This window comes from Megalobrama amblycephala, linkage group LG3, assembly GCF_018812025.1.
Source record: "Megalobrama amblycephala isolate DHTTF-2021 linkage group LG3, ASM1881202v1, whole genome shotgun sequence".
Lineage (NCBI taxonomy): Eukaryota > Metazoa > Chordata > Actinopteri > Cypriniformes > Xenocyprididae > Megalobrama > Megalobrama amblycephala.
In genome coordinates, this window is record NC_063046.1 from 56,871,597 (window position 1) to 57,134,540 (window position 262,944).

The 262,944-nt window shown below is 37.1% G+C and overlaps 1 protein-coding gene across 6 annotated transcripts; it reads left to right on the forward strand.

Annotated features, from left to right (window-relative positions):
- The first annotated feature begins 5,570 nt into the window (after nucleotides 1-5,570).
- On the forward strand, nucleotides 5,571-228,404 carry LOC125265746 (phospholipid-transporting ATPase ABCA1). 6 transcript variants are annotated; one of them, XM_048186163.1, is made up of 50 exons: nucleotides 5,571-5,808; nucleotides 21,222-21,333; nucleotides 47,950-48,043; nucleotides 48,613-48,754; nucleotides 49,074-49,201; nucleotides 57,096-57,223; nucleotides 59,184-59,378; nucleotides 61,904-61,990; nucleotides 65,792-66,014; nucleotides 78,675-78,814; nucleotides 81,470-81,586; nucleotides 98,718-98,915; nucleotides 102,903-103,111; nucleotides 104,037-104,213; nucleotides 111,744-111,966; nucleotides 118,199-118,420; nucleotides 121,447-121,651; nucleotides 122,545-122,661; nucleotides 122,739-122,910; nucleotides 126,862-126,993; nucleotides 128,514-128,653; nucleotides 128,760-128,897; nucleotides 135,647-135,840; nucleotides 143,182-143,245; nucleotides 143,342-143,544; nucleotides 144,841-144,889; nucleotides 147,989-148,096; nucleotides 148,272-148,304; nucleotides 149,873-150,012; nucleotides 157,599-157,726; nucleotides 158,258-158,356; nucleotides 158,440-158,632; nucleotides 174,278-174,372; nucleotides 174,472-174,577; nucleotides 179,992-180,066; nucleotides 181,626-181,795; nucleotides 184,326-184,503; nucleotides 186,083-186,198; nucleotides 186,286-186,430; nucleotides 190,747-190,870; nucleotides 190,956-191,085; nucleotides 193,853-193,973; nucleotides 198,740-198,802; nucleotides 199,286-199,392; nucleotides 201,833-201,974; nucleotides 209,519-209,653; nucleotides 215,461-215,564; nucleotides 216,626-216,718; nucleotides 224,519-224,762; nucleotides 227,023-228,404. In XM_048186163.1, the coding sequence occupies exons 1-50, from the start codon at nucleotides 5,687-5,689 to the stop codon at nucleotides 227,119-227,121; spliced, it is 6,879 nt and encodes a 2,292-aa protein (XP_048042120.1). In that variant the 5' UTR covers nucleotides 5,571-5,686; the 3' UTR covers nucleotides 227,122-228,404. The 6 variants fall into 6 exon arrangements, with proteins under 6 accessions (XP_048042120.1, XP_048042119.1, XP_048042121.1 ...); XM_048186162.1 differs by lacking the exon at nucleotides 111,744-111,966 and adding an exon at nucleotides 115,960-116,182 and having other exon boundaries at nucleotides 5,572-5,808; XM_048186164.1 differs by lacking the exons at nucleotides 5,571-5,808; nucleotides 111,744-111,966 and adding exons at nucleotides 9,884-10,119; nucleotides 115,960-116,182.
- Nucleotides 228,405-262,944: the final 34,540 nt, after the last annotated feature.

The following is a 262,944-nucleotide window of genomic DNA, read 5'->3' on the forward strand; positions in this document are numbered from 1 at the left end:
CACGTTTTTGTTCTTTATAGGGAGACCATTTTCAAAAACTTGCACTTTGAAACTTTGCATTTTCAGGTCACCAAAACGCTATGGTCATGTAAATGAACGGCCAAAAACGCATAAAAAGTTTTGTTTTTATTTGAAAATGGTGTTGTGTAAATAGCCCCTAAGTGACCTTTGTTTCTGGATAACCAATCAGATTTCTGTTTCCTGCACAATATTTAAATTAGGTCTGTGTACAAAAGTACAATCAATCACAAATAGAGTACTTAAAGGGGTGATGAACTGAGAAATCATATTTTTCTTGAACTTTTGACATATAAGAGGTCATAATACTTTAAGAATATCCTGTAATTTTAGAGCTGAAAACTTCCTTGTTAGTCCAATAAAAGCTTTAATTGACACCAGACCAAGCAAACGACAGGATTTACAAAGTGGGGATCTATGACGTCAAAGGGCAGCAAGCACCGCCTCTGCAGAAGATCAACCTACTTCATCACTGCCTGTTTAGCCCCGCCCACCGATTCACGCATGACATGCAATAGAATAGGTAGCCTAAGTAACATAGGCCTATGTGGTGCTAAACAAGATCGAGCTACCAAGCAATAAACATGCCGTTGAGGATTACAAAATATTGTGCAGTGCCTGGACTCGACAGTAATGCAACGTGTAAGTAATTGTGTTAATTCTAATGCCTGATATGTAATGATTCATGTACAGTCAGATGTTCTTTGTCTGTGTCAGTCAAACCCATGACTAAACGTCAACTTGCGTTTCTCTTAGTAGGATGAAAATAATCTGTTATATAACGGTGATTAAATTATATAAAGAAAGAGATCAAAGAAAGGCTCCTTTGGAATCGTTGGAGCAGCGTGCTCTGAAGCTGTCAAACAGCGCAAGTTTATCGTGACTGACGCGCAAAACTCCCATTTAATTCAATTAATCTTTTAGTTATATCACGTTTACACTGTTAGTGAAGATGAAAGCATTTGTTAGTGTGCAGAAATTGAGTTGCAATGACAAGATCACTGCTTTCATGCACTCAACATGTGTGATCGGTTACACAGTGTTCATCTCTGCAACCTTTCATTGCCACAATCTAAATATAATGCCATAGATCTAAATGTAATGCAACACTTCACGATTAGTTAACCTTAAGAGCTGTAATAGTAAAAATGTGCTAAAAGAGAGAGTAATACTTGGCTATTTAAAAATGGAAAGATGTTAGCCAATCACAGTAGTGGGCATTTACACTGAAGTTTCACAGCAGACACACCCCTTAAAACAGAGCGTTCAAACCAGAGGGCTAAAATCAGGGTAGGAAAAATGCCATTAAAAAGCATACCAACATAAGTGCACCCCAGGAAACATTATAAAACAATAAAACAATGCAGTTCATGACCCCTTTTATCTACCAAGTTTCCCAACACTAATCTTGTATGCTGAAAAGATGACGCATTTCATGAAAGGAGAGCGCAAGCATTTCTTGTATGTGTAATATGTAGAAAATGGCAGAATCTGAACACCTGTGTATTAATTAAATAAAAGAACACACATCACAAAAAAAAAAAAAAAAAAAAAAAAAAAAAAAAAAAGCATTAATTAGAACTAAACAAGGGTGTATGACAACATATTAAGAGTAAATATGATACAAATTAAACAATGTCCCATTGCTTTCACTCACTTTACTTTCCAATGCAATATCCAGTCTAAGATCAAATTAAGTTGTTTAAATGAAGGAATACTTCCAGAGTTGATCATACAAAAATAAATGGGTTGAGTTAAACAAGTCACATCATCCAGGTTTTAGGTTATAGCTTTAATTCATTTAATTCGCGCAGTATTGACAGAAATGGGAGATTAATAAACATACAGCATTTTTAATGTTTTAAATGTTAAGTATATTCTGATTATTCCTCTGCCAAAGCAGCATGCAGCTATTCATTAAGATCTCATGACTGTGACTGTACAGGTAATCACCATGTGCAGATAATGTTGCACAATTAAAATGAAAAACGGTATCATGTTAGTCTAAATAAACTTTTAAAGATTGACGTTTATTGCAAAGTTCAAATAAGTTTAATTTCTTGTCAAAACCGCATCGGTCCATTATTTTCTAACAGCCACATGGAGAGATTGGGTGGGGATTTATATGATGGATGGAATGCATTTACATTACACTGAGATCCAATCAAAATGCGTCCTCGACTACCTCTGGACCAGGACACACTGATAAGATAACATTTTGATCAGAAGCGTGTTTACACTTGCCTTTTCAATGTGAATGTTGACAACATCCGGATACAAGTCGCATGTTAAAGGGATAGTTCACCCAAAAATGAAAATGTTGTCATTAATAACTCACCCTAATGTTGCCCTAAACCCGTAAGACCTTTGTTCATCTTCTAAACACAAATTAAGATATTTTCAATGAAATCTGTGAGCTATCTGGCCTCCGATAGACTGCAACACAACGACTACTTTCAAGGTCCAGAAAGGTAGTAAAGACATTGTTAAAATAGTCCATGTGACTACAGTGGTTCAAGCCTTAAAGGGATAGTTCACCCAAAAATGAAAAATTTATGTTTATCTGCTTATCCCCAGGGCATCCAAGATGTAGGTGAATTTGTTTCTTCAGTAGAACACAAATGATGATTTTTAACCGTTGCGTTCTGTCAGTCGTATAATGCATGTCAATGGGAATTCCATCTATAAGAGTCAAAAAAAAAAAAAAAAAAAAAAAAAAAAAAACTGATCGTTTCATGTCTTAGGGCAGGCATCAATGTGTCGTTACGAGCCGCAGGATTTAATTTGGATTTGTCTGTGCATGTTTTTTTACTCTTATAGATGCCCTGGGGGTAAGCAGATAAACATCAAATTTTCATTTTTGTGTGAACTATCCCTTTAATGTTATAAAGCGACTAGAATTTTATTTTTTATTTCTTTTTTTTTTTTTGCACAAAAAGTAAACAAAAAAAAAAAAAAATAAATAAATAAATAAATAAATAAAAATAAAAATCACACGCATGCGTCATGCTGCTCACATGTACAGCATTGGCCAATACTGAGCTGGCATTCTGCAGCACACAGATAAACTTTGGGGATAAAAAAAACCCAGCAACATTACACACTAACTAAAGTTGAAAAAGTGAAAAAGCATAATAAGACCCCTTTAAGGTATTTCTGGAGAATTATTTTGACAAATGTCATCATAAAATATAACTGCAGCTGATAACAGGTGCATAATAGATCTAATCAGCATCAAGTGACAGATTATAATATAAATACTATGTTTTTTTGTTCAAACTCCCTTTAAAATGTGCGTTCGTAATAACTTCTAATTGCAAAAAAAAAAAAAATTAACTATCAATAAACAGTTATTATATAGTATAGGCCGACTATATTTACAGTACACAAAGTATGTACCATTATATACATTGTTTATTCATTTTTGTTATTGTAAGTTAATAAAAATACAACTGTTCTTTATCAGTTCGTGTTAGCTCAGGCATTAAAAAAAAAAAAATTAAAAGATACATTTATTAACATGTAATTAACATGTTAATAAATGGAACTTTATTGTAAAGTGTTTCCAAAGTACCTCAATCTACATGAAAAATATAGTGCAATGTAAGTGTATTACAAATAAATTCTAATTAGGCCTATTAGTATAATTAGATGTAATGATTTTTACTGCATCACACTACAGCATGCTGTGTCATTGTGCTAGCAGGTGACTGACAGTTACAAAAGTTCAGGCTCTTCCCATGATGACCTTGACTTTTGTCACTGAAACACTCTTGTATACACAATACTTCTACAGCATTTATGACACAGCTTTGTTTTCTATAGGTTTATCTGTGTGTTCAGTAACCATTATGACTTTATAACAGGAACCATAATTTTCATAATGTATGGCACAGGTTATGTATTCTCATAAAATATAAGGACAAACATGTCCTGTGCATCACTTAAATGTCTTAAACACTTAAACATGCAACAACAGCTCACCCATTTAACCAAAATGGTTTCAAAAACGTTACCTCTCAAGATTGTGTACATAAATGCTGCATGTAATAGATGGAGCACAATAATGCACATGATGAAACAAATGTACACTTGATTAAATATATTCACACCAGAGCTGTGTTGAGTCTGGGGAAAGTGATGTGAGACAACATTTTCACAACTTGATCCCCGTACACTTTCAGTGCTTATTGAATTTGCATTTCAGGGTTTTTTTCCTTTCAAGCATGGCCTAGTATCTTCCATTAGGTGGTAAAGACAAATATACTAATTAAGAATTGTCATTTTTGCCGCGCTGCTGTACTTTTTAGGACCCTATGAAAACACAGACTGAATTATAAAAATGGAATTTACTGTATAAAACAGATTGTCATAAAATTTAGCAAATTTTGGCTGTGGGATAAGGACCGGAGATGAGAGGCCACAAGGAGAATCACTCTGAGATGGGGGGGGGGGGGAATGGTCATCGTCCTAGTTGATGTTTATAAAAATGGGTGAGCAAAATGTGCAAATAAGTAATATTAAAGGCACAATATAAGATTTTTATATTAAAATATCCAAAAAAACACTTGCAAAGTGTTATATATTTCGTTCAATTGTGTACTTAGATTATCCGAAATGTTTCCAAATTCTCCCTACCTGTCGCCTGTCATTGACGGGGCTTATGCTCATTTACAATTATTTCTATAGCCAAAGCTGGCTTGCTTGTTTGATGGAAACGGAGGAAAAACGGCGCATAATGCAAGAGAAGCTGTATACATTTTATTTTACCGTGCACTTGCTTAAACACCGCATCCATAGGGGCTGCCATTGTTGTTTCGCTGGCTATGTGACGTCAGAGCGCGGAACTGGGAGTACGACGATCTAGTACGAGTTAACAGGTGGGAAGTCACGGGTTTGACTGCCGTTCCAGTGCACTTTCATGGGTAGAAGTAGTGATGGGACGGTTGATACCGGGGCTTCGATGCTCCGACAGTTTTCAAAGCACCATTGTATCACACAGTGTACCGATGCTTATATCGAAATGACAATACCACGTGATTGATGACGTTTGAAGCTTCAAACGTCATGCAGTATCGGAAAGTCGAGACAGCTGGTTTGAAAACATTGGCGCTTCACTGATAGCCTACATAAAGGAAAATGCATTTAATCATGCTTTATTGCTGGGGTCTCAGAGAACCCGAACAGAACATAAGGGTGAAACAGCTCATCTAAAATACTTTTTAACTAGGCTACTCATGTCAGTTATGATCACATCATTGTATATTTTATATTACTGATCAAATATGTGATTCTGTTGACCATGCAGGTTACACATGACACGAGTTGTGGTCTCATTGTCAAAAATTAATTTAGATGAGATTACATCAGATTAGATAAAAACAGATTCAAGACAACAGTGATTCCGTATGTCACGGACTTGAAGCTTTGGTCATGTGATTTTTCAAACCGTAGATCTGCTCCGCAATGATTTAGATATGGTGAAGAAAACAAGTCTGACCACCAGATGTCACTAATGCGCACTGTGTTAAAAGCTTCGAGTAATGAACCATTTTTTGGCACAATTTGATGAAAGCCTCAAACGCTTCAGAAAGCCTCGGTTTCCCATCACTAGGTAGAAGGTTGGAAAAACACGGCGTGCGGGTTGCCTGTTACGCGGCGAAACATTATGGACCATGGCAAGCAAACGTTGGGACAAAGGGATAATCGGCGTGACGTTTCCGAGATGGCGAGAGCCTTGCGACAAACTTCGACTTGGCAGAGACGCTGCTCTTGCACGTTATTAGACAGGTAAGCAAATGTAGGCTACATAAGACTAATAAATGTTAGCTCAACACGATGAAATGTTAGAATATCATCAGTATGATATTCTAATGTATAGCTTACTGTTAAGTCTCATACAGCCAACAAACTAATACAACATTACAACTTTCAAGACACTCAAATGCAGTTTAGTATGATAGTGTAACGTTAGATCAAGTGAAACAGCGCTGCATTACCTCACAATTGTAATTCGTCAAATAAACTGACCTGTATGAGTAGTATTTCAGCACTTGCGGTAGTTCGGTAGGATGAATAACGTTAAATGTCCTCATTCCTTTATATCCCCCGGGACTCGCATGTGACATTCATATCTGTTTCTCATTAGCAATAGCGCCCGCGATTATCGGCCACGCCCTGGCTGCGACCGACAAACAACAACTGAAGCAAACAGAGAGGTTAAAAGGGGGGCTGACTAGCATAGATGCAAACTCCTCACCTTTCATTGAGAACTCATCTTTTTGAGATCAAAATAGGTCACCTATGGGATTTGCATAGATCCAATGAGAAAGTGTTTTATGGGGGTAGGGGGGTCTTACAAGGGTACTTGGGAACTTACAAGGGAAAATAAAGAACTGGTTGTTTCAATAAGTTCTGTATAGTGTTTCCTTTACTCTTTACTTTAAAAACTGTCTATAATGGATAATATTTTATGTATTTGAGGTCTGAGATGTGGCAAACAGTATTGCAGTCTAATCAGCCAATATTGTCTTAAATATCCTGAATAGCATTTCGTTATTTATAACATGAGATTTTAACCAAATGTTGATTTTTGGTAAAATGTTGCAACAATATCTTAATGTTTTTGCATGAAAAATTACAGTTTGGGACATTAAGGGATTTTTTTCATTTATTTTTATTACCCTGTAAGTAACTACAAATGGGCATGTAAATCAAATAACTTGGAAAAAAAAATTACGTGTGCAGCATGCCCCCGCCCCACTCAATGTTCTCACGTTTTTTCCCCTTATCTGTTTGCATCCCTAGACTAGGGACAGGTGTTGGTGATTAGTTGTCATGGGAACTAATGAGGGTAACCAGAATGACAAACAAGGCACAAAGCAAAACAGGAACCAAACACTGGAAGTGAACACAGAAACATTGGGAACTGAAAATACATTTTAATATAAAAGTCATTACAAAACACAAGACATAGCACGGGATCGTGACGGTCTGCTAGTGCCCGTTCTACTAGTCACAGCTGCCTTAAATACATATATTTTCCTGCTCTTACTAATTAGAGTATACCATTTTCAATAAAATAATATCTTGCCTCCTGCATTCTATTCATTAAATAAAATGATTAAAGGTGCTGTACGTCTTTTTTTTCTTCTTTCTGTACTAAAGCATTAAAATACCATAATATATTTGTAGAAATTTAGGGAACATGAGTTCACATACTTGTTTCTCTGAAAAAAAAAAGCCAGTTACTTTGAAATGTGTGTTCCGTGTCAGAATGTTTTTGTTTTGGTTTATGTGATCCCACCCACTGCTAATTTACCCAACAGTATTTTGCTGCAATTCCATGTATTGTATTTCACGAAAAGTAACTGTTGTTTATTATTTATAAAACGGTTAGTTTCAGTTTGGTCAGTAGCTGTGTTCTGTGTAGTACTGCACAACACCCTTAGCAACCACTCTTAGCAAAGTAAAAAATGTTCGTTCTCAATTGATATTGTTCATTGAAGCTTACTATGTAGAAGAGTATTGTGAGAGTGATATTGAGTGATTGAGTGTATTACCTGCATTCAGATTTAGCATTTCCCTTTAGGTCTGTCCTATGTTCATAAAAAAATCAGTTTGATTGTCTGATGCGATCTTGTTCTTGTAACATTTAATGGGTTTTCTCGTGCCCTGCTGACAAAGCATTTGTCATTTACGTCTTGTTCCGTGTTCACAACAAGTTTCAATATATAAGTCATTGCGACTGAGTGACTCGCTCATAAAGACAATCTTTCCCGCCATCTAGAGACATAATAACGTAACTTCTGTTACTGTTCACGGTCAGTGACATTTTTTTCCAGCGCAAGGAAGGCTTTTAGTGATTTTATTTCATGAAAGTTGCATTGATAAATTTTTTTGTCTTTAATATTAGTATTGTGTGGTAACCGTTTTATAAAAGCAATAAGCCCCGTGAAGTCGTGGTTTACAGTGAATTCACTGTAAACCATGGCTTCTTGGGGCTTATTGCTTTAAAATTATATATATATATATAATATACATATACATATACATATATACATATATATAGTACAGTCCAAAAGTTTGGAACCACTAAGATTTTTAATGTTTTTAAAAGAAGTTTCGTCTGCTCACCAAGGCTACATTTATTTAATTAAAAATACAGTAAAAACAGTAATATTGTGAAATATTATTACAATTTAAAATAACTGTTTTCTATTTGAATATATTTCACAAAGTAATTTATTCCTGTGATGGCAAAGCTGAATTTTCAGCATCATTACTCCAGTCTTCAGTGTTCATTCAGAAATCATTCTAATATGCTGATCTGCTGCTCAAGAAACATTTAATGTGTACAATTGTACAAAATATTTGTGTACAATATTTTTTTTTCAGGATTATTTGATGAATAGAAAGTTCAAAAGAACAGTGTTTATCTGAAATCTAATCTTTTGTCACATTATAAATGTCTTTACTGCCACTTTTGATTGATTTAATGCATCCTTGCTGAATAAAAGTATTCATTTCTTTAATTTCTTTAAAAAAAAAAAAAAAAAAATTCTTACTGACCCCAAACTTTTGAACGGTAGTGTATAATGATACAGAAGCTTTGTATTTCAGATAAATGCTGTTCTTTTGAACTTTCTATTCATCAAGGAATCCTGAAAAAAAAAAAAAAAAAAAAAGTACACAACTGTTTTCAACATTGAAAATAATCATAAATGTTTATTGAGCAGCAAATCAGCATATTAGAATGATTTCTGAAGGATCATGTGACACTGAAGACTGGAGTAACGATGCTGAAAATTCAGCTTTGCCATCACAGGAATAAATTACTTTGTCAAATATATTTAAATAGTACACAGTTATTTTAAATTGTAATAATATTTCTCAATATTACTGTTTTTTACTGTATTTTTAATTAAATAAATGTAGCCTTGGTGAGCAGACGAAACTTCTTTTAAAAACATTAAAAATCTTAGTGGTTCCAAACTTTTGGACTGTACTGTGTGTGTGTGTGTATATATATATATATATATATATATATATATATATAATATAATATAATAATATACACACACACACATGCTGAAAGTTGAAGTACTTATCAAAATAATAAAAAAATTTTAAACAAGTTTTAACTGTGATCAGATGTTAACCATATACCATATCTGTTAAAAATGTATTTATAAATATAAATATATAAATATGTCCATCTGCATGTGTACATAGACCAACAGTTCAAAATGTAAAATATAAGAATGTGTCCTGTTTGAACGACAATCAGATGAACACAACTGCAAAATGGACTGAAGGTCAGTAACTTACGTTTAATGATATGGAAATAAAACAAACCTCAAAAGTCACTTTTTATAATATCTTTTCAATTATTTACTAGTCTGTCACAATAATGTAATATATTTAAAAATCTTCTTTTTGGGGGAATTTCTTAGAAAATATTAATTTTATGTGAATAATTTCATATGGAAGATATTTCATGTAAAAAAAAAAAATGTGATTAAAAAAAATACATAGAATTGATTGACAGCCTTAATTAAGATAGGCTACGTGGAGATTCATTCGTTTCTCTTTCACAGTCGCAGGCCTTTCACCCAGAGGTTCGTTTACTGCTGCTGTAAAACTCATCAGTTGATAGACACTCGCTATTTTCTGCTCTCAGTCTTAGCTGATTATTAACTCGCCAATCTGATTCATTCTGAACTGCGTAAATGTCAAGCAAACTTATATCACAAACACATAACATTTGATTACAGAAGTGCAGCTGTTCACGTGGGTGTGTTCTGTTGTGTAACACACACCGTCTTACCTGTATCCATAGACGCAGAGCTCATTTGCAGTTTATTGCTTGGGGAACGAGGCTGAGCAGAGAGACAGAAAGAGAGAGAGAGAGAGAGACAGGTATATTAGAGAAAGAGTGTAAGAAACAGATAGTCTGTATCAGGTCAGCTGGTTGATTTGATTGTTTGTGTGTGTGGCTGGTTGAATTATTAGCTGTGTAGAGTAAGTGCAGGTGTTTGGATCGTACTGGACACTCATGATGCCGAGCTGACAGGAAAATCTGCTCCAGTTAAAACACAGGTGAGTGTTTGCTAATGTGTTGAGCGTGATTCTGCTGTATTTTGCGCAACACAATTAAAATTACAGAGAAATTGGGCTATACTTTATTTTGTAACTTTGCAACTACATGTCAACTGCCAGTCATTACTAGACAGTTAGGGTTGTGTTAGGGTTAGTAGAATAAGCTGACATGTACATGCAAAGTTATTGTCAGTAGAATGTCTGTTGGGGAGCATCGAAAGAAAATGTTAGCAGATATTAAGTATACAGTCTAATAATGACTGACATTTAGTTGTAATGTTACATTAGTAGTAGAATGTATAAAGTGGACTATTGAAATAAAGTGTTATCAGAAATTAAAGTTAAGTTAAAGTATGGGTACTCTGTCAAAATTTTAAAGTATTTAACAAAACATTTAACTGAGTTTAATTTAAAAAGTGTCCACACTTTACTTGAGTATTTCAAATTATCATTATTATTTTATTTTTTTTAGGTTTAGAAATAGAGACAAGAGGAAATTGCCTTATCAAAGTATAAATTGTAAGCGTTAACTTTGTAAAAATTATAGACATTTTCATGTAGTGTGATCCTCCCTAACGTGAATTGTAAAACAAAGAAGCAAATCAAACGAATGTGCATAGAATTACTGTTTAAATATATTGACATTAACTCACATGGCTGGGCATGAATTTACAAGTAATGTAAAAAATGTAAAATTAAAAAAGGCAGTTCTACTTTGTCATCAATTACTGAGTCACAATATCTGATGCTAATTGGCCAGTCTCATGGGGATCCTCATGCTAATGTTGCTAATCAGGACCCCAACAGGAAGTAATTAAGTCATTTTCAAGCTTTGAAGTGTAGAAGAGCGAGAGTTTTACCTCCTGCTGTTAATTAAACTTATGTGGTAATGTTTATGGGGATCTGCTTCTTCATTTATTCAGTCCTGTGTTACCTCCACATAATGGGACATAATTAATATGCATAAAATAAGTGAAAGCTATAATTATTTGTGTGGATGAGGCATATGGTATTCGAAATGTTGGAAGAAATAGCTTGAAATGTCCTGCGATGTGACAATGTTAAACTCCTCAAAACAACTTTAAACAGCATTTCTATCTTATAATTTTTTTTATGCAGGTTTAATGAGCTCATATTCATCGAGAGATTAGATGAAATATATATACTTCTAAAAATTAATTTACTGCACGACCAATGAAATGAACTATAGAACTGAAGAGGTCAACTAAATGTGTTGAAAAGATACGATGAGCAGTTCCAGCATTTATTCTCAACTAAACACATTCCCTTACACAAATACATATTCTTATTCTAAAAATCCGAGGTCATGTAAAAACTCAGTTCTCTCTGACCAAAAGAAATAGTTGAAAGTCAAACTTGCTCAACTTTTAGACTTCATCTGACTTCATCATGTTAGGCCATTATAAAAGTGTTTCCTCAGTGGGCGCTTTGATGTTTGCCTGCTTTGCATTCAGCAATACATTGAGAGATTATGCAAAAAAAATATGAAAATAGTGTTCATTTCAAAACAGGAGATCGTCTGACTGAAAGCAAGGCTTCAAAGAATAATATATAGGTGATGACCTTCAAACATATAAATGTGGCTTAAAGAACTAGTTCAGCCAGAAATATTCTCTCACTTTCATGTCTTTTCAACAGTATTATTTTCTTTCTTTTGGGAAACGCAAAATGAGATGTCAGGCACAATGCCTCGCTTTTCACGCTTGTTTTCAATAAATGGAGCCTTTAGAAGCGCTCCTCGCGCAAAGCCACCTTATGACTTCAGAAGACTTGCAATACATGCGGACATTAATGCAGCTTTTTGGAGCTTGGCAGTATAAATCACTATCTACTTTTCCTGTATGCAAAACGGAAGACTGAATGTTCTGCCTTTGGTCTCATTTTATTTTTCAAAGGGAAAAAAGTGACAGTATATTTTCATTTTTGTGTGAAGTATCCAAATATATTTTGCGGCCACTGTAGGACAATGAGTGAGACTGTATTTCTGTAGGCAGGTAACGACTCTAGTTAAACACTAGTTTATTTTTCTGTAGATTTTATTGCCAAAACCTAAAATGAACTGGTGACTAGTGGTGTCATAAAAAACAGAAGGCAAGTTTTTTTTTATTTTTTTTATTTATTTTTTTTTTATTTACAGTATTAAACCTTGATGCATGTATGCATAACATCTACAACACATTCTCTTCAGAAGTGTAAAAAGCCTGCATACCAAATGGGTGATTATATGGGTGTTAGCGAATACTAACAGGTTTTTGGATGGATAACTTTTTAGCTTTAATAAGCAGTCTAAATCCAAACATTAACAAAGTCAGGCTTAACCTTGTGAAAAAGAAGTACACTTTAGCTTACGTTTAAAAAGAGTACTTATTATGAGAATAATATACTCTTAATGAAGATTCTTAACTGCATGTATGAATTCTGAATGTAATGTTTTTGAACACTTAACTGCATGTTAATTGCAACTTTAAATGTAAATGCATTTAATATTAATTTAAGGTTAGCTGAACTTAAAAATGACTTAAGTACATCTTTATGTAATTTCATAATTGCATCTATTGTCTTTGAAATAAGTGTACTGCTGAATGTACTGACTTATGGTAAACTAAAATAAAGTAAATTATTAGTTTACGAATATCATACTGCAGTTAAAATCATAATCAAGAACTTTGCATGTGTATTAGTATGTTAGTCAGCAAATCAAAATAAGTGTACTATAAAACTAGACAAAAGTTTATTAAAACAACGATTTAAAATGCACTTTAAAGTAAAACTTTTAATTGGACATTTTTACATAGTGCACTTTTAGAAAAGTGTGTTGAGAAACAGTCATGAAAGTGTAACTAATCACTCTAAGTGGTCTTTTATTTCATTAATCTCATCATGTACAGTTTATTACAAACATATATTAAACAAACATATTAAAATTTGAAGTACACAAGTGCACATTCAATTAAGTGCACTTCTTTTTCAAAAGGGTAAAGTTTAAGTATTAACTTTTTCAATGTCAAAATACAAATTAATATGCACAGACAGGATTATATCTTATAAAATCTTGTAATTATCAGTAAATAATCAGTGAATATCAGCTACATAGGCAGTGATTGGTGCAGTTTGTGGTACTGGAGGGCAAAACATTATCATTTACATGCTGCCACTATGTTGGTCAGAGCCCAGAGTGTATTTTTGAGATTCCAGTGGAGCCTAATAAAAGTGCAGGAATCCAGCGCTGAAGGGTTCAGTGTGTGGCAGTTGTTGGTAGCAGAGTTCAGGCAGTCTGATGGCTTAAAGGAAAAAGCATCCTGTTGGTGTGGAACCTGATGCTTCGGTATTATTTGTCTAAGGGTAGCAGTGAGAGAAGTACGTGGATTGGGTGACTGGAGTCAATGGTGCTGCATGCCAAGCTTGAGGGCTGGGTCTGGTTGAGTTTCGGCAGAGATTTTGGCCCCCATATTGCATGGAATTACGACCCAAGGTTGGCCCAAGTGCTGTTTGCCGAAAGTCAACCAGATCAATGCTGGGAGCAGACCAAAACTCACCCAGAACTTTACAATGTACCCAAAAATTAGCCATAACTGGCCCACAACAGTGCTGTAATCCCCAGATGTAGTTTCCTCTTTTCATTGTTATGTGTCATCTGAATTTTACACTGTTACTAGTTCTTCTGAGTATTCTGGTTCTGGACCATTAGAATAAAGACTGCAGCATCGCATGACAATAACCATATATTTCATTGTGATCTAATGCTAATATACTTATTTACATGAACTACACTGAAAAAAAGTGTAGGAATTACTTTTAAACAATTTTCACTCAGAAATTGCCAGTAAATTACACAAATAATTACAAAGAAATGGCAAACAACACATTAAATGTGAAATGTTGGGTAGAAAGGGTAGAAATTCAGTACACTTTTGTTTACAACTTTGAAAAACCATAGTATTTTACTATACAATTACATATAATGCTATGTTAATCATTTAGTTTTTCATTGCATATGGTAAAGTAACCTACTGTTGAACAATTAACAGAATTTTACTGTAGCATTTTTACTGTCTTTTTCTGTACAAAATACAAATTTACAGTGTATTATTGGAGCTGTTTGAAGTTATTTCCATTTACACTCTTTTCTGTATAGCAAAATCATCGTACAAGTTTTTTTTCCCCATGATGTTTAATGTGCGCAATATATAAATTTGCAGAGAACTTTCCTGGAGAGACATTTTAATATCCCATTCACATTTTAATCTCTGAAAAATATATTGCTGGCTTTTCATTGTATGCAAATGCTGCCGATCCCATAACGGCCTTCAATTTGCTCTCTGACCTTTTTACTACGACACGCTCACACACCTTCCACTTGTGCGTTTTTGGGTAATTGGCCTCTAAAATTAGAGATAAGTGTGTGTGTGTGTGTGTGTGTGTGTGTGCAAAGCCCTATTTCCCACAGAAATAAATTCTGACAGAATGGAAAAGCAATGACAGACAGTGATTCATAAATAGGAAATTACTCCCTGCATATTTCATACAAGGTTCCTGTGTTGGCCATTTTTCCTGTACGATGTTCTGGCTGATGCCTGATGAAATATTTACTGTAACTAGAGACAATTACTAGAGAAAGACAGAGCCAGTGTGGCCATAGAAACACTGTAACCTCCTTCTGAGTCACAAACAGAAAATGGGTCTCACTTTAGTAGGCTATCCATATTCTAGAATGACAAAATATAGTTTGTTTTCACAGATGTTGCCATTTTCCCCCCAAGTTGTATAAGAAGAATTGTTTAAAATTTGCAGCTGGGGAGACATTGGGCACTTGTTCTTCCAGGCAGCCTGGAGTTTCACTGAACAAATTTTGTAGTCTTGTTAAATGAAAGTGTAGTGTGAAATTAAACATGAAACTATTTCCCATCTGGGCACTTTAAAGCAGAACTTGTCCCCTGAAGAATTTGTTCCATAGAGAAAATGATACGACCTCTGAAAAGAAATATATATATATATATATATATATATATATATATTCCCCTAACAGGAGACGCACTCTAGAAATGGAAATGTCCTTCGCTAAAGGACAATGTGTCACATGAACAGGAGTAATTGTTCTGACAACTGAATATGCACCCTAACAGAAGGAGTATGACCTTTGAAGAAGAAGAGTAAGTTATCTGTCTAATGGTTAAAGATCTGGGCTAGTAACCCAAAAGGTTGTGGGTTAAAATCCTGGAAGGGACGATTCATGACCTGGAGAGTTACCGAGTTCCCCTGCCGCCATTGTGTCCTTGATCGAGGCACTTAACCTCAGGTTGCTCCAGTGGGACTGTCCCCATAATAATTGTACTGTAAGTCACTTTGGAAAAGACAAATAGCTAATTAACTTAGATGTATTCCGTAAGGGCAGACAGATCTCGCATAGCTTCTCTTAACCTGCCCACAATAAACAATCTCTGTCATTTAGCATGTTCTCATTCAACCAACATTTTCTCACACAACTACAATGAATGTTAAAAAATATTACATGCAAAAGATCCATTTCATTCCATTATGTCAATTTACTTCATATATTATAAACATGGCACTTTACAGATATAGTATGGGCAATCAGAGAGAGATAAAACCAGTAAGGCCTATGAAAAAAAAAAATATTAACCGAAGATTTTTACTTTATGGGCAAACAAGACCTATAAATGTGATGTGATGGCATAAACAGCATTTACAGTCTGTATCTCATATAAGGATTAGTTCACTTTAAATTGAAAATTACCCCAAGCTTTACTCACCCCCTCGATTTGAACTGCAAGAGGCGTTACACTTTCTTCCTAAGCTGAATATGGAAGGCAGTCTAGCAGAAGATAACTTGTTAAATATGGATATTTTTCTTACACAAATGCATCACTTCGCTTCAGAAGGCCTTTATTTACCCCCTGGAGCCATGTGGAGGATTTTTATGATGGATGGATGCACTTTCTTCAGCTTCTTACTCATTGTTTCCCATTTATTGCCTTTATAAAGCTTAGATGTGTCAGGATATTTATTAATATAAATATCCTGGGGCGGGGGGGGGGGGGGGGGATCTTGGGGTAATTTTCATTTTAAAGTGAACTAATCCTTTAAACATGGTCAAATGGATATCAAATGGATGGGAGTATGCAAAAAAATTATATACAGATGAGGATATGCAAAGTAAAACAACACTGTAAACCCTAATAAGTTGTCAGAACTCAAAAAAGTTGAGGCAAACAAACTCCAATGTTAAGTAAAACTTTGTAATTTTATACTACACAGGCATGTTATTTGTTGATCATATTAACTCAAATGTTTCACAATTAGCTGCTAGTTAGCAATGGCACACTTGCATATGCTAATGTATCTATCAAAGATACTATTACTATACATTTGCATGTACACAACATGCCATGTATAGTTTTGAAATATTGTAGTCCGTCCTAGACCTAAACACAGGCTCTACTGTTAACATAACCTTCAAAACTGCAATATAACAGAAATCCCTATAAATCCCAACATAACAGAAAATTAAACATTAACATGTCTCTCCATATCTTGTGCAAAAACACATTTCAACATTTATTCTGCTTATGTAGTTTGATGCAAAGCATGCTGGGAACCACAGAACTCTGCTGCACTAATTCAGTTTAAGTTCAGCTTAATATAATCAGTTATTGAGTTCACTCAACTTTTTCTATAAAGTACAGTGATATTTGAGTGAAATAAACTAATTTCATTTGGTTAATTCCACTGTATGTGTTTACAGCGTTGCAAACTCTATATATGGTTACTTTGGGGAGGAGACAGGGTATGGATGCATGTACGTTCAATCTTCCACTGACTAGGATTTCTAAAGGGAATTTGGCACAGGTTCTGGTGTATGTTTTATGAATCTGAAAACTTTGAATCTGTGCGTACGCAAATTGGACTTTTAGGATGAAATCTATGCAACGTTTTATACATGAGGCCCCTGATCAGTGAGATCAGACCAGTGAGACCACAGCAGTGTGAGCAGACCATTGAGATCAGACCAGTGAGACCACAGAAGTGTGATCAGACCACTGAGATCAGATCAGTGAGATGAGACCAGTGAGTCCACAGCATTGTGATTAGACCATTGAGATCAGACCAGTGAGACCACAGAAGTGTGATCAGACCACTGAGATCAGACCAGTGAGACCACAGTGGTGTGATCAGACCATTGAGATTAGATCAGTGAGATGAGACCAGAGAGACCACAGCAGTATGATCAGACCATTGAGATCAGACCAGTGAGACCACAGAAGTGTGATTAGACCACTGAGATCAGACCAGTGAGACCACAGTGGTGTGATCAGACCATTGAGATTAGATCAGTGAGATGAGACCAGCGAGACCACAGCAGTATGATCAGACCATTGAGATTAGATCAGTGAGATCAGACCAGTGAGACCACAGAAGTGTGATCAGACCACTGAGATCAGACCAGTGAGACCACAGTGGTGTGATCAGACCATTGAGATCAGATCAGTGAGATGAGACCAGCGAGACCACAGCAGTATGATCAGACCATTGAGATCAGACCAGTGAGACCACAGCAGTGTGATCAGACCATTGAGATCAGATAAGTGAGGTTAAACCAGTGAGGCCACGGCAGTGTGATCAGACCATTGAGATTAGATCAGTGAGATGAGACCAGCGAGACCACAGCAGTATGATCAGACCATTGAGATGAGACCAGTGAGTCCACAGCATTGTGATTAGACCATTGAGATCAGACCAGTGAGACCACAGAAGTGTGATCAGACCACTGAGATCAGACCAGTGAGACCACAGCAGTGTGATCAGACCATTGAGATCAGACCAGTGAGATCAGATAAGTGAGGTTAAACCAGTGAGGCCACGGCAGTGTGATCAGACCATTGAGATCAGACCAGTGAGTCCACAGCATTGTGATCAGACTATTGAGACTTCAGCAGTGTGATCAGACCATTGAGATCAGACCAGTGAGTCCACAACCTTGTGATCAGACCATTGAGCTCAGACCAGTGAGTCCACAGCAGTGTGATCAGGTCAAGGAGATCAGACCAGTGAGACCACAACAGTGTGATCAGACCATTGAGATCAGATCAGTGAGTTCAGACCAGTAAGACCACAGTGGTGAGATCAGACCATTAAGGTCAGATCAGCAAGTTCACAGTGCGTGGTTGGAACACTAAGATTAAGCCATTAAGACCAGACCAGTGAGATCAGGCCAACAAGACTAAGCAAGTGAGACCAGACCAATGAATCTGATCTCACCCTTTATGTCAGTTTTAGTCAGTCCTCTCTTACACGCTTGCAGCTAATTCAGAATGCTGCAGCTCTTCTTTTAAAAGGAGCACGCAAGCGAGATAACACATCGTCCATATTGGCCTAACTTCATTGGCTTCTGGTTTATTTAAGGATTGATTTTTAGTGCTTGTGTTAAAATCTTTCAGTGGGAAAGCTCCAAAATACTTCTGATTTGATACAATCACCTGCCTCATCAAGAGTACTCAGGCCATTGCTTTTGGCTGTTCCAAGAGCGAAGAGCAGGGAAGACTGTGCTTTTGCGTTTGCAGCCCTAAAACTTTGAAATAATTTGCCTTAGACAGGCCAAACACACCTGTTACTTAAAACATATTTTTATTCTATGATGTTTAATTCAGTATCAAGAGCTATCTTTTTTTTTTTTTTTTTTTTTTTGATCATGTGTTTATTTATTTTTTTGTGTTGTACAGCACTTTGGTAAATACCAGTACTTTTTCTTAAACGTGCTTTTTAAATAAATTTGAATTTGAAATAAGAGCAGACCAGTCAGATCAGATAAGTAAGACTATCAGTAACTTATGCAGTGGGCAGTTAATAATGCACTATTTTATGTAACAAAGAAAATGAAAGCTCCTCCTAACTAGAGTCATGAACTCTACTGAACTCTCTCTTATCTAGAATCTAGTCTTCCTGGAAGAGTGTATGTTTGAGGATGATTGTGTGTTCATTTCCAGAGAAGCATAGGTGACCCTGACACCCACCTTTCCCTCTAGTACCAATTAAAACTCCCTCAGAGTCAGGTTTATTCTTCTGTTTGCTAATGACACTCAGGTCCCTAGGTACACACACACACACACACACACAAACACACACATTCTGTTAAGAGCTCTTCAGTGTGTTAGAAGGTAGATAACCACTTCTCTGCTGCTTTTAATGATTGTTTCCAGTGTGAAACGGTGAAGGCTTGTTAGGGTGACTGAGGAACGCAACTCTGTGGTGTGATGAAGTGTAGACTGTGGAGTGTGATTGTGTAACTGATTGTTATTTGGGTAGGGTGAGAGTTAGTGTGTGAACACTAACCCTAGAGGGTTTCCTTAACTTTACGACTGCACATATCCCTTGTTTGAAAGGACGTCACAACCTGTCGAAATTGAGCACAGTGTCACATTTTACACTGTTTTGTTTTAGACATAGTTTGTCTTTCAACTAAAATGTCCTTTAGACAGTCAATATTTTGTCACATCATATTCATTAGTTTTAGTCTAATGCATTTTATTTGATCTTTAGCATTGTATTTGATCTGAAATTGTATTGCATCATTCTAGTTAAAGGTGCACTAAGTAATATTGACAGCTAGCAGTTGAAATGGGTACTGCAGTCCAAATTCAAAATACTGGAAAGAGTTGTTTCTCCTGTTAATATTGAACCACTGTACTGACGTGAACTGATTTAAATATGTTTTTAGTACATTAATGGATCTTGAGAGAGGAAATGTCATTGCTGGCTATGCAGGCCTCACTGAGTCATCAGATTTCAACAAAAATATCTTAATTTGTGTTCTGAAGATTAACGAAGGTCTTACGGTGTGAAACGACATGAGGGTGAGTAATAAATGACAGAATTTTAATTTTTGGGCGAACTAACCCTTTGACTCTTTTCGGCAATCTGTGTTTTCACTGTTATGCAGTAGGGAATGCTATTATGCACTTTCTGAAATAGTGAAGAATCTCTGGATCCAAAAACATGCTAAGAAGCAGCAGAAAGAAGCGATAAAAGCATTGCATAATTAAAATAATGTGATCATCAAACATTAAACAGCATATAAATCAAAACTGCCTGAAGTTACCGAATGAAATGTCGAACCCATGGAGAGGTTTATGACTGTGCAAGCTTTAGGGGTATCGATGGACTTGATCTACTCAGCCTGTATGTTTTGATCATTGTTCTGAATCCAATTCAGATGTAGTCTTTAAAATTGTTCAAAATGTTGCTTTTTTTTTAATGAAACTAACCCACATTCAAGTGCTGATAGAAAAAAAAAGAAGAATGCATGAAGCTAGAAATTTGATATAATTTTATAATTTAACAAAATATTCTGGTGTCCTTGAAGGTTGTGTGAAAACGCTAAAAAATGCCGGTGCCAGCTGGCAACGTTTTTAAGCTACATTTTTATTGATGATAATGGTCTGTTTTTGATTTGTTTTCTCAGAAAGACATTTTAAATGTGTACTGTATCTGCAGAAAGTTTATTTAGTCAACTTTTAGGAGAACACAAACTAACAGAGCTAACAATGGACATGAGGATAGAGTTGGACGTCTTTATCAAGTCCCACTGAGAAAACAAAAGTGCTGCATTGCACATCATTTATTTGTGGATGCTAATGGAAATCGGAGTGTGTGGTCTGATAGCTGCTATACTAGACACATCTGAATTCAACAATGTTGATGTGAATCTGATACCAGAGTGAATCAGTGTAATGAGAAACTCCACTTATTGATCACACACCCTCTCAAACTGCATGATGTGATTATGGTTTTCCCATCAGGATGGCTGTTGGCGGTTGTTAGACATTATTCTCCTTGATAAACTAAAATAAGATTGAACCTGCAGGAGCTGATACAGTTTCACTTCCGATACAAAAAAAAAAAAAAAAGAAACAAAAAAAAAGGAAGTTGCAATACTTGTTTTACTAGTTTTTCCTCTGCGAGAACTCACATTTTCATGTTTATATGCACCAAAGACCAAGATTAGTTATGTATTAAGTTAATTAAGTGTCTGTCAATAATAAATTTCCTTTTTCTTCTCTTCACAGGGGTAACACAGTTCATATTCCCATAGCAACTTATCAACTGCTGATAATGAGTCTCCTGACACAACTCAGATTGTTACTGTGGAAGAACTTTACTCTACGGAGGAGACAGAAGGTACACACATAAACATTTCATTTTGGAAGCACAGCCCATGGAACCAGTTTGGACACATAGGCCATTGCAATACCTGTTTTGCTTTGTCAAGTCACCTTTATATAACACTTTTTACAATGTAAATTGCTTCAAAGCATCTTTACAGTGATATTAGGAACATACTTTTGGCTGTAAAGCATCTCTAGGAGATAATAGTGTCATTGTGCAGCTTAAGTAGCCTAAGTTCCGTATTGATTAATTTCCGTTGTAGCAGTTCTCCTCAGGCCAACAAATGAACAGTGCATAATTTGCATCTGATGCCAGTCATTGTGAAAAAACTCTAAACTACCAATAATATTAACATTTTTTTTGTCCTTCTTATCGTTTGAAGGAAAAAAAGGCAGATGTTTTCTTTAGTAGACATTCTGTATATAATCTCTGATGTTATTTACTTCAGTAATGATCATCACTGATGATGATTCAGTGTTACAGTTACTAATTAAGTTACAACTAAATGGAGAGTTGGCCTTATTCAGTCACTAAAGCCACCATTTTTACTCATATTTGGCATCTAGATGAACTTTAATTTGCAAATGTTATTAATAAATAATACAATACACATAAACTTACTAAGTAAATTCAGTCTAATGGGATGATTTCCCATCACAGTAAAAAAAAAAAAAAAAAATCAAATATTTACTATTTATAGCACTGTTTTTACCTACTTTCTTCCAAATATTGGGCCACACTGAAGTTTTTGTATAATTCAAACACTGCATATAAACCATTTTTAGAAAATAAATCATGAAAAAGTTAAGATAATTTTTTTTAATTATCACAGTTTTAAAAACGTAATTAATATTTTTATGATGAATTTTCCTGGTTTAAGATTGAAAGGGTGTGGGAAAAGAGTAAAACAATTAAATCTGTAAAAGGTTTTCAAAAGTAGCCAAAATAAAATGAGGAAGGCATGGTAAAAAAAAAAAAAAAAAAAAAGTTTCTAATACAGTTTTATTGTGACCTTCATATAACAACAAGAGCAACAACAACAAAAAAAAGGATGTAAAAGTCCCCATTAAAGAAACGCCCAAATACACAGTGTGATCTGTTGTTTTTGGAGAAAAAGGAGGCTCTATCTGACCTGGAACAGGTGTGTGTAAGAATGGGCAGATTTCATTGGTCTTTAGAGAGTGAAAAACAGTCTCACCTTCACACAGGCTGCTAGACGTATGCTTGGGATTATTCATCACCTGGAGGAACAGCAGCACAGCACTGACTGTCACATCTCAGAGCTCCTCTGGAGAAAATGATTGATGAGGAATGTCACTTCCTCAAAGACAGGAAACTCACGAGACGAGAGAGAGAGTGAGATCACACATTAAAGGGGTGGTTCACTGTTTTTTTTCTAGGCTTGATTGTGTTTATGGGGCGTAGCTTTACATATCTTAATGCTTTGTTTAAAAAAAACAAACAAAAAAAACCTGTATTTTATATTTTACCTTTATTCTACACCGCTGTTTCCCTTCTCCTAAAAACGCTCTGTTGAGTTCCTGGTTCTATGAAGCACATCCCTCAGAAATATGCAATGGACTGAGATTGGTTAGCTGGCTCTGTGTATTGTGAATCGCTGTCCGGAATACGATGTCACAATTCACGTTGTCCGGAAATGACACGCGTCTTACCATTATGAGCAAAAGTCGCATGTGCTTCGGTCAAAATCCAGTCTTTGCTTCGGTGGAAATGTAAATAATGGCGTCAATATTGCCGTATAAATTTGAGCCCGAATCAGACCCAGCAATGATGAAGAGGGTCAAGCAGAACCTCTGCAAGCACAGCTTTTAATGGACGTTTATGAATGTTAGTATTTTTGTTTGTATTTGTGTCAAAGTATTTAGATATGCTGTCACTTGTAAATATTACTGCTGCCCCTTAGTGTTCTGATTAAAGCTTTACTGTAGCTAAATACATGACTGAGTAGTAGCATTTTTGTAAAGGTATTGTTTAATTTATAGCATGAACGAACATGTGGGTAAACACAACATAAAAGCCGTAATGAAACAATGCTGTACACTGATAACAAAAACGCCATCAAACACCAACAGAAGTTCGCTGGTGTGATTACAAAGAAGTTTGTTGGTGTTTGTAGGTGTTTGTTGGAGAAAAATTAATAAAATTTAGCTAACTGGCTAGCGAAGCCAAACCGTGTCGGGCTTTGTTTAGATCCCAGAAACTATATAACTTTATGAAAAAAAATAAAACATACTTACAGGTTGGGGCCCATAAATAGCAAATTATAATTGTCAGGAACAGAATTAAACATGAATTTTAAACATTGTTCCCGAAGTCCAGCGTCCCTAGGAAGAAGACTTGCATGCACGCGACATGGCCTTGCCCACTTTTTTTTCGTGTTCCCGGGGCCAATATTTATGTTAATTGCAGGGTTTATGATGTCACCAACCCGGGAAGAAGCTCGTTGTAGTCCAAACCGGTTGTTTTTGTAGGCATTAAACTGCCATAACTTTAAAAGACAATATCTCCATTTGCACTGAACTTTCAGCGCTGTAACTTTTTAGATACCGTTTATGCTCAAGCAGCAACATTACACACTAACTAAAGTTAAAAAAGTGAAATCGCAATGAACCACCCCTTTAATGATTATTGGCTGTGTTTAATAATCTGCTATGGTAATACCAGTGTAACTCCTCTGGTCCTACTCACCCGAAGTGGGACTCAAACCTGCGTCTCTGGCATAGCAGGCAGGCAGGCAGGCGTGCAACAAGTACGCTAAAGATCGCACAGCTCAGCTGGACTCTGTTACACCAGTAATAAACATGCCTGGGGGGCAGTGTAAAAGTGTATAGTGAAGTTATTTCTGTCATGACAACTCTCGGAGTGTTTGGTATGGTAATGGGTATGACAATGTACATATGTTTGGTCTTGGCGGAATAGATCTGCTACGCTGCTGCTGCTGATTATTGCTGCTGCTGCTGCAGAGCAAGTACGGGACTTGCTACTGCCAATACATACACGACATGCTGCTGTGAGCAAGTAAGACATGCTGCTGCTGTACAATATAGCGTACAAGAATAACCCGTAGCAGATCTATACAGGTGGAGCTGGGGAAGGTGGAGGGTTTCTGAAGCATGCTGTGCTGCTAAGCAAATGCTAACTCATGTATTTAAAGATTAAGCACGCTGCTCATTGGCAACTAATACAGCAGGAACCTATCATCTGTGACCTATAGATAATGATGTGGTTATTAGCAGGTTGAGTTAAAGACTTATTAGCCTGCCCATTAGAGTTTTATGCCAGAACATTGTATTTATTAGATAGCGGTGGTCAAGCAGAGCGAATAATGCACAGAATAATGTATCCAATGTATCCAATTGCACAAAATAATCAAATCTTTGGACACTCGCTTGTCTCTCATGTTATTTAAAAGTGATTTGTGTGCCTTTTTGGAAGTTAAATAATCTCAGTTTAATGTGCAGAAACTACAAATAAGCCATTCATAGTCTGATTCCCTAATAATGGTTAACACTAATGCTCTGTTTGAGCAGCCCAACATGACAAGTTTCACAGAAAATGACACTTAAAATCACACTTAAAATCACTTAATTAACTTACTTCACCATCACAGTGGGAATGGACAGGCTCAATTTGCGCTACACCTGTGTGAAAGTGAAGCACACTTTAGCATACTTTTTAATCAGAGTACTTATTGCGAAAATATTATACTTTATAAGAATTGTGTGAACTGAATGTACATATTAATTGCAATTAAATGAAAACATTTTATAGTTTAAATTTATATTATATAGTTTAGTTTATATAGTTTAAACATAGTTTAGTCATCACAATAGTGTACTTTTTTTTTTTTAAAGCACAACAAATTATTTTTAAAATATAATTATTTAAAATGTACTTGAAAGTAAAACTACTAATTTCAATTTTTAAAATATAATATGAATGAAACAAAAGGCCACTATAAGTGTACTTAAAGAGAACACACTTTTTAAGTCCTTAAGTGTGTCAAGAAACAGTCATGTTGTGCTCTCTTTAAGTACACTTATAGTGGCCTTTTATTTTAGTCATATTATATTATCTGCTAATACTTCTGTTGTCTTTAAAATATGGTTTAGATTGGACAGACATTGGGAGAGCGTGTGTCACTGGATTAGCCATTTTGAGAGAGCATGTGATTGGATGAGCTGATTTCTGAACAGAGTATACTTAGGCTGACTGACTTTTTGCAGAACGTTGGGTATTTAAGTGGCCTCACTCATGTCAAGAGCCGGCGCTCAGTGAGCTGCTCCGGGTGGGCGGAGACTCCTCCGTCGGAGCACTTGTGCTGCTCTAATGGTCTCTCTGATCGTCTGATCTGCAATTACAAGAGAGACAGACATATAGAGAGACATCTATGTGTATGAAAGAGCAGCTTGTCGAAAACAAAGTGCTTAATGTGTCGAAAAAAGCAGAAATATGATGATGTTAGATGAAAGAGTAGGACGTTTAGCATGTAAACTAGTGAGTTTACAGGGATAGTTCACCCAGAAATAAAAATGTTGTCAACATTCACTCACCCTCAAGTTGTTCTAAACCTCTATGAGCTTCTTTCTTCTGTTCAACACAAAAGAAGATATTTTGAATAATGTTGGTAACCAAAGTTTCTGCTCCCCATTGACTTTGATAGTAAATGATGACAGAATTTTCACATTTGGGAGAACTATCCCTTTAACCATTTCCCCACATCCATGTCATTAACTTTTCACCCGTCGACATGCTCACCTGTCTAATGCATTTCTAATGAGACATCCTCAAACTAATGGAGCCTGATGACTGCAGGTGAGACAATGAGAAAACAAAGACAATAACTATGTAAATCTGGGTAGTTCACCCAAAACTGAAAATTCAGAAATTCAGTTTTCACCCTCATGCCATTATTAACGGATATAAATTATTGCATGAAACAAAAAAGGTGAATTCTCTAAGAACATTATGCTCTTGTACAGTGAAGTGATGAAGCACAGACACAGTTTGCATGTACTGTAAAATGACACCGTAAGTGCAGCTGATTTGAATTGCATTTTTATTGTGCCTTGGAGGGCATTGACATTTAGCCTTTTCATAATCAGATAGCTATTCAATCAAGTCTTTCTGTTCAGTTGTGGGCTGCATGAAAACATACACCAACACAAATGCAAACAAATGACTGGTGCTTTTAATGAGTAATTTAAAGAAACTTACTAGTTACTAGTTTGAATCAATCTGATGAATACTTCATGGAACAAACTTTATGACATCTGTTGAAGGGGTTATAATAAATTTATTTTATGAATGTATAAATAAATGTTATACATCTATTTTAATACATTTATTTTATTTTAAAGTCCCCCTGTAGTCAACAAATTTTTTCCCTTAAAACTCATCTTTGACCACCAAAATGACATATTTCCTGTGGGAAAAAAAAAAAAAAAAAATTCTTAATGCCTTAAAATAGCTTGAATGTAACTCTATGCATGTCCTGATATTGCTGAGTTAGATGCGTTCCTGGGTCAACATATTTTGTTGATCCTGGAACAACATTCTAGTCTGAAAATTTAGTCTTAACCCTATTCCTAACCTTAAACCTAACCCTACCAATAAGTTATCAGAGGGAAATGATAGATGAATTACACTGATCTAGAAGCACCAATTCATAATTTTAAGCCTAAACTTGACATAATCTGTAAACATGTCCCTCAAATCTGATTGGTTGATTTGAATGTTGTTCCAGGATCAACAAAAATGTTGACCCAGGAACATGTTGAACTCAGCAAAATCAGGTTATGCGTAACTCTACACCCTTGCCTTATTTAATATACACAGATCTTTGAATATGCTAATTAGCCCCACCTTCTCTCACTCGCACGAGCTCAGAGATCCACCTGGTCAACTTATTGAGGTAAACACTGCACAATGGTATCGCTTTTTACAACGCCAGACACATAACGGTGATTAATATGAACTTTAGTGGAGAAAGGCATATAGTTTATCATAACATCGTAATATACATCATACACCCACCATATTGCTAAATCTACACGATTTTTCATATCAACAGAAAAATATACCGGGGTAACCTTCTTTTGAGACTCCTTTGCACGGTCAGTTAATGATATGCTAAAGCCTGCCGGCACGTTGATGTGATTGGTTATAAGGTAGTTTGTGACGTCAGAATCACCAGCGATTTAGATCACTGCAGTTTTAAAGAGAAAATACTCAGCAATGGTGTTGACTGATGAATTTGCACATGGTTTGTCTTAAAGCACCACATAGATATATGAACAACATTAAAAACTTGATTTTCACCACAGGATACATTTTTTAATGATAATTTTATTTATCAAATAAGGACACATTAAAGGTGCTAAAGAGGATGTTTTGTTTTATACATTTTTGCAATATTACTTGAAACTGTCTTTACTATCTGATAAAAGACTATTTATTAGGTACACTGAAAGGAATAATATTAATATACATCATCTGTGCACGAGGTAGGGCCTTAAAAACATCAGCCAATCGTTTACACAATCATCGCGTAAACGATTGGCCCTCTGGCTTGTCAATCACTGCCATGACGTTCCTTGTGCGAGACGTGCGCCGCATGCAATGTTTTTGTCAGGAGACAGGAGTAACAACTGCAGATTATGAGTTACCTGCGGTGAGTCCGACATAATGAATCCACTAACACGACACAGCGAATGCCGGTTGTAAACAAACACTCGTGTTCCAATACTCGTGCACGAGTTTTGGGAGGCGTTCCCTCGAAATGAGCTGTGAAGGAGGGGGGTTGTTCTTACGCATGCGCTCATTTCAAAAACTCACTAACCGTCTTTGGTTTCTCAGTCGACGAAAAGATCCTCTTTAGCACCTTTAAATAAATCACAAGTGACAGTAAAATAATTTAAATGTTGCAAAATATTTCTATTTCAAATAAATGCTGTTCTTTTGACCTCTCTATTCATCAGAGAATCCTGAAAAAACAATGATAATAATAAATATAGCTGCAAGCAGCAATTACGGGGCCAAGCACAAAAACGGCACAAGAAGCCAGCCAACATGGCTGGGAGCATCAGACCAACAGCAGCAGTGAGCAATAAGAAAAAAAAAGTTATTCGCATTTTTGTCAATTTTGTAATAACTTTTGACCACAAGGTGGCGCTGGTCCGAAACTTCTCAGGCTCCTTCAGGGCATTGTCCTGATGACCCATACCAAATTTATGAATATTGGTCAAACCCATCAGAAGTTATAAGCAAAAATAGCCATTTTTCATATCTCCACTCCAGTAGGTGGCGCTGCGCCGAAACACTGTATGATGCCTCAGGTCATGCTTGTGAAGACACATACCAAGTTTGGTCTGAATATCTCAAAGCATTGTAGAGATACAGCTTCAAGAGTAATTTTTGCATCATATCTCAAATTCTTTGCTCCGGCATACGAAAACGGTTTGACTTATTGACTTGAAATCCATAACTTTTTGTCGGCATGGTCTGAAGATGATACGGTTCAATTTTGGTGAAAATCGGAGCAACGGTCTAGGAGGAGTTCGAAAAAGTAGGTTTTTAAAGAAAAACAATATGGCGGACAGGAAGTTCAGCTGACTATGGCAAATTTGATATCTATGTTCTCAGCATGACCCAAGGAATCCACTGAGACCAGTTTCATTACAATCGGTTGATATAATCAAAAGTTATTAGCATTTTCGTAAATTTTGTTATAACTTTTGACCACAAGGTGGCGCCGGTCCGAAACTTCTCAGGCTCCTTCAGGGCATTGTGCTGATGACCCATACCGAGTTTCATAATGATACGCTAATGCGTTCGTAAAATACAGCATTTTAGCACAAAATTCAAAATGGCCGACGGCCAGAATGGCCGAAGTGGGAAAATTGGATATCATTCGACTCGGCATGATTCCCCGAATCCAACGAGACCAAATTTATGATTTTTGGCCAAACCCATCAGAAGTTATAAGCAAAAATACCCATTTTTCATATCTCCGCACCAGCAGGTGGCGCTGCGCCGAAACACTGCATGGTGCCTCAGGTCATGCTTGTGATGACAGGTACCAAGTTTGGTCTGAAAACGATAAAGCATTGCGGAGATACAGCCTTATGTCTATTTTCGCAAGCACTACGTACGATTCGTTCGCCTGTTTTTCGAAAACGGTTACAGGAATCAACTTGAATTCCATAACTTTTTGTCGGCATGGTCTGACGATGATCTGGTTCAATTTTCGTGAAAATTGGAGTAACGGCCTAGGAGGAGTTCGAAAAAGTACGTTTTTCAGAAAATTCAAAATGGCGGAAAAATTTTCATGACGGAAAATGACGTCATAGGGTGCATTCGATTCGGCTTGACCCAAGGAATCAGAGGAAAAAAGAATTTTGTTTCTAGCCCTTATGGTTCAAAAGTTACTAACATAAACATAAGTGCAACTTTGGACAGCTGGTGGCGCTAGAGGGATTGAGTTAGATACTCCAAATTTGCTATGGACATAGATCAGACTGTCCTCTAACTGTGTGCCAAATTTCACAACTTTCCCGCAAGCGGTTATATGGGCTGTCATAGACTTCAAGAGCGGAAGAAGAAGAAGAAGAAGAAGAAGAAGAAAAAAAAAAAAAAAGAACGCCAACAATAACAATAGGTGCCTCCGCACCTTCGGTGCTTGGCCCCTAATAAACGTTTCTTGAGCAGCAAATCAGCATATTAGAATGATTTCTGAAGGGTCGTGTGACACTGAAGACTGGAGTAATGATGCTGAAAATTCAGCTTTGCATAACAGGAATTTACATTTTACAATGTATTCACATAGAAAATTTTGAATTGTAATATTATTTCATAATATTACTGTTTTTACTGTACTTATGTTCAAATAAATGCAGTGAGCATAATAGACTTCTTGTTCATGCTCAGAAGCTTTGTTGTGTTGCACTGCTCACTTTTAAAGAAAGTGACTGTATATATCACCACTTTCTTCACCCTTAACACAACAGTCAGATTTTCAGTGAAAAAAACAAAGCTGACATTTAAAGAGCAGCTGCCTATGTAGAACCTTTCAAATCAGTCATTTATGAGGCTTCAATGACAGTCAGATGCTGTTTTAGAAGACAGCTGTTTATGTAAGCAGTAGACAGCAGTGCAGTTTAGGAACAGAGATAACATCTGTATGTCTGTGTTGTGCTACTGTTTACAGCAGTGAACACTTCATGCTTTTTTTGGCAAAAACAGAGATCTTACAGATTATTGAGTTGAGAATCTTGTCATGTTGCCAAACTCTGTTTCTGGGTCTCGTTCAAATCGACTCGCACAGTTGACTGGCAGACAGAGCAAATCGCTGCATACAGTAACTTCAGACTTCATCTGATCCTGAGCCAAACTTCACAACATCAAAGTCTTGATGGAAAATAAATGTTCAAAATTTGCATTTCTGAGTCCATGAAGTCAGTTCAGCAGTATAGCACTTTAATCAGAGCTGTGATCTCCCTCTCCAATATTGTGATATAAATCCAAACTAAATGCAACATAATTGCCATAAAAATGCATTAAACCTACAATAAAAGGTATGCAAATTTTAATCCATGAATACATCATTCAGGGAGCCAACTGGTGATTCTTTCATTCTCCTGTTACTTGCTTGACAATCATTATAAATAGGATGCCTTGCTTAAATATGTGAGAGACTTTTCTCTTATTTTACTATATTACAAACGCTAAGAAAACAGCATTGAAATTATATCCTCTATGATAAAATACAGTATACTTAAAACAGCAAATAACCTTTAACAAGTTTCGTATCATTATAAAAAAAATAAAAAATAAAAAAAAATCTAAAAAAAAGTAAACTTTTTAGGTCAAAAATGACCGAACAGCACCATAGGGTTAATAATATTTTCTAAAGAGTGTCACATTAAGAGATAATTTGAAATATTGTTTGCGGTCAAAATGGCCGCATTGGAAACTAATGGGAAGTTTGTTTCCAAACTTAAGTCTGTGCTCCAAAGCATTCAAGATGACAGATTAAGCTGGAAATTTCATTTTCAGGTCTATGCTCATCATTATTGAACTAAAATATAATACATTCACTTTACTGAAATAAAAAAAAATGGTCAGTTTTGACAGCCACACCATCAGCACCAGAGGGTTAACAAAAATGCACCATGTTCAGGGTTTTTTTTAATTGTTGGGGAAAAAATAGTAATGTCAATATACTGTTCCCTTTCGATACTTCACTCGTACTGCGTATGGGGAAAAGTCTACCTTTTTCCCCGTCACTGAAGCCTTTTTCAATAACGCAGTGTAACTGCATCGTCATTGTTTCACTCATAGACAAGTTGTTGAACCAATGACGGCGCGGCATAGCTGCGCGACCTATGGCGAGAGAGCGCGCGAACTTTCCCGCCGAAAGAGGCGGGGTAAAGGGCTATATAAGCAGGCGTTTCGCCATAGGATTTCAGTCCTTTCTCCTTCAGCGACGACAACGCATCTCCTCGCTGATCTCCGCCTGAAGCCTGAGGAAGCTCGCCGCCTTCGAGAAGCTCCCGCCGCCGTCTGAAGAGGCCCCGCAGCGGACCCAGCTGAACTCGCCGGTCGGAGACAGCGCCGGCGCCCTCGCTGACTGCCGCCCCGAGCGCCGTCCTCGAGACGCCTGCCTCCCGCTCCCGCTTCCGGCCGCCTTCTCAGCGTGTCTCCTGCCGCCATCCGGTGCGCCCCTCGAGAGCTTTCCCGCGGCTTATTGCCGCTCTAAAGAGCGTTTTCCTCAGCGGTTCTACCGCTCTAAAAGAGCTTCCGCGGCCCTCGCCGCTCTAAAAGAGCCCCCCAATCGCCGTTTTAACGGCGGCGGCGTTGCTGCAAATGCCGCGCCACTCTTGTGGCACGTGCAGAGCCCCTCTGCACGATGATGACGGACACAGCGAGTGTGTCGCGTGCCTGGGCAAGTCCCACGCCGACGGCGCGCTCGCTGGAGCCTCATGCCCGCACTGCGAGAGCATGAGCCTCGGTTCTCTGCGCTCGCGGGTCGCCTTCTTCACTGAAGGCGATCTCGCCGCTCGCGCCCTCCCGTCTCCTTCCTCCCGCTAGCCGGCCAGGAAGAGACAGCGGGGTAGAGCGACTCAGCGCCCGGAGTTGTGCGAGCTCACGTCGGCCCAGCCCCCGCGTGCCTCGCCTTCTCCCCCGAGAGAACATTCTCCCGTCATGTTCTCCCGACCAGAGCAGCGTCCCTCTGCAGATGCGAGCGACCTCGTCTCGTTTGGAGGATCTGACGAAGAGCCTGATGACTCCATGTCTCTTGCGGCTTCTGAAGCGGAAGGATGGGCTGGCGAGCCGGACGACCCTGCTCCCCCGCCTCCTCTGGAGCTTATTGATCACGGCCAGGGTATGGATGCCGAGCTCTTCCGCATCCTATCCAGAGCAGTGGAAGAGCTAGACCTCGACTGGGCCCCTCCGGAGGAGCCATCGCGTAGCCGCCTGGATGAGTGGTTCCTGCCAGGCCGCCGCCAAGCCCCTCGCCAGCGTTCCGCTCCATTTTTTCCCGAGGTGCACGAGGAGCTTACGAAGTCGTGGCGCGCTCCGTACTCCGCCCGCCTCCGTCTGCCCTCACTGCTGTCGACGGCGCAGAAGAGAAGGGCTATGAGCATTTGCCGCCCCTGGATGAAGCGGTGGCAGCTCACCTCTGTCCTCCCGCGGCTGTGGGATGGAAGACCAAAAGAGCCCTGCCTTCCAAGCCCTGCAGAACCACCTCTACTCTGGCTGGAAGAGCCTACACCTCTGCGGGCCAAGCTGCTTCGGCGCTTCACACCATGGCGATCTTCCAGGTGTTCCAGGCCAAACTCCTCCGCTCTTTGGACGAGTCCGGCATTGATGCACCTGCCTTCAAGGATCTCCGCAGCGCCACCGATCTAGCCCTGCGGGCCACGAAGGCCACTGCCCAGGCCATCGGTCGTTCCATGGCCAGCCTGGTTGTGCTTGAGCGCCATCTTTGGCTCAACCTCACGGAAATCAAGGACCTGGATAAGACGGCCTTTCTGGACGCCCCGGTCTCCCCTTCCGGTCTTTTTGGGCCAGCGGTGGATGGTTTCACCGAGCGCTTCACTGCGGCGCAGAAGTCGTCTCAGGCCATGAGACACTTTCTGCCCAAGCGCTCCAGCTCTGCGTCTGCTCCTAGCCGCCCCAGGACTGCGCCGGCTCAGCAGACCAAACCTGCCCCATCCACCTCTCAAGCAGCGCCGCCTAAGGAGCATCGTCAGCGCCCTCGCCCTGCTAAGCGCCATTCCTCCTTCCCGAGACGCCAGGGACCCCGGCCCAAGATTGTGCTGGACCCGGTGACTCCGAAGACGTCCTGATCCAGTAGGGAGGAAGAGGGTTGGGGAATGTCCCGTTGCGACCGGACCACCCCAAAAGCTCCCTCGTGCAGTCTCCCCTCCGCCTCGTTTAATTCCGGGCGTGGGAGAAATGCTCTGTGTTGTAGCTGGGCCCACACATGTTGCGCCCAAACAAAACGCCGTTTTCACGGCGAACACTATTTTACTTCCTCTAAAAGAGAGCAAATTTCCTCTTCCACCTCCTTCGGTGTACGGCCCCCTACCCGGTGGCCTGTCATCCGACATCATTCAACCCCTTGTCACTCGGGCCGAGGCCTGGCAGGCCATCCCCGACGTGTCAAGCTGGATCCTCGGGATCATAAAGCAGGGCTACTCGCTCCAGTTTGCACGACGGCCCCCTCGCTTCGGAGGGGTGCTTCAAACCTTGGTGAACCCGGACGACGCTCCCGTCCTCCGGGCTGAGGTCATGACCTTACTGAAGAAAGGGGCTATAGAAATAGTTCCCCCTTCAGAGAGCGAGTCAGGCTTTTACAGCCGTTACTTTCTGGTCCCCAAAAAGGATGGCGGCCTCAGGCCCATCCTAGATCTCAGACTTTTGAATCGCTCCCTCATGAGACGGAAATTCAAAATGCTGACGCTGAAGCAGATCCTCGCACAAATTTGTCACGAGGACTGGTTCTGCTCGCTGGATCTGAAAGATGCATATTTTCACATCCAGATAGCCCCCCTTCACAGACGATTCTTGAGATTCGCGTTCGAGGGGGTGGCATACCAATATACAGTCCTGCCCTTCGGGCTGTCCCTGGCTCCTCGCACTTTTACCAAGTGCATGAACGCAGCGCTTTCCCCTCTGAGACAGATGGGAATCCGGGTTCTGAATTACCTCGACGATTGGCTCATTTTGGCCCATTCGCGAGTCGAGCTGGAACACCACAGATCCGTGCTCCTCAGCCATCTCCAATGCCTGGGTCTCAGGGTCAATCTAGCCAAGAGCTCACTGCTCCCCAGCCAGCACATTTCGTTTCTGGGGGCAGTTTTCGACTCAGTCCGCATGACGGCAGTAGTCTCGCCAGAGCGCGCCCTGGCGATTCAGCAGCTCGCGGCTTCCGTCAGGAACAAAGCCTATCTTCCTCTGAAGCTCTTCCAGAGGCTCTAAGGGCTGATGGCTTCCGCCTCCCCAGTTCTGCAGCTTGGCCTTCTTCGGATGCGGCCGCTACAGTTCTGGCTGAAATCCCGGGTCCCCCCACATGCCTGGCGGCACGGCCGCTTATGTCTCAAGGTCAATCGGGCCTGTCTTTTCGCCCTGAAACCTTGGATGAACCCTGCTTGGTTCAGTCTTGGGGTACCTCTACAGGCGGTGTCACGAAGGACGGTGCTCTCGACGGACGCATCCAACTCAGGTTGGGGGGCTTTGTGCGAGGGCAGACCGGCCTTCGGTTCGTGGTCCCACGAAGAGAGCCATCTCCATATCAACTGCCTCGAAATGTTGGCAGTGATGAAAGCCCTGCAAGCGTTTCAGGTTCACTTGACGGGACGCCACGTCTTAGTCCAATCGGACAGCATGACCGTGGTGTCATACATAAATCACCAGGGCGGTCTTTCGTCCAGCCGTCTATGCGCTCTGGCGAAATGTCTTCTGGAGTGGGCAATACCAAGGCTTCGGTCGCTCAGGGCGACTCATATACCTGGCAAAACCAACCTGGGTGCAGACATGCTATCACGGAGCAATGTCCCCTCAGACGAGTGGATGCTCCATCCCCAGATGGTTTTCAAGATTTGGGAGCTCTTCGGGAGAGCAGAGGTAGACCTCTTCGCCTCAGAAGACAACTCTCATTGCCCAACATATTTCTCAAAGGAAGTCGATGCGCTGGCCCACACCTGGCCCAGCACACTCCTTTACGCATTTCCCCCGATCGCACTGATCCCGCAGGTCATCAGGCGAGTCAGGGAAGACAGACACAGAGTCCTTCTAGTGGCCCCGCTCTGGAGGAGCCAGGCTTGGTCCTCAGAGCTGTTCAGGCTCTCCACGAAAGCCCCGTGGCCCATTCCCCTGAGACGGGACCTCCTCTCTCAGGCGAACAGAACAATCTGGCACCCCCAGCCAGAACTCTGGGCTCTACACCTCTGGTCCCTCGATGGGAGCCGACTGACCTTCCCAGGGACATACTAGAGACCATATCTCAGGCGAGAGCCCCGTCCACGAGACGCCTCTACGCCCAGAAATGGTCGGTCTTTGTTGATTGGTGTTCCACACGCAACATAGACCCCGTGGAGTGTGACGTATCACCGATACTGTCCTTCCTCCAAGAGCGTTTGGATCTGGGGCGCGCCCCTTCAACGCTCAAAGTATACGTAGCAGCCATCTCAGCGTTTCATGCTCCTATCGCTGGCCAGTCAGTGGGTCGGAACAACCTTGTGGTTCGTTTCTTAAGGGGTTCGAGGCGATTAAATCCTCCTCGTCCCCTTACTGTTCCCACTTGGGACCTTTCTTTGGTCCTTAGGGCTCTCAAAGGAAACCCCTTCGAGCCGCTGAGTTCAGCTGACCTCAGGCCTTTAACCCTGAAAACCGCTCTGCTACTTGCACTAGCATCGGTCAAGCGTGTTGGCGATTTGCAGGCCCTCTCTGTGAGCCCTACGTGCCTCGAATTTGGGCCTAATGATTCTAAGGTCGTGATGAAACCTAGGCATGGCTACGTCCCCAAGGTGCTCTCTACTCCGTTTAGAGCTCAGGTCATTTCGCTCTCTGCTCTGGAGCTGAAGTTACTCTGCCCTGTCAGGGCATTGAGGACCTATGTAGAGCGATCACAGCCTTTCAGGCAATCAGATCAGCTCTTTGTCTGTTTTGGTGGCCGCACCAAAGGGTCTTCGGTCTCAAAGCAACGTCTCTCGCGTTGGATAGTCGACGCGATTAATCTCTGTTACTCCTCCCTGAACATTCAATGCCCCTTAGGAGTTAGGGCCCATTCCACTAGAGGAATGGCTTCCTCCTGGGCCTGGTCTAATGGAGTTTCCATTAAAGACATCTGTGAGGCGGCCGGCTGGTCCTCGCCGTCCACTTTTGTCAGATTTTATCATCTGGACGTTCCGGCCTTACAAGCCCGGGTCCTCTCGGTGTAACCAAGCGGCCTCTTCGAGTTCCGCCTCTCGCCGATCAGGAGTCATCTCCTCTTGTAGTGTAACAAGGGTTTACGACGGCTTTGCCTTCTTACTTGCTCTCTTGGTCCCCTCTCGGTGTCCAAAACAAGTTATGTCGTTCCCTGCCGTGGCACGGCGCGGTTGAATTCGTTCCCCATACGCAGTACGAGTGAAGTATCGAAAGGGAACGTACTTCAGTCGATTGGCCTGAAATCCTATGGCGAAACGCCTGCTTATATAGCCCTTTACCCCGCCCCTTTCGGCGGGAAAGTTCGCGCGCTCTCTCGCCATAGGTCGCGCAGCTATGCTATGAGTGAACCAATGACGATGCAGTTACACTGCGTTATTGAAAAAGGCTTCAGTGACGGGGAAAAAGGGAGACTTTTCCCCATACGCAGTACTCGTTCCGTATCTCAGGGAACCGAGGTTACGTTAGTAACCGAGTACGTTTTCTTGCTGAAAAAAAAACTTTAATTACATAGTACATATTACATTAATTACATTAATTACATTATATACACATATAATATAGTACAGTTACGGATTACATTGTGTGTTGCCAGTGTCTTTTCTGTTTTTCTTACATATTATTCATGAACAAGATGAATGATTATCAATGCATGAACAAAACTAATGATTTCCAATCATTTAGTTGAAATCTCATGTGCTACACTAATTTCCACTTGCACTGGTGGTTGCCACATCGTATGTGCTTGTTTGCGTAAAGTTAAACTTCGAGTCTTTCCATACAAAGTTTTTGTTGGTCTAAACCCCTCATGTGGTCACGGTATTATGCCACTGTTGTGGTCTCTAATGTTACTGGCTCCTACTGCAAGAAAAGCATGTTTTAGGGCCCAGTGTGGACAGTGGCGTGTTTAAGTTATTAGGGGCCCTTGGCAAATCTCCGGGAGGGTGCCCCAGTGAGCGTGTTCCGGGGGGAGATAAATTATATTATTATAATAATATAATTTATTACAATTTATTATAAGCTATAAGACTTTAACAGCTAATGGGTTTTACTGCTGGAGAGACTGGACTGAATTTCTACTGTTTATTGTCAATCTCCATTTCAGCCAGTTAAGATCTACATTTAGCCTTAGATGTTATATGAATATGGTCCACAGTATGGAGCACAGGTTTTATCATCTGGCAATTTTCAATGCACATTTGCACAAGAGTGCAAGTTTCAACTATTATTAACATTAATGGAAAGATGAGGCTTATCAGTATGTCACAATATCACCCTGTTTGGACTCTGTTAATGCTGTATAATACACATGGGAATCAGTTGGTACATTAATATTGAAGGTTAAATGAACCAATTTGTATACAAACTTAAATTACACTTCTGTAAAAATTTTTTTATAATAATAAAGTTATAATAGGCCTACTAACTTTAAAAGTATTTCTACTCTAATTTTTATTATTTTTTTTATATAAACATTTAAATGGTGGCTGTCAACTTGACGGATTTATTAAAACATGCATTATATAGGCTATTGAATAACATTAAAAATTATAATTAATATGTAATATGGTGCATATTTAGCTAAATGCTCCTCTCTATAGTTCATTTTTCTAGCTGACTAACGAGTTTATGGTCATGACCAAAGACTATAGAATAACACAAGACGTGTCACTCGTATTGTTTTGAATGGGAGAAAGTGTAACGCGCAATATGGCGGTATAAGTCCCGCCTTCTAAAGCCAAGAGCCAATCGCCGACTGGTAAAGTCATCGCGTCACTTCAGCGGCCGTTAGAATCACCGGTTTCTATAGAAACAGTCAAAATGCTGTTTCTGTTTTAGGTCTGCGCATGCGCATTAGCTTGATCCAGCCTGAAAAAATACAGGTTTTTTTGTCATGATTCGAGCGTTTAGAAACTAAATTTATGAGTCGGTTGTTGTTAGATTTCATTGGTGATTTCAAATATGAAATTTAATCGTAAGGTTGGCGAACAGTTTTGGAGAATCTGATGTTTCCTCATTCAAAGAGATAGGAGCGGCATGATGCCCAGGATGCCCGAGAGGCGTTTCAGAGATGGCCGCCGAGTGAAATGACTTGTCTTAAAGGGACTTTGTCATGACTCATGATGAATATGTTTGATCTGAGGTAAATGTAACATTACTTTTTGTTTGTTTACAAGCTGTTAACGTCTTTCCTCGGTTGAAACACTAATAAAACGATTACATGAGACATTATATGGATGTCGGTAGGTTGTTCTGTATCCTTTAACATACCTTTAGGTGTTCATTCATGTTTATTTCGCGCTGTAACTGGTATTAAAGCGGAGGAGAGGATCAGTTCACGTGCCCGTCAGGCTGCCGCTTCTTTTGAACTGAGGCACTGCGATCTGTCGCGTCACATTAAAGAGCGTCAAATCCGTATTCTCGCGCTTTTTTTAAGTGGATATACAGAAATCCTTGACATTTCCTAGTGGGTATAATGCTGTGTTCACACCAAACGCGAATAGAGCGTCTGGCGCGAATGATTTCAATGTTAAGTCAATGTAAAGACGCGTTTACGCGCGTCTGGAGGTCTCGCGGCGCGAATGAGGCGTTTAGCGCGGCGCGGAAGACGCGAATTCGCCTCGTTCGCGCGAATGACGCGAATTGAGCGTTTCGCGCGATACGCGCGTTACGCGCGAATGGTGCTTTTTGTGCATTTGGCGTTTGACGCGAATTCGCGTCTGACGCCCGAGTTGAAAAATTTGAACTTTGGCGTAAATTCGCGCCGCGTTAACCAATCAGGAGCCTGCTTGCTGCTGTGGCGGCAGGCCCGCCCGGAGTCACTCATTCAAAATGGAGGAACGACTGATATTATCAGTGAGCAGTCACCCAGAGATTTATGACACAAGTTCATACTTCAGACAGGAATAAAAAGGACCTCGCTTGGAAGAGTGTCTGTGAGGAGATTGGGCTACCTGGTAAGTTGTAAATACACATTTCACTTTTGAGTCACGAACACGTTTATCGACCCGCAGCCTTCCCGCGACGCTGACCTCTACGCCGCTGATCTGCTCTCCAGAGCAAATACAAAGCGGTAGCTCTCTCGATGAACGCACGATCAACATCAGCCATCTTGCAAACAGACAACCGTCTTGTCTTGCCCCTCCCATAAGAAGCGGATTTCGCCTCGGACGCGCGTCAATTTCGCTTCAAACGCTTGTTTTTTACGCGCGTCTATTTCGCTCTAGACGCGCGAATGCATTCAAAATGTTCAAGCGGCAAACTAGACGCGGTAGACGCGAATTTGACGCTCTATTCGCGTTTGGTGTGAACGCAGCATAAGGCATATACCTGCGTATCACGTAGACTACACCACTGGGGGATCCCCCTAGGGAGAACTCGCAATTGCGGGCTTTGCATGGTGGGTAAACGCTACTGAGTGTGGAGTTAAAACTTTTTCCCCCAAAATGCACAGAAAGCCACCAGAACTGGGATCTTGATGGTGAAAAAGTAGCAATCAAGTGGTATCTTGAACACGAGAGGGTTTAATAGAATCACTGAGCCCTACAGTATACGCTCATGAGCAGGTCATCTTACCAGAGAGAGAGAGAGAGAGAGAGAGCTTGTAGTCAGCTGCTGGATTCTGACTGGATTTTCCCTTTGATAACTGAGGTAAATCCTCCAGCAGGCACTAATTGAGTGACCATATCTTGAATAAAGTAGAGGAGTCTCTCTCTCACTCTCTCCCCTTTCCATCTTTGTATTCCTCTCCCCTATTTTTGCTCCTGAGTCCTTGGACAAAAGAGGAGGGCAGGAAAAATGTGAAAGGATATATATTTTTCCTCTTAGAGAAGGATGTGAAAATAACACACACACACAGACAGACTGGTTTTCATGTTTTATGGGGACATAATGATTAGTCTATGTATAGTCTATCCCCTAAACCTACCCATCATCGCTTAATTTTGTATGATTGATAAGCTGTTTTCCTCATGAGGTACACAAAAAAAAAAAAAAAAATGTCCCACAGACTTTTAAACAGATCATTTGGTCAAAATGATTGACACTGTTTGCAAACCAGTCAATTGGAATGCAGTACTGTATCGTTATTCCTCAGACAGTCTGGGTTGAGTTTGATCCAAACTTTTAAATATTAAATGGTTAGTTCACCCAAAAATGAAATTTCTGTCATTAATTACTACCCTCAAGTCGTTCCAAACCCGCAAGACCTTTATTCATCTTCGGAACACAAATTAAGACATTTTTGATGAAATCCGAGAGATTTTTTTATCTCCCATAGAAAGCAACAGAATTACCACATTCAAGGTCCAGAAGTAGTAAATACATCGTTAAAATAGTCAACATGACTACAGTGGTTCAACCTTAATATTGTGAAGCGACGAGAATACTTTTCTGCGCAAAAACAAAAGAAAAATAACGACTTTATTCAACAATTTACCTCTTCCCTGTCAGTCTGTTACACAGTTGACACAGTGAACGCATTGCAGAGATTCCGTGTTCTACGTCAGAATGCCCGGCTCAGTATTGGCCGGCTCCTGCATCAGCATATATCAGAGATTCTGGGTTCGAATCCAACCATGTAGGATTTTTTTGTTTGTTTTTTTTTTCATTAAAACCAAAGATGTTCGCCAGTGATTGTATATCAAGAGCAGGGACACGTTTATGTGTATTTTGTTTTGTGATTCAACGTAACGAATAGAGAGTCTCTGCAACAGTTAAGCGATAGATTGAAGCGCTCGTCCGTGTGAACACTGCGCAGCGTGCACGAGCGCCAAGAGAACACTGTTGCGCCTCTGATAACAGCGACAACGAGCACTCAACATGATTTCAAAAACAACACATCCCAGCGCCAGATCGCCTATTATTAACACAAATTGATAATCAACTAGAGGTGTTTCTTTTGTATTAGATATCCGTGAGATGCCGCGAGATGTTTCAAAAAGTGGTGGGGACATATCGACCCTTTCAAAAAGTGGTGGGGACATGTCCCACCCGTCCCACCCGCAAATTACGCCTATGCGCTCATGTGAACGGCGTCGGCCAGTACTGAGCTGACATTCAGACATAAACATGGTGGTTGAAATGTGGTTTGAAATCCTATTCAGCTCAAATTTCTGGAAATCTGTTTCAGTCTGACTGCTCTGATTGGATTTCACATGGTTTGCCATGTAAAATGTAAACGTCAGACATTGTTATAGAAAACATGCCGAAGATGGCTGAAGAAACAAGGTTGTGTTGTTGTACATGCCAGACAAGCAGAATAACAATATAGCTGATACATGTTTTGAAACCGACAGAGATGACAGCGTGGAATAAAGCCACTCATACCAGCCTCCTACGTTTCTGCCATTGCCTCATCATATTGCAGTAGTCCAGCGGGGCGGCTACACAATGTCATGTTGTAAATAATGACTGTATTGCAAAAATCTACATGCTGCGGTTGTTGTTGTCATTTTTGGTGTATGCCTACCAACTCAATATCATTGCCATAGAAACCAATGCAGATATCCCACAAAACAAAAGAGCGGCATGGACGCACAAATCAGATCTGAACAGTTGTGAACATAACCTAAGTAGATCTCACAGGATTGGGCTTCCCTGATGTAAGCGATGCAATGATTTCCATTTAGAATTCTGATTGATCTGTTTGTATTGATTGTATTGTGGTTGGTCTTGTCTTCCTTGTGTCTAAAGACTGTCACCTTGTGTGTTGGTTTTTTTGCACAGCAGACAAATAGCAAGCCACATGTTAAGTGTCATGATAACATCAATGTGTTCTGATGCAGAATGTCATTTACACTTAACCAAAGTGTAAAATGTTAAGTTACTTGGAAAAGTAACACTATTCCTTTGCTGGCATTCAAGGACAGTTATTTCCTTAAAAATGCAAATCTAGTTTAGCTGAAAAACTGTGAGGTGGGCACAATATTCTAAATAATATTAGGTCTATTATTAAAACAATGCAAAAGTTAGTTCAGTTGTCACAAATCTGCTGTGATGAAAGAGTTTTGTATCACCCGGCTTGGGTTGGTTAATTCACCAAGGTAAAATTAATTGATAATTAATGTATGAATACATCTACACAAATGACCACCAATTTTTTTTGCAGAATGGAAATATTCTAATTAATTCACTTTTTTGACACAGGTAGGCAAGAACATTACGGTAAAATGTAAGCTATGTCCTAGGGAGAAAAAACTGCGCGCGCTCTCTGATAGACGGTCTTCAGTCAACCAAAGCGCACACATAGCCACCTCTCGCAAGTGTCAAATTTTTGCGGTTTATTACACATAAACGTTCAAATACACACGCAGTTATGTCTTGCCGTATATTCGCGTTGGTTATATGAATGTTAACAGCGTGTGTAACAGCATATTGTCTCCGTCCATTAGGTCTTAGTGACAGCAGCATTTAAAACATGCTACTGTCTACTATTGGCTTTCTGTATTATAAATGATAATCAAACAACAAAAGAAATGCTTTAATAAGGATTAATCTATATTTAATTTATACAGTTATGACTATGCAGAGTTATTTTATATTTGATTATTCAATTTCTGTGGTATTTTTACTTACTACTATTAGACCTATACCTGGAAAAAAATATACAGCATTGTTTTATTTGTATTTTTATATATTTTTACCGTGGTATCGAGTATTGTGCACTTTTGGTGGTATCAGTACCGACTACTAGATTTTTGGTATAGTGACATATCTATTTGTTACAAAAAAAAAAAAGTATTATAAGTAAATAAAATTATAGTATATGTTTTAATAAAGTTAAAATGTTTTAATAAGCTATAAAAGGCTATACTATTCCATGTTTGACTAAAGCTGGGTGCACACTGTGCGATATATAATAGTCCTTTTACGATTGTTGCTTGTCAGACTGTACGAACTTGATCCTCATGTCACACTGTGGGATCTCAGCTGCCCTGTATGTCAGACTCTATGACAGTCAAGACACGTTAAAAGCTGAATACAAAAAATAAAGACAATTTGATGTTTGCCGTAGGAGAAGTCACACTGCAGGACTGTGCGCCAAATCTTCTGACACTGCCAGAATTTTGTCAGAGGTAAAATTTGATCGCAACGGTCATTAATCGGCTGTCTGTGAACATGTCAAACTAGCAATCAAAGACTACAGATTTTAGCCTAGGATTACAGGAATCTTTTAGGATTCTCAAAATTTGTCTCAGATGACCAAATCATGGCCAAAATCGTACAGTGTGCACCCGCCTTAAATTATTAAAAGAGTTTCCTTTCTACTGTCTATCCAGTCAAGGTTTATAGGGATTTTATAAGTAATTAATAAGTTACTTATTGAGTAATTAAATTACTTTTCAGACAGAATAATTAGAAAACTTTTTTGAAGTAACTTACCCGACTATTAAAGGATACTGTGTGGAGATACGCATATGAGCTCAAATTATGAACGCAACATGTTAAGCGGTTTCCTCTCATGCAGAGGTGTCAAGTGAACAGCTGAAATCTACCCGCATTTGGCAGGTTGGCGGGTGTTAATGTCAAGCCCTGATTGTTACTACGCCTGCCCTGGGTACACCAAAACTACCTGTATTTTTCTTGTCCGTTGCCCTCACAGATTCCTGCAGTTAAGCTTGGATGTACATTTACATTCCAATACAGGTTATTGATGACATGCCTCTGAAGTTTGACTTTTTGCACCATTACAATACTTATAGGCAACAAATATCTTCCACTCCACGAAACACGTTAATGCTCAGTTGTACACATATATGGTGATTTAATGTATTTGCATTGTACTAAAATGCGTTCATTTTCAATGGGCATATATGCGGCTGAAATAGGTAGCCTAGTGCATCCCAAATATTTCAACATTAACATTTTAACATAACATTATAGTCATTATGGCCTTTAGAAAAATGTTTTTTTTTGAGGAGGTGGAGTACACAATAGGCCCCTGTGGCGCGGCCTAAGCTTTTGTCCTTAATGGCATTTTTTCCCCCTACATTACCTTTACTTTTATCCTTTAAGTAGTTTTGAAACCAGTTACTCTTTTACTTGAGTAAAAAGCTTGAGTTGATACTTCAACTTCTACAGAAGTATTTTTAAACCCTAGTATATATACTTCTATTAAAGAGACCAAATTCTGTACATAGCTTACTAATAAGGCACATATGTGCAGAAAAACAGATTAGAAAAAAAATATGAACTTTCAGTATTAATTAAATTGCATTAAGCCATTTTAAGCATTTTCTTCATAACGGTTTTATAAAGGGAAGAAAATTATGTGTAATTAAACACACTGCGTTCATATTCAGGGCTCTTCTGCACATCTTTTAATATCGCTGTCTTAGTACATTAAGCCAGCGTTTTAAAACGTCCCTTTGCAGGGAGCCAATACTTAACAGTTCACAAGCTCCTATGGTTTTGATTTTGGTTGTCATTTGTTGAAATAAATATAAAAATACAATGTGTTCGTGTCTGTCTGTCCGCTGAAAATGACCCATAATCTCTGATTCTCCTCTGTGATCGTGGAAAAGGGGAATTTACAATGACAGCAGTATGCCTACTCAATATGCTCGTTTAAGCATCATTTAAACGTTTCCAACAAATAAATGAATCGACTTCTCTCAGCACAGTTTTATTTGGATATACATTTGATGACTGAAGCCGCAGTGAGAGTCCAGTGTGCGACAGATCAACGTTGTAAATGAAATTCTACAAAAATTCAGTGAAAAAAAAAAAATCTAATTATCATGCAATGCGATAAAATAGCTTATATTCCCTGCAAATAATACCATGAAGAATGTGAATGTTCCACTTAATGGCAGAATCAAAACAAAAGGTAAGCAAGTATCCATATTAATTTCAGTGTAAATAGCAGAGGGCAATCCTTCCATAATGGCAGCGCTGCCCCGGCATGCAACGCGGCGTGACGTAGGTTCGCATTCTCTCAACTTCTCATGTATTAAACTTTTCTATAAAAGTGATGGTATGCATTAATGCTTGTATGCCATGGCCATATGATTACTGCTCGTGTCATTGCTTTAATAGCATGGATAATATTGGGAGTCATTTTTGTTAATTGTTAGCGATAATTGCTGTAACAATAAACAACAACTTTTTAAAAAACGATTTCACTACTGAAATTAAGTAAAATGCCATGTGAGTGACTCAAAGCAATCATTTCTTTGAACTGATTCATAAGGGTCCAGACCAGTTTGGTATAAAGATTCAGACTTCCCAGTGGTATGATTTAAACTTGGAGGTAAATTACTGTACACACACACACACACACACAGAGAGAGAGAGAGAGAGAGTGCCTTATTTGTAATTCTCTATCTGTCTTGAACCAATACACGCGCACACACACTATCTGATGTGATCTAGTATTCTCTCTCATTCCGCCTGCAGACTACAGTATAAATAATGTAGCAGACAGTCACAGAACACACTTTCCTATTCAGAACTCTGAAAAGTCCTTACACAACACACTCTTTTACACACACACAGACACACACATACACACACGTGCAGCTGCACTTTTTCAAATCAGCCTCTTTTAATTTCCAAATCCTAAAACACAGTAAGAATTCTTTCTCCCCAGATCAGCACCGTGTTTGTAGACCACTGTTGAGTGTAAAAAACAAAAAAAAACAAAAACAACAAACTACTGAAACCACAGTCACTCACACCAAATAAGTCAATATAATGTCAAAAACAACAACCACAATGTTTGTTGAAAAGTTTTATGGTCCCAGTTCCATCATTCAGTTTGATGCTGTGAGCTGAATCTCAGATTGTGTGGGTCATGGGGCACGTTTGCACCTGGCGTTAACATGCGACCTGTATTCGGAGGTTGTCCACATACACACTGAAAAGACGTTTGTGATCGGATTGTTATCTGACTTGTGTGTCCTGGTACAGAGGTACTCGAGGACTCATTGTGATCGGATCTCAGTGTAATGTAGTGATCTTTTTTTTGTGTGTGTGTGTGTGTTATTTATTTTTATTTATTTATTTGTATTATTATTTTCTATTATTATTTATTTATTTACTGATAATTTACAGAAAAATTACGGAAGTGGCTAATGTGAATCCATGAACCACACTATTAGACCGTTTTCAAAGGCTACACAAATCGATATATTAAAACCATTTAAAAATCATAATATAGCATAGTGCTATTGTGAAATCCCAAAGGCTACAAGTGTGATTTAATTACTTATAGTTGTATTTAGGATATAGGATATATAGGATATATATAGGATAGTTTTCCCAAAAATGAAAAGTTTGTCATTACTTACTCACCCTCAAGTTGTTCCAAACCTGTATGAGTTTCATTCTTCTGTTTAACACTAAAGAAGATATTTTAAAGAATGTTGGTAACCAGACGGTTGACGGCAACCATTGACTTCCATAGTAGGAAAAAAAATACTACTGAAATCAATGGGTGGCATCAGCTGTCTGGTTACCTACATTCTTAAAAAATACCTTGCACAGTTTCGGAACATAAAATGAAAATGTTCTTTCACTCATGTAGTAAAGCCGTGTATGGGGAACAACTAAGAAATAATTGTAAAAGCAGGTTAAGACGTATAACCTTATAATCGCTTATACTTACACCTAATTGACTTATAATATAAAAATGATTAGCTCATTAACAAAATGCATGTTGTGATCCAGGCTGATCCTTTCATCCATGAAATGATTGCCTGGATTGTCCATCCGGGAAAAATCCCGGATTTAAATCGACAGATTTCACCTGCTGACCTGCTCATTTTCATTTATTTATTTACTTACAAAAAGTCAGTTACAGTTTAAAATTGTCTTAAAATTTTTAAACAGTTTAAACAGTTTTGTTAAACAGTTTAAATTGTATTATTACATAGTTTGGAGCTTGCCATATTGAGAAAGTTATACATCAAACAGTTTGGCAGATCTCATATGGTTTGTGCTTTTGTTCTAGAGGTTGTCAGAAACTTTTAAGGGCTTTTGAGGAGGCTCATATAGTTGTGTTGATGTTTTAGAGGTCCAATAACAGAATCAAAGATGCATAAAAGCACCAGCTCTGCTCAGGGCAAGCGAGCTGAAGCTAATGGGGGGCAGAAGATGTGAGATGAATTGCTTTGCTATTGAGATCAATGTTGTGAAGAGTCTCTCTCTCTCTCTCTGTCTCATGCTCAGGTGCGGTTGCTGGTGGAGCTGATTTGGCCTCTGTTTCTGTTCTTCATTCTTGTGGCGGTCAGATCCACCAATCAGCCTGTTTATAAAAGCCAGTGTAAGTATTGCTCAACTTCAGTTATTCCCAGAATCCTCACTTTCCAACAGTATGTGCATGTTTTTTCGTCAAACATTTTCGTAAATGTTCTGAGAAAAATAATTCATTGATGTGCGTATTTATGTGTGGGAGTATGTAAGTTAGAGAATCACAGTGGAAGCTAATTGCTATTGATCATAATATGCTGTAATTGCAATTTATAAGTGAATGAACTACATGATAAATTAATCAGATTTATTGCATATGTGCAGTGTGAATGGCTAAATTAATATGTTCAATTGACAGATGTAGTTTGTACAAATTTTGTGAAGAACAGCAATTCAGCTTGCCAGAAAATACTTGTTTAGTGGGTTTGTGAGATCATGGCAGCACAGAAATGTTAAAATAATTTGATAAAGAATCTGTTACAGACCTAATGCATTATTTTCTCATTCATTTTGTTACATTAGAGCTACACAAGCTTCTTGAGGTGAAAAAGAATGAGAGAATCTATTGTATTTGACCAAAATTACAAGTTGGATATAAAGCTGAAAACACTAATTGAATTGTGAATCATCTCTTCCTCTCAGGCCACTACCCCAATAAGCCCCTCCCATCAGCAGGTGTGTTGCCATGGATACAGGGCATGTTGTGTAACTTGCAGAACCCGTGTGTCAGTTACCCCACACCTGGTGAAGCACCTGGACAGGTGAACAACTTCAAAGACTCCACGTGAGTGTCAAATCAACAGAATAATTTTTCATGCCAATGCAGCGTGTTCTGTTTACTTAACATTAATCACACAGTTTTCTGTGATTAATCACAAATATATTTATGCAATGAATCCCCAAATAAATACAGACCCAACTTATAGGAAGCATGATCATTTTTACATTTAAAATAATAATTTTAAAGCATAATAATTTTGGTAACACTTTACAATAAGGTTTAATTTGTTAACATTAGTTAATATATTAGATAAGCTTTATGTAAGAATATGTACAACATTGTTTGGCTCTGTTTCTTACGCTGCTTTTTTACGTTTATTTAGAGTAACAAAGGTTTTGATTGAGATTCAGTCGCTCCTGGCAGATCCTGCCCTCTTCAGCAACGTTAAACTGATCTCTGATGATATCGGCCAATGGTCGTCCATCCTACAGAATGCCAACCCAGCTGGAGGTAAACGTCTATGTTTCCTTTTATAACTGTGATAATATTTTAACTAAAATCTGAGTGGATTCACCTGCTGGCACCTTTTTCCCCTCTAGCAAGTTCATCTCAAATCAATACACAGTTTCCCGTCTAGGTAGGACTATTGTCATAAACACTTCAGAGATCCCAGTTTAGCTGCCCCCCACCCACCCCATCAAACTCATAAATGTGAAATAATTGGCAGCATTTCCAAAGTATGACGCTCATGCATTGTGAGTAATCAAACGTGGGTTTTCAAGCATCATTATTAGATAATCATCACCATGATCATTTTTCAAATAGAAGTAAAAATAGAGGCAAATGAATCAGTTGTTGACTTGAGTTTAGAGTGCAAAGTTTAGAGTGCACTCTAAAATTAGAGTCCACAAATATTGGCACCCTTCGTATATATGAGCAAAGGCGGCTGTAAAAATAAATCTGCATTGTTTATCTTTTTGATCTTTCATTCAAAAAATTCACAAAATTCTAACCTTTCATTTAAGTAAAACAATTGAAAATGGGTGGAAAAGCTCATTATGAAATAAATGTTTTTCTCTAGTTCATGTTGGCCACAATTATTGGCACCCAATTATTGCAATGTCCTTTTCCCAAGATAACAGCTCTAAGTCTTCTTCTATAATGCCTGATGAGTTTGGAGAACACCTGAGGAAAGATCAGAGACCATTCCTTCATGCAGAATCTCTCCAGATCCTTCAGATTCCAGCTCCATGTTGGTGCTTCTTCTCTTCAGTTCACTCCACTCATTTTCTTTAGGTTTCAGGTCAGGAAACTGGGATGGCCATGGCAGAAGCTTCATTTCGTGTTCACTGACACATTTTTGTGTTGGATATGATGTTTGTTTTGGATCATTGTCCTGATGAACGATCCAACCACTGCCCATTATTGGATTTCTAGCAGAAGTGGTCAGGTTTTGATTTTTTATCTGTTAGTATTTGATAGAATCCATGATGCCATGTATCTGAACAAGATGTCCAGGACCTCCAGCAGAAAAATAGGCACACAGCATTAAAGATCCAGCAGTATATTTAACCGTGGACATGGGGTACTTTTTATCCATGTGTGCACCAAACCCATCTGGTGGGTTTGCTGCCAAAAAGCTATTTTTTTAGTTTCATCTTACCACAGAAGCCGGTCCCATTTGAAGTTCCAGTCTTGTCTGACAACTGAATATGCTGGAGTTTGTTTTTGGATGTGCAAAGAAGGATGTTTCTTGAAACCCTCCCGAACAACTTGTGGGGATGTAGGTGCTGTTTGGTATTTTTTTTTTTTTTTAGGCTTTCTGAGGCTCAAGACTCAACTAATTTCTGCAATTCTCCAGCTGTGATCCTTGGGGAGTCTTTGGCCACTCAAACTTTCCTCTTCACCGCACATTAGGACGATTTAGACACACGTCCTCTTCCAGGCAGATTTGTAACATCTTTAGTTGATTGAAATTTCTTAATTATTTCCCTGATGGTGGAAATGGGGATTTTCAATGCGTTAGCTTTTTTCTTATTCCCATTTTCTATTTTGTGAAGCTCAACGATCTTTTGCTGCACATCAGAACTATATTATTTGTTTTTTCTCATTGTGATGAATGATTAAGGGGATTTGGCCTTTGTGTTTACACATATTTGTACTCCTGTGGAACAGGAAGTCATGGCTGCACAATTTCATGCTCTTAGTCACCCTGGTGTGCTAAAAAATGTAAATGTGACTGGGAATATACTTCAGAGATATTTTACTCAGAAGAATTTCTAGGGATGCCAATAATTGTGGCAAACATGTATTGGAGAAAAACATTTATTTCATAATGAGCTTTTTCCCCCATTTTCAGTTCTTTTCCTTCAATGAAAGGTTAGAATTTTGTGAATTTTTTGAATGAAAGATCAAAAAGATGAACAATGCAGATTTATTTTCACAGCCACCTTTGCTCATATTTACTAAGGGTGCCAATATTTGTGGAGGGCACTGTATATATATATACAGTGTATATAAATATATTTAATACATTTTTTTAAATAATATTTAAATATCATTCTATGTTGATTCATTCTGCAAATATATTTCTGATACCTAACACAGTGAATCATGATATATATATATACACACACACACACTGCTGCTTAAAAGTTTGGGATCGGTAAGATTTTTAATGTTTTTAAAAGAAGTTTCGTCTGCTCAGCAAGGCTGCATTTATTTAATTAAAAATACAGTAAAAACAGTAATATTGTGAAATATTATTACAATTTAAAATAACTGTTTTCTATCTGAAAATATTTTAAAATGTAATGGCAAAGCTGAATTTTCAGCATCATTACTCCAGTCTTCAGTGTCACATGATCCTTCAGAAATCATTCTAATATGCTGATTTGCTGCTCAAGAAACATTTATGATTATTTTCAATGTTGAAAACAGTTGTGTACTTTTTTTTGTCTCAGGATTCCTTGATGAATAGAAAGTTCAAAAGAACAGCATTTATCTGAAATACAAAGCTTTTGTAACATTATACACTATCGTTCAAAAGTTTGAGGTCAGTAAGAATTTTAATTTTATTATTTTTTTTTTTAAATTTTATACTTAAATTTAGGGATGTCCCGATCATGTTTTTTTGCCCTCGAGTCCGAGTCCGAGTCTTTTGATTTTGAGTATCTACCGATACCGAGTCCCGATCCGATACTTCTATAATACATAAAAAAGAATAAAGAAGAGCGAAAAAACAGATCCAGAAACAGTGCTTTTCAGGTTTTTCAGGTATCTAACAGTAATCAAATAGAAATCAAATATAAAATATCACTGCATATTATCTTTACTGTATAAAATAAATAATGATTAATCATTACTGAAGTTACAAAAACTATTCAGTCAAGAGCAGTGAGTGATTTCTTTGTTATTTGTTGTTTGATTTAACATTAAAAACAGGCAGTAGGAATAGTTTTTTTTCCCTTTAAGACATGCACGATCCAATACTGTTACACATGCGCTGTCTTTCTCGACTAATATACGTTCATTTAAGACATAACCGACTATGTTTGCTAGGATACTCGCCAAGACGGGCATGTTGACATAATTTTTGTATGAATTTGTCTGCTGAAGCGCAAGACTTGAAAGCGAGGTCAGTATTTGCGCGCTGACTGAAATAAGCATGTGCGCGCTTTGGATAAGAGCACACAAATCTTCTCACAGCGCGTGAGAGTTCTCTTTCGCGTCTTGTTCTTGAAGGTTTAAATCAGCAAGGCTTAAATGAGTTTAGTTTAAACACAGATAGCAACGTGTGCTGTTCAGGTCTCACCTGCGCTCGCGCGCTATCAACACCCGTGTGATGACGGCGTAAATGACTGGACATTAGAGCATACGGCACTCGAAGTGAACAGTTTACAAAGAGTGACTGTTTTGTCCACGCTTTCTGATTATCGTTGTTGTAACGTTTTGTGCATCCATCGACTGAAACATACATTATCTGAACTCTGTCTGTTTTCCACGTTGCTATTTTAAACAAACCATATTAACCAATAGATGCGTCGTCATTCGAGATGGACCGCGGTGCAAGTGCGTACCGAACCGTAAGTGGAGAACCGTACGTTTCGATTTTTTTTACAGAGAACCGTTGCACCCCTAATACATATATATCCGAGTCCTGATCGGGAGGTAACGTCCGATTCCGATCGAGTCTGAAACCACGTGATCGGGCCCGATTTCCGATCATGTGATCGGATCTGGACATCCCTACTTAAATTAATACTTTTATTCAGCAAGGATGCATTAAATCGATCAAAAGTGACAGTAAAGACATTTATGTTACAAAAGATTATATTTCAAATAAACGCTGTTCTTTTGAACTTTCTATTCATCAAAGAATCCTGAAAAAAAATATTGTACACAAGTATTTTGTACACAATAAATGTTTCTTGAGCAGCAAATCAGCATATTAGAATGATTTCTGAAGGATCATGTGAGGCTGAAGATGTATGTATGTATGTGTGTGTGTGTGTGTGTGTGTGTATATATATATAATATATATATATTTATATATATTTTATATATAAATAAAATATAGTTGCAAGATTTAGATATGCATTTATATGGGGTTAAACAAGCAAGGAGATTGAGTTTTCACCAAATACGCACATCAAACAAGTGATAATATGCTGTTAACTAATATATGCCCTGATTTAGATTTATGCATTTATAAAAACATGCAAAAAGAGTGTGAAATGATCTACTAATCTCTTTTAGACACTATGCTGTGCTTGTAGCTAATCTGGATTGCTGACAAGGATTCATGTGAAATAAAATATTTTCTGAAGTGAACTTTATTCATAGCTATATTTAGAGCATAAAATCATAACTGAATTTCAAATCATTTGAATCAAATCATTTCAGAATTGCTTTTTAATTAAATTAAATGTATGCATATCATATCACATTAATAGGCCTACCACTCATGACATTATATCCATAAAATCTTACTATTGCCTTAACATAGTATTTATTGCCTCTGAATGTTGTTTTAGAATGTTATAATTTGTGGAGGAATTCCAGTGAGCAAAAGAAAGTCATGTCTATTCTCAGAACAAAAATAAAACAAACACAATAAAGGCTATTCACTTTAGCATGTTTAATTTTTCATTAATGTGATACTGACCTGATGCAGACTAATATACACATAGCTGAAGCTTACTGATATCTTCTTAGTCTGGCGCGAGGTGAAATTTACCCCAGATTTACATTGTAAAATATTTGGGTGCTGTAGAGCTGGGCAGGGCTCAGGCACCCACTGCCCACCCCACTTAGTATCATGATACATGCCTGCTGAAGCCGTATGCTAAATTGTAATAAATCCTGCTCACTTTACGACTTAAAATAGTCTAAAAAATAAGAAAATATTTGTTACAGAATGCTGAACACATTTACAATTTATTATTGATTCAGTTTATATTGAGGTCTATGTTTTGGATGGATATTTTGGTAGGGCCTTGGCTCTGCCCCACTTGCCCTTACAGACTAGCCGCGGCTGGCTCATGCCCAGACGAGTGCTTCAGTCTATTGCTAACTGTTGCGGAGACTGCAGAGACTGATTTCCTTCTGTTGAAATCATATACAATCACTGATGAATAACTTTGATTTTAACGAGAAAAAAAAAAACAACTATATGAGGGCAGAGTAGAATTCAGAACCTCTGGCACGCTTAACAGAATTTCTACCGCCAGACCATTAGAACTCACAAACATTTATAACTTTATTCACTAATCTCCGGATTAACAACATAATGTATTATGTAAAGATGAAACTATCACATTAAACATGAGTTCTATAGTGATAAGTTAAACTCAGTGTACTATTGAACTTGATTTCTGGACATCGTAATGTTATTTTATTTTATTTTTTGGTTCACGTGTCTTTTTAATGTGAAATCTTTACTGATTTTTATGAAGTAAATGAAAGAATAACTATTATATTGTTAGAAATATTTCAACATGAACACTTACTGGACTGAAGCAACTTGATTACTTGACTGGTTTACTTGATTGTCTATAAATCATTTTTTAGAAAAATCATCTTCATATGTGAGTATCAAATATGATCCATCAGGCTTTTGAGGAGCATTTTTATGTTCATCTCTCAATTCTTATTATATTGCATTGGGCTATACATTTTAAAACTACAGAGCTTTGATCATACAACTAAGCATTTAAAAATGATCTCACTAAGACAAGTGACAAGTGATATTTATTATATGCAGTTTATGTAAGTAGTCTGTTATACTGTGTTACAACTGCATGGCTTAAAGCAGTGTAACAATTAACTGGGAAGCCATTCACAAATTAAGTTAATTCAAAAATACATGTTTATTAAAGTAACAAGAAAAAAAGTATAAGGTCAACCGTTACAACAGAAATCAAACTTAAAAGAATTGTAAAAAACAAAAACAAACCAAAAAAAAAACACAAAAAGAAAGCTCTGGTGGAGGAGAAGCCACAAGTCCCAGCCCAAGCCCGCAAACTGGAAAAAGGAAAGTCTTCTTATCCATTTGTTGATCACCAGTAATCCATGGCACCTGCCACTCAACTCCACCCTGAAAACATACAACGAGACATAGACAAAACAGGACAAGAACACCACCTAGCGGCAGTCAAATTCAATTACAGGAGCCACGCCCAGTCGTAACAACTTTTATAAAGATCTCATTGATTTACATTGCATGCTATCAGAATTTCATACTTTTTGGGCTTAAAAATATCAGCATTTGCAGCAAATTGCATATTTTTGCTCAGTTTGGTGATCTGAATAAAATAGAGATGTTTGTTTTCTCCATTTCTCACTATATTAGCCATAAAGTCTGATGCATCAAATATGATACTAAACATTATTTTTTTTTTTTTTTTAATTTATTTTATTTGGTCTAAAAGTTCAATAAACTATTTAGTTTCAAAAAATTAGATTTTTATTATTATTATTATCTAAAATTAGATTATTTCATATGTCAGGCTTTACAGCGTTAAATGTGTTCTGCTCTTGCTGATAAACATTTTATTAGACAGTCCCACTTTTAATGCAGCAGACAACATTTTTATGTATTAAGCTCACTTAAGAAATATGCTCACATTTTTGTTTAGTTTTTCCTTTTATTGTATTCAAGCTACTCATATTTTTAACTCACATTTTGAAATGAAGATATCCTCAGATGCTGACATGCATTAAAATCTATACTACTACTAATATTGCCCTTGCTGTTCTTACACAATGACGTGCACACCCAGAATGGACGCGCACTTATATTGGCGACAGTGGCAGTTTACAGCTGCAGTTGTTGGTTGGTAGGTGCAGGTCGTATATCTTGCCGCTCTGCTGTTGTTTGTTCATACCGTTTAGTCTAATGATATTCAGATTTCTGAGGAAGCTCATTTGCAAATAGGCTGTGTTGTCAGGACGTGGTCACCGCTGCAGGGCGATTTGCATTCTGGGGCCATGAACTTCTATTATACAAGATTAAATTCATCAGGAGATCTAAGAGAGAGTAATTAACTCACAACGCTGCCAGAGACTCGCCGATAGAAGTGGCCAATCGGAGCGAGCGTGGAATAAAGTGGCCAATGTGAGCGCAGGGTGACGCGATGGCAGCCGGAGATGATTAAGGTGCGAGGTGACGACTCCAATCTCTCTCAAACAGAGCTTATCCGCGCGTACGTGTTTGTGCGTAAGCCGGTCTGTGTGCGACCTACCTGATTGGTGTTGAAGAGGATTGTCGAGATGACAACAAAGACGCAGATAAGATTCGGAGTGTAATGACGTGCCCTCGGTAATCAGCACTGCTGTCTGATACTCGTCGAGCTCCAGGCCGCTAATTAGCATGGCTCTATACATATTAGCCGGGTCAGGTTTCTCTTTTTTTACATTCCCAAACACAGCCGCCCATTCATGGGAATTACAACAGCTCTCTCTAGGGCGCAGTCAGACCTCCATCCACCCTTGATGTGCAAACACACAAGCTTTCATATGCCTAATTGGCTTTCATGGCCTTTGTGCGAGTGTGTGGGAGGAATTTTCAGTTGCATGATGACAAAACAGTATGTTGCATTATAGCTAAATGATTCTTTAAGGGGCTAACACATGTTTAATAAGCCACATCCTCTCTTTCAATCACTACCTCAATTTACCCAGAGCATTTACATAGCCGCCCACCGCAATACGCCTCGACCTCCACTTGAAAACATGTTCTGAGATCAATGTAAAAAAAACAATACTTTTATGTATTCATTTTTGCTGTTTAGACAAAAAAACCCACTAAGATTTGAAAAATTTTATTTTCTGACTGTCTGAACGAAACCTATGTAAGCTAAGAGCAATTATGTTAACATTCCATGTCCAATTTCTCTGTTAGGTCAGTCCATTCCGCTTCGCAGTTTGCTGAGAACCAACGAGACGTTTTCAGAATATCTGACGAACAGCCTTTCTGTGCCAAACACAACAGCCACGAGCCTGATGAGGGTGAGAGTTCGGCTTGGCCAGGTATGTCATCTACAAAGACAGATGGAGAGCCAGAAAGATAAAGAGAAGCTGTATATTTTAGTGCAGATTGGAGGAGATCCAATATCCCTTAATGAAAAATCAGCTGAGAGTCCAGACGCTTCCACAGGAAGTCAATCACATCACCAAAGCCCTGTGTTTTACCTCAGCAATAAAGGTTGTTTTTAAAGCCATATTCACGTGGTGGCAAAATGTCAAGCAGATGTCATTTAAACTTCAAAAGCATAACTCAAAAGGCACTTAAAATGTTGAGGGGAGCATTTATGTTACTAAGCAAGTTTGTGATGGATCATAGATGTATGACAGCAGTTCCTAAACTTTTTTCAAAAAGTTTGAAATTAAATTGCAGCCATTGATGCTCGCATTAATCTATATCGCAATTTCGGTTTTATTTTGATTAATTGTGCAGCAACATTTATTTTAACTTTTACATTTAAGTATTGATTTTTCCTCCAATCACAAACCCCCTGCAGTCGATGTTTGCGATTCTTGATCTGAGATAACATGGATGATCAGGTTTCAGCTGTGAAGTATATTCTTTTGTGAGGACAAAACAAAAGTGTGTTTGTTTGTAGCACAGTGATTGACTAAGAAAACTGAAAATGGCACCTCATTACAAAAATTTTGCCTTTTATATTTATCTTTCAAAATGTTATATAAACTCAAAGATGATGCCAAGGGGGTATTCCAGAAACAGGTTTTGTGACTTACCTGGTTTCCTCAGGTTAAGCGAATAATGTAAACTTTCAGTTCCAATACCTAAGGGAACGCTCAGGGTATAAAGCAATGCTTATGTTACTTTATATTTAATTATTTTACTCATTCTCATCTCACTCATCATGGATCTGCACTTTGTTTTGCAATGGGAAGATGTCTATATAATGTATTTCTACATTATAATGTATTTCTACATGTGATACATCTCACCTTACATGAAATGTGAATGTGAAATGTGGAAGCAAAATGGCTAAACATTAAAAAAAAAAAAAAAAAAAAAAACTTATACAGCCATATTATCTTTGCAAGAACAATCATTTCAGTTCAGTCAATCTGTTTTTTTGTTTGTTTTTTTTTATAGTTAGGATCAAATAAACAATATCATTCTTAAAGATTACTGATTACACTGATTAAAGATTAAAAGATAAGATTTAAAATGATGGCACAATTGCCCTGTAGGTGGGGATGTGCTCTAAGTAAGTAAATCGCCATAAAGGGCTTCTTCTTAGGCCCCGTTTACACTAGTACATTTTCGTTTTAAAACGCATACATTTTGCTATGGTTACGCCTGTCGTTTACACTACACTGCCGTTTTTGAACCTTGACTTTAGAAAACGCTGGGGTAGCAGCGTAAACGGACCAAAACAGACTTTTGACAACGATGGCGTGGCTGCCCACGTTCGCTCTGCATATCCTTGATGACCGTGTAAACAATAACATGGAGACTGAACTACAATCTTTGCTGACTTTGTTGTAATTTTTAGTAGCCATTGTGCAGAGGCAACTGTTTACATTTGTACGCACATGCCCAGTATGCATGAACGGTCATTTGACATGCATTTTCGACCGTGTAGTGTAGACGGAGATCATTTCTGAAACGCCAGTGTAAACACCAGTGTAGACGAGGATCGTTTTCATTTTAAAACAAAAACGCACTAGTGTAAACGGGGTCTTAGCGTCCGTTTCTATGGTGACTCCTGGGTTCGGAGCTCGTTTGAGAATGTCTTGGTGTGGTCACAGTTAACTTTCATACTCGAGAAACTTAGTCCAGACTGCGGTTTTGGAACCTGCATACATCGAATAAGCAAGGTTTGGGTTAATCAACTGAGAGTTCAGAGAATATGTGACAGTAAGTTAATCTTTCTGGAATACCCTAAAGGCATGTCTCTGATGTGCATCTGAGTTTTGTTCTGATATTATAACTGTGTGCTGCTCTGTTGTGTAGTTGCCTACGCTCTCAAGTGAGGGAGATCTGCGGTCGGTACTCTGCGGTGAATCGGTTGATCGCATCTTGGAGTTTAATTCAGCCAATCAGAAAGCTGAGTTTCAGAACATCACATGCTCCTTGACAGCCAATCAGCTTCTTCAAGCCAGACGAGTGTTCATGCAGAATGTTGACAACATGAAACTACTAAATGCAGTGAGTGAACCTCCTTTATTTCTCTTTTAAACTCAACTTTTAAACATTTTTTGACTACATTTACATGGTGTAGAATCAGTATTTTTGGTATTTGCTAGTAAAAAAAAAAAATCATTAAAATATGATACATTAAATTTACTTGAGAAGGAAAATGACAAAATAATACATTAATCAATTTTTGCCACTAATGTGGAGTGACAAATTGCTGTGGCGCCTCAGTTCTTTACTATTAGTTACAGCACAAAATAAACATGAATGAACATCAGAAGGTATGTTGAATGATACAGTGCAACAAACTGAAATCCATATCATTTCTTTTGTAATCGCTCAATCAGTGTTTCAACTGCAGAAAGATGTCAATAAAACAGCTTGTAAACAATGTCACGTAATGTTACATTTACCTCAGAAACGCCAGTCAATGTTCATAAACTTATTTAGGTAGATAAATAACTAGAGAGGAGCATTTTGCCGATACATATTCGTTATATTTTTACCGAATCTGTTGTCTTTATTTAATATGTTTGAATCTGTCATGAAGCAAGTTTTTATGACAGTCACTATTTAAGTTTAAACAACGAATTGTTGTATGAACATAATTATATCATTAAAATGTTATCATTAAAGCAGCCTTATGTGTAATTTAATTGTTTATATGCAAATCAATTTTTATTATTAGCTTTGATTATTAAATATGTGGTTACTTATTATATAAACTTTTTTGGGGGGGGCTAAAAAAATATTTGTTTACTATTAAATTATCACTAAATCCAGCGTAAGTAAAACATTTCTACAACATCCACGAGGGTCTATTTTCTGCAGTTCAGAATGTTCTGTTGAAAATATTTTTTTGAACACTCAGAAATCTGTCCTCATAACCTTTGTATGCGTCTTAGAGAGAGAGGGACATACAGTACACAAAGCTCTCAGCAGCTCTTACAGAATAAAACTATTAACAGAAGTGAAGCTCTGCAGCTAGAAATGGGACTAAATGGAGTGCGGCTCTGAGAGGAGTGCAGAAACTCACTAGGCGTCTTTAGGTCTGGCAGGGACTTGGAAGGATGTTAAATAACTGTGTTATGTGGTGAATGTGACCGATATACACTCTGAGCTCAAGGAAGGGCAGTCACTCACTGCTTCAGAAGTATACAGAACACTTGAACATCTGCTTTAGATTGAATGATGAAACAAGGTCATGTCCAGGGCAGCCCTTTTCTTAATATCTATTGAAGTAAAATAAATTGGTCTTGTTGTATGGGTTTATATATACATATATCATGAATACTGGGGGAAAAAAATGAAATCTGTTTAATTTTTTTTTTTCCAATTTCTTCTCTTTTTTCCATTTTAACTTTTCTTTATTCTGTTTTAATTGATTTTAGTAATCAAAAAGCACATACAGTTAATTAAAATACTAAAACTTATACAATTCATTAAACAACAATTAAATTTTTAGGGCCCTATGAAATTGTTTATTTTTTCAAAAATTCAATTTTATTTTCTCCCAAATTCAGTTTTTTTTCTGGATTCCATTTTAATGGTTTAATTACATTTAAATAATTAAACATACATTTAAACAGCACATCTAATCAATTGGATTCATAAAACTTTAACAATTTATTAATTTTTACAGTAATAGGGCCCTATGATTTTTTTTTTTCTTCCCTCAGAAAACTCCCATCTTACAAGCTGTAATTTCGAGCTCTATGAGGACATGAATGCTTTTTACAAGTTGAAATCACTTAATTGCTGTAATTACGACATGGTGTGAATGCACCAGTGCTATTAAATTCAACATTATGATCACTCTCAACTATTTGAGTGGTACTATTCTATTTGACACAAACATGTTTCTCATACCAAAAGGTGTCAGATAGATTTGTAGTAGTTTGTGATTTATAGAGGAAACTATGGAAAGGTTACAGCTGCCCTTGGCCTTTCCTATGTGTTCAACCATTTGTTCTTATATTCACATTTAAGACATTTATCATCCACTCTCATTCTGAAGTGCTTCGGATTCTCTGTAGCTCTGGTTTGGTTTTGAGGATGAGAAGTTGAGAGCATAAATGTTCTCCAGAATGAATGAAGAAAAAGCCATTTGCAGCGTAATCCCCTGAACAGATAAATACTTCAACACACACAATCACACACACACACTCTCTCTCTCTCTCTCTCTCTCTCTCTCTCTCGACTTCCCTTTTGATTCTATTTGAACCTCCCTTTCCTTCTAAAGTAATCGCTATTGAGTGTGTGAAGGTCAAAGAGATAGACACAGAGATAGTGCTGGCTAAGAGGCCAGTGAACGGGAGTTTATTAAGGTTGTTTTAACTGCCTGACATCCCAGGCTCTGAGAATAAATTCTGAAAATCTAATGATCTTTATAGATTGAACCCTACTTTGCTTCAGTTCAGTAATACAGTCTTAATCTTTGGCTCCGTGAGGCAGAACCCATGTAATACACAATTAAGCTCAGAAAAAAATCAGTAATACTAAAATGAGTTTTTTTTCTTCTCCTTTTTCTGATTCAGCTTCCATTAGCACTGGGTCTGAACCGGCTCGAGGCGGCCACACTGATGGCACAAACCAGCGGTCACATCGCTCCACTAATGACAGTGGTGAGTTTTATGTTTTGGATGAATGGACTATGCTTTCCATCTTTTACAAATGTAAAATATTATCCAGGAATAGGATATAGTGTATACCACTAGTGTGTCCCATGAAGTTTCACATTAGAGGCACAAATCCCACGATTTGTCTTGCGAAACCTATTAGGTATGTTGGATAAACAAACGTATCTTCGCACCAACTAAACCCTCTCTGGAAGATAAGTGAATACTGTAGTCGCTTTCCATTTCCACTGTTAGCAATGTTTTTATAAGGATTTTTATAATTATTATAACAATATTTATTTATTTTAAGAACAATTAATAAAAAATGTTATTTGATTAATAATAATACAAATACACCTATTTAGACATCCTATAGTTTGAATCCTAACAGGATTTGCTGAAATTGTAAAGCTCATAAATAATTTATAGAAAACATCTTATATAGTCTAGATTAGTTTTTTATTTGGATTATTATTGTAAACTAAAATGTGTTTTAGTGTGTGAAATATATTTTAAAATATAATTTATTCCTGTGATGTCTTCAGTGTCACATGATCCTTCAGAAATCATTCTAATATGACAATTTGCTGCTCACATTTCTTACTATTATCAATGTTGAAAACAGTTGCTTTTTTATATTTTTGTGGAAACCGCAAAACATTTTTGACATGATTCTTTGATTATCTCTTTTTTTTATGGTACTTCATTATGTCATTTCCATTGCTATAGAGCATAACATTCAGGTTATTTTCTCCATAAAGAAAATTACGTTTGCAAAAATTGTTCAAGACACACCTATCATGAAGCTGTTAATCAGTAGCACATTCTCCTGTAGAAGTCGATATGAATTTTCATATTCCAAATGAATATAATTCTGAAGAGAAATCCACTAATTATGGTTACCATGGATACAGGGATTGTGCATGAAGTGCTCAGCAAACTGCACTCCCATAATCCATTGCGAATGACGAAATGGAGTAGCATAACCTCCAGTGGGTTCAGATGATTGCCAGTGAGTGCACCAGTTTTCCCAACTTCCTCAATCAGACTGAAGAGCCGTCATGTAAACACCTTGAAGCCCCGGGTATACTTCACTTTCCGCAGTCGCGTCCGCACGCCTTTCAAAGTATACTAAACCAAGGATGCGCGTGGATGACAGAGTTCGACACATGCACAGTGCAATTTTTTCTATACTATTACCAGACAACCGGATATCCAGATATATTAATTGATTTGATAGAGCTTGAACCCAATAAAGTTTCCATGATTGGATTGAAAGCGGTAGTGCAGACCTGAAATAATTAAGCGTGCTTGAATTTGACTATTTTCTGACAATTATACTAGCATAGCTCCCCTGACATTATCATGGTGGCATTCTCCGGTTTTGAATGCGGCAACTGATGCACTGCGTATGCACTGAAGTTTTGTTTGTAATGTACACAAATATGTGAATCAGATTGCAACGTTCAGATTGCAAAGGGTTCTTATTCAGAACTTTGAAAATATTAAATCGGATTTGGATTTATTCCTATTGAAGAACATTTGTGCATGTGAACTTGAGAGATCCTGGAAGCATCACTCCGCAGCATGAGGATGATTGCTTTAAGGGTTAGTTCACCCAAAAATTGAAAATTCTGTCATTAATTACTTACCCTTGTCTCGTTCCACATCCGTAAGACCTTTGTTCATCTTTGGAACACAAATTAAGATCTTTTTGATGAAGTCTGAGAAGTTTCTGTCACTTCATAGAGATCCAACGCAACTACCACTCCAAGGTTCAGAAAGGTAGGAAAAACATCATTAAAGTACTCCATGTGACTCCAGTGGCTTAAACTCAATTTTATGAAGCGATGTGAGTGCTTTGTGCAAAAAAAATAAAAAATTACCACTTTATTTACAAAATAATATTATCCAAAGCTTGTTTACACAACGATGTCAGCTATCACGTGAGCACAAAACGCATGCTCTCGCGAACACATGCGCATGTGCGTTGAGTTGACTCGCGAGTCTGAACACAACACGCATGCGTTGTGAAGCTCTTGTGAACGCGCGCTGCAGATCAATATTTTTGTATGTAAAGTGGTAAATTATATTTTTTTGCACAAAGCTTCATAAAACTAAGGTTAAGCCACTGGAGTCACATGGAGTGCTTTAATGATGTCATTCCTACCTTTCTGGACTTTGGAGTGGTAGTTGCATTGAATCTCTATGGAGGGACAGAAAGCTATCAGACTTCATCAAAAAGATCTTAAATTTTTGTTCCTGAAGATGAACGAAGGTCTTGCAGATGTGGAACGACATGAGGGTGAGTAATTAATGACAGAATTTTCATTTTTGGATGAACCAACCCTTTCATGATTGCTTTTATAATCAAGTAATTCATATCAAGGAATTGAATTATTGAGCTTTGCTTTGGGACATTGTGAACACAGACAATCAAATATGAGGACCAGAACTAAATACATTTTATAATCATTTTCAAGGGTTTGGTATTGTAATCTCTGTTTCGGATTCAGTTACGTCATTTGCAATGCTTCATGGGAAGAGTTGTTCATTTCATCACAAAAGAACTGAAGTAGTCTTGTATGGTACTATATTTTACTTTACTTTGTTGCAAATCAGTGTGACTGCAATTTGCATATAGCATTGCAAATCAAATCTCTGTACACTCTCAAACTACAATAAACTTTAAATGTATCATATATTTTATTGTGTATTATAAAACGTTATAATAAATACCTTTTAAGTCAATAGGTATATATTGTGCTATTCATCTGAGAGCTGGTTGGTTCGGTTCAAGGCTTTGAGCTCTGTAGTGAAAACATTTCTGAATGTGGAAAAAATGAATGGGAATATACTTCAGGAACCAAGGGCACTGAAAAAGTGGGCCATCACTGTTGTGCTCTATTACCCATGCTTCCTGTGCAGTCCATTACACTGTTTGCATGCAAGCGGCTATATAAATAAAATCTGCTGGAAGTTTGCTGGAAAGTAATATACCGTCTCATTTGGTATTAACACAACAGCTGTCACCTCCGTTCTGAGTGAACAGGCTTTATGTCTGTTATGCTCGTTAAGTGAGACTGAAACACAGTTTACGCTTTTTGTTTCGATTATGAAGGTGCTGTCTTAATCACGCACCAAAAACCATTTCACCTTTTCATGGTTTGGGATTAGCGGGCTTTGCCGCCAGGCCAACAGATGCAAAACACAGATGGACTTGTATTATGCAGACATGCCGTGAACTAGACATGCATGGCATTAATTAATGTCATTACACCGTAATATTCAGTTATGAGATGGACAAATGTTCGCCAGAAGTGTGTATGCAGTATACTTTCTAAAGATTTTATTGCATATTCCTGTACAGACAAAAATACAAAAATGGTGTTGCAAAGAAACAATGGTTCACAGATCACAGATAGTGTAATGTAAATGCTTCATAAAGAAAACAAAGCAAAATAACACAACTGTTCAGAAATGTATGTCATTTATTTATTTTATTTGTTTAAATGAAATTAATGCTTTTATTCAGCAAAAGCACATTAAATTAATCAAAAATGACAGTAAAAACACAGTATATTAGAATGGATCACTTGACACAGACTGGAGTAATGTTGAAAATTCAGCTTTGCATCACAGGAATAAATTATATTTTAAAATAGATTCAGAAGAGTTAATACTATTTTACACTATTTTTTTTACTGTATTTTTGGTTTAAACATGCAGTCTTGGTGAACATAAGAGTCATTTCTGAATGTGTATATGTGGAGATATGTTTTATGATTTTTTTTTTTTTCCACACAGATGTCTAATTTTGGGTTTTCAGAACTGTTAAGTGCAGCGGACACTTTGGACTTCAGGTCTGATCCATTTGGAAGCCTCAGTCAGCTGATGTGTGGAACAGACTCTAACACAACATCCAATAACACCAGAAGAGCTGCTGTGTGGACAGTGTCAACAAAATTAGACCAAAAGAACACACGGGCCGCAACAGCTGACAACACCAACACAACCAGCACTAACACCAGTAAGAGCTGATTCTTAAATCTAACACAACAGTTTAAATCAGATTATGCCTTTACCAGTAGCAATCATTGTGTGACAAATTCAGGGCATAGACTGTAAAAAAAAGATGGACGCCGCAATGCTGCTTCCTTTCATTGTAATGAACTGAATGTAAAACGTACGACAATGGGCGTTGACATGTTATGCAAAAACGTCAGTTTGGAGCCTGGGCTTGCGCAGAACGAATCGTCAGTGGAGCCCGGAGGCGGAGTCGCAGTATCAAACTTGTGCCAAGACAACTGCATCATCATTGATGTATTTTAAATAGGCTATATAAATTATACACAATTTAAAATTCTATCTATAAAATAATAGGCTATTCTGTTTCTAGAGCAATAATATTATTGAAAAAGCAAATTCAGTAGATAAACTCTATATAATATGCCACTAGAAACAACTCTAAAATGTCAGAAATGGTCCTACCATTTTAAATCAAGTTAAACTAAAGTTACAGGAGATTGATTGCTGTAATTAGAGTAGGCTATCATTAGTTTTGTCCTGCTAATTATTATTTTATACCCATACAAAATAATTAGTAACTGCCAGATAACGATCACCTGCTTTTTCCCGTCATGGCTAACGTTAGGTGTGTTATCTTAACTAATAACATTTATTAATTGGCTTATGAAGCCCACATTTAACTTTACCGAAAAAGGTTCAGTGATCCGTCAGATCCTATAGGTTGGTTAGTACAGTTTACTGCTGAACAGCTCATTTTGTCAGCGTGAAATAACACAGAAATCGAAAATTTATATTTATATATCTTCTATCTCCCCTCGAAGCTCCGACAGTCCTCAGAGAACCTGTCAGTCACAACTGTCAATCATGAAGACACGCCCCGTTTCTAAGGCATCAAATTGCTAGCTAAAATCAAACTTATTACAAAAACGAAAAATTTTATTTATATCAGCATGATAACAACTACCTTAAATGACCAAAACCATCTTTCGGAAAATTTTAATTGAAGCGTAATTTATTTTTATGTTTTGACTCAAGTCTCGTTCTTTTGAATGGAGAGGGCGAGGTTTATGACCTGTACTGCATCCAGCCACCAGGGGGCGATCAAAGAGCCCACAGCTTCACTTTTCAGGATGTTTGAGGCACACCCAATTCAGGGCCATACCCACTTGTAACAAAGTTCGTAGATAAGGAAGAAGGAGGCAGGAACCAGCGAACGTTCAACAAAACTTTAATATAAAATAAACAAAGAACAAGACCCTCGCGGACATCTGCCGGCCACACAAACATAATAAAACATAAAATAATATCCAGGCCTGGTCCTCTCTCGTCCTTCACTTTGGTCGCTTTTATGCTCCCGGAGCTCCTCCGTGAGAGACTCAAGGCCAGTGCGCCTCGCAGGTGGAGCTCATTATCTCTCGCTCATTATCTCTCTCCCGCCCTGCTCGTCACACCACTATTGAGGTCCCCAAGGTCAGGACCTCAGTATTTTCTGAGGTGTATATAATAAAGTTTGTCAAATAATTGCCTAATATAAACCTCATCTGAACTTTTAGCGGTCAAACTCTGCTCGTCAATGTCAAAATGTTTGCGATGACCACTCAAATTAAAGTATGCAGGCTTTATGTTCACAGAAGCTGAATGTTGATCATAAATTCCAGCGTGATGCTTCAGTAAATGGTCATAAAGTGCGAGATAAGATGCAATTAGCTAAAATCAACATTTAATATTTGTCAGCTGTTTTACAATAGAAATGTTAAACGACCGACAGAAATATTTAGGGAGGCAAACTAATAAACTTTTGTTTAATTTCACTATTTTTAGTTGAAAGTATAGGCTATAATTACGTGATTCCTTGTAATTCGTAACTTTCAATGTGAAGAGACGAAATATTAACAAGGCCGTTCATCATGCATAAGAAAAATAATAAATGTGCATGCACACTCTGAAACAAGCCCAACAACACAGATGAGAAGCATGGCAACGGAACAAGTGAAGGAGGCGCGCTGAATGAAAATGCATATTCACTCTCTGACAGTAGGTGGCGCTAATGGAACAGCAGACATGCAGCTGTTACCCCTGTAACCCCATAAACAAAAGCAGCTGCGGTTCTTCTGTTTCTGAACAGCAAACAGCCATTCAAATTTTAGCATTTGCTTTGGTGTTCATCACAGCACCAAATACTTAATAGACTACTTAAAGGGTTAGTTCACCCAAAAATTAAAATTCTGTCATTTATTACTTACACTCATGCCATTCCACACCCGTAAGACCTTCGTTAATCTTCGGAACACAAATTAAGGTATTTTACTTGAAATCTGAAGGCTCTGTGAGGCCATCATAGGGAGCAATGACATTTCATTACTAAAAACATATTTAAATCAGTTCATGTGAGTACAGCGGTTCAATATTAAAGGTCCCGTTTTTCGTGGTTTTTTGAAGCTTTGATTGTGTTTATATTGTGCAATATAACATGTGTTCATGTTTCGCGTGTAAAAAAACACAGTATTTTTCACATAATTTACTTATCTGTATACCGCTGTTTCCACTGTCATAAAAACGGGCTGATGACTTCCTTGTTCTATGAAGTCCCTCCTTCAGAAATACGTAACGAGTTCTGATTGTGCCAGCGGTTCCTGTGTTGTGATTCGACAGCAGCTTAGCGCTCCTTGCCCGGAAAGGTCACGCCTCTTACCATAACGTGGAGATGCGTGCGCTGGCCGTTCGATGTAGGCGACTTCTGTTAAATAAAATATCTCGCTTGGCATTGAACTTTGAGCTTTAAAATTGTACAGATTTTATTTATACTCTAACAACAACATTACACACTAACTAAAGTTTGAAACATGGGATCACAAAGAACGGGACCTTCAATATTATAAAGCGACGAGAATATTTTTCGTGCGGCAAAAAAAAACAAAATAACAACTTATTTAGTGATGGCCGATTTCAAAACACTGCTTCATGAAGCATCGGAGCATAAATGAATCAGTGTTTCGAATCTGCTGTTCGGAGCGCCAAAGTCACGTGATTTCAGCCGTTGGCAGTTTGACACGCGATTTGAGTCATGATTCGATACACTGATTCATTTATGCTCAGATGCTTCATGAAGCAGTGTTTTGAAATCGGCCATCACTAAATAAGTCGTTATTTAGTTTTTTTTGGCGCACCAAAAATATTCTTGTCGCTTTATAATATTAATATTGAACCACTGTACTCACATGAAATGATTTAAATATGTTTTTAGTACCTTTATGGATCTTGAGAAAGGAAATGTCATTGCTCCCTATGAAGGCCTCACGGAGTGATCGGATTTCAAGTAAAATATCTTAATTTGTGTTCCGAAGATTAACGAAGGTCTTACGGGTGTGGAACAGCATGAGGGTAAGTAATAAATGACAGAATTTTCATTTTTGGGTGAACTAACCCTTTAAAGACTTAATAGGCTATTTATTATTAAACATTTGTTTACACTTTTTTTTCAACAGTGCTTCTAAAGCATTTGTGAATTTTAGTTGATGCTAATTTCAATATTTACTAATGCATTATTAAAATCAAAAGTTGTATCTGTTAATATTAGGCTATTTAATGGACCTGAGCTAACATGAACTAACAATGAACAGTTGCATTTTTATTAAAAGGTACATAACACACACAGTTTCTGCCAATGTCATGTTAATCTTTAGTACCTATAAAGTACTATTGCATCCTTCATATCTCCAAAGAGTCTTTAGTTTTATCATATTAATAAAAGATACGCTGTACCGATTCTTTCCGAAAACAGCCGAGCTCCTGGAGTCGTGTCGTGGTCGGAGCTAAAGAGTGACGAGCATGTGCAGCTTTTGTGTAGTGATCGTCTGCAAGCTATTGATGGTCAGCTAAACAACTGTATTTAAACACACACAATACACCATCGCATTACCCCTGGATAACTTTTCATTTTGGTTTGTGTTGTTTACATTAGATGCACTTACGTGCAATTGCTAACAAAACAGACATTTGATGCAGTTTTTCTTAGCACCTGCGGTTCCGACTCATGACCGTGATCTTTTATCGCTGTTACCACTCCATCTTTCATTTTCAGATGATCTGTAAATTCATTGTCGAACTGGGTCTTGTTTATAAAGCCATAAGCTCCGATCCTGAGGGCTTGATCAGCCACGGGAAAAACATGATATATTCTCCATTAGGGTTGTAACGGTATGAGATTTCCACGGTATGATAACCGTCTGAGTAAACATCACGGTTTCACGGTATCACGGTATACGGTATTTAACAATCAATTTTTATTTATTTCATCAATTAAAATGACCAATAAATTAATTAAAATGTTTGTTTTCTCTATTCAGATTTCAATAATCAAAAACAATCAAATACATTTAATAAATTATTATGGATTAGAAATTGAACAACTTTTATTAATAATTAAAATTCAAAAATTCTGCTTTGACTTAATTCTTCTGGCTTTTATTTTTTTAATACAAATATTATCAAAAATGATGGAAATTAAATTAACCTTTTTTATAATTATTTTGAAAAGTACATTCTATTTAACAACCATAATAAATTTGTCAATTTCTTCGAGTTAAAAAGTGGTCTTTTATTTTGACGGGATGGAGTGAAGAGCTTTGAGTTTCAGTGTATTTGACAATGGTTTTTCTCAAATAAAATGATGAAATGCTCATTAAGCGCTATCTCAGAGCAACCGTGGATATGTTTGTGTTCATGTCCTCTGATAACGAGACGGCAAACACTTAAAAAACAATAAGAGCGCCGCGCATACTTAAGTATGTAGTACACGAAACAGCGCAGTTCATTCACACAGGCAGACACTTTAAACAGACAAGATATATTTATACAGCAGTCTGTTTGCGTTTAATATTCAAAGACCCCGCCTAGACCATGTCGCGATTTGATTTATTGTACAGCTCTGCTTTCGTTTTATTCATCAGTCCAACAAATCGCGCGTTTTTACCTGACATCGCTGCGTTATACTGTACATTCCATTTTCATGACTGGATTCCGGGATTCCATCACGCACATCATACGACCTAAGTTATAAACGGAACATACCTGCATCTACACGGATGGTGTTCTCGAAGATAGGTCAACATGTTTGATGTGTTTCCTCCTTTTGCAGGTAGGCCTACTTTGCGCCCGCTTTATTTTTGGATAACTACACTCGAGGACAGCCCCGCGTTTGTTTTTCTATATCTAAAGTATTCCCATACTGCAAATTGTAACTTATTTTTCAACGGGGCACAGAGAATAGAAATAGCAACTTCTGTCTCTGACATTGTCTGCTGTATGTGTGGGTGTGGAGCAAGTTTAGTTAAGTGGAATGTTGTTGCGCAAGTGAAATTCTGCGTCTTGATTTTTTTTTTTTTTTTTATACCGGTATATCGTTCAAGCGGCAACCTCCCCCTTTCTCTCGTGAAGCCAATACGGAAGTAACTTAAACTGCGATTCATCGACTGGCCGCTAGGGACAGGCTCCAAAAGAGAGCAGAATCTCATAGAGTCCCATGTTAAATTGGCCAAGTTTATAGCAGAAAAAAACATGTTTACAAGTTGGTTCAAATTGTGGTTTTGGTCTATACTGCTATTTTTGCCCTTCATGACAACTCTGAGGGGGGTGAATTTTTTTATAACTTATCCGTTTAAATTATATTAAGCCTTAAAGTTCTGCATAATTAAGGGCGTGGTCACTTGAGTGACAGGTATATTGCGCTGCTGTCTGTGAGCCGTCATGTTACCTCAGCTGCCGCTGAATTTGGCATCTCAGCCGTATTTGTGCTCGATTATTTTATACAATTATAAAATATGGCTTGCTGCATAATATTCGAGACTGATGTGTGTCTGTGTAGATGTGCATGCATGGGGAAGAGACACAGAACACACGTTGTTGGATCGTGGCATTGGCTGAAAGTTTTGGTTGTGAGATTTACTGCAATGACAATGGCGGGAGGATATCAAAATCCGACAGCACTGCTTGGATATTATAACTAAAACTGCTGCACTATTTTGAAAAAAATATACTTTGGACACAGGCTCATTTGTTTGTTAGATACGATCGTATACAGTTTTACAACATAAACACTGCTCAGATTGCATCCTTTCTTGAAGAACGATGACAGAGAGCAGATCATTCAGAAGAAATGTGACATGTTTTTTTGTTTTGCAATGGACATTCATATTTTACCCAAATGCCACGGATTGGATTCATCTCGCGATCTCTATTTCATTATAAAGGTATGAAGTCCCATTTGATTTTCCATGTTGTTATTTGCACAACCAACACTACTGGTGTTGGAGCATCTATATCTTAAAAAACACCGTAGATTGACAGTAAACCTTTAGAACATTCTGATGATAAAACTTATCTTCATTAATATTTTAGATCGTATCTTAGATAGATATATAGCTCCTTTGCTGCTAACATGGTCACGTCGAGCTAGGCAGGCGTGGTTTCAGCAACCAGTCATATCAGCTCAAACCACCTCCCCGCCTCTTTGCCCATTTTCAGTTATCCGGGAGTGACGTGCGGTGACGCGCAGCTAAGATGGCCGCGGCCTCATTTAGGCGTCAAAACTGCTGTTCAGAACTCTATGGGTGACGTCACGGACGCTACGTCCATATTTTTTTACAGTCTATGATATCGTTACAACCCTATTCTCCATTAATTTTAACCAATAAAAAATTTATTGCAGGGTTAAGCAAGGTTATTTTTTACTCACAACCAAAAATACACTTCTTTGGTGACATAGTTGATTTCATGGTCTAAAAACAAAGTGACAAATCTTTCTCGAGCCAGTCCTGTACAGCACTGTTGGTGACTTCCGGAACCCGAACGAAGTGCATTGATGGGCGTGCTCTTGCTCTCTCGCTCAGGGGTGCGTTTCCCGAAAGCATCGTTGGTGAACTATGGTCGCAAGTCCCATTGAACTCTATTGGTAACGACGGAACTTACGACCATAGTTCGCTTTGGGAAACGCACCCCTGGTTGATGTGTGTACGCGCTTTTCCTGGAGAAGTGCTCATACAAGAAATTCTGCCCTTTATTACGTCATACAGGGCCATACTCGAGAAAAAGAAAAAAAAACTTTTCGAAACTTGTACGAACTCTGAAGGAGTGTATTTGGCACAGAAACACTCTGTCATATGTCCAACTCATTTTTGAAACGTTTGCCATGTTTAGCAAGAGAATCCAACTTTTTAACAGTGTAAATAAGTCAGAATGCATGAAATAGGATTAGACCCCACTTAATTAGATCCCTATATTATTATACCTTATATTAGATCCCTAATAAGTACTCTTTTTAAAAGTATACACTTATGTACTTTAAAATTATATGATTGTGAAGCTTTATGTAAGAACCAAAATTAAAGCCATTATTCAGTGATACTTTCCCACTACGTTGAGCTGTTCCATTCCCACTAGATCATTTGACTTCAACTTGAGAACCGGATCAAATGAATCCACAGTACTTTCTGACTCAGCAGAAGGTTTGAGTCGCATCAGCGGATGCTGTTGATGTTTCTGATGCGGTTTGTTTGTTTACAACGTCTCGTTTCTCGCAGTGCTTGTGTGTTTGTACAGAGCACATCTGTGTGGCTGAATATCAGGAGGACTGAGTTAATTAGTGACTCTGTTGGGCTGTTCCGTTAATTACCTTCTTTTTGAAACTCCAGTAAATAGGATTGGCTGTTTCTCCCCGAGCGCTGCCTCGGCCTGCTGTGGCTTTCTGTTGTTCTGACACCACAAATAACAAAAACCATGTTGCATTGTGCTCTATTCTGTTTTGATGGCTTTTCGGCCCTGTTTGCATGCTAATGGGATCGTGCTTTCTCTCTGAATTCTGTGTGCCGGGATTGTACACAAGCGTCGGTGGGAATCCAGACAGTGAATGTGTCAGTCGACGAGGCGCGTTGACGTCTCTCTGGTGGGAGTGCAAACAGATGCATTATGAAATACAGATTGTGCGTTTGTGTGTCTGCTGTACATAATGGGGAATTTAACGCCTTTATGAGATTCGGGTATGCAGTTGATCTTTCAGTAAATCTGCAGAACGTTTCTCTGGTGTGTCGTTGGATGCTCTTGCACTAAAAAAAAATATCAGTAAGTGCCACGGAAGTCATATGTCGGGAATCAAAGTGATTGCATCTCAAATGCTGTTTAATTCTCAAATGCACTTATATCAGTCAAGCAGTGATTTGTTTTTCATTCAGATACATATCAGGCATACACTGGGACTGTGAAATATTTGTCTTATGCAGCCAGTGATTTAAATGGCATGTATATTTTAGTTTTTAGTTTTATTAAGAGTCTTATTTTTCTAAAAAAAAAAAAAAACTATTTTCATCTACTGTGGTAGCAGTATCAGATTAAGGTTTGCACAGTTTGAACCATTATTTAGTGGTGTTTATTTTAGTGTTTGTAGTGTTGTAAAATAGTTAAAAATCATTATCATTAAGTGAAATAAAGCATAAATATTAGATGAAAAACTTGGGGAGCTATTATGCCCCTTTTTACAATATGTAATATAAGTTTCAGGTGTCCCCAGAATGTGTCTGAAGTTTCAGCTCAAAATACCCCACAGATCAGTTAATATACCATGTTGTAATTTTTGAGTGGAAGGAAAAACATGCAGTTTTTGTGCCTGTATCTTTAAATGCAAGTAAGCTGCCGCTCCCCACCCCCTATCCAGAAGAGGGCGGAGCTTGTACAACTCGTGCATCAGATACTCTGCCAAAAACCAAAACATCTCTTTGGTTTTGATTATCATATCTATCATCTCCAATCTCACGTAACATTGCAATTCTTCCTCTTCATGAATAATTATTTGCATGCGTTTTAAAGCCATAACAGTTTAAATTTCAGATATATGATTTTCTAAGCGCACATCGTCCGAAGCACGCGCACAGAAAGCTGGCTGTCAGACGGCGCATCCTGTAAGTATTAAACTGATTTCTCTAAAAAGTCTTGGTGGACTGTGTACAGCTCAATCAGGGGAGGAGCTAAGCTAATAGGGCAGATTCCGTTGTCAGTCGTGGGTGGGGCTTCCCCTACTGTTACGTAAGAGTAGAGAGAAATCTGGAATTGCTTGTTTGTAGAGATTTATGGGGATTATAAAAAAGGAGTGGGTGGATTTTTACCATCATAGGCTGGTTGTTTACACACACTGTGGAAACAGATCTTTGTTCAAACACCTTTATACAAGTGAATTTTGCATAATAGGTCTGCTTTAAAATAAAATGGAAACTGAAAATGTACAAATAAAAGCTCAAAATATGCATAATACATAATATAATAGTATATAAATAAATCTGAAATAGCACTGTGTGCTTGATATTCTATAGGTTTTTGTGTCTGCTGCGTGATTTTGTTTTTGCTGATGCTCAGGCTAATGTAACATCATATAGTTTTGAGGAGAACTGATTTCATTATAGTCAGTAGCCCGGGGATTGAGACTGTGCTCACATCACAAACAGTGGTTTGGGAATGTCATGATGTAGCTGTACATGAGAGTGAAGTTGGTGATTTGTCATCCTGTGATGCATTTCATTTGTTTTGCATTTATTTCAAGAGGTTTAGGCCCACTGAGATCAAGGCTTTTCTGTGAAGCGAGTTCAGCAATGTGCAATGAACAGACAAAAGAAAAGCATTTGAAAAGGTAAAAGAGTGTAGAACTCAATAAATAAAATACAAAACAAGCAAATCGGTTTTTATTCACATTGACCTAGGGCAATATTTATAAATTTTACCCTCAAGATTCTCAGAATTCAAAGACTGAACCTTTTGCTCTTATTTACAGTTAAGAATAGGTTTCAGCTCAGACCAGCAGGGATCTTAATCTAGTTCGGTTGTTCGGATTGTGCATATCAATCGATAATGAACTTTGTTGTTGACTATTGTCATTAGCAGTGTTGTGGAAAGTTACTTTTAAAAGTAATGCGTTACAGTGTTAAGTTACTTCCTAAACTCGCTTTCTTCCAGGCCTTGCAGACTAAGCTGATATCAGGGGCAACTACATTATTAACACTAGCAATCACTAATTCTAAAATTGCCCACTCCCATAACAAAAAGCAATTTTTGTAGTCATAGATGAACATTCAAAACATATCACACAGTACACAAAATTGTATATTTAAGAAACTATATTATTGTTTAGCATCTACATTTGAGCAGATTCAAGAACACGGTATTTCACATTAAACACTGGTCTAAACCAGAGATGTGTGCTGCGGCTAATTTGACAGTCATTTAAACGGAAGTTTTGTAACCAACTAGTCGACTAGTATAAAGTAAGAAACCCCCTAAATGCTTGTGCGTATATATGATCCATTTGAAACAATCAAACAGTCAAATCCCATAATTAATGCCGCTAAAAACAAGTCATAAATATGCAGTACGCTTGCCTTGTGTTGTGACTTTTCGGAAGCCTTCTCCCTTATCAAAACTGAGTGGGAACATGTCTGTTGCTGTCGTCTCGGAGATATTTTTTTTTAGAGTTGAAGTGAATGACTCGATGAGCATTTGCTTGCTTCAACTATCACACCTACATCCATGTGCTGAATATGGTTACGCATGGCTCCAGTGGAATTATGCCAGTTTGACGTCTCACAGCTTCCATAAAACTTTTCTGGGTTTTTTTTCTAAGTCCAAATTCTCCCATGCCTTGCTTGTCTTTCGAGTGGTCATTCCTGAGCTTGCCGCGACTCACATGAAGAAAACACATGGTAAAATAAAAAATAATAATAATAAAAAAAAAATGTAAAATTAAAATACCTCTTAAGGTATTATTTTCCCCAGTGTTTTATTTTAATGTGTTATTTAAAATGCCTTTAAATATAAATGTAAGCAAGTTCAGGGTTCAGGGAAGAAGGGGGAACCGGCGAACTGTAAATGTACATGTTTTTTTTTTTTTTGTTTTTTTTTTAACAAAATAAATAAAACGAAAGTAAATTGCAGGTGCATTATGGCCGACTGCCACATATACATAAACAACACACAACTTAAATGTCCCAGGCCTGGTCCTCTCCCGTCCTCCACTGTCGTTACTCCTTTTATCCTTCTGGAGCTCCTGGGATGCGAGACCAATGCTAATGTTCATTTAACCCTTGCGCCATCAGCCTTGCTCCATTTTCAAGGCTCTGGGCTGCTCTCTGCTCGTCACAGTAACATTAAAACGACAGTAATTTGAACAATATATGTATACATTTTTTTTCATGTAATCGACTATTGTTTTCAGTGTCGACTAGTAGCAGCTGTACAGATTAGTCGACTAATCAGTAACATTCCTAGTCTAAACATTCTTAGACTGTAATATTCATCATGTAAACACTCACACATTATTTTACTTTTATATCATGTTATGTTTTATATTATATAATAGAGCATATAAAGATCCTTGTTTCATACAACATTTAGATGAACTGAAAGGTTTCCTGTCTGCTTATATAATTCAATATATTTCACTCGATTTCACACATTTCAGTCAGTCAGTTTGGGAAAAGCCCAACTAATAAATTATGTACAAGTAAGAAATGTAAGTAATAATAAATTACTTGTCAGAAATTATATCCTCAACTGGATCAAGCCGCACAATAGAGTTTCTTCCAAAAACAATGAAAAGTAGATGAACCTGATAATGTTTGATGCTTTGTTTTTATCAAGGTGATGGGAGATTAATGACGGATGGAGGCATTTGTGACTATGGATGATGGAGTATTTTAAGTTATTTCCACCATTATGATACAAATGAATGCGTCAGAGTGTTCGTCAACCCCAGGGTGTTAAGAAAATTAATTCCACTGAAAAGTAACATGCATTACTTTTTTTAAAAAAAGTAACTCAAATATTGATATGTAAATTTCTAAAGTAATGTGTTACTTTAATTACTACACCGAAAGGTAATTCTTAATTGTAAGAATAAGAGTAAAATCACTTAAATAAGAGTAAAATTTTACTCTTGTTGGTTTTATAAATCCTTCCCCTGATCATCACATCACTGCAGATTTTCAGCACTAGCAAAAAAATAATTTTTCACTGAAATGCCTTACCTGAATTGAGGTCTCACCTCAGGGCTGCAAATTCGCTCAGTCAAATTAAAGCAATGGTTTTCTGGCATAGCAAGAGCACAGACTGTTTATTGCTTTTCTACAGGGAAAACATGGAAGAGTGTATCTGACTGGGCAGAAATGCTTTATTATGGCTGTTCTGCCTTCTCTATATGAAGGCGTTGAAGTGCAGAGGTTTGAGGGGTAAATCTGAGTCTAATCTTGACTTTCAGTATGAATCTGTGCCAGATTTTAAGATGAAGTCTAAACTGTTGGCAACTTTTTTTTCTGAGCAAATATAAAGAACATATTGCAAATGCTTATTGGAGATTTTAGTTTCTTATTTTGAATATATATATATATATATATATATATATATATATATATATATATATATATATATATAATATAATATAATATATACACACTGATCAACATTCATGCATGGAGCTCATGAAATATGGTCAACAGAAACTCAACCGTGCTTGCTTGACGTGTGAGAAGAACCTTATTGGAGTCAAAGTTAGAGTCTGAGCCTGTGTGCATCTGAACCTGCTTCTTCAGTAATGTTTTTTTAATGTATATCCATTCTTCTGTCTTTGCAGGTGAGTTCTGTAAAAACTTGACGGACACACTGGAGAGCTCGCCCAGCCTACGTCTGTTCTGGAAAACCTTCAGGCCCTTTCTGCAAGGAAAAATCCTCTACACGCCCGACACAAATGTTACACGGAGCATCGTTACAGAGGTACAAACACAAACATGAACATACTGTAGGCACAGAAGAGCAGAGGCCAGTGGAAAGTTAATGTACTGCATCTTTAAAAACATGGCCATGATTTAGCCTGAATAAAGACAACACATTGTGTAAGGTGTAAATTGATGTAATGAGGATGAATGTGCACTTAATGAGCTCAGAATCGCAAGAGTGTTCATGCTTGTTTGTGCGCTTTGACACCCCAGACTGTACTAAAAGAAATCGAAATTTTAAACAAGTGGTAAACGTTTCATATTACCATTCTGACATGATTTCAGAAAGATACAGAATTTTTTCTGGATCAATCTGTTTCCTGTTCATGAGAGGCAGCTACATTAGAAGAACATTGGAAGGGTTGAAACAGAGTATCGTAGTTATCATAGGGCCGGGTCTACTTTTAGCAGATGTACATGGATGAGCTGCTGCTGGATTCATGAAAATAATAAATAAGTTAAAGTGTAACTTTAACGCCAGTTTTTATGCTTCTTTGTATTGTTACAATGTGGGTATGTAAATGAACAATGTTTACTCGTTCTACGTGTTACCTGGACCGAGAAATTCACGTTTAATTGTCAGCAAGGGCTTTTGTGAAAGAAAGAAAAAAAGATTATACTTGCGTATTTTTGTGTCCCTGCTCATGGAACAAAATACCATTCTTTGCTGCCTTTAGCAACTGCCTACAATGCTCCAGATCCTTCACTGGAAATGAAAAATAACTCACTCTAAATGTTTACTCTTTAAAGGGATATTTCACCCAAAAATGAAAATTTGATGTTTATCTGCTTACCCCCAGCGCATCCAAGATGTAGGTGACTTTGTTTCTTCAGTAGAACACAAATGATGATTTTTAACTGCAACCGTTGCCGTCTGTGAGTCAAATAGTGCGAGTGAATGGGAACACAATCGAAAAAAGTCGAAAAAACTTGCATAGACAAATCCAAATTACTCTAGCACTCATTGAAGTATAAGCACGAGACATCACTGCCGTTGTCAGAGCGCGATCAGACCTCACTAATCGAGTGTTGAACGCAGTTGGACATAATGGTGTATTACATAGAAATCTAGGTAAAAAATGATATAAATACTGTTCGGTTTCTCGCACAAACCGATCATTTTGTGTCTTAGGACATCAATGTGTCGTCACAAGCCGCAGGGTTTAATTTGGATTTGTCTATGCAAGTTTTTTCGACTCTTATTTATTTGGGTTCCCATTCACTCGCATTATAAGACTGACAGACGGCAACGGTTGGAGTTAAAAATCATCATTTGTGTTCTACTGAAGAAACAAAGTCACCTACTCACCTGCTGGGGGTAAGCAGATAAACATCACATTTTCATTTTTGGGTGAACTATCCCTTTAAATTCCTGCACTTGGGAACAATACAAGACGACACCAGTTATAACTAAAAGTTTGCTAAGAAGTATTTCCTTCTAAAGCAAGGCGGATTTGACTCTGGTCAAGCGTATCCATAGCAGGCAATTTTTTTTTTTACCTTTCTACTGCATAGGTTGCCAAGTTTCATTGAAAGCCCATTTTGCCAGTGGTGAAGTACCACTTTAAGAAATGTTGTTAGATAAATTCTAAGTTCATTGCACAAATGTTCCTAAATGCAATTGTTGAGAAATTCTCAGATATATATTAAAAAGCAAATCTTTCTTTTTTTTGTGTCCTGTATCTGTGTGTGCTGTAAATTGGTGCTCTCATATGTGCTTTTGGTGCTCAAATTATTTTGGTGCTTAAATTATTTTGTAAATAAAAAATTAAAAACAAGGTCCCTATTTGACTTATTTTTGTAAACTTCTTACTAAATTTCGAATTAAGCCAAACGTCAGGTCACGATTAGGCCTTTAAAGAGAGCTACACACCTGAAGAGACTTTTCATTCTTTCTTTTACATCTACAGTACAACCCTCTGGTGACTGGATGACACTAGTTAGTTTGCTTCTATATGAAAAAGGGAGAGCATGCAAGAGACATGAAAATAGCACCTGTATGTTGTAGTGTTGTCAAAAGTACCAACTTCGGTACCAAGTCGGTACTGAAATTTTAAAAATGTGACGCTGTTGAGCAAATTCGTAAACACCTCTGATTGGCCATTGTGTTCATGCGCTCATCAGATATGTCTGTGATTGGCTACAAAGCTTCAAAAACATGTTGTAAATAGACATCAATGACACTCTTCATCGAGCACTTACACAGATATGCACGGGAGCGTTTGAAAGCAGGCGTCTATCAGCGGACCGGTCCACTGATAGACGCCTGCTTTCAAACGCTTCCACTTACAAAATGCTTTCAAACACTTCTGTGTGCTTTCAAACGCTTTCGTGCATTGATCATTTTGGCCAATCCGAGACATATCTGTTGAGCACGTGAGCATAATTGCCAATTAGAGGTGTTTTCGAATCCGCTCAACAGTGCTCAAAGCATCACATTTTTAAAATTTCAGTACTGAAGACGGTACTTTTGACAACAGCAATGCTGAAATATTCAGTGGTCGTGGTGTATATAGAGGTATATAAAAATATTTGACTGTTCAATACAGCAATTGGCCAACCAGAATCTAGTATTTCAATGAGATGAACTGCCTACACTAAGTTTTTTGAACAGTTTCTCACATGCATGTAAATGAAATCTGTTTGTCACCAGGCCAACCGCACCTTTGATGCTGTGGCTAAAGTTGGCGAACTGGCAGAGGCATGGCTGCAGAATGAAGATGTGATCTGGGATTTTTTCAACAGCAGCACACAGATCAATGCACTGAGGGTGAGATCATCACTTCTTTGATGAATTTCTATTCACAGTCTGAACTGTAGTGAGGGCATATGCATCAGGCAGAAGAGGGGTGAACTGGGCAGAAAAATGATGCAATTTGCCTGTGTCACCTGTGTGAGCACTGTGGCTTATTGTGACGGTAACTTTTTTAATGGAATGTTAGACAGCTACTGAAGTATATGAGTGAATACAATTATATAACAATGAAGCCAGATCTGGATGGGACTTGATTTTGTCCATCAGGAAATTATTGGATTGTAGAAAGTGGGCATTGTGGACAAACTAAATGAAGGCAGATCTAAATTCAAGTTAGCAATGTGACGTAAATGTTGTTGATTAAAGATTATGATGGCACATGAATAAAAAAAAATAATGAAGTGCACTGATAAATTATTTATAATTAATACTGTAACTTTTAATAAAAAAAAAATAAAAGAATTGATTAATATCTTTAAAAAAATCTAGGTGTGCGGACCAAGAATACAGAAACATTTCTGAAGTTATGCTCTGTATGTTTCCAATTAAATCACCTAGGTAACATGGATTATGAATTACATCAAACACAAATCAACACGAGTCAACATGAATTAAGTTAATAACAAAGCTAACAAAACACAATGTTCCCTTGTCATTCCCATCAGGATTTTGCAGGATTTTTTTTCTTCTGATTTTTGCAGCCCAAAATGGCTGAATTGTCTCCCCTATAAAACATTACGGTAATATTTGTGATTTTTTTTTTTTTAATTCTGACTATTGCTCTTCTGTCCAGGCTGGTTTCAGATTCTTCTACAGTGTATGAAATGTGATCCGGATTTTTCTACGTAAAAAAAAAAATAAAAAAAAAAATTAAAAAATGGATTTACTTTGAAACATTTTTTTTTTTTTTTTTCAGAATTTGCTAGTGTAAGGATGAAAATCAACAAAGACTTTTGTTTTCTAGTTCCAACCACCTCTTTTACATTTGGAAGTCCTAAAGACAAAGAGGTGCTGATAGTGATCAAGGCCTATAGGCTAAGATGTGTGTACATTGAAGGTCTGCTAATTGTCATTAGTTTGAATGTCTCTCATTTGCGTTTTTGTCACATGGTCAAGGAAGGGAGAAAAGAAGATTGTAACTGTTGCTCGCTCTCTTTTCCTCTGGGTCCCTGTTTTGGGGCATTCTTAGGTTACGTTGTCTCTTCTTCTTGGGGGCTTTGCTCTTCCTCTCTTTCTGAGTTCTGCCTTCCATCTCTCTCTCTCTCTCTCTCTCTCTCTCTCTCTCTCAAATTCAAATTCAAATTCAAATTCAAAATTGTTTTATTGGCATGACTGTAAATAATACAATATTGCCAAGCTTGGAATACATATATACATAAAACAATAATAAAAACATCAAAATAATAGAAGAAAATATTATAACATAACTTAAACTTAAATAAACAGTGTAACAAATTAGAACATCTCTCTCTCTCTCTCTCTCTCTACTTACTGTATCTAATCTCTCAGGTAACAATTTGGGTACACTTAAATGTATGTTTTGTCATCTCATACATCTCGTTAATAACTTTTTCAGGTGTAACCAGGTTTGGGCAAAAATACATCAAAATGTATTTTAAAATAAAATACCAAATACCTTAATTTTAAATGTATCAAAATAAACTACAAAATACAGCAGCCACACCTTGTATCAAAATAAACTACTGTATTTTTGTATTTTAAAAATACTAAAAAATACTTTTACAAGGGAGCATGAAATTTCTTTGCAAACCTTCCATCAATTGGCCTATTTGATCTATACTATCTTTAATATCTTTAATATGATAAACAGCACTGCTTTACTCCACATACACTTGACCAGAAAAAAGTGGAAGTGGCAACTGTGGCATAATAAAAGCTTCAGTGCTCTCGAGACGTGTTTGCGCTCATCTCTCATTAGCAGTCACTCCAGCGGCCTTGTTTCTACTCGCACAGCACTCGGCCCTGCTCTGCTTCATACTACAATAACGTTAATAATCTGATCCATGAACATGATTTCTGACTGAGTCCCATCCTAATTCTTTTCCACCGGCTGTAGACGTGAAGACAACACATCCCATGATTCCGCAAAATCAAAGATAAGCGACTGAATAAGCGACCTCTAGTGGCAAAAATTTACTAAAAATTGTGGCCACATTATGGCTTTAACAAATCAAATATTCACATGCATATGTGAATATTTGATTTGTTAAAGCCATAATATGGCCACAATATCTCCCAAATGAAGGTTAGTTTTAAAGTAACCAACAGTTTAATGTTTAACAGTTGCGAATGACTCATTTAATTGTATCCTAATTAATTTAATTGGTGTTTGGTAAAAAAGGGCCTACTTTGCATCAGCAATACTGACTCAATGATAAACAAGTAATTTATAAGAAGAGAACGGATGGTGCCTGTATTCATAGCAACTAGTTTCTAACTAATTAATCATTTGATTGTTAATTATAAATATAGGGGGCTGCTGTCGGTATTATAGTTTTCAAGAACATTATGTAAACTGGTAAACTATTTAGCCTAGGCTACCAAAACGAACACCAAATCTTAACATGAACTGTTAAATATTATAGCAATTTCTGCAAAAAAATTGATGTATGGTTTTTTGACCACCTTTTTCCATATGGATCAATTTTCTGTTCGGATCTCAACAAGTCTGGGCAAACTACTGAGTAGGCACCAATCAGAGGCCGTATTTTTATGATGTCATCATGTAGACTTCTTACAAAGTATTTTAAAACTACAAAAATACAAAACACTAAAGTATTTTGATACAAAATACAAAGTCATTTTCATCAACTCTATCAAATACAAATTACAAAATACTATTTTGTATTTGAAATACGTAATTGAAATACATGTATCATAAATACTGCCCATCCCTGGGTGTAACCATAACCAAATACTGTTACTAAACCATTTCAATTATAAATTATGTGCTAACTAGTTTTGATCCAGTATTAACATTAACCTACTGCAATATTGTCACACTATAGAAACGCTCTCCCCATGTTTTACTATTGGTATAAGTAGCAGTGGGTAGTAATAGACAAGAAATGTATTGTTTTATACCATCTTGCTGATAACGTTTCTTTAGTCGTTCGGCAATCCTGCAGCCTGAAACACTGTAGTGAAACCACCCTTACACTAGTAAATTTTTATATTTAAAAAAAAAAAAAAAAAACGACGTGAAATTTTAAATGTGAAATTTTGAAGTAGAAAGACTGAAATAGTATTTTCTTCTAAAACATACTCCATTAAATAGTGATAAATTGTGATAAATTAATTTACTCACCCTCAAGCCATCCTAGGTGTACAGTATATGAATTTCTTATTTCAGCCAAATACAATTAGAGTTAAAATATCCTGGCTCTTCCAAGCTTTATAATGGGAGTGAATGGTGCCATTTCTTTTGAAGTTCAAAAAAGAACATCCATCCATCATAACAGTAATCCACACAGGGGGTTAATAAATGCCTTCTGAAAAGAAGTGATTTTCATTTTTGGGTGAACTATCCCTTTAACCTTTGTTTTATTTACAACTTTGAAAAATCATGTTTTACAGTGTATGTTGGTTCAGTGGGCTACATTCTTGAGTACAATGTCAAAAGAGCAAACGTGTTTTCAGTGACCTGGATGCTGGAGAAAGTAGCAAGTGTCAGGATCTCAATGTATCTGGAATGGTAATCTAATCTTACTAGTTCACACAGATCTATCACTATTTTCTCCCCCGGTCCACAGGGTAATTCTCTTGAGATCAGTGGTGCTGCCCTTGTCTCGCTGCAGCATGAACGTGTCTGCACACAGAATTTAATGTCCTGTGAAATAACGGCCACCAAGCTTGTTCATGACACCTGCATAAGCTTTGATGTTTATCGTGAATTTTGTCAAGGACTACCCCAGCTAACAAAAATCTGTACTAAGAACCTTTTGCTAAACAACATTTAGCTTGAACAATACTTTTGTGTTCAGACCTGAAAATACCCTCTGATGACCTTGGATGTACTCACTGTATATTCTGGCCACCCGTTTCTGATGAACCTGAGTCCTGGCTGCAGCGTGGCATCTAATTGAGTGTTCACCCTGGTGAGCTTCATTTTCGCAGGAGTTATTTATGACAGAAGCAGCCTATGTAGTTATCTTACTGTGGCTTCCAGTGCTTTCTGCTGTGTGATCTGGGCCCCATGAGAGTGCCTCAGCTACAGCCAGTTTCTTCTCAGGATCAAGCTCTGCAATGCAACTGAACTGCATGAACTTGATCAGGAGCCTTTGACACTCAAGCGGTATGTTACCAAGGTCTTTATTGTTCAGGAGGTCTTTTTCTGTTTCAGTAAAGACAAGAACTTCATCCATGCAAAGTATTGACATACATTTCACGATTTGATTCAGCATTTACAAGCTTGTGATTAAATTAGATTTCAATTCAATTAAGTATTGATTAATTAATTCTATCAGGTACAGTGCATGGCAGATTTGCACTTACTATATTATTAAAGGTTAAAATGAACTGATTTGTAGGGTACTTACATTTAAATCACACATAAGAATGTTTTTTATAATAAAAACATTATAACGATTAATTTTTAATTACTTTATGTGGTTAAAACACTGATTGAGCGATTACATGCAACATCATTCGTATTTCGGTAAGTTTTACTGGTAACACTTTACAATTAGGTTCATTAGTTAAACATTAGTTTACAGAAGTAGGGCTGTCACAATATTAGATTTTTCACACCACGGTTATTGTGGCCAAAAGAATTCACAATATCGATATATCACGATATCTATAGAATCCTTGGGGGGAAAAAATATCAGTCAAATTAATTTTTACTTTTTTTTTTAATTTAGTTTTTCTTTTTCAGGGTTGCTGCACATTTTTTTAAAGTCAAATTTAAGGCTTTTTAAGACCTTTTTAAGACCTGAAGAAATAAAAATTAATTCTAGCCTAGTAACCTATACATTATGGCTGTTACCAATCAAATGAAATCATTATCAACAAAATCCATCTTTGCAATACAGAGGTGACACAGAATGAGAAGTGGCATTAATATATTCACACAGTATTTACTATGTGTCTACATAAATTTAATTCAATATTTAAATATGGAATTATTTCTAATTTTAACTTTTTAATTAAAATGTACTTTAAATATGAAACAAAACTGCCAGTAGGTGGCAGCAAGTCACTGTCTTAATGAGTTTGTTCATTCATTCATTCATGCATTCAACCAATTTGTTCAATTTGCTGTTAACAGGTTAATATAGCCTAACATTTCCCATTCCATGACTAGTAAAATAATCGCAACTTACTCTCTGTAAAATGGCGTAATCCGCAGGGTGATGGACACGGAGGTGTGTAAAAAGGTTGGTGGTGTTGCCACCCTTTGCACTGATGTAGCCAGGCAAATTCTGCAGAGTGTTTTCTTTGAAGCCGAAAAACTCCCATACCATCAGCTTACTTTATTCGGGTGTGGACAGAGCCTCTTACTCTCCGTACGGACGACATGGTTCTTCTTCTTCTATAGCTGCTTGTGCTGTGTCGTCTTCTTCTTTGACAGCATTTTTCAGCGTTAAGGTGCAATACTGCCACCTGAGTGGTCAACCAGGTACTGGCGCTGGAGTATTTACATGTCATGATATCATAAGAGTCCTATTCATTTTAAATATTGTGGTTATCGCCAATACCGGTATATTGTCACAGCCTAAATTAACACAATGTTGACATTTCATGCTTTGAATATCACGATTATAGTCAATACCGGTATATTGCAACACCCCTAATCAGAAGTAACAAAGCACAAAGCTTATTGTGATTTATTGGGTGGGAGGTACTCTACAAAGCTTTGTTCATTCATTAACTAAAACAAGACTGGAAGATCAATTCTTGGGATTTACAAATCACTATTGGTTCTTCAAAATGAGAATTTATTAAAATCGATATTTTTAACCCAGCTCTAATGTAAAGTTCTGCCACCTTTAAATTCTTGGTAGGGGAAGGTGTGTTTTCTGTATTTGTATGGATTTTCATATGACCAATGTGAATTGCGTAAATCAGAGAAAAATTGTTGCATTTTTAAATAAATTTATTTAATTCATGGATTGTTAGTTTGGGTTGCTCATAACATGCATTTGAAAACCCAACACGCACCAACCGAATTCCCAAACTTGTAATCAGAATTCTTAACAAATCGGTTGTCAGCAAAAGTAAAGCATAAGGTTCTCGCCAAAATCAATGCTGTAATATATTATTTTACTTTTGAAAGCAAAGAAATTGAGACATAAATATTATTATTGTGATGTTACTGTTATTCTGTAAATTAAAATTATTATTAATATTATTGTTATTAAAATTATTTTCATTTTAATTGTATTAAACAATAGACAAATACATTACTATTGTACTGTTAAATAAAACTAGTATTTTATAATAATAATAACAATAACAATAATAATAACTAACAACAATTTGTTGTTGTTATTATTATTATTATTATTATTATTATTATTATGTTGTGATATTAAATAGGTGGGTCAAGTTTTCCTTTTTGTGCCCTTAGCTGATCACATGGCTACTCTGACATTTTTCTGGACTTATGATAATTCAAAATGGGGAACATTTGGAGTGATTAATGTGGTAAGCTTGTGTCTCTTCATTGAGAGGAATCTGGTAAAACCCACATGATTGTGTCTAAGGAACTAAATAAACCAGCTCCATAGAGTTTAACGATTTCATCCTCTGCAGTGGGAAGAATGAATTTCACCCTCTTCACTGCCTTAATTGACACAGATGGGGGCATCTCTGTGGGACTTGATTACCGACACCATGGTAGCACACAACTCCATGTCCTGTTGCTTCATCAAGAGGCCCTTCTTGCTCCACACGGAGGAGTTCAGCTTTTATTTTGGGTAGCAGAACGAGGGGTACTTGATGTGCTGCATGCGTGGCATAGATCTCACCTTCTCTTTTCACTGTTATCATCTTTCCACCCTGCTGAGATGCATCTTTTAATTAATTTCAACTAGGCCCATCTCTGTAGCTGCTGCCTGACTCAGAAGGCTCTGTTCCCTGAAAGTACATTCCAGTGTTGTAGTTCTCTAAACCTGTCTCTGTCTCAAGTTTATTTACAGTCTCAATCCAATACCATAATTTCATGCACTCTGGAGCATTTAGATATGACATTGAGACAGATATGTTTTGTGCCGACGCATATGATCTGCTCTGTGCTATTGTGTCTTTGGAACACTCTTAAAAATAAAGGTTTATTGGCATTGATGGTTCCATGAAGAACCTTTAACATCCATAGAACCTTTCCATTACACAAAAGGTTCTTTTAGTGTTGACACAGACTCAACCTACTCAGATCTTGGCCTGGACTCGAATGAGCTGGTCTCAACTACAACAATGGTACTTTCACATCCTCCTGGACCACTGCGTGTGAAGCCTCAACTGGAGCTGTTCTTTTTTTTTTTTCTTCGGTGACGGCTGTTTGAATGTCTCCTCACTTGTCACACATGCTTCAGCTCATGTATCACTCTGAAAGTGGTGTCTGACCTATTTTCAATCGTGCAGTCAGTCCAGTTCACTTGCCTTGTTTCCTCGTCAACTGCACCCAAGAACTTGTCCTGTGATTTCTCCCACTTTCAGTGTTGTCAGTGTCCTCTTTTATCACATTTATTTTATTTGATGTCTTTTGTGTTTGGATTGCTGGTTTCTTGCACGTTCTAGTGTTCCTTAGGTTTCCATAGCTTCCTGCATTGCCCCTTCTTATGTGTGCATGCCTACTGGGAGTTCTGTTGGTGACTTGCTGGATGAGCTCACTTGGCATTTCCAGAGTTTGCAAACTAGCATGCATTGCTTGTTTCTTCTAAATGTGTCTCAGGCAATATCAAGCACTCATTTGAAAGTCTTGTGGCTCTTACTCTGACCTCTATATGGTGGTGAATGTGCTTGTCTGTCTTGTCACCAAGTTCACAATTAGCAGTTCACAAAGTGAGGAAACATACATCTCTACTTTCTTCCCCAGAAAGAAACATCCCAGTTATATATATATGCCAATATTTTGCCAATGTTAGACCATATTTATCATATTTATCTTCTTTATCAAAGCTAATAATGTGAGGATCTTCTCTTCCTCGCTTCATATATAGACGAGAACTAACCTGTACAACATTGTTTAGTTTTGTTGCAGTTCTGAAATGATAAAATCCCCATTTTCCATTCTGGACACTTTGAACGGTAAATCGCACCTGTGGATTAATCCTCTAAATCTTCCAACTTCTAACCAATAAATGCTTATAACATTAAACAAAAAATAAAATGGCACCTTGTGCAACCAAAGGTTGTTGGCTACTGCACCAGGCCATAGTTCTCAGCACCCCAAATATGCTCAAAAAGGTTCTAGCCAGAATTTCAAGTAGTTAATATGCAGTATTTCATCAGGAAGCGCTTTATTAGTTGGTTGACAGATACACAGGACTTATCCTCTATTGTGAATGTAGTTCAGTGTCCATTATTGTTATGGATGACTCACCTCAACTGAGAATGAAAGAGAGTCTCACACACCCCTCACGAATGAAGACTGACACGAAAGCTCTTAAACCCTCCATCTCGCTTGCAGGTGTGTGTGTGTGAGAGAGAGAGTTTATTGCCCCTCCTCTGTGATAGGGTGCATAAAAGGAGAAAGTAATTATGGATAAGTGCAGGATCATTTTCACCAGCAGCAGGAAAGGGATTAACCAACGGCACACCTTCAGACGAACCCACTATCACTCCATTTCCCCCCCTTCCCCCATGGCATCAGTGTCATTTTGAATGAGGTTATCAAGTAGAGGAGGATGAAAAGATGAGGATGGAGGAATGGTGTGGAAAAGAAGTGAACTTTGTTTTGACTTTCTCATTACCCTGTGCGGGACCTTTACACAAATGCACGATCCATTATGTCTGACCAAAACCTTGCAAGCTGCCTATGTAGGCAGCCTAGATTCACTCATAATTAGGGGTGTGTGGCATTAACAAAACATAAAATGCTGCATCCGATGTGGCATTTAGTGTATTTACCGTATTGTTCCAAATAGAAGACTTTTCTTTTTCTTCAATTTTTTTTCCTTCTTTATATAATACAAGTCTTCAAAAAGCCTTTTTCCAAAAGGTACATCTTGAAAAAGGGGGGCGGGGGATTTGTCTTATAATCAGGGTCGTCTAATAGTCGGTACAATACGGTACTCTGAATCTTTAATGCAGGTGAGGTGACATGAATGCATTTGTACTGTATTACAATTGCATAATGCTATGAAATTGTTTTTAATTAATATTGAAATATGGATTTAAAAAAAGAAATTATACTTTAAATATGAAACTGAAGCCACCAGTAGGTGATAGCAAGTCACTGTAATTATGATTGAGTCTTTGAATCCATTCAACCGATTTGTTCAAAAAGACTGAATTATTCAGGAATGAAGCATGTGATTGTCTTTAATGAATGGGTCATTGAATTATCCACCCAACCGATTTGTTTAAAAATGCGAATTCATTCCGTAAAGAAGCACCACTGTGTGTTGCTCTAAGATGTGCAGCAGTTCTGCTGTGGCTTTGTTGGGAGCTATTTTCATTGTCGAAATAGATCAAAAACAGACAACACTAACAATATTGTGTATAAAACAGAATTCACAAAATTAACTTATTGTTTTTGAAAAGTTGTACAAAATCAATATCACATTTGCAATTATGGTGATATTTGATAAAAATGGTATTCCATAACTATATCATATGATATACACTGCATGTTAAAACACTTATAGTGTGTGATGCTGAATAAACAATTAGACGTGTTAGACAGGTTAACTTTTAACCGACAGTAATTACATGCACACGTATATAAACACTATCAACATAAACACAGTAAACTTAGCAATTTTAGTTCCCATCACTCTACAACAAATCCTTTAAATTGAACTTTTATTCAGAACAAAACAAGAATAAAAAATACAAGTAGCTACAGTGCTCAGCGTAAATGAGTACACCCCCTTTGAAAAGTAACATTTTTAACAATATCTCAATGAACACAAAAACAATTTCCAAAATGTTGACAAGACTACGTTTAATATAACATCTGTTTAACTTTTAACATGAAAGTAAGGTTAATAATATAAGATTAGATTAGATTACACATTTTTCAGTTTTACTCAAATTAGGGTGATGCAAAAATGAGTACACCCCACAACAAAAACTGCTACATCTAGTACTTTGTATTGCCTCCATGATTTTTAATGACAGCACCAAGTCTTCTAGGCATGGAATGAACAAGTTGGCGACATTTTGTAACATCTATCTTCTTCCATTCTTCAAGAATGACCTCTTTTAGAGACTGGATGCTGGATGAAGAGTGATGCTCAACTTGTCTCTTCTCTATAGGTGTTCAATTGGGTTCAGATCAGGAGACATACTTGGCCACTGAATAACTTTCACCCCGTTCTTCTTCAGAAATCCAACAGTGGCCTTAGATGTGTGTTTAGGATCATTGTCATGTTGGAAAAGTGCTCATCAGAAGATGCTCCTGTCGAGGTGTTAACTTCCATAGACCTGGACGTCTCTGTGTGATGGTTGCAGTTCCATCTTTTTTTAAATTTTTGTATCACATTTGCTACAGTATTCTGACTGATAAGTAAAGCTTTGCTGATGCTTCTTGTAGCCTTCACCTTTCTGGTGTAAAGGAATTATTTTCTTTCTCAGGTCTTGTGACATTTCTCTTCCATTGGTGCCATTGCTGACAGTATGAAATGGGAAGGGGTTTTAACTCCCTTTTATAGTCAACTGTCTGCTGGACACCTGTGTAATGAATAATTAGACTCACCTGTGCTTGAATTCTTGTTAAATTAGACATTTGTAGTCTAAAATTTAGCTTTGCTCCAGAGACTTTCAGTGGGGTGTACTCATTTTTGCATCACCCTAATTTGAGTAAAACTGAAAATTTTGTTCTCTAAGTTATATTATTAATCTTACTTTCATGTTATAAGTTAAACAGATGTTATATAAAACTTAGTCTTGTCAACATTTTGGAAATTGTTTTTGTGTTCATTGAGATTTAAAATGTTACTTTTCAAAGGGGGTGTACTCATTTATGGTGAGCACTATATATACTGTAAACATCAAGCCAAAATGAATGAATACAGTTACACTCCTTAATCAGTTACATGTACCTCACATGATGATGAGTGCTATGTACTGTATAATGTTATGTATCTCTATGTAGAGGGGTTCCAAATCAGTCATGCATCCTCCATTTCAATTACAACGATTCCTGAGAAGATGGTATAGCAATCCACTAGGGTTATTAAATAGAGTCAGTGTCTCTGTCTGTTTCTATTTAAACTGTTTGGTTGGCTGTCAAGAGCTTTTTTTCTTCTGATATCTGCGTAAATTACATTTTATAGTCAGGTGTTTTGGCACAATAATTTATGTTTAATGGCTAAAATATTTTATGGTGGCCTCCATTAGCTGCAGTGCCCTAATGCGTTCATTTAATACTGCTTAATTTGAAAACATTTTAGCATTTTAACAAGCAGAGCTTTGCGTTTTATTGGAAAATAGGGTGCCAATGGTTTTGAATTAGTGATCTTAAGAAGAGTGTATTAATGTGACACTCAGCACATAAAAATCTATCTATCTATCTATCTATCTATCTATCTATCTATCTATCTATCTATCTATCTATCTATCTATCTATCTATCTATCTATCTGTCTATCTGTCTATCTGTCTGTCTGTCTGTCTGTGTATTTGTCTATTGTTCTGTCTACATATTTATCTATCCTACATTTGTCTTGTCTGTCTACGTATTTCACTTCAAACAAGAATGCGCACCAGTTTGTTCATTTCCTGCAGTGCTTCCTCCAGCCTTTTTGCAGTGATGTGCTAAACAGATTTGGGCACTTTCAATACAATTATATTGGTTAGTAATAAGACTTGAATAATCATGATGTCACTCTTTTATTAGGTGCTTCAGCACAATGAGATGCAGGAGTGAATGTTACTATGGACACATTAAACATGGACTCTAACACACACACACACACACACACACACACACACACACACACACACACACACACACACACACACACACACACACACGCGCACACTCAAGATTTCAAAAGAATCCACAAGCACTGATTTACATATGAATTGTGACTTTCAACAAATGTGTGTTTGTATATGTTTGTTTGAATTCATCATATGTTTGTTTGCTGAGCATTTCAGTCTGTGTGTGTGTGTGTGTGTGTGTGTGTGTGTGTGTGTGTGTGTGTGTGTGATATGCTCATGTGCATTTAAGTGTGCTTGTATGTTTGTGGGATGTGTTTATATTTGTGTGTTTGTATATGTGCATTTATAGGTGTGTGTGTCCATGATGCATTCATGTGTATTTGGGTGCTAGTATGTTTATGTTAGCCTGTTTTAATATGTACGTGGAGTGCTTGTGTGTGTGGGTGTTCATATATTCATGTGAATCTCTGTTAATATTTGCATGTCTGTGCACTATATGTGCGCTGTTTGTGTGTTTGTATTTCCGTGTATGTGTGTATTGTGCACCCCTGTGTGGAGTGACATGCTTTTATCCTTGCAGGTTAGGACAAGGAATGATAAAGGAGAGGGGTGGAACTGCAATTTATGACAAAAACGTGTGAGTGTGTCTGTGTATGAGAGAAACACAGAGACAAAGAGGCTTTTTCGGTGCTGAGCTTGTTTCCAGACAACGCTGAAGAGCAACAGTGCCACCTAGCTTAAAGAGAGAGAGCGAGAGAGGATAGTGCACACACTAATTGCCTGGCTGTACCGGGAATACAATATGCTCTCTGAATGTCTGCAGGATTTAATTGTCATGCATTTAGCACAGGGATGTGAAAATACTTTAACATGCATAGAAAATGCAACATTATGGGTGTTTCTGTAGTAATGGTAGTGCTGAGCAGTTCATCAGTACCGATGGCTGTCTGACTGACAGGCAGCTGCTTTGGAAGACTTGGATGTGTATTTGCTTCTCATGGCATGTGCGGTAATGTGGTTGCAAGAATGTTCAAATGCCCAATTAACTGTAGAGTAATTTCGTTATGCGCTTTTGTCATTTATTATTATTTTTTTATTATTGCTATTTGTTTCATTTATTTTTATTTCAGTTATAGTTTTTTTATTTATTTATTTATTATTTCCAGTCAATAATTTTAGTGCTTCAACTTAAAGGGTTAGTTCACCCTAAAATGAAATTTCTGTCATTAAAGGGTCATGAAACCCCCCTGTTTTAGCCTGGTCATTCACACATCTGAGCTGGAAAAACTCTGTAAAAATGGGCGTGTAAATCTCTGGAAAAGTGGGAGTGTAGAGGGGGGGAAGCGGGGAGAGAACAACCAATGAAACAGAGACATACAACACACTCATTATACAGAATAATCAATATGAGCATGGAGAAAAATGACAACAAACTCCCAAGCACAAGGGAGAAATGCGAAAGAATATTTAAAAGGGCGAATAATACTTTCATTACGTTTATGAGCACTGCAGTCTCATGATAAATGACACATAGTTTAACACAGAAAGAATAAAGACATAGTTTAATTTTTGTCCATTCTCTAAGTCTTTTGTTCATCAGCATAATCGTGTCATCGCGTTCAGATACACGTATCAGTGTCCAGTTTGCACATATATTTCATTTAAAGAAGACTTGATGAAATATGCGTGCATACACCGTGCTGGTTCATGTTTGGTGCAGGAGAATGTGTTAAATACGTCTATAAAAACTTTAAACACCGCGCTGAAACCGATCATATGCCCGCTCCACGTGCATATCATAACAATCGTATTTTTCATTTGTTCGTATTCAAACTTCAGTTCTGACCGCAACGCGGACAAAATACAAACAACACTCATGTGCTGCTGTGCTGGGGGAAACATACCGCTCGCGTGTCCGAACGCAGAGGTGAATGAACAGCACTTTTGTGACATTTGAATTCTCTGCTGTAATGCGATGTCATGCAAACATATTTTCCATTTGTGCTGGTAGATTACAGCAAAACAATCCACATGCACCCAAACTTCTGCTCTGGTTGTGTCATAGGGAAACACATTTTTTGTTGTTGTAGCACTTAGGAAATGAGCACCTATGACCCATGTCTCTGAATAACAACAGAGACAGAGGCAAGAGAACTGATACTTCCTCATGCATAGTACCTCAATTATAATCTTATGCATACTACAGCACATTGATTGGATTGAATGTGCTTTTTCTCATGAATAAATGCAGAAACTGTTGATGTCAGCATGTTCGACAAGCCCACACTTGGAACCAACCAGCACTCCGGATCTTGCCGGTGGTACACGATGACATCAGATTTTGTGACGTTGCTCCGACTTTGCTTTTCAAACCGGAAGACAGAAATCGCTCTGAAAAATGCAAATTTCAAATTATAAATAAAATTAATGAGTACCTTTAGTGTTTTCAATGATGTGCAGCCTATACATATCTGTTCACTAGGGCTGCAACGATTAATCGCTTGCAAAATAAAAAGTCTGTGTTTACGTAATATATATATGTGTGTGTTCTGTGTATAATAATTATGTGTATATATAAATACACACATATACAGGTATAAAGTTTAGAAATATATGCATGTATTATAAATGTATACATTTATATATATTTTATATTACATATAAACATAAATATTTTATATATAAATATAACATTTTTCTTAAATATATACATGAATGTGTGTCTATTTATATATACATAATTATTATACACAGAACACACACATATATATTACGTAAACACAGACTTTTATTTTGCAAACGATTAATCGCGATTAATCGTTGCAGCCCTACTGTTCACATCTCAAAAAATGTGTTCTGGGGTTTCATGACCCTTTAATACTCACCCTCATGTCATTCCAAACCCGTAAGACATTTGTTCATCTTCAGAACACAAATTAAGATATTTTTGATGAAATCAGAGTGGTTTCTGATCCCCCATAGAAAGCAACATAATTACCACATTCAAGGCCCAGAAAAGTAGTAAAAACATTGTTAAAATAGTCTGTGTGACTACAGTGCTTAATGTTATGAAGTGACAAGGATACTTTTTGTGCACAAAAACAAAACAAAAATAATGACTTTATTCAACAATTTCTTCTCTTCCCTATCAGTCGTGCTGGACGATTATGCCTCGATTAATTGAACATTTTACCTCGATAACGATTATTTTGTTTCTGGGTGTTTTTTTTTTTGTTTTTTGTTTTTTGCCCTCATAGTTCATTTTCAAGGTTTGTACTGTAAATATGTTTGACTATTAAAGGTGGGATATTTTTTTTCCTAATGAAAGAGTGATCTGAAATATCAGCTAACTTTCAGCAGTTATTTTATCTATGGTTCGTAACATTACTTACAAATTTTTGCTCGTTGTAAATCAGAAAAAGATAAATTACGTAATGAGAGCGATTGCGTGTGCGAATTAGTCATACCATCTCTCGATTAATTGTGAAGCTGTTGGTTGTAAATAGTTACTTCAAAAGTAGAAAAATATATGCTATAATAACTTTTGAGTTTCTAAGCTACTTTAGTAATAAATCACAGGATAGCGCTGACAACTAGTTTCTGCTCCTCTCAGTGCGCATGATCTTCACGTTTTGTGCAGCTACTGTTTATATGAGCAGGGGTGCACATAAGTGGTACGCAGATGCACATGCGCAGTAAAAAAATAAACGATGCGTACCAGAAAACATGGAGGGAAGCGCTTTTGAGTACCAACATTTTTGAGGACCGGTTCACAGGGAAACGTTTACTTACTGGAGTAGGATTTTTCTCCATCTCTGGTATGGTAAGATAGCAATCATGATGATAAGTGTGTTCTTTATTAGGTGTGCAACGGATCGCAGTTAATCCGTGATCCGTACGGATAATGTCCAACGGTTTGGCACGCATGTGATTTGCGGATTACCTACTAAATTTAACCATCATAGAGTAAAATTTTATCATTTGGACATGTTTCGTCGTGCCAATTAACACATTCAAACAATTTTAAAAGCGGAAGAAGTGGCGAAAATCGGGACTCGCAAGCTGTTGTGCGCACAGCCTCACACCCCTGAAATACACGCAAGCAGAGAGAGAGAGTCAGACAGCGCTTGAACACCGAATTAATTACTCTTTCGTGTTTACTTGCGATTGAACGGACAAATACACATAAAATGATGTCAAAATACCTGTCTCGGGAAGTATTCTCTTGGTTATGTCACAAGTGAACAGTTGAGAAAGAAACCAGATGTGTCATTTATTCAGTCCGTGCTTTCCTTTTTAAAGTGACAGCAGCCTAATATTCTTGCTGTTGTCGGTCATTAATGTTAGTAAAATAAAAAAAATAAAAAAATCTTCCACGCTCGAAAGAAAAGAAGATAGTGAGAAGAGCAGTCAGAAGGAAAGTAATGAGGACAGCTTTTAGCTGAAACACGTTCAAATGATAAACTTTCATTGTATGATGGTCAAACTTTGCAGTTATTTAGAGAATCAACGTACGTTTTGAACCGTGGTGTCTGGTCAGTACAGATTAATGATCCCTATACTAGACATCGCATGCCCTGCGATGACTATCACAGATGCGCACATCGCGATTTCGATGCTAAAACGATATATCGTGCAGCCGTAGTACATGTTCATCAAATACTTTCTCTTCAGACCCACTAAATCCTAGCCTCAGCCTATTCAGAAATACCAGTTCTTTGGCAGAAACCTCTAAACGCCACTTCCCTTTGCCAGCAAAAACCTCTATGTTCACAGAACCAATCACAAGACAAATCGAATCATATGATTTCATCATCAATGGCGCCGTGCGTATGAGCCGGCTTTCAGTTGTTGAGCTGCAAGTTTTATCCTGTTTTAAGAGATTTTTTACTAAACAAGATGGAAGAGTATGATGAAATGGATTAACCTGTGGTAGTTTCAGTCACTGGCAAATGGAAACATCTAAAATCTTGGCTTGTCACAACCCTAGTTTTACATGTTGTGTGAACTGAACAGCATACAGTACATCGGTTGTGTTGCGTAACCCTGTGAATGTGTTCTGTTTTTTACAGGGTCTTCTGAAGAACCCTGTTCTTGCAGTAGCTCTGGACCAGAGTCTGGAGGATACTAGTCTGTCCACATCGCTAATCAGCAACTTCCTGTTTAACGGTCCAGAGTCCCAGCGCCAAGCAGGAATGCCAGCCTTTGACTGGCGTAACGTCTTCAGCGCCATCAGCCAAGCAGCACAGCAACTCACTCAGATTCTACGGGTCTGTCTTCTACATCCACTGTAGTTTGTTGCAGGGCTGTTCAGAATTGTATAGAGAATGCATTTCCATTCATTTCCTGAATTCCAGTTCATTTTGTGCTGAAGTAGAAAACAGGATACAGAACTGTAATTCAGATTTGAAAATTGAAAGTCAAAGAAATTGCAAAACAGAGTTTGTTCATCAAGGAAACTTTGAATGTTGGCTTAAGAAAGTTGTATTTATTTGTTTATTTGTTGATTTATTTACTAAGTTTAAAGGTTATCATAGACATTTATATTTCACAGAATTTAGTGGAAAATCCTGTTTCTTTGCCTTTCAATTCCTGAATTTGAATTAAATTTGAACTGAGGTAGCAAACAGGATGCGGAATTTGTCAATTGAGATTAAGAATGCATTGAAATACAAAAAAATTTGAAAAATTGTATTTCCCCATAGAATTTTAAGTTCAAGAAAAACTTATTTATACTTTGTTTGTAAAACTTGAGAAAGTTTTATTTATTTATTTATTTATTTATTTAGTTAGTTATTTACTTAGTTTGTTCAATTTCCATAATTCAATAGGGAATGCAATTTATTTGCCTTTCAATTGAATTAGAATTGAATTTGAGCTGAGGTAGCAAACAGGATGCAGAATTTGTCATTCGAATTTAAATTTAAGGAAGAAGAATGAATTGATATTCAAAGAAAATGCCAGAAGTGTAATTTTCAAATAGGCTTTCTTAAGTTCTTCAAGACAAACTTTGAATGTTGGCTTAATAAAGAAAAATTCATTTATTTTAGGGCTGTCAAACGATTAATCGCGATTAATCGCATACAAAATAAAAGTTTGAGTTTGCATAATATATGTGTGAGTAATATGTATATATAAATACACACAAATTAATGTATATATTTAAGAGAAATATGTTATTTATGTACAAAAAATTTATTTATATATAATATGAATTATATATAAATGTAAATAAATACATATACTTGTAAATATTTCTCAAATATATACATGGATGTGTTTGTATTTATATATACATAATAATTACACACAGTACACCCACATATATTAGGCAAACTCAAACTTTTATTTTGTATGCGATTAAGCATGATTAATCGTTTGACAGTCCTACTTTATTTAAGTTTGAATGTTATATAGGTCTTACATTTCCCAGCATGCCATTGGAAAAAGAATAAAGCCAATTCAAATTCCAATTCAACATCCTGTGAAGCATGTTGCCTACTCAATTCAAAATCTATGATGTCATAAATCGAAAATTATCCAGTTTGTAAATTCTGAATTTTAACAAAAGCTGGTTTGTTTATCCATCTTTTCTCGTCTCTCTTTTGATGTTCTCACAACATCATAATGTTGTTTTTAATATAGGTTTGATGTCTCATTTCCGGATGAGACCTTAAACCAATGTCCTGACTCTCTGTGGTAAGGACATCCCAGGATGTCCTTCAAAAAACAGTAGGGGTGTAACCCTAACATCCTGGCCAAATTTGCCCATTGGTCTCAGTCCATCTTCATGGGCTCCTAATCATCCCCATGTATACTGATTGGCTTCATCATTCTGTCTCCTCTCCACCAATAAGCTGGTGTGTGGTAGGTGGATGCTGCACATTGGTGGTGGTTGAGGAGATTCCTCCTTCCATGTAAAGTGCTTTGAGTGCAGAGAAACCAGCTCTTTCCTCTTTTATTCTCAATTTGTCTGAAATTTTGGCCAGATCAGCATGGTGTAGCCTAGGGGTGAACAATCTGGGCTTGCAACCAAAAAGTTACAGGTTTGAGCCTTCCAAAGATTGATCCATGATCCAAATATCAAGGCACTGAACCTCTGATTCAAGCACACTGAAACTGTAATGAGTGCACTCTAAAGGCCCTTTCATATTATTCACTTCAACATTCCCCAAGGCATCCAACTCTGTGGAGGGAACAGTCAAGCTACATTGTTGCACTGTAATGCTGAAAGTGCAGCCAATGATCACAGTGTTTAATTTCCATTATGTATCATTTTGTGATCAAAACCAATCAAACAATCAAAACAGAAAAGAAGAAAGACTGATCCTGTGCGGATCTAGATGCATTGGGTTGTACAACAAAACGCTGAATCCTTGTCATGACATTCAGAGATAAATACTGTGTGGCGGAAATCAAAGCACATGACATTTGTGTTGTCAAGTGATCATGCCCTGAATAAGTCGTATAATTGCTTTAACTCTGTTTAATGCATCCACTAAAAGACTAAAGAGGTAGTTACACTGTTCTTTGAGAAATTTAAATTGGCTGTACCAACATTAAACATAGTAGAAAAATACATTTAAAATATTAATGCTATATTAATATACAAAAAATAAAATATAAAATCTACTCCAGTTTTCTCATTTCATCTCAATTCTGACGGTACATGTATAATATGGTTTGTTGAAAATAGCAACATCTAAAACTTTCAGCTAATGTTCAGCTAATGTATGTTTCAATCGATGAATATGCATTCTGGCTTCCCAATACGTTAAAACAACAATGATCAAAAAGTGTGGACAAAACAGTCACTCTTTGTAAACTTGGTTCAGTGCGAGTGCCGTATGCTCGAATATGAGCGCTCATTTACGCCGTCATCATGCGGGTGTTGATAGCACGCTAGCGCAGGTGAGACCTGAACAGCACACGTTGCTATCTGTGTTCAAGTCTTGCTAATTGAAAATTTCAAGAGAACTCGCACGCGCTGCAAGAAGAATTGTGTGTGCCCTCATCCGAAGCACGCACACGCTTACCTCAGATAGCATGCCAATACTGAGATCTCTTACAAGTCTTGCGCTTGAACTGACAAATTCACACAAAAATTATGTCAACATGCCCATTTTGGCGAGTACCCTAACAAACATAGTCGGTTATGTCTAAAGTGATCAGTCCAGAAATACAGCGCATGTGTAACAGTATACAGTCAAACCCAAAATGATTCAGACAATTTTTTTTTTTTTTTTTGATATATTTTTTTCTAGTGGGTGCAGGACACTATAGTTCATTTATGTAAGTGAGGATAGCAAAATAAAGTAAATTGTGACATATTAGACCCAAAGTAAAATTACCAGTAAAATTGATGATAATTTGGAACCAAAAATTATTCAGAGACTTTGACCTGACCATGTTTTGCTTAATTAAGATTATTTTTTTATGACATAGTTTAACTGATCTTGTCATATTTTATTACCATTTTTTAAAACTATCGTGAATAAACTGTATTAATGAATGAAATGTTTAAGCTTTCTGAATACATTTTGGTTTGACTGTATGTACTGGATCGTGCATTATATCTTAAAGGAAAAGAAGGCTAATATTCCTGCTGTCTGTGTTTTAATGTTAATAAAACAACAGATGACAAAGAAATCACTCACTGCTTTTGACTGAGTAGCTTTTGTAACTTCAATAATGATTCATCTTTACTTAATTTATAGTGAAGATAATATGCAGTGTTCTTTTATGTTTGATTATTTTATTAATTTTCTGTACCTGAAAACAACTGCGAATCGTACCAAAACCACGATCCTAAAACCATGGTAAAAACCGAACCATGAGTAATTTGAACCGTTGCACCCCTATAATATACACATAAAGAATAACGGTCGATATATCGATATCAGACTTTTTTACTCCCTAATATCGGCATCGGCCCCCAAAAACCCAAATTGTTTGGGCTCTAAAAGTCATGACATTTTGTCAGTGGATGTTGTCCAGTCTTGAAATGTTTTATGGTTCTTTATGGTTCAGCTTGATTGGATGCTGATGTTTCCTTCATTCTCTTTTACTTATTCTCTGCTCTGTTTACTCTTCATATTCGGTCTCTCCACGGCTGAGCTCAATCCTGAATTTCCTTTGCAGATGCTTCTCTGTTCTGCCTGCTGCTTCTGTTCATCGTAAGCCACATGAACCTCGTTCGTCACTGTCAGATTCAGATGCAACATGGGTGCTGAAAATTTTGTGTGTGTGTGTTTCAGTGTTTTGATCTGGATAAGTTTGAAGGTGTCAGCAGTGAGACTGTGCTGGTTGAGCAGTCTTTGAAGCTCATGATTCAGGATAGGTTTTGGGCCGGACTGGTCTTCACGGATCTCTCTGACCCCAGTGACCTCCAGCCTCCAACCCACATCAGATACAAGATCCGCATGGACATCGAAGAGACCGAAAGAACAAACAAAATCAAGGAGAGGTTAGAACAGAAAACACATCACCATATGGCAGCTGAAAAACATGAAGCTGAGGGGCAGTGAAGACATTTTATATGAAATGAAATCTTTATTGTCCATTTGCATGGAAATTTATTTTTGCCCCAACTGGTGGAATGACTTACATAATACAACTTATACACATATATTCAGTCAAAAATTAAATTATTATTAAAAATCAATTGACAAAGGGACATAATTCTTAAAAAATAGTTGCTCTCGGTACCCTGTAACACCTTCCTGAGGGCAGTTTTTCAAAGCCATTAAAAAGTGGATGTAATGGACATTTAAAGGTGCAGTAAGCGATCTTTGAAAAATCAAGAGTAGCGTCAGTTCTGGCAGTTCACGTCAGCAAAGAATATACACTAACAAGAAGCGACACTAAATAGAAAGTTCCATTGCAACACCGGCGCCCTACGTTTCCGCCATTTTGTGGTGAAAGCCACTCTTCAAAATATATATATATATATATATATATATATATATATATATATATATATATATATATGCACATAACAAATGCACATAACAAAATAACTGCAACTTGTTTTAAGTGCTGTTTTTTTAATGTTAATTACTAAAAAATTGAACTTAAATTTGAACAAATTAGAAATGTTGACTTGGCAACTAATTGAAATAAATATGTTTAAGTTGGAAAACTAAAAGCTAAAATAACAAACTGAAATAAAAATAAATGAAAGCTAAATAGGAATATTTAAAAAATAATAATAATAAAAATGACAAAAGCACAATTACTAAAACTTACACTAAAATGAAAATGAAAAGTAATTTTCTCATTCCAGTGCATTTGTACCATATCACACATACTGTAGAAACTGATCAGTAAGCATGTCCTGCAACTGCAGTGGGTTCACTGGAGATGTGGTTTTGTGTTCATGTGTGTTTTAGGTCCTGGTCCCCAACGGCCCGCGACAACCCATTTAATGACCTGCGGTATGTGAGGGGAGGGTTCGTGTACCTGCAGGACATGGTGGATCGAGGAATCATTAAGGTCCAGACTGGAGTCAATCAGACGCTCGGAGTATATGCACAACAGATGCCATACCCATGTTACATGGACGACGTGTAAGCAAAACTGCGTGTGTGTGTGTGTGTGTATGTTTGAGTGATCACCTGAAAACAGCCCTTGTTCAGGCGTATTGTCCGTGACTGTGAAATATGAGAAATTATATAAACACTGATGGTCAGTGTTTTCATGTTTAAATGATAGTTTGGTGTTGAGAGTGGGATGGTAAATCACGCAGAGAGGAAAGGGATGTTTTCAGTCGATCTTACAGCATAATCAACGGCTGTGATTCATGGCCGAAGTAAATGTCAAATTAATATTGGCTCTGATTGGTTTTCTCTCTCTCCATCGGCCTGAAAAATCCATCAGCGGGGGTTTGTGTGCATTTGTTTATTTGTGGTGACATGGACATCAGAGCCACTGCAGAGCGGCACTGTGTTGTTTTAATGTGTTTATTGATTTGTGTGAAAAGCTGTGTGTTGTATAGATTTGAGTGAGGCTGCTTTCATGAAACTGAGACATCACGCCTAGGGTCTCAAACTCTAGCCAGGTGATATTCTCAAATACAAGTGTTTTTACTACTATGCATCTTAATTTGATACCATGTACAACATGCGCACACCCAGACATTTTTGATAGATGTGCGCATACAGGCCTGTTTGTTGTGGTAACTTGCCTACATTGTGCATAAGTCATTGTGGAGGAATAATAATAATAATAATAATAATAATAATAGAATATGCACTAAAATGAAAAACTTAATTTTTATGGCCCCCGTTACATATAAAATTAAGTGATGCATCTTTCACAATAATTAGTTCATTACTCGTAATTAGTTAGTAGAGATGAAGTGATAATTACAGATCCTTGCTTTAAGAAAATTAGAGGACTGTCAAAGATCAGATAGAAGGAATAGAGGTTCACATAAACATAATGATCTATAAAACTAAATATTCCGCTGGTTACATATGTTAACTTGGTTCTGTGAATTCTGGATGGCTGCCAGAGATGTCATATTAGTGGATAATTACTGCACCAGCCAGATCAAGGTCAAATAAGATATACCACTAAAGTCACATAGTGACATGAGCTGAGCTGAGGGAATATAGGCCACTGCAGCTCAGCTCCCCGCCATTGAAGTGCCTCTCCAATTTCCGAGTGACAGGGAACTCTGGTGGTTATCCGGAATTCACAGAACCATGGTTGTTCATATGGGGTGGACGATTCGACCAAAATCTTACATCACGATATGAGTTATTTTATAATAATATATCATGATATAATTATTTTTGCTTTGGATAAGTTTTTTTATTTTCAAAATTCTTAAAGGGTTAGTTCACCCAAAAATGAAAATTCTGTCATTAATTACTCACCTTCATGTCGTTCCACAGCCATAAGACCTTCGTTCATCTTCGGAATACAAATTAAGATATTTTTCATAAAATCCGATGGCTCAGTGAGGCCTGCATTACCAGCAAGACAATTAACACTTTCATATTTAAAACTGTTCATGTGACTACAGTGGTTCAACCTTAATGTTATGAAGTGACGGGAATACTTTTTGTGAACCAAAAAACAAACAAAATAACGACTTTATTCAACAATATCTAGTGATGGGCGATTTCAAAACACTGCTTCATGAAGCTTCGAAGCTTTACAAATCTTTTGTTTTGAATCAGTGTTGCGGAGCGCGTATCAGACTGCCAAAGTCACGCCCCCCAGGGGTGAACCATTGAAATCTCGAAACACTTATGACATAACAAAGCCTCGTTTACTGAAATCACGTGACTTTGGCAATCTGATACGCGCTCCGTGAAGAAGAGTTCAGATGGCTCTCTTTTATTGTTTTCTTATTCATAAGTGTTTAGGCGAACCCTTCACGAATGCTCGCACAGTGCTTTATTTACTGTTGGTTTCTAGGTTACCAATACCACGTAATGATGCTGAAAATTCAGCTTTTCAGCACAGGAATAAATTACATTTGAAAATAGAATTCAGATAAAATAGAATTCAAATAGAAAACAGTTATTTTAAATTATATTAATATTTCACTGTTTTTACTGTATTGTACTTTTGTACTATTTGAGCATAAGGCATTTTCAAAAACATCTTGCCGATCCCGAACTTCTGAAACAGTAGTGTATGTCCTATTTTTTTTTTTTTTTTTTTTTACATTTGTATTGCTTCTAATTGTTTATGCATGTAACATAATGTGCTTTTGTTTTAGGCTTTGTGTGTGTGTTCTAAGGTCTTTAAATCTCTGTAATCCTGACGCACTGTTCAGCCTCCCGGCAGAATCAGTCAGACCAGCGTCATTTAGTTCCACTTGAAAACTCCCAAAACTCCAATTCTATTCATGCATTAGAGGGACAGAGAATGGAGAGAATGCTAATTTGCTTTTCAGTGTGTGTGTCTATGTTGAGCCATTTTTCACCACACCAAAAGCCTAAATCTAAATTTTAAATATAAGGGGCAAAAGAGTTTCATGTGTCAGTAAGTATTCCAGAAGATTCTGGCCTGACTGGATAAAAACAGCTTATCGACTACAGCCATAAATTCATACAATTTTCTTTTATAAGAAATGTGCCATGCTCTTTAAGTGAATCTCTGTGTCTAAAGGATTTTTATTATCAACCCTTAACTGATCCAATAGCAGCCTTCAAACTTAATGTGAAAAATAGTAAAAATTTAAGATAACATTTTTGTAAACTATTTAAAATTAATAAGGAGCAATAAATAAATACTGATACAAAAAACAAATTATTATTGAAATACTAAAACAAAATAAACTAAAACTAAATACTAAAATGTAATTAAAACTATATAGACATACTACTGTATATAAACTAAGAAAATAACATTTCTAAATTTGGATATATATTATACAGCGCACTCACATAAAATTAGTATGTATAAATAAGTAACAATTAAAAACTCTATTTAAAACTAGGCAATAAATAAATACTGATACATAAAACATAAGATTATGATTGATTTTATTTGACATGCAAAACACAGAGGAATCCACGCAGAGGTGTGTGGTTTAGATTGGGTTTGTGTTCAAGATCTGCAAGTCATTTATTCACATAATGTTCACTCTCTTGAAATTAAAAGCCAACATGTTTCTATAGAATTTAAGAATTAAAACATGAGCTTATTGATGCAATTCAAACAATCTGCTGTTTTATTGTGACCATTACCCCTGGTTGGAGACTTCTGTTAACATTTAGTTTATACATGGATTTACATTTCGGCAACACAAAAATTATTTAGTAGTAAGTTGTAACTTAGTGCCAGTTTATGTTGGAACTAGGGTAAGTTGCTAGTGCAAATAATTATGCAATTAAAGTTATGTTCAGTGTTAAATTGTCTGCATATAGTTACCATATTTTTATTTATATTCCATCAATGAATCGGATGCTTAAAAAAAGACGCAATGTTTGAACAATGTTCACTTGGTGCAAATCATTCTTAAAGGTGCCCTAGAATCAAAAATTGAATTTACCTTGGCATAATTGAATAACAAGTTCAGTACATGGAAATGACATACAGTGAGTCTCAAACACCATTGTTTCCTCCTTCTTGTGTAAATCTCATTTGTTTAAAAGACCTCCGAAGAACAGGCGAATCTCAACATAACACCGACTGTTACGTAACAATTGGGATCATTAATATGTATGACCCCAGTATTTGCATATGCCAGCTCATGTTCAAGGCATTACACAAGGGCAGCCAGTATTAACATCTGGATGTGCACAGCTGAATCATCAGACTAGGTAAGCAAGCAAGAACAATAGCAGAAAATGGCAGATGGAGCGATAATAACTGACATGATCCATGATTACATGATATTTTTAGATTGTCTTTATAACTGTTTCGTTAGCATGTTGCTAATGTACTGTTAAATGTGTTTAAAGTTACCATCGTTTCTTACTGTATTCACGGAGACAAGAGAGCCGTCGCTATTTTCATTTTTAAACACTTGCAGTCTGTATAATGCATAAACACAACTTCATTCTTTATAAATCTCTCCAACAGTGTGTAATGTTAGCTTTAGCCACGAAGCACAGCCTCAAACTCATTCAGAATCAAATGTAAACATCCAAATAAATACTATACTCACATGATCAGATGCATGCATGCAGTATGCATGACGAACATCTTGTTAATATCGATTTGAGGGTTATATTAGCTATGTGAACTTTGTAAATGCACTGTATTATAGTTGAGAGCTCGGGGGTGGGGGCAGGGAGCGCGCGATTTAAAGGGGCCGCAGCCTGAATTGGTGCATAGTTAATGATGCCCCAAAATAGGCAGTTAAAAAAATTAATTTAAAAAAATCTATGGGGTATTTTGAGCTGAAACTTCACAGACACATTCAGGGGACACCTTAGACTTATATTGTAAAAACTGGTTCAAGGGCACCTTTAATGTTTCTGCTGCTGTGTGAACGTAACCGAAGAGAGTTGAGTGAGATGTAATGTTGAATTAATGCATTTTAAAGAGTTTGTTATCGTTGTCCCCCGACTGTTTCTGGTGTCAGCTCTAATTGTATTGTGGCGTCTCTCCCCGACTATATTTATGAAAGGTAAGCAGAACTGATATGAGAAATCTATAGCTTGTCATATTTTGAGAGCACATGATATATTTGAGCTGTTGGCTAATTGAGCACAGACAGCACTTTGTTTCCAGAACCTTCTGCTCCGATATTGACATGACATTTTACTGGCCTTATGAGAGTACTTTAATACAGGCTTACTGTATTATCAAACCGGCACCGAATGATGATGAATCCTACTGACGCTGAGCTCCGTGTGTGGTGTAAAGATCATGCAGCACAGCGTGATTCATTCAGAACAATATCAGCAGCACCTTAACTAGCAGAGGTTTACAGTACCAATCTTGTTAGTTGACCCCAGGGTTATTATTGTTAACTAATGATAAAAGCATAAAATCATTACTTGAAATAAAATAAACTTTAACTGAAACTTGTTTAATTTCAGCCAGTTGCCAAGGTAACATTTCTCACTTTCGTTTAGTTTAAGTAGGCCTACTAAAATAACTAAAAGCTAAACAAACTAAAACTTATTATACAGACATATACAATATACACAACACCCTTAGCAACCACTCTTAGCAACGTAAACTGAATGTTCTCAATTGATATTGTTCATTGAAGCTTACTGTATTATGTAAAAGAATATTGTGAGAAAAAGATTGAGTGAGCGAGTTTAATACCTGCATTCAGATTTAGCATTTTCCTTCAGGTAAGTCCTATGTTCATAATAAAACATCTGTTTAAATGTCCAATGTATTATCCTGTCCTTTTAACAGTTAAGGTGTTTTCTCGTGACTGACAGTGCTAGTCAAAGCATTTATCAGTTGCGCCTTGTTCCGTGTTCACAACAATTCAGTCTTTTCAATGTAAAAGTCTTCGCTACTGACTGACACACTCATAAAGACAGTCTTTGCTGTCATCTCATGGCGTAATAATGTAACTTCTGTTGCTGTTAATGGTCATCACGCCGTGACTTATTCACGATACAGCACAGCCTCTTGTATCTTATTGCTTACTTATAATGCATTATAACATATTTTTAATGCCTTGTAATAACATTTTAATGCATCTGATGATTGCAATAATATGTATCCACAGTTATAATACATTATAATGCTTATCTATTTATTGTTGCACCTTTAGAAAGCATAACCCCTTATTTACACTGCACACGTCTGCGGCGCGTTACGGCTGCGACACGGCTACCGGGGCTGATCCGCGGCCACTGTAATCAATGCTTGTGTTTACACCAGCCGCGCCGCGCCTATTTTTGACGGACACCGCGTCCAAGACGCGCAGCTCAAATACAAAATAAAGTCAAAATAATCACCCTGTGTAAACTCCCGCTCATATTTCACATCACTGAGGCCAGAAACTGAAGACAAGAGATTCGAAGTTGAAAAACTTGAAAATGTTTTGTTCTTATCATCCATAACTGGACTTTTAAGTGTATTAACTTCGTTTGCAGGCTACAGTAAAATAAAGCATGGCATAGCAATAAGCACAATTAAACCGGACAAAATATAACCATTTAGCCATTAAAAACACCAAAAAATCAAGGAAAAAAAAATAGATAGGCAAATGTCGTGGTCTCGCGAATCCAGCCGCTTCGCCTCTGAAATGCTTCTGGTGTGAGCTGACACCGCGTAGAGGATGGAACAAAACCTTGCCGGAGCCATAACGCGCCGCAGACGCGCACAGTGTAAACAAGGCTTAACGCATTAAAACATGACAAAAAACAATTTCAGATATAACAAGCAGTCTGCAAATATTATAATGCATGTTACTGTAACTTTGCTTACATCTATTTATGAAAGCTATAATGCATTATACATAAAGGCTTTAAATAAAGTGTTACCAAAAAACTAATAAAATGACAAATTTATAAAGTTGGAATGTATATTATATCCAGCTTTATCCACATACATACAATATACTCATGTAAATTGATATGTTATATATATAGCAAATCTCAGCTGCCTGACTTATATTTTTGTTTCAAAATGTAACTATATTATCACATAAAATTGGATATATACGTATGTCCAACTTTATTCTCTCATACATACAGTATCCTTGTATCCTCATGATTTTCAGAAAACAGAAAATATGAAAGTACAATCTAATTTATCCCTGGTTTCACAGACAAGGCATAAGCCTAGTCCCAGGCTAAAATGCATCATTGAGTTTTTTTGACTGAAAGCAACTTGCACTGACATGCCTTAAAATATGTCAGTGACATTGTTTTGTCTTAAAATACATACCATTTTTTTTCTCTCTTTCTCTAAGGCACATTTATAAAAGCTACTTAAATGGCCTAATTGAACTAAGGCCTAATCCTGGGTAAATGTAAACCCTGTATGTGAAGCCGGGCCTTAAAATATTAACATAATCTATAATAGTATATCAGTGATACTAAAATAACCCTAGTTTTGTCATGACAGCTCTCGGAGTGTATTGGCCTGGTAATGGGTATGACAGTGTTGATATGTTTGGTCTTGGTGGAATAGATCTGCTACGCTGCTGCTGCTGCTGCTGCTGTTATTGCTGCTGTTTCTGTTGGTTATTGCTACTGCCAATACAGTACATTTAAAACAGGCTGCTGCGAACAAGTAAGACATGCTGCTGCTGTACAATATAGCGTTCATAAATTACCTGTCATAGATCTATACAGGTGGAGCTGGGCGAGGTGGAGGGTTTCTGAAAGCAAGCTGCAAATGCTAGACCAAGTATTTGAAGGTTGAGCACAAGAGCTCAGTGGCTACTGATACAGTAGGAATCAATCAGCTGTGCCCAATAGAGAATTATGTGATTGCAAGCAGGTTGAGTTAAGGACCTATCAGCTTGCGCCATCTAGAGTTTCATGACATAACTTTGTATTTCACCCACAAATGTAAATTCTTTCATTTATTCAGTTACTCAATCCAAACCCAGATGTTTTCTTCTTCTTCCTTCTTTTTTCTGTAAAAATATGTGAGTGAATGATGCTGATTTTTGGATGTTCTGAGATCAGCTCTGGTCATTCCTGCAGCTTTGTTTCGTCCATTGGCACCATGTTGCCCATGTTCCTGGTGCTAGCGTTCATCAACACTGCCTCCCTGACCATCAAAGGCCTGGTTCTGGAGAAGGAGCGCCGTCTGAAGGAGGTTCTGCGGGTTGTCGGGGTTCGAAACGCTTCAATGTGGTTCTGCTGGTTTATAGAGAACATGGTTCTGCTGACCATTCCCTGTGCTTTGATCTCTTTGATGGTGAAGGTTAGTGTCGCCGAAACACTGAAAAATCAGAAACAGAAATGTGACCGAATAAACAGAAAAAAGAGTAGGATGCAAACTTATCACTTTTGGTGAAAACTGGCATTTGCAGGGTTCAGCATGGAGTCACAGGAAATGAAATGAGAGCTTAGCCCTTAATTTGGAAAGCTCATGATCTGGTGTTTTCAGTATCTCAGAGCATCTTGTTTCAAAATAAATGCTTTCCGCACAAACTCCATCTCTGTATGTAATGTAAGCGTGTGTATTTGATATTAATGTGTATTTTGTATATTAAATATTTTGTCAATAAAAGAGAAGATTTAGAGGGATAGTTCACCCAAAAATTTAAATTATCCCATGATTCCGCCTGAAGCTTGTTATTTGAATTTATAATCGTTATTATAATATTTTTCTTTCAAAAACGTATCGCTTCACTTCAGAAGGCCTTTATTAACCCACTGGAGTCGTATGGATTACTTTTTTTATGGATGGATGCATTATTTTTGGCTTCAAAACGTGCCCCCCCCCATTCACAACCATTATAAACCTTGGAGGACTAAGGACATTTTTAAATCTCTGATTGTGTTCGTCTGAAAGAAGATAGTCATATACACCTACGATGGCTTGATTTTTGGGTGAACTATCCCTTTAAGGTCTTCCTGCATTTTAATGTTTTAAAGCAAAGTAATTGAGAGACGTAAATATTAGTATTGTAATTTTACTTTTTTTTTTTTCTTCGGTAAAATAAACATTATTTTACAGTGCAGTACTATTATTAATAAATAATATAATAATACATTTAATTTTTAATATTTCAATAGAATAAAAATGTTTAAATAATAATAATTGTGTAGTCTTATTGAATGGGTAAAAATCCTTTATTCATTTAATTGTATTATTTAATAATAATAATTTAAATAATTTTTATTGTATTGTTTTATTAAATGGGTAATATTTCTTTATGCAATTTTAATAAAATAAAAATATAACAATAATAATAAAAAATAATAATAATTAAATCCACTATTTAAAAGCAACTCCGCTGACCCTCTAGGAAATTTGTGTCTTTTTCGTACTGATAAGTTTGCATCCCTGAAAAAGAAATCAAACCGAATAATCAAACTAATCAGAAATCGGGCATAATAATCAAAACCAAAATCAGACTGAAAGATTAGACAAAACAGACATCACTTAACATGACCACAAAGCATTTTGAGAACACAAAAAAATCACATTCTCATTAAAAGCAAACATGAAATCAAAATGTATCAGTAATTTATATCCTGTAAACTGTCAGTTCACAGGAAAGAGTGTGAACTGTACAGTGGCCTAACCATACAAATTTGTTTATTGACAGATTAGTTCATTCTGATCTTTAAATTCAACGGATTTGATATGTTTTGTAACTCTTTGTTTGCACCCCTTTTTAATTCAAACCAAGCTGAGCTACAATAGATTTAAAGTCATTAAGAAAAATAGTTAGAAAAGCTCAAATGTAATGCTAAAAGGCACAATGATCTGTTTAATATAGAAGAAAGGAAGGTGCTTGTATTGAGAGGTTGCACATTCATAAAGTCAAAGTGCTTTGTGGTTTTGATGCTTGTGATCACAGTGGAAATAATTACAGGGAAATGATTATTCCAAAATTGAAGCAAATCAAGCAGAAACTGGTTGAACTTTGATTCCTCTAAATTGGTTTATTATGCTAATTTGTTATGCACAGTATCAAATTGTTGATGATTTAGAGCCGACCTCCTACGTATCGCTCTCCGCCTCCCTCCATCGACTTTTTACAGAGGAGTTGTTTTTTGTTTTGGTTTTTTGCTGTTTTCAGAGCATTTTGTGTTCTTCTGCAGTGAGATAAAGTGTATGTTCTCTGCTTTGAGGATTAGCCTGTTTCACACTCCTAAGTTTTTTTGCTTTCACATTGGCTGTCACAGGGTAAAAGCAACATCACACTCAAACAACAGCACTTTTGCTATGTGGAAAAACTAGCATCATTCACACAGCTTCACAGCTGCCACAGGCGATTTTAGTCTCATGCTAAACTTAACTGCTCCATCATGTTGTTCTCTTTGTCAATTCATTTATTTCATTCTTTGTGTCAGTACAATTCGCTCTGCATTTTCACACTCAAAGTGAGAACTACATTGTGTAGTGATGGGAAAATCATCTTTTGTTAGCTCACTTCCCTCACAGACCTGTACTTTTGGAGAATGAGAAGCAATCCTGATCTGATTCAGTCCATGCTGTTGAAGAATACATGGTCAAAGTAAAGGTAGTTACAATTTACATATAAATGTTTGGGGCAGTTGTGGCCTAATGGTTAGAGAGTCAGACTTGTAACCCGAAGATTGCGGGTTGGAGTCTCAGTACCGGCAGAAAATGTATGTCGGAGGAGTGAATGCACTCTCTTCCACTTTCATTACCCACATCTGAGGTGCCCTTGAGCAAGGCACCTAACCCCCAATCGCTGGATGCACCCATTGCTCCAGGTGTGTGTTCATGGTGTGTGTGTGTGTGTGTGCGTTCAATACTCACTGCTGTGTGTGTGCACATGGATGGGTGAAATGCAGAGCACAAATTCTGAGTACGGGACACCATACTTGCCTTCACGTCACTTTCACCTTTACTAATGTAACAGACATAGCATATTTAATGTATGTCAGCAAATACTACATCAGGAGTGCAAAACTCAGCTCCTGGAGGGCCACAGTCCTGCAGAGTTTAGCTTCAATCCTAATTAAACGCACCTGATCCAGTTAATCAAGTCCTTCAGGCTTATTTGAAAACTGCAAATATGTGTGTTGGCTAAAAAAAAAATTATTTTATATATATAACTAACTAAACTGAATTTTGAAATCAAACTACAAAACAAAATAAAAATAAAACTAGTGAGATTTCGAAAACCCTGTTGGGGGCCCCAAATTCTAGCAGCCATATTGAAAGATGTATACGAAATAAAATTGGTAAGATGGCTTGTGCTTGATATTTATTAGGCAGTTAAAATTATGCCCTGCATATGAGTCCATCGAATAACACTATTTTAAGATTGCATTTGTAATAGTTGGGAATCAAGTGCCCATAGAAGGGTTATTATCTGATATGTCTTTGATATGAAAACTCTGTTAAAATTGAGAAAGGTCGGCACCGATAGCCTAGTGGTTAGTCAGCCGACATATGGCGCAAATTACCTGGGTTTGATTCCCGTCTCGAGGTCCTTTGCAGATTCTGCCCTATGCTTTCCTGTCTGCTCTCTATACTGTCCTTCCTTAATAAAGGCACAAAAAGTCCATAAATATAACTTAAAAAAAAAAAAAAAAAAATTGAGAAAGGACAGATTCTTCCACTATTGAGATACAGTGACTATGAAAGTTCAGGAAAGTTCTTGTGCCTCTTTGTGTTTGCACCATGAGGTGCCACTCACTCACTGACAGCAGACTTCTGGAGGGAGGTAATATGGTGTTGACATGTCTACTTGGCAAGTCAAGATCTGTACACCTGCTGTCTGGTTGTCAGACTGAAACAAGAAATAGCAGTGGTAAGAAAATCCATGTGAAAGGATGATTGTTTCTAGCATTGTTGTGCAAATCGAGAAGAGAAGCAGGCCAAGGACCGAACCCTGAGGTACGCCAGTGATTGGCTGATGCGACTGAGACTCTCTTTCTTTCCAAAATACCCTGAAGGATCTAGCAGTGAAGTAGATCTCAAGCCAGCGGGGTGAAGTTCCTGTGATGCCCAGTGGACAAAACTACCTAGTGATTTAGACTGCAGACAGATCTAGTCAAATGAGGACAGATGATCTGCGGGCAGCTCTTGCCAGCCACAGGGCTTGAGTGACAGATAGCACATTCTCTGTGGTGTCCATGTTAAATGCTTTAGAGAAAACATGATGTTTTGGGAAGTTGTTTTTGTGTGTGTGTGTGTGTAACTGTTATGTATATGTAAATCTTTTATTGAGTCAGTTTTCTTGCTTGTTTGTATGTGCATGTGTAGGTTCTTGCGATCTTTGGCGCGCTCCTTGCCTCTATATATGACATTAGCGTGGATCTTCTCAGTTGCGTTGATAGTCAAGGGTGTGGTTCAGGAGAAGGAGGCGCGTCTGAAGGAGACTGTGAGGATGATGGGATTGAAGAGCTCCATCTACTGGCTGAGCTGGGCCATCAGCAGCACATTGCCCCTTGCTGTCAGCGCTGCGCTCCTCACTGTCATTCTCAAGGTGATTAATGCTGATTAACTGCCATTTACAAACACTGCGGTACACTGGATCCAAGATCTGATCTGAAAGTTACTGGATCAGTGAGCTTCCTCGGCTTTGCTCTAGTAGTGGTTCATAATGAGTTTTGTTTATAAATGTTTGTATTTAGGTTGATTCAGTGATACTAAGTAATATATGACTTGAATAAAACCAGTTAATTTAGATGTTACCTTTTTTCAGTGTAAGCAAATTAACTGTCAGTTCATAGCAATTATAAACATTTTATTTGACACCAGGGATATATGTTTGGCAGCAAGTAGCTTTTGTGCACTCTAAAAACAAATGTTTTAGCTCAATAAAAATAATTAACTTAAAGGTGCCCTAGAATCAAAAATTTAATTTATCTTGGCATAGTTGAATAACAAGAGTTCAGTACATTGAAATGACATACAGTGAGTCTCAAACACCATTGTTTCCTCCTTCTTGTGTAAATCTCATTTGTTTAAAAGACCTCCGAAGAACAGGCAAATCTCAACATAACACCGACTGTTACATAACAGTCGGGATCATTAATATGTATGACCCCAATGTTTGCATATGCCAGCCCATGTTCAAGGCATTACACAAGGGCAGCCAGTATTAACGTCTGGATGTGCACAGCTGAATTATCAGACTAGATAAGCAAGCAAGAACAATAGCGATAAATGGCAGATGGAGCGATAATAACTGACATGATCCATGATTACATGATATTTTTAGTGATATTTGTTTCGTTAGCATGTTGCTAATGTACTGTTCAATGTGGTTAAAGTTACCATCGTTTCTTACTGTATTCACGGAGACAAGAGAGCCGTCGCTATTTTCATTTTTAAACACTTGCAGTCTGTATAATGCATAAACACAACTTCATTCTTTATAAATCTCTCCAACAGTGTGTAATGTTAGCTTTAGCCACAGAGCACAGCCTCAAACTCATTCAGAATCAAATGTAAACATTCAAATAAATACTATACTCACATGATCCGACGCATGCATGCAGTATACATGATGAACATGTTGTAAAGATCCATTTGAGGGTTATATTAGTGTGAGGGAGCGCGCGATTTAAAGGGGCCGCAGCCTGAATCGGTGCATAGTTAATGATGCCCCAAAATAGGCAGTTAAAAAAAATAATAAAAAAAAATCTATGGGGTATTTTGAGCTGAAACTTCACAGACACATTCAGGGGACACCTTAGACTTATATTACATCTTGTGAAAACTGGTTCTAGGGCACCTTTAATAGTTTGCTATTACTCAATATTTTTGAGTATATTATGTTCAACCAACAAACTATATTGAGTTGAATTAACTTAATGTGTAGCAAAAGCACTAACAGGCCTTTCCCTTTACTAAAAACACTTAAAATATATATTATTCTTCCACCAATCTATAATTTTCCATTATGTGCTACCAAAAGCCAAGTATTTACTAGTTCTCTAGTACTCTGAAGTACATCCATACAGAGAACCACTGCTCTTGAGTGTAAAAGCTGGTTTAGGATCAGATGGTGCAGTGTTTGTGAATGGGCGGTTTTGCGGTGGGCAGCGTGACTCTGTGTGGGACCAGCAGGTTTGAGCACATGGCAGATGAGCTTCTGTTGTCCCTTTGCTGTATATCCGAACACAGACATGATTTGTTTACCTCAACCCACCAGAGCCATGACGCTTACCGCTTATTTAATCACAGATCTGCCATTTAATCAGCTCTGCCTCTCTATCGCTGCTCTTGACAGATGTAATCCCTTCTTTTAGATGAGTGGGTTTTCAATGTGTGTTGTTCTGCTTTGTAATTATCAGGTTGTATTATTGACGCATCCATGGAAACTCAAACACAGCATTCATTAACGGCTCCGAAAAGCTTTCTTGCTGTTATGGCTGAATGTCGTTGCTCTGTAGACAAATCCTTCATTTGTCTCAACAACTGTTTGACGAGATAACTACAAGAATGTGACTCCATCATTGTTCTTTTCTCTTCTATCTCTCTTTCTTTCTTTCAGTATGGGAAGATTCTGCGATACAGTGACCCCTCTGTGATTTTTGTATTCCTCCTGGTCTTCTGCGTGGCAACTGTCATGCAGTGCTTTTTCATCAGTGTGTTTTTCTCTCGGGCGAATCTGGCAGCTGCCTGTGGGGGCCTCATCTACTTCCTGCTCTACCTGCCTCATGTGCTTTGCTACGCCTGGAGGGATGTCCTGGGCTTTGGTGCCAAGATCGCCACGGTGAGACATTCAACACCCCTCCACTCCAGCCTGGAGAATTCATGTCTTAATACATCAAATCATCAAATGCTGAATATAGATCCACACTAGAGTCCAGACGTGTCAAAAAAGTAGTGTACTTTTGTTGTAGTATACTTCAAATTTTAAAAGTATATTTTAAAATAACTATACTTGCAGATAATATAATATCAATTAAATAAAAGGTCACTTAAGTGCACTTGATGAGAGTACATTTTTATGACTGCTTATTAATACACTCAAGTGCAATTTTAAAAAGTGCAAGTACAAGAACAATGTCAAGTTTTAAAGAAAATGCCTTTTAAATCTTGTTTTAGTAATATTTTGTCTTGCTTTAAGGAAGTATACTTGTTTTGATGTGTTGACTAACATACTAAAGCATGTGTACTTTATTATAATTTTAACTGCAGTGTGTTACTCAATATTACATTTAAATGGACTAATTAGCAACTTCATCATTGCAAATGTTTTGTTGAATATATATTTTAGAAGTACACTTTAACCATATTTCAAATACAATAGAATCATTAAATTACATATAAAGATAAAGGGTTAGTTCACCAAAAAAAAAAAGAAAAAAAAAAGAAGGTCTGTGTAATTACCACTTCGATGCTTCAAAAAGTTCAAAACATAGAGTGTAAAAAAATATGGACGTAGTGTCCGTGACGTCACCCGTAGATTTCTGAAGAGCACGTCACTCCCGGATAACAGAAAATGGGTAAAGAGGCAGGATGTGATTGGAACTGAGGTGCCCGGTTGCTAAAACCACACCCGCCTAGCGCAATGTGATGTTAGCAGGCTATAGAAGCTACAGTATCTATCTATCTTAGACACTATCTAAAATATTAATAAAGATAACAAGTTATATCATTTGAAAGTACTAAAGGTTTACTGACAATCTACGGTGTCTTTATATAAATGCTCCAGTAATTAAATATTGTAATTTGTGTCGGGTGTGCAAATGACAACATGCAAAATCAAAACAGGACTCCATACCTTTATAATGAAATAGCGATCGTGAGATGAATCCAGTCCATCACACTTGGGTAAAATGTCCATGAGCATCCATTGAAAAACAAACAACAGCACTTTTTGTCCACAAAAGCGTTAAATCCATGAAATATTGATACATTGTCCATTGTTTGCATCACATTTCTTCTGGATGATCTGCTTTCCATCATCGTTCTTCAAGAAATTATACAATCTGAGCAGCGTTTATGTTGTGAAACTGTATATGATCTTATACAATAGACTCACGAACAAATGAGGCCATGTCCAAAGTATATTTTTTCAAAATAGTGCAGCAAGTTCAGTTATAATATCCAAGCAGTGCTGTAAGAGTTTGTGGTGTCTTGAGAGGCATATTCTCCAGCCATTGTCATAGTAAATCTGGCGGACAAAACTTTTAGCCAATGCCAAGACGACCCAACAATGTGTGTTCTGTTTATCTTCTGCATGTGTGCACATGTACACAGACGCACATCTGTCTCTACCATTAATCACACAGCAAGCTATATTATTTGATAATTGTATGAAATAATCCCAAAAAAAGCACGTGACAGAGATGTCAAATTCAGCAGCTGGAATTAGCTGACGGCTCACAAACAGCAGTGGCAATCTACCTGTCACTCAAGTGACCACACCCTTAATTATGCAGAACTTTAAGACTTAATATAATTTAAACGGATGAGTTATAAAAAAATCACACCCCTCAGAGTTGTCATGAAGGGCAAAATTAGCTGTATAGACCAAAACCACAATTTGTACCATGCTGTAAACGCTTTTTTTTTTTTTTTTTTTTTTTTTCTGCTGTAAAGTTGGGCATTTTAACATGGGACTCAATGCGATTCTGCTCTCTTTTGGAGCCTGTCCCTTGCGGATGATGAATTGCAGTTTAAGTCACTCCCTTATTGGCTTCAAGAGAAACTGGGGGAGGTTGCTGCTTGGTTCAAAAAGTCAAAGTGGTAGTTGCATAGCTGTCAATGGAGGGACAGAAATCTCTCATATTTCATAAAAAATATCTTCATTTGTGTTCCGAAGATCTTAAGAGTTTGGAACTACGTGAGGGTGACAAAATTTTCTTTTTTTGGGTAAACTAACCCTTTAAATGTTAGATAGGGTAGTTAAAAAAAACACTAAAGTTTAGCTAAGTACATTCAATCTAAATTTAAACTGTAATACATTTTCATTTAATTGCATTTGACATGAAATTCAGTGTCTGAAAACATTACATTGTTCACATATAAGTATATTCTTTTAAAGTATATTATTTCCATGATTAGTACTTTTTTAAAGTATGTCAAAGTGTGCTTCTTTTTCACAAGAACAGGCTGGAGGAGAGGATGAGACGAGAGTTATAAACACGATGAGAGGAAACAAAAGAATGAGAAACAATGTGTTATTTAAACTGTACATTCATTTAATTCACACAGAGTGAATGAAGCGCTCAAGTCCTCTTAAGGTACAAATCCACAGAAGCAGATTCAGATCTCTGGAAAAGCTCATCCTGGAGCTCCATTCATCTCCAGTGAGGATGTGCATTAGTGAGAGAGTGATAGCAGTGACCCCACACCTGAAGAGAAGAGCAATGAAGGAGCACTTTTGCCCTTTGAGAAAGAGAAAGACTAACTAAATGACTTACAGCTGCACTTCCGTCATTGTGACCAATCAGAGTGACCTTTATCTCACGCGAAGATATTCGCTCTATTCAGCAGTGTGTGGATGTCTTCCTCTTACCAGAGAGAAGACTGCGTGTGTGCGTGCATGTGTGTGTGTCTTGGCATTCAGGCGCCTCTGTCTAGGCTAGATGAATGAGCCTGCAGACCCATTAATGTGAGCAGTACTGTTTACTTTGAAATTGTGGATCGTGGCAATGCTACTGTTTTGATGTCATATTCATACCCGAGTAAAAATGCACATGGGAGGGACACATTTCGATTGACATTAAAGGCATGGGGCAGGCTGGAGGGTGCAGGCAGTTTCTGATCCATCCATCTCCATCCCAATAGAGCCTGCTATCGTGTGTTGCATTTGGATACGGCTGTGAGAATTTCGCCCTTTATGAAGAGCAAGGCATCGGGATTCAGTGGAGCAACATCCGGCTCAGTCCGCAGGAGAACGACCGCTACTCCTTCATTGTTTCCATCTTCATGATGCTGTTCGACGCTCTCATTTACTGGATACTGACCTGGTACATTGAGAACGTCTTTCCAGGTACAGCATAGATACACTACATTTAAATTACATGTTTTCATAGTTGTTTTGTTTTGTTTTTGTGAAAATCATAATATGCTATCATTTGCAAGTTTAGGGTAAGTAATATTTAAAAGAAACGTGCATTAAATTGATCAAAAGTGACAAAGACATTTATAATGTACCAGAAGATTTTTCTTTTAAACTTTTTATTCATCGAAGTATATCACAAGATGGTCCTCACTGCAGAACATGGGATCCAGGGGTGGGGATCTAGATCCAACTCCTCCCACTTTTCATATACCTAAACCTACCCATCTCCACCCCCTGGATCTGGATCTGGATCCAGCTCCTCCCACTTTACATATCACTTAACCTACCCATCTCTGCCCCCTGGATCTTGTGTGTCCTCCCACTTTACATATACCCTAACCTACCCGTCTTCGCCCCCCTGGAGGATGAGGGCTATCTTACATATCTTAACCTACCCATCTCTGCTATGTCACTGTTTCCACAAAAAAATATAAAGTGTTTTAAACTGTTTTCAACAATGATAATAATCAGAAATGTTTCTTAAGAGTGACTGGAGAAGACTGGAGTAATGGTGCTGGAAATTCTGCTTTGCATTACAGGAATAAATGACATTTTACAGTATATTACAACAAAAATATTTTTCTTTTAAATTGTAATTTTTCTTTTAAATTGTAACATTACTGTTTTACTGTATTTTTGATCAAATAAATACAACCTTGGTAACATAAAAAGAAAATTCCAAACTTTTGACAAGTAGTGTGTAAGTAGTATATCAGACTGTATGTATGCAGATAAAGTTGGGCATACTTATATGTCCAAAATTTAGACTGCTTTTACTTTGATTTAACAGCGTGTGAACAGTTGTTTGTGTCTTTCTTTAGGTCAGTATGGTATCCCAAAGCCCTGGTATTTTCCCTTTACTTCCTCGTACTGGTGTGGCACTCGGGTGGGATCAGATACTGAACCCGACCTGATTCATGAGCTGGAGGACCAGAAAGGTACAAACACACACACCGCATACAGATATGAATAATGATTCTTTATCAAAACTTCTAAATGAATGTGTGCGCTGCAGACTACTTGGAAAAGGCTCCGTCTGGAATGAAGCCTGGTGTGTGTATCCGCAACCTGGTAAAGGTATATAAGACGGGAAATAAACTGGCTGTGGATGGACTCAGTCTGGACTTCTATCAAGATCACATCACCTCGTTTTTAGGACATAATGGAGCCGGAAAAACCACCACCATGTGAGTTTTCACACGCTCTTACACATGCATGTGTATAATGCTTATCCACGCAGTCACATTCTCAACCATATTATCATGCAAATACATAATTCACACCTTGATAAGTGGCCCTATGTAACAAAATACTTTTAGTGTGGACCTCGTCAAAGTTCAGTTTATTTAGTTGAAAGTTCACTGTGCAAACCGTTTCTTGAAATGCAATCACAGTTGCTTTGAATGCAGCCTGACTGAACTTGCAGTCAGATACTATTATGTATAATTTGCATATTATAGTATTATAAATTTTTATTGATCGCCTACTCAGAAGTGGCAAGCATTTTTCACATCACTTTCAATAGTAATATAGGGTTGAAAGCTTTACAGTTACAGTCTATAGACATTACAAGCCTTAAGCTCAAGACTGTGAAACTACAAGATGCTTCTTAAAGCAAGAATTTAAAAGGTTAGTTGGTAACACTTTACAATATGGTTCATTAGTTAAACATTAGTTAATGTATTAACTAACATAAACTAACCATGAGCAATACCTTTCTTACTGTATTTACTAATCCTTGTTAACGTTAGTTAATGAAAATACAGTTGTTCATTGTTTGTTCATGTTAGTTCACAGTGCATTAACTAATGTTAACAAAATTTTTAATGTATTAGTAAATGTTGAAATTAACATTAACAAAGATTAATAAATACTATATAACTGCAGTTCATAATTAGTTCATGTTAACTAATGTAATTAACTAATGTTAACTAATGAACCTTATTAAAAAGTGTTACCGGTTCGTTCACCCAAAAATGAAATTTCTGTCATTATGTACTCACCCTCATGTCGTCCCAAACCTGTAAGACCTTTGTTAATTTTCGGAACACAAATTAAGATATTTTTGATGAAATCTGAGGGTTTCTGAACCACACATAGGCAGCAACGTCATTGCACATTTTGAGGTCCAGAAAGCATGGGCGTAGGTTTGGTCTCAGCTTTGATGGGGACACCCCCCCGGAATTCTTTTGTTGTAAGATACCAGTGATTTAATGGTGATTTCCTTTTTTATTTCAGACTGTTGACAATACAGAATATCATGTCCCTAAAGAGCTAGTATAACTGTATAATCTCAAAAATGCACTCTCAAAAAATAAAAATCTGAGACTGTGTAATGCTGAACAACCAAACGTTTTATTAACAGAAATTATTATGTACATTAGTATTTACACTAACAAAAAATACTCTGCCACAAGTAAACAAATCTAAATAAATAAATATAATAACCTTTTTCTATTATAAACACTATTTACCCTCCAGTACACTCACGTTAATACCTGGGAATGTGAATAATAGGGTAGGGTAGGCTACACTCACAAATACATTACATAAACAGAATGTAGGAAACGAAAAATGTCTCAGATCCACCGTTTATGTTGATTGCAAGATTCTAAGTTAAGGTACAGGCTAATTGACATTCAGTTACTTGCAGTGCTTTAAGTGGGCCGGTACGCACCGGTACTCAGTACCGCCACTTCCAAATATAGCTCTTGAGCGTACCGCCACCTCTCCGTGCGACCAGAACGTGCTTTTAGCGTACCGGTACGCTCATTTGGACATCTGTTTTAATAGATTTTAATCCTTTGCCTACGCTGCCGCTTTTCAGAGCGCCCTTCACAATGCACGCTTCCTAATTCGTCCCACCGAGAGCAGAGACTACATTACCCATACACCCTTGAGTTTTACAAGTGAAAAGCGCATGCGTCGCTTTTGCCGCTGTCAGTGTCAACAACTCAACGTGGCCGGAGAGGGTGTGTGAAACGCGCACACTCGGCTAGGTAAAAATACAAATACAGTGAACAACACTTAATATGCTCTCCTGGCTTCAAACTCTGAGTACTAAAAGAACACGGTCAGAATCAGATGACTCGCTGGCTGACACCCCTCCAAGCCAGAATGATATCGCTGCAGCTACTGTTCTATGGTTATGTTATGTTTTATAATTTATTTTATGTAACTTACATTTTGTTAAAAAAAAATTCAATACCCTTTTGCACATTTTATTCATGTTCAGTAGCTCTTTCTAAGGGTATTTTTTTTCAAAATCCTTTCGCACATTTTATTTATGTTCAGTAGCTCTTTCTAGCTCAAGCAAATCCACAAACTAATAAAAGGATTTCTTATTTTTTATAAGGTCGTCTGTTGACTGCTGTATATAAAACCCCTTCAATATAGTTGTTGTTACCTCAGGGGATGAGGAGAGTCATCAAATATAGGCCTATATATATATATATATATATATATATATATATATATATATATATATATATATATATATATATATATATATATATATATATATAGGCTATAATAGAGTACCGGCACCTCTTTTGGGCCACTTAAAGCACTGGTTACTTGCTAACGTAGCATTCTATCATCCTGGGTAACACATACTATCACCAGTTAATAATATTTTCCACAGTAGAATCTGCATTTGAAAGCCTGGTCAGTCACTACTGCTAGTTTATTTGTGTGGCTAGCTAGTTATTTTGCCTACTTACACTCTGACTCTGCTTTATGAAAAAGCTTCTTATGTCCCCTTTATTCTTCTTCTTGGGTGGCATCTACAAAGTACAAAAAGGGGCAAAAAAACGGAATATTAAAATGTTTTTACTCTGGCCTTTGTATGTGGCAGAGAGACAGCCCTGGTAACTTACCGTCGGCGTCGTCAACATGCGCGCGCGCGCACGCACGCACCACTCGCTCGCTGCTAGTGCAAGCACAAAAGTAGTCCCGGCCCGCGCGTGTAGCCTGTCAGATACCCCGCCGCCAATCAAATTACGGCGTTTCTTGTACTGTAGTCATCCTGGCCGTTAGAATCGATCGAAATAGCAGTGCAAAGATCCAAATAGCAGTTCAAAGGAGCTTGCTAAATATTGGTGGGGACAAATTTGTCATCTCAAAATATTGATAGGGACTAGTACCTAGCGTCCCCCCCCTAAACCTACGCCCATGCCAGAAAGGTATCTAAAGACATCGTTAAAATAGTCAACGTGACTACAGTGGTTCAACCTTAATGTTATGAAGTGATGAGAATACTTTTTGTGTGCAAAAACAAAACAAAAAAAACACCTTTATTTAACAATTTGAACTGTTGTCATGCGTAGTTGATGTAGTGAATGCAGTGCAGGCTTCTGTGTTCTACGTCCAAACACCTGCTGAGTATTGGCCGACGCTGTACACGTGAGCAGCACGACCAATAATGAGTCGGCATTCGGGCAGTTCAAATTGTTATATAAAGTCGTTTGTTTTTGCACACAAAATGTATACTTGTTGCTTCACAACATTAAGGTTGAACCACTGTATTCAAGTTGACTATTTATCGATGTCTTTACTATCTTTCTGGGCCTCAAAGGTTGCAATATGTGGTTCAGAAACCATTGGATTTCATCAAAAATATCTCTGTGTTTCGAGGATGAACAAAGGTCTTACGGGTTTGGGACAACATTAAGGGTGAATACTTAATTTTATACATTGCATTTTTGGGTGAACTAACAAACATCCATTTAACCCTTTAACAAAAATCCATTTTCAATATGACAAATCTGAAAATAACATTTTTATTTATTTATTTATTTATTTAATCATTTTAACTTGTGGAGTAGTTTTTTTAAAAACACAAGTAGTTTTTGTCCACTGTCCAAGACTCATGTCTTTTCATTTTGAACAATATATTTGTTTTTCTATATTTTGAAATCTAACAAACTTTATTGTGTGAAATGTTTTAATTGTCCAAATATGTTTTTGGGGCCACTGTGTATATTATGCACAAACATAATATACACAGTGATCTAAATAATGCAAAGTGAAAAGAGACATGCATGACCCAAACTTGAATTCCATACATTAGACACATTTAAGTTCATGAGGTTGTTTATTTTCATGTTTTTCTGATGTTTTTCTTGTTGATTCATCAGGTCAATACTGACAGGTCTTTTTGCTCCCACCTCTGGTACCGCTTATATTAACGGTTACGACATCCGCACCGACATGGACACCATCAGGACACACCTGGGAATGTGTCCACAACACAACGTCCTCTTCAATGAGTAAAACCTCCTTTCATCTCCTTTGTCTCTATCACAGGGTCCACAAACACAGATAGAAATAAAAGGAAATCAAATTCAGTGTATTATTTGTTCAGGTTCCCTGAGCACTGACACATCTGAAAAATCAGACAAAAGTAGGGGTGCTTCGATGGATCGGCTACTGATCGCTGTCGGACGATAATTGTTTCTAAAGCCTCGATCTGTGATCTCTCAATTTTCTGATCTCAAAAAACAATTTCTTGGCTGCTATGAGAGATATGGCATGACATGCTTGCAGCTGTGGGGTCTCAACCTCTGTTCAGCATGGGTAAAAAAAAAAATATATTATAATGCTGAAGGTGAGGTAGGCCTTAAGTAAATTTTTAAAAATCAGCACCGCTCTCTCTCTGGCTTCACATCGTGTCTTCACGCTGCTCAAAAAAATCCCCCCAAAAGAGTCACTTAAGGGGGAATTTCCCACATTTTACAAAACAAAATTCGAGCCCTAAAGTAATGCCTGTAAACTCCTGATCAGAGCATCCCTATAAACAATGCTACATGATAAAAAAGAGGCTTCAAATAGACACCATCATTGTTATCTGTGATCGGTATCAGCTGATACTGCTTCCTGTGATTGGTGAATGGCTCCAAAAATCCTGATCGGAGCACCCTTAACAAGAAGGTTTGACAATTAATGAAAGTCTCACAAGATAAGTAACTATTAAAAAAAAAAAAAAAAAAAAAAAAAAGCTGATGAGAGCAGTTCAGTTCTCAAACAACCGAATTCAAAAACAGGAAGAGAGCAGGGTTCAACTCAAAAACATCAAAACAAGTATTCAAAAACTATCAAAGTTCAACTCAAAAATGTTTTTACATACAAAAGATTTCAAAGCTTCAGGCAATCACAGTTCACTTCAATTCATTCTGACAGAAGACAGGGTGCTTACAGGCTTTTAAGAGAAATTCAAGCACTTTTCCAGATCTGTCATGCTACTGAAATTAAGACTCACTTGAACCGCCAAACCATTGAGTGTAGAGCTGCTTATTTTTTTCGGCTTTTGTATTTCAATGAAGAAATGATCACAGATTCAGTTGAGTTTTATTCTAAAACTGTGACATTAATCTGTCACGATGCAGCATGCATATGCAAAAGAAACATAAGATATACATCATGCATGACAAAGGCTTTCTTCATGTAAATATTTTCAGTTAACCTGCTAATGTGAATATTTGTAGTTATTACCCCAGCAGCTTCACTATTACCTACTTATATATAAGTAGGTAATAGTATTATACTTATATATATATATATACTTTATATATATATATATATATATATATATATATATATATATATATATATATATATATATATATATATATATACATATAATTAAACAGAAATTAGAAATGTTGCCTTGACAACTAACTCTTATGTACTGTCTCTTTTATGTTCACATTCTTGTCTGTGTTTGTTATAAGTGAGTATATGTCATGTGTTGTTTGTATGTGTATATTCATGTTCCCTTTGTTTGTTTCAGTCTGACAGTAGAAGAACACATTTATTTTTATGCCCGTCTGAAGGGACGGAGCTCTAAAGAGGTGGAGAAGGAAATTGATCAAATGATTAAAGACGTGGGTCTACCTCACAAACGCAAAGACCTCGCCAAGAACCTCTCAGGTGTGTGTGTGTGTGTGTGTGTGCGCATCAGCAGCATTCATACATATTATGCTTACAATACTTATTAACACTGGAGATTTGGCAACTTTCTGTTGTATGCATTCAGGTGGGATGCAGAGGAAACTGTCTGTTGCCATCGCATTTGTGGGTAATTCGAATGTTGTCATTTTGGATGAGCCAACAGCAGGAGTCGATCCCTATGCACGCAGAGGCATCTGGGAGTTGCTGCTCAAATACAAAAAAGGTAACAGAAATGAACAAATGTAAACACAGGGCTCGATGGTGCAAGTAATTCAGTCACATTTGCAACAAAAATAGATTTGTGCAAACTGCAAAATGTATTTAGCAGCATGTGTGCAGAAAAAAGTCCCTGCGTGTCCTTAAAGAGTGCATATTTTATCTCCCTCTTCTTTTTGGATGAGCAGCAATAGTAAAGCATAGACATGTCAAAATGAAAAGTACTGGTGTATTTCAGGCTTGTTAATAATGAAAACTGCCACAATATGGGTAAAGTGTTTTTTTTGTTTGTTTTTTTCCCTCGTTAGTATTGGTATATCCAAATCTTGTATTATATATTGGTATATGAAGACCTTGTATTGACAATGCAAGTCGAGCACTCTGTAAAGTCTCCTGCAGCACATCCCAAAGACTTTCAATTATTTTAAGGTCTGGACTCCGAGGTGCCAATTCATGTGTAAAAATGATTTTTCATGCTCCCTCCCAACCATTCTTTCACAATTTGAGCCTGATGAATCTTAGCTTTGTCATCCTGGAATATGGCCATGATGTGTCTTCCTACATGGTTGTTTAAGAAATGAAAAGCTATACACACTCCATCAATTAGGGTTAAAAGAACTGTTACCAAACATACAGTACAGTCCAAAAGTTTGGAACCACTAAGATTTTTAATGTTTTTAAAAGAAGTTTCGTCTGCTCACCAAGGCTACATTTATTTAATTAAAAATACAGTAAAAACAGTAATATTGTGAAATATTATTACAATTTAAAATAACTGTTTTCTATTTGAATATATTTCACAAAGTAATTTATTCCTGTGATGGCAAAGCTGAATTTTCAGCATCATTACTCCAGTCTTCAGTGTCACATGATCATTCAGAAATCATTCTAATATGCTGATCTGCTGCTCAAGAACCATTTAATGTGTACAATTGTACAAAATATTTGTGTACAATATTTTTTTTCAGGATTATTTGATGAATAGAAAGTTCAAAAGAACAGTGTTTATCTGAAATCTAATCTTTTGTAACATTATAAATGTCATTACTGCCACTTTTGATTAATTTAATGCATCCTTGCTGAATAAAAGTATTCATTTCTTTAATTTCTTTTCAAAAAAATTAAAATAAAAATAAAAATTCTTACTGACCCCAAACTTTTGAACGGTAGTGTATAATACTACAGAAGCTTTGTATTTCAGATAAATGCTGTTCTTTTGAACTTTCTATTCATCAAGGAATCCTGAAAAAAAAAAGTACACAACTGTTTTCAACATTGAAAATAATCATAAATATTTATTGAGCAGCAAATCAGCATATTAGAATGATTTCTGAAGGATCATGTGACACTGAAGACTGGAGTAACGATGCTGAAAATTCAGCTTTGCATCACAGGAATAAATTACTTTGTCAAATATATTTAAATAGTACACAGTTATTTTAAATTGTAATAATATTTTACAATATTACTGTTTTTTACTGTATTTATAATTAAATAAATGTAGCCTTGGTGAGCAGACGAAACTTCTTTTAAAAACATTAAAAATCTTAGTGGTTCCAAACTTTTGGACTGTACTGTATAACATATTAGAAACATAATAATCACAGCAAAAATGATCCAGTCATAGACTTTTAAGTGGCTATTTTAATCCAAACAGCTACTGTACTTTATTATATAGTACCTCTGAAATGGCAAGGCATGTGGGTTTCTCCCAGTCAGCAGTGGTGAGAGTTTACCAATAGTGGTTCGAAGAAGGACAAACCTGCGACAGAGTGTTGGGTGGCCAAGCCCCATCGATGCATGAGGGCAACAAAGGCTATCCCATCTGGTCTGAGCCAACAAAAGGTCTACTGTCTACTGTGACTATTGTGTAGAAGTCGCACAATATTTTAATGATGGTTATGGGAGGAATGCGCCATAACACACACAGTGCATCGCACTCTGCTGCATACGGGGTTGCGTAGCCATTGACCAATCAGAGTGCCTATAATGACCCCTGTTCACCGTCGAAAACACCTACAATGGGTACGTGAGTGTCAGAAATGGACCTTGGAGCAGTGGAAGAACGTTGCCTGGTCTGATGAGTTCAGTTTTGTTTTATATCACGTAAATGGCTTTGTATGTGTCTTCGGTTTACCTGGTGAAGTGTGTTGCACCTGGATGCACTATGTGACAACGACAAGCTGGTAGAGGGAGTGTGATGCTCTGGGCAATGTCCTGAGTCTGGCCATTCATGTGAATGTAAATTTGACACATGCTACAGTACTTACCTAAACATTGTTGCAGATCAGGTATACCTTTTCATGACAGAGATATTGAATCTTACTTGCTACCATACGAACTTGAATGCAATCATGGATCTGCTGCAGGATGTGAAGAACTTTGGCAACACTTTCCATCACGGTCCAGAGAACATGGTGATCAATGGTGTCAAACAGAGGTAGAACAACCTTTTCTGAAGATGATTTCAGGATATATGGGGTTAGACCACTGGAGCAGAACATCATGACTCTCACCAGTACCTTGTCTGAGATGCCACAGCTGCTTCTGCCTGTCACACGTTCTCTTATAAATTGTGACAGTGTTTGTTCCAGTTTTGAGGAATGATTTGATGCCCATATACTGTACTGGTGAGGTTGTGAAAATGTCTTGTTCTTAAATGGGAGTCCAATCCTGCTACTGGAGTGCCAATGTTCTGCAGAGTTTAGCTCCAACAAACTCTGCCTGGGTCTCCGTTTACATTATTATGGATAAATTTAAAAACAGACCTCTATGAATGTTTTGGCCTTTCATCCACACCAGGACAGTGCAGTTTTCCAGAGCTATTGAAAAGGCTCGCCAAAGTGGATAAATTTGAAATTTGTAGTGTGGACTGTGACAACTGAGGTATTCACAAAGAATGATGCATGTTAAAGGGATAGTTCACCCAAAAATGAAAATTCTGTCATCATTTATTCACCCTCAAATAGTTCCAAATCTGTATGAATTTCTTTCTTCTTTTGAACACAAAGGATTGTCTGGCTATCACCAGACCAAGCTCATTTTAAAATTGAATATTGGTCTGGGGAGTTTGCTATGTATTTCCTACTGCACAAGAGGCGTGATCAACGAGCATTAGTCACGCAATTGGATAGTCCTTCAACCAATCAGATCAACGATCCGGGTGACGTACTTTGCAGAGCGATGCGAAAACTCCAGACAGGTTTAGTTTGTATTGGTTTGTAGTATTGATCAGCGGTTTGCAGAAGCAGCAATGACATCGAGCGATTTTTGCAGGTTGTGCAAAAAAACATGAAAGTGAGTGGCATTTACACCCACTCGAGCAATTTGTTTGCTAAACTAAAGAAGTCATTTAGCATCGTTGAGAGGTTAAAAGGAATTGGATTGACGGTCGTGCGAGAGACGTCATCGTGTTATACCCGCCCAGAGCCATAGAAAGAGCTCTGTACCCACCAATAGCGAGCAAGGTGGATAAGCCAGTCTGTGATTGGTTCCCGCAAAAGTGTAACAGATGCAGCAGAAATGAATGTACGGGTTTCCAGACTGAGTTGCCGGGCGAAATCAAATCGCCGGCAGATCAGGCTGGGTTTACCCAGTCTACACAAAGGAAGATATTTGGGAGAATGCCAGTAACAAAACAGATCTTGCCCCCCATGTACTACCATAGTAGGAAAAATAAATGGTAAAAAGAAAAAGCAACTCATACAGGTTTGGAACTACTTGAGGGTGAGTAAATGATGACAATTTTCATTTTTGGGTGAACGATCCCTTTAATCATGTGACACACATTGCACCTATAGATACATATCTATGTGTTTACCGACGTGCCTGCTACGTACGATATTTCAGTGTAGACGAGAAAGTTTTGGAAAAAGCTAAAGTTTATTTCATTTGTATCTTTGTTCTGTTTTATATTTATTTGTCATATTGTTTGCAATTAGTTTCCTATTTCTCTTATTTAGGTGGTTGCACATGATAAGATGTCAGTGTAAAACTCTTCTACACTGCAGAAGCTTGTTTAATCAGTGATAAAAATGTTAAACATTCAATTTATAATTATTGTCAATACTAATAAGTCCTGCAGTCCTCAGGGGACTGAAATAGCATATTCAGCCCATTTCAGCTGGATTGCATGTGTAATTAGAGAGAGGCTGATGATTATTTGATTAGTGAAGGTGATTATTGTCTGATTAATAATTTAGGAAACGAAATGATGTGTACTAGTGCAGTTAATTGGGCTGAGAGTGGCCCTTTCTTTGTCACACACATACACACACAAATTGGTTAAGAGTTTTTTGGCTTTTGCTGTGCAATGCAAAGAGTGTAGTGTTGACATGTGAATTGTACGGTTCTGTATTGTTTGAGTTCAGCTGGTTGTAGGGCTGGGCGATATATCGCATGCGATTCTCACGCGCATTTCGTCAGTAAAGCCGGTTCCCTGATTACCGCTAAATCGCCATCACCTGCTTTCAAATGGAGCGCCTTTTAATAGACAAAGCCATAGTTCACGGAGAAGCCACGCAAAATCGCGTTCAGTATCGAAGATGAATCGACTTCGATAATGAACCCGATTTTGCGTGGCTTATCAGTGAACTACGGCTCTGTCTATTAAAAGGCGCTCCATTTTAAAGCAGGTGATGGCGATTTAGAGGTAATCAGGGAACCGGCTTTACTGACGAAATGTGCGTGAGAATCGCATGCGATATATCGCCCAGCCCCAGCTGGTTGCTGCTGTACCAACTACATTCACAGGTGGTGGGTATGAAGCACAGAATTTTTGAAAAGTCTTTTATGTATGCTCACATATGCTTATGCAAAACAGTAATATTGTAAAAACTGTAATATATTTTCAAATTTAGCTGAATTTTCACTTTTCAGCATCATTACTTATTAGTCTTCAGTGTCATATGATCCTTCAGAAATCATTCTAATATGCTGATTTGCTGCTTAAGAAACATTTCTTATTGTCAATGTTGAAAACAGCTGTGCTGCTTCATATTTTTTGTGGAAACCGTGATACATTCAGGATTCTTTGATGAATATAAAGTTGAAAAGAACAGCATCTATTTGAAATAGAAATCTTTTTTCACATTAGAAATATCTTTACTGCCATTTTTGATTAATTTAATACATCCTTGCTGAATAAAAGTATTCATTTCTTTAGTGACCCCAAACTTTTTTTAATGGTAGTGTAACGATGAAATGCATCTGTCTTTGGGAAGCAAGTGCACAATACTGAGGTCCATTGTTGTCTGAGTACATGCTGGACGAGGCTATAATCACGTTATCGGTACGACTTCACAAAAAACACTATGATTTCGGTTAGACTAGAGCATTTACTTGACATTTTAAAAAGGCAAGTTACTTCTTTAGTTCCACAGAAATTGAACTTTTTAAAGTGCATGTACTTAGTGATCTGAATTGTTTGTTATTTTCTGTTTCATAGTTTTTTGTGCCATTTTGCCTTCTTTGATGGATCACTTTTCCATAATACAAAGGAACACAAATCAAACCAGTCATCACTCTTTATATTTCTACTTCTCTCTTTCTATCTGTGTATCTGTCCAACGCTCTCTAGTGCTGTTTGTTATCTGAATGTCACACTGAATGGGTGTGTTGAGACAGATCCATCTGACTATACAGTGTGATTTGTGTGTATTTGTGCCGGTAAAACCAAAAAGGTGTGCATTTCTTTGATCCTTTCAGATTCTTCACATAAAGTAGTGGCCAAAAGTGATGTCCGGAGGGGATATTTGTTTTATATTTGACCCTACAAGTTCAATTAAACCATCAAAATAAAATGTTTTGAATATTTTAAATATGAGGGAAGAACAAAACACTAAACTTGGTCAAGGTATTTATCTGAAAAAAAAAAAAAAAAGTACAAACTACAGCCACAAAATTTAATTTTACTGAAAACTAATGCATAAAAAAACAAAAAGCTCATAGGAAAAAGCATACATTGACTTTGTTACTAATATTTCATTGGTTCTCCATTGTTTTTACATGTGTTCATAATTTCTTTGTGTGACAGCCTTGCCAAAAATAACGTCTTCACAATTTGGCATGTTTCATTGCGTTATCACAAATAAAACTATTTATTTAAAGCACAACTATGTAATATGCTTACAAAATCTTTAACCAGGGTGAAGATGTCAATTTTCCTAGGTCGGACATCACTTTTGGCCACTACTATAAAAAAACTTTGCAACAAAGAGTTAAACATTTTTTCCATTTCATATCAGTCAGGTTTTATAGTCAGCAGTCACTCATAGTGTCCAGATCGTTGCTTTACAAGGTCCAACATCAGCGTCTCTCAATATAAACACGAGTTTCTCTGCCAGGTTCTTGCGTTCTCTGCCTTTGAGAAGCGCAGATGCATGATATTTCATGATATTTCTGCTCTCGGCAAGTCAAAGGACAGACGCCTTGAACTCCCACTGCCTCGTCACACAGGCAGAGCAAAAATAATGCCGGCGTAGAACCCCACGGGTGTCTGGCTTCACTTCGAGCTTCAGCGAATACAAAAGAGAGGAAACTTTTCTGTACAGGGAGCGAAAGACTGAGATCTGAGTGGCACACACATATAAAAGCGCCTATATATAGAACACCCTGTTTTCCAGTGCACCTGCACTTCAAACACATCCTATCCCATTCAAATGAGAATGAGCCCCTCAGAAATTCACGTTTGCAGCTGAACTTTGATGGTTTTTGCACTGAATGTGTGTTTGTTTGATGTGTGTGTGTCTCTTCCAGGTCGTACTATAATTCTGTCTACCCATCACATGGATGAAGCGGATATTCTGGGTGATCGTATTGCCATCATCTCGCATGGGCGCGTCTGCTGCTGCGGTTCTTCACTCTTCCTCAAGAAAACATATGGTAGAGGCTATTATCTCACGGTCGCACGGGCCAATCAGGATCGAGTCACCACGCAACGGTTTAAAGAGGTAAACTGGCTTTGGCAACACTCAAAATTCACACGATAGTCAAACGTTTGTAAACCCCTACTCGTTCTTTATTAGTAATGCTTCACAGATTTAACAAAAAGTACATCAATTCCTTAGGTGAATCATTTTCTTAGGTTTAGCTTTGTTTGATCATTGAGTTTCCATGTATGACGGCCACTAGTTATATTTTTTTCACCAGACAGTCCAAAAAAAGAAAAAAAAAGAATCAGTATTATTTATATACTATCATAGTATTTGTTCCCTTTCAGTCGGTCACGTTCGACGTACGTCAGTAGTGACCGACGAATTGGGATATCGCTTAGAGAGCCCTATCAGCTTTGTGTGAACTAAAACAGGCCAATGGAATTGGCGTGCGATATTTGCATAATGCGCACCGCCCCCGCCAGGTGTATATAAATAGGAAGCGGATGCAATCGCACTCTGTTTTTCGCTGAGGAGACAGCTGGTGTCCGCACTACAGCGAGGGTACAGAAACTGTGGCGACGGGACGTACGTCTCCGTTCCCTCCTTCAGGGAACGAGGGTTACATACGTAACCGAGACGTTCCCTTTCAGTCGGTCACGTTCGACATACGTCAGTAGTGACCGACGAATTGGGATCCCAACTAAAGCGCCACAGTTACGAAACCCCTTCCAGTGCCCAGCGCAAGCTCGGCTACCCATAGCACCAGCTGGGACGGTGAAGGGGCGAGCTTACGCCGAGAGAGTTTACTGCTGTCTTACCGAATACCCACTAAGTAAACTAGACTACACTGGGGAAGCGAACCCGTAAGGGACGCTGCGGAGGCCACTACCTACCCAATGGGGGAGGAGTTTACATGGAGAATACACATATGGACTGGCCCGGGGGGCAGTACACATATGGGGTCCCTGGGATGGCTCCACCTGGTAGGGGGAGACTCATCTGACAGGTGACAGCAGAGCTGGCTCTGCTAAGGGAAAGACACGGGCTCGCCGTAGGGAGTTTAGACCCGTGGACAATTACACATATGGGACCGCTCACGTAGAGGGGTCACGACATATGGGCCCCAGCCAACAGACAGCGTCAGCGACGGATGTAGGCCTGGCATCAGACACTCCGCAATGTCCGAGCCGAAGGGGGAGGCGGAGGAACTCGACAGGGTTCGCCAAGCGGGGAACACGACTGGAGTAAAAGTATGCACGTATTCGGCCAGGGGGCGGGAATGGCATTGCAAGCCGACACTTAGAGCGGGTACAACACGTCTACCGACTAGTAGATGCGAGTACACGTGAAGATACCGGCTCTACACGTAGGCTATAAAACCTAGCGAACGTGTTAGGTGTCGCCCAGCCCGCAGCTCTACAGATATCTGTCAGCGAGGCGCCATGAGCCAGCGCCCAGGAAGAGGCCACCCCTCTGGTGGAGTGGGCTCTCAACCCGAGCGGGCAAGGCACGCCCTGGGATTCATACGCCAAGGCGATGGCATCCACTATCCAGTGGGCCATCCTCTGCTTGGAGACAGCCTTTCCCTTCTGCTGGCCTCCGTAACAGACAAAGAGCTGATCTGAGGTCCTGAAGCTTCGCGTTCTGTCCACGTACACACGCAGAGCGCGGACGGGACAGAGCAAAGCTAGGGCTGGGTCTGCCTCCTCCGAGGGCAGCGCTTGCAGGTTCACTACCTGATCTCTGAAGGGAGTGGTAGGAACCTTGGGCACGTATCCAGGCCGGGGTCTCAGGATGACGTGAGAATCACCGGGCCCGAATTCTAGGCACGCTTCGTCGACCGAAAACGCATGCAGGCCCCCTACCCTCTTCAGGGAAGCCAATGCAACCAGAAGGACAGTTTTTAGGGACATAACCTTCAGGTCGACTGATCGCAAAGGCTCAAAGGGATGACCCCGGAGAGCTGTGAGAACCAGGGTCAGATCCCAAGAGGGTACGGAGGAAGGGCGAGGAGGATTCAGTCTCCTTGCCCCCTCAGGAACCTGACGATCAGATCGTGTTTCCCCAGGGACTTACCCTCAACTGCATGGTGATGTGCAGCGATAGCGGCAACATACACCTTCAGGGTGGAGGGAGACAGCCTTCGCTCCAACCCTTCTTGCAGGAAGGAAAGCACAGATCTGACCGAGCATGATCGGGGGTCCTCTCGGCGAGAGGCGCACCATTCGACGAACAGGTTCCACTTCAGCGCGTAGAGACTCCTAGTAGAAGGAGCTCTAGCGGAAGTGATGGTGTCTACGACCGCTTGCGGGAGATCACTCAGAACCTCCGCATCCCGTCCAGGGACCACACGTGGAGGTTCCACAGATCGGGACGCGGGTGCCACAGGGTGCCCCGTCTTTGAGTCAGGAGGTCCTTCCTCAGAAGAATCGGCCAGGGAGGGGCTGTCGCGAGGAGAATGAGGTCTGAGAACCAGGTCCGAGTGGGCCAGTACGGAGCCACTAACAGAACCTGCTCCCGTCCTCCCTGACCTTGCACAGGAGTTGTGCGAGAAGGCTCACTGGGGGAAACGCATATTTGCATAGACCCGGGGGCCAGCTGTGTGCCAGGGCATCCGTGCCGAGCGTGCCGCCGGTCAGGGAATAGAACCACTGGCAGTGGGCAGTTTCCGGGGAGGCAAACAGGTCTACCTGGGCCTCGCCGAAACGCTGCCAAATCAGCTGAACCGCCTGGGGGTGGAGCCGCCACTCGCCCGCAAGTGGAGGCTGCCGTGACAGCTCGTCGGCCGTACGGTTGAGCACACCTGGGACATGAGTGGCCCGAAGGGACCTCAGATGCTTCTGACTCCACAACAAGAGATGGCGGGCGAGTTGCGACATGCGACGGGAGCGTAGACCACCTTGATGGTTGATGTACGCAACGGCCGCAGTGCTGTCCGAACGGACCAGTACATGCTTGTCTGACAACAGCTCCTTGAAGCGGGCCAGAGCAAGACGTACTGCTAGCAACTCGAGGCAATTGATATGCCAATGCAGTTGAGGCCCCGTCCAAAGACCCGACACTGCATGCCCGTTGTACGTGGCCCCCCATCCCGTGGCAGAGGCATCTGTGGAGACCACAGCATGCCTGGACACTTGTTCCAGGGGTACTCCGGCCCGCAGGAACGAAGGGTCCGACCACCGGACAAGGGTGCGGCGGCAGCTCGGTGTCACGGGGACACGGAGCGTGCCGCGCTGCCACGCCCATCTCGGGACCCGGCCGCGGAGCCAGTGTTGAAGCGGTCTCATATGGAGCAATCCGAGCGGCGTGACCGCGGCTACAGATGCCATATGCCCCAGGAGCCTCTGAAAATCTTTCAGTGGAGCCGCTGTCCTGCGCTTGAGCGAGCTCAGGCAGTTCAACACCGACTGGACGCGCGCCTCGGTGAGACGCGCAGTCCGTGCGACCGAGTCTAGCTCGAGACCGAGATAAGAGATCCTCTGCCCGGGGGCGAGTTTGCTCTTGTCCCAGTTGACCCGAAGACCCAACCGGCTGAGGTGAGCTAAAACCATGTCCCTGTGTTCGCACAACTGCTCTCGCGAGCTGGCCAGGATCAGCCAGTCGTCGAGATAGTTGAGGATACGAACGCCCTGTTCCTTGAGGGGAACAATGGCCGCCTCCGCAACCTTCGTAAAGACACGGGGGGACAGGGCCAGCCCGAAGGGCAGGACTTTGTACTGATATGCCCGACCCTCGAACGCAAACCGCAGGAAGGGTCTGTGTCGAGGCAGAATCGAGACATGAAAGTACGCGTCCTTCAGGTCGATTGCTGCAAACCAATCCCGGGGACGGACGCATTCGAAAATGCGCTTCTGCGTGAGCATCTTGAACGGCATCTTGTGGAGATACCGGTTCAGGACGCGCAGATCCAGGATTGGCCGTAGCCCACCGCCCTTTTTCGGTACAATGAAGTAGGGGCTGTAAAACCCCGACTTCATATCGGCTGGAGGGACCGGCTCGATTGCATCCTTTGCCAGGAGGACAGCAATCTCCGCCCGGAGAACAGGTGCACTGTCCAACGACACCTGAGTGAAGTGGACACCCTGAAGACCGGGGACGCCGGGCGAACTGAATCGCATAGCCGAGTCTAATAGTGCGAATGAGCCAGCGGGACGGGCTGGGAAGCGTGATCCACGCCTCCAGACTCCGAGCCAGCGGGACCAAAGGCACCACAGACGCACCGGGGGTGGGGCAGCGAGGTAGAGTGGGATCCAACCGGACGGCATGGGAGCGGCCCGGAGTGTGGTCGAACTCTGGGAGGCAGCAGTGCGTATGGGAGACGGCGCACGGGGCGCGGGCTGCACCATCACACTGCCACCTGCTGGCGAAATGGGAGGGGGCTGCGAGTGGCGAGGCGGGGCCTGGCACACTGGCAGGCGCACCCTGTTGTGACCTGGAGTTTGAGGAAACTGCTCTTTTTGTGATAAAGTGGGTACCGCTGGACTCCGGGGAGCCAGCGGCGGAAGATAGACAGACATCACAAATTCCCCCCGGCCCTCCTCCGGGGGTGGGAGAGAAGGTGGAAAACTCTCCCGAAGAGCAAGATCCTTCCCCTCCAGGTTGCCCGTCTCAGGGCCGTGACTTCCTCTTGCGTTTGCCACCTGGCTTGGCTGAGACGGGCTGGGCACCACGTCCGCGACCGGCACCCTGCTGGGTGGAGGCAGCAGCGGACCGCCGTGGCATGACGTGTTTGATAGCCTCAGCCTGCTTCTGTGCGGCGGAGAACTGTTGGGCGAAGCTCTCACCGCGTCGCCGAAGAGGCCGACCGGGGACACGGGGGAATTCAGGAACCGCTGCTTGTCGGTTTCCCGCATGTCCGCCAAGGTCAGCCAGAGATGGCGTTGCTGGACTACCAGGGTAGACATCGCATGACCAACAGCGCGTGCTGTCACCTTCGTCGCCCGGAGGGCAAGGTCGGTGGCAGCGCGCAGCTCCCCAAGCAGTTGTTGGTCAGGCCCTTCCTGGGGCATCTCCGACAGCGCTTTTGACTGGTACACCTGCAAAAGGGCCATCGCGTGCAGGGCGGAGGCAGCCTGCCCACAGGAGCTGTAAGCCTTCTCAGTCAGACCGGCTGAGAACTTACAGGCCCGGGACGGGAGGCGCGGCTCACCACGCCAGCCAGTGGCCGTTGGACACAGCTGCATCGCAACGGACCGCTCGACTGGCGGGATCCTCGCGTACCCCCTGGCTTCTCCCATCCAGGGAGGAGAAGGCGGACGAGGGACCGGGCCTCGCACGAACACTATAAGGTGTTTGCCAAGACCTGGTCACCTCATCGTGCACTTCCGGGAAGAAAGGCATTGGGGCGGGACGCTGGACTGACCAGCGCGACCCCCCCCAAATACCAATCATCCAACCGAGATGGGCCGGGGGCAGGGTGGAGGGTTCCACTCGAGCCCGACACACAAGGCGGCCCGGGAAAGCACAGCCGTCAACTCGGGATCCGACTCGGCCACCGCTACCGTCCCGGAGGGCGGCAGCGCGTCCGGATCTTCCTCCCCCGAGGACCCTGGCTCACCTTCCGATGCAGAGATCGACATCCGGTCCGCCGCAGGCGCACCAAAGGTAACGGCTGGACAGTCCGTAGAGGGCCCAGCGGAAACCAACGGCGGCACGACGGGTTGCAGTGCTGATGAGGCGGCAGGGGCCCGCGGAGCGTTTCCACTCGGCGGGGAAGCCCTGACCGTAATCCTCAGGTCACCCTTCCCATACACCGCCGAACCGTCCTTCCGGCCCGGGCCGGAAAAAACGGTCGAACGGGGCATAGGAGAGGGGACCCCCGCTTCCTGAGACCTCAGGAAGGAGAGTCTAGACCTCAGCACCGCGATAGTCATATTCCCGCAATGGGAACATGAACCATCCACAAAAGCTGCTTCAGCGTGCTGAACGCCCAAACACGAGATGCAGCGATTGTGCCCATCAGCAGGGACCAGGGAACGACCGCACCCAGTAACGCACAGACGAAATGACATACTGTCAGGGTTCGTCTGTAAAGCTCTTTTAGAAGGGGAAAGATCAGCTCACTTGTGCTGAAGCACACAGGGAGTGACGCGATGCGCTCAGGTACACCACTCCCTGAACACACCGAGGAACCGGCCCAAATCGCAACACGCACACACACTTTAGAGTGTTGCTGTTACAACAGCAGTTGAGAGCTTATAGCTCGGCTCCTCGGAAACTCGCGACCTCGCTGGAGTGCCTTGACTACCAACACGGACAGCTCGCTGTAAATCCTCTTCTGAGGCAGTTTTAGTTTTAAACAAAAAGTCTGAAGCAGGACACCAGAATATGGCTCCGAAGCGAAAGACAGAGTGCGATTGCATCCGCTTCCTATTTATATACACCTGCGGGGGCGGTGCGCATTATGCAAATATCGCACGCCAATTCCATTGGCCTGTTTTAGTTCACACGAAGCTGATAGGGCTCTCTAAGCGATATCCCAATTCGTCGGTCACTACTGACGTACGTCTCCATTCCCTCCTTCAGGGAACGAGGGTTACATACGTAACCGAGACGTTATATTAGCATATTTATTGAAATAATAATAATACATGTAATAATGTAATAATTAATAAATATTTAATACATTTTTATGTATTAAAACTTAAAATATTTTAAATTCTAGTAATTGTGCTTTTGCCTTTTTTTATAATTTTTTAAAACTTCTATTTAGCTTTATTTCATTTCAGTTTTACAAATTTAAATATTATATATAACTCATTGAAATAAAACTTTTTCATCTAATATTTATATTTGATTTTATTTCATCTGTATTCAAATTAACTAAAGCGATTTTAATAGTTTTAGTTAACAGTAACAACACTTTTTTTTACCACAGAGATGCCAAAAAAAAATTTATTATGAAGGATCAAAAATCAAACTTTACTGAGGGCTGTGGCCCAAACGTTTTGGATTATATCAAGCTATATTATATTAAAACGTACATTTTTAAAAATCTAATTTGCCTATTTTCTCTACATTTCAATGTGAAAAAACAAACAAAAAAACATTAAAATAAAAAGATAAATTAGAAATGAAGATATGAAGATATGCTTCAAGTGTGTGTTTTTCCCTCTATTTCCTCCTCCTTATGATATGGCAAGGCAGGCCAAATCAAAAGTCATCACAGGCCAGGTCCTGGTTTGGACATCTCTGATTTACCATATTACTTTTGCAATGAAATGAAAAGATACAATTTATAAGCCTCAAATGGGATGCATTTAAAGACATTGCTTTTCCTAGAGTGTTTTACCTTGTAAACTGTCAAAAACATATGACTATTCAACTAGCAACCGACCACAATACTCTAGTATTGTTGTGGTGAGTTTAGCATGGTCAAAAATGTAAGTTTTTAATTTTGCATTTCATATTTTGTAGTGTGATAAATTCAGTGTGGATGAGGGAATATGCAGTGACAGCATCAGCAGTCTGGACCCACCAGGTTTACATCTCTCACACACACACTCTAATAAACACACATTCACACACCGTGCCATTATGTTTATGTATAAATGTATTTTATGTTCCTCCTGATCAGATGTGGCAGATCTGAGTCGACTGGTGCGGCGGCATGTGCCGGAGGCCGAGTTTCTGGAGGCCGTGGGTCAAGAGCTGGTGTACGTGCTGCCATACACGGGCGCCAGAAACGGCAGCTTCGCTTCCCTGTTTAAAGACCTGGATCTGGAGAAAAGCACTTTGGGCGTCACCAGCTACGGGATATCAGACACAAGCCTGGAGGAGGTACACATCGGGGTCACATAGGTGACATTTACTCATGTGGCCAACACTTTATGCAGTGGGCATATATCTAATACAGAAGACGTTTCTCCAATGCATCTGATATGGATCTGTTTACATTTCACATTTGACTTTCATCAGTAAAGTTTTGGCCATTATTCAGACGGGGTCCACTACAACAGGCTTGTAACGTTACTAATAGTGGATAAAAGCAAGATGCATGAGATTTCCAGTGCATGAGATAGTCCTGTTTGTTTGTTGCATGAGCTCTTAAAGCCCCACCCTCTTCTTGAAAGGGGGCGGGGAGCTGCAGCTCATTTGCATTTTTGCTCACCAGCAAAAAGTGGCAATTTTAACATGCTATAAAATGATCTGTGGAGTATTTTGAGCTAAAACTTCACATACACACTCTAGGGACATAAAAGACATCTTGTAAAAAGGGGCATAATAGGTGCCCATTAATGCTCAATGCTGTTGGTCACCTCAGAAAATTATTTTCTTTATTGTCATATTTCATGATTTTAAAAAAATCATAGCGCTGGGATGAATGCTTACCAACTTACTCTATATAAAATAACATCCAGTTTTTCAACTTCTGTCAGTTGTCAGTAATATTTGTTAAAATTTTGAAAGAATTCTCTACCAAGGCTATATTTATTTGATCAAATATTCAGTAAAAACAGTCATATTGTAAAATATTATTACAATTAAAAATAACTGTTATCTATGTGAATAAATTTTAAAATGTAATTTATTTCTGTGATGCAAAGCATCACATTTCTTATTATTATCAATGTTGAAAACAGTTTGTCCCCTTGGAATTATAAGGTTCTATTTGACATTTTTGTCAAAATTTTACCCTACAAGTTATTCACATATTCTTATTCTGTAACAACTTATTTACATTATGTGATGCTTTTTTAAAAAAAAATTATTTAGAAAACAAAAAGGTTCTATGTACAAAGTTGAATCGAATATGAAAACTTTGAAGCTCAATATCTCAAAACTGCTCAGAATGCAGAACGTTATAATTCCAAGGGGACGAGTTGTGCTGCTGCCTATTTTTTCAGTATTCTTTGATGAATAGAAAGTCCAAAAGAACAGCATGTATTTAAAATAGAATCTTTTGTAACATCATACATGTCTTTATGGTCTCTTTTTATCAATTTATTGCATTCTTGTTGAATAAAATAAATAATTTCTTAAAATTAAATAAAACCTTACTGACCCCAAACTTGTGAAGTAGTAGTCTAACTGTCCAGATGAAGCTGTGGAATAATGAAATGTTTAATTTCACAGATCTTTCTGAAGGTGGCTGAAGACACAGGTGTTGACGTGGAATCTCATGGTAACATCCTTTCTAAATAGTCATTCCATTTTACACTTTAACATACAGTATCACCATCTCCAGTAAGTTACAGTATAAGACATATTTTAGGCTATGTTCACACTGTCAGTCTAGATCTGATTATTTGTGTATCAGATTGAAATCTGATCTAAATTATTGTCCACACTGTGTATCGCAACTGTTCGGATCTGATTTGTGTGTCCCGTGGTGTTTTGTTTTTTCGTTTGTATCTGCATTGGTTTCTATGGCAGTGATGTTGTGTTGGTATGTATTCACCAAAAACAACAACAGCAACATGGAGGGGTTTGCAATACAGATATTGTCTTGTTTACAACATGACGATGTGTAGCCAACGCGCTGGAACACTGCTTCTTATGAGGCAGCAACAGAAACGTAGGAATCTGATATGCGTGGCTTTATTCCGTGCTGTCATCTCTGGAGGTTGCATACTTCAGCATGTCTCCATTATATTGTAATTTGCTGCTCGACTGGCATTTTATTTTCTATAACACCGTCTGACATGTTCACGCAAACTAAACCATGCAAAATCTGACTAGAGCGATCAAACTGAAACGGATTTCCAGAAATGCAATTTGAATAGGATTTCAAACCACATTTGAATGTAGATCAATACAGATTTGTAAAAATCGCATTTCATGTGAATTTTTGCCATTCGCACTTACTACATGTGATCTGATTCCAATCAGATCGGATTTGAACTAACAGTCTGAACAAGGTTTTAGACCATTTTCCACCCTCTCTTTGGCTATGTTCAGACTGCATTTGGAGGTGGTTTGAAATGTGATTCAAATAAGATTTTTACAGATAAGATTTTTTTTCTCATTCTGGACATTCTGGCTGCTCAAATCGGATTTCAAATTGTCTTTTGCATCTTTCTTAGCACGACACATAATGATAACGTCAAAACCGGTGATGAAAACACCACACCCCTCGCTGCACAGCAAAGCCGGCTGTAATTACAGAACGGAAACATCACAATATACAGTATACTAGTCTCCTCTGTTGCCGAAATGTTCTTGTGCGATGGAGTAGCTCTGCACCGTCACTCACGTCGAATGACTCTACGTCATTACAAAAGCCTGCAGTCTGAACATATCTTATTTGATCACTTGCAATTAATAGTGCGGACAGAAAAACTCATCTGGATAAAATATAAATATGCCGACAATAAGATTTTTGCTGGCAGTCTGAACATGGCCTTTGACTTTTTTGCTGCTGCTTCTTTAAGATGTACGGAAGAGGATTAGGGCCAAGCAATAATAAAAAAATAAAACCATCTCGAGATTAAAGTTGTTAAATTTCAAGAAAAAACTCGTAAAATTTTGAGAAAAATGTCGAGATAAAATGTTGAGAATAAAGTCATTAAATTACGAGAAAAAAATCGTTAAATTACGAGAACAAATTCGTTAAATTATGAGAAAAATGTCGTTAAATTTCGAGAAAAAAGTCGAGATAAAATGTTGAGAATAAACTCATTAAATTATGAGAAAAAACTTGTTAAATTTCGAGAAAAATGTCGAGATAAAATGTTGAGAATAAAGCCATTAAATTACGAGAAAAAAGTCATTAAATTACGAGAACAAATTCGTTAAATTATGAGAAAAATGTCGTTAAATTTCGAGAAAAAAGTCGAGATAAAATGTTGAGAATAAACTCATTAAATTATGAGAATAAACTCATTAAATTATGAGAATAAAGTCATTAAATTACAAGAAAAAAGTCGTAATTTAACGAATTTGTTCTCGTAATTTAATGACTTTTTTCTCGTAATTTAATGACTTTATTCTCAACATTTTATCTCATCTTTTTTCTCGAAATTTAACAACTTTAATCTCGAGATGGTTTTATTTTTTTATTATTGCTTGGCCCTAATCCTCTTCCGTAAAGATGTCTGTGTGAATGCACTCAAAATATTTAGGCCTAATTTGATTTTTTTTTTTTTTTTTTTTTTGAATTGCATATAAAACTTTAATCAATTTGGTTTACACAATTTTAACATAATCTAATAAACTTAATGTTGTGCATTAGTATATGTGTCAGTCATGCATAAATGAAAAGGGTAAGATTTCTGTAATCGTACTAATTAAAAAAAAAAAAAAAAAAAACAATTACCAGGTTTATATTTTCAGTATTTAAATATTCAGTAAGTCAAATTTGTTTCAATCTAATGCATTTTAACTAAATTAATATTGCTTGTTCCAGAAACTAGACATATTTTAACCATGTTCATGCTTTGTTGAATTTGAGTAAATGCATTTTGAAAATGATTAATAATAAAAAATAGGTAATAATAAAATTTTAATATAGGTAATATAGGTAATAATAACTTTTTTTTTTTTTTTTTTTGCGTGCAGAAATGTTACCCGTTTCATGTATGACTGACAAAATATGCACCACATTCATTTTATTAGCTTATGTTAAAACTGTTTAATCCAAATCCATGGAAATTTTATATCCAAATAAAATACATAAATCTTAAATTTAGGACTAAATATTTTTGCATGTCAAATAAGCAGTGCTTAGCTGTGCTCACACAAGTTTGATTTTCAGTTCCATATAGTTAGTCCATATAACTGTCTCATCCTTCAGAAACAGCTTCTTTGCAAAGATGTACTCTATGGTGGCAGTTTCATCAAACTGCTGTACTGAAATGTGTCACTCAAACTGTTAAGATCAGACTGAAATGATCTGGGATCTCGTTAAAAATAATCTTAAACCTCTTATTTCTAACAGTGGGATCCTTCAGAGTGTTATTCGGTCTATTTAAGGGCCTTATGGTTCGTCTCAGATAAGAACGGTCCACTCAAATAAGAGCTGAGATGAAGTGTTGCAATTGTACTCTTCTGTCTCACCTTAGAGTGTGTGTGATTGTGTATAAACGTGTGTTAATGCTTCCTCAGATAAGAACAGGCTAGATGAATAAGCTGAAAGTATCGCACCCGCACTTCTCCAGAATAACCTCTGCTGTCTCTGTGTGTGTGTGTGTGTGTGTGTGTGTGTGTGTGTGTGTGTGTGTGTGTGTGTGTGTGTGTGTGTGTGTGTGTGTGTGTGTGTGTGTGTGTGTGTAATGTCTTACAGATAAGAGAGAAAATCTTGAACAAAAGCCCAGAAGCAGCTCAAGGATATCAGGAATACAGGCTATCAGTTCAGCATTGGAATCCAAAGATGAAAACACTGTGAAAAATGGTATGCTCAATTGTAAACTCTTATATGTGTATGAAAAGAAAAAGAAAAGAAAAACCTACTGCCCCTTCATTTACAAACCAATCTTTTTTTTTAAAAATTCAAGTTATACTGAAAAAAGAATGACTTTGTTTAATATCACTGCTCTATACTGTTTTTTCCCCTTGTTTTGAAACAGATGTGAAGGTTAGATTCACTAGTCGTGTAGAGGGTAAGTAAAATTTCTTCCATATTTCCATCTGTAAACATGATCGACATCTGCAGCTGTAGTACTGAGCTAGCTGTAGTGGTGAAGCAGCTTTAATTATTAAGGTTGCTGTAAGCTGTAATAGTGAGGTGGGCTTAAAAGTGAGTTAACTGGTTATCTGTAACTGGTGATGCACAGTTTAGTGGCCCTACTGAAATATATTGTAGTACTCTAGCTTCAAACTAATGGCTGTTTCACAGTTTTTTCCAAACAGTGATACCGTAATGTATGGAAGTAAATATGCAGCACTTGAGCTGAACTTGGATATGGAGTGGCTCAGATTATACAAATAATACATGCAGCATTGGCACTCTTTTTAACATGGCAGCATCTTAAAATGCACATTGCATGGTCCTATACGCTGTAAAAACAATAAGATGTGACACAGCGGCCATAATGTCTGTCTGATGAATGTGTACATAAGACCAATAATAACAAAATAACACATATGGAATATAAGAAGCAAACTGTCTCTTAATGAGCAAATGCGCTCTTGCCGTGATGGTTCAGTGGATTTTAGTGGGGCCTGGGTTCATTTGGAGTGCTTGCATTTGTTATTGCAGACATTACTTTGACACAAATTAAATTCGTCCTTCAGTTTTCTTGGAAAAGTATTAATACAACACAACAGGCCTTGCAATAACAACACATCCAAACAATATAAGTGGACTACAATACTACTTATTATAATGGCACAGTGATGTGGCTGTATTAGTTAACATAGCTGTAACAGTAAGGTGGCTGTAATAATTTTGGTAGCTAATAGTGAAGTGGCTGTAATACTTAATGTAGCTGTAACAGTGAGGTGGCCAGTGGCGTGCACAGGGTGGGGGCCGGGGGGGCTTAAGCCCTTGCCCCTTTGATCGCAAAAGTGAAAGTATGACTGAAATGGCATGAGCTGTTTTCTTGGTTGTGTTTGTTGTTTTGAAATTTACATGCGGATGTTGTACATCATGTTAACAAACTATCAAGACTATCTAGTTTATAAATGACCAACTTCTAAAAACAAATTTATAGTTATCTTTGTAAAGACATGCACCTTATATGTAGCTTTGGAGTAGGGCTGCAACGATTAATCGCAATTAATTGTTTGCAAAATAAAAGTCTGTGTTTACGTAATATATATGTGTGTGTTCTGTGTATAATAATTATGTATATATAAATACACACACATTCATGTATATATTTAAGAAAAATGTTATATTTATATGTAAAATATTTATGTTTATATGTAATATAAAAATATATATATTTATAATACATGCATATATTTCTAAACTTTATACCTGTATGTGTGTGTATTTATATGTACATAATTATTATACACAGAACACACACATATTACGTTAACACAGACTTTTATTTTGCAAACGATTAATCGCGATTAATCGTTGCAGCCCTACTTTGGAGCCGCTGCTGTGACACTCTACAAACGCTTCCAGTGTGAATACTCTCGCGAGTCTGTAGATGCAGTGACAATGTAGTGGTTAACAGCTGTAATAACCCATGTGAATTTATTGTTTACATTACAGACACCCAGCGCCCCATGTGTGCGAATGGCAAAGGGTCATACGTCATCATGGGTTGGCCTCTGATCAGGCAGCAGTTTTTAGCTCTTTTTATCAAACGATTCCACCATGGCCGTAGAAGCCGGAGAGGAATCATTGCTCAGGTAAAACCAACAAACATATCAGCACAAATACACTGTAAATACCCTCTTCCACTCCTTTTCTTCCTTTAAGTCAATCTCTCTATATTTTACATTCTGCAGCTGTGTGAATTGATTGTTTAATAGGTTTAGGCAGTTCTGAACTACAGCGTGAATCCAAGCAAAACCGTTTAGCACCAAATGCATTGACCCATCAAAATACAAAAAAAAAAAAAAAAATTGTCTGTGAGCTCATGAATATGTTCTTTAGCAAAGCATAAGTTCATATCATTTTGGTTAGAGAATAAAGAGGTATATGCAAGTAATACTTTTTATGACTGAGACAAAAACTGAATCAAATATTCCAGCTACAAATATATATCCGTTATGAAGGCTGTATGTAAAGGGGGGCCGTGTCCTCAGCTCTTGGTCAAATAACTACCATCACTGTGCATATTTTCCATTTTTCTGTATTGTCTGTTGCTCCTCACCCTGGTTCTCTCAGGGGAAAGATGTTCCATTGTTTTCTCCTTCATTATTCCCGATGCGTTCTCCGTCTCCGGCACATTTACATTTTCCTCAGTGTAAACAGAGAGTGTTTGAATTGGGTGTTTGAATTAATTGGACAATCATGGAGTGTAATTAATCAGCTGGAGTGAAGCCGTGTCGTCAACTCCTATGCAGCCTGTCTCTCTCTCTGAGATTTTGTGTGCGCTGGTCTCGCTCCGTCTGTCAGCAGAGAAATGGAATGAAAGGAGAACATTTGGAGAGATAGCAGAGTGGAAGAATAGAGAGAAATTAATTATGCTGGGAATGAAGGGTGACAGTGCCAGTTTTTGAAAGTGTTTAATTGAACCCTTTTACACATTTAACTAAGCCAACACAAGCACATGACACTTGTCTGCCAAAGAGAGATGGGGGAGAGGGGCAATTCACTAAAAACTTGCGCCACTTCGGCACATGTTTTTTTTTTCTGCACACAAACACACAGGTTATTCACTAAGCAACCACAATCCAGACGTTAAATGTGCTTAAATAGCACTGTGCCATAAACATTCAATAGGTGCATCCCAATTCATGTACTTATGCAATGTTCTATGCTATTTTATAATGCAAGTAGTGTGTATTTCCTTTTTTTAAACCTATATTCCTTTTATAAGTGAAGTATGTACAGTAGTTTCTGCGACACTAGTGGCACCTAGTAGAATTACAAAAATAAAGCATACTTTGAAACACCCTTTTGAAAAACACAATTTTTATCGTGGGACCCCCCTTGAAATGCGATTGGGCTAGTTTTGAGGAGCAATTGGGTGGGTTTTGGTGTGAAAACCTGGCAACCCTGACCTTGATGCCTTCCTACCTTGGAATGCATCCCCCGAAAGCAGCATTTTTAAGATTTCAGATGCAACCTTTGTCTAGAGCGAACGTAAGCATCTCTCTTATAATAAGACCCATCTAACGTATCTGCACTGGGTGCAGTTTTTGAAATGACACACAATTGTTTGAGGCTGTTTACACTAGACACATCAATGTAAACTGGTACATTTGTCTTTATGAATAGGGACATGATGATATTGTATTGAAGTGTCTATCGTAGCGTTCACTACACTGTTCACTTTGACGTGTTCATGACCTGTTAATCTTTGATAGTCTAAATGCTGTGACATTTGGCTTGCACTCCTGTACCTGAAGTTGAATGTCTTTTGCCATGTAACGCTTTAGCGATGGTCCCACACTAACTAAACACCGTCTGGCTCTACCTGCTAAAATAGCCACACCCCAAACTCACGTGATAGGTTGAGCTGGAAAGTGATTGACAGATCAGAGCGATCCACTCTCAATGATTTGATGGTGACTGGGGGCTCAATATTTGCACTTCTGGAGGAAATAAATCCATAAATGGCATACAATAGAGTTAAACTTGACTTTTTTATTGTGACATATTTCTGAGTGAAACAACTTTTCTAATGTGAAAAACAAAATAACGGTACTTGACTGTATCCATCGATATTAATTTAACCGGTAACCAGGTTACTCTGGTGAATGAGAACAGCATATTGGTATCTGATAAGATGAAAATGCACCTATTTTCTCCACGTTTGCGGCTGTGAATTTTGTGGGGGTTTTATATGACAGGTGGTTGGCTATAGTCCTTGGTCAGGGTAGATGCCATATTGAATTTTATGTGGATAAAAATGAGGTTGTGAGGGACTGACCTAGATTCCTTACAATGGCAGTGTGTACAAAGGTCATAGATCAAAATTACTTTCAAAACTCAAAACAGTTTTTTTGAGTTTTGATCTACTAAAAATTTATTGGAAAGATGTTTTGTCATCTGAACAATTGTACAATCCTTTGAACACACTGTACTTTTATCCCTATACTGCTTTGTTTTCATTTGTGTCATAAATATGACGTTTTAGCATTTTTTATGTATTTATGGTTACCACATTACATTATTGGCAATTTATTGTATGGGTTTATTTTTTTTAAAAATGATGAATATTTTGTTAGGGCTCTGCCCTGCCTGTCTATATAAGCCACACCTGCATAAACCATATTTTCAAAGTATATAGTAAAAGGCTATAGCAATAATCGTTATATAAATAAAATAAATAAAAGAAAAAGAAAAAATAATTATTTTTTTCACAGTGTGGACATGGACTCTGGGCTCAACACTAAGCTTTTACTAACACCACTACAATAAATTAGTTAATTAAAATAAAATTTTTAAAACCAAGTAGTTAGAAACATTATTTTTCTTTTGGCCTCAAAATTACAAGATTTTAACAATTGATTTTTCATTACTGCAGCAAAAACTAAAACTAGCCTAACTATTGTAAGTACAAATATCTAATGACATGTAAACAGTTGCTAATTACAAGCAATAAGACAAATAAATACAATAGATCAAATATAGCCTACAAATTGACTGAACCAGTTTTTCAGGTAGGTCAACTACGAAATACTACAGACATTTAATAAAGGAATCAAATGTGAAAATAAAACACTGCATATTCTACACTGTGTAAATTAAATATGCATTGATTCTAATTGAAGCTACTAAGTTGTTCAGTCAAGATCGGTGAGTTATTTTTCTCTTTGTTATTTTGTTGTTTGATTAACAATAATGACACAAACAGCAGCAGGTGTTAAGACACTTTAAGACTTAATGGACAGTATATTGATACCGATTTACCACCCCGCCCCCCTCCTCCCAAACTTTTTATTTTCACCTAAGACATAACCGACTGTGTTTACATGAATACCCACCAAGACAGGCATTTTTTACATATTTTTGTGTGTATTTCACTGTGTATAAACATATTAAGATGCGAAAGGCATGCACACTTCAGGTTTATGCGCAGACAGCGTGCAAGTACCGAATTCAATTGTCTTTTGTGTCTCATTGAGCTTGAACTAGGGGTGTCGCAATATACCGGTATTGACGATAACCGTGATATCCAAAGCATGAAATATCGATATCGTATTAATTTAGGGTGTGACGATATACCGGTATTGGCGATAACCACAATATTTAAAATGAATAGGACGCTTATGATATCATGACATGTAAATACTCCAGCGCCAGTACCTGGTTGAGCTCTCAGGTGGCAGTATTGCACCTTAACGCTGACATCTGTCAAACATGAAGAAGACGCAGCACGTGCAGCTATTCCGAACGGGAGAGTGAGAGGCTCTCTGCACCCGAAAAAAGTAAATAAGCTCGACAGTATGGGAGTTTTTCGGCTCCTTAGACAGTCCAATCCGCGGGTTTTCTTTACTCGTCTTATTCAGCATGATGTAGCTATGCATGCAGTTATATGCCCTCAATATTCAAGATACACAGGCATTTTTTGCCCCAACAATTTTTTGTCATTATATCATATTATAAGATGTAGTTGTTTTACAATATCACACGAGCAAAAGTGCCGTTTTCCCCAAATCAGCACAAATGCAATGTTCCTTCTAACTTATTGTTAAATGAACAATGTGAGTTACATTTTAGACACAGTATTGTTAATATTGTTTTTTTCCCTTTATTTCGCCAACGAAAATGTCAAAATGATGAACAGCAGAACAGAGCCCCGTGCAACAGAAATGTTTTTAACTAACTGAATCTGCGTTTAGAATGAATCCGAGCTTCGTTCCTGGATGAAGACATGAATCAGTCATTTGAACAAATCGTTTGACTGACTCACTCATTAAGACAGTGACTTGCTGCCACCTACTGGCAGTTTAGTTTCATATTTAAGGGACATTTTAATTAAAAAGTTAAAATTAGAAAAATTTATTTAAATTAAATTTATGTAGACAAATTGTAAATGCTGTGTAAATATATTAATGCCATCTCTCATTCTGTGTCACCTCTATATTGCAAAGATGGATTTTGTTGATAATGATTTCATTTGATTGGAAACAGCCATAATATATAGGCTACTATGCTAGTATTAATTTTTATTTCTTCAGGTCTTAAAATGCCTTAAATTTGACATTAAAAAATGTGCAGCAACCCTGAAAGAGAAAAACTAAATAAACAAATAAAGTAAAAATTATTTAGACTGATACATTTTTACCCCCAAGTATTCTATAAATATCGCGATATATCGGTATCGTGGTATTTTTTGGCCACAATAACCGTGGTGTGAAAAATTTAATATCGTGACAGCCCTAGCTTGAACAACTTAAAATCACTTGAACATTTAAACTGGCAAGACTTAAAGGGTACATAAACACACACAGTTTCTGCCAATCTCATGTTAATCTTGAGTACCTATAGAGTAGTATTGGATCCTTCAAATCTCCGAAAAGTCTTTAGTTTTGTCATATTTATAAAAGATAGATACTGTAGGAATTAAACCCAAATATCGAATCAAAAATGTAATTAAATTACATTTAATAAGAACCGGATTAACCGTGAATGATTCAGAATCAATATTTAACACTTTATCAATTATTCGTCCACCGAAAAATTGAGGTTACAGTAATTTTACCAATTCTGGACAAAATTATTATTCTGTGGCCAACAGTAATAATATTTTGTTATGATTAATAATTATGATTGAGCAAGGTAGCATGATCTTTGTTTAAGGCAGCAATTTGGTAAGCACAGCACAAGACACTGTATGTATGGAAAATCAAACAAGACTTTATTGAACTAAATCTACTATGCACAAACTAATCTAACGAAAAACATATACTCTCACACACACACACACACACACACACACACACACACACACACACACACACACCCATTCATTCAGTTACAGGGAAATCGTGAGGTTATTGTTTGGAGGTGAATGGATTCCCCAGTTGTTTAGCTTTTAACAAGTTTCTCTGACCGTAACCTGAGAGAATTAATACACTAGCAATTCAACCATAGTTTCATTTGCTTAATAAAATTGCACCAGCTCAGCAAAATTAGGAGACGTGTGTTACTTGCGTTGGCTGCTCCTTTAAGCGCATGTTCCCTTCGTGACGGAGTTGAAGGAAGCACGTGGCTCGGTCAAGAGTTCTGAAGGACGACGTCCGTGGGGAAGAAGTTGGCTTTGCAGAAAATGGAGTCTTCGTTGGATAGCAGGGTTTACGCGTTGCTGCGTGAGTGTCTCTCTGCGTCTCAAGGAGTTGCTGGAACAAAGGACTTTTGGTGAGTCCTCGGCTGCGAAATTCAATGAAGTTTCTTGCAGGGGTTTGAGTGAGTCTTGAAATGGTTTGGCTTGCAGGCAGGACGATGTTCGGTCCGCCGCCTCAGCGAATGCCAAGACGAAGTGCAAAAGCCGAAAGCAAAAGCAGAAAGCAAAAAACAAACAAGCACTTTCACAATGCGCGGTATTGAGTTTTGAACGGTTTGTTGGTTCCGCCTTTCCGATTGTTTTAGCCAATCAGGTCCTGTTTTGGGCGGGGTCCCACGCCCAGTTCTCCTGTCCTTGTATGCAATTAGCATACTGTCCTTACAGTCCTTTGTTCTCAAACTTAGGGATTTTGGTCAGAACTTTGAGAAGTTAATTTTGCTGGTTCAAAAGTCATACATCTTACATAAATCAATTTTGCATCAAAATACTGGAAAGCATTCATCCATCACAACCATACCAAACAGTACACACTTTCTGTAAATGAGGTAGATTTTCTTCAAATTTACCAGTAATCAATATTTAAAACACACAGAAAGAATTACATACGTTCCATGAACAAAATAAGACATGCTTAATACATATGATATGTTAGAGACTGCTTTTGGTGATAAGTTCATATCTCTGGCAGTATTTTTCTAAATTGTCTCTGAAACTTTGGAATGTCTTTTGAAATGCAAAGCTGGGCAGAGGGAAAGTTTCTTGTGGGTGATTCCCATGGTGCCCTTCTGTGATCTTCACCTCAAGATGTGTCGCAGGGCCGAGTTTCCTGATAACCGTGAATTTACACCTTGGTGTTTGCTGATCCATCTGTTTTCTTAAAGTCAACACAGCGAAAGAGAGTCTCTTTGATCTTTTGCTCTGTTACTACAATCAAATGCATTTGTAATTAAGCAGACATTGAGGGACCATCTTCGATCAGCCATTTCAGTTTCCAGGTCCAACTTTATGGTTCACAAATGGTTCAGTAAGGGAATGAGTTGACTCTTTGATCTTTTGAATGTGGAGTTTGTGGTAATTTGGTGAGCTTTGTTCGGGAATAATCCTACAATACGCTGTACCGACTCTTTCCGAAAAAAGCCGAACTCCTGGAGGCGTGCCTGCCGTGGGCAAAGCTAAAGAGTCACGAGCGTGTGCAGCTTTTGCGATTGTCTGCAAGCTGCGACATCATTATAAATAAAAAGGGAACAAAAACGTTCATGTCGTTTACATTATATGCACTCGCGCGCCGATTGCCAACAAAACAAAGATATTCGATGCTCACTGCCTGTGATCTGCAAATCCAGCGTCGAACTGGGACTTGTTTATAAAACATTCTTCACCAAAATTCCAGGAACAAACTAACATAGGTGCACAACTCTGTTGCTGCCCCGGAAAAACAAACTGCATCCACTGTTCCCTTAACGCTGGGTTCTTTGGGAAGCTGAAAAAGGTCATCTTTCCCTCACAACCAAAACACACTTCTTTGGTGACATTGTTGAAAAATCTCTCGGCTTCACATGCACATGATGGTGTGACGATTTTTGTGACGATGCAGTACTGACACTATCGGGCTAGTGACATTCCCATCAATCAATGACTGTTGCGATATTCCCGATTAATGACTGTTGTGATAAAATTTTACCTTAGATGAAATTCTGGCAGTGTCAGAAGATTTGACACATAGTCCTGCAGTGTGACTTTTATGACAATCCGTCAAATAAAAAAACAATAGGAGCGCAGAACCTGATGACGCAACTAGTGAGACAACAACAAACCATCACTTGCTCCACACACATCATCTTTGTTTTTTTTTTGTTTTTTTCTGTTTGTCTTTTCAAGGCAAGCCATGATCAAAATTAACACCAGAGATTTTTTTTTTTTTTGCTAGCCATCATTTCTATCACACATATAACGCAGCTCACAGTGTCACAGATTGATGATGTAAAACCCCAACTCTAATTTTAACATAAAAATGTGCGTGTTTGTGTGTATCAGGTTGTGATGCCGGCATTCTTTGTGTGTCTGGCTCTCATCTTCTCTCTGATTGTTCCTCCGTTTGTGGAATATCCCAATCTGGAGCTTCAGCCCTGGATGTACGGAGCTCCACAGAATACCTTCTACAGGTGAGCGCGTTAAATTAGCACCATGTGCCACCATATTATTGAACTATATAACTAACAAATGTATTGCTTATTGTTAGAAAATAATAATTGTTAATTAATAATTATTGTTATAAAATAATTTTATTGTATAAGTAAAGTTATAAAAATATAAAGTAGCAAAAACTGTTTTCAACATTAATAATAAGAAGAAATGTTTCTTGAGCAGCAAATCAGCATATTAGAATGATTTTTGAAGGATCGTGTGACACTAAAGACTAGAGTAATTATGCTGAAAATTCAGCTTTGATCACAGGAATAAATTACATTTTCAGATATATTCAAATAGAAAACAGTTATTTTAATATGTAATAACTTTTCACTATATTACTGTTTTTACTGTATTTTTGATCAAATAAATGCAGTCTTGGTAAACATAAGACACTTAATCTTATCAACCACAGACTTTTAAAGGAAATTAATTGTAAATAGTGACTACATTCGGCACACTAACTTTCCCTGGTTGATAACAAATCTTGTGTTTGTATGTTGTAGTTTTGATGATCCTGGTGTAGATCAGGTGAAGAGAGTGACAAATGCTCTGCTCAGTTCACCGGGATTTGGAACACGTTGCATGAGCACCAACCCCATACCGTGAGCAACAAACACACACATTTATTACACACAAAAGTGGTGTGGTGTAGCAGCTGACCATGCGTTTCCTGTTCCTACTTCAGTAAATTACCCTGTAACCCTGCGGGAGGCACTGATTGGTTCACTCCTGCGGTGGATCCGTCCGTCAGTGAGATATTTGAGAAGGGTAACTGGAGCATGGAGAACCCGTCGCCTGAATGCCAGTGCAGCACGCCGCAAAGGAGCATCATGCTGCCGGACTGCCCACCTGGAGCCGGGGGTTTACCACCACCGCAGGTCAGCCACACGTTATCAAACTCATCGGCCTGGATTATGAAACATTTGAATTAAGGTGCCCCTGTTTTGCTATTTTAAAGTTCCTGAATTTATTTTGCAGGTCTTTTACAATAGTTTTACATGTATCAAAAAACACTTTAATTTTCTCATCATATACATTGCAGCATCAGCTCTTTTTTCACAGTGTCTGAAACAGATCAAGGATCTGGTCTTTCTAAAGCAATCCTTGCCAAGAGCCTCCGCTGCTCTGATTGGTCAGGTGGCCCAGGCTTTTGTGATTGGTCAACCGCTTAAAGCATGTGTCGGAAACCAAACCTCCATTACCATATCTAAATTTCAGCTCTTCCTAAGCTCTTGATACACAGTGATATAAACAGTAACAATGCCGTTGGTTTTACCATATCAATTCCAGGCTGAGTCCTCATGCTTTGGAAGTGCATCAAAGAGGACTTGCTTTGGCAGCGCAGGAAACAGTATCTTCTTGACATGTCGACAACACAAAGCAAACCTTTCCAGCCCAGTGAAGACCATAGGCTGGCATTATGTAGATTTGTTACAAACCTGTGTAGGTTAGTGCAGGAAAAAAGACTGGAATTCCTGGCGACTTGTCATGCACTTTGCAGACCTTTTACATTGTCAAACATCTATATTACACACTACATGAAAGGTAAAATCCCAATTAAAATAAATATAATACATGCATTAATATATAAAGCTTTAAAAACTTTAAAGCTTTAAAACAGGTTAAGCTTACATGTATTCTTTGTGAAAGTATATAAATTATAAGGCCTATTTGCTTGATTCACATGCATTGATATAGTCAGGTATTTTCATTCAGTTGCCTTCTCAAACTTTCACTGCAGCAGCAGTGTTTATTCCTGCTTTTAAAATGCATTTAATTTCATGATATTTTTCATAACGATCTCTTAATCTTCCGAAGAGAAGTGAATTGCTCGGCTCTCTCACGAGATGTGAATCAAACGGGCGCTCTCCAGCTTCCGTGCTGTTTGCCGGACGTGTCACACTTTCAGGGTTAATCACACACGCTTCAGGGTTAATTACAAACTCTGGATTAAACTAGAAAGTTTATACCAAGCGTTGTGAGCCCTTTGAGCCTGATCTAAACCAGGTTGGATTTATACGGATTTGTCAACTCCAAACTTTGAAACTCAGAGTTTGTTCAACTAGCTTCATGCAACAGGCCTCTGATCCAACAGTTTTACAGCATGATTCATCCTGGTGATCTCATAACTCATGCATCCATAATCATATGTATACATTTAGTTTGTAACATCTCACAGACTACACAGTTCTCTCTGCGACTGTCGTATCAGCAGATATGCAAATCACTCCTCCACAATGCTGAGTTTAAACTTAGAATCTCTTCTGATTCTCTCTCTCTGTAAACAAGTTTTGTCTAAGTATGTACTGCTGAAAACACACACACATACACGTACACGCTGAGCTGACCCAGTTTGCAAATATTTACATTTTACTGAGCTCTGATTTTTGAGCTTTATAAGGAAAGTCCTAAACACACAGAAGATGTTTTGTCTTAAACATAATCATGGATGTGTTCCGATGATGGAGGCATTTTTGATGCCTCAGGGTTTCAGAAACATCAAATGCTGCTTTAATTAGATCAGCAGCAAACACAAACACACACACATGAAAACCCTGAAGTATTAGGTATGAAAAAAAATCTCAACTCTATTTCTATGTTATTTATTTTTTCTGATGTGTGTAACAGCACAAAAACTGGTTATTTGGCAGAAAGTCTTTGACCGTGGTTCGTCAGGTCTCCTCCCTTTACCATCAAATGATCAATAAAAAATTAGACGTATTACTAGAGATCAGCTTTCTGTAGAGAAAACAGCCAGTTACAACTCCTTTTTTGTACAGCCTACCGAAGTTATTGAAAAGTTTAGAATAATAATATATTTCAAGTTGTACTGGCCAAAGTACAACTTTGCGTGTTCATTGCTTATTGCAAGTGTTACGACGACAAGCAATGGCAGACCTCTTTTGTTTATGGCAGTGGTGTAGTCTAGTTTTTTTGTAGTGAGTATACTGTGATTTTTCCCTCCCAGCCTCATACTTACCTGTCCCAGAGCAACACCCCATAAGCACCACCACACTCACTAATGCATATAGTATGCATCTGATCTAGGCTACATATTATTGAGAGCATTCTGAAAGACTGCTTATGTGACAAATCCAAATTAAACCCTGCGGCTCGTGACGACACATTGATGTCTTAAGACACGAAACGATCGGTTTGTGTGAGAAACCGAACAGTATTTATATCATTTTTTACCTCTAATACACCACTATGTCCAACTGCATTCATCACTCGATTCATTTGGTCTGATCGCGCTCTGACAGCGGCAGTGATGTCTCGCGCATATACTTCAATGAGAGCGAGACATCACTGCCGTTGTCAGAGCGCGATCAGACCAAACGAATCGAGAGATGAATTGATTTGGACTTGTCTAAGTTTTATTTACTGTTATTGTAGAAGTTCCCATCCACTAGCATTATTTGACTGACAGACAGCAACGGTTGGAGTTAAAAATCATAATTTGTGTTCTGCTGAAGAAACAAAGACACCTACATCCTGGATGCTCTGGGGGTAAGCAGATAAACATCAAATGTTCATTTTTGGGTGAACTATCCCTTTAAAGCACGCCAAAACGGTATTTGTTTTTTTATTCCGAAGTAAAATGGCTAAAATATGAAACTTGAGACTTTGAGAAATATGAGACTTTGTTTCATGTCAAAAGCTACAAACCACAAACCATATTGTGATTTATTGGATGGTTACGTATCCTTGCGCTTTTTTAGTGGGTATACAGCGTATACCTGCGTATCACGTAGACTAGACCTCTGGTTTATGGTAACCTAGAGCTCCTGCACTCCGATTCAACAGCTACATAACTTGTTTATGGTAATGGTGAAAAGATTTTTAGAACTGCAGTGAAAGTCTAGAACAGCAGTATATTAAAGGGTTAGTTCACCCAAAAATGAAAATAATGTCATCTATTACTCACCCTCATGTCGTTCTACACCGTAAGGCCTTCATTCATCTTCGGAACACAAATTAAGATATTTTTGATTAAATCCGATGGCTGAGTGAGGCCTGCATTCAAAGCAATGACATTTCCTCTCTCAAGATCCATAAAGGTACTAAAAACCTATTTAAAACAGTTCATGCGAGTTCAGTAGTTCTACCTTAATATTATAAAGTGACAAGAATACTTTTTGTGAGCCAAAAAACAAAGACTTTTCAACAATATAATGATGGGCCAATTTCAAAACACTGCTTCGGAGCTCGAATCGAATCAGTGACCCGGATCTCCTATCAAACGGCTAAACTGCTGAAATCACGTGACTTTGGCGCTCCGAGTCACTGATTCGATTCGCAAAGCTCCGAAGCAGTGTTTTGAAATCAGAGCAGAGTCAGCTGTGGTAAAGGAGGGGTTAAGAAGACCAAATCCTTGATTGAACCATTTCAGACACTGTGGCAATGCTGCAATGTATATTATGTGAAGATTAAAGTGTTTGTTTGTTTATTTATTTATTTATTTTTACTTTGGATGCACGTAAACCTGTTCTAATAGACCTCAAAAAAAAAAAAATAAATAAATAAATAAATAAATATATATATATATATATATATATATATATATATATATATATATATATATATATATAGCATAATAGGGGCACTTAAGATACTATTCAAGGAAGCTCCCATGGAATTCCCATAGTCCGTGTGACTTGTGCACTATACTGCAAGTGTTCTGAAGTCATAGCTTTTTGGAACAGATTTTTTTTTTTTTTTTTTACTGAAAATCTTTTTCTTTCAGTAATTAATGTCCAGATTGTGCCACTTAATTGTGCTCCCGTTTGTTCGTCTGTATCTCTGAAAATCACTGCACTAAATTGCTAAATGGCATCACATTAGCCCAGCAACCTTTTCAAACATCTTTCACATCCATTGTGTCTGCATTAAGCGCTTACTGGGCAATTTATGTTGTTGTAAACTGTATTTCACTGCAAACAGCCCCATGAAAGCATTTTGATTGATTATATATTATTTACCATCCGGTCTTGGAGACATCAGCTGTAGCGCTAACAGGACACGAGCACAAGCGGTTTCTTTGATCGACTATCAGACAGTCAGTAAAGACTCATTCTTCAGTTTACTGTCTTTATATCTGTGTCCTTGATAAGTGAAAGAGATGAGGCATGGGTTTCTTAATGAAACACTGGTTTCCATGGCGATGACAGGTCAGTGGTGTAGTTAGCTGTTCGTTAAATCTGTGAAATGAGTTTGAGTTAGCTTAATTTTGACTGCAGGACTGTCGCACTTTAGAGAGCCGCAATAATCAATCAGCTTTCTCTGTTTTTTTTTTTGTTTTGTTTTGTTTGTTTTTTTTTTTTTGGTATAAAAATCCACAACAAATTCTTTTTCTTTCTTTCTTTGTTTCTTTGTTTCTTTGTTTCTTTGTTTCTTTCTTTCTTTCTTTCTTTCTTTCTTTCTTTCTTTCTTTCTTTCTTTCTTTCTTTCTTTCACACTTGTCATCCATCACAAAAGCAAAGCCATGAGTAATTTGTATATAGACTTATTTTAGTTATCACAGCTTTACACATTGTCCCATAGAAAACAACTGGAGATTTGCCAAAACAATGTGATAGTAATATTGTATATTATATAATGCGTGCAGAATTATTAGGTACGTTGATTTTCTGATCATATTTTTTTTCCAGCCACATCTTACTGATTCCAAACCACATTAATATTAATAACTACTATTAATTTTGTATTTAATCATTTATAAGTGAATAAATAATTGTTCATGAAGGCTGGAAATGAAAAACGCCTTATATTCAGGTGTTCATAATTATTAGGTATGTTTTCTTTTACAGATAAAATGAGCCAAAAAAGACATTTAACTCAGAAAAGTAAAAAGGAAAAAAAATTATTAAATGTCCATGAGAAGGATGCAATACTAGAAATTGCAGTTGGACAGTGAAATGCTCAGTGGGTCAGCAGGGTCAGACAAAAACAGGTGGAAAAGAAAAGACACATGTTAACTGCAAAATAATTAAGAATTAAGGTGAGGAATTAAGTGTGAAACCATAAAGAACCCTTTAGTCTCCAGCGCCACCATTTCTCAGAACTGTAACCTACCTGGAGTCTCCAGAAGTGCAAGGTGTCAGGATCTCAGAGACTTAGATTAGGTAAAGAATCCTAAAAAAATTACCCCCACTTAGTAAGAATCACAAGCTGAAGTATTGTAAAATACATGAAGACTACTTTTTTATAGGCTTTATAGACAGACAGATTGAGAGTGACTCATTTTTTTCGAGTTCATTTTTAGTCCATCTCTGCAAAACAGACTTCAGGGTAAGAGATGAACTAAAAATGAACTCCCAAAACTTACTGTCAGATTCTGGAAGATAAATTCTTCAAACAGTGGTATAAGAGTGGTGCTGGTCCTTCAAGAGTCACTCTCAATCTGTCTCTCTATAAAGCCTATATATATATATATATAAACAGTCAGTTATTTGCTGAAAAATAATAATAAAAAAAATCATGATTTATGAAAAAAATTGTACAATGTACTACAATGTGTCAAAAGCATCATACAGCTCAGATAATCATTTGTTATATGTCATTTGAAAGGTCTCACTGAGTAGAATACAACATGTATAACTGTTTTTGGGCTTTGACTAAACTTGAGCCAGTTTTTGTACGTGAAGCCCCGTAAGACCCATATGTAAAGAATTTTTGTCTTTATCAGCAGTTTCTCAGCATGAGAATGTCCAAATGTAATTATTTTTTTTTTAATTTAAAAATGTAAATTAAATTTTATATTAACTGTTTTTTATAAGTCGAGATTTTATAAGTCATTATAAGTTATAAGTCATTATTTTTGTGCATGTCACTCAGAAAAAAAAATAAAAAAATAAAAAAAATAAATAAAAATGCCTACCTTTGCTCCAAATGCTGTGACTTTTGATTTCTTCATGTGATCACCAGAAAATTTCATCCACAAAATTTGAGCTCACATATAGAGGAACATCACCAAAAAAGAATGAACCTGCTACCTTATTTCCTTCATGAGATATTCCATTTTAAATTAAAAAGATATGTAAATTTTCCCTTTTTTCCACTTTTTTTTTTTTTGTTTATTTGCAGTTTCTCAGCATGAGAATGTCCAAATTAAAAAAAATGTATTTAAAAATTTAAAAAGTTTCCTTTCAAACGATACCAACCTTTTGACTCTCCAAGTTACAAGTTTTTACTTTTTTGTTTGTCACTCAGAAAAGAAAAAAAACTCTGAAAATACCCTCAGGGCGTAAGGGGTTAATAATTTTTGACTTTTCAATCTGAGTAAAATGTCTTTTTTTGGGTCATTTTATCTATAAAAGAAAATGTACCTAATAATTATGCACACCTGAATATAAGGAGTTTTTCTTTTCCACCTTCATGAACAATTATATATCACTTATAAATTATTAAATACAAAATTAATAGTAGTTATTAAGATTAATGTGGTTTGGAATTGGTAAGATGTGCCTGGAAAAAAATATGATCAGAAAAGTTTTTTACATATTGTGTATAATGTAAATAATTTACTTATTTCTGACAATATCATGCATGTATTTGCATTCATTAACATCCGCATTGCTACAGTAGTCCAGCTTCTGTCTAATTTTTGGCTGGAAGATTTGTTGGCAAAGCTCCAGTTTAATTTTGCGGCGAGGAGAGCAGGAGTAAATGACAGATGATGAAGATTTGATGTGATATCTAGCAGGCTGCAGTCATTTGCAAGGGTTGGGAAATAGAGCTAATTGGTGGGAACAAAGACTCCAAGAAATGATTTGATGATCATTTTTGTCCCTGTGTTGACATACTCTGTTTCCTATTGAGATTTGGTACAGGACATATTAATGATCTTCACCTTTGATTTTAAATATTCAGTAGCATTTATGTTACTACAGTATTTGTTGCTTGATATTGCTGGTCTGATAATGGAGTGCAACAGTCGGGCTCTGGAAGTATAAAACCTTTCATTTTCTCCATAGGGGAACTGATTTTTAAAGATATCTTATAAACCTTTAAAGACAGCCGTACTGTGTGCCTCGAGGTTGTTAATAGATGGTATATGCCTTTGTTAAAGGTGCAGTAGGTGATCTGGAAAATTCTAACTTTAGCTTGCTAGCATTGAAAGCATATGATTCCACCCTCCCTGCAAATCGGCGTCCAAAGCCACACCTCCTCCAAAACTCATGAAGACACACACACAGCTGCGTGTTTGTCACAAGAGATGCCAACTAGCTTGTGTCTCAAAGCACATAATATTACAACAATAATGAATGTAAACAACTTAGAGAGCTTGTACCTGACTGCTGCAGATTAATTTCGCCGTTGATACTGTTGACATGGATACGCATAATTCCGAGTCTGACTGAACAACTCCGAGTACTAACGTCACAGGTTGCCATCTCTTTGTAGTTATGGCATGAGCAGCATAAGCTTGTTGTTTTGATTTGATAGGAACTGTAAAAGGTGTCTGCTGTTTGTTTGTAGTGCTCCATGATTGAGGTCTGTCTGTATAAACTCTACATAGCATGAAACAGTGTGCTGATGACGTATGATGTCTGTGCAAGCAGGGTGTACAAGGGTATGTAAAATCATACATTGACAGGCAGGTAGGATGTGTTCATTCTTACCGAATGAAGCTTATTTCAACCTATTCCTGGTGAAAACTACATTACCCACGATTCTGAAAATAAATCTCCACCAACCAGATAATTGCAAGAAGCATATCCTGCCAAAATAACTATTTATCTCCACCCACTCCCATGAAGCAATGTGAATGATGTAATAGAGTCTCCCTATGCTCTTAAACTACTTAAATATTTGTATATAAATGCATATTTTGCAATAAATTTAAAATAAAATGTTGTTTCTATATACAGTCAACATCATCTATTGCAACTATTTTTGTTTATGGAAAAGGGGACAATTTTGGTTTGATAGACATGAACTAAAAGCCACAAAACCACAGTTTTGATTTCAAGGAAAAAGCATTTTTTGGAATCGTTCTGTTCCCACTCTGTGAATCAGCATATAATAGATGTTCATTATCACAAGCCTCCAACAGTGTAATCCTGTGCCTGTGCGTGTGTGTCAGAGCTCTTTCATTTAGGCCAGTTTCTGTGGATCTGAGTCAGTGTCATTAACTTCACACTGATAGTGAATCGAAGAAACAGGGTATGTGTGGTTTTATTGTTTTGATGTGTCATTATGGAAGATTCTGCATGTGCGTGTGCGTCTATCAACCTAATGAACTGTTAGGAATGAAAATGTGCAGTTGTTGCATTTAAAGGGATAGTTTACCACAAAAATTAAAATTTTGTCACCATTTACTCACCCTCACGTTGTTCCAAACCTGTATAAAAAATTTTGTTCTGCTGTACACAAAGGAATATATTTGGAAGAATGTTTGTAATCAAGCAGATCTCGCCCCATAGTAGAAAAAATTACAATGCTAGTCAATGGGTGCAAGATCTGCTTGGTTACAAACATTCTTCCAATTATCTTCCTTTATGTACTGCAGAACATGGACATTTTTACAGGTTTGGAACAACATGAGGTGGAGTAAATGATAGAATTTTCATTTAAAGGGATAGTTCATCCAAAATGAGAATTATGTCTTTATTTACTTGAAAGTGGACATTTCGGAGAAAATTCTAAATTAATTAGGACTGGAACTGTCAAGGTCTAAAATGACAAGTGCCATAAAAAGGTCCATACAACAGTATTTTTACTTTATTACAAGTCTTTATAGTCTTTATTATAGTTAACTAAAACATAGAAAATAACATCTCAAGTTACGAATGTAACCATGGTTCCCTTAGAAGGGAAACGAGACACAGTAGTTGCGTTTCAAATGACGCACTATACACTATGCACTTATACACTTTGTACTTATGCATTATGTACTCATCCATGTAGTGCATGAATTGTATAAGGCTATTTTGTCATTTAGCAACGGAGTCTGATACCCCCTCCACCTCTGTAAAGTAATTAAAGCTGCGACAGTTGAGTGCATGAAGTGTCCAACATTCCACACTTCGTTTTTTCCGTTAATTTAGTGCATCATCCGGGTATTTGCACTTTTTCTTTTTGGAATTTTCAGTGTGAATGCACTACTCACACTATTTGTACTTAAAACGTCATAGAATAGTGCACAAGTACTCGAATTGGGACACACCTAGTGTCTTGTTGCCATAGTGGCTGTGTTTTCACACGTTGAAGTTTCACTTCGAAGGGGAAATTTGTTTTTACTTGAAATAAAATAAGCATTAATTGAATTAAGTTAAATTAATGTATAAAAATTTTAAACTTATTGTATTTTAACAATTTGCCAAGGCAACATTTCTCATTTTCATTTAGTTTAGTTGTACTGATGTACTAAGATAACTAAAACCGAAAAAACAAAACAAAAAAAAACAATAGCATATTTTAAAAAAATAATTACAAAAATGACAAAAACACACAACAAAATTCCTAAAAATGTAATTGAAATTATTAAAAATAAGAACTAATTCAAAATAATAATAAAAACTATAATAATAATAAAAAAAAAGACGAATTCAGTTTTTATTTTCTGTTTTAGTAGTTTTATTCCTTCATCCTAAACTTATTCAGTAGTTAGTTGTCAAGGCAACATTTCAAATTTTTCATCTAGTGTTTATATTTTGTTTTATTTAAGCTTTCATGAAAACTACTGAAATTATCAAAAACAATTTTTAAACAATTCTGTTAGCAATAATAATACTGTTTTTCAGTCAAATTTAATAAATAAGTTATTTTAATTAATTTAAATGTCAACCCGTTTTATTTTAGTATCACTGAGATTTTTTTAATTTTCTGTTTTCATTTCAATTTTAAAGTTTTAGTAATTTTGCTGTGTGTTTTGGTCCTTTATTTATTTTTTATTTTTTTGTTAAACCTCTGTATAGTTTTTATTTGTTTATTTATTTTTCAGTTTTAGTTTGTTATTTTACATCAAGTTGAAAATGAAAAATGTTGCTTTGGCAACTAGCTAAAATAAGACGAGTTTAATTTCTGATATATCTTATTTTATTTGTTTATGAAAACTGTAACAAAACTGTTCCCTTTCGTGGGAACTATCGACGCTACGTCGGATGACGTGATGGGAACCCTCTGTATTTTGTGTTCGTGAAGCACCTCTGTATCCAACCAATGAAAAGACGCGACGTCAGAGGCGGGTGACGTCACGGATCAGGAAGCTATAAAGCACACCTGAACACAAAGCACGCCAGCTTCTGTTGTCTTCAGCAAGCGCTATCTGTATCTTGTCTGTCTTATTTATTGTTGTATTGTCTATACACACACTGTGGTCTCTTCGTCCGAGGACAAGAGTTCCCAAACACAATAAGACACGAACATACATTCACAAAATGGCGGAAAAGCAGCAGTTTAAGAAGTGTACTCCTCCCTGCCCACGTTTTATTGTGACAGGAGATACACACGAAATGTGCGTGAAATGCCTGGGGGTTGAGCATGCACAGGCGGCTCTTGAGGGAGCTGTCTGTGTACACTGCGATCGGCTCACCCTCAGAGTGCTGCGATCTCGCCGGGCGCTCTTTGAGGAAGGCGCCGAGGCGAGTGTTCCCCATGGGTCTGGTCCCGCTGCTGCCAAGGCACAGCGAAGGCTGCACTCGTGGGGTTCACAGATGGATCTAGCAGAGGGGGAAGAGACGGGCGCTGCCCTATCGCTTCCCTTACCTGCTAGACCCAGTGTCTCTCCTTTGGTGGCGGAAGCACGCGTAGCGGTTTCTTCCCCCCGAAGAGAGGCACCGATGCTTAACATATCTTCCTCCGAGGAGGTTGATGTGGAGAGTGTCGATGAGGAACCGCCATCCTCATCCCCTGCTTATAAGGAGCTATTAGAGGTAGTGACCAGGGCAGTAGAAAAGTTAAAAATCGACTGGCCCGCGGAGAAAGCTGAAAATAAACCAAAAAGTAAGCTTGATGAAAGGTTTCTTCCCGCGCGGTCACTACCTCAGCGCCGGGGTCTGCCGTTTTTTCCCGACCTACACACCGAGGTGTCGAGGTCGTGGAAGCGGCCAGTACAATACAGACTGTACAGCCCACAGACATCACTATATAGCAATATAGTTGGGCTGAAACGTCACGGCTATGGGGCGATGCCTCGGGTCGAGGAGACGCTCGCGAGCCATCTCTCACCCGAGTCCACATCGTCCCTTAAGACCCCGACGCTGCCCACCAAGCCCCTAAAGACAACTTCCAGCTTGGTGGGCAAGGCTTATTCGGCGGCAGGTCAGGCGGCAGCATGCCTTCACACTATGTCTATCTTACAGGCATACCAAGCCGACCTGCTGGGGGAAATTGATGACACTGGGGAAGCGTCCTTTGAGGCTATTCATGAGCTCAGAAAGGCAACAGATTTAGCTCTCCGGGCCACCAAGGAGACGGCCAAATCCATCGGCCGCTCTATGGCAGCCCTGGTGGCCACGGAGAGGCATCTCTGGCTCAACCTCTCAGACATCAAAGAGAGAGATAAAAACGTTCTCATGGATGCGCCGCTGTCTCCTGATGGCCTGTTCGGCGACGCAGTGTCAACTGTCGTCGACAGGTTTCAGGAGACACGAAAGCAGACAGCGGCATTCTCTAAAATTATTCCCCGCCGCTCTCATCCCCCCGAGGCTGCTGGGCGGGAGCAGCCTCGGCCGACAGCCAGCTCCTCAGCACACAGGGTGCAACAAAAAGCCAGTGTCGCCTCCCGTGCTCCCCCACAAAGATCTGGGGGGCCGGGGCGGGTGGCACAGGCGAAGCCTTCCGGAGGTAGGACGGATCTGAGGACCGTCATTATCTCCCGGAAGGCTTCAAAGAAGAGATCCTGACCTTTATAGTGCAGGATCTCTCGAGGGCAGCCCCCTCCGGGGGATTCGGATATCGGGTCCCTCCCGGTGCCCTCAGGGGACCGCCCTGTCAACCCTGCCACCCAGCGTGCGTAAGGGCACAGCGGTCTCCGCCGATCCTCCGAGGAGGGTCGGCCAGCACGTGATTCGCCTGTCTGCCGGTGCGCCGCGTCAGATGGACGAGCCAAGTGCTCAAAAAACACCAGAGACCAGTCTCGAGAGACTGGTTCCCTTAGTAGAATATTTGGAAGAGTGGAAAAATCTCCCGAATGTTTCGAAGTGGGTGCTGCTCATGGTAGAACAGGGCTACAGAATTCAGTTCGGTTCACGACCGCCCAAGTTCAATGGGGTGCTTCCTACGGTGGTAACCCCAGAGCAGTCTCTGGTGATGGAGCAAGAAGTAACGACGCTTTTGCAAAAAGGGGCTATAGAAAGGGTTTCCCCTCCCAGCAAAATGTCGGGCTTTTACAGCCGCTACTTCATTGTTCCGAAGAATGATGGAGGGTTGCGTCCGATCATAGATTTACGCGTGTTAAATCGATCTGTAAGGAAATTGAAGTTCAAAATGCTTACACTCAGACAGATCATCCCTCAGATCAAGTCCGAGGACTGGTTTGTAGCGATAGATCTGAAAGACGCATACTTTCATGTATCCATCCATCCTTCACACAGGAAGTTCCTCAGGTTTGCTTTCGGGGGCGAAGCTTACCAATACAGGGTTCTTCCGTTCGGCCTATCCCTCTCACCTCACACGTTCACGAAGTGCGTGGATGCAGCGCTGGCTCCGCTGAGACTCCAGGGCATCCGCGTGCTGAACTATATCGACAATTGGTTGATACTAGCTCAAACAGAACGATTGGCAGTTCAACATCGAGATGTTGTTCTGTCGCACATGAAGAGGCTTGGGCTGAGGCTCAACGCCAAAAAGAGTGTGCTGGTCCCGAGTCAGGTTGCAAACTACTTAGGTGTAATCTGGGATTCCACCACGATGCAGGCGCAGTTGTCCCCTGCTCGTGTGAGTTCCATTCTCGGGGCTGTGAAAGGGGTGAAATTAGGCCAGTCACTCACTGTAAAACAGTTTCAGAGACTGTTGGGTCTGATGGCAGCTGCGTCCAACGTCATTACTTTTGGCCTCCTGCACATGAGACCCTTACAGTGGTGGCTCAGGACCAAGGGGTTTTCCCCGAGGGGAAATCCTTTTCGCATGATCAAAGTCACGCGGCGATGCCTTCGTGCTCTGGTCATGTGGAAGAAGCCTTGGTTCCTAACCCAGGGACCCGTGCTGGGGACTTCTGGTCGTCGTGTAATGCTTACGACAGATGCTTCCCTCACGGGCTGGGGGACGATCATGAGTGGTCGCTCGGCTCAGGGTCTTTGGGAGGACCATCAGCTCTCCTGGCACATAAATCGGCTGGAGATGATGGCGGTGTTTCTTGCACTGAAACACTTCCTCCCAGACCTGAGAGATCACCATGTGTTGGTCCGTACGGACAACACTGCGGTGGTCTCGTACATCAACCATCAGGGGGGCTTGCGGTCTTGCCTATTATCAAAATTGGCCAGTCGCATCCTCCTCTGGTCCCAGGGAAAGCTCCTCTAGCTGAGAGCAGCTTATATCCCCGGGCGGTTGAATGTGGGAGCGGACGCCCTGTCGAGGCAGGGCGCGAGACCGGGGGAATGGAAACTCCACACCGAGGTGGTGGAGTTGATATGGAAAACTTTCGGTCGAGCTCAAGTCGATCTATTTGCCACAGAGGAGTCAGCTCAGTGCCCTCTGTGGTATTCACTTCAGCACCCAGCACCTCTAGGGCTGGATGCCATGCTACAGACGTGGCCGAGGCTGCGTCTGTATGCTTTCCCCCCCAGTCTCAATGCTCCCGGGAGTTCTGGAGAAGGTCAACCTAATATTGGTGGCCCCTTACTGGCCGACCAGAGTATGGTTTTCGGACATAATGTCTCTACTTCACGGCTCTCCCTTAGAGCTTCCTCTCAGGCAGGATCTCCTGTCCCAAGCGGGCGGCACGATTCTCCATCCCCGCCCAGAAATGTGGAAACTGTGGGCCTGGCCCCTGAGGGGGCAAGGCTCATAGGTACTGGTCTCCCAACCGAGGTTGTGGAGACCATCCTTCACTCCAGAGCTCCCTCCACGAGGAAGTTGTACTTATATAAATGGAAATTGTTCTCTGTGTGGTGCGAACAGCATAATTTGGACCTGGTCCATTCTTCAGTCTCAGACGTGCTTCGGTTCCTTCAGGAAAAATTCTCGGAAGGTTTAACCCCTTCCACGCTGAAAGTATATGTAGCCGCTATTTCGGCTCATCATATCCCTGTAGGGGGCTCCTCGCTGGGTCGAGACCCCCTAGTAGTACGCTTCCTCCGTGGTGCACTCAGGTTGAGGCCTGTGGTGCGCACGAAAACTCCGACCTGGGACCTCACTATTGTGCTCCAAAGGCTGACTGAGGCTCCCTTCGAGCCAATAGAAGAGGTGTCAGACAAGTTCTTAAGACCATACCATGGACAAGTTCTTAAGACCATGACTCTTAAGACCATTTTTCTTCTGGCCGTCTCTTCTCTGAAGAGGATCGGTGATTTACAAGCGCTGTCAGTCGCTCCATCTTGTCTTGAGTTTGCGCCTGGTATGGTGAAAGCCTTTCTGCATACCAGACCGGGCTATGTCCCAAAGGTTCCGACGAGGGTCCCAGGTCCCATCGTACTTGAGGCTTTCTGCCCGCCTCCTTTTTGCAAATTTGGATCAGGAAAGGAAGAATCTGCTTTGCCCTGTAAGAGCATTAGATGCGTATGTTCACAGAGCTGCCCTGTGGAGAAAAACAGAACAATTGTTTGTATGTTATGGGTCCCCTAAGAGGGGGGGCCCAGCATCTAAACAGCGGATGAGCAAGTGGGTGGTCGAGGCCATCTCACTTGCGTATGAGACGGTGGGGCGCCCGTGTCCTCTGATGGTGCGTGCTCACTCCACGAGAGGTATGGCCGCGTCCAGAGCTCTCCTATCTGGTGTCTCTATGGACGACATTTGTGGTGCGGCTGGATGGTCATCCCAGCACACCTTTATCAGATTTTACAATCTTCACCTTAACATCACTCCGGGGGCCAGGGTGCTACAAGATAGCAGCCAGGCACTCAGGGATACGGCGTAGTTGGGATTGCGTTCCCATCACGTCATCCGACGTAGCGTAGATAGTTCCCACGAAAGGGAACGTCTCGGGTTACGAGTGTAACCCCTGTTCCCTGAGTAAGGGAACGAGACGCTACGTCACGTGGCCGTATCTCCTGCATACCTGGTGCGCTCGCTTCAGACAACCTGCAGAAGCTGGCGTGCTTTGTGTTCAGGTGTGCTTTATAGCTTCCTGATCCGTGACGTCACCCGCCTCTGACGTCGCGTCTTTTCATTGGTTGGATACAGAGGTGCTTCACGAACACAAAATACAGAGGGTTCCCATCACGTCATCCGACGTAGCGTCTCGTTCCCTTACTCAGGGAACAGGGGTTACACTCGTAACCCGAGACGTTTTTCATCATTTTAGTTTTAGTTAATTATTATTTACTATTAGCACATTTTATGTTTATGTTACTTGACAAAACATTTTACAGTGTTTGTGGGTTTGTAATGGTTTTATTTGGTGTGTTTTTTTGTAGAGAACTCAGAACACCACAGACACCCTCCAGAACATCACGGCCCGAAACATGACCGACTTCCTGCTCAAGAGCTACCAGAAATCAGGCAAAATACGGTAATGAGACACACTCATTTCACAGCATGTGCAGAACTATGATCAAACAAGCATAATTTTTGTTTGTGTGTGTGTGTGTGTGTGTGTGTGTGCGTGCAGATATGGAGGAATATCTGTAGGTGGCGTGAACTCGCAGGTCAAACTGAATGAGTCTGACATTACAGCAGTGATCAGCGACCTCAAATTATTCTTCAACATCTCACAGGTAAGAGTGCTGCTGTATTACGAAATTACTGACATCATGCTCTCCAGAAGTGACTGGTCAAGAGTGGCATTATGGGCATTTTTGACTCTCAGATTTAATTTTTTCATCAGTCTGAAGAGTTAAGTTTCTGATTGATGTGATTCCAAACCCTTAGAGCTTATTGCAGTCTGATCTGGCTTTTTTCCAATTATGATGATTTGTTATTTTAAGGTGTTCTAACTATATTCACTGTATTATTAACAGAGAAATTGCACAATCTTTTGTTGTAATGTTGTATCATGCTGTAATTTTGTAGTACTGTATTGTACTACCGTATTTTTCAGAAAATAAGTTCTGAAACTTCTAAGATTTAAATCTGTTAAATCCTAGATTTAACAGACAAGTCACATTTTATTATTACATTCATAAATAATATAAAATAGCAGTGCATAATATAACTTATAGTGGTGTTCATATGAACAATATTTATTAAATGTCAAGTCTAAACAAATTTAGAATATTAGTGTCATTTCTTTTTGATAACTGGTGATTAAAGCCAAATTATCACATATTTATTGTAGTTATTGTAACAAAGTGTATTTCATTACTGACAGCTTTATTTATCCTGATGTTGGTAACATCATATTCATTTTCATTAACAAGTAGCAACTACCATTTTTACATTTGCATATATGTTTATCAAAACATGGTGGAAAATCTCCATTTAAATATGCATGAGCAGCTTGAGCTTGTGTCGGTGATGTGAAGTGTGCTTTATTTACTGTTTTTTAATGGCATGCAAAGCTTTTCAGGCCTTTTAAATGATGTGAAAATTCCCACCAGCTCTTCACTTAGCATTTACTTATCAAATATGGAGATAATGTTTCTCCCTCTGCGCAATTGTGTTGAATGTTTTATTACTTAGAAAAGGACATTTGTTGCTTCAATTCAGATAACTGATTATTCCCATTAAAATATTCCCTCATATACTGTTGTCTTTTTAAATAGCGAGTAAAAGCTGGTTTGAAAAGGTCCTGTATAATTGCATTCTGTATTTATAGCTAAAATATGATTTTCATTTATAATATCCTTGGGGATTTGAATGCATGTGACTTATTGGAATATCTGCCTACTCTTCAGCAGTATGTGGACTGTCCCACTTGTCTAAACCGGACTATTGATCTCTGTTATGGAAATATATTAAATGCTTATAAAGCGGTATGCAGACCCCCCCTTGGGAAATCGGACCATACTGTAATTCATCTTTTGCCCAAATATAAGTAGTGAAGAGGGCAAAGCCTGTTGTTAAGCAAATACAGGTGTGGTCTGATAGATGTAAAGAGCAACTAAGGGACTGCTTTGTATTTTAAAAAATAAGATAAGAAGGTCCATTTTTTTAACTGGCAATATAAGACAGGCATGGGAGGGATTAAATACATCAATGGGTAGGTCTGATAAAAAGGATGATAGTTTTGTAAGTAAAAAAAAACTTTTGAATAACTTTTATGTCAGATTTGAAACTGTGAATGGTAGGACAGAATGTGATGTGATATGCAATAATATATCTCCCTGTAGAAACATCAATAGTTATTAATGAGGCTGATGTTATTGCAAGTCTTAGTAAATTGAAGCCAAACAAAACCACTGGCCCAGATGACTGTGCTCCTCAGTTAAAAAGAGTTTTTACAAGGCTGTTTCAGTTTCTTTTAGACACTTGTACAGTGCTGAAATTATGGAAATATTCAATAATAAAGCCTGTGGCAAATGCCTGGTGTGAGTATATTAAATGATTTTCTGGCCTATTGCAATAACTTCCATACTATGTAAAACTATGGAGCGAGTCTTGGCTAATCATCTAACTTCAACTGTGACCTCGAGGTTAGATCCACTTCAGTTTGCATATAAGAGTAACAGAGGCACAGATGATGCTGTACTGACCCTGCTAAACACAGTTACAAAACATCTTATGAATCCCAAAGCATATGTTAGGATTTTATTTGTGGATTTCACATCGGCAAGTTTTCAATTTCAGTTTTTTTTTTTTTTTTTTGGCCACGCTTTACTATAAGTTTCCATTTGTTAACATTAGTTAACTGCATCAGTTAACATGAACTAACAATGAAAACTAATGTTAACTATGAGGACCTTATTGTAAAGTGTTACTGATTTTTCTTCAGGACCCTGATTTTACATTTGCGATCAAGTCACTGTCAACCCAACACAACACAATATTCATTTATTAAAAAATAACATAACATGTATGTCAAAGTGAAATGTTTTAATTTAATATTTTTGGGGGATGAAGGCATGTTGTGCAACTTGTCCTTGTTGACATTTGCCATATTAAAAGAACATAAGTGTGAATTGAATGTAATGTTTTCAGACACTTCATGTAATTGCATGTAAATTGTTCTCTTTTAGTGCAATAAGCAAACTGTAAAGGATCTAATTTCTCATCAGTTACATTCATAAGCTGTGACTTGACTTCCCTTTCCAGAGTTTTCATAACTAATGAGGTTAACTCAATGGGACAGTAATAATTAAAAGAATGGGACTTCTCTCTCTTAGGAATGTGAACTACAATTGAAATTGTCCATAGCCGAGGATCTGTAGCTTGATCCAGTGAGGCTTGAACAGTGTGTAAAACACCATGCTGAGTTTCTCCTCACAGTGGTTAAGGGTTCTACCACATAATTATGCCATCTGGTCCATGAGCTTAATAAAAGGTATAGCTTTCAGCTGCTTAGTTATATTAGGGAGATACAGTTTCAGAGGGGCAGATGGACTCAGTGTCTGTTTAACTCTAAAGTGCAGCACTTAAATCATGAATCTCAAAGCATGCGAAGAACAAATTCAAATCATTAGCTGAGAAGTCAGCATTACTTTTATCATTTATACCAGGGGTACTCAAGTTCAGAGGCCAAGAGGGCCATGTTTAAACCACATAAAATGCAAAGGGCCACATATTATAACTAGGATCGTAAGACTTTTATTTAGGCCTACTTAAGACAATATTTGAAGTATTTACAAGTGCAGTTTATTATCTTGCTAAGTCTTACGAGTCCTTTAATGTTTGTCTTGTTTAATGCACAAAAAGGCATTAAAAAGGATTAATAGTTTATAATAGATTACATTTCAGAATTTCAGGTCTGGCTGTTGCTTAATTTTTATACTCTTTATACTCCATTGCATCTTTTGAATACATTTTATCGTGCCTATTTATACTCAGACTCACTTTACAAAGGTTTTATTAGTAGTAGTAATTATTACCTCTGTCTTTTAATTTGGTCAGAATCCAATTTCTTTTTCAGTCTTAGTCTCGTGAATCCTCTAATTATAACCGACGTTGTAAACACAATAAAAAAAGATATTCTCCGTGAGCTCTGAGAATATGAATTTGATCTAACATCAAAGAGAGAGACAAGTCCTTCCTGCTGGATGCCCCTCTGTCTCCTCATGGCCTCTTCGGTGATGCCATCAACTCAGTTGTTGATAGGTTTTATGAGGCTAAAAAGCAAGCAGGTTCTCCCTCGTCAACCAAAGGTCTTTGGCATAGTGGGTATTAACATTCCCATAGTGTCCTAATCTTATGATGCAGCGCGAGTTCCCTTGAAAGGGAACCCTGAACTATGACCCTGAAGAGGGAACGAGATGCTGAAAGAGGGAACGAGACGCTGCATCGCCCTGCCATACTTCCGGCGTGCATGTGACCGACTTGCATCAGCCTATCAGAAGCTGACATTGTTTGGTTCAAGGGTGCTCTATACCTTCCTGGTCGTAATGTCACCCGCCTATGACTTTGTGTCACACCATTGGACTGATTTCACACATACTTCAAGACACAATCACACAGAGGCGTTCCCATAGTGTCGTAAACTTACGACGCAGCATCTCATTCCCTCTTCAGGGAACCAAGGTTACAGTCATAACCAAGGTGTTTTTTTACCCATTTAAGTACATCTTCACTTGTAATTTCATAATTACTTATATTGTCTTTGAAATATGGTTAAATGTACTGCTAAATGTACTTACAAGCATTTATGGTAAACTGAAATGTACTATACTATACTGTCATTTCTATTTAAACTTGTATGTCATGTATTTAAATAAATTTGTAATCACACATTTAAATCGATAAAGGATAATGGATAAAGCTGAAATTTTGTACATTCAAAACGTGAACTTTTAATGTAATATCAAATAACGCACTACATTTAAAATTATAATCAAGTTCTTTACAAGTATGTTAGTCAAAACATCAAAATAAGTGTACTTCTTCAAAACAAAATTATTTAAAATTAAGTAAAAAGCATGGTCTTTGATATTAACAATGAACATTATAAATTAATGTTTTTAAGCTGGATTTAGATTTTTTGCTATCCTAAACATGCATAATTTTATGACTAGTTGTGTTTTATTATTTACATTCAGCATTAGCACTAGCAACCCTAATTATGACACAAAATGTAATGCCGTTGAATCCTTGAGGATGAGCAGAGTTTGTACTTGAGAGTCTCTCTGGCAGCGTGCCAGTGTCTGTGCCCTCTAATGGGATTTTAATGCTGCTTAGCTCTGTGATGGACGGATGTAATGCTAATAGCAGGACGTTAGAACTCCCTCTCATTCAAACAGGCACTGGAGAGTTTTTGGCACCTTCACTTTGAGTTATTAGTGTTCATCGTGTATTTACAGTGTCACCTGGGGAGCACTAGACATTATCATTTGTGTCTGATATGTCAGTCTCCATTGTTTTGTCTGAAGTGGAATTTATCTGACTGGTACCTTATAAATATAACTTTGTTTTCAGGAGGACTGATAAAAAACACTTTGTATGCCCGTATTTTCAGAAGTTTTGTAAAATTCAGTCAATCAAATTAGAATTTATTACAGTGAGAAAGTGCTTTCCAGTTGTTCTGGCCTTTTGTTGGTTTAATGGTTTGAAGGGTGTAAGATTATAGTTGTATTAGTTAATATGTGTGCTGAAGTTAAATGTAATTATGATTAAAAAAAAAAAATTATTATTTAAAAGGGAAGTGAAACTGTGAAAAATATGTAAAATACACTACCGTTCCAAGCATTCTGCTCGCCAGGGCTGCATTTATTTAAAAATACAGAAAAAAAAAAAGAAAAACAGAAATATTTTAAAATATTATTACAATTTAAAATAAGTTTATTCTAATAAGTTGAAGAAAATTTAAAGCTAAAATTTCAGCATCTCCATTGTCACATGATCCTTCAAAAATCATTCTAATATGCTGAACAGTTGTGCTGCTTCATATTTATGTGGAAACTGTGATTTTTATTTTTTAGGATTCTTTGTTGAATAGAGAGTTAAATACAAAAAAAGGCATTTATTTGAAATAGAAATCTTTGTAACATCTCTCTCTCTCTCTCTCTCTCTCTCTCTCTCTCTCTCTCTCTTTTTCTTTGTCCAGTATAACCAGACTGACCAAATTTTCCAGGCCATTCGGTTGGTACTATTGGAGATAGGCACCAGAGACAATGTGAAGGTAAGCAGCCAGAAGTGGCTATATTTAGACAGTATCCAAGTATATTAGAATAGATTAGAGTACAGGAGCAGGAGTACATCAGATCAGGAGTACATCAGAGTCATTATTTTAACCAGACTTTGCCATTTTGAAAAGGTGAATTTTTAAAGTACAATCCTGTGTAATTTTGAACATTCTATCAGACAATGTCTTGAAGTTTTAACAAATTGCATTGTGACAGTTCATGCTTAATTAATACATATTAACATTAGCTGTCAATTCAGAGGGGTCCTATTATGCTTTTTTACATTGTCAACTTTCTTTAGTGTGTAATGCTGCTGTTTGAGCATGAAAAAGGTCTGCAAAGCTGCAAAGCACAAAGTCACTCCAAAGGGAGTTATTCTCTTTACAGTAAGGACACTTTCTGAACTCCCTTAAACGCTCCAGGAATGCACACATCACAGTATTCCTCAGTTTAAATAATTTCCACCCAAGATATATGCAAAATAATGTGGCGAAGTCTGGTTGAGTTGCTCTAGTAGTGTGTTGAAACTCGTGGTTATGGTAAGGGGCGTGACATTTCCAAAACCCTCGAAGCGGTTGACCAATCAAAACGCACTGGTCTAGTCAATCAATCAGAGCGTATTGTGCTTTTCGAAAGGACGGGCTTCATAGAGACAGGAAATAAACAGCGTTACTGACAGACTGGGAAAAGAGGTGCTGCAACAATGTCAAATATGTGAAAAAAAGGTTTTTTTTTAATATTTAAGCATGAAAATCTATTCTAATAGACTCTAAAAATAAATTCAAGACTTTGTAAAAGGGCATAATTATGGCCGTCTACTGTTTTAAAGTTTCAGAGTGACAATCATGATTGTGTTCACTGCAGGCCAGTGATAGACTGATAATCAATGGGATGGAAATAAAACAAACTAAATATTGATTTTAAAAAACCCTTGATGTCTCACCACTTATTTGCTTTTAACAATAATGTCTTTTGTCTAATGATCATCCTTTTGGGCCTTTTCTAAGAAAATATTGATTATATATAATCTGATTCAGGAATCAATTTATCATATAGAGACATTTATTAATGCATTCAAAGTTTGCTTCCTTAAAGCATGGTGTCATTTTGATAACGGGGCATTATGATGGCAGCAGGGTTGAAGTATAACCAGAGGGCACAGTTTAAAGTCAAACATTGTCAGCTAAACATGTAAAATGTGTTTTTGCTAAAGCAAAAATGTCATCAGGACAAAACAAAAGAAAGAAAAAAAACTATAAATATGTATAAATACATTTTAATGTTATTGTTAGTGTTATGTTACAGTTTATTGTTAGTGGGAACCAGTGTTGTTTCAGTATTATTTATATAGTATATTTATAAACAGTAATGATAGTACCTCAACTTCAGGTTTTTTTTTTTTTTTTATTTAACTAAGATTTCCATGTAATATTTATATTTTATTTTATTTCAATTAACAAAAATGATTGTTAATTTAGTTTCAGTTATCAATAATAACAGTAGTGGTAACATGATTGAAATGTATTTGAACGTGTGTGTGTGTGTGTGTGTGTAGGTATGGTTCTATAATCAGGGTTGGCATTCCATCGTATCGTTCCTGAATGTGGCCAGTAATGGCATTCTCAGAGGAAACCTGCCAGCGGGACGCAGAGCAGGCGACTACGGCATCACAACATTCAACCACCCACTTAATCTCACTAAAGAACAGCTCTCGTTTGTAGCGCTGTAAGTATGACACAAAACACACATGCACAACGACATATACAACACCACACGACTACAGCATTTAAATTATAAGACACATGTACACTATATGGACAAAAGGACACACCTCTCCATTATTGAATTCAGATTTTTAAAGCAAATCCATTGCCACAGGTGTATAAATTCAAGAACTTGGCCATGCAGTCTGTATTTATAAACATTTATGGAAAAAAATTAATCGTTCTGGAGAGCTCTATGAATTCAAGTGTTGTACTGAGATAAGATGCAACCTTTTCAATAAGACAGTTTGTGAAATATCACCCCTGCTAGATATTTCACAGTCAACTGTAAGTAGTATTATTGGAAAGTGGAAGTGTTTAGGAGCAGCAGTAACTCAGCCAGGAAGTGGAAGACCACGTAAAGTCACAGATGTTGTGTAAAAGTCATCAATGCTCTGTTGCATCTGCGAGCAGTTGCATGCAAGCCTCACAACCCAATGCCAAGTTCAGCTTTGCATCACAGGAATAAATTACATTTAACAATATATTACAATAAACAACTTATTTTAAATTATAATAATATTTATCTTTTTTTACTGTATTTTTGATCAAAGAAATGCAGCCTTGGTGAGCAGTAGAGACTTCTTTCAAAAACATTGAAATAACTTACAGCTCACTTTGATGAACACAATTTCCTTGCAAAAATGAGATGTATTCACTGTCTGAATGTGTGTGTGCGCACACCTGTGTTTGTATGTGTATTTAGGGATTTTTGTGTGTTCATGCATAATTAAGCCCAGCTTGTGATGGCATGATGATCGCAAAATATTTGTATGAAGATGAATGGTTTGAAACAAGGGGTCAAAAATGGACCATAGTTTGAAGCATCACACTGATCATCTGCTGGATGTGTGTGTGTGTGTGTGTGTGTGTGTGTGTGTGTGTGTGTGTGTGTGTGTGTGTGTGTGTGTGTGTGTGTGTGTGTGTGTGTGTGTGTGAATTTGTTTATATGTGTGTGTGTGTGTGTGTGTGTGTTGTACATCCAGGTTAAATGACAATCTTCCTGTCTGTAATGAGGTCATCAGTTCCCTCTAATCATGAATAATACAGTCCTGAGACTCAATCACCTTCACTGTGTGAGAGATTGTGTGTTCAGCACCAGGTCTCACCTAAACATCAGTGAAGAGAGAGCAAGAGATTCAATCTATTAGGCATAAACGGCAGGGTGTCAAAAAAAATGAAGAAACGTAACAATTTCCCAGCATGCCCTGTGTGAGGTGGATGTTGTATAGTCAGACTTTTATTCTAAGTAAGTTCTAAAACACTAAAGACCTTTCTCAGAAACCCTAATTGCATCTCGATTTAAAACCACATACCTACATATTAATCTAATGTTACAAGACCAGTGTCTGTTTTTAAACATGTTTCTCTGAAAAGTGTGTTGGTTTGGGATTTGGTGATTATTTTCCCAGAAATGTAATATGGCAACAAGCAGTTTTGGCCAATATAAAGCTGTTATATGATATCAGACTGTTTAATTTAACAGTATTAAATAACACAAGCATGACAATTACTGCATTATATTTATTTTTTATATTTACATATTTACTTAAATAATTGGAAATAAATTATTTGAAAATGTTTAAAAAGAGAGAGAAAAATATTTTGAATTGAATGCAAACAAAAAAAGTCTTATTGAGTTTGCCTTTCTATTATTAGACAAAACTGTTAAAGTTATCTATCAAAATAAAAGTCCCACTCATGACACTTAACAGCCAAACAAAAAAAAAAAACATATCACCTAATGCAGAAAAAATACCAAGAAAAAAATCTAAATATTGGCCAGTATTTCAGCCTTATACATCCTATATATACTGTATTTTTTTTTTTTTATGTGCTTTTGTCATTTTTTTTTTTTTTTTTTTTTCTGTTTTAATAATACTATTTAGGTTTTATTTTTATTTATTTATTTATTTATTTATTTTATTTTTTCAGTTTTAGCTCAGTTTTAGTTTTTATTTTATTTCCAGTTAGTACATTTATAATTGCATTTATTTTAAATCGACTTTGACAAAACAAGACTCTTAAATTGAATCCTGACTGCATTTTAATTTGTTTGTTCATGTTTACAATATCAATTTTTTTAAATTTGTGAGGGCTACATAAATAAAGCAATGCTATCTAATGATGTGCCATAAAATGCTTTGCCAACATTTATTTCATACAGAACCTATGAATGAGTAGTGGAGAATGCTGCTTATTTGCATGCACAATCTGCTTTATGACCAATATTGTGCCCAAAAATGGAACTGTATTCTGGAAATAAATCCAAAAAAACTTGCATTCCATGATTTTTAATCGACTTTGACAAAAAAAAAAAAAAAAAAGCCCTAAGTCTCTTAAAATATTTTCTTGACTCTGAGATCATCTGATTGGCCTTTCAGTGGAAACCATGGTAATGTGTTTTAGGTTTGAATAATGTGAATATAAACATGCTTGTGTAAATTCACCGTAGTCATAATCTCACAACATCATGTTTTCATTTCTTATAGGGCCACGACCTCTACGGATGTGGTGGTGTCGATTTGCGTGATCTTCGCCATGTCCTTCATCCCTGCCAGCTTTGTCCTCTTCCTCATCCAGGAGCGCGTCAGTAAGGCCAAACACCTGCAGTTTGTGAGCGGCGTGAATCCTACCATCTACTGGCTGGCCAACTTCGCCTGGGACATGGTACATGTGAAACACTTTACACTGTGTTGTCGTTACTATGCCTCTAATGTTCTATCTGCTCTGAAAGATGGATGGAAAGTGGAAGGGCGCTCGAGAACTAAAAAGAGGAGCTGAGATAGCTAATTAAAACTCTATTAAAACTCTATCAATTTAGAGCTGAATACTGTTCACAGCCTCCATTGGTCTATGTCATATGTTACATTCTCAGTGGAGAGAGATGAATTCACTTTCACTAATAAATTGCTAATAAATCAATTAGTGTCAAGGGAGATAAAAAGGGCTTTGCAACATATGCAAGGCAAAAAAAAAAGTTTTTACCATATAACGTTTGCAAAAACAAAAAGCACAGTAAGATTTATAATCTATACATGCTATATATTTGTTCATTCATGCTTATCTTATCATTGTTTGAAACTGTGAGGGCTACATTAATAAAGAAATGCTGCATAATTATGTGGCATAAAATGTTTTGCCAACGTTTGTATTGTGTGCTGAAGTCGCACCGGTGGACAACACTGTTTATTTGCATACATAGTCTAGCTGCATGGTATCATATATAAAATAGTTGTATTTGTAAAAACAGATAATGTCTAGTTAGTAAATTAGATACATTTGAAATAATGCACACAAAAGTAGGACAACATGATTTGGGGGGAAAATATAATTGCAATTTTCTGATAAAAATTGAGATTCCAATTTAAAGTAAGATTTAAAAATATATATTATTATTATTATTATTATTATTATTATTATTATAAATAGTGCTGTCAAATCGATTAATCGTGATTAATCGCATGTAACAAAAGTTTGTTTACATAATGTGTGTGTGTGTGTGTGTGTATATATATATATATATATATATATATATATATATATATATATACACACGTTATGTAAACAAACTTTTATGTTAGATGCAATTAATCACGATTAATCGACTTGACAGCACTAGAAAAAAATATTAAACAAAATAAGAAATATTACTATAAGACTGTTTCACTGTGGAATAAAAACTATTTAGGAAAATAATAATCATTTTGTTTTACAGTACAGTTGTAAAATTGCAATACTTACATTTGTGTCCTAATTTCTTATTTAAAAAAAAAAAAAAAAACATTAAACCATTGAGCTTTTATTTTAGCGATAAATCACAAGTTTAACACTTCTGTGTTGGCAGCAGGTTTATAAACTCTTCTCATTGAAATCTGGTGAAATATTTAGCATGTTATGTTTTAAAATGCACTTTATAAGTGAGTTGAGATGGAGTTCATGTGAAGCAGAAATTAAGGTGAAATGCTGAAAAAACGAATCATAAGCTGCTCGTGTATAAATGAACACAGTGCCGCGCTTCACTCTGAAATGTGCAGCGCATATATTTATTTAAATAAATCTTTTTTTTTCTCTTTTTTTACGAATTGTTCAGCAAACACAAAAGTGTGTTGCTATAATAGATTAATTCATATTTAAAAGTTAAAATAAACGTAAAAGTTTATTGTATTGTATTTTTCATTTGTTGTGATTGTTGGGTGTCTTTAAGGATTAAGTTTGATTCTGTTGTGTTTTTGGATGTGTGTTTCAGTGTAATTATGTCATCCCATGTATCATCGTCATCATCATCTTCCTGTGTTTCCAACAAAAATCTTACGTCTCTCCACCCAACCTGCCTGCACTCATACTGCTGCTGGTGCTGTACGGGTGAGTGTGTGTGGTGGTTGTTGTTGTTGTTTTTTAGCCTGGAGTTTGAGTGTGTTTGTGAGTGTGAGTTGTGTTTTTGTCTCGCAGGTGGTCCATCACTCCGATGATGTATCCCGCCTCCTTCCTGTTCAGCGTTCCCAGCACAGCGTATGTGGTTCTGACCTGCATCAACCTCTTCATCGGCATCAACGGCAGCGTAGCCACATTCATCATGGAGCTCTTTGACGACCCGGTGAGACTCCAACACACACACAATGTACTGAAAGCCTGCAGTGGAAAACAGACATTGTGTTATTTCTATTTATTTCCTTTATTTACTGACAATTTGACAGCTTTACCTTGAGGCATGTGTAAGGTGTGCCACATGTTGTCATGATGGGTATATTAGTTTTTCTGGAGAGTGTGTTATTCTTGTCAGCTGTGACATACAAAGCTTTCTTTCAGCCCACCCTGGTGATTAGGATTTGTTCACACAAAGAACAATACATTTTATTGATAACTAAGGGTGCAACGGATCACAAAACCATATTATGGTTTTTGAGTCACGGATTGGCTTTGATACTTCAATACCACAGCTACTAGCCACAACTACTAGCCAAACTAAAAGTTTAAACATTATTAAAGACAAGTGAACAGTAAATAATTAAATAAGAACAAATACACAAATTACAAGCATAGATAAATACAATATAACAAAGTTACAAATAAAGTAAGATCTAACAGTAGTATTCAGGTACAGAAATGTAATAATTAAATGTAAAACAACACTGCATAGTGCTGTATAAATTAAATATAAATTAATCTTTGTTAAAGCTGTGTTTTTTAAACATTAATGACAGACGTCAGCAGGTATTTGTTGTTACTAAGACTTAGAAACGTGCAGAGGTAACACTTTATTTTACAGTGCCATAGTTACACGTCACTACATGTACTTACAATAGAAATAGCAGTAAATTATGCATAATTACAAGTAACTAACCCTAACTGTAAATCTATAGTAAGTACATGTAGTTAATTAATAGTACTCAGTACTTATTTGAGTAATTACAAGGTAACTACAGCATTGTAAACTAAAGTGTAACCATATGTAATATTCTATATTGGTCTCTACCAATTTTTTCATAAAAATTCACAGACATTTTCACAGACAGCTGATTAGACTTTAAGAAGTCTCTCTCTGAGGGATAAAGACATGAGGAATGACAGTCTCTGGTGTTAAAGTGTCATCTTCAGTAATGAAAGTCTGTTTAACACTTGCGTTCAGTCTGATTACAGCTGCCTCGATCTGTCATTTTTCATCTCTGAGAATCAAAATAATGGTGTTTTATTGAATTATACAATTATACATGAGTGTGTGTGCTTGTTTAGGCCAAGGTTATTGTTAAGAAAAATATTAAGAAAAAGATGACAAAAAATATTTCATTTAAATGTTTATTACAATTTTATATATATATATATATATATATATATATATATATATACACAAATGTACACTTGTGTGTGTGTGTGTGTGTGTGTGTGTGTATATATATATATATATATATATATATATATATATATATATATATATATATATATATATATACATATACACAAGTGTACATTTGTGTACACTTGACATTAAAGTGTACACAAATGTACTAAATAATAAATGAGTATTCAAATAGTTAAAAATAATTGCGCAGCCATCTTCATGAAACCTTGAAAAGACAACAATAAAATTTGCTATTTAGTCCTGTTAGCTGCACTAAACTGCTATATTTCAAAGATTTTATGCCATGAATTGTTGAACTAGATGCCCCAGTTAGTTTTTTCATGAATGAGATGCAGCTGAATGGAGCAGAACGAAGGCTCTCAGATGTGTTTTTAAAGCTGGACTTTAAACACATTTGTGTGTTGAACTGTGTATGATGGCGGACACGTGTCTTAGAGAATATGGGTCAGTGTAAATCCTGTGTGATTTTCCCATCTCTGGTGTTTGTGATGATGTATGAGCATGAGGCTCATACAATATTTGTCAAGAAAACTGTTGCATGATTTCTTCAGCTGTGTGAGAGTGTGTTTGATGAATCACACACTGCTGGAGACAGCTTGACTATCAGAACAATGTTTTATCGACTTTAGATTTCAGATTGAGGTTGAGGATACAGTTCCACTTCATTCACACAAGGAAATTACTCCTATCACCCACTTTCCTCTTAATATATACATGGGTTTCAAAGACGTCACTTCCGCTATGCCCGCCGCCATATTTGGGACCAGTCACAGCTGCGCGTCCTGTTTAAGTCTATGGTGACAGCAGCTACAAATACCAGAGGAAGGCCAACAAAACGCTCTCAGAAGGTTCACAACAAGTTTACAATATATCTGGGATATGTGGTGCTGTTAGCCGTTTCAACAGTCGTCAGAACTACAAATTTATTTGATTTATTTGAAAATATTGTGAATTCTAGTTGCTGTGTTTCGGCGTGTTGTTACAGGATGAACAAATTCACGACACCAGCTGACTACATTACTTAGTTCAAGTATGCGTGCATGATTTTGTGCAAATATAAGTTGTAATTTTATGTATATCTTGTATAAATATATATGAATTACCATATATAGGATGTGTCCCGTTGAGTTAATTAACCTTCTAGCAAAGCGCTTCAGTTTACGGGTGTTCATTCAGTGCGCGCAGCTCAAATAATACTGTTATCAAAATGAGATGATTTGAGAAAAAAAATCTGTTATTGTTCATGATCCTTATTATTAATCAAACTATGTGTTGATGAAAATAATACTAGAACAATATAAGAGCTAGTTATTAAAAATAATGCATTCATTTTCTAAAAGAAATATTAAAGTTTTAATATTACTGTGTAGTAACGTTAAACATTTTAATGACTTAATCATTGCTGTTTGAGCTGCGCACGCTGAAGCTGAAGATAATAAAAAACCCATAAACTGAAAGTTAATTAACTCATCGGAACACATCCTATATAAAATAATCCAGATATTAATACAAAATAAAAATATTACAACTAGCATTTGCACAAAATCACGCACAGATGAACTTGAAGTAACGTCATTGAAACCCCGAAACACAGCAAATAAGCCCAAATAATTCACAACGTTATTTTACAAATATATACGATTATAATATCATGTATAAGAAGAAGACAGTCCCAATCATATTAATGTTTTGTCTTACTTTTTGAGCGCTCGCGCTGAAGCTATAGATGATCATCAGCTCTGTGGGTTATTTACCTCAACGAAACACATCCTTTATGAGAATAATCAGATATTTATACTTAATAAAATTAATAAGTTTTATCTGTACAAAATGACGCGAATGCACAAGTGAAGTTTGAACAAGTTATGTAATCAATGTAATCAAACTCAGTCGACGCGCTCTTACCACAACAACACGCTGAAACAACAACACAGAGAATTCACAACATTTTATTACAATAGTGTTCTCGTTATAATGTTATGTAAAATGACAGTCCCAGCAGTTATTAATGTTGTGCATTGCTGTTTGGCTGCCAGTGGTGTGGTCCCTTCTAAATGAAGCCAATAATTCTGCCGATCTAACTACTTTGGGATCAAATAAATTTGTAGTTCTGACGACTGTTGAAACGGCTAACAGCACCACATATCCAAGATATATTATAAACTTGTTGTGAACCTTCTGAGAGTGTTTCGTTGGCCTTCCTCTGGTAGTTGTAGCTGCTGTCACCATAGACTTTAACAGGGCGCGCAGCTGTGACCGGTCCCAAATATGGCGGCGATAGAATACAGTGACGTCACATGAAACCCATGTATATGCATTATTGATGGATATTTCAATTATTTAATGCTGTAATATTATATGTGGCATAGGTCGACTATAAACCCACAAGCTTTCATTTTTGCTGAATACCGATTGAAGCAACTGCCCATTTGACAACAGTTTTTAATAAGCTTCTCAATACTGGTCAAATGCTATAATTTTCTATCCACAAAATTGTTTAAAATATGGAAATTAAGTGAAGGTGGTGCGTTTTATAAGCGATCCAAATTCCAAGCACCTGGAAAGGGTTTTCTGTGAATGGACCCACTCAGAACACTTTATTATGAGCCACTTTTTCACTTTGAAACACACAGAGTTATGTTTTTTCACAATTACAGTTTTTATTAATCACTCATATGTGCTGTCACCACAAAATAATGTTGACATTACTTGTTGACTTTATGGACTTCAGAAATAATACAAAATAAATTGCATTTCAGAGCTGCGAGCCAGAAGTATTGAGCATCATGCTCTCATTCTTGGGTGTTTTGTTTTGTTTTGAAAATCGTGGGTAGACATATGTATTCAGTTCAAATGTATATTTCACAATTTATAATCAGCTCATTTTAATTTATTTATAATAATAGTCTAGAATGATAAAATGAATGTTCTTTTATTTTTAGAAAATAACTATAAAACCATCCATGTCACAATCAGTTAAACAATGTGCATTTGAAGAATCGTGTTTCCAATCTAACATTGCCTTTCTTTGTCTCATCTGTCTTTATATCCAGAATATAACAAAAATCAATGACATAGTGAAACAGGTTCTGCTGGTGTTTCCTCATTTCTGTTTGGGAAGAGGCCTGATGGACATGGCCAAAAACCAGGCAGTGGCCACCCTCTACAAAAACCTGGGTAAGACATTGACACATGTGGAAGCATGTAGTTCAGTGTTGAAAGCTGATATTTGTGGTACAGTAAGTGAGTTCTCTGTTTTCAGGCGAAGACCGCTTTGAAAATCCTCTCAACTGGAACATGGTGGGCAAGAATCTGTTTGCCATGTCCATTCAGGGGGCAGTTATGTTCGCCCTGACCCTCCTCATACAGTACAAGTTTTTCTGCAAATCAATGTAAGAAACACACTATCTTTACATGTTTAAAAACCTCACACCTAAAGAAAAATCTGTTGGCACCTAGACTACCAGTCAAAAGTTTGGAATAATTAAAAATGTCTAATGTTTTTGAAAGAAGTCTCGGTTGCACATTATTTTAAGGTGCCCTTGTTACAGTGTAATTATACAAGTAAGTACTATTTGTAATATGAATTGTACTTACTATAATTGTACATACATGTACTTATTATATAATCAGAGTTAGGCTTTGGTTTAGAGTTAGTTGCTTGTAATTATGCATAATTTACTGTTATTACTATAGTAAGTACATGTAAGATGTGTACAGGAACACTGTAAGTGTTACCGAAATTTCCACAAAAATTGATAATTGATAATAATCAGAAATGTTTCTTGTGCAGTAAATCAGCATATTAGAATGATTTCTGTAGGATCATGTGACACTGAAGACTGGAGTAATGTGCATCTCACAGGACTAAATTACATTTTAAAATAAATTACAATAGAAAACACAATTTTCACAATGTTGCTGTTTTTACTGTATTTTTGATCAAATAAATGCAGCATAAATGTGAGCATAAGAGACTTCTTTCACAAACTTAAAAAAATAACTTGACTGGTAATGTATGAATGTCTCCTCATTAGTGTACAGACTTCGATATCAAGTCGGTACTGAAATTTTAAAAATGTGACGCTTTGAGCGCTGAGCGGATTCGAAAACACCTCTGATTGGCCAATGTGTTCACGTGCTCATTGAATATGTCTGTGATTGGCAACAGTGAGCAACCGACCGGAGCATTTGAAAGCACACAAGTGTTTGAATTTGAAAGCGTTTTGAAAGTGGAAGCATTTGAAAGCAAGCACCTATCAGCGGAGCTGTGTAAGCGCTCAGTGAGGAGAGTCACTGATGTTTATTTACAACAATTTGGTTGATCATTGTAGCCAATCACAGACATATCTGATGAGCGTGTGAACATAGTGGCCAATCAGAGGTGTTTACGAATCCACTCAACGGCGCAAAAAGCGCCACATTATTAAAATTTCAGTACCGACTTGGTACCGAACTCTGTACTTTTGACAACACTACTCTTCATAGTGTATAGAGCTGCACGATTCTGGATAACGTGAGAATTTTTATTTTTCTTTTCTTTTTTTCTTTTCAAATAGAGATCATGATTCTCCCAAAATTCTGAACAGACAAATAAACAAAATAAGTGTTCTGGCAAAATGTTAATTGCTGCAGTTTATTTAAAAATGAATTATTTATTATTTTAAAAAATCAGTATGAATAATGATTCAATGACCCGCTCATAAATACTTCATTAGTTTCATTACTCGATGAATCAGCATTTTTGAACAAATCACTTGATTGAATGATTTAAACACAAAAACATTGTTTCTTTTCGCCACCTAGTGGCACAACGATGTAATGATACAATCATTATTTGAAGCGCCAAGTTATACTGGGTACACACTAAAAGATTTTTACAATCTTACAAGTTTTTCAAAATGTGAGAGACCACAAACATGAGGACAAAAAATCCTAGATTTAACCGTTTTGCTCCTATAGTTTGTGGTGTGCCGTAATGTGACAAAGACAGCACACCACACACAAACAGATTTTCAACCAGAGACCCGACTGTGAACACGGAAAATCTTGCTAAATCTCTTGAGATTTCAGAATAAATATGGCGGACAATAAGCAGGAAGAAATTGCGATGATGGTGTTTGGAATGATTTTGACAGAAAATTCACGGAAAAAAAGAAAAGGGTTTGGGTGAAGTCGTGGAGACGGCGGGAAAACGGTCTTTACTTTGTGCTTCGCCACGGCTGCTTTTGTTATGCTTCCGTCTTCTGTCAGCTCACTTTCTGATTGGATATTGTTTCGCTTCACGTGATAATCTCCAGAGCGTGTGCGCGTTTGTCCTCGGGGTTCCCCCCACACATCAGGATTGCTGATTCGCGATGGGGGCGACTCCAACGTTCTTCCGAGCAGATTCAGTCACTCTTAACACACCTCACACCACAGGAAAATCTGATAAGATAATCTGCAGAACCATCAAGATAATCGTGACATTACCTAGGATTGTCGGAAGGGGAGAAATAGGCCCAAAATCAGCCCGATTATCTTGTTGTGTGTACCCAGCATTACTTAGGTGATTTGCTCTATTTACTGTATATCCGCACCTTGTGACTGTTTGTGAAGCTGTTTCATACCTATACATGACAACTGCTCTCTCTTGGTCAGCGGCAGCATCAACACAGATTTGAATGTTCCAGCATGATTTTGTCAAAGGTTTAATATACATAGGCAAATTGTTGTCATTTAGGAATAATATCGTGTGGGTGTTTGAATCCAGATAGTGATCTTTTAATGATTAATCGTGCAGCTCTAATATATACCCACACAGCAGAACCTGCCTTTTTTTGCCGAGTTCAACATGTTCCTGGGTCAACATCTTTGTTTTTTCCTGGAACAACATCAAACCAATCAACCAGTCAGATTTGAGGGACAAGTTTACAGATTATGTCAAGTTTAGGCTTAAAATCAGGGTTTGGTGCTTTTACATCAGTGTTATTCATCTATCATTTCCCTCTGATTTTAGGTATAACTTATGGGTAGGGTTAGGTTTAGGGGTAGAGATATGGTTAGGACTAAATTTTCCAACAAAATATGACCCAGGAACGTGTCTAACTCACCAAAATCAGGACGTGCCACAAACACATGATCATGATGGCTGCTCTGTACACACATCTTTACACACAGGTCAGTAAAGTCGCTGCCTACATCATTAGAGGGAGAGGATGAAGATGTGGCTCGTGAGCGTGAACGGGTGCACCAGGGCGGAGCTCAGAATGACCTGCTCCAAATATGTGACCTCACTAAGGTACTTCCTGTTCCTGTGGCGTCAGTGAGGTGTGGTGTTGCATTCCATTCATTCCGGGAAGTTGAATTACCAGCTTCATACTGCAAAAGTGCCATAGTTGTGGACAGTATCTGGTGATTAGTCCTGGATACCAGCTGGTCAACCAGCTAACTGAGCTAGACCAGTTTTAATTAGCCAAAAATCGTGCAGTGTATCCCGGGCTTTAAACTGTCCCAGATGAAAGATTGGCATCGTGAAACAATTGTAGCGATTTCTGTGATCGTGGCTCTTAATCAGTAGTCCTATGTTTTACAGTGAGAGAGGCTCAAAGACGTTTTCCCGGTCTTGCGACCAAAGATAGTCTACGATCATTTTCTGACAGTGTCAGAAATTCAGCATGATCAACGCACAGTGTGTTTTCTGCTACGACCTACGTCTACTGACCAGCCAATAAAAATGCGACATGAAATCAAGGCGACATGGCACTAAAACTGCTTACCTCAAGCTCTTTTCCATTGTTCTTTTGCCACTTCCTTTTTTTTCAGCACACATAAAAACTACAACTGCCAAAGTGTGATTCAATATGGTCTTTTTGTTAACCATTAGCGCATGCTGATGACGTTTTATTTTTCTATAGAAACCTGCATCATAGCCTACGAGTCAATAGTTGTCATCATCGTGCAGTCCACATGCATGTCGTACCCAAGTTTAATAGATCCATGTCACACAGTGTGATAAAGTAATGATCTTATAGGATTGCTAAAATCGTGCGGTGAATCCCGGGCTTCAGACCAGCAATCCAGCTTCCTCCCTGAATTGTATATTCTGGGTTCCAGGTGTGTGAGTGTACAGATGTTCACGGGAGTGTCCATTGATTAAGAGTGAGAGTTTGATTTGTCCTGTTCTGTAATCAGACGTCTCTTAGCGCTGTTAAACTGGCAGAGAGCAGCTGTCTCTACTCAAGAAACGGCGTTTGTGTGACATGAATCACGCGCCGCTCTTCATGAGTCTGTGGCTGAGAGCGGACAGGTGTTAAAGGGATAGTTCACCCAAAAATTAAAATTCTGTCATCATTTACTCATCCCCAAGTTGTTCCAAATCTGTATAAATTTCTTTGTTCTGCTGAACACAAAGGAAGATATTTTGAAGAAAGTTTGTAACCAGGCTGCTTTGGGGCACCATTGACTTGCATAGTAGGAAAAAAATACTATGGAAGTCAATGGTGCCACAAAACTGTTCAGTGTCTCACATTCTTCAAAATATCTTCCTTTGTGTTCAACAGAACAAAGAAATTTATACAGGTTTGGAACAATCTGAGGGTGAGTAAATGATGACAGAATTTTTATTTTTTGGGTGAACTATCCCTTTAATGTAGGAGATCCTCACTGGTCTGTGTCGCTTCTTTCCCAAACTTATAGAGAATATTCATCAAAGAATATACTAGGAGAACAATTGCTTTACATTTTCACAATGAACTTTACAGCTCAAACAACATGCTTTATTATTAGGGGTGTAACGATTCACTCGTTTTCTCGATGCATCGATTACAAATCCTGACGATGCATATGCATCGATCTTTTTTGAATCGTGAATCGTTTATTTCGGTCGATAATCGATGTAAAATGCAAAGAATCGGATTAATCGAGATTATATAGTGATTCAGTGCTTTAAAATATATAAACATTAAATTACTACATGCGCAAATTGATGGAGACGTTGTGCGCCGTCATTTTGCGCCTTCCCTCACAGCTCTCATTCACAGATACGCGCGGCTGCACTTTACCGCCTCTCACTGGATTGCGCTCGCGCTCAGTCCGTAGCCCACGTTTGAGCTCTCCTCAGGACGGCCACTGCTATTCACATGAGCATATGACAGTTCTCTATTAAGACAACAATAGTCCTGAGTCAAACTGCTCAAGCCATTGATAAAGCTGCCAAGTCATTGCGCAGTCACTACTGTTGAAATAAAACGCTTTTATTGCGTGGAAAAGTCGGAAATGGTTCAATGAGATTACCCGAGCAGGACGGAGCAAACACATAATGTAAGTGTCTAAATGCATACGCACAGTTCAATGAATGATAAATGAATTTATGAACTTAATGTCATTAAACTGAATGTGCGAGGAAACTGCTGAAATAACACCATTAACAACACTGACATAAGAGCGCGCGGTTTATCAATCAGATGTGCTTTAACCGTTACTATAGCAACAGTAGAAACCCAACGCGATTTCTTTCAGAATCACCATAACGGAAATGTTCCATATAAAGAGAACAAAGATGGCTTTTTTAACTATTCCGTGAAGAAAAGTTAGTTTAAGATTAGTTGGGCATGATAGTCTCTCCATGTAAGCATTAGTATTTTGAATGTACCTGGAACAGTTTAATAAGGTTGTGTAGCCTTTAACACTATCCTCCACTATATTTAACATGAACTAAGCCTAAAAATACTTTTAAAGCCCTTTTAAAGTTTTGGCTTATGTAAATTTCCACATGTGCCAATTTTTATAGGCTGTTAAAATAAAGTTATGTAGCATCATTGAGAACTAACATGAACTAACATTAACAATGGACAAAAGGTTTTTTTGTTTGTTTGTTTGTTTTTGCCCTTACTCTTTGACCTCCTGAAGGCCGCTGTGTAATTCCCACCCTGACTAAGACACGTTGAGGGAAGCATTTCAATATCCCTATAAATGCATATTAAAATGCAGAATCGAATCGTATGGAGTCAAATTAATGCCTTAAAGTTTTGCACAAAAATAAAGTTTTGCAAAACACAAAAAAGAATTGAGCAATAAAAAAATGTTTTGCAAACAAAAATAAAGAATTGCAAAGGAAAAATAAAGTATTGAGCAGAAAAAAATAAGTTTTGCAAACAAAAATAATAAATTGCAAAATAAAATAAAGTAGTGCAAAAATAAAAATATAATCAATTACAAAAATCAATGACAGCTGTAATCCTATTTTATCTTTGCCACATATTTTTCATGCTCAAACCTACTAAATCATTTGCAACGCTCATTTTATTCTGCGTTTCAGTCAAGCGTGCGCTCACGATACCGGTTTTCTTTTGCGCTGCACTTTTCTGCGCGGATCTCTTTATGGCACTGGTTTGACGTGGGGGTGGAGTCAAGAAACGGGGGCACGCCCCCGCGAAATGCATTGGAGGGGAACGTAATCGGCGACAGGTGAAATAATTCTTTGACATGGTTAAAAATAATGAATGGTTTGTTTTTGTTGGTTTGTTTAGCATATGTTGTCGCCAATTACAACCCCCTCCAATGCATTTCTTATAGTAATATGACCTCTTGTGCTCTGTCTCACTGCCTGTATCCACTTTTGTGTCCTTAAACATTCGTTTTTTGGGGTCGACAGCTTATAAAAACTTATTTCTGGGTTTTTTAGCTTGTTAGCTGTACACCTTGTCACACAGCAGCTTTTAGGCATTGTTCTGTTTTTTGTAATGAGTCAGAAAAGACAAGGAGGCAGCCTCATGCATTACAAAGTCAATGGAGACGGTTGGATTGATTTTTCCCCCGGTTGGATTGTTTTTCCCCCGGTGGGCATGGTTTTCAGATTATAATAAATGCGCTCTGTCTCTATGCTTGATCTGTTCTGTTGCGATCTGCGTCTCCTGTCGATGACGTGTTTGGGGGGGCGTGCCCCCGTTTCTTGACTCCACCCCCACGTCAAACCAGTGCCATAAAGAGATCCGCGCAGAAAAGTGCAGAGCAAAAGAAAACCGGTATCGTGAGCGCACGCTTGACTGAAACGCAGAATAAAATGAGCGTTGCAAATGATTTAGTAGGTTTGAGCATGAAAAATATGTGGCAAAGATAAAATAGGATTACAGCTGTCATTGATTTTTGTAATTGATTATATTTTTATTTTTGCACTACGTTATTTTATTTTGCAATTTATTATTTTTGCTTGCAAAACTTATTTTTTTCTGCTCAATACTTTATTTTTCCTTTGCAATTCTTTATTTTTGTTTGCAAAACATTTTTTTATTGCTCAATTCTTTTTTTTGTTTTGCAAAACTTTATTTTTGTGCAAAACTTTAAGGCATTAATTTGACTCCATAGAATCAATTAATCGAATCGCATCGAATTTTAATGTGAATTGTCTCGAATCGAATCGTTGTGAATTTGAAATCGAACACCTATGAATCGTGAATTGAATTGAATCGCTGTCTACCCAAAGATTCACAGCCCTGTGTATTATGTATTTTTACTTTTTAAACTGCTTTGCTGCACTTTAAATTGAAATAATTTTTTGTGATGATGGACATATGCTATATATAGCGCTTAATTTGTTTTTGAACCCAAAACATTAGGGCTTTTCACACTTCAAATAGTTAACCCTGGGTCATTGTAAACCCCGGGTAAACAGAATCCTGGATTATCTTGCTTCACGTTTCACACTACTCATAATTAACCCAGGATTAACAATTAATTCTGGATATTCATAAACTGACATTTCACATTGTGCATTCCTAAACACTGGGTTAATGTTCTTATTTGCATATTTGTGGTGTCAGTGTCATTGATTGGATAAACTTTGCACACGACCTGTTTACATAGCTCTAGCATTGCCAACCTCGTATTGCCGACTGTACTATCGAGTTTAGGTGTTAGGGTTCGGGTTAGTAGAATAAGTTGACATGTAGTTGCAAAGTGACTTCTAGTTAGAAGAATGTCTAAAGGGGAACATCAAAATAAAGTGTTACCAAAAAATAAAGCTCTTAACAGGCATGACACGATTATACTTATACTTTTTTTCTTCAGGTGTACCGTAAGAAGCTCACTCCAGCCGTGGATAAAGTCTGTGTGGGTGTTCCTGCTGCAGAGGTAAGTGACACACTCATATAAAATGGAAACTTATTTTAAGCACTAATAAGATGAAAGTATCTAAACAAAATTCATTATTTTTTAATAAGAGTATAATGCCAAAGGTCTTTAAATATCTCCAGCCTCTAAAGACCCCATGGAATTACTTTGAAATATGAATTTAAAATTTGACAGCAATAAAAAAAGAAAGACATTTTCTACCTTTTTAAACTAAAGGATGTATTTTCCTCTGATACCACCTGCCACCATCTATCGTTAGCAAGAAACAGATTCATTGCTGTGATGCAAATTAAAGGCTGCTGAAAGAAAGAAAAAAAAAACACAAGTTCTTTGAAAGCTACTAAATGTGGTGTAATATGAAATATGTCAACACTGGAATGAAAATTGAGTTTTAATTATTTTTTCTTTTATTTATTATTTTTATTTATTTATTGCTGTGGAAAAAATGTTGTCACTAAATCATTGTGTGTTTGTGGTTTGCAGTGTTTTGGTTTGTTGGGGATAAATGGTGCAGGTAAAACTACAACTTTTAAAATGCTGACTGGAGACATCAGCCCAACAGCAGGAGATGCCTTCCTAAACGGATACAGGTACACTGTATAAAAGCAATAGTAGTAATTAAGAAATTACGTATAAAGCTGTATTTAAGTCTTACAAAAGTGGGTAAAAAAAACACTAAAGTTCAGCTACTAACTTTGTCAAACCTAACTCACCTGCATCTCCTGTTACTCTTCTCATCTTTTTGTGAAATAGCAACTCTTTAAAAATGAAACTACTGTAAAAATGTAGTCATATAATAATTCTTTTTTTTTTTTTTTTTTACCCACAATTGGTCAGTGAAAGGAGGTTATTAATCTTCAAATGTTTGTCAATCTCAGGGGGTCAAACTTAATATTACCGTTTTTTTTTGTTTGTTTGTTTGTTTGTTTTTGATGAGCCTAAATTTAACAAATAATAATAATAATAATAAAAGCAAGTATTGCCTAAATTGAGTTCACTCTGTCACGGGTGCACAAGGACAAGATGTAAAAGATCCAAGTGCAGCATAAGTATTTATTGGGGAGTCCAGAAACGTAAATCCAAGGCAGGCAAGAGGTCAAAATCCAGGTAATCAGTCCACAAAACAACAAGCCAGAGATATAAAACAGTGCACGTAACAAATACAACAAACCACCACTGAGGACAGAAACAACTGAGATTAAATAGACAGACACTAATGATGAAACACAAAACAGCTGAGTGCAATGAGTGTAATAATGAGTCCAGGGGTGAATATGGGAATTGTAGTCCAAGGGGTGAAAACAAGAGTCCAAGATGGAGTGCCCTCTAGTGGCTGATGGGCACTCTCACAGGTGATCGTGACACACTCAGTAGAATCTAGTTTGATGCCAAATGTTGGTTTTAATAAACTTACATTTCCCATAAATTAAATAAAAATTAATTATTTGATCATTCATTTCTTACAGTAAGCTGGGGTAACAGGTTTTAAAAGATGACCTATTATGCCCTTTTTCCAAGTCTTGATTTTGCTTTTAGGGTAGGTTTTTTAATGCTTGAATGTTCAAAATATCACAAATTTTACATTGTTGCAGCACCCCTCTTCCCAGTCTGTCAGTAACATTTCATTTGTTTAATTTCTGTCTCTATAAAGCCCCTTCTTCCTAAAAGCACAATTTGCCTTCAGTGTTGGGGAAAGTTACTTTATTGTAATGCATTACAATATTGTGTTACTCCCTAAAAAATAACTAATTTTGTTACTTTTTTATGGAAAATAATGCGTTACGCTTTGCGTTACGTTATGTGTTAATTTGCATTACTTATTCTCACATGGGTGGGCTTGTATGTTTGTTTTTTAATTAAAAAAAGTTCTGTTTTTGGCAAATGTGAAGACCCTTTCACACCAAAAAGTGATATGAATTAGCCTTAGGCTGAAGTAAATGCAATTTTATGCCTGTATAGTAGAGGTCAATAAATGGGAAAAATATATTTGAAAAAGTAACTCGGATATTTTTTGTAAATTTAAAAGTAATGTGTTACTTTACTATTTACTAAAACTAATCTGATTACGTAACTCAAGTTACATGTAATGTGTTACTCCCAACACTGCGCCCCTTACCATAACTGTGAGTCAACACTCTAATAACGCAACTCAACCAGACCTCACCCCTTTATTTTTTGTCTATTTTGGGTGGGAATTATTTAAATGAGGACTATTGTGATGTGTGCATTCCTGGAAGAATACTCAAGACTACAAACGAGGCATTTAAGGGAGTTCAGAAATGGTGCTTACTGATACAGAGAATAACTCTCATTGGAGTTGAACGTGTAAGACCCCTTTTACAAATCTTGTAGCTATTCTCAAAACCAAAAAATGGTTTTGTCAATAATGGGACACTAAATTGTACCTTTTTTGTGGAATGTCCTGTCTGTCTCTATGTCAGTTGTGTCTCTTCATTATTCAATCTGTGCGAAACACACATGCCATCTCTGTGTCAGTCATCTGTGAAACGCGAGACATATCTAAGTGGAGAGAACCGCAGCTGCCAATCACTTTGCAGATACCGCAGTTTACACTGGCACAAATAGTGCTGTTGTCCTGGGGCTCCATGTGTGAATCAGTCTGATTTGCACACTGGCTCATTTTGAAAGTTTTAAGTAAGTCTAGATAAATCACAAGGGATGCAGTTTAATCTTTTAAATCAAAAAAGGGGTGGAGTGTAATATGTAAATTACATTTAAAGGTGAATTTTGCGATTTCACTAGAGGCATCAAACTTCTAAAATAACTACAGTAGTAAGTAAAATATCCATAACTGAAATAAAAGTTTTAAAAAACTATAGAGGCATATTTAAAAATAATAATAAAAATAACAAAAACAACAAAATTACTAAAACTTCAACTAAAAACAATTCAAAATATTACAAAAACTAATAGTATCTCAATGTTACTAAATAACTGCTTGATCCAGCTAGAAAGTGTTGTTATGCAGTTGCTAAGGTGTTAAGAGGGATTTCTTGTTTAATTTTTCAGCATCCGCAATGAAATGCAGTTGGTGCAGCAGAATATGGGTTACTGTCCGCAGTTTGATGCCATAGATGACCTTCTGACAGGACGAGAACACCTGGAGTTCTACGCTCGACTCCGAGGGGTTCCGGAAAAGGAGGTTTCCATGGTAACACAGCCTGCGGTCTTTGTTTTGTAGACCCTTAATCTTTGTATCTAAAATTCACTCTCTGTCTATGGAATCTGTGTGTGTGTACATGTGTATGTGCATGTTGGTGTACGTGAGTTTGGGGTTCTGTAGCCTTTCAGCAACAACCGTCAAAGTGTGTGCCTTGAGTCTCACAAGTCTTTGATCCCTTACAACTGGTTAACTTGTGCAAAATCCACACTAACACACACACACACACCAAGGTTATTTTGTGTTTTCATTTTCAATATATTATTAATCTATTAGTAACATTTTATTTGAATATACACATAATATAACATTAAAATATTATTATACAATAATATTTTTATTAGATTATAAATATTTCTACAACAGTTAGTTTTGTATATACACCAGTATCAGCATTCAGCATTTATATCAGCATTTATAGAATTCCGCTTGTTTCTGCGCATTCTAGACCAGCAGTATTTCTCCCTAATCATTTACAGTTGCACCAGTACAGCAGCACCAGACCAGCAGCCACATGACAGAAGTGATAGGCAGAGCTTATACAGTCTTAATGCAGTTGTGCTACCTATACACATACTTTTTTATTAGATATGAGCTGTTTTCACATGGAATTTGATTGGATCAAAATCTACAATACTTTTAAATAAGGTTACTTTTCAGTCAATCATACATGCATAAGATATCATCATGGGCGACATTGGGTGGTCATAAAATTTTTATGTCCGTGGTCACACGCTGTGGTCCGTGGTCATAAAAATTCGGCTGCCACTGTTCAGAGAGTCAAAGCTAGACCACAGTCTAGTAAACGCTTCTTGTTCATGTGGATTTGGATAAAACAGTTAATCGCTTTGATGCCGTGCCTGGTGAACGCCATTTATCCCTTCACAGTGGCATATAACGGACGGGAACGCAGGATTATTAAATTATTCTTATTATTATCATGCTACTTTTATTATTAAATTAATATTGCAATTAATTTGCCCCACGATATCATCGCACATAACCGCATAACCGACGCGCTGCGAGGATAATAAAATATTAGATATTCCTCAATTAAAAACAACTTGTCTAACACAAATTACTTCTCAATTCACGAAAAATACTTTTTTTCTCACTATGGGCCACAAGAGAACATCTCCAAGATAATATATGCGCCGTTAATGCAGATTGCCAAAAGCCAAAAGCTTAGTCAGTTTTACTTTCAGTTTCTGTACTGAATAATTGACTGGCATTTGAGACTTCTTCACCTGCATAACTCTCACACAAAATTTGCACATTGTTTGTGTGATATCCACTAGCTCGCCTTCATGGTTTGAAATGGAAATATTTTCAATATTGCAACATGGTATTTTTCTTCACCACTTGTTTCAAAATGATGAACAATGATTCACATATCGTCTGTGATAATAAAATTAAGTGAATTATTAAATAAATGAGTAAATAAACAAGCAAACTTAAACTTGTTTGCTTGAAATTTCTGCGAAAAATTTTTTTTCTTGCACCCCCAACTCGAGAGTCAAATGACGCCCATGGATATCATTATGTACAATTTACATTATGTACAAATCATGTTTAATGTTAATTGATACAAACACAATTGTTCATTGTTAGTTTGATGAAAACTTTTTAAATTTTAAATTATATTAACTCTTTCCCTGCCATTGATGGATTTTTCCATCATTTATGACAAAACACTTCCCCGCCATTAATGTAATTTTTCCGGCAATTCATGTTTTCACTGTTACATGATAGGAGGTGCTATTATGCATCTTCTGAAAGAGTTTGGAATCTCTATCTCCGGATCAAAACACAGGTGAAGAAGAAGCAAAAAAAGCGATAGAAGCATTTTTTATGCCCATGTAAAATAACATGATCATCAAACATTAAAGTGCATATAAATCAAAACTGCCTAATATTACAGAAAGAAATGTTGACACATGAAGAATTATAGTGTAGGACTGTACAAGCTGTGGAGGTGTTGATGGAAGCAATATTTTTTTTTTTTTTAAGCAGAGGCTGTTCTTTCTTTTGATATATTGCATGTCAGGGGGAGCAAGCGGGCTCAGGACTGAAAAATCCGTCCCGCGCCCGCCTGCCCGCTCCTGCAGGATTCTGTTCCGCTCCCGCAAAAAAATTATATTGTCCCGCCTGCAACATTCATGTTTTGTCCCGCTCCCACCCGCAAAATCTGTGATTGGCTACATTGCTCAACACTGCAAACACAAATTATAAATATAATCTCGCATATGCTCGCGACTGAAAATCATTTTTATTTTATATTAGTTGTTCTTATTGCTTTTTTGCAATATATGAATAACAATTTATTAATTTTTAGATATTTTATGTTTAGATATTTCTATTTTGTGGGAGTCCCGCAAATCATTTTGTCCCGCGCCACACTCTGTTGCGTTGGATCTCGTGGATCCCGCGGGAGTGCAAGTCTCTAGTTCAGATATTCGTACAATAAAACATTCTGGGGGCCATGAAAATTTTGTGAAAAAGATAAAAAATGCTGGTGCTGGCTGCCAGCTTTAAAAAAAAAAAATGCTGGCTCGGAAAGAGTTAATAAATGTGTAAACGTTTTGTAAAGTGTTTCCCATTATACTGTATTATGTGATAGCCTACTTATTACTCATCTCATAAATCAGGACACAGGAGGGGAGGGGCTATTCTGATTCTTAACGCAGTGAATTTTGAATTTATGTCTAATTATCTTTTAATTAAAGATAAAGAGGGATGATATATATTTTGTTGGACGCAAATTAGATAATAGATAATAAAGAAGTGGCGTTACTTAATGTGTATACTTCACTAAAAGGTACCAAATCATACCAAATCATTTTTTAAGAAAATATTTGACTCAATAGCCACAGCAGTGGCTATTTAAATGTTCAGCTTAAGTCTAGACTGGATACAACTAATCCTTCCAAGAAAAAAAAAAAAAGAATCCAAATCCCAAAATAGTTCAAAGAATGTTTAAAGAATTGGGTATGATATATGTAGAGAAGTTCACCCAAGGGAAAAACTTTTTACTTCAGCATGCCATTCTATGTATTCAGGAATTATAATTCAGATAATATAATTCAGCATAGAATCAAAAACTGTAATATAGGGACTAGAGATGTATCTGGCCACTTAGAAAGATACTCTTGAATGACACAGTGATACAGAAGCAGATTGAGAATGAATTTGAAATGTATCTCCAGTGCAATGATAATAGAGAAGTGTCTCCATGTACCCTGGGATGCTGCAAAGGCTGTAATGTAGGGCAGAATTATTGCTCTCAATGCTTTCTTTAAAAAAGAGAAACAGAAAAGAGTATTAGATCTACAAGAGGAAAAGAAAAGTTTGGAGATCAAACATACTGAACAGAAAGACCCTCAAATACTGATATGATTAAATAAAGTTAAACAAGACCTAAATGGCATATATGATGACATTAAATTTGTTAAACAAAGGTACTATGAGACAAGACCCAAAGCAATGAAAACAACACTCAAAAAAATACAACTTATAAAATCAAAAATCATAAAACCAAGTTTATGTAACGAATTAAAATACATTCAGAAATCTATTTATTTACTCTAATAATAAATAAATTTAAATATTCAACCAGCTAGGGCCAACACTCCAAAACGTTTTAGATTTTGTGGATTTACCAGCAATAGGGGAACAACAGAATAAAGCACTGGTGGCTGAAATAATGATAGAAGAATTAAATAGTGTTATATCAAAGTTTAAAGCAAATAAGACACCGGGCACAGACAGTTATTCGTCTGAATGGTACAAAATATTTAGACCCCAAATAACACCTATGCTGCTTAATTGTTTTAATTATATATCGATGTCAAGGTTTGTTTAGAATACTGTAGTAGAAGACCTAGGATAAGGATTAAGACATTGCATTTGGTGAAAGAGAAGGGGGGAGGGCTCTACCATGTCTTCAGGGTTATTATTATTATGCAGCACAATTGAAACCTTTAGTATGCTGGTGTATACCAAGTTATGAATCAAAATGAAAAACCCTAGAAATTTCACAAACAGATACACCTATATAGTTGACAATAGAAAATAAAAATCAAGCAAAAAGGAGATGAACAGATTGAACACTTGGATTGTATTCACAGTGAAGTTATGGTTTAGGGTATTGAAGAAATTAAAACTAGAGAAACAAGCTGGAGTATTATATTAGATAGCATTTGACCCAGGTTTTAAACCTGCTGGGCTGGACGAGAGATTTGAACAGTGGGTTTGGAGAGGCTTTACATCTTACTGTTCAGTCATTTCCAATGGAAAACTACAGAGTTACCAGGTATTTTCAGACACACTGGACAAGAAAAGCAGGATTTCTATAGATACCTCCAAGTTAGATATTATTTTAACAAAAAAGTTAAAAGTATAGTGACTGAAGATTAAAATTCCATTGCAGTATTTTCAAATGCATATATGTTAGAAGATAACAGAAGGCTGGTTTTTAGTTTAGATGGATGTATACAGGCCTCTAAGACGCATTCATCATAATACATTAAACAAATATGTGAGGAGTCGTCTGACTCTCAAACAACAGAGGAATACTGGCCAGATTTATGTGTGACAGGCAAATACTACAAACTCAAGATCTTGGAGGGAGTTTGGATGGAAGAATATAGTATGATTCTTTATAACTCCCAGCACTACAGAGTTGGGGCTTTTGTTGGAGGCAATTTGGAACCTCAATGGCTAATCATGTTTTTAGGGGCTGCCCGAAAATGCAACCTTTTTGGCAAAAAGTAGAGGCTGAAATTGAAAAGATAATGGGAGAAGAGTTTGACTATTCATTCATTACATTATATCTAGAGAAAATGCCAGAAACTGTTTTAGAGAAGGATATATACTTAAGGAACACTTAACACCAATGCAATTAATGTCCAATAAAGATTGGTTTAAAGCACTTAATTAATGACATTTTCTGATTATCTGTGACCTAATCTAAAGTGGGAACTATTCACGCTTAATAAGGTGTTTATAAAGCATAAAAAACAATTATCTAACTCTTTACATATGAGCTTATTAAACAATAATAATTTTGTTAATTACAATGACAATGAATGAAGCCAATTAGTATATTAAGAATGTAGAGACTACAATATACCGTATAAACTATGAATTGACTACAAACTAATAGTTTGCAAATGATTTGTGAGTACTGTATTACTGTATAATTTTTTTTCTCATAATTCTCTCAAATTGTTTAAATTGCAAGAAAAACATTTTCAGAATTGTGCGATATAAACTCACAATTGCCAAAAAAAGTTTATAGCTCGCAATTCTGAATTTTTTTCTCACAATTGTGAGTTTATATCCCGCAATTCTGACTTTTATATCTCAGAATTGTGAGATATAAACCTGCAATTGCAAGTTATAAAGTTCACAGTAACCTTTTATTTTAGGGTCTTTTAACTAGTTGCTTATTAGCATGCATATTACTAGAATTTTGACTGTTTATTAGTAATTATTAAGCACATATTAATGCCTTATTCTGTATGACCTTATTCTACATTCTTAATTCGGTAACACTTTAGAATAACTCACGCTATGAAGCATTAGTTAAGCATTAGTAAATAGTTAATTCATCATTTATAAAACATGAATAGACATTAGTAAGCCATTTATAAATACAGCTATAAATGCTTTGTTTTTGATTTATAAGCATATCTATAATGAGTTTAATAATTGTATTTTCATACTTTATTAATGATCAATTTATCATTTCTAAATTATGTATTACATTATTCACAAACCAGTAATTTAGGAGTTGTCAGTGGTTCATAAGATCATTTAGGAAGTGTAAGTAAATGATTAATAAAATATTTAAATGTACATTTATGCATCTTATTATTTAAACATATAGTATTAGTTACTCAGTGTGTTAATAATTGCTTTATTAACATATTCCTAGTGTCAAAACTACCTCAGTACTAACTTTAAAACATTAGAGAACAGCAGTGCAGAAGATCACTGAACCTTTAAATCTCATTTATAAAAGCTTTACAAAGCATAAATAGTCCTCACTTTAGATGAGCTCACAAAAATAGTTAACTGACTACTTCTAAATGTTTTATAACTACCTGAATTAATCATGAATTGCAGTAGGAATATGTGTTAATAAAACATTTACTAACACACTAAGTAACTATTACTATGTGTCTAAATAATAAGGTGTATAAATGAATGTTTAAATAGTTTATTAATCATTTACTTACACTTACTAAATGAACTACTGACAACTCCTAAATAACTGGTTTGTAAATAATGTAATACTTAATTTAGAAATGATAAATTGATTATTAATAAAGTATGAAAATACAATTATTAAACACATTATAGATATGCTTATAAATCAAGAATAAAGCAATTATAGCTGTATTTGTAAACTACTTACTAATGTCTATTAATGCTTTATAAGTGATGAAATAACTATTAACTAATGCTTAATTAATGCTTCATAGTGTGCAGTTATTACAAAGTGTTACCCTTAATTCTACAATCCTACCCAATACCTAAACTTAACAACTAACTATTAATAAGCAGTAAATTAGGAGTTTATTGAGGGAAAAGTCGTAGATAATAGTAAATGCATGTTCCCTATACTAAAGTGTTACCAAGTTCACTTCTGAGAAAAAAAAGTACAAGCTCTGTTCCTTACTTCCATTCTGTGGCTGCTGGTCTGCTGCTGCTGTTATGAAACTGCTAAGTATATATAGCTGTAGACCGGAGATCTCCAAATGGGGCGTGAACTCCAAAAGTGTGCGGTACCTCGGAGTCTCCACATGAAAAGACTGGAGTAATGATGCTAAAAATTCAGCTTTGCATCACAGAATAATGATGTTGTATAATGTTGTAATAATTTTTAACAATATTACTGTTATAAAAGTTATAAAACATGTTATATAAATAAATATGATAATTTATTCCTGTGAGGCAAAGCTGAATTTTAAGCATCATTACTCCAGTCTTGAGTGTCACATGATCCTTCAGGAAACATTCTACTATGCTGATTTGCTGATCAAGAAACAATTATTATTATTATTAATGTTAAAAACAGTTGTGCTGCTTCATATATTTGTGGACCCGTGATCCATTTTTTTTTTTTTAGATTCTTTGATGAATAGAAAGTTCAGAATTTATAACAGAATTTAACAGAATTTATTTGATATAGAAATCTTTTGTGACATTATAAAATTTTTTTTTTTTATTGTCACTTTTTTAGTTGCTGAATAAAAGTATTAATTAATTTAAAAAAATCTTGCTGACCCCAAACTTTTGAACTATAATGTATATAATGTTTTTAATTTGACCTTTAATTTCAGTATAGTTTTAGTTGGTTTCAGCAATGGGTTTGAATCGGTATTGTGTCACGTCATATTGCCATCTGTTGATTTTTAGTTTATTTTGTATTTTGGTTTTTAAATAAATCTTAGTTTTAGTGTTCAGTGGGTGGATGTTTATATGAATTGATGGATATGCAGTGATATTCTCTCTATTGCTCTTTCAAGGTGGCTGAGTGGGGCATTCAGAAGCTCGGCCTTGTGAAATACTCAGAGAAATCTGCAGGAACGTACAGTGGCGGCAACAAGCGCAAACTCTCCACTGCCATGGCTCTGATTGGCTGCCCTCCTCTGGTCTTCCTGGTAAGACACGCCCATCACTCACACACACACACACACACACACCTGGCACTTCAAATCACTTCACCGTTTTGTCACTGTTCAGACAATCAGCACTGATTCATCCGAGCGAGTCGATAAACGTGTCTTTAGTTCCGTCTGTTCTTCTGTCTGCACTCAAATACGCACATCCAGCACAAGCTACAATAGAAGCTCAACACACAGGATGTGTTCTTGTTCAGTCTTTCTGTTTTTTTAATTGTGCATCTATGTAAATTTATCTACAGAAGTGAGTAACGTAGTGCCAATGGAAGCAGATTACTTTAATGAATGAATGAGGCATTTATATAGCGCTTTTCTTATGTACTGCTGTACACCAAAAGCGCTTTACAATCATATGGGCAGTCTCTCCTCAACCGCCACCAGTGTGCAGCATCCACTTGGAGGATGCGACAGCAGCCACAACGGCGCCAGTGCGCTCACCACATACCAGCTATAGGTTAAGAGAAGAAAGAGTGATAGAGCCAATTCAGTGGATGAGGTTTATTAGGAGGCCATGATTGATAAGGGCCAATGGAGGTTACCCCCCTACTCTTTACGAGAAGTGCCATGGGATTTTTAATGACCACAGAGAGTCCTCGGTTTAACGTCTCATCTGAAGGACGGTGCTTGTGACAGTATAGTGTCCCCGTCAATATACTGGGGCATTAGGACCCACACAGACTACAGGGCAAACACCTCTTCCAACAGCAGCCTAGTTTTCCCAAGAGGCGCCTCATCCAGGTACTGCCAGGCTCAACTTTGCTTAGCTTTAGTGGGCAACCAGTCTTGGGCCACAGGGTGATATGGCTTCAGTACTCTGTTTCTCATCCTTTTTGACTCCAAAGCCCCCCCATTATTACAATAATACTCAGAGGATTAGGATGGATAAGGATTTTTAAAAATATATATTTTCCTCACAATTTCTACCCAACAAAATATTTTAAAAACATTTTTCCCAGTCATTTGTGATTTACTCGATAAGGATTTTTAAAAATATATATTTTTCTCTCATTTTTTTTTTACCCAAAAATATATATTGGAGCTTGGTATGACTAGAAAAATATGGGAAGACAGTGAAGTGAGATTTGTTTAAAAGTGAAAATCCCTATAAGAAAACTCTGAGCCGCAGAGACTGAAATCAAAAAGAGGAATCCAGACAGAACGGTTCAAAGGAGTAAAGTCTCCAACACAAATCAATAAAACAGGTAAGAGATTCAGAATCAGAATCTGACTCGCGCAGTCAGAAAACAGGCTTACTCGGAAACTTACATACTAACATGGGAGTATAAAAGAATAGATACACTAGCGTTCAAAAGTTTGGGGTTGTTAAGATTTGTAATGTTTTTGAAAGAAGTCTCTTGTGTTCACCAAGGCTATATTTATTTGATCAAAAATAGAGAAAAAACTGTGAAATATTATTACAATTTAAAATAACTGTTTTCTATTATAATATATTTTAAAATGTAATTTATTCCTGTGATGCAAAGCTGAATTTTCAGCATCATTACTCCAGTGTCACATGATCCTTCAGAAATCATTCTAATATGCTGATTTGCAGCTAATTTTTTATTATTATCAGTGTTGAAAACAGTTGCGCTGCTTCATGTTTTTGAAGAAATTGTGACACATTTGATTCCGAATCCTTTGATGAATAGAAAGTTCAAAAGAACAGCATTTATTTGAATTGTAAATTCATACATAAATTCTTGCTGACCCCAAAATTTTTGAATTACAGTGTGTATATATACAAGACACAACTAATAATAGTTAGACTGGTTAATTAAAGTGGCAGCTACTTTATATATTTTCATTTATGAAGACCCATATACTGTGTGCAAAAATTACTGCCAAAATAGTAATAGTATTAAAGCCAAAGCAATCAAGATATTTTGGAAAATATTTACTTTATATAAAGTATAGTGCACAAATATCTAGCATGCATATTATGAAAACCTGAGTCTCTCTAAAGTTAGGGTAGTCTTTAGCTAATGTGCAGCTCATTGTGCTTTCAGTACAGCTGTATGTCATTCAGGATGTTCAGTTCATCTTATGCTATAAATGCATAAAAGCATAATAAATGGCACAGTGATAATTACACAAGTGGTCTGTTTAACACCCAGTGTCAGTCTTTTTATTTCTCCTACTCTAAAATAATCATATATTCTGTCTTTAACAAAGAACATAAATGTCTTTCTACTTCAGTTTTCTCCTTTAGCTATTATAAGACAGGAATTAAAGACATGTATGACATATAGCAGCACATTGATCATTAACTCTAATGTGTCGTTTATATAGTCTAGTGATGTGAAAATAATAGAGCTAAAATATACACAATAAAAGTTTGCAGTGTATTTACAATAAGGACTTTTTTCAACATCCCGAGAAATTTAGTTTCGCTGGCATCTTGTTAACAAATAAAAATAATAATACAAACTACAAAGGAAACAAATATCTTGAACTTTTGAAATATCTTTGCTATATAGTTAATGATAAATGCTTCAGCCATTATTAAGATATGGAAATTTGATGCCCATTAATGTACATACACATTGCAGGTTGTCTAGATTATTCATTCACACTGATTAATGTTTATTCACACCCACAGAAATGATTATATGACTCCAGAGACTTTACAGTTTCTGGCTGGTGTAAGCGCTAACAGTGCAAACACATCTAACGGCAAACATAAACAAAACAAACCTTGACATTCGGTCTGATTTAGAGTTCCAAACTCTCTTGTCGGTTTATATAGTCAGATTCATGCGGGTATAAGCTCAAAGCTCTGAACTGATTTGCTGGGGGAGAAAATGGGTGGAGCCCATTCCATTTATGAATTTCTGTGCAGGAAAATTTCAGAATCTATAGACCTTATGTGCCAGAGAAACAAGTGCGCAACCATCTTTAGAATATTGTGTTTGAACTTCTGTTTTTGCGGTAGCTCTGTATATTTCTATGACATCGCTGTCGAAGAGTAATTAACTGGTCAATTGGATTTACTTATTGTAGAGTTAACTAAAGTTATCATGAGCATTAATGTTTGAAGCGGGTGTCATAAGAAATGTCAGTAGACCGGGAAGATTTTAAAACAAGCAGGTTATTCATAAATCCGTAAGATCTTACCTTCATGCTGTGGAAATACAAATCTCATTATGTTTTCGTGAGGCTCCTTACATTCATTTGTGAACTATTCAACACACATAACCCTACACCTAGAAGAAAACCTCTTAACACTTTACAATAAGGTCCCATTAGTTAATATTAATTGATGTATTAATGTAACTAACATTAACAATGAGTAAAGCCCCGTTCACACCGCCAGCGACTTTTTCGCTTCATGTCGTTAGTCTCTGTACTGTGAAGTCGCTTGTGGCCGTTTCTAGTGCTGTTGCTCTAATGTCATTGGTAGACTGCACGTCTGGCCATATCTATAGAAAATGCAATCACAAATGATATATAAAACTAAGAAATCATTCTAATTTGACTAGGAATTAGGCTTAAAATAATTAAAAGTAACATTCTGCTGTTGTACAGTGCTGTGACTGCAGAGCTCAGTGCATTAAATCATTAACTAGATTAACGATCATTCTATCAACAAATTAAGATCACTCATACTGTCAAAAAATACTAAAACATCATTTGAATTTGACAAATAATAATTTTTTTTTGTCCCTAATAACACAATGCAGGGGAACCTGTAATATGAACTGCAGCAGTGCTAAACTGCTCACAGCATCATATAATTAACAACACAAAATGTATGAATCAAACTGACAAGACAGTTTTTTTTTTTTTCCACGCATCATTTTATTATATCCATGTATGTACAGTCAAATCATATAAAACAGTGAAATCGCTCCGGAACTATTCCTGTCTGCCTTGCCTGCACTCGAGACGGTGACGTGAGCTCCAGAGAGCCTTCACTCCTATTGGTTGTCGCTCGCGAAATTCGCTCCTGATTTGCATAAAGTTAAAATATCTGAACTTTTGTCGGGTGTCTCCCGTCGCTTGACACGCCTACATTCTGTCACTAACGGTCACTGTCGCTCTTGTCGCCGGAAGTCGCCAGCGCTCCATTGAAATGAATGGGATCCTGTTGCTGCGCGTTGCTGGCGGTGTGAACTGGGCTTAATACATTTGTTGCAGTATTTATTAATCTTTGTTAATGCCACTTGTTCATTGTTAGTTCATGTTAACTATTGCAGTTAACAAATGCAACCTTATTGTAATGGGTATGGGTAGCACTTTACAATAAGGACCTATTAGTTATTGTTAGTTAATACATTAAATTAATAATTTGCGATTCATTGATTACAGTATTTATTAATATTTGTTAACGTCGGTTAATACAAATACGACTGTTCATTGTTAGTTCATGTTAGCACAGGTCCATTAAGTATTACATTTTGATTTTTATAAAGTATTGGTAAATGTTGAAATTAACAAGATTAATAAATGCTTTTTCATTGTTAGTTTATGTTTACTAACACATTAACTAATGTTAACAAATAGAATCTATTGTAAAGTGTGACCGAAAACTTTAATGAAACTATGATTTGAGCGGTATGAATTGTATTAATCATTTTACCTTGTCTCTGAAAGGACATTTTTCTTTCAGATGTAGCTCACTTCTAGGGACAGTTTTATCCACAAAATAAATACACACACACACACACACACACACATAGACGGGAGAGAACGTCCTTGAGGATTAAACATAAAATGAAGAGCGGAATAACGATAGAAAAGATTAAAGAAGAAAAGAACACAGGACTGCAGGTCACTCGTGGGACATTTCTAATGTATTTTCAAGCGAGATTTTACATTCCGCACACACGCGCCTCTGTTTGCTGGCATTAAAATCTCATTCTGCCTGACGGAGGCTCATATGAAATAATCCGCGTTCATAACCTGCAGAATAACTCCTGATTCGCTCTCTGCGGATGCTAATTAAAGGCGGAATTACGAGGCAGGTGCTCGCAGCGTGTCCGTCTTGCTCTGAATCACTGCAGAGGACAGAGGGATGTCGTCATGTAATGATTCTGTGATTCAGAGTCAAAGATCACGTTATCCATTTCTATAGCTATTGTCCATTGTGTTTGGAATAGCATACTAACACGTTTATCTTATAATTAGTGCAATAAATAGCATGTGTACTGTGTAGTATGTACATTTTGGTAACACTTTATTTGGTTACACTTTAGTTTACAGTGCCGTAGTTACATTGTAATTACTCAAATAAGTACTGAGTACTATTAATTAACTACATGTACTTACTATAGAGTTACAGTTAGGGTTAGGGCTTGGTTTAGGGTTAGTTACTTGTAATTATGCATAATTCATGTGTAATTAATTGATGTGTAACTACAGCACTGTAAAATAAAGTGTTACCCTTTATTTTAGTGTCCTTGTTGTGTTTTACATGTTCTTACTGTAGTAATAACAGTAAATTATGCATAATTACATGCAACTTACCCTAAACCAAACCCTAATCCTGATTAAATAGCAAGTACGTTGTTAATTAAAATTTTGCATTAACTAATTTTAAAATATATCTTTTGATCTTAAATATATTAGTAAATGTTGAGATTGACATTAACTAAGATTAATAAATGCTGTAATATTGTTCATTGTTAGTTCATATTAACTAATGTTGACAAATGTAACCTTATTGTAAAGTGTTATCAATCAATTTGACTTCACTTTAAATATGCAACATAATGAGGTCACTGATGTTTAATGCATACTGTTTCACATACTACATTGTCCTGTGTTTGTGTGTGCTTGTGCAGGATGAGCCCACCACGGGTATGGACCCCAAGGCCCGCCGTTTTCTGTGGGACTGTATCCTCAGTATCATTAAGGAGGGTAGATCTGTTATTCTCACCTCACACAGGTAATTAGCTCACACCTTTACTCAGCTGTCTAAATGGGCCATTCCATAGACTTCTGTTGTTTTGCAGCTACTATAACTTACACTAACTGAAATCTTTCTGCATTTTTATATTTAAAAAAAAAAAAAAGTATAGCATTTTTACAAATGAGGATGTCATTTGTTAAAAAATGTCAAAAGGAAGTTTTTTTGCACAGATTTAGCTCACTTCTGGGTACAAATCAGTGTTGGGGAAGAACTAACTAAAAAGTAGTTAGCAAAGTAGTAGCAAAGCCCATAGTATACTTAGTTTTTTATTTTATTTTTATTTTATGTGTGTACCCTAGTGTATGCGTACAGTCGAATACATAGCTTTTTAAAGTATACTCCACTTGATAGCATGCGAGAACGGTTTTATTGCATACCTTCCAGCCAATCATAATTGAGTATTCAGATAGCTTTTAACTTCAAAGAAGCAACTCAGCGTTTCTTCGTTACAAGTTCTAAAGTGCCATTTTCGAATTAGTAACTGAGGCTTGGGCTCATCTGTTAAATTGTCAACTACTGTATATATAATACATACATGCAAATCACACATTATTTTACATAAATAACACAAAACAAAATAAAACCCTCTTCTGTGCATTTCACCTCTGCTCTTCATGTCTAATTTTCAGAGCGTGTTTGACTTCCATCTCATACATGAACCTTTATCATACCAATTACTAATACGTTTATATGTCACATCTTTCGCTAATCGATGCAATGTGTTGATTCCTGGCAAAAATGACAGTTTAGAGATTGAACTAATGTACGTTTGTCTCACAATTTGGCAGCAAATTAGTTTGTTTTTCTGACTCGGTCTCATTGGCTGGCTGTGCAGGTGAAAGGCTTTCATGTGCTTCATAATGAGTCTCATTTGAATGTTTTTGGAAGCGGATCCTGAGCTCTGAGGTTTCTGATGCTTTGAAGGTGTTTCTCAAGAGATTCATGCTGAGGAACGGCCAGAATTAGATGAAAACAGTCAGTGGAAACCTTTCCTAATGCTGCCATGTGTGCAAATAAATGGGTTTGTCTGCTTTCAGTATGGAGGAGTGTGAAGCGCTCTGCTCACGCATGGCCATCATGGTGAATGGACAGTTCAAATGCCTGGGCAGCATCCAGCACCTTAAGAGCAGGTGAGGGTGTGTGTGTGTGTGTGTGTGTGTGTGTGTGTGTGTGTGTCTGTCTGTCTGTCTGTCTGTCTGTCTGTCTTTCTTTCTTTCTTTCTTTCTTTCTTTCTTTCTTTCTTTCTTTCTTTCTTTCTTTCTTTCTTTCTTTCTTTCTTTCTTTCTTTCTTTCTTTCTTTCTTTCTTTCTTTCTTTCTTTCTTTCTTTCTTTCTTTCTTTCTTTCTTTCTTTCTTTCTTTCTTTCTTTCTTTCTTTCTTTCTTTCTTTCTTTCTTTCTTTCTTTCTTTCTTTCTTTCTTTCTTTCTTTCTTTCTTTCTTTCTTTCTTTCTTTCTTTCTTTCTTTCTTTCTTTCTTTCAGGTTGGCCAAAATTCAGAATTTAAGAAATTAAGGCTCCCTTTCAATTTTCAATTCATGAGTGTGAATTTGAATTGAATTGACAAATGGAATGTTGAATCAGAATTGTAAATGAAATGATGGAATTTACTGAATTGCAATTCAAATGAATCTTTTTTAATTAAGAAATTAATACTTTTATTTAAGCAAAGACATTAATTCAATTCACATTTATTTGTATCGTGCTTTTCACAATACATATAATTTCAAAGCAGCTTTACAGAAAATGCATGTCAACATTTCAATTTAGAGTAATCTGTTATCAGAGGTGACTGTGTCCAAATTATGTAATTTTAGAAATGTACATATACAAATCACGCAGTTAGCTTACAATGTATTAATTTAAGGCAGAAACAGTTAGCTCATTGAAGCATTATCTGAAGTCCTCGCAGAGGTTGGGGTCATATCTTCACAGGTGTTGAGGCATCTGAAGTCTACATAAGAGGCTGGATCCAAACTGGAGCTGATATACTCTCTAGTCACCTCAGGATGGGCATTCCGAGATAAAACAGACAAGCCAATGGAGAATAATTAGCGTAGCTGCTGTTCATAACATTAAGCAAAGATAGTCGTGCATTTGATATAATATATGATATAATATGATATAACTGGAGTGCAAGGATATGAGATGCATTATGTGAATGCTTGGCCAAAGAGATGCGTCTTTAATCTAGATTTAAACTGGGTGAGCGAGTCTGAGCCCCTAACATTATCAGGAAGGCTATTCCAGAGTTTAGGAGCCAAATGTGAAAATGCTCTCCCTCCTTTAGTGGAATTAGATATCCTAGGTACTACCCAGGTGTTTTACTGTCGAGGATGGAGTAACTGTACATCCTTCTAAATGCAAGTTGTATTCTAAGATTCTGTGTACAGGTTTTTGGTCCAATAAGTAATATCTCAGTCTTATCTAAATTTAATAGAAGGAAATTAGTAGTCATCCAATATTTTATATCTTTAACACACTCTGTCAACTTGGATTTCATGATGAAATGTATAACTGAGTATCATCGGCATAGCAGTGGAAACTAATTCCATGTTTTCTTATAATATTACCAAGTGGCAGCATATATATTGAAAATAGCAGAGGGCCTAGCACGGATCCTTGCAGTACTCCACAATTTAAACATTAAATTTATCAAAAGTGACAGTAAAGACATTTATAATGATACAAAACAATTTCAAATAAATTGTTCTTTTAATCTTTCCATTCATCAAAGAATCCTAAATAAAATGTATCACTGTTTCCACAAAAACATGAAGCAGCACAACAGCAAATCAGTATATTAGAATGATTTCTGGATCATGTGACACTGAAGACTTGACTAATGATGCTGTAAATTCAGCTTTGCATCACATAAATAAATTACCATTAAAAATATATTACAATAGAAAACAGTATTTTTGATCATAAAATGCAGCCTTGGTGAACATAAGAGACTTCTTTCAAAAACATTTAAAATTCTTATTGACCCCAAACATTTGAATGGCAGTGTATGCAGCACAGACTGTCCTGATAATATTAATGTTCATAATACATTTTCATAATTTAATAAATTAATAATTCAAAAGTTAAAATTCCAACATAATTCACTCACCCTCATGTCGTTCCAAAATAAATGTTAAACAGTTTTCTAGATGCACTTTCCTTGCAAATAAATTGAATGTGAACTGGAGCTTTTAAGCTTCTAAAAGGACACAAAAGCCCCACACATGTCATAAAAGTAGTCCATGTGAACAATTAACAATTTTGGTACTGCATTCACTCGTCCTTTGATGTCCAATGTAAAATCTGAGACTGAGTCTGTTTCAGGCTTTACATTTAATATGTGCCTGAATTTAGCTGCTCTCTCGCTCTCTTGGTTGTAATTAATGATTGTGGAGGTGTGGGCATTAATGAGTGAAGAGGCAATTAAGAACTGCTCCCTTGATCGACCTCCTCCCTCTCTCCCCTTTATCTTTTCTTTCCGTGCGTCTAATGGAGCAAAGCAGTAGGACAAGATCTACACCTCTCCATCAGCCAACGATTCTCACTCCGTCGGCAGCCGTTCTTCATTTAGTCCTTCCTCTGTTCTGTCTCTTCCCTTTTCTTCATCTCGTTGTCCTTCCTGCGGCGTGTTTCTGCTGCCATCTGTAGGACGCCGTCACTCACGCTGCGTTGGCGGGTCGCAGTGTTCACTTCTCTCTACACACTCAGCAGGAGAAACACTTAGCTTCATGTTGTCAAACACAAACACTTGAGTTGCACACATTGAATGTTTTCAGTGCATGATATGCTCATGTAAATAAATATAACTGGATGTATTTGACCTGAACAATATTTAGGAAATACATTTCTCTAAATATATTATTGCCAAGGCCCATTGCTAGTTAATGTTAGTTAATGCATTAACTAACATAAACTAATGGGACCTTATTGTAGAGTGTTACCATTTATATTTAATTGCAGAAATTGTTATGCATGTGTTATTTGCTATTTTTAAAAAGTGTACTTTTTATATCAGCCAAGATATCAGCATCAACCATCAAAAAATCCATATCGGTCTATCACAAGAATATTTGCTACATATATTTCCAAAAGCAATCTGTGTTGTTGGTGTCAGTGCTGCTGTCTGAGTGCTGATCTAAACTCTCATATTGTCTCCACTCTTCACATGATTGATACAGCAAAGCGAGGACAACTTTGTCTTTGTCTCTGCTGACATTTTAATGTTGATTCATCTTTATAGTGAATGTGCTGTAGGTTTTGTAAGTGGATGAGTTATGCTCGTCTTGCTCTCCCCATCCTCATTTTTTAAAAAACAAATACAGTGACAGTATGAAGAGAAGATGACAGAGCTGATTTTGAAAATCTGTTCCATTTCATTTAAAAAAAATATAAACTTGTTTTGATAGCAAGTCAGAATCTTATCTGATTGTTTGTCCAATGTTATTCAGTTACTCATATACTCATATAAGATCTTTTTAGTTTTCAAAAATCTTTCCAAGGCTGCATTTATGTGATCAGAAATACAATAAAAACAGTAATATTGTGAAATATCATTGCTGTTACATCTGGTTGCAGCAAGATGAAATAAAAGTACAGGATTTAATTGCAGCAGACTTCTCTTTATTAAACAAACAAAATACTCTGTAATCACTGTCTTGAACCATGGGAACAGAACAACCAATCATGATAAGACAAGAATGAACCAAGAACTGAACAAAGCACAGGATATATATATATATATATATATATATATATATATATATATATATATATATATATATATATATATATATATATATATATATAGATCACACTAATCAACGTAATGAGACACAGCTGACATAACTAACCAAACCAAGGAGACTAACCAGAAGTGTAAACATGGAACAAAGGAAATGGAAAACAGAGCAAAACCAACTCAAACTCATAAAAAGATCAAGACATAATCCTGACAATTGCACTGTTTATATTTGAATATATTTTAAAATGTAATTTATTCTTGTGTTGCAAAGAATTGTCAGCATTGTTACTCCAGTCTTCAGTGTCACGTGATCCTTCAGAAATCATTCCAATATGCTGATTTGCTGTTCAAGAAACATTTATTATTATTATCAATGTTGAAAACAGGTATGCTGCTTCAAATGTTTGTGGAAAACATGATACATTTTGAAATTGAAATCTTTTGTAACATTATTGTCACTTTTGATCAATTTAATGTGTCCTTGCTTAAATAAGAGTATTGATTTTTTCAAATCTTATTGTCCCCAAACTATTGAATGGTAGTGTAAATATAGTTTAAAGATAAGAAAGCTGATTTTGAGAATATTTTGATTAAAAAAAAAAAAAAAGACTTATAACAAACTTGTCACTTGAGGCAAAAAAAAAATAAAAATCTGATCAAAAAATTCACTTGAATGTTGATACAGAGACAGTAATGAATTATATCTTTTATTCATCAACATGGTAGATATATTAAACAGTTTTAAGAAATTTAACGTCAATATTTCAATGTATTTGATTTATTTCATATCAAGAATTCATATATTTGGAAGAGCCTTATTGAAGAATAACTATATATAGTTTATATATAGAATTTAAATTGTATTTATAAAAAAAAATAAAAAAAACATTTATTTATGTTTCATATTTTTAGTAATACAGATTCTCATACTCAAAATGCTATGATAAATGACTGTTTGTTTAATATTAAAATACATTAGCGTAATATATACCATACATGTGTCCTAAAAAAATCACTTTTTCACTATGTATAGTTTAAAGGGATAGTTCACCCAAAAATTAAATTTCTGTCATTAATTACTCACCCTCATGTTGTTCCAAACCCACAAGACCTTCATTCATCTAGCAGAATGACAGGGGAGAGGCAAATTTGTTGAATAAAGCTGTTATTTTTTGCACACAAAAGTATTCTCGTCGCTTCATAACATTAAAGTTGAAGTGCTGTAGTCACTTTGACTATTTTAACAATGTTTTTTACAACTTTTCTGGGCCTTGAATGTGGTAATTTCATTGCTTTCAGTAGAGGATTAAAAAAAACTCAGATTTCATCAAAAATATCTTAATTTGTGTTACGAAGATGAACGAAATTCTTAAGGGTGTGGAACTACATGAGGGTCAGTAATAAATGACAAATTTCATTTTTGGGTGAACTTAGTGTTGTGTAATGCTGATGTGCGCAATGACTAAATTGTGATATATTGATGTTCACGTCTAGTGAACTGCCAAATGAGCATTAAGGCATCTCACTAAAATGTCTAAAAACATCTCTTCACTGAGAAGTTCTCTTCACAGAGCTGAAAAGCTCCCATTCTAACACACACACACACACACCGGCCATTATCATTGTGTGCTTTTATTTTATTATTTTGAGAGCGAGTGGTTGCTCTGATAAAATCATATTGATGCTGAGTGTGTTCATAAACACAAACCCTAGAGTAAACATACGCACACACACACACCTCTACACCTTCATCAGCTCCAAAACAAACACAATTAAACAGCCGTCCAGTAAAAGCACCTGTAAGCCTGTCAGTCACCAATCAAATCGCTACATTACTAGAGTCACCGTGCTTAGTGAGTGAGTTTTTCATCCAATTCACACAGTGTTTGTCTGTGTGTGTATTGATCTCACACATTTGTGTCTTTGTTCTTTAACAAGAAGGATGAAAGCTCTAGAGTGCTTCTAATATACGCCAGTGATGATAAGAGCTGAGGAAGTTTTTATAAGACCAGCTACATTTTGCAACAATCTACTGCAATACACTTTACACAGACTATAAATCTGCATCTACTTTTCACAGATTCACTGTTTTGAAGGCTGAAATGTAGACGCTGTTTCTCTCTGCAAGTCTGCATGCATGACGCGCAAACCCATATGACTATTTCTTTCATGCTATTGAAAATACGAAATGTTGAAAAAAGCTGCCCTTTAAGTAACTGTGAACTGAAAAACTACAAATGTTGTTTATGCAAATTGTGCATTATTTTCTTAAATTATTCTGAAATTATGCATTCTGTGTCTTCTGAAGCCATTTATAGAAGTCAGTTTACACCACAAAAAAGTAATTGCGACTTTATTTCTCACAATTCTGAATTTTAATTTTGTAATTCTGAATTTTTACCAGAGTTGCAACTTTTTATCTCACAATTCTATATTTTATTTCTCGTAATTTTGAGTTAACATCTCGTAATTCTGACTTTTTTTTGCAGAACTGAGTTTATAACACAACTATGACTTTATTTCTTACAATATTGAGCCATCAGCTTGCAATTTTGCATTTTTTCTATTGTGAGATTATATCTCACAATTCTGAATTTCTGACTTATTTCTGAATTCATATCTTTTTTAAGGGAAGCCTAGTTTTGTGGATGAAAGGATCAACTCGCAGTTCTGAGAAAAAGTCAGAATTGCAAACTTAGAATTTTGTGAACAAATGTCAGAAGTGTGAGATGTTAACTCAGAAATCAGAAAATTAAAAGTCGGAATTGCTAGGGGGAATTCAGAGGAGGGAAAAAATCATAATTGCATAATTGCAAAATGTTAAAGGTGCCATCGAACGTTTTTTTTACATGTAATATAAGTCTAAGGTGTCCCCTGAATGTGTCTGTGAAGTTTCAGCTCAAAATACCCCATAGATTTTTTTTTATTAATTTTTTTAACTGCATATTTTGGGGCATCATTAAATATGAGCCGATTCATGCTGCGGCCCCTTTAAATTTGGCACTCCCCCGTCCACGGAGCTCACGCTTGCCTTAAACAGCATAAACAAAGTTCACACAGCTAATATAACACTCAAAATGGAACTTTACAAAGTGTTCATCATGCATGCTGCATGCATACATCAGATTATGTGAGTATTGTATTTATTTGGATGTTTACATTTGATTCCGAATGAATTTGAGGCTATGCTCCGTGGCTAACGGCTAATGCTTCACTGTTGGAGAGATTTATAAAGAATGAACTTGTGTTTATGAATTATACAGACTGCAAGTGTTTAAAAAATGAAAATAATGACAGTCTTGTCTCCGTGAATACAGTAAGAAACGATGGTAACTTTAACCACATTTAACAGTACATTAGCAACATGCTAACAAAACATTTAGAAAGACCATGTCAGTTATTATCGCTCCATCTGCCATTTTTCGCTGTTGTCCTTGCTTGCTTATCTAGTCTGATGATTCAGCTGTGCACAGATCCAGACGTTAATACTGCCTGCCCTTGTCTAATGCTTTGAACATGGGCTGGCATATTCAAATATTGGGGTCATACATATTAATGATCCCGACTGTTACGTAACAGTCGGTGTTATGTTGAGATTCGCCTGTTCTCCGGAGGTCTTTTAAACAAATGAGATTTATATAAGAAGGAGGAAACAATGGAGTTTGAGTCTCACTGTATGTCATTTCCATGTACTGAACTCTTGTTATTTAACTATGCCAAGATAAATTCAATTTTTAATTCTAGGGCACCTTTAACTTAGAATTCCAACAGTGAAAGTCATAATTGTGAGATATAAACTCGCAGTTCTGAGAAAAAAGTCCAAATTGTTATTACCACAAATATTACCACAACATTGGGAGCTATAAACTTAACATTATGATAAATAAATTCAGAGTTGTGTGTAATAAACAAAAAAAAAAGTCTGAATTGTGAGTTGTTTTCATTTGTTTGCAGAGTTCAAAACTGAACACATTGCATGCTTTACAGAAAGGAAAAGTAAAAATAGCCCTGCTTTTATCAGACCGTGTGCAGGCACATCCCAGGAACTTATTCTTCTTTGAAGTTTGTGGCCATTTTTTTGAACCTGCATGAAATGATCTGTGGTTACTGTTCTTTGATCTCTAACGAATCCATGTTGTGAATAAAGTTAATGCTTTAACTCCATGCACGTCTGTGTGTGTGTTGCAGGTTCGGGGAAGGTTACACACTGATCGTTCGCGTGTGTGCCGATCATGCCGACGTGTGCGTGGTGGAGTCGTTTGTGCGGGATACGTTTCCTGGCAGCACTTTGAAAGAGAAACATCACAACACACTGCAGTACCAGATACCGCAGGGAGAGGGAACCCTCGCGCACATCTTCAGCCAGCTCAACAAACACCAGCAGATGCTGCAGGTGGAAGATTACTCTGTGTCACAGACCACACTAGACCAGGTAAAACACTTACCTACCTGACATGTGAGGATTACATCTCTGATCCAAACACGAAAAAACTAAAGAAAAGAAAATACAGGCATGCATGTGTCATTCAACATTCATCTTTAGTAATATAAAGTAGCTGCAAGTAAGGATAGGAATTATATCATAATGATTCTGCTTTTGATAAATTCTGACTCCCTTTGTGAAAAACAAGTACACTTTAGCATACTTTTAAAGAGAACTTATTACAGAAAGAATATAATGAATGTAATATTTTCATACACTTAATTGCATGTTAATTGCAATTAAATGAAAATGTATTGCAATTTAAGAGTGCTTTATTGACCCACTTAGTATAGGACTCGAGTACATCTTTATATGTAATTCCATAATTACTTCTATTAGATATGATATATGGTTAAAGCGTACTGCCGAATGTACTGACAATCATTTTTGGTAAACTAAAATATATTTTAATGTCAATTCTTTTGAAACTTATGTGCAGTGTTAGGGAAAGTTTCTTTTAAAAGTAATGCATTACAATATTGCGTCACTCCCTAAAAAAGTAACTAATTGCATAAGTTACTTTGTATGAAAAGTAATGCGTTACATTACAGTAGTGTTACTTTTTCTCACCTGAGCTGGGCTTGCTTCATTGTTTTTTAATAACAACAAAAAAACGTTGTATATATTACCTTATTTTGAATAACACATTAACATTATAACATATATACAGTTAAAATTATAAACAGAAAAAATACATTACAAGTGCACATTCAGTATAATTAAGTGCACTTCTTTTTCACAGAGGTTTACTTGATGATTCCGATTATTTAAAGGCATTGTTCACCCAAAATGATCACTCTGGCATCAGTCCCACCAGGATTTAGCCATTTTATTATTATTATTATTAGTTTTATTTATTTTTTAGAACAAAATGACTGATTTTGTAGTAGTAATTTACAGATTTTTTTTTTTTTTTTTGCTATTATTTTATGGTGAAATGGCAAATTATTGTCATTTTGTTGATTTTGAAAAACTGTGGAGGAACTGCCTTACGTCATTCCAAACCTCTATAACTTTCTTTCTTCTGCACACAATAGAAGTCAAACCAAAATATATATGAATTTATAGAGTGTTTTTCCTGGGAAAATACTAAGCATGTGTGTATGTGACTGACACACTTGACATCTCTGTCCTGTGCCGTGTCTGAGTGCAACCCAGGCCTCCAGCTTCTCTTTTCAACTCCTTGATCTGCCGTCCTCAGACTCACCACACACTGTACAGTAAACACTCGTCGACTCCAGTAAATCATCCTGCCGTTGTGAAATCCTTCTCTTTACCTGAAATACTATCTGCAGTTTCTGCTCGTACTGTATGTATCTCGTAGAAGCAGCAAGTATATCCAGAAAAGACACTCTATGGATGGGACTGTTTGTGGACCGTTGAAGTACAGACTATCCATGAACATCATACTCATAAGCAGCTAAAATGAGTGCAATCTTTATAACTCTGATTATGATCCCTAACACTTCCTTCTCTATCCGAGCACATTTTATCTCTGGTTTTCTGAACTTATGAGAGGCATATGCAGCAGGTCTCTCACTGCCATCCGACGACTTCTGAGAAATAAATCTATTGCTGGGAACTGTGAGTCATAATGAACTGAAACTGAAGACGATGTCAGGAAGACCCAGTTAAAGCTGGCACTTGATGGGTTACTAGCAGGGTTTGAAATGAACTTTTTCACTCACCATGCAGTCAGTATGGCTACTAAATTGAGTTTGTGGAATTAAAAATTGTGCAATCAAATAAAATGAAACATTCTGTGACTTTCACTGCACAGAATTGATTTTGTTGTAGTGCATATGAAAGAAATGGAGCTATTATGTCAAACAGATCAAGTTTTTCTATTTTTATAGGGTAGAAATGTCACAGCAGAAAAAGGCAATTGTAGCAAAATAACTATAAAGCAGTGTTATTTTATTTTATTTTATTTCATTTTAGTTAGTTTTAGTTTTTATTTATTTCCAGTTAATAATTTTGGTAATTAAACTTACACTAGGCAACATTTCTAATTTTTTGTGTAGTTTGTCAACTTTTTTTTTTTTTTTTTCAGCTTTATTTCAATTTACAGGAATGTTTTTAATAGTTTTAGTTTACGATAATAACCCTACTATAAAGACACTGAGATCATGACATTTAAATTTGAATCTAAGCAGCAATTCATTTTTTGTTCTACATCATTTGAGACGTTTCTCTCCGTTTCTCTCAGGTTTTTGTGAGTTTCGCGCGGCAGCAACGTGATGAAGAGGACTGCGTGTTTGAGAACGACGTGGATCTGAATGATGAAATACAAACATCAACAACATGAATTAAACATCAATCAGCACAAACCAGCAGTTACTGGCACTTTATCATGTTTTTTTTTTTTTATTATTTATTTTAATCACGTAGGCCACCAAGATTTGATGATTTAGTTTAAAACGTCCAACCAGAAAAAGAGAGAAAACCTTTAGGAAAACCTCAGGGGTCGTTTTTTTATACAATATTTTTATCCAAAGAATTATCAATGAAATATCTGCTCAACTTCATATTTTTACTGAAAATATTTAAATGCTAAGAGATTATGTATTTAAAATTGCATCGTGTACTGTATCAATAAATCACATTGTATTTTTGGGGCGATTTGGGGTTTATATTTCCAGGGAGGAAGAACGGAGAGAAATTTCAGCTTTATTATCAATTTATTTTCTAGTTGTCAGTTGTACTTATTGAAAGACCACATGCATTGATTTTTGCTTTTTGAATCTCAGGATAAAATGTCATGCACTTTAAAGCAGCGTTTCGTAACCTTTTCTGTCTTATGCACTTGTACTACCACGTCAATAAGGCTCAAGTATATTTATTTTATACTGTAAGTCATATTTTCTGTTTTATAGGTTTGTTGGTAACACTTTACAATAAGATTCCATTAGTTAATGCATTAAGCAACACATTTGCGGAAGAATAGCACTTTAGTTTAGGGTCCAGTTCTCACTGTTAACTAGTTGCTTATTAGCATGCATATTACTAGGATATTGGCCATTTATTAGTACTTTATTAGTACACAAATTAATGCCTTATTCTGCATGACCATATTCTACATCCCTTAAACCTACCAATACCTAAACTTTTCGTTGTTAGTTCATGTTAGCTCAGGTCCATTAAATAATATTAACAGATACAACTTTTCATTTTAATGTTGTAATTAACATTACCTGAGATGAATAAATTCTTTAGAAGTAATTCTCATTGCGAGTTCAATTTAACTACCAAATGGAACCTTATTGTAAAGTGTTATCAGTTTATACCAGCAGAAATCTAAATCAGTTTTGTCCATTAAGGGTACATGTACCTGTGGTTCGGAATGACTGCTTTAGACTGTTGGATGCGTCTATAGGAAGCTATTCAGTAGGACAGAGAGGGATGTGATATATGCAACATGAAATGCAATGAGAACATTTTTACCTCAAACACACACAAAAGATTTCCACTCTTAATCCTGCCATTTATTCTGCATTTGTATGCACTCCCATGATCCTGTGAGTCTGTTGCTCAGATATTTGTTCTGCTTATTGCTTTATGCACAGACACACATTAAACATTTGCACACTCTGCCGAGCCTCCGAGTTTCATTTCACAAATCCAACCTTTCCTACTGCAGTCACTAACTTCATCTGTTTCTCTCCATTTCTCACTTAAGATCTTGAACATCATTTTATTGAAGTTCTACAGTATTACAACTTCCAACTAGGAGCAGCATTTTTCAATTCCTGTAATGCAGTACCTTTTTACTCCATAAATTAAAAATGCATATGCTTGTGGTGTAGGCCATCAAGAGGAAGAGACTTTGTGAAGCCACTCACACAGGCCTATAATCGCACAAAGGAGGGTTGTAGCTCCTGTAAGCTGATGTTTGGACGGCGGCCAGGGTTGCATTTAACTTACCCATTAGTGAGAACAAATTCCATTGTATGTAAAAGTGCTCGACTAGAAGAGAGTTATAGAATTGCATGGGATGGGATGTGAATAATATGAAATGAGAGCGAATACTATATTTGAATCCTTTTTTTGTGAGTGAAAAGTCTCTCGGGGGAATGCAATACAATTAAAATTTGCCAGGGGGATGCAAATGTTTTGCAAGCGAATGCGAAAGCATTAAAATATTCTTTTTTTTCTCTTCCATCTCATAATTTTCCATCACCATGTCCCCTTAAGGGCTCCGTACAGGTGAGTTTAATGTACATTGCTAAAAATTCTTTCATTAGAATTAATTAGAAGAGAATCCCAGAAAAGTGCATGCTTTTTGTAAATGCCCTCTACACAGAGATTCAATGTTTTCATGTACAATTATCAGAATTTAATTATATGCAAATTTACTGTTGATGCATACTATTGTCAAGAGCCCAGCTGCAGGCCAGTCAAGTTCCTCCACACCAAACTTGCTTATCCATGTTGAGCTCCTGAGAGCGACCCATTCTTTCACAAATGTTTGCAGAAGCAGACGGTGCTTGATTTTATACATCTGTGGCCATGGAAGTGATTGGAACACCTGAATTCACCGATTTGGAGGGGGGTCCCAATACTTTTGGCAATATCGTGTATATATTAGGGGTGTAACAGTACACAAAACTCACAATGCGGTACGTACCTCAGTTTTGAAGTCACGGTTCAGAACGGTTTTCGGTACAGCAGATGGAGAGAAAACTAAACATAATATATATATATATATATATATATATATATATATATATATATATATATATATATATATATCTCATTATTAAACAGTGGTTTACTGAACAAAACACAAAAAAATGTGTATTTGTCTTTAAATATATTAAATTAAATTATAACTAAAAGTTTCTTAAGGATAAAAAAAAATTATCTCTGCTAATTCTAAACTATGTAAGGAGCCCTTACTTTAACATTATGCTACTATAATATTAAAGGTTAACAACTGAGCCCAGGTCACTTCACGTCTGTGGGCGTTACGCACAGCTCAGTGTGGCCCAGGCACGGCGCCAGGAATCCAGTTTTGGATGGGCCTTAAATTAAAAATGTTAAATTTAAAAAAACGTTATCCAATCACTGCTTAACCTAATAAAAAAAAATATTGATTAATATAGCCTACTGTTATATTATCTGTGCATAATATAGATTTTAAATATTTTGTTGCATTGTTAAAAGTTTCGGTGCATAGGACAGACCTATCCGTGATCGCTCTCCATGGTTCTGACCAAAGAAGAGCGCTTTGGAATCTCCATTACGCATAAAACGCATCATACCTGGGCTGCGTTTCCCGATAACATTGTCTCTTAGCGCGCTACGAAGACTCTTAAGGTATAACTTAACTAAAGGTATACTACCACTAAAGGTATATCATTGCTAGGCGTCTTCAGGGCTATCATCCACTCGCGAGGCATAGGCACTGAAAGGCAGAGGCGCTGGCGCCCTCCTAGCAACGGCGCTGTTTTTGGTAAAACATGATTTTGACGACTTCATTAAGTTTTGTTTTATATAAAACTCTTTTTAAAAGATATTCGTTTTGTATAAATTGTATCTTAATTTTGATCAATGTTTTATCAATCAATTGCCCGTATTTAATAAATAAGAAGCAAATATATGGCAGACAATGTAATAACCTTAGTGTAATTGACAGAATTACTAAAAAATATTTTGCTACCTAAAAGTTAAAGATTTTTTTTGTGTCACGCATGCATGCATGTCTATTTCCCTCATATTAAATATAAAACGCATGTGGACTGATATTTTTCCAATGTCTGGACTCCTTTATTAATGGAGCATATAAACAGACGTTTCAATATATTGGTATTAAATGCATTTTCTGAGATTTTATATTTCAAGTTTTTACTGCAAATGTCGAAATGCGCGCTCTTTGGTCCATCAGTGCTTGAGTCACTGATCACATTAGAATAAAATATCTCATAATAGAATACAAAATTGACTGATTTATGAATGTATATGCATAGTTCTCATCAGTCGGAAATACAGATAAACGCTTTCATTTGTTATATTTTTGATCCTGAAAGAAAACAGAACAACAAAAGAGCGAATCATAGACCTACATGGAGTCTGTACGTGTTAAGCCTCGTTTACACTGCACGCGTGTGCGGCGCGTTACGGCTGCGACGTGGCTACCGGAGCTGATTCGCGGCCACTCTAGTCAATGCTCGTGTTTACACCAGCCGCGCCGCGGTGCGTTTGAGAAGCATCCCAGAAGCTCGCTGCGCCACTTCGCTAAAGATAGGCGCCTCGCCTATTTTTGACGGACGCCGCGTCAAAGACGCGCAGCTCAAATACAAAATAAAGTCAAAATAATCACCCTGAGTAAACTCCTGGTCATATTTCGCATCACTACGATGCCAGAAACTGACGACAAGAGATTCGAAGTTGAAAAACTTGAAATTTCTTTGTTTTTGTTGTCCATAACTGGAATTTTAAGTGTATTAACTTCATCTGTATGGCTACAGCAAAATAAAGTATGGCATAGCAATAAACACAATAAAACCGGACAAAATATAACAATTTAGCCATTAAAAACACGAAAAAAATCAATGAAAAAAACGTCAGACATGCAAATCTCGTGGTATCGGGAATCCAGCCGCTTCGCTTCTGAAATGCTTCTGGTGTGAGTTGACACCGCTCAGAAGACGGAACAAAACCTTGCCGGAGCCGTAATGCAACGCACACGCGTGCAGTGTAAACGAGGCTTTATGCTTCTTACGCGGACTTTTGGGACTCAGTTTTGAACTGGTGTCAAGGCACAATGAATGAAATGCACAAATGGTAATTAAATAGAACCCCTGAAATGAACGAGGGCGAGCTGTTTTATTTTCACAACATTTTGGAACATGAAAATTCATACCGGTAATATCAAGCCACTGAACGAAAAAAACAGCTGGCTGACCCCTAGAGGGGTGGAGAAAAGGGTTGGGGGGGTGGAGGGGGTCGGGCTGGGAGGGGGGCGGCCGCCCCCCCCCCCCCCCCCCCCCCCCCCCTGTTCCAACGTCTATGGCTAATACAGTGCATATATTAAGCGAAAGAGTTCATTTCTCTAGTGAACTAGCAAACTTTGGACACTGAATGGTTTTTCTGAGGTAAATGCTACACGACATATTGTTTACAAGCTTTCATTGATGTCTTTCCGCCGTTGAAACACTGATTGAGCGATTACAAGAGATATGACCGTTTCAGTAAGTTGTACTGTATCTTTCAACATACCTTCAGATGTTCTTTCATTCTGTAACTAGTATTAAAGAGGAAGAGATGATCGCGCTCCGCGCTCGCGCTGCCGGTTTGAACTGAGGCACCTATACAGTGATCTGTCACGCCGCATCAAAGAGCGTCAAAACGGCATTTTCTGTTTGAATTTCATGATTTTGTGGACAGAATTTGAAGGATGACACTTTGTTTCTTATCGAAAGTAACAAAACGCAGAGCTTATTGTGATTATTGGTGGTTAATTGTGGTTAGGCTACAATGTTGCAATGTAATGCTTCACCACACACGTGCACCGGACTGAAAGCCCTGTACCGAAACGGTTCGGTACGAATACGTTACACCCCTAGTGTGTATGTATGTATGTGTGTGTGTGTGTGTGTGTGTGTGTGTGTGTATATATATATATATATATATATATATATATATATATATATATATATATATATACTGGTTTTGTGTTTACATGAAAAAGTTTTGTGTCCCCCAAAGAAACTTTTGGATGAATGCAAAAATGTTCAAATATTCTTCTAGAAACCTTGCAATTTGGGAGCGAACACAAAACTGGAAATGGAAATATTATGAGAAAGGAGGAAAAAGTAAAAAAAATATATATATAATTTTTAAGAAACTTTTTTTGTAAATACCCTCCACACAACATGAAACAGCCCTCACATATCAGTTAAATCGAGTTTTTTAACCTTCAATTACAGCTTCTTTGCAAAGTTGCATTAAACCTAGTAGTTTTTTGATGCCACAGACTCTTTCGCCTTTCTCTCTGAGATTTGTAGGAATCAAATGTATACAAATGTATTTGAATTCGATTTATTATTTGTGATTCTATTCTGGATAGATCCTCAGTCTTGGAGTTATATCAGGGTTTGGTAAATTATACAGAACTAGTGTTGACCATCCTGGCAATAATCATTTTTTAATTGGCATTACACACTGCAGGCAGTGATTCACTGACTGAACTCAAATTCTAAACGATTCTTGTGAGGAACATGTTTGGTTGTTGGGGCAACTGTTAAATCACATTGATACTGAGCCAGTAACATCATTATATGAATGACTATTTTGGCCATCATGCTAAATTAGCCTACTTATCAAGTATTTTAAACACAAACAAAGACTTTCCCTCTTTTTCAAACACTCATTTAACTGGTGAAAGACACCAAAGGAAAACAATTTAGACATTACAAAAATGAAGCTATACACTGAATAATCACCTACTCACTGCTCAGACTTGCCCGAGAAGTAAATCACTGCATCTTTAATGATATCACAAGGACCACATCAGTGCAATTAATTCTTAAGAAAAATCATTTTAATTATGTGATCTATTATTCATCAGGACTATGCTTTTATTAAATATTAAAGTGCATCGCACTGTGCAATCTCTCTGTCATTTATTCAAATGAGCAGTTTCTGCAAGGTCAGTTAAAAGACATTTGTGATTTTACCAATGAAGTGAATCTTGTGGATTATGAGATGCCAGAGAGTCAGGAAACAAACTACCATCCCACTGATCCTTGTCCTCACACTAGCAAGGCATCAGACTTGGCTCCCAATGTAGGAACAGTCAGCAGAAAGAAGACAACCTCATTCATGCTCTTTCTCTTTATCATTGCTTGATTTCACTCCACACAACCCATGGCTTACTTCACATCTTTCTCAGCTGCTCAAACTAAAGCTCCAGTTTGAGGAAGCAGCAGGTTTTTCTAACTAGCTGGGGGCAGATCTTCAGAGGTACAGTGGTATTAAAGGTGCAATATGTAATATTTTTGCAGTAAAATATTCAAAAACTACTAGGCCAGTGTTATAAATTTTGTTCACTTGAGTACTTACAATATCCCAAATGTTTCCAACTATTTGTAAATCGTGAGAAAATTGCAATTTTAACCAAGGCTCCGGGACGTGTGAGGAGTCGCCTGTCATACCCACGTTACCCTCGGTTTCTGGTTTTATTTTGTAGAAACCATGGAAACACCAAAGACGCTTAAATATATTACACGTTTTAATAGACAAGGGAACAACTGTTTTGATATATTCATAGACAGAAAACTAATTGTCGTTATATAGCTCAACACGTTTAGTCTTTTATACAATACGTTTTAAAATTAATTTCATGCCATTTATCAACACAAGCCATCCAGCATTTAATATAATATTCTAATATCGATCTAGCTTACTGCAGTGTGCAACAGTGTCTCACAGCAGCCGCCGAGTGAACGCACAGAGTAACGTTAGAACATCATTTTCAACACTATCAAATGTATCTAATATGATAAACAGAGCTGCGTTACCTCATACTCATGACCGGAAAAGCGGAAGCGGCGCAGGCGACTGTGTCATAATAAAAGTCCTGCTGCTCGCGGCGTGTGTTGCGCAATCGCTCCAGCGGCCTCGTTCAGCTCCCACAACACTCGATCCTGCTCAGCTTCATACTACTGTAACGTTAATAATCACATCCATGAACATGATTTGTTTCCTGAGTCCAATCCCTATTCTTTTGCACCGTCCGTTGAGGTGAAGACCACATGTCCCAAGATTCCGCTCTTAAACTTGGCGTCATCAAGCTGCGCCTTTGTTTTGAATAGGCTTCTAGCGACCTCTAGCGGACAAAATTATCACACACTGCACCTTTAACACAGTCAGCAGTGTTATTTTAGCATCATTGAGGTACTATTAAATTTCTTAATAATATTTTTGGATATTAACATTTTTGTTTTTCATTTTGGTTTTAGTAATTGTGTTGTGTTTTTGTCACTTTTAGTACTTTTTGGTTTTTTAAATGTCTATAATTTGTATACATTTTTTAAAAAAAAATTGTTGTTGTTTGAATTTATAATTATTTTCATGAAAACTTATGCAATGTCAACATCGCTACCTCAGAAAACCTCTATTGAATGTCAGTTACTTTGTCTCTGCATGGATGACTCATTCACTTTTTTGCTATATTTGGTCAATTTGGAGATTTTAAAACAACCAGTATATTTGTACGTGCTAAACATAATGTTGAACGAAGCAAATAATATATATAAAGAAATTCTGACTTGCTATGAAAGTAATTTTGCGTTTTTACTTTTCAGAGCAGTCATTTACCATGTGAAAACCTAGTACACTTTAGCATACTTTTAAAAAGAGTACTTATTACAGAAAAAAAGAATATAATTACATTGTTGTTTATATTGAGAAGAGGAGAGGGCCAGGCACCGAACCCTGAGGTACCCCAGTGTTTATCTGATGTAACTGAAACACTCCTCCTCTCCAAATTAGGATCTATGCATGAAGTAGAACTCATACAGCAAGGTACAGATTCTTTGAGGTCCAATGAACTCATTCAGTGTGCTGTGGTAGTTTTTGCTTTTTTTGTTCTAAAAGGGTGGCTGAGTATTTTAATGACAGCGGGCTGCCCACAGAAAAATGTTGGATTTTATTCAGCAGTAAAACATTAATGTGGCCTTTGGGACAGGTTTCAAACAATGAAATTTTTTGAATGGCAGCTGTCAATATACAGTATGTGTGTGAATCGACCTGTATGAAACCAGACTGAAGGGAAAACACAGGGACTCTTATTGATTGACGGATCATAGCAGCTTCAGGACAGGGCACTCTCAGTTGTTTGAGTATTCCTGCCACATACACATACAAACATAAAAAGGTTTGCTCATGATTCCAACTTGTTAAAAATTGAGTGTGAGGAATTTAATGACTCAATTAAAATTTCTCAATTATGGTATTTTTATTCAGCACATTTTTAGTTGTTATCCTTAATTATATCATTAAAATCATATCACACCAGTGATGCAGTGTGTGTATGTGTGTGTTGATAATTATAAGAAATGTTTCTTGAGCAGCAAATCAGCATTTTAGAATGATTTTTGAAGGATCATGGAATTTCAGAATGATTTTTGAAGGATCATGGCATTTTAGAATGATTTTTGTAGGATCATGTGGCACTGAAGACTGGAGTAATCAGTTTCCTCATTCGGATGAATTCCTTTGTTTTGTCCTCATTGGTAAGTCGCTTTGGATAAAGGCTTCTGCTAAATGAATAAATGTAATTCCAGCCATTGGCAGATATGGCAAAAGTTAATTTTGGAGCATGTGTGTATTTAACAGCTGTGTGAGAGTGTCAGCTGCCCTTCTATCAGCAGTCGTTTTGCCCGCCTGCTGGTGACCGTGGCATTGGGGTTCAGAGGGCAGGACTGAAGGTTTCCACAACAATCTGTTCTCTCTCTCTCACACACACACACAAGTCCTTGTGTGCCATATGGATGCAGAGCTGCTAATTTCAGATCATGAGATGAATGTGGATGGAAGACAAGATAAACCAGAACCTGTTGAGAGAGAATCATTCTGGGCTGCAGAGAGGTGATGATGCCCTTGACCCATTAATTGTATTTTTGTTTAGGGCCATCTGAACAGTGCACTTTCACATGAAATGAAGATTGTACTCATAATAGTTTTCTATAAAAAGTGTCTTAATTATATATGTTATGGATCACTTGTTCACTGCCATGTGACTAAGCATCAGAGCAAATCCTTGCTCTTTGGCTGCTGCTTCAGTAGGTACACTAGTGGCATAGTGTTGTTTGCTGACGCGAAAAGCGAAAATTAGACAATTTCCACTCTTTGAAAATTGCGTCTCACAAAGATCATCGCCCCCCTATCGGCGAACCATTGCAGTTTCGAAACATGACGTAACAAAGCCTCATTTACTGAAATCATGTGACGTTGGCCTTTTGATACGCGCTTCGAATTACTGGTTCGAAACAAATGATTCGCAAAGTTTTCAAAGCCTCCCATCACTATACCAGCGGAGACAATGGGAGAATCAGTACCTGAAGCAGAAAAGCTCAGAAAGCAGAAAGACAGATAAAGAAAAATAATGAGTTTGAACATCAGTACGTCAAACATAAAGTGGAAAGGTTTGATGGAGAAAATACTGTGACAGTAGTGACACTCTGTCGGACTGGTAAGAGAGGTAATTCTTGTGCAGACCGCTCTCTGAATTGGTGTAATTTGCATAAAACGGCTGTTTAGGAAACATTTTAACGGATTTTTTTGCATAATGATTCACCACAGGCTGGTGGCACCCGATGGTTAAAGCGGTGTAAAACGTGAACGTGCAAACTCATCTTTTACAAACCAATTGCATTTTTTTTTTAATTAAATTTTATTTAATTTTACTTAATTGCTAAAAATTAACCTAAATTATAAAACCAAGATTATTTAAAACCATGGGACACTCGTTCATGGGTTCACCAGATCAACATCATTCAAAACTGACTAACTAATTAAATAAATACAAACCCGATTCCAAAAAAGTTGAGACAATGTACAAATTGTGAATAAAAAAGGAATGCAATAATTTACAAATCTCATAAACTTATATTTTATTCACAATAGAATATAGATAACATATCAAATGTTGAAAGTGAGACATTTTGAAATGTCATGCCAAATATTGGCTCATTTTGGATTTCATGAGAGCTACACATTCCAAAAAAGTTGGTACAGGTAGAAATAAGAAGCCAGAAAAGTTAAATGTACATATAAGGAACAGCTGGAGGACCAATTTGTAACTTATTAGGTCAATTGGCAACATGATTGGGTATAAAAAGAGCCTCTCAGAGTGACAGTGTCTCTCAGAAGTCAAGATGGGCAGAGGATCACCAATTCCCCCAATGCTGCGGTGAAAAATAGTGGAGCAATATCAGAAAGGAGTTTCTCAGAGAAAAATTGCAAAGAGTTTGAAGTTATCATCATCTACAGTGCATAATATCATCCAAAGATTCAGAGAATCTGGAGCAATCTCTGTGCGTAAGGGTCAAGGCCGGAAAACCATACTGGATGCCCGTGATCTTCGGGCCCTTAGACGGCACTGCATCACATACAGGAATGCTACTGTAATGGAAATCACAACATGGGCTCAGAAATACTTCCAGAAAACATTGTCGGTGAACACAATCCACCATGCCATTTGCCGTTGCCGGCTAAAACTCTATGGGTCAAAAAAGAAGCCATATCTAAATATGATCCAGAAGCGCAGGCATTTTCTCTGGGCCAAGGCTCATTTAAAATGGACTGTGGCAAAGTGGAAAACTGTTCTGTGTTCAGACAAATTAAAATTTGAAGTTCTTTTTGGAAAACTGGGACGCCATGTCATCCGGAGTAAAGAGAACAAGGACAACCAAAGTTGTTATCAGCGCTCAGTTCAGAAGCCTGCATCTCTGATGGTATGGGGTTGCATGAGTGCGTGTGGCATGGGCAGCTTACACATCTGGAAAGGCACCATCAATGCTGAAAGGTATATCCAAGTTCCAGAACAACATATGCTCCCATCCAGATGTCGTCTCTTTCAGGGAAGACCTTGCATTTTTCAACATGACAATGCCAGACCACATACTGCATCAATTACAACATCATGACTGCGTAAAAGAAGGATCCGGGTACTGAAATGGCCAGCCTGCAGTCCAGATCTTTCACCCATAGAAAACATTTGGCACATCGTAAAGAGGAAGATGCGACAAAGAAGACCTAAGACAGTTCAGCAACTAGATTAGACAAGAATGGAACAACATTCCTATTCCAAAACTTGAGCAACTTGTCTCCTCAGTCCCCAGACGTTTGCAGACTGTTATAAAAAGAAGAGGGGATGCCACACAGTGGTAAACATGGCCTTGTCCCAACTTTTTTGAGATGTGTTGATGCCATGAAATTTAAAATCAACTTATTTTTCCCTTAAAATGATACATTTTCTCAGTTTAAACATTTTATATGTCATCTATGTTGTATTCTGAATAAAATATTTGTACAGTGTCCCAACTTTTTTGGAATTGGGTTTGTAAATAGTCACAATTATGACATACTCATTATGAGATAAAAAGTTGAAATTATGACATAAGAAGTTGATGTGACAGCAAGTCATAGTCATAATTATGAAAAAAGTTGAAATTATGATTTAAAATTAAGTTGAAATTATGACGTCAAAATTATGAGATTAAAATTTTAAAAATATGACATACTAAGCCATATTATGAGATAAAAGTCGAAATTATGTCTGCACAGTAGGCAGAATTTCCACTTTTTATGTCATAATTTCCACTTTTCATTTTTAATTATGAATTAGCATATAATTTTGACTTTTTATGTCATAATTATGATTTACAAAAGCATTTATTATGTGGTGGTAATGGGCATCCATGTTTCTTCCCTGTGTGTAAGACTGAAAGGATGAGAGAGACTGTGATAGCAGGTGTGTGGTATGAAAGAACTGATTGATCAGGTGTTCAGCGAGTAGGTGAATGCGTTGTGCAATTCTGAGCGTCGTTATGTGATGTGATGTGATGTGTTTGATCTGTGTGTATATGTGTATTACAGTCGTGCATTACTGCTGGAAATTAAGTGTGTGTATGTGTTGCATTGTAATGTGGTCGATGGTGCACAGATGGCAACTTGGATCCAACTGGTGAGGTTTGCTGCTGTTGCCAGGTGAGGGGTGTCACAAGGCCGAAGGTCGTAAAACTGTACACACACAAGTTTCGTCAAGGTGACAAAACCCATCTGCCCATTTTGGTTTCAGTAAACCCACCCTCACCCTAACCAGCATGCTTCCAGGGCACACATTTACGTAGCTGTCTAAAATGCCCTCAAGTGTGGTTTTGTCAGATTGAGCTCAAATTGGACCTCAAAGTATAGCTGGCACACACAGAAGGTTACAGTGTTGCAGGTTGACTCTTTTTCTTTATGTAATGGAACAGCGCCATTTAGTGGCCAGTAAGTGTAAGAATGTGAAGTGAATATGTTTTTTGCTCTTATTAAGGCTCTAAGCACCACAGAGTGTTTGTGATTTTCTTCTTCATTATTTGTCTGCACCCAAACTGTTTGTACTGTATATTAGATACTGTAATTCCCAGATATCTCACAGTCCCAAAGTCCCAAATCCCAATTGAGAAGTGGGAATTGGGATTGCCCTGACAAAAAAAATAACTTTATTCAAGTGTGCTATTAGTATACTTCTTTTAAACAAAATAAGAAAGCCTACTTTCAGTCTATTTTTTATGTACTTATGTATTGGTAGTGTACAGAGGAATTTACTTAATTCTACTTAACCCTTTCACCGCCATTGATGGAATTTTCTGGAATTTATGACACAATGGCCTGGTTTCACAGACAGGGCTTAGCCTAAGCCAGGAATGAGCCTTAGTTCAATTAAGGCATTTAAGTAGCTTTTATATAGTTACACTAGAAAAAAACACTACTGGTGTGCATCTTCAGACTAAACAATGTCATATTTTAAGATCTGTCAGTGCAAGCTGCTTTCAGTTAAAACATGCATTTTAGGACTAGCTTGAGCTTTGTCCGTGACAGAATTTTTCAGCAATCCATGTTTTCATTGTTATACGGTAGGGGGCGCTATTACACATCTTCTGAAAGAGTACAGAATCTCCGGATCATAACACTGGTAAAGCAGAAACAAGCAATAGAAGCATATGCACATGTAAAATATCATCAAAACTGCTTAAAGTTACTGAACGAAATGTTGACCCAGGAAGAGGTTTTCAAATGTGAATCTTTGGGGGTGTTGATGGTTGCAATCTACTCTACCTATGTTTTGATCAATGTTTTGAATGCGATCCGGACAGGGTTGGGGAGTAACGGAATACATTTAACGGCGTTACGTAATCAGGATACAAAAATCTGGTAAATGTATTTTGTTATAGTTTTGTCAACAAATAAAGTAATCAGATTACAGTCACATTTTGTAAAAATAAATGGGAATACTATCAGAAGTACAATGGTTTCACTTAAAATGAAATAAATTAGTATTTTGACATAATAATGCTTTATTGACAGTAGAAATGCATGGATCGCGGTTATATCTGTGGTGGAGGCTGCGGATAATCCGCGGGTCGGGCAGGCGGGCGGGGCAAGTAATAAAAATGATGAGATTTTTATTGAGAGAAAAATCACTATTATGATTTAATAAAGACAAAACTCTCATTTCACAGAAAACTTGTGAAAACTTTCATTTTCAACAACAACTTATCTCTTCAGGGAAAACCACGGAAAACATATGCCTAGCTCCTAGTGGTCATTATATAAAACACAAAGGAAAAAACCTACATTATTACTTAATAACTTAATGACCTGGTTTTACAGACAGGGCTTAGAGTAAGCGAGGAATAGGCCTTAGCCAAGTAGCTTTTATAAACATGCCTTAGAAAAAAGAAGAAAAAAAAAACATTACTGGTGTTCATCTTGAGACAAAACAATGGCACTGACATTTTTTAAGATATGTCAGTGCAAGTTGCTTTCAGTTAAGACAGCTCATACATGCATTTTAGTTTGGGATTAGGCTTAAAGGGTTAGTTTTAATAAATTCTGTCATTTATTACTTACCCTCATGCTGTTCCACACCCATAAGACATTTGTTCATCTTTGAAACACAAATTAAAATATTTTAGTTGAAATCCAATGGCTCTGTGAGGCCTTCATAGGGAGCAATGACACTTCCTCTCTCAATATAAAGGTAAAGGTACTAAAAACACTTCTAAATCAGTTCATGTGAGTACAATGGTTCAATATTAATATTATAATGCGATGAGAATATTTTTGGAGCGCCAAAAAAACAAAATAATGACTTATTTAGTGATGGCCGATTTCAAAACACTGCTTCATGAAGCATCGGAGCACAGATGAATCAGTGTGTCGAATCTGCTGTTTGGAGCCCCAAAGTCACGTGATTTCAGCCGTTGGCAGTTTGACACGCGATCTGAATCATGATTCGATACACTGATTCATAATGCTCCGATGCTTCATGAAGCAGTGTTTTGAAATCAGCCATCACTAAATAAGTCGTTATTTTGTTTTTTTGGCGCACCAAAAATATTCTCGTCACTTTATAATATTAATATTGAACCACTGTACTCACATGAACTGATTTAAATATGTTTTTTGTACATTAATGGATCTTGTGAGAGGAAGTGTCATTGCTCCCTATGAAGGCTTCACGGAGCCATCGGATTTCAACTAAAATATCTTAATTTGTGTTCTGAAGATGAACGAAGGTCTTACGGGTGTGGAACGGCATGAGGGTAAGTAATAAATGACAGAATTTTCATTTTTGGGTGAACTAACCCTTTAAAGGATTAGTTCACTTTCAAATTTACTCACCCCCATGTCATCCAAGATGTCCATGTCCTTCTTTCTTCAGTCGAAAAGAAATGAAGGTTTTTGATGAAAACATTCCAGGATTATTCTCTTTATAGTGGACTTCAATGGCCTCCAAATGGTTGAAGGTCAAAATGACAGTTTCAGTGCAGCTTTAAAGAGCTTTAAACAATACCAGACGAGGAATAAGGGTCTTATCTAGCAAAACGATCAGTCATTTTCGAAAAAAATTTAAATGTATATGCTTTATATATATAAACAACCATATCATTATGCTTAACACTGAGAATTAGAATAAATGTAATTCAACGATCAAGTGTGGATATCTAAATAATCACAAAAACCATAGGTTCGAGTGGGTGGCGGGTGGATGATTTCTCTATGCTGAGTCAGCATTCTGATGTAGAACCTGGAAGCGCTGCAGTGTCTCTACAACGTAAACAGCGCTTGAGACTGATGTCGAAGTGAAGAAATTGTTATTTTTGTTATGTTTTTGCGCACAAAAAGTATTTTCATCGCTTTATAACGTTAAGGTTGAACCACTGTAGTCACGTTGACCATTTTAACAATGTCTTTGCTACCTTTCTGGGCCTTGAAAAGTGCAATGACGTTGTTGCTTCTGTGGTTCAGATGCCTCTAGGATTTCATCAAAAATATCTTAATTTGCATTACGAAGATGAACAAAGGTTTTAAGGGTTTGGAACGACATGAGGGTGAGTACTTAATGATGGAAATGTAATTTTTGGGTGAACTAACCCTTTAATAAAATAAGTATAATTAGTATACTTATTTTTTGTAAGGTTGAGAATGCCTTGTAAATTGCAGTCCTTTTCCTTAACTGAATTTAGCATACAGAATGCAGATATGCAAAATTGTAAAATTTTCAGATGATACTGCCATTCTTGGTCTTTTGTATAAGGATAAGGACAAGGACATTCAAGACTGCAGAGATCAGTGGTGTATAAAGTACTTGAAAACCATGCTTGAGTAAAAGTATGGATATCTTACCAGAAAATGACTTTGGTAGAAGTTAAAGTCACTGTTTAGAATATTACTTGAGTAAAAGTTTTAAAGTATGTGATATTTTTTGTACTTAACTATGAAAAGTTTTTTATATATATATATATATATATATATATATATATATATATTAAACGTACTTAAGTATTGAAAGTAAAAGTACAAGTAAATGTAAAATATAAAAAGAGCGAAAAAATATTATTAAAAATTGTTCTATACACAGTTTGAGTAGCAAGATGTGTGCAGTTTTAACTCTTTCTTACATTTTGTTTTCTTTGAATTAAAAAAAAGGCAAAATATTTATTGTAAGTTTTAAATATAAAAATACTAATATATTAATTCATGTAAACATTCATGTTAATTCATAGTGCATTATAACTAATGTAAGAGACAACTTTAAAATGTTAAAATGTAAATGTTGAAATTAACAATGAACAATACTTTTATTAACCTTATTTAATGTTACAAATGGACTCTTATTGTAAAGTGTTACCATTTCATATAAATCCAAACAGTCATGCTTAAAAATTACCATCTTTACATACAATGGCATAGCATGGGTCTATTATATGTATGCTTTCCAAGGTTATTATAGTTTTGCATTTTTCATTAGTTTTTATTTTTATTTCGTTTTGACTTTTTGTTTTCAAATTCAGTTTAGTTTTAATTAGTTTTTAAAGTGGGTTTGCTAGTTTAGTTTAGTTTTTATTTTTTGAAAATGCTTAGTTTTAGTTTAGTTTTTATTAGTTTTAGTGTTAGTTTTAGTCTTTTTTTGTAATTTGGGTTATTTGTCAGGGGCAAGATTCAAAAAGGTCAGAAAAAGTATTGTGTAATAATAACTCAACAAAAACATCATACAATTTTAGAAAAAATAAATAAATACATAAAACCAATACATAAAATGTACATATGGGCACAAATATGTAAACAGTCTCAACACTCCGCAGTAAGTGCAAAATGTGTAAGTGACGTGTGCCAGTAAAAAACCTAAAGAGCCAACAGACTAAAGAAGACATACATGAACCGCATGTAGCCTTTTCAACCCATTTTTAAGCCACAAGAAGACATTTCTGTCAGACTGTCAGGGAGCTCAATCTGAGAAAAGAACATGACAAATAAAAAATAAAAATAAAAAAAAACCTTTAAATACAGATTTTCATTTTTTTTAGTGTGTGTGACACCTTCAGAAAATTGCCAAAAAATCTACCAAAAATCTACACATCTTCTATACAGAATTCACACCCTATACAAATACCACAGCTACAATTTTCACACCCTATACTAAATTTACAATAGCCTACTCGTCTGGATTGAAGCAGCAAACATTCAGTGTAAAGGCCAATTGACACCGCACCGACAAACGTCAACAAACTCCTCTGTTGGAGTTTGATCGGATCGGTGTGATACCCCTGTTGGCGTTGGTTTGAGTCGGTTTTCACCGGACTGAACATGTTTAATCGGCGTTAGTTTGGTAGTCTGAGCATCCAACAAACGGCAACCAACTCTGACGTAATCTGACCTGACTACGAACCGTTGCCATGACGATGAGGCAAGTCCCCTGCAAAGACAGCTGTTTGATCGCGCCTGCGCCTCACGCACACACAACAAAGCAGCGGAAATGTGACATCGCAGCTTGTTCGTTATAAAAAATAAAATACAGTAAAAAAAAAAAAAAAAAAAAATGAAAACATACAGCAAGAGCACGTTAAGAGAGGTAACGTTAACCACCATGAGCAACGCAGGTTTACTCTGTAAACTTGATTTTTTTCTCACAGTAATTTTCATTTTTGGGTGAACTATGCAAACACATTTGGATTGAAGCAGCAAATATTCAGTGTAAGAGTAAACAAATGACATTATTTAATATTTGAATCACAGCTTATATAGTGTTTTGACATCGACAACCCAAGTGCGTTTTACCTCAAACTTGCGTCTAGTTAACGTGCTGCAGTAGCAATCGCTTCTCGCGTCGACATTAACACGCTGACAAAGTTATATTCAGAATTAAAAATATTTTTTATACCACTTTTTAATGTGTGTTTGTGTAAAGGTGTTCACGAGATACCAACCTTTAGCGAACTTGCTTTCAAAGTCGAACGCTCGTTCTCATGGAGACGCGGTGTGCACTGAGGGGAGGGGCTCTGTGTGTGTGTGTGTGTGTGTGTGTGTGCGTGTGCGCGTGTATGTGAGAGACGGAGGGAAAGGAAATGCAGCTAAATGTTATTTGCTCTATGAAAGACATTGATAAAGACGAAAACTAAGGACATTTAATCTATAATTTTATTTTATTTTAGTTAGTTTTGCCAAACACACATTACAGTTTTAGTTAGTTATGGTTTTTTTTTAATGCCTCGTTTTTATTTTATTTCAGTTAACGACAATGTTTTTTCCCACCTAGTTTTCGTTGTTTCGTTCGTTTTCGTTAACGATTATAACCTTGATGCTTTCACACATTATTTGCCTCTATTTTAGAAAACTTGATTATCTAATCAAAATATGTGTTAAAAAGATAAAAAAAAGAACTGAAATCGAATACATTTCTGATTTGTTATGTTTCTGTCGCTGCATGAGGATACAGTTTAAATATGCAACTTCGCTGGATAATGAATGCATGTAAGCGAACAAATGGATATAAACTAATGCAAATTAATGGTAACAATCATGATGTTGGTGTTTTTGTCACATTGTTTTAACCGCTTGAGGTACTACTAATGTTAGCATCCTCTCAGCCTCGACGGCAAACTGTTCTCCACTAATGAGGCATCTAGTCAACAAACTAATTACTTTATAATGATATGAAAACATGTACTGTAGTGTACACTGTATAACATACCATTTTGTTTTTTTGTTTTAAATCCGTTTTTGAAGTGTCCCGCTCTGTGCAGCGCAGCCTCATGTCACGTGTCAAAACAAACTCTACGAGGCATCAGTGATAGTTTTTATTTCGCCTCTAGAGGTCGCTCTCGTACTGGATAATGACAGCGCACTCTTCTCTCCAGCAATGGATGCAACCTGGAAAAAGAAATCGACCATGGTTGTGCGAGCCTTCAGCCTTGCAGTCTGTGTTCTTCATTTTGTCGTAAGTAACGAAAATGCTTTAGTAAAATGTATCGGAGTAAAAGTATACATTTTATTTAGGAAATGTAGTGGAGTAAAAGTAAAAGTTGACAGAAATTTAAAAACTCAAGTAAAGTATAGATTCTCCCAAAAAATACTCAAGTAGCCTACATTACACCACTGGCAGAGATTGTCAACTTTGTTACATGGAGTAAAGAACACAGTCCAAAGTTAGAAAAACAGATGAAATGATTTTTGATCCCAAGTTAGTAGGCAACCACTCACTTATCATGATTAACAATGAGCCCATTAGTCAGGTTGTTTCATACAAATACGTATGTTTACTTATTGATAATAAACTTTCATGGGATGTGCATGTGGATAATTTGTGTCAAAAGGTGAAACAAAAAATATACTTTCTATGGAGGCTCAGACATTTTGGAGTTGCTCATAGGATCGTGTTGCTGTTTTGTTGCATGTTGCTGTGCTCTATCCAGAATTCAAACCATTTCCATCGAATCAACGTTACCGTATCCCGAGGTTTAGATACAACCACTAGAAAAACTATTGTTTCTTTGGCAACTACACTGTTCAACTCTTTTGGAAAGGACACGACTGTGTGATTGTTATTGATGTGGTATCTTGTTATGTAGCTTCATTTGTACTGCCTTAAAAGAGACAAATAAAGTATTACCAATTTAGATAGATACATAGATGGATCTTTTTAACCTCTTACTCATTGTGATCTCCTAAATCAGCTATTCACACAGTATTTTTAGGATATTTGCTGCAGGGACGTGCACAGGGGGGTTGCTCAGGTTGCCCGGGCAACTGCCCATATGCCCTTCTCGACTCACTTTGCCCTTCCGAGGTGGAAAAAATAAATAAAAAAATCGTACAATGGATGCAGAATTTCACGTAGGCCTAGATAAAAAAATAAAAAATAAAAAAATCGCAAAGCCTCAAAGCCTCATTCACTTCCATATTCGGGCATCCGTGAAAATAAAGTGAAAGTCAGTAGGGGAAGGGCAAACTCTGTTTGCTTGGCTGCAGCGCTGCACGCGACCGGCACCTGAGCTGAGCCTGCATGAGCGGCACTAGAAGGAGATTGTTGCGGTTGTCGGATGAGACGACTTAACGTTGTCAGAAAGGTGAGTAAGGTTATAATCGTTAAAGAAAACGAACGAAAAAACGAAAACTAGGTGGGAAAAAACATCGTCGTTAACTAAAATAAAAATAAAAACGAGGCATTACAAAAAAACGATAACTAACCAAAACTGTAATGTGTGTTTGGCAAAACTAACTAAAATAAAATAAAATTATAGATTAAATGTCCTTAGTTTTCGTCTTTGTCAATTTCTTTCATAGAGCAAACGTTCAGCTGCATTTCATTTCCCTGCGTCTCTCACTCACGCGTCTCTCTCACATGCTCGCGCGCGCAAAGCCCCTCCCCTCCGTGCACACCGCGCCTCCATGAGAACGAGTGTTGGAAGCAAGTTCGCGAAAGGTTGGTGTCTCATGAAAACCTTTTCACAATCACACATTAAAAAGTGGTATAAAAATATTTTTAATTCTGAATATAATTTTGTCAGTGTGTTAATGTCGACCCGAGAAGCGATTGCTACTTTAGAAAGTTAACTAGACGCAAGTTTGAGGTAAAATGCACTTGGGTTGTCGATGTCAAAACACTATTTAAGCTGTGATTCAAGTAAGGAATAATTGACGACGGGCCGTTGAATTATTCGAAAAATAATGCACACCTGGGGGGGGGGGTTGTTGGTAGGGGAGAGCCCTTTTTTTAGGTCAGAGCAACTGCCCCTCAAAATTCCTGTGCACGTCCCTGATTTGCTGTATCTGACTAGAACATCAAATTTCAGCACATAATGACTTAAATTGTGAATGAGTGATTATAAAATATAGTATAGAGAATGAATTTGTAGCATACTGTACATGAATTGAATACAAATGTTGCAGACCTTGATGATTGCTAGAAATACATTAGAAAGTAGTGATTCAACTGAAGTGATGAGTCTTCAGTTTCTCCAGTTGCAACAGTGATAACATCCAGTTCCTCAGAACTGGGTAACTGTAGTGGTGCTGCCTCAACCGGGGCAGAAGAAACCGCAGTGCGTGCTTCCGACACCGGATCTGCCAGGTGAATGCAGAGAAAAGGCAGAGCCTGTCTCTAACCCCTCTGTCAGATCCATTTGCGAACCCCACGACCACAGGTGTGCACGCAAAGAGCATGCAAAATTTCAACTTTTCTTCGATCAAATAGTTACGATGGTGATATTTACGTATAGTTTTTTCTTTTTTACATAATGAAAAGTTGGTAACACTTTACAGTAAGGTTCATTAGTTAAACATTAGTTAATGTATTAACTAACTTGAACTAACCATGAGCAATACATTTGTTACTGTATTTACTAATCTTCGTTAGCGTTAGTTAATGAAAATACAGTTGTTCATTGTTTGTTCATGTTAGTTCACAGTGCATTAACTAATGTTAACAAGATTTTAATAATGTATTAAATGTTGAAATAAGATTAATAAATGCTGTATAACTGCAGTTCATTATTAGTTCATGTTAATTAATGTAGTTAACTATTGTTAACTAATGAACCTTATTGTAAAGTGTTACAATAAGTTTATATATTAACATAAACGGGAATCTCATTCTCATTCAGATGATAGAAATTCTGCAAATAAACAATTAAAATCAAATCATAGACAAGAAACTGAAACCAGAAATTTTCATTTCTTTCTTTAAAATACCAAACCAACCAAATGGTTTGGTTCAGACTAGGTCTATGAAAGCTAGAAAATAATGCCTATAATTGCTGACAAGAAATATGACATTAGAACTGGATTTTACATCCAAACCAGAGCCCACCCATCTTATAAGGACCTTTCAGCAGTAGTCGTGTTTGAACCAGTTCGGTTCTGAGACTGAATTCAGTTGAGTCATTTCCTCTGCCATCAGATTCCCGTTCCCAGTCAGTGTTAATCCCAATTACACCCTTCACATGAGTGTTTGCTGAAGACAGCACTGCTGACTAACCATGAAAGATTAAACTGAAGGATTACTTTGGTGCCTGCTTCATATCTGGGTGTGTTATAAAGGTTCTCAGCAAATGAGCTTAATTATTCTCACTTAAACATTTGTGTGTGTGCGTGTGTGTGTTTAATAGTTAGTGCTCTGGCCCATAAATATAAATAACAAATGAACACAAATGTTGTATTGCAGTATTTTTTGGTGATTTCAGTAAAAACTTTGTTTAAATTTAATTATGTTTCCCATAATTGAGATTCAAACCTTCACTGTTTGGTGAAATTATTCCTGATAGTTCAGTCAATCTGATATCAACTTCTGATTCTGTTTAGAGTCTGTTTAGTTAGTATAATATATATATATATATACATACACTACCAGTCAAAAGTCTGGAAACATTACTATTTTTAATGTTTTTGAACGAAGTCTCTTATGCTCATTAAGGCTGCATTTATTTCATAATAAATACAGGAAAAAAACAATATTATTACAATTTAAAATTATGGTTTTCTATTTTAATATACTTAATATACTATATCATTACTCCAGTCTTCAGTGTCACATAATCCTTCAGAAATCATTCTAATATGTTGATTTGATACTCAGTTATTATCAATGTTGAAAACAGTTGTGTTGCTTAATATTTTTTGGAACCTGTGATACTTTTTTCAGGATTCATTGATGAATAAAAGGTTAAAAAGAACAGCATTTATTCAAATATAAATCTTTTCTAACAATATAAATCTTTACTATCACTTTTTATCAATTTAACACATCCGTGCTGAAAAAAAGTATTAATTTCTTTCAAAAAAAAAAAAAAAGGAAGAAAAAAAATGACTGACCCCAAATTTTTGAACGGTAGTGAATATTGTTACAAAAGATTTTTAACTTTTTATTCATCAAAGAATCCTAAAAAAAGTATCACAGGTTATAAAATAATAGCACAACTTTTTCCAACATTGATAATAAATCAGCATATTAGAATGATTTCTGAAGGATCGTGTGACACTGAAGACTGGAGTAATGATGCTGAAAATTCAGCATTGCATCACAGACATAAATTATATTTTAAAGTATATTAAAATAGAAAACCATAATTTTAAATTGTAATAATATTTCATAATATTATTGTTTTTTCTGTATTTATTATGAAATAAATGCATGCCTTAATGAGCATAAGAGACTTTGTTCAAAAACATTAAAAATAATAATGTTTCCAAACTTTTGACTGGTAGTGTATGTCGACTAACTCTCATAGGAGTATTAGTAGACTGTAAGGCTTAGCAGAATAAGTTGACAAGTAGTTGCAAAGTTACTTATAGTCAGTAGAATGTCTGTTAGGGAGTGTTAGCTTATATTAAGAAATTAATAATACAGTAGACTAATACTTTAATGAAAGTTAGATGACATGTAGCTGCAACATTAGTAGTTAGTAGAATGTCTAAAGTGGAACATTGAAATAAAGTGTTACTAAAAAAAAAAATAACACTACTGCATGCTTAAAAACTACTGGTAAGTTGATCTTTACTTGAAATAGAAAACAAATCAACACAAACACAATTACAGTACTTTGTAATCATTATATATAATACATTATTATAAAATCATTTTAAACAGCTTATCATCCATAAGAATTAAATCAGAATAAAATTATAAAATCATTGTGACATTATACAACTAAATAAAATTTGAGTTTTTACATATTATATACATACACTATAGGGTTATGAGAAAATGTTACATAACAAAAGAACAACTGAATTATTCACTGAATCAATGAATGAATGCATGAATGAATAAATAAATTAATTGAAGATCACTATAAATCTGAGAGTTTTGTAAAACATATCTAATTTATCTATTTAACATCATTTAATTTTAAATAAATGTGATTCTTATTTTTCTCACATGAGACATGAACAGCCACTGTGAATAACACTGTGGATTGGTTGCATTTCTTTTTGCTGTGCAGGCATTGGAAGTAAAAAAATGGCAATATGGAGGCATAGCAGGGCCGTAAACACAAACAGCTATGCCAACATCTTGCCATGTTTCCTCTTCCGATCCGAAAACTTGTCTGTCTCCTCTAGACCCGATGAACAACTTCACAACAACATTTTTACAGATACTGTAAAACAGTTTTCATGTGTTAGCATGTAGTAGTTTATTTAAAAACAAAACACAAACCCAACTGTATTTAATATGACACAATCAACCACGGATCAGTGAGTCTCAATCAAGCATAATTAAACAGGATTGAGGAGGAGCTTGTTTTGAAGGTATTCCATTATTTTAATTCAAAATATCTTTTGTTGCCGATTTAACACATTTTGATGAAAAATACAGATTAATATATGTATGTGGGTGACACTTGTAGCAAAATATATGTCCAAATACATAAAAGCACCAAACAGAGGCAGATTTCTACAGCAGTGCAATTTCTTAATTTCTTCACTCACTTTTTTTACAATAGTATTTTTAATATTTCTCAAACTGTATCTGATGACGCACATATCTGTATTTATTGTTTTAAAAGTGAATCATTGTAATGTGAGTTAAAAGGAAGATATACCTGTATATGGTTTATGAAGGGTTATTTGAGCCTTATTGATGGGATTGATGGAGTAAATAAGACAAAACAGATTTGGGAAACACTGAAATAGACAACTGCTCCTAGAAATAAATTCATTTTGAAGGGTCAGGTGGAAAGAGACAGTTGAACAGGAATAGTCGAGATCTCTTTGATTAATCACAGTACTGTTTTGTACAAGTTTTCTGAAATGTTATGTTTGAATATGTAAACTAGGCATTGTCTATAAAGGGATAGTTCACCCCAAAAAATCTGTCATCATTTACTCACCCTCAAGTTGTTCCAAACCTGTATGCATTTCTTTCTTCTGCTGAACACAAAAGTTGTTTTTTTTTTTTTTTTTTGGTGTTAACTATCCCTTTATAAGTATGCACTGATTGCATACACAGTATTTACAGGACAGAAATCTAAACACTGGATAAAGCCATATTCAAAATTATTATTTAATTTTGTTGACATATTAGATTTAAATGTTTTTACAGAGGGGGTTTTTGATATCTCTTTTTATCACACCATAAAACAAAAATACTCTCAACAGTCAGAATAAATAAAACATTTTCACTGTGTTATTGGGAAATACATAAGGTAAATAGTAGAAAATATATGAAAAATCTTCATAATGTAGATATAAATAAAACTGGAAAGTTTTTTAATGAGGAACACAAACAAACAATGGTTTTGCCGTAAGGAGACAACTTTTTCACACACAGAAAGTCTAAAAAAAAAAAGGGTTTTTAAGAAATTCACCTCATGAAGAGCAATAAAAATCAACTTACCCTGCTGCTTTTGAGTCGGAAAACGTTCTGCTGCTATAATCAAGATGTTCCTCAACATCGTTTCTGCTGTCGATATTTCAGTAATCTCTCGTATCGCTAAAAATGTCCCGCTGAAATGAATCGAGCTGCTTCCACTGAAGAGCTTTTTTCCCGAATGAGGTGAGTCAGCAAACTTCGGCAGGCTTCAGGTGTGTTCAGGTGTGTTTCAGCGCGATCGCGTCACCACAGCGCCGCGCCCATGTTAGAGGAGAATAATGGAGCGCGCACGTCAGGCGTCAGAGTATCCCGGCATTCAGGTTACACTGGCCTGAAGATGCTTTCAAAATGCTTTTAAATGCAAAGCTCTGCTCGGTGCATATGTTTGTGTGAATCACGCTTGGTCTCGGTCTAGACGGGGTCCTGCATCTCTTGGGATGTGAGCTAGACTCTTGGAGGGGGTCTCGTGCTGAGTCAGGGTAGATTTTACGGATGAATCATTTAATAATTCGACAGACTTTCCGTTTTTTTTTTCTTCTTCTTCTGCTGAATCTGACCCGATGCTTTGTCACTCACTTACAGTCCACGCCTTTATTAACTACAAGTGCGCATCACATGTTTACACCCGGTTAAAACGGGTCTATCAAAACTGTTTCGAATATAAAGAATCTTTTTCATGTTAAAATCTGCTTATAATTACTGCACAATTATACAGCTTATAATGTTGATTGACGACAAGGTAACACTGAGGACTAACAATATGTTCCCATTAGTTAACGTTAGTTAATGCGTTAACAAGTAACGCCTTTTATTATCTTAGATTAATCTATATTAACTTCTCATTGTCAGGTCATGTCAGCGCAGGCTTGAATAATATGAATAAGTTTCTAATTGTTAACATTATGTAACATGAACTAACAATGAAAAATAATATTGGCCTATTTATTAATCTTTGATCAATAAAGCCTTTATTAATCTTTGATAATGTTAATTTGAACATTTATAGGCTACTAAAACATTATTAAAATCAAAAGTTGTATTTGTAAGTATTATTTAATGGACCTTAACATGAACTAACATTAACATAGATACTGTAACAAATGTATTGCTCATTGTTATAGTAAATGTAAAGTTGCTGTAAAGTGTTACTAATAATATTCACATATACTTTTGGTTGTAATAATGCATAAGTAAATGATGAATTAACATTAAGATTAATAAATGCTTTAAAAGTATTTAAGGCTAATTGTTAGTTCATGTTAAAGGGTTAGTTCACCCAAAAATGAAAATGTCATTAATTACTCACCCTCATGCCGTTTCACACCCATAAGATCTTTGTTAATCTTCGGAACGCAAATTAAGATATTTTTGTTTAAATCCGATGGCTCAGTGAAGCTTGCATAGCCAGCAATGACATTTCCTCTCTCAAGACCCATTAATGTACTAAAAACATATTTAAATTCATGAAGCTTCAGAGCGTTATGAATCAGCGTGTCGAATCATGATTCGGATCGCGTGTCAAACTGCTGAAATCACGTGACTTTGGCACTCCGAACCGCTGATTCGACACGCTGATTCATAACGCTCTGAAGCTTCATGAAGCAGTGTTTTGAAATCGGCCATCACTATATACGTTGTTATTTTTTTTGGCGCACCAAAAATATTCTCGTCGCTTTATAATATTAATATTAAACCACTGTACTCACATGAACTGATTTAAATATGTTTTTAGTACCTTTATGGATCTTAAGAGAAGAAATGTCATTGCTCCCTATGAAGGCCTCACGGAGCCATCTGATTTCAACAAAAATATCTTAATTTGCGTTCCAAAGATTAACGAAGGTCTTACGGGTGTGGAACGGCATGAGGGCGAGTAATAAATGACAGACTTTTCATTTTTGGGTGAACTAACCCTTTAAAGGTGCAATATGTAATATTTTCTGTCCACTAGAGGTCGCTAGAGGCCTATTCAAAACAAAGGCGTAGCTTGATGACTCCAAGTTTGAGCACAGAATCTTGGGACATGTGGTCTTCACCTCACAGCCAGTGGAAAACAATTGGGATAGGACTCAGGAAGAAATCATGTTACTGTAGTATGAAGTAAAGCAGGACCGAGTGTTGTGGGAGCTGAACGAGGCCACTGAAGCGTGAACACACGCTTCGCGAGCAGCAGGACTTTTATTATGACACAGTCGCCGGCGCGGCTTCCACTTTTCCAGTCATGAATATGAGGTAACACAGCTCTGTTTATCATATTAGATACAGTTCAGTGTGTTGAAAATGATGTTATAACGTTACTCTGTGTGTTCGCTCGGTGGCTGCTGTGAGACACTTGTTGCACACTGCAGTAAGCTAGATCGATTTTAGAATATCATATTAAATGCTGGATGGCTTGTGTTGATAAATGGCATGCCATTAATTTTAAAACCTACTGTATGATGGAGAAAATGCTGTATTTCTGTTACTAAAAATAAAGCTGCATCTGATTATGCTATGTTAGCTACTTCACAAAATAGTGTTTTTCTCTATGGCATGGTAAAGCATAGTACTCCCAAAAAATCTATATAAACTATATAAGCTATATAACAGTAATTAGATTTCTGTCTATAAATATATCAAAACAGTTGTTCCCTTGTCTATTAAAACATGTAAATATTAAACGAAATTGATTCCTCAACTCCTCACACGTCCCGGAGCCTTGGTTAAAATTGCAAATTTCTCACGATTTACAAACAGTTGTAAACATTTGGGATGTTGTAAGTACTCAATTGAACAAAATATATAACACTAGCCTAGTGGTTTTTGGATATTTTACTGCAAAATTCTTACATATTGCACCTTTAACAAATGGAACCTTATTTTAAAGTGTTACTGATTGTCTGATCGGCTACCATCTTTCTAATGCTTTAAAAATCCTACAGTAATCCTGATCCTACTGACAATTGTGTGAATGATTATAATGATAATAATTGTCAGACTGTTGGCCTAATTTCTCAGTAAGGTGAGTCACTTCCTGTGCCAAACCCCATCACTGAATCCCACCTGGATCCTCCCACATTACAAACAATTGGAAATTGAAATACCTCCATCCATGCGCAAACCGCCAAACCCAAAAAACGCCTAGCAGCACCACTGCTCTCAACTTTCCATTACCTACAAAAACAGCAGAAAAAAACACACTGTGATACTCACATTGTTTCAGTCTATACGCCTTCATTCTTCAAGCAGTAAGTGTGTGTGTGTGTGTGTGTGTGTGTGTGTGTGTGTGCTTTAATTACAGTAGGGACACATCTTTTCCTATAAAGGAAAAACACTTAACCCTGTAAAGCCTGATATGTGAAAAAATCTATTTTTTTTTAATTGTACAGTTTATTAAAACTTAAAAATCTGAAAAAGAAAAAAGAAAGAAAAAAATGCATACATGTTTTCTTTTGAGTATCATATTTGATACATCAGGCTCTTATGGTTCATATTTTATGATATAGTAAGAATATGGAGCTCGATTTTATTCAGAGGCCCAAAAATATGCAATTTGGTGCAAATGCTGATATTTATATGGCCAACAAATAAGATGAAATTCTGATAGCTTGTAATGTAATTCAATGAGATGTTTATAACAGTATACCAAACTACTTACATAAAATACATATCAGTTGTCACTCTATATCTGCCAATAATGTCTTAGTAAGATGATATTTAAATGCTTAGTTTTATGATCAAATCTCTGTAGTTTTAAAAAATAATGCAATTAAATAAAATGATGATTGAGAGAAGAACATATAAACGTTCTTTAAAAAGCCTGATGGATGATGCACATTTTAACGTGATGTTTTCTAAAAAATGATGTGTGGATAATCAAGTAAACCTGCAGTCCAGTGTTCAAGTTATTCTTATGTATTCGTGTAGCTCAAAGTTAAGATTTCACAGCAAAAAGACACGTGAACCACGACTCGGACTTTTCTACAATTAGACTAAGGTCTTTTACTTGTTAAAGAAGTATAAACTATCGATCAGATGTCAGAATGCATGTAGTAGATTGTGTGCAACAGGTTTCAGGGTTTTTGTCAACAAGGTTTTGATCGTGTTGATAATTTAGAGACCTTGAAATTTGTGTATTAAATATGTCTTTATAGAGTTAAACAACAGATTATGCTGATTCTACTGAAGGGCTTGTGTTCTCAGCAGAATAAAAGTCTGACGTGTGTGTCAAATGACTGAATCATACACACTCAACAGTACTTTGAGCTCCACGTGTGAATCACCTACAGTGACCCAGACGGGCAGATCTTCATGGCTTCTCCCGTCCGTTAAACAGGCCGAGGCTTGACTCACCGAAAATAACCAAAACTGCCGAGTCTGGCTGTGTGTCATGTAAGGAAAACAAAATGTTCCTGCATCCAGCTCATAAGGGGATAATAAAGTTGTTGCTGTTCAGCTCGAGTGAGTCTGGTCACACTGCCAGTCCAGCAGAGCGTTTTGTCATCCACACATGGTTACGATCAGACACTCGTGACGCACATTTTGCTCACTGCATGAATCAGCTCTCTAGCGGCGAGTTGACGTCCTGCTGTTTTATTTTTATGTATTTTACTAGTCTGTGCTCTTATCATTGTTGGCAAAAGTTCATGTATTCGTGTAGCTCAAAAATCAAAGGTCAAACTAATATGACCCAATTCACACTGTATACAGAACAGGGGTGATAGAGTGGGGCATGTTGTCACACCATATGGGTCAGCTGCCTCCGTGGAAACCTGCTGTTTATTGCTGCTAATTTGAGAGGAATGGCGAATATAATAATGTGTACAATCTAAAAAAAGGCATCTTCCACTGCATTTGGCCCAAAGAAATTGCAATGAATAAATTACATATAATTACAACACATAAAATAAATGACAACTTGCCCCTAGGAGTGGGACGGTACCCTTTAAAAAGATGCTAATATGTACACCTTTGGTACCAATATGCACTTTTAAGGTACTAATATGCAAAAAGGGTGTACCTTTTGAAAGGGTATATTTGTAGGCTACCTTTTTTTTTGAGAGTTTACCATTTATAAAAAAAAAATTCAACTGGAGAACATCAACCTTAAAAACTAATTTGATTACATTCTTCACTCTCAGTGTATGATTTATTGTGTTCACAATTTTATTCAGCCCTAGCAAAAATAGGAGGGTTTCAGAAAACCACATAATTTGAAATGCACATTTAAATCAACCTAGATAAACCCGGTAGAGAAAACAATCATTTGTACAAAATCTTTGGGATATTCCCTATTAATACACAGACACACACAGACACACACACACACACACACACACACACACACACACACACACACACACACACACACAGGTTTGTTTTGCCATCTTATTAGTGTGGACATTCCACAGCTGTAATGGTTTTTATACTGTACAAACTGTACATTCTATCCCCCTACACTACTCCTAAACCTACCCATCACAGAGAACATTCTGCATTTTTACATTTTTAATAAAACATTGTTTATTATGTTTTTAAAGCTATTTTAAATATGAGGACTCATAAATGTCCCCATAAAACATGTTTACGTCATAATACCAGTGTAATACCCATGTTATTATACAAATTTAAGGCCTCATACATCATGAAAACAAGCACACACACCAAATTAAACACAGAATCTGCTGATTCATGTTTTATAATAATTTAGCATCTACTAACATGATCACAAATCAAATAAACATAATAACCAGATGTAAAACGTATAATTCTTACTTCAAAATTCGTTTTTGTCATTCAAATCCTTTTTTTTTTTTTTTTTTTTTTACCTCAAGAGGATGGTGGTCATGTAGTGATTTCAACCCCATACCTTCTAAGTGGATAACCTGACTGTTACAATCGACCCAGAGGTATATCCTAACTATTCTTGGTCTCCTCTATGGCATATAGAAAATGTATACTATTTAGGAAAGAGAAAAATTACTTCAGATTTACCTGATGTACCTTCTAGGAACATTTTTATGACTTTTGCTCTATAATTGAGGACATGTAAAATTAATTTCACTACTGACTAATCTAAAAATAAAATCGCATTTTGCCATTTATTTTTTCCTTTCTTTTGTCATTTTAGCTCGGTTTTACTTTTTTATTTATTTATTTTATTTTATTTTTTTGAACACACACACACACACACACACACACACACACACACACACACACGTGTCGCCTCACCTTTAGGCTACTGGATCAACTGCGGCGTCCTTGAATCGAGTTCTTTCCAGAAGTTTCTTTCTACGAGGTACGAGAATCCCCCTCAAGCTCACTTATATCTGACCACAGAACATTTCGAGAGCTTTATAAACACCTTCAGAGGGATTCCCTGGAATCTCGGTGAGACTTTCCCACCATCCACTTTGAGACGGAATTCCCCTGCATGGATACAGTGGAATTGGAAAGAAAATAGTCGGAATTCAGTGGGATTTTTCCTTGTTATTCTGAGTGAAACGTACCGTTAATTCTCAGGAAATGACGTTTCTAAAAAATACATCCGTCTGTTTGTCTGTCTGAATGTCTTGTCTAGATTCAGTAATGAATGAAAGCAATGAATGAATGGACATGAAAGTGAAAGTCATTACTACTCGAGTGTGTGTGCATCTTTTGTGCGCTAGATGGCGACTAAATCAAATGCACGAGAGTTGTTAATATCCAATGATGTTTCAGCAGTGTTCTCACTCTCATTTAAAACTACTTTGAACATTATTTCAACACTATATGACTAACTATTATTCAAATAACTATTTTGAACACATATTTGAACATGATTCACCGTAGGCCTATACATAGCAGTTTATATTTATTGAGATGTTGCATTAAATATTTACTAAATAAAAGATTACTAAAAACTTTATAGGCTATCCTATACACAGCTAACATTTTTTTTTTTGCTACTGTTTCAATAAAAACGCTATTTCTGAATGTTGTCTGAATATTCAAAACGTCCAGTTTTTTTTTTTTTTTTTAATGTTATAAAGTTTTTTTTTTTTTCTTGGTTGTCAACGTTAATGGAATATTCCATTTTATCATTTTGACAATGTAATGGGAGTGATATTCAAAAATATTGTTTCATAAGACTTCAAATATGTAATATCTTTTCTTTTATACAACTGACAACAGAATTTTCAGAGGTATCATATAAAGATTTGACTGATGTGTAACATCGCTGCAGAACTGACCAATCAAAAGCCCAAATGTAAACTGACCAATCAGCACTCTGCTCCTTTAAATAATTTGCTATTTTGGGTTTATTTTTGGTCCTAGGATTCTGTAATATTTCATTCAAAAATCATTAGGCACATCAAACCTCCCACAAATCATATTTTCCCACCTCAGGCATTAAAGACCTTTTTTTTTTTTCTTCCCCCAGATTTTTATTCTCAACCCTGTAACGGACAAAATGGAATTGGTTTAAAAGGGTTTTTACACACTATTTGTTATAAAACAAACATCTACCTACTGCCTCATGTGTCCTTCATAACACTTTAGTAACTGCAAATGTAACATTTATGATAATTTTCACATTTTTATGGCAATGAAGTAAAAAATAGACAAACTGTGTGTCTGTGGTCTCTTTATTTTTGTAAAAAAATGTTTTCAATTTAGACGTTTAACTATAACCACAATTTTATTGTTAGTCCTTAACATGTCAGGTGGTAATCAGCAAGAAATGCCTTCATTTTTAATCATCTTCCCTATTTTTTTCCCCAAAAGAATTGTTGAGAATAGTGTGATGAGGTTGAAGACGATTTGAAAGGAGATATTGCCTTCAATTTTATTTTTAATTTAGTCTCTATCTCATATTGTGCCCTTGTCTGGGTCAACATATCTGCGTGCACAACACAGTCTTTCTGCTGCTGATGTGGCTGCCATTTCTGACATAGGATGCTTGTCAATGTTTAAGTGCACACATTACATCAAATATTCGTAATGTAAAAAAAAAAAAAAAGCTGTCATGCATTTTGTGAGTATATCTTTACTGAAAAAATGACTTTTTATTATTATTATTATTATTATTATTATTATTAAAATTATTCATAAATGAAGTGAAACTCAACCCTGTCACAATTTTTTTTGCACAAAATGGCCACTGCTCCTCATGTAGTGTAGGGAAGTAGACCATATATGGCAGCAATGAAATAAGTACATTGTATGGATTAAAATAATTTTTTTTTCCATCCTTATTTTATGTGATGGGGTTGAGTTAAGCTTGACAGTACCCTCCCTGACTAATATACGCCTCAAAAATATGAATAAAAACTATGATATACTTACCATCTTCTGCACCACTGTTAAAGAGACTTGAATTATGTCATTTCTGGTAAATGATGTCATATTTATTATAAAGTATTGTGAAAAGCTTTTAACATTTCGTTTAAATTAAATACTAAAATATCACCGACTTTGAATGACCCACATGCAGTTTTTTTTACTGTTAAATCTTACCTTTCTGAAGGCAGTTACTTCAAGCTGCAGCTACCTATACTAGGAGTAGTTTATTAACAATTATTGTAATTGATAGAATGCTTAAAATCTTGCATAAATGTACTTTTAACTATTTTTGACATCTGCTGCTGTAAACAGATCATCTCACACTCTGAAAGGTTCATATTATGTGACATTCATTCCAAAAAGTTGTGTTGAAAAACTTCAGTGGGTGGGGCTAAGCTATCAGTGACATCACTGCTTTTTAAATCCAAGTGGTAACTTTAAGCACAAAGGCCAGATGGCAAGATTTAATTTAAGAGCATTTTTTTCATTCTTTGACTTTCACTTCAAAACAGTTACACCCAGACTCTCCTTTAACGCAGAGTAAAATGACATATTTCCTCACTTCTTCACTCGACTGTGAATGATATGCCTGTGCTTTAAGGGAGTATGTGCTGTCTGAAGTGGCGATACAGGGAATGAAAATCATGCGTCACTGTGGCTTCAAAGCTATAGACAATATTCTTAGCCTATGCTTTTTGCTGAGATTTTATTAATTTGACAAATAAGAAAGTGCAGAATGCTGTTATTTTCTTATCTAATATTTTATTTTATCCCCATAAAAAAGGTCCCTTCATCTAAATGGCATGAGACTTCATGTCATGGATGACACTTGCTAGCTCTACAAACAATCAAACAAACAAAAAATAAATAAAAAAAATTGTAATGATGTTTGGTTGTATGTTAGCGTGAACTTTGAAATGAATGGGGAAATTAAAAAATCAATACTTTAAAAAAAATATATATAAATACACAGAAGTGAAGTATCAACCCTATAGCACATCCACAATGTGGAACACTCATGCTCACTCACATATACACTGCTCCACATCCTCACAAACAGTCCTTCCCCCTAACAATCACCCATGCACATCAATGGGAGACTATAATTTGTCAAAAAAAAAAAGAAAGTTAAAAGTCAAAATAATGAAGGGGCGATACCACAACACATCCCTGATTGTGTAAACACACATAACACCAAGACCCCACCCCCCAAACCCACAAAATCATTCATAGGAAATGAAAAATGGGCTGCCATAAGTTGCACTCTGTTACATAATTTGTCAAGAATAAATCAGCTACAATGCAGAACACACACAGAAATTTTGGAGTGACACCACAGCACATCCATGATGGAGAACAAATGCAAATACCCGCAACATACACACATATAACATACATAAAACACATACTATATTCAAATGATACTTCAGTAAATGCTAAACTTTGAAAAAGAGTCATTTTTATTGTTATAATAATTATTTTATAACGTCTAAACATAAATCTAAATAAATAAATAAACTTCTAAACTTCATAAAAGATGTATACTCATGATAAGGAAATTGCAGATGAGCCATTGAGTAATGCTTTGAAGCCATCTACTGGCTGTAGTTGAAATTTCATGTTATTTTAATTTTAAAAGTAGTTAACTGTTCTGATGGCAGCAATCTTCCTTTAAAGGTACAATATGTAACATTTTCTGTCCGCTAGAGGCCTATTTTAAAGATTATTGCCAAGATTAAACGCGGAATCTTGGGACATGTGGTCTTTACATCACAACTGGTAGAAAATAATTGGGATAGGACTTGGGCAGAAATCATGTTCATGGATGCGATTATTAACATTACTGTAGTATGAAACAGAGCAGGACCGAGATTTGTGGGAGCTGAACAAGGCCGCTGGAGCGATTGTGAGCAGCGGAACTTTTATTATGACACAGTCGCCGGTGCAGCTTCCGCT

Bases quoted from the DNA above. Each gene is read 5' to 3' on its own strand.
- LOC125265746 (XM_048186163.1), top strand. From the start codon at position 5,687: ATGGACCATGGCAAGCAAACGTTGGGACAAAGGGATAATCGGCGTGAC. The intron at 78,815-81,469 runs GTACAAACACAA...GTTTGTCACCAG, and splicing joins CACGGAGCATCGTTACAGAG to GCCAACCGCACCTTTGATGC. The intron at 186,199-186,285 runs GTGAGTGTGTGT...TTTGTCTCGCAG, and splicing joins CTGCTGCTGGTGCTGTACGG to GTGGTCCATCACTCCGATGA.